Consider the following 260246-nt stretch of genomic DNA (forward strand, 5'->3'; position numbering starts at 1 on the left):
GGACGCCGACCACTGTAGACCTTAAAGAGTTTGTATCCATATCCAGGTGGAAGGTGTGCTCCCAGGCACACAGCCAGCACGAGGTAGGGCCGTGATTTGAACCTGTGTGGGGCCAGTTCTTGCCAGGACATCAGCTCCCACCCTGCAGCTAACGGGGCATTAGCAGATCTGCTCGGTACTGGGAGTGCCATGGAGCACAGTGGTGGCCTGGGTGACAACCTCATCTGAGGTTAGTGTGGGACGTGTCGAGGAAGGTACGTGGTTAACACAACCACTGGCAAGGTAGACACCCTCAGAGAAAAGGGAAATTTCCATTTTACTCCTAAAAGAAGCTTTAAAGCCAAACTCAAATCAAAGAGCAAAGTATAATAACTTCCTCTGAGCAAATTTATAATTAATCCTGGATTAATTGGCCTTAATGAAGTTGAATTAATTACTAGCTGTTCGTAAAGAACTTTGAACTACCTTCGTACAAAATGGCATTAAAGAAACAGAAAGGAACCAGCATCGCATTAACATTAAGAACAAATCCCAAATAATCGCAGTTCTGCAGGCCGTTCCCTGTCAATCATTTCCCAGGGACCAGGCCCAGCCTTGGAACCCAGGCTGGGACCCAGGAGTCTGCTGCAGAGGATGGTGTCTTTGTGGGCTGGAGGTTTGGAGGTGAGTCCACTCAAGAAACAGTTATGGAGCCTTTGATGTGCCAGGCCGAGGGCAAGCAAAGATGTGTAAGGGGTCCTCAGCCTGCTGGGACAGGGGAGAGCACCAGGGCACCAGCCTGGTCTAAAGCAAACTCGCCTCATGGGGGTAGAAGCCAGGATAGGGCAAAGGACAAAGGAGGGGGCGTGATGTGACCTGCATTTTGCTGGCAACAGGACTCCAGTTCCTACACGGTGTCCCTCACACTCTCCCTGGCTCTTGGAGTGAGCTTATGACTCAACACCTGCCTAGGCAGAGGTCTGTATTTCTCTGCTTGGTGCAGGGGCACAGCTGACCCCAGCATACAGTCTGAATCTTTTCAGACAACTCAGAGCTGCCGTCTCCTTGGCACTTGTGGAGACAGGGCTGGACTCCAGGCTACTGCTGGGGCAGCACCTGTCTTGGAGCCAGCTGTGGTGGGAGTTGGAGACGGTCTAAGACCTGGCTTAAAGCCCCAGCCCTGCCGCTGGTGAGCGCTTAGGTTAAGTCGGGCTGGGTAACAGCTACAGCCCGCAGCCCCAAGTCTCGGTGGCTTCACCAGGCAAAATGTCTCTCAGATTTCACATAGAAACACTCTCGTCTCTTGAAAAGCGGGAAGATGGGGCACTGTTGGACTAGCATTCCCGCCTGGTGTCACTTGGCCAAAGCTGAGCCGTGGCTCCCCATCTGTCGACACAGGACATGTGCTCTCCACCTCCGCAGTCTCCACCACCCCGGGCACCTTAAACCCTGCTGATTACTCTCTGGCGAGTCACCTGCCTGGCCAGGGCAGACATTTAAATTTGTGATCCGTGTTGTTGCCCGTGAGTGACACCTTTTCTGTGGGTGACATTTCAAGAGAATGAGCGTTGCAGGCCCTCCCCAGCACGCGCGCACGCACACGACCTTCTGCGTACAGTTTGGCGGCCCCCTGAGGCCAGGCTGACTGCCCGCGTCCGAGATACTCCGAGCAGCCTTCCCAGGTTTCCCGCGCTGGCTCTTCGGCAGGACGGGCTCAGCTTCGCGGCCCGCCCTCCCTGCCCCGGGCCTGGTCCTTCCACCGCTGCTGTATTTCCCCAGGGCTTCTCGGGGTCCATAGTGGTCTGGTTCCGTCTTTACTCTCGGTTATTGTTTCCCCTCACTCCGGGTGCCCCATGTCGTGCGGGGAGAGCGACCTGTCCCCGCGCGGGTGCCCAGAGGGCGCTCAGCTAGAGCCCGTGGAAACGAACGAACGAACGCGAGGACGGACGGAGGTCGGCCCCGGCCCCTGGCTCCCCGGCTCGGCGGACTGACCGCGCGGCCGGAAGCTTCGGCGCCGGAACGCGCGAGCGGGGCGCGGGCGGCGGGGGCCGGCTTAGCGGGCGGACCGCAGCGGCGGCATGGCGGGCCGGCGGGTGAACGTGAACGTGGGCGTCCTGGGCCACATCGACAGCGGCAAGACGGCGCTGGCGCGCGCGCTCAGCACCACAGCCTCCACCGCCGCCTTCGACAAGCAGCCGCAGAGCCGCGAGCGCGGCATCACGCTCGACCTGGGCTTCTCGTGCTTCTCGGTGCCGCTGCCCGCGCGCCTGCGGCCGGCGCCGCTGGGGGCCGAGCCCGAGCCCGAGCCAGGGGACGAGCCGCGGCTGCAGGTCACGCTGGTCGACTGCCCCGGGCACGCCTCCCTCATCCGGACCATTATCGGCGGTGAGCGCGGGCGGGCGGGGGGTGCGGGGCTCGGACGCGCCGGGGCGGGGGCGCCCGCCGGGAAGCCTCTCTCGCGCCGCCCCGAAAGCAGCGAAAGTGTTTTGTTTTGTTTTTTTACCACATGCGTTCGTAATACACGCACAGGTTAGGGAAACTCAGAGACCCTGAGAGTGTCCAGAAGGCGTCCACTCGCTGTCCTTTGGTCTCCTGCTGCCCGTCTCCGGAGTCAGCCGCTGTCCCCTCCTGTGCCATTTCGGAGGAACTCCGTGTGCAGGCAGCGTTCCTGTGTATACGTCGACCCCTCCTTTTCTCGTTCTTTTTTTTTTTTTTTTCCACAAAATGGTAACACCACTCGATTGAGTACTTCACTCAATACTCGGGCCTGCCCATTCGTACATATAAAGCAACATCATTCTTTTTAAAGGTCGCATGAAATTCCGTTGTACACTTGCACCACCGTTTTCTGAATGTCTTAATGATGGACATTTATGTCGTTACTCATTTTTGCTAACGATGCTTCAGTGAGTTTTATAGAACAGACGTCTTGGTGGGTGTGCTAGTGTGTCTGTGTGGAAAGACCCTAGAACTGAGATGCTGGGGCAGAGAGTCGTGGTGGGTACTGCCCAAAAGCCTTCCTGAGCTGTACCATTTAATTAATTTTAATTATACAAGTAGTACATGAATACATTCTACTTCTGAAGAGATAGAACGTTACAAACCAGGCAGAAGGCCCCTAATTACCCCTCCCATCTCGCCAGCGGAAGCCACTAGTACACCTCTGTGGATTACTTTTCCACACCCATTTCAGTATACTTGACTCCATGGACAGGTGTTTTGTTTATATAGAAAAATGGTAGACAAGTACGTGGCACAAAGGGTGTATATATAGTTCAGAGACTCCTCGTCACCGCTGACCCAGGGACCCGGTACCTCCCTGCTTTCCACTTCCTCCAGTCCCTTCCGGTGGCATTCTCTGCACCCACGAGCACGTATAGGAACACTTCTTGGTCAGATGGTTTTATCGGCCTGCTGGTGGGCAGCTGCACTGGTCGCTCGCTGGGCATAGCGAGCCCTGCTGTATGATGAGTGTTGAGTACTTTCACCTTGTCACCTCCTGTCTGGTCCATGCTGCGGGCAGTCTGAGGTCATTTCCCCATTTTCAGGAGAGGAACCGGAGGCTTGAAGAGGAGCAGGAACCTGCTCCGGTCCCCCGCCTCACATGTTCTACTCCGGCCGTGGTCCAGCCACAGATGCATGTGAAGGGGCACGCGATGCTCTCTGGTCTCCCCTCCCCTTGTAACTGATTTCTGTTTGGTCACGTCCAGGTACATTTTAGGACACGTTCTCTGAGCCAGTGTAGGTTGGAGGTTAAAAAATGGGAAGGCAGATTGTTTGTCTTTTCTTGCGACAGGTGTAGGGAGTGAAGGACATGCTTCTGGAGTCTGTGGTGAGGCCTGGCTTTCTCCCTCACTGACCTTGTGACCTCGGATGTGATTCTGGACTGTCCACACTCTGGCAGGTCTCAACTGGCTTTGCTTTTCTTGCACGCTTGCCACTTCCCGGGTCACTGTACTCTGCCCTCCCCTTCCACATGTACGTTCGTGGTGTTTCTTCATAGGACAGAAGGTTTCAGGCATCAAATTATAACGCCTGCAAGCATCTGACAATCCTTGCTTTAGACTGTAAATTGTTGAAGAAATGAAGAGGGATTTCTCTCCTGTTACGAACACTGCGGCTCTTACGTTTCTCTTGCCCCTGAGAGGGGAGACTCTCCTTGTCTTCTTACAGGTGTTGACATGTGACCTGAGCACATTGCAGTGGTGGGACCAGGGCTGCGACTCTTCTTCCTTCAGTAGATGAGATTCCCATCCTCCACTCAGGGAAGTGAGAAGAAAAAGTGGCTTTTTTCTTTTGGGGGAAAGGAGCTGCCTCTGAGTGCCTGCCCGGGTCCACGCCTGTGGCTACAAACTTGCATCTGTGCGATAACGCTGAGTGATGGGGGTGTAGGGGGGCGTGGGCCCCACTCTTCTGATGAGAAAACTGAAGCTTGGCAAGTCAAGTTCCCTGGGCAGGCGTTGGCACCTGCTCTGCAGCCCCTGACCCGGGTCTGGTGCATCCCCTTCGTTATCCTCATGTTGTGTCTTCACTTGTCCTTCCTCTGCAGACTGTGGGCCCTCCCCTCCTCCCTCTGCTGACCCCCCGCACGGTGGACAGTCTGCTCCTTTATGGATGTTCTTCAGATCAGGTCAGCCGTCAGCTGAAGACTGTCCAGGCGCTGCTCATTGCCCTCCCAGTGACCCATGATCTGGCTTCTGCCCTCCCCTGAGCCTCATCCATGGCTCCTGACCTCCAGTCACACTGGCCTCCTCCTACTTATTGGATGGGCCAGTGTTGCACCTGCTGTGCCCTCCTCATTTAAGTCTCAGCTCGAGTGTCACCCGGAGAGGCCTCCTCTGACCTACTGGCCTAAAGTGTCCCCAGTTCTCTACCGTCATACTTTCTCACATCCGTGTTTTGTTTCCTGCTAGCCCTTGGTGTGTCTGATACGCTTGATGTGCTTGTTGATGGCCTCTGTCCTCCACGAGAGCGTAGCAGGAATTGGGCCAGAGCCTGGCATCTAGGAGGCACTCGGAAGTCCCAAATGAATGAAGCCGGGGTTGGTGGGGGGGATCGAAAGTCACCAGCAGGGCCCCTCTGGGGGCTGACAGCAGAGCCAGGGGGAGAGTGCTGTGCGGTGTGCAGTGACTCATTAGGGCTCTTTGCACAGGGGTGACTTGCTTTGCTGGGGCGTGGTGGAGAAAGAAAAGCTTGCCCAGTGGCAGCACAGCCTGGGTGGGGCTCTGAGGCGTGAGCCTGCTCTCTTGTCTGTTCAGAGCCAGGGGTAGCTGCCAGCATTTAGCAGCTGGAAATGGGCCTGGTGAGTGGGGAGAGGCGTGGAAGGTGAAGGCGAGATCGTGTAGAGCGGTGAGTGGGGCTTAGATCGGGCCCTCGGTGCAGATTTCTTCGAAGGGCCTTGGAATGCTTTTAAAGTAGGTTTGTGATGTGATGAGGCCGGAGCTTTAGAAAGAGGCGAGGTGGCTGAGCCGGGACTCCAGCTGGCAGCGCACCTGTGCCGGGAGGCGGGGCTGCCGCTGCAGGTCCCAGCTCACTGGGAGTGATTCAAACCCCTTGCTAAATGCCCTATCCGAAGCAGAAGGAAATTAGAGTGACTGTCTGAGTTCCGTGATGATACCTCTAAAGTTTAGTGTATCTTAAAGCCAGCTCTCTTTAATTCCATCGTCCCCCAAGATACTTTCATGTACAAAAAGATCATTTTTTAACTTAGAGAAAATTGGGTTTTATCTCCTTGATCCCTGTGGCCATAGATAAAACTGCTAAGTGGTGCTGGGGGTTAATAGTGACGTCAATACTTAGCATGTATTTAGTGCCAGCATTGTGACTTGTTTTGTTTGTTTAACCCTCATAGCAATCCTGGGAGGTAAGAGGTGATACTCCCATGGGACAGATGAAAAGTCAGAGGCTCAGGGAGGTTAGGGAACACAGATCTGAAGGGTGAGAGCTAGTTTGAACCCACGCTGATCTGCCCACAGAGCACTGGCATTCTCAGTGTGAATGGACAAGGGTGCCCGTCCGCTCCAGGCCCTGTGATGGTGTTTCTGGGCAGTATTTTTCTCCTATCTGTCTTAGAGTATAAATCTTTCAGGGTTAGAACTTCAAAAAGATTCAGTAATGTATGTTTTAAAGACTTGGGTGGGGGTGAGGGACTTGGACCCATCCTCAATCTCACTCTGGCAGGAAGGAAGAGGCCTGAAAAATGCTGGTATCTTGGCTTGGCAATTTATAGTCCTCTGGTGGCTGCTACGATTAACAGTGCATTGTCTCCCAGTCTTTTGTCCCTGTGGTTAATGAACAGCAGCTCTTTTGCCACGACTGTCACCCTGATCGCTAGCCTCCTGTGCCCCCCGCACGCCCCTCCGTTTAAGCGGTGCTTCCTGCCAGGTTTGGGCCCTCTCTGGACCCCCCTGGCTGGAGCTGCTCGTCTACCACAGCCTCGCAAGTGTGACTCAGGGCTCCTAGCTTTGGAGATCAGTCAGCAGCCCTGGAGGTGCCTGTCTCTGCGGCCTGGGAGGGAGCATTCTTTAGGACACTTAAGCTACTTCCCCTTCTCCGTTTTTCCAACTCTCTGTGCTCGTGTGACAACATGGAGAAGCACGGTCCCTTGGGCCGTTCTATCCAAGAGTGCGCCTGCAGTCTGACCGAGATGCTCTCTTTGGACCCATGAGACAGGTTCATGTGCAAACGACCGTGTGTTTTCCACCAGGTTTTTACTCTGCTCTTCGGGCGTCTGCACTTAGTCCCCAGCAGGCAGTGTGGCCCGAGCAGAAATGACAAACCGGAGGCCTGGCCACCCCAGGAATGTGGGTGTTTTTCTGATGCAAAACCAAACAAACAAACAAAAAAGACACTCTGGTTTTCTTAGCCCCTAGTCTTCTAGTGAATCTGTCCAGAAATGCATTGTGTTATGTTATGGTATCATAGGCTTGTCCTAAAATATTGAGGCATATTTAAAGGCGGTGATGTAAGTGGAAATGCTTCTTTAGCCCTAGCTTCTTTAGCTCCTAGAATCTGTTGGGTCTTCATTTCCTTTTCCTCAGTGCGCACCTGGGCAGCACCCCCTCTCATTCCAAGCTCAGCGCCCTCAGCGTCTCCAGGAGATGCAAGTCCAGCTCCGTCTGTGGCACTTTCTCTGCCCCTGGATAGTGGGTGACTGCTTGGGTTTGGGTGACAGTGTGGGAGCAGCATAACATCAGAGACGTGGCCTTGAGTTTAAATGAATGCAGAATATTTGAGCAGGAATCAACAAGGAAGAAAAGTGGAAGCAGGTAGTCATATTTCATTCTGTTGGGGTACATTTTTCTTCTCGTGGGGCTTGCCCTTGAGAACAAAACATATCAAATGTTAAATCAAAGAATATTTTGCAGTCATGCTAAGAATAGAAAATAATGTAGACTTGCCTTGACGAGACGAATATTTTGCTGGAAGGTTATAATCAAAGTCAGAAGGAAATCATAGCCACAGCTTTTGGTAAAGCTGTAATCATTTAAAATTAATTGCTTTTAAACTTTTCACTTAGCATCGCCTTTGTGGCTCTTGGGTTTTTCTTCAGAATCACTCCATCCAGGCTGGAATAAGATTTGGGCAGGCGCCCCAGGAACCAACCGGTAAATTAAGCCCTGAGACCTATTCCCCGCTCTCTCATCCTTGCATTGGCCAGGGCCTAGACCAGGCTGGGCCCGAGTCTCCCTCTGAGCAGCAGGCCTTCGAGGCTGTGCTGCGTGGGGTGACAGAGATGACCGTCTCTGGAGCTCTGAGTCACCTGAGGTGACCAGGAGGCGTTCTACCTGTTGTTCCCGTTAGTCTGGAGGCCTCTGTGTGGCTCTAGGGCCAGGCCAGGGCCAGGCATAGAGTGGACAGTGAAGGCTGCTTTTAAACATTTGTATTGAGATATAATTCACATTCCATAAAATTTTCCCATTTCAAGTGCACACTTAAGTGTTTTCAGCCTCTTCACAGAGTTGTGTAGCCAGTGCCACAGTCTAAGCTCCATCACTGTGAAAAGAAACTCCACAGCCGTTAGCAGTCCTGCACCTCCTCCCTGACCCCAGGCCTGGCAGCCTCTAGTCTACTCAGTGTCTCTGCCCATGTGCCCATTCTGGACATTTCGCATAAATGGAATCATACAATATGTGGCCTTCTGTGTCTGGCTTCTTCCACGAAGTGTAATGCTTCCAAGGTTCATCCATGTTATAGCGTGACCTATGCTTCATTCCTTTTTAAAATTCTGTTATTTTTAATTGTGGTAAAGTACATATTTCATAAAATGTACCATCTTAACCATTTTTAAGTTTATAGTTCAGTGGCCTCCATCTCTAGAACTCCTTTTATCTTACAAAAGCTAAACTCTGTGCCCATTAAACTCCCCTTTCCCTTCCCCCATCATTCCTTTTTTATGGCCACAGAGTATCCATTATATGGATGGATCACTTTTTAAAAATCCGTTATCAGTTGAAGGACATTTGGGTTGTTTTCACTTTTTTTTTTTTTTTTTTTTTGCGGTACGTGGGCCTCTCACTGTTGTGGCCTCTCCCATTGCAGAGCACAGGCTCCGGACGCGCAGGCTCAGCGGCCATGGCTCACGGGCCTAGCTGCTCCGCGGCATGTGGGATCCTCCCGGACCGGGGCACGAACCTGTGTCCCCTGCATCGGCAGGCGGACTCTCAACCACTGCGCCACCAGGGAAGCCCTGTTTTCACTTTTTGACTATTATGAATAATCCTGCCGTGGACGTTTGTGTTCAAGTCTCTGTGTGGACGCATGTTTCCATTCTCTTGGGTTTATCCGTAGGAGTGGAATTGGTGGAATCAGAGGGTAACTCTGTGTCTGCTTTTTGAGGAACTGCCAGACTGTTTTCCACAGCAGCTGCACTGCTTTGCTTCCCACCAGCAGTGTAGGAGGGTCTGATGTCTTCACTGCCTTGCCAGCACTTGTTGCTGCCTGTCCTTTTTTTTTTTTTGCGGTACGCGGGCCTCTTACTGTTGTGGCCTCTCCCGCTGCGGAGCACAGGCTCCGGATGCGCAGGCTCAGCGGCCACGGCTCACGGGCCCAGCCGCTCCGCGGCATATGGGATCCCCCCGGACCGGGGCACGAACCCGTATCCCCTGCATCGGCAGGCGGACTCTCAACCACTGCGCCACCAGGGAGGCCCGCTGCCTGTCCTTCTGATCGCACCTGTTCTGGTGCGTGTGATGTGATATCTCCTTGTCGCTCTAACTTTCATTTCCCTGATATGTTCTTGTGCCATTTGTATATCTTCTTTGGAGAACTGTGTATTCAGATCCTATGCCCTTTTTTTAGTTGGGTTATTTGGCTTTTATTATTGAGTTGTAAGGGTTCGTTGTGTATCCTGAATACCAGTCCTTTATTAGGTATATGATTTGCAAATATTTTCTCCCATTCTGTGGATTATCTTTACTCAGTAATATTTGAATTAAACGAATAATTGAGTTGAATTAAATAAATGAACATATTTTGAGACGACTAAATGTGCCCGACACATTATTGAGGCTGTGGTGGGTGTGTAGGAAGTGCCATTGGCTTGTTTCTGGAAGGCCCTTAGGGCACCTCCTGACCTCTTCCTAGACCTCCCCACCCCTGTCCTTACTGCCAGCAGGAGGCGGCTCATCCTGTCTGTCCACCCCTGGGAGGGTCTCGTCCCACACTAGGGTCTTGTGCAGATATGTTTTGATGGCCCATATACTAAAGTCTTTTTTATTTTATTTTACTTTTTTAATTGATTTAATTAATTTATTTTTGACTGCATTGGGTCTTCGTTGCTGCGCACGGGCTTTCTCTAGTTGCGGCGAGCGGGGGCTACTCTTTGTTGTGGTGCGCGGGTTTCTCACTGCAGTGGCTTCTCTTGTTGCGGAGCACGGGCTCTAGGCGTGTGGGCTTCAGTAGCTGCAGGCTCAATAGTTGTGGCTCGCGGGCTCCAGAGCGCAGGCTCAGTAGTTGTAGCGCACGGGCTTAGTTGCAGCGCGGCATGTGGGATCTTCCCGGACGAGGGCTTGAACCCGTGTCCCTTGCATTGGCAGGCGGATTCTTAAGTACTGCGCCACCAGGGAAGTCTGCTAAAGTCTTTCTTTTAAAATTCATTGCCAGCGTTTAAAAATTGGCAGATTTCATAAAACAACCCAGAAGTTCAGTGCTTCGGGTGTGGGCAGGTGTGCAGCTGAGCTGCAGAGTCCGCGGGGCCCAGAGCTCAGGAGCTTGGGGAGCCTCCTGTCAGGGGAGGGCAGGTACGTTTTCAGCTGGGAGATCCTTCGGGTGCTTTTAAAGAGTCTGAGGAGAAGACCTGGGACACAGGTCTAGGGCCACTGGAGGCAAGAGGGGGACACCGCCAGGAGGGAGAGTGTGGCTCTGGGGGTACAGATGCAGGAATGCCCTGTGGAGGCCCGGAGGAGGGGCGTGGTGCCTGGGGAGCATCTCCTGTCCGGACGCTGTTCTAGACCCTTGATTATCTCACGGCATCCTGCCAGCCAGACCCCGAGGGGGTGTTTCCCTCTACACTCAGGGTGTCACCCACAGAAAGGAGGCTGCAGAGGTCCGGAGCCAGCTCCAGGTCACGTGTCGGCGGCCTGGCCGCACCAGCTGCTGTTGCACCTCAGCCCGCACCTGCTTTGCTGGGAGCCCAGCTCCTGGGCAGCACTTTCTGTGTAAGTCAGTTTGTCAAAAACAGAGACTTCCGCCTCCATTCTCCCCTGGATGACTGGAGTTTTGTGTTTTGTTAATTGGGTCTTTCATTTTCTTACGCTTTGTGATTAAGCTCCTGCTGCTTTGAAGTGGCTGTGGCTGCGTGGGGAAGGGGACTTAGCTCACGTGGCGATCCCCTCTTGGCAGCAGAAGAAACAAGGTTTGCTGTTGGGCGAGAAGTTGACTTTCCCTCTTGCCGTATCTCTTGTGTTGTGATGATGCCTCTCTTGTCTTGGGGTCTTCAAGAAGACTAGAATAATTTCCTTTGTCTCTAACCTACTTCCCGAGGACATTTATTTGGTGGCATGCACAGGTGCTACCTAAAGATAAACCTGACTTTTTCCTTTTAAAATCAGTGCTTGGAATTGCCAGCGCTGACCTGCTTGGCCTCTGGAGCCGGCCTTGCTTGGCCACGGGGCTCCACACTTTGCTGTGGGGTTACGCAGGTGGCTTAAAGCTCCAGGAGTGAGTGGATCGGCCTTGGTCACCTGATGCTGGGACGAGGGCTCTGCCTTCCGGTTGTACTGCGGGGTGGCACTTACTCTGCTCAGGGTCATTTCCAGGTGAATTTCAGGGCCTCATGCCCTAGGCACCCAAGACCCTCCTCTGTGTGTGTGTGTGTGTGTGTGTGTGTGTGTGTGTGTCCGTGTCCGTGTGTCCGTCCGTCCCCAGCGTTCCCTGCTCTCTGAAATGATGATCTGTTCAGAGACGGTCCTCAGAGCATCTGCTCTAGAGAAAAAAGACTTTCTGTAAGCCAGGCTCCATTTCCTGAGCACTTGCTGTTTGGAGCCCGCGGACGGGCAGAGCACGGGAGGCTGGGAGAAAGCTGCGGGTCACCACTGGCGTCGACCTGGCTGGGGAGGGCTGGCACACGCTGGCCTCGAGCGACAGTGTTTGAAAAGTCTGTGCAGAGCTTTCCCAGCACCATCCAGCAGGATCCTCTGTGCCGGTGGGAGTGTCTTCCAGCAGCGCAGCCCAGGGTGGCAGCTACGAGCCACCGCGGCTGTGGAGTCCTTGCACGGTGGCTGGTGTAACCGACGAACTGAAACTGTAATTTGATTTTAGTTAAGTCACATTTCAGTAGGCAGCTCTCGACCTGCTATCCAAGTGCCTGCTGGGCTGGCTTCTCCATCAGTGAGCCCCACAGGCCCCCAGATTCCACGCTTGCAAGACCCCATCCCCACCCCCGCTGGGCAGTAAGCGCCCACAGTGGGGCAGGCCAGTCACGCAGTGCCCAGCGTGTCCGTCTCCGCCTTCACGGGCTCCTTACAGACTCTTGCCTGTCCTTCACCTCCTCTGCCCATCAGCACAGCTGCTCCTTGGACAGGCCTCCGTCCACTCTGCACGGGTCGAGCACGACCTGCCTGCAGTGTCTCGATTCCAGCCCCCTCTTGAAACTGCCCTCCCCTCTGTGGCCGAGAACTTTCTAAACGGCTAATGTGATTATTTGACTCCCCTGTCTTAAAAGGTCTTCCTGTGCTGTTGGCATAAAGGCTAATCTCCGCACAGGCTGACAGGGCACTTCCTCATGGGTCAGCGTCTCTGTGTCGCTCAGGACTCCCAGCTTAACGAGCTGCCTGCAGGTCTCTGGACAGACAGACCGGGGTCTCTCATGGTGTCTTCTGGCTACACCACATCTCTGGGAAGCCTCACCGTTGGCCCTCCCCAGCCTCGACCAGGTGAGGGTCTGTACCATCCCGCGGGGCCCCCGGACCCCTTGTCCTCCCGTCTGTTGTCATTGCACCTACTCGACCTGATCCCTTTGAGGATGGGGTCCTGCTGTCATCCGACTCCAGGACCAAGGGCAGGGCCTCAGTGCAGGCACGCAGCACGGACGAGTAAGTGAATGAATGAATGAGTGGGTGACAGGTCGCTTCCCTCTGCCTGCGGCCAGCGTCCAGCCTCCTGTGGGGCTTCAAGCCACCGGCCGGCCACACAGGGTTCACAGCCGAGCAAGCCTGCCTGGAGGTTAGACAAGTTAATCTTTCAGTGGAAATTCAATCCTCATATTTCATTTTCAGGCCACTTTGCGTAGCAAAGTAGTTTAACTCGGAGCAGATTTCTGCTGTGCTGATGGTTAATTTCATGGCCCACAGAGGGTCAGCACACTGATGCTGGGGACACGGAGACCCCGTGCAGCTCACCGCACACGGTGAGGGCCCGCAGCCCTGTTGTTTTAGAGAAGCAGTTTTCAAACATCCTTCAGTGGGCTGATTTTGAGTTAACAGGGGTGACCTTTTCAAGAACATTTTTAAAAGCTATAACATAGATCCCTCCCAGACCGTATATTTTCCTTTCTCCACGCAGTTCAAAGGGGCTGAGTTGTCTCATAGGTTTTTGCAGGCAATCTTCAGCTTGACCCTGGTTGTTTAAATCTGCCGGAGGAAATTTGAACAAACTTGTACTTTGGTAATTCTTCTGCCTCTGTGAACCTTTAACCTTAAGGTTTCTTTCAGAGCCTGGGGCTGCATTGTCACCAGCCGTCCCTGCTGGGGCTCTCAAAGGCCATTGTTTAGCGCGTCTGTTTTCACTTTGCTACTGGAGTTCTCTGGAGGAAGGGTATTAATTCAGACCTGATCTGAGACAGGACGAGGACTTCTAAACTTGCCCCGGAGCTTGGGGACTGGGAAATGAGCATAATGCGAGCCTGTGGCCCAGCATGGTGTCCTGCAAGTAGCCTGTGAAGCTGAGGGGGAGGAGGCCCTCCAGAGGCGGGCTGGCGTGGTAGCTTCCAGCAGGTGACCCAGCTCAGCCAGGTCTTGTCGGACAACATGACCAGAAGCAGTTGCTGCCCCTGGTGGTCAAGCCTGGGGCCCGAGTGCCTCCTGGATGTAGACTTCCTGGAGCACCAGGTTCTTCGGAGCCCGGGAGGCTGGACATGAACTCGGGGTCCACACACCCTTACAGAGCCCTCGTGTGATGAGATGCTCCTGGGGAAAGAGAACAGGCTCCGCAGGCCACAGGGCACAGGCTGGACACTGGGCCTGCCAGCTTCTCCATCGAGTTCTCCATGCGTGTCCCCGAAGGAAAGCTCAGAGACCCCGAAAGTGTGTGTTGCCGCAGTCCTGGCATCAGGGGTGCTGTAGCATCTGAGATGGACTCTGCCCACCCCTCTCCTGACACCTGTCTCCTGGTGGCTCCTGGTTCGTTCTGGCACCTGCTCTTTGCAGTAGGTTGGGGGCTGTTTGCATAGGTGAGCCTGGTTCCTTGGCTGTCTTTCCCTTCTCTTCCCAGAATTCTTAGTGTCCTGAAATCTGGCTAGGTGACCTAATTCTGTAAGATCAGACATTGCAGAAGGAAAGGCATGTCGATGCATTCATTCATTCATTCATTCTGCAAACCCTGACCCACCTACTGCACACTAGGAGCAGGGTTTACGTGGGTGAGCCGGGCAGAAGTGGAGCTCAGTGTGCATTGTGGAGGAGGCGGGTGTTACAGAAGCGAGCAGCAGCTCGAAGTTGTGAGCGTGCTGGGAAGGACGAGGGAGCACGCCCGCAGAGGGAGCAGCACATGGGAGGGGTTTGAGGCAGGAGATGGTCAGGCTGTTCCACACATGAGAGGCTCAGTCTGGCTGACTGTGTCAGAGCCTGGGTCCACAAAAGGAATCTGCTGTGGGGCTGGCGTGTCTGGATGGATATATATATTTGGAGTCTGTCAATCTTGGCTTTGCTGGAGGTTAAAGCAGCCGCATGCCCTGTGGTTCTGATAGGGGGAAAGAGAACGGGAGGGAGGGCCACAGCCAGCCTCCTGTCTGGCCTCCGCAAGGCTATCCTGTCGGCTTCATGCACCTGAGCCCTGTTTCTGGTCTTGGACCCCCATTTTCTTCCCGTGCTAGAGGAAGGGGCTGACGTGGAAACAGGAGGTGGTAGGTAACCCTGGCATAACGTGAGCTGGACAGCTGTCACGACTCTGGGGCTGTGGCTGGCCGTTTAACACTGGCCCTTTGACCACCTGTGGTTCACACATTCCCGAACCACTGAGCCAAGCTCTGGGCATCACAGCCAGTATGTGAAGGAGCTGAAGTCGCTGGCACCCAGCCCACCTCCTCCTGACTCCTGGCCGCAGGCATGCGGACACTCCCCGAAACATTCTCTCGTCCCCTTTCCTTCCGGGGTGCCCACTGGGTTGAAGGTAATGCACTGGGGGCAGATTTTGCCTTTTCTTGCCCAGAAATGAGTTTGGCGTGAGATGTGGCCCATCCTGGCTTGTGCCTGGAGGGGTGGAAGAGTGGGTGCAGCATCTGGGTGGTCATAGTTGGGAACAGAACTGGAAGACTCACTCAGAGAAGACCAGGGCTTCCCCTGGAGCTTCCTGCCAAGTAGGCCTGGCCTCAGGCGGGACTGGATCTTCGCCTTTGCTCTTGTCATTTTACATCCTTTGAGGTTCTCTTGCGATGCCAGGTTGGTCTTCTGGCCATGGAGCCCTGTCCCCAGGTTGCAGGTAACCCTGCAGGTCGGGGCTCCTCAGAAAGAAGAGGAACCACGACTGAGCTTTCGGTGTTCCTCTGAGAAACAGCAACGTGGGTTCCCTCTGCCTTTTTTTTTCTCCTTCTGGAATCGAATGGAATCTTTTCCTGGCAAATATTTCCTAGATTAAAAAAAGTACTGTAAACTGTTATTGTAGATTCATTAGTCATTCTAAAAGTTTTTTTAAGTAGGCAAAAAGAAAACTTGCCATGGTAACCAATAAAGGTTTTTTAAATTAATTATTTATTTTTATTTTGGCTGCACCAGGTCTTAGTTGTGGCATGTGGATTCTTAGTTGCGGCATGCATGCGGGATCTAGTTCCCCGACCGGGGATCAAACTTGGGCCCCCTGCATTGGGAGGGCGGAGTCTTACCCGCTGGACTGCCAGGGAAGTCCTGAGGAATGAATCTTTTCTCGGAAAGATAAGAGTCAGTTATTTTTGGTCTGATTTCTTCAGCTGAATCTTTCCCTCTTCCTCTTACCTCACAGTCTGTCCCGGAAGGCAGTCTGGGGACACTGTGGCAATAAGCACCCTGGACGCAGATGTGTGTCATCCTTTCCTGACACCCCTCCGGGCCTCAGAGAGGCCGCTGTACGCCCGCCTGCCAGCCGTCCACGGGTGCTGGGTGGAAACGTCTCCGCGCCGACTCGGCCCTGTTCAGTGCACAAGAGGGCAGTGTTTGCTTGCGGTCCTGGATGGAGATGATCACTGTGGAGGGTAACAGGTCAACAGAGTTAGAATGATGACCTCGGGCTTTTCCAAGACAAAATAAACCATAAGCTGCAGCCAGGGTGGCGTCCCATATACGCCTTTAAGTGGTGACCCCTCCAGAAAATAGCTGCTCGCTATCTTTTTTTTTCGTTAAAAAGAAAAATATTGTTTCTTTCAGTGTTTGTTTTTTATTTTTTTAATCAATGGAAGTATCGTTTGCAGCCTTGTACCTACAGTGGCAGAGGTTAAAGAGTGTTGCGAAAGCAAAACAACTGCCTTCCAATTAAAAACCATACGGGAAGATTTCTGTTTGAAGCAAGGGGTCAAATGTGTATTCTCCCCTTTTCACATCATCAGATTATGTGACTTAACTTTGAAAGCGTCTGAAGATGTGGGCCCGCTGGCAGCCCTCTCCACTCAGTCTGCTCTCTCTTTGTGAGCCCATGGTGCTTACCAAAGCAGGGGGTCTCCAGGAGAAGAAGGTGGCCCCCCGCCTCCCAGAGGGACAGGGTCCCACCGAGCGGAACCGTTTCTGCGCTTGTATGAGAGGACTTGCCTGTTTCCAGCTCTTAGGTGGTGTTTTCCGGGAGCGGCTTTCAAGGCTGAAAGTCACGTATTGGTGCACGGCCCCTCCCCCACCACATCCCCCACCCCAGACTCGAGATCTCAAACCCTCTTTGTTCCCGCCCGACCTGGAAGTACCGGTTTTGGGTGCCTCCAGGATGTGAACACCCCAGGCAAGGCCCAGCACCCCGAGGAAGCAGGCGGAGCTCAGGCGTGGCCCAACTCGGCTCTGGGCAGCCCAGCACAAGGCCACTTTTCTAACTGAGCCTGTTACACCTGAACCGCAGGTGATTACCTCGCTCAGGTGGCTGTATCAGAGGAGCCGTCTGCAGAGCTTCCGGCACACGGTTGGGATGGTTGTGATGACGTTGACCCCTGTGCCCTGACCGTGAGAAGCATACGGGGTGCGGGTTGTTGACGTGAGGCCAGAGGCGCGGACACGGACGGCTGTGCGGTGATGTTCTGCTCGGCCCCTCTGAGCACGTGTGGCGGGGGTGGAGTCTGGGCGGGGCTGCCACGCGGTTGCCCGTCCTCTGCCTTCGGACGGCGGCCGACAGCCGTCCAGGGGGAAAGCTGGGATCCCAGGCTCAGCCTGTGTGAGACCACGTCTTCTTCTAATCTTTCCTAGTCGCAACGCAAATCTTCCAAGGTTAGTGCGTCTACAAGATAGACGCCGCGTGCGCGGTGGGTATGTTAGCACGTGTGACACCCTCGCGGTCGTTAATTGAACAGTGGCGTCTAATACAGAATTTGAGTTTAACACTACCAGTGCGGAGAGCCATGGGTGGCCTTCTCGTTTGCTTCCCTGTGAAGCCCCTGTCCTGGCTTTTATTAGAAGGGTCTGCGTAGGGAAGGAAGCCTGAGCTGAGGCTTTCAAAAGACGCTCATGCCATGCTTTTCCAGGAACGTAATTTCTGAAAAATGCCAGAACCCTCAATTTCCAAAGGAGCCTGGTTTGTAAGGGGAATGAAAAGTTGTTTCTGCGTGTGGATTCTGAGTTGTTTTCCATCTTCACTCCCCGAGGCAGGGTTGGCAAGCGGGGTACGGGACAGATGTTCCTTGGTAGTCATTTCCAGGCAGATTCTTGAATGCCTTGTATACTCTGGGTCACCGTCACCTCATAATGGAGCAAGATTGAGTGAGAATTCCTGCAATGAGAGACGTGAACGGCACACCGGAGAGATATGATGGTGCAGATAGGGAGCATTCTGTGAGAAAATATTTCCTGTGCTATCTGTAAAATTCAGATTGAATAACCATTCTGAAGTGCTCCCTTTTAAAAGAGTTCCTTCCACAAGCATTGCAGGCTGAGTAAATACCAATAATTTTTATTTCCCGCTCCTTATCGGTCCCCTTACTGAAATGTTCCTGCACAGCCTACCTGGTCTTTTCAAGTGAACATCAAATGATTAGTGTCAGCCTCCAATTTGAATTATGGTCCGCATTTCAAAACACAAACTGCTGCTACCTTGCTTCTGCCTTTGGAGGTAATTATCAATATTTACCAATACTGGGGAAGGGCTGGAGAGGGAGGGTATGCTGCTGAAGCGTGGCCCCAGACGCAGAGGCGTGGGGAGGTGTGTGCCCATATGTGCAGGGGGCACAGGGCCTTCCCCGGGTGCCCACCCGCCGCCTCTCAGGTGGGTGAGGGGTTGTGTGGCCCCGGGGACTCAGAGGAGGTTGGGAAAGCCATTCCCGACGCCTGTAGGGAATGCCCGCTCTGGCCTCTGCTCTCCGAGGCCCTCCCCTCTCTTTCCTGGGGACTGCCCAGCATGCCTGGTGTGGGTGCCCTGTGGGGGAAGGGCTGCTCTGAGACCACGTGGGCCTGAGGCCACCCCACGGCCTAGAAGGCAGAGCAGACACACGGGAGCAGAGTGTGCTGACCTCCCCCCTAAAGTACGTTTATGACACTTACCTCCACGTTGCATCCCAAGTATACTAGGTGGCCTTCTCTTATATCTTAGTAGACATTCAATTCAGCTTTGAATAATTCCAGTTTTTGCAGTTTTATGTTTGTATTTTGGAGCCAGTAAACCTTTTAAGTTTGCAAACACTGTAAACTTCAGTACTTTGCTTGTCGTGTCTGATTAATGGGGCCTTGGGGAAGTCTAGAGCTGGTTTCGACTTTGCCCTGCGGGACTTCCCTCGGAGTTCAGAGGCTGCAGGCAGTGGGCCCCGGCTTTGGGCTTGGAGAGACTGAAATGGGAATTTCGGCTCTTCTGGTAGCTTATTGCATGACTGCGGATGTTTTGCTTTTCTGAACCTTAGTTTCTTCACCTGTTTAAAAAAGGAGTAATACCTTTTTTATGGGGTTTGCTGTTGGGATCCGCAGTGGTAACGGTGATGTGGGTGCTGGGGGCGGCCCCCGCGGGGAGCTCCTCCTGCCGGGTGCCCGCAGACCAGCACTGAGGGTCTGCACAGGATGTCCCGCTTCTGAGGGCTCGGGAGGGGCTAACGCCCCCTTCCCTCGCGTTGCAGACAGCAGGAGCAAGCACTGAAATTATGCAAGGGCCATGTTTCAAAGAAGGGAATGAAATTCTTGAATTTTTTAAGGCAAAGAAGGGGAGGGAAAAAAATAGATTCATTGTTTTCCTTGGCTGTTCCACAGGATGCGAGACAAAGGTGGCCTCCCTCCTGTCTAATGGCATCATCGGCCTCCTTGCTTTCTCTTCCTCTTTTTCTTTTTCCCCTCCTCCACCTCCCCCCTTCCTACTTGTACTGCAACAAAACCCCCCTTTTCTCCAAGTCGGGCTCAGGTTCTGGCCTGGGATTAAGTCTCGTGCTGTGGAGATGCTGTAAGGCTGGGATTGTTTCCTCTTTTGTGGTCTCTGGGCTCCTGGTCAGCGTTTCCTGTTTTGTTCGAAGGGAGGGTCCAGGGCCTGGCCCCGTGGCTAGTTTTGGGTCTTGTGAGGAGGTGGTAAAAAGGGGCTGTGGCTCCCGGTTCTGGGGAGTATGCTGTGCTGTCCCTTTGTCGTGCAGCCAAGGCAGTGGGATGGTGACAGGCCGAGCTCGGCCTGAGCCAGAGTTGGAGGGAAATGGACGTGGATGGAAACTGTGGGCTGACTGCTGGGTCAAGCGGGCCTGGGGTCTCAGGCCTGTGGAGGCTGGCAGGCGCTGGGGGAAGTTGTCTGGGAGGGTTGATAAAACCCAGCGCCACCTCACCATTCAGTATGGACCAGCAGTTTGGGCGCTGCCAGCCCAGCACAGGGCAGGCTTAGCAAAGGCCAAACGGGAAAGACAAGGGCCCTGCTTTGGGGAAGCTCAGTGCAGAGAAGCTTGCCTGGCTCCTCTTTCAGACCTGAAGCGGCTTGGGTCGCGAGCGCCTCGGTTGGGCCCCAGTCACTGCTTCGCTCCGTGTGGTGCGTCTTCCCCGCCAGGGCCTGGGTCTGCAGGCGTCCTTCTCTCCTTGACAGCGGCGTGTGACGCCACAGCTGTGCTTCCGTCTACGGAGGAGTGGAAAGAGCCGGGCTCGCATGCTGGCCCGAGCTTGAACCCCAGCTGGGTACGGTGAGCTGCTCGGAACCTCAGTTTTCTTGTTGTCAAGCTGGGGAGAAGCACCAGCTTATGGGCTTTGTGAGAATCCATGAGATAAGCTGTGGATTGTGCTTACCTCAGTGCCTGCAGCCTACAGAGTTCTTGGTAAGCGGTGTTAACTGTTGTGATCGCGATCGCATGATTTGATTTTTTAATCTTTAAGAGACTGTTCATATAAAAATAAATCGTTCGGGACTTCCCTGGTGGCGCAGTGGTTGAGAATCCGCCTGCCAATGCAGGGGACACGAGCCCTAGTCCGGGAGGATCCCACATACCGCAGAGCAACTAAGGCCGTGAGCCGTAACTACTGAGCCCGCGTGCCACAACTACTGAAGCCCGCGTGCCCAGAGCTGTGCTCCGCAACAAAGAGAAGCTACTGCAATGAGAAGCCTGCGCACTACAACGAAGAGTAGCCCCCGCTCGCCGCAACTAGAGAGAGCCCGTGTGCAGCAACGAAGACCCAATGCAGCCCCCCCAAAAATAAATAATAAATACATTTATTTTTTAAAAATTAAATAAATAAATAAGTCGTTTGTCAGAAGTCTCGTGTTTGTTGGGGAAGGAAGGCCAGATGGTTGGCGACCGCTACCACGTGAATGTATGATTTTTGTCTCTGCTTTTAAATTGGTGGTAATGTCATTGGGGAGAAACTAAATTGACACAATTGAAGTACAAGTGCTTAATTATGTTGATTTGGCTGTAAAACTGTGAGGCAGTTGGAGTTGGAAGGAGGAAGGCCCACAGTGGGGAAAGACGGGATGGAAACCAGAGGAGAGAAGTGGACGTTTGTTAGAAAGCAGCGTGTTTTGTCTACCAGGAGAGGTCGGGCTGCAGGAGGCCTTGGCTTGTTTTGTGTTTGGAAGCGGAGAGGTGCCCAGTCACTGCTGAATGCAAGCGAGCCCAAAATATGTGATGCAGGAACAGAGCTTTTCTTGAAGTGATTTATGCATCCGTATGACAGGAAAAAAATGCACCCACAGAACAGCATAAATGCAAACATGGCACAACTTAAAAACCTTGAAGTTTAGAGTCTGAGAAGCTGAATTTGAGTCTGGTTTCAGCATCTGTTAGCTGTATGTTCTTGGGTAGATTCCCTAACTTCCCGGTGCCTGGACTTCCCGGTCTGCAAAATAGGAAAGAATCATCTTAAGGATTAGAAGAAATATATCTGATGCGTGATGAGCTTTTAATAAACTGGTGTAACTGTTGTGACCGTTACTTTCCTCCTGACAACAAGGCCCCCAGTCTCTGCCTGGACACGATGTTGCAGTTGTAAACGTGGGCTTCCCTGAAACGCTCTAGTTCCTTCTGTCGTATAAACGAACGTCCTGGACCATCGATTCAGTGTCATGGGAGGTTTATAGGTGAGTTTACATGACTAAGCTTTGGGAAGCTCTTTTTTGTTAACTCCTTATTTTAATACCAGAACAGAAGAGGGCCCTTCATAGCTTAATATTTTTGAAGCCTGAACTTGGCCTGTGTATAGACCCGGGGAAAAATTCAGAAAATGTTAGTTTTTCTAAAGACTGGATGGGGTGCCCTTTCTTTAAATTGGGGAAACAATTTTTCCCCCTGAATTTACTGTTTATTTTGGGGGCATGCATATTTCCAAATACATCAAATATAATATATAATAGTAGTGTATTTTAAAGTTTCTAAACTAACAATAAAACATTAGCCCTTTACGGGAGTTTTTTAAAGGTCTTGCTGATTTTTAGTTTTCCCCAGATGTGCATGAATGAAATTTTTGGAAGCTTTGCCTCTCTAGCCAAGCAGAAAACACCTCTGTTTAGAGAAGGTAAGGATATCCACGTCCAGCCAGTCTCATTACAGCAAACTCTAGGGACCCCCCCGCATGCTTTCATTTTGCTATAGCGCACGCAGATGGCTTAAACCAAGGGGCTTTCTTACAATATAGAGATACTCATCTTTGTCAAATGTGTCTTCGAGAAGCAGGATCCAGTTTGTTTTTATAAACAGGAAAGTTGATTTGCGAGGAGGTGAATGAAGACTCCAGACAGGAGGTGGCACGTGGCACCTTTAGGGCTTGTTTGGAGGCGTCACACCACGAACAGTGTGTAGATGTTCTCTGTGTATATGGTCGGTATCCGGGTCTCCAGAGATGCTGTTGATACAGGCACATGGCACTTGGGCAGATTTCAGGTTCAGGATGGGTCGGTGCATGTGTGGAAAACTCACGGCAAAGCAGCGTGTTGTAGTCAGTGCAAGTACAGCAAAGAACGCAGAGTCGGGGTCACCAGGGACGTAGTGAAACTTGTGCACCGGAGGCTTTGTTATTGAGGGACTAGACTTTTTAGTTGTTTTAAAGGAGAGTCTCTTGGGCAAATTTGAAGTGTGGAAACCATCTTATTTTCCTACAAGTGAAACATTTAAATACTTTTTCCCCATTATATTTTTCAGCATATGAAGTGAAACTGGAAGTGGTTTTAATAAGTAACTTATATTTGGGGGGCTGAGGAGAAGCACTAAAAATTCGGCTTCCGAAGATCATTCTTCACGGGAAATCAGCAGCATCCAGACAAACTGTCGGGTGAATATTTTCTAAGCCATAACCAAATTGTACTTCTGTTGTATTCAGACTCCAACTTAGTTTAATAGTGATATTTCTAAATGAAACTTTCTAGAGGTAGGTGCATTTGGGGGCCGACAAATTGGTAGAAGCAGTACACAGAATCCAGGGTCAAAGGGGCACATTGTTTTTTCCCATTAAGCTCGCTTACTGTGTGACGTTCCAGAGTCCATATTGAATCTTTACCACGGAACGTTTGTGATTCCAGAAGCCCAGGACCCAAGCTGAGTTAGTCTGACCTCCTGTTCCTTTCCTGTGCCGGCTGTCAGGGCCTTTTTACTTTACCACGGATCAAAAACCACTTCTCACTGATAGCTCTGCCTGTTCTGTTAAATCTCCAGATCCCTGTTGTTATTATTTAATTGTTATTTTACCGTAAAAAATATCGTTGTCGCTATTATTGAACAAGTCTGGATTTCAGTGTGAAAAGAGGCAGTCATGCGTTTTGATTCCGTGCATGTGAAGCCACGCCAGGAGTTTGAATGTATTTTAGGGCGTTTTCCCTGTGAGGCCGGGAGTAAGACCTGTTTTCACAGCCTAGAAAGGTTGCCGTGAATTCCAGCGCTTGGGAACCCCAGCTTTCATGCTGACTTGTTCTAGTCAAAGGAAAATTAGCCCTTGATACTGGTTCAATCTCTTGAATGAATGGAACCTATTTCTGATTCCGATTTGACTGAGGCGATTTCTCCGTTTCCCTCAGTGCCACTTCCCAGGGTGGACAAAACATGTTCTGTGCATGAGAAACGTGAGATGGTGGCAGCGAGGGGGAGGAAGGGGGGGAGGAAGCTGTTTGCAAAACTACTTAAAGTAAATTTGACGGGTCAAACCTGGAACACAGTTGCGGAAGAGAAAGGAAAAAGTGCCTTAGGTCAGTTCAGCTGAGTAGCTAGGCATTCACATTGGCTGGAGGGTTGAGTGCTTCTTGCTAATCAGGTACAATCGGCACAGATAATATTTGACTATCTGAGGCTCGATCTCACCGCCTCTGTATCAGGGACATTAACCAAGAGGGGCGTGTTTTAAAGGGCTGATTTGGGCGAACAGATACCATTCGGAAGAGAGGCAGGCAGTTCACCGCGTCATCCGAAGCGCTCAGACTGGACTCTCCAACTCACGCACGGCTGGCTGGCGTTAGCACTTCGTTTAACAGCGATCGGTACTTTTAAATTAAACGTGCAAAGTTATCTTGGTGAGGCATTGAAAGGGAGGTTGCTGGATGATTGAATTTGGCCCACAGTTTAGCCAGTTCAGCAGGGATTTGGGGTTCTGAAGCAATTAATATGCAAGTACATTTGAGTCAGCAAGGTAGGAGATTACTCTCTTATCAGGGCAAAAAAAAAAAAAAAAAAACATTTCTTTCCCCAAGATCCATACTTTTTAGGAGGTCGCTAAAACCCATTGTTTGAGGTTCCTGTTTGAGAGTGACCACCTCAAATTACCAGATTTTAACCACTAAAACACACAAGATGGAATAACTGCATTAAGGAAAAAAAAAGTTTGATCTTTTATCTGCATTATGCTTAACATAGAGGAAGCCCTGAGTTCTTTTCTCATGTTCTTTTTTTTTTTTTGCTCACACAGATTGGGAGAAAACTTAATTTTCTTTGTTGAAAAAAAAAATTCACTGAAGTGATCCAAGCACATGAAGTTGTTTTGTCCCGTCAGATTGAGCGCGTGAACAGACAAAACTGAAAAGGATTTCCTTTACCCCTGCAGGCAGGGACGCTTGGTACAGCTGGAAGCTTTAGTCTTTGAAAATCACATTTGCCTTAAAAATGAAAAATAAGAAAATGATGGCTCATGGAGTGGTGAAGGCCTTTATTTCTGTATTTTCTATGGAGACCCTTTCCTTCCGGAAGCTTTGATTTGAACCGCCTGCCTAATCAGGACTTGGGAGGCCTCAGTGACTTGGAAGAAGGTCATTCTTCCTTTTGCCAGGGCCTGAGCGCCCCTGAAAAGCTTACGACCCTGGCTGTATGGGGGCACTTCAGGACATGGCCCTGGAACACGTGGCCGACAGACCACGTCCTCTGGGCAGGTGACACGGGACGCAGCCTGGGCGCGAGTGGGTGTGTGGCCCGGTTCCCTGGCAAAGGGCCTCCAGGGTTTCCTATGGGGCCTTTTCCATCCAGTGCAGCCCCTTTTCTGCTGCAGATGAAGGATAAAATGCTCGGGAGAATGACTGTCATTGTTCCCATTCCCAAGTCTTTTCTGTGTGTGGAGAGCATTCTGAGTTTGTCTGTTTGTTTGCTGTCCTCCATCAAGACTCATGGCCCAGCCGACATTCTTCCGAGCAGATCACATGCACTTGGCAAACGGGTGGGCTTTCTGAGCACTTTTTTTGTGTTTTCAGCCACAGTCCTTAGTTCTCAAGGGATCCTCCTGCCAGCCTCCGTCCTAATTTCAGATTTAGGAAAAGAAAAAAAAAAAAAACACACACACAAAACAAAACAAAAAAAAGAGGCTTGATGTAAAATGGAAGTAGAACTTGGCAGTGGCCAGCGAGATTGTGATAAGGGTTGGAAGCATCTCTCCTCGGAAAGGGTCTCTCTTGCTGGAGGAGTGGGCTCGTCCAGCGGCAGCTGGGGTGGGCGGGCTCCGCCTCACCCGCGGGCTGGGTTTCCTTACCTTTGGACTGAGATGTGGCCGCTTTGTTGGTTGTTGGCTTTCCTCAGTGGGAGAAAGCCCCCGGACTAAGTCTGTGGATGGCAACTGAGGGTCACAGACCTGCAGGCTTGGGTCCCTGTTACTCTGCATTGTCTCCTCTAAACCTCCACAATTTCTGGGAGGAAAGTTTGTTTTGTGTTTTCCTTTTTTAATAAACGAAGAAAAGGTAACTCAGAGGGTACCCCAAACGATATAGCGGGAAAGTGACTGATACAGAATTTTTATGAGAAGTGTTCTGTTTTCCTTTAGATGCCACATGCCCGTGGTGGGAAGCGCACCCGGGGCTGGAAGATGCACAGTGGCAGCCTGTCGTCCTCCAGTCCCCCAGCCGGCTCCTCGTTCACGGTTGTGTCTGGGAGCTGCCCTGGGGACACCCCTGCTGTTTCACACTGTACCGCGTGGACTTGGTGGTTTCCTCTGCTGCCTTTGTGCACATCGGTTAGAGGGTGGATCCCGAGACAGCCCTGCCTGGTGACCTCCCTCCAGGCCTGTGCAGATGTCCCTGCCCACTCTCCTCTCCTGGGTTAGTGTTGTCCTTGCCCGCAGAGGCCAGCAGAGGCCTGCTGCCGGCTTCTGCTCTGGCTCCTGGCCTGTCCCAGCCCACCTCACAGGGGTGGTGTCTTGGGTCGGTGGCCTTGTCCGAGAGAAGGAGCAGCCAGAGGCCTTTCTTTCCATCTGCCCTCTGTTTGTGCTCTGTAACCTCGACCTTCTTTGCAGTCCCACCGACCCAGGCTTGAATTCTGCTTCTGCCGTTGTATTACTAGCTGAGTGACCTTAGGCTACTGCTTAACCTTTCTGAGCTTCAACTTTATCGTAAGTACAAATGGTGCTCCTAGCACCTACCGGTGAGAGTTGCCCTGAGAAAATAGGATAAATGATCCAGCGCACCTTCAGTCGTCGGTTCTGACACTGTCATAAATCCTCTGACCCGTGTTATCTAATCCTGATATCCCCCCACCCGTCCTATCCTGCTCAGTGACTTAAGTGAGGTCCCCTGCGGAGGGCCGTCATCTAATAGTGGTGGAGTAGACTTCTGATGCCACCTTGTCCCTCCAGAGCCCACAGTCTTGACCACTAGGCTGTGCTGGCCTCCTGTGGATGTGGCCAGAGTGGACTGTACACACTGAACGATGCTCCACTCAGTGAATTCTGCTTCTGGTGAAGCTGAAGCTCTTTTCTTGCACGTTCGTGCCAGAGAGGGTCGTTTCTTCCTGAGGAAAGCTCTTGGAGTTTTGCTTCTAAGGAATGTGACCTGGAACGGGATGAGCCATCTGTCTGCACCTGTCTCCACGTCTGTAACACGGGGTGGCAGCCCTTCATCTTCTCGTGGTGCCGGGCAGGCAGCAGGTCCTCCGTTAACGTGTTGGCTCCTTTTTCTTCCTACTTGGCCAATTCATAAGACTACTGGAGAGAAGTCTGAAGTTCTGCAGATGTCCACAGAGTGACTCACCACAAAGTTACCTTCGGGTCTTTGTCCGCCTCGGCAGTGATGGGCTGGAGTGCTGGGGCGCGGGGGCGGTGTTGCTGCTCCGAGGACACGCTCTCCGTGCTGCGTGTCTCTGTGACTCTGACTCCTCTAGGGACCTCACGTAGCAGAACCCTGCAGTGTCCGTCCTCTGTGACAGGCTCATTTCACGGAGCACGGCGTCCTCGGGGTTCATCCAAGTTGCAGTGTGTGTCAGAATTTCCTTCCTTTTTAAGGCTTGAATAATATTCCATTGTCTGTATATTCTTCCAGGTTTTTAAAGCATAGGTTAAGTACATAAACACACACCTGTACTTGGCAGTATATTTATTTACAACCCTCTTTGTAGTTTTGTATTTTGCTCTGACTTAAAATGTTATCTTTTCTGTATTATTACTTGATCTTTGTTAATATGATTGTTGGTGACCACATAGTGTTGGATTCTGTTTAGAATGAGCTGTTTATTTTCCTTGTCTCGTACAGAGTTGGTTGGACTGAACTCATTGCATATTTCTAACGTTAGCAGCCTTTCTTGGGGACACTGGGAAGCCTGCGGTCTCCTGTGCCTCCCTCTCTCTCTGAGATTCTCGGTTGCATTGTGAGCTCTCTGGCGTGGGTGAGCAGCAGTGGCTGTGTTTTGTACCTTACCTGGACGTGGTTAGAAATACAGGTCTACCATATCTGATCCATAATTCCAAAATTCCAAAGCCTCTAGAAATTGAAAGTGTTTTTTTGGGAGTTTGGATGTAAGCCTGATCTGAACTAACTGGGGCTCTTTATAACTGTTTATAAACTTTTATTTATAAACTTTTCAGTTTTCCCATTTAGTGTGAATACTTATAGGGAATGCCCCATTCCTGCTAGTGCATTACATAATATGTGGTATATTTTTATATGTATAGAATTCCCTTTTTAGGGCTAATATTTTAAAATTTATTCATAATTTCATAATTGAAGTAGTTCACATGTAACTTCTTTTTGCTTAATGATACAGTGTGGACATCTATCTATGACGTTAATTTATAATAGAACATTCCTTTGTACAGTAAGTATATTTTTTAAAAAACTGTTTTTATAACAGCTTTATTGAGATACAATTCATATACCATACAACTCAGCCATTTACAGTATCCATTTAAGCGGCTTTTAGTATTCACAGAATTGTGTAACCATCAGCACAATCAATTTTAGAGCATTTCATCACCCCAGAAAGAGACCCCATCCCCAAGAGCAGTCACTCCGCCTCTCCCCACTCCCTTTGCCCTAGGCAACCACTAATATACTTTCTGTGTCAATAGGTGTGCCTATCCTGGACATTCTGTATAAATGGAGTCATATATAATATGTGGCCTCTTGTGTCTGGCTTGTTTCACTGAGCGTCATGTTTTTAAGGGTTGTTGCCACAGGAGTCTTACTTCATTCCTTTTTGTGGCCAAATAATATTCCATAGTATGGATAGGTCACATTTTGTTTATTAATCAGTTGAAGGACATTTGGGTTGTTTTCACTTTTTCACTACTGTGAATAACCCTGCCGTGGACGTTTGTGTTCAGGTCTCTGTGTGGACGCAGGTTTCCATTCTCTTGGGTTTATCCGTAGGAGTGGAATTGGTGGAATCAGAGGGTAACTCTGTGTCTGCTTTTTGAGGAACTGCCAGACTGTTTTCCACAGCAGCTGCACCGCTTTGCTTCCCACCAGCAGTGTAGGAGGGTCTGATGTCTTCACTGCCTTGCCAGCACTTGTTGCTGCCTGTCCTTCTGATCGCACCTGTTCTGGTGCGTGTGATGTGATATGATATCTCCTTGCAGTTTTGATTTGCATTTCCCTGACGGCTAGTGATGTGGGGCGTCTTTTCACGTGGCCATTAATGTACCTTCTTTGGAGAAATGTCTGTTCAGCTCTTTGCTCATTTTAAAATTGGGTTATTTGTCTTTTTATTGTTGAGTTATAAGAACTTTTAGTATATTCTAGATAATCCCTTATCACATATATGATTTGCAAATATTTTCTCCCATTATATTGTCTTTTCACTTTCTTGATGGTGTTCTTTGAAACACAAAAGTTCTAAATTTTATAAAAAAAATTTTATTGGAGTATAGTTGATTTACAATGTTGTGTGAAAGTTTTTAATTTTGATGCAGTCCAATTTATTTTTCTTCTGTTGCTTATGCTGAGAAACCCTTGCCTAATCCAAGGTTATGAGGAAGTATGCCTATGTTTTCATCTAAGAGTTTGATAGTTTTAGCCCTTATATTTAGGTCTGTCATCTGTTGGAGTTAATTTTTGTATATGGTATGAGGTAGGGGTCCAGATTCATCCTTTTGCATTGCGGATATCCAGTTGTTCCAGTAACATTTGTTGGAAAGACTGTTCTTTCCACCAAAGAATTGTGTTGGCACTCTTGTCAAAAATCAATTGAGTGGGGCTTCCCTGGTGGCGCAGTGGTTGAGAGTCCGCCTGCCAATGCAGGGGACGTGGGTTCGTGCCCCGGTCCGGGAAGATCCCACATGCCACGGAGCGGCTGGGCCCGTGAGCCATGGCCGCTGAGCCTGCGCGTCCGGAGCCTGTGCTCCGCAACGGGAGAGGCCACAACAGTGAGAGGCCCACATACCGCAAAAAAAAAAATCAGTTGAGTGGAAATGTGAGAGTCTATTCCTGCAGCTCAGTTCTATTCCATTGATCTATATGTCTGTCCTTATTCTAAATTACTTTTTTTAAAGTTCTGAATTCTGAAACACATTCACCCCCAGAGTTTTAGGGACTAGATAATAATATTAGCTTGCTGTTGACCCTTGGGCAGGGTCCTGTTTTTTCAGCTCCGCAGACACCATTACACTTCCCTCTCTTGCCTGTCTCACTAGGTGATCTCCATGGCGCATTCTACAACCCGCGAGCAGGGAGGGCGTCCACACTGCTGCTAGGTCAGTGTGATAATGCCGTTACTTTCAGAATGCAGGCTTGAACATAAATGGGAGTTGCTGTAGGCACCAGCTGGAAGGTTGACAGCCCACGAATCCCCCATCTCCAAACACACTGCTCTGCAGGTGTGGGCGCCCAGGGACCGTGTCTGAGCTTTGTGACCCTGGCCACCCCCAACCCCATCCCTATTTAACTGGTCCAGGGAGAGATACCTAAACAGATGTTCTCCTCTAGGGACTTGAGACTCAGGGAAAGAGGCAGAGACCCGTGAGTCCTGGAATCGGCATTGGATGCAAATAGTAGAGAGAGAAGGCTACCAAGGTCCCCAGAGCTGCTGTGAGGTACCCAGGATACTTCTTGTAAATCCTCCTTTTTGCTTAAGGTTAGTTTCTGTTGCTTGTGAGGAAAAATTCTTCATCAGTACCTTAGTGAATGGACCTGCGTGGTGAAGGGTGGATGTCATTTTTTTTTTTTTTTTTAACAAATGTGCATTTCACACCTGCCAGGAGCAGGGCATTCTGAAGGCTGAGACCCTGAGAAGTGCCTGGCAGATAAAGGGACCCACTGTTCATTGTGTTGGAGGATAGGGGTGGACGTGTAAGCAAATGTGGCGAATACGAGATACATGTACTATAGTCAGGGACCAGGAGAAGCGCCATAGGGGTTGAGAGGCAGGAGAGTGAAGGAAGGCTCCCCAGAGGAGGTGACCTGATGTGGGGTCCTGAGGCATGAGCTGGAGTCTGCCTGGTGGCAAATGAGAGATTGGGAGTCCCAGGAGAAGGGCACTGTCTGTGCAGGGGCTCAGGAGCGCGAAGGGTTGGGTGGGTTTGGGCCCCTCAGAGAGTGTGTGATCAGGTCACAGGTGTGAGCAGCAGCTAAAGCAGGTGGGAAGCAGGTCACGGAGGGCTTTGCATCTTGGGCCAAAACTTGAAGACTTTGTTCTGGGGGCTGCAGGCCCCTTGTGGGGTCGTGAGCCGGGACGTGAAGATCTGTGGGTTACAGAGCTCACCCGCGCCCACGGGGTGGAGGGAGAGGCCGGCACGTGGGGCCCTGGGTCAGGGAGGTGGCAGGGATGGGAAGGAGGGAAAAGGGAACCCAGGTTAGGGGGCGGGCGCTGGGCGCTGGCCGCACTGGGCGACCGGCTCCCACTTAACCAGGGGGAGGGGAGGAGCGAGGGTGCTTGGAGCAGAGTGGTGTGAGGTGTGGGCGTGGGGGTGAGGCCTGCAGGCAGCCTCAGGGCCCCTCTCTTGTGGGCTAGATGAAAGGGGCTCCATTTGACTTTGCCTTATGCCAATCAGGTGCAGCTCTTGGGTTCCTGGAGAGCTGCCATGTGGCCCCCAGGCAGAAGTTTGGCAGCCTTGCTGTTGTTGACCCTTTGTACTGGATGGGGAAAGTATCTGCCTTGCAGACCAGGCCCTGGGATCAGGTATTTGGAATGCATAGCTAATGCGTTCCACCCCGACCTTTGGTATTGCTATTCCACAGAATCACATCTAATTGACTGTTTCCAAACATCCTTGTACGTTGTGACTGTAGAGCAGGGTAGGTTGCCAGCAGCCCCTCTCCACTCCGGCTGCCTTGTTGGCGGAGGTTGTTGGTACCGCCCCCTTCGCCGGGCTCCCAGCTCCTCCGTGCCCAGGCGCCTTGCCCCTCTCTAGCCTCGCCCACCTGTGTCCTGGGCCCTCCTCGGCTGGGGTTGGAGGAGGGGCTGTCGTGGGGGGAGGACGGCTTCAGCCCCCAGGATGGCCTCCCGCGCCTGTGGGTCTGTGGGGAGCTGGACGGCAGTGGAGGGGAGCAGCGCCCCCCGAGGTGGGTCACCCACGCCAGAGCACGGGAGTGGTGTCAGGTGACCTGCGCCGCCTGCTGGGCCAGCCCTCTCGCACCCTGACCACCCCAGGGCGAGGGGCCGTGGTGCTGCCTCTGGACAGTGCCCACCACGCTCTCTGCCCAGGGCAGGCAGCTCACCGAAGGCACAGGCAGAGCAGCAGCATTTCCTTTTTTTGTCGTGGTTGCCTCTCCTTGTGGCGTGTCACTGCTTTCCATTTATGGCAGCCATACAAACCTTCCTGTTACTTTTTTTTATTGGGGTAAAATATACATAACATACATACATAACATAAAATTTACCATTATGACCATTTTCAGTGTGTAATTAAATAACATTAAATATATGCACCAGTTGTGCCACCATCACCTCTACGTCCAAAACTTTCCAGCACCTCAGACTGAAACTGTCCCCGTGAAGCACTAACTCCCTAACCCCGTCGCCAGCCCCGGCAGCCACCGTCCTACCTCTGTCTCTACGGTACTTCCAGGTCCTTCCTACGGGTGGAATCGTACAGTACTTGTCCTTTTGTGTCTGGCTTATTTCACTGGGCGTAAGGTTTTCAAGGCTTCTCCATGTTGTAGCAGTTGTGAGAACTTCCTTCCCTTTTAAGGCTGAATTAGCCTTCCCTGGACGTGTGCACTGCGTTGTGTTGCTCCGTCTGAATGGCCTTCCCTGGACGTGTGCACCGTGTTGTGTTGCTCCGTCTCCCGTGAGGGACACTTGGGTTGGTCCTACCTTTGCCTGTTGTGAATGGTGCCGCTGTGAGCATGGCACACAAGTCTCTGTTTGACTCCCTGCGTTCAGTTACTTTGGGGATCTAGCTAAGAGTAGAATTGTTGGGTAAAATGAGATGAATTTTCCTTTAAGGAGCGTCTGGGGTGGGCTTCTGGCTGCTCCAGCATCATCTGTTGGCCTTGGGCTGTTATCCCACCTCTGAGCCTCAGCCCGACAGCCTGTAGAATGGGGAGGACCCGCCGTTTCCCTTCAGGTCGTGATGATTCCACCGTCGGGGGGGCCCGGCTGCTGGCGCCCCACCCCGTTCCTCTCCTCCTGCTCGGGCCCCACGGCGCTGGGCAGGCTCACTGGCGAGTGTGCGAGCAGGGTTCCGAGCCCGAGTCCTGTTGTCCGGGACCACATTCCCCCCGGCCGCCTCCTGCTCTGACACCTAGACTGGAACCCGAGACACCTGGGGATCTTCCCCAGCTTCACACATGTAAACAGTGCTCCACCATGGGCCAATGTTCTCTCTGGCTTGGTTTTTTCTTCTCCCTCCTATTGAATCTGTCTTTTGACTCCTTTTGTCATTTAACTGATAACCCTTTCCCCAATATTATTCAGCACCTGTTCTGCTGGGGGGACACCAAGGTGGAGATGCCTTTCCTGCTCCCAGTATCCCCAGTCTCCTTAGATAGAAAAGAGAGGGATGGTCGCCATGGTCAGGGGGCAGTAATCACCTGTCGCAGCCATTTTCCTTCCTTCTGGAGGCTGCCCCCGCCAAGGCACAGGGCGCTTGCTTGACTTAAGTGAGGGGCTCCGTGGCGTTATAGGAAAGAACATGGGTCTCAGAGCCTAGGTGTGAGTCTGCGCTGCGTCCAGGTGTGTGCAGGGAGCCCGCCAGGTGGTTAGTTGCTGTGCCCCCCAGGCCGCTCGCTGTCCTCCCGAGTCCCTGAGGGTGCTGCAGTTCGGGTCCCCCACCAGGTGCTGTGCCGTGGCCACAGAGCCCCCTCCAGAGAGAGCAGCCCCCGAAAGGAAGCAGAGGAGGCCGGCCCCCAGTCATCCGTGCTGGCGGGCCCCCCACACTCGGGGGGTCCTGGGGTCGTGACAGCTGCTGGTGCTGCAGCAGGGGGCCCCTCTCCCTGCCCCCGGCCTGGGTTGTTTAGTGCCTGCCTTAGAGGATGGCTCACCTGGTCGTCTGGGTGATAATAATGACTTGAAAAGGCGTTAACTTCCTCGACTTGTCCCGGCCGCACCCGTCTTTGCACGGTTACCTTGTACAACCCCACGACAGCTCTCCCTGCTGGGCTGGGATTGGAATGGAGCTTGCCCAACTGCAGAGCAGTTTCTCTGAAGGAGGAAGGTTTCTCCTCTGGATGGGCGGAGTGGTGGTGGGGCAGGCACTGTCCACCGGGCGGGAGGGCAGCCGCTGCCCCCGGGGTGGACGGCCGCTCCGAGCCCCGCAGGGCCGCCCTGCATGCCTCCCCGGCCCCTCCCACCCACGCAGCACCTGTCCTGGTTGGTGGCCTTTGCTCTCTTCCCCTGCGGGACAGAAACAGCCTCTCGGGGGTGCCTGCACTTCAGACACCTTTGGGGCAGCAGGAACCGTGGGCTGGCGGGAGCGCGACGGCCAGTTCAGCGGCAGTTACTAGAAAGTTTTGGCTTCGCCCGGCCCTTCTGGGGACTAATTGTGGGAAATCTCTCTAGAGCCTTAAATAAATTCTATTTGTGATTTCGTAATCCATCTTCTAGGAAATTATCAAAATGAGCCAGAGCTTTATGCTCAGAGACGTTCTCAGCATCCATCACTTACAGTAGCAGAACATCAGAAACCACCCAGGTGAACGAATTAAGGCGCTTTGTGCCACCCTTCTTGAAAATGATACTTATGGAGAAATTTAAAAACATGAAAAATCACATTAAATTTAATGTTAAGTGAAAAAGCAGGGCAAGGAATTCCATTTCAGTCTAGTTCAGTAATGCACGAAATCCACAGGCACAGGAAAAACACTAGAAAGAAAGACATCACCTGTCAATTTAGGGACTTCCTTGGTGCAGTGGTTAAGAATATGCCTGTCAGTGCAGGGGACACGGGTTCGATTCCTGGTCTGGGAAGATCCCTGGTCTACATGCTGCGCAGCAACTAAGCCTGTGCGCTACAACTACTGAGCCTGAGCTCTAGAGCCTGCGAGCCACAACTACTGAAGCTCGCGTGCCGCAACTACTGAAGCCCGCATGCCTAGAGCCCATGCTCCGCGACAAGAGACGCCACCCCAGTGAGAAGCCCATGCCCCCGCTTGACACAACTAGAGAAAGCCCACGTGCAGCAACGAAGACCAAACACAGCCAAGAATAAATAAATAAATTAATTAATTTTTTAAAAAAAGTCAGTTTAACAGCCTACTTTAGAGGATGCGAATACAAGGTCACTCTTCTTTTTTTTTTTTAAATTTATTTATTTATTTATTTTTGGCTGTGTTGAGTCTTCGTTTCTGTGCACGGGCTTTCTCCAGTTGCAGCGAGCGGGGGCCACTCTTCATCGCGTTGCGTGGGCCTCTTACTGTCGCGGCCTCTCCCGTTCGGGAGCACGGGCTCCAGACGCGCAGGCTCAGTAGCTGTGGCTCACGGGCCCAGCCGCTCCACGGCATGTGGGATCTTCCCGGACCAGGGCACGAACCCACGTCCCCTGCATTGGCAGGCGGACTCTCAACCACTGCGCCACCAGGGAAGCCCGAGAGGGCTAATTTTAAAGAAATAATTTAAAAGCTCTCGGGAACTTGTTATTCTTTTGTCTCATGATAGAAAACCAGGCCTGTGTCCTGTTGAGCACGGTGTTTGGTGACCGGCAGAGAAAAGAACATTCCAAAGTCCACCTTGGAGCTGTTGTCATCTGCCAGATCTGTCCTGTCTGGTGGGGTGTGGGCGGGTCCTGGCTGTGAGACCCTCTCTGAGCCTCGGTCTCCTCACCTCCACGATGGGCAGAAAAGCGCCTCTCAGGCACAGGTGTAGGTGCTGGAGGTGTGTCAGTTTCTGAAGATGGCTAAGCCTTCCCTGTGTCCCCAGAAGGTGGGTTGGGGTTTGGGCAGAGGGCAAAGCCAAGGGGTTTGCCGTGAGGACTTGCTCTGAGGTACGGGACAGCACGTCTAGACAGTGACCAGAGAGCCCTTTGAGCAGCTGGGTGGGTGGGGGTGACTCTGGCCCATGTCCCAAGCAAAAGGTACAGAAGTGCTGCAGGAGGTGTCCGATGCCAGGCCTTCAGGAGGCAGCTCTGGCCTGGCTGGACTCGGGCAACAGGCCGCCCTGGGTGAGGGTTGTCCTTGCTGCCTTTCTGGGAGGGCCTGGAGTGTGGGCAGCCCTCCCCGCTGTAGTTAGGAGGGAGGCCTCCGAAAGTATGTCTGTGCCTCTGTGCTGCCTTGTGTGCGAGTCTCCGCCTGAGGAGAAAAATAAAAAGGAAACAACTCATTTATAGTAATTGTCTTCTGACATGCATAACCCCAAATGGTTTGTAAAGACAGAGTTCTGAGCAAAATGAAATTGTTCCTTTATGATTAACAGAACGATGGACACAAACACAAGATGTTCCTTCGCTGATGTGTACTTTCTGATTCTACTGCATGTGTAGAATTTTTATGGAAAGCAGAAGTGGGTTGGTGTGCGCATGGGTGGGACGTGTGCTGTGCTACAAGAACACAGAGGCCCTTTATATAGTCTTTAAATACAAAGTCATTTTTTTCTGATTATGAAACTAATACAGACCTATTTTAGAAAATATGGATAATAGGCAAAATTATAAGGAAGAAAATAATCATCTAGCTTACATGGTTGAAATTATAAATTTTCTGTACGTTTTTCTGCAGCTTTTAAAAATTTAACATTATATCCTAGGCAGTCTTCTCCACACCATTAGTCACTTTCTCTAAACATCATGTTTTCATGCCTGCAGGCGTTCCATTGTATGAATATACAGCTTCTTTAAGCGTGGTGTTGGGGAAAGCAGACACGCTTGGCTTAGAGAAAACCTGTGTTCAGAACCTTGCAGTGATTCCCTGGCCCTGGTGACCTCTGGAGCCTGGGCTCCTTATCTGTGAGTTGGGGACAGAACCAGTCCGTGGTGGGCTTGCTGAGAGGGCTCTGTGAAAGTGGACATGGGCTGGCGGGTGCTCAGCAGGTCCACGCAGGTGGCCGCCGCTGTCACGGTGGATGGCGGCGGTGTGAACGTGGGCCTCCGCAGCGCATTAAGAAAAAGCAGCCCAGCTCTGGCCTCATTTTTTAAACACATTCTTTTTTCTCTTGCTGTGATTCCTTCTCTTGCACTTGCCCCTTTGTCCTGTGTATTTATGTAACCTGCCTTCCATCCTCTTTGCAGTAGGGCAGATAGAAACGCACACTTAACCATTTCCTCCAGCGCTGGACGTTACTTTGTTTCCGATTTCTTGCTCTTCTTGTACATGATGCTGCACAGAGTATCTTTGTGTACCAAGTCCTCCTGGGTTGGATCATTTCCCGGGGCTTGAACACCAGAAGTGGAATTACAGAGCCACAGGGCACGTGCATTTTCACGCCTCTGATCCACCCTGGCAAGTTCCTCTTAGGAGGTCGGACCAGTCTGTGCTCCTGAGCGTGGTCGCCGGCTCCCCGAGGTCACGTGAGCCGTGTCCTGCTCCAGCCCTTCCTCCCCGTGGCCCACTGGCTGCTGAGCCCCACGCCACCCTCACTAAGTGGAGCCCGGGCCTCCTCCCCCTCGGTGAATCTGACTCGTGATGGGAAGGCCGTGCTGTCGCCAGCCAGTCCTGCCTGTGTAGACGCCCCTCCACTAAACAATGAGCACATTCAGGCCCAACTCGTGTTTTCAGTTATTAAAAAGCGGAGCCGGCTGTCTCTGCCTGTGACTTTAATCTTTAAGCCTTTATTCCCTCTACCCCACCCCCTCCCCCTAACCTTTTGTTTGTGCAGTTCCGAGCTCGGGACGTGTGGGTCCAGGAGCTTCTGAATGTGCGGCGCCTCTCCCAGCAGCTGCAGATGGTGGTGGCCCTGAGCGATGCTGTTTCAGGCTGGGGGGCTGCAGACGGGAGGGAAGGCTGGTGCTCTTGCCCCCAGTGGCCCCTGGGACTTTGCACAAGCTGTTTTGGTTTAATGTAGCTCTGGAGCCAGTGCCCAGTCCCATCCTCTCCCCAGATTCAAATTCGGTAGAGACCCCTTCTGACTCGGAGTCGCTTAGTCTTAATAAAGCTTACGTCTTCCTGTGGCCTCTTAGCATTTCCTCCTGGGGAGTAGTTCTTGTGGTTGAATTATATTTGTGATATTTAGATAAAAGCAAGAGTCCCAAGAAAGGATCTTCAGTAGTAACCCGAGGCCTCCCAAAACAGCCAGAAGCACACAGCCAGACAGATGTGTCTTCAGGGTCAGGAAGGCGCTGTCCTGGCAACAGCGTGGACCGGGTGTTGATGTGGAAATGGGGGCAGGGCTGAGCCCTGGCCGCAGACATGGGCACACAGGGGAGGCGGGGCTGCGCGGGTTCTGGCCCAAGAAGGCCCCCCTCCTGCGGCTGCAGCACCGTGTCCTCCGAGCTGCCTGTCCTCCTCCCAGGGCCCGGCCAAAGGCGCTGCAAGTGGAGGGGCCTGTCTGAGTGAGGCCAAGGGGAAGGAGATGGTCTTTCCAAGTCTTCTTAACAAGTGTATGCGTTCTTACCTGCAAACACGTCTTGTTTGACTGCAGACCTTTTGTAGCATTCCAGCATATCATAATTGCTTTAGAGAGAGTCTCCCCACCCATCAGAGGTTAACAGATGGGCTGGTACATAGTCATGTGGCTTCCTCCACGTGGATTTATATTAACACCCATGTTAATTAATGGATTCATATTGTCATTTTTAAATTCCATAGTAGGGCTGTGCCACACCTGCTCTTCTGCACTTTGTTTTCTCCACTTAACAGTGCCTTGGTTTTTCCACGTACATTCAGACCATTCAGATCCAGCGTGTTAGTGGCTGCAGGATTCCCCTGTGTGCAGGACACACCCCTGTGTGCGGGATTCCCCCGTGTGGGGCACAGCGTACCTAGTCTTTGAGTGCTGGCCATCCAGGGTGTCTCCTGGCTCTGCTAGAGCATACCTTTAGGCACCTCGTGGAAGTGTTTCTATGAGTTTCTGTCTTAGTAGTAGCGATTGTTGGGGCAATTGCATTTTAATAGATATGCCAACCCCCCCCATGTACTCTTTATCTTGGTTTTATAAAAATAATATTTTAAGTGAGTTAACCATCAGGGCAGCAAGAAAATGTAGGCTGTGTCTAAACTCTCAGGACTGTATTTATTTCACGACTTTCTGTGCACACCGTCACACACCTGGGTCTGCAAGCTTGAATTTGAAAAGCCAGGCTCCAAGCTTAGTCGCCTTCCTCTATTCATCCTGCTTTTACTGCGTGCCTGCTGTGAGCCAGCTTCTGACCCCGCAGCGAGGAACACGGAAGACATTCCCTCTCCGAGCGCTAACGTGAACCTTTCTTGGCGGCCACATTTTTTGATTTTTGTTTTTTGTTTTTTGCTGTACACAGGCCTCTCATTGTTGTGGCTTCTCCCGTTGTGGAGCACAGGCTCCGGACGCGCAGGCTCAGCGGTCGTGGCTCACGGGCCCAGCCGCTCCGCGGCACGTGGGACCCTCCCAGACCGGGGCACGAACCCGTGTCCCCTGCATCAGCAGGCGGACTCTCAACCACTGCGCCACCAGGGAAGCCCGGCGGCCACGTTTTTACAGCTCTCTTGCCACACCTTGGGGCAGGAGGGAAGGAGTATGGGTTGAAACCATGGCAGCACATAATTGTGCAAAAATAAATGGGACGCAGGTTTCATACAAAACGACCACCACAAAGCTGTTGAGGAATAAACCTTTGTTCTGCGTGGTCAGGGTTTTGGTCTTTATACCACCCGGACTGTCCCATTAGGACGCCTGTGGTCACTGGGTGAACGTGGCACCTTAGGGTGGAGTGGAGGGGCTCAGGGACAAGAGAGGTTAGAGTTTCGCCTGGGACGGGACAGTTTGCTGTTGATTATTTTGTTACCTGCTGGGGTGACCCATGGTACTGGTGATCCCAGACTTGAGTTGTTCACAGTTCACCCTTGCAATTTTCATCTGGTCCACACACTGCTACTAGTGCTGTTATTGTTATTATTTTCATTTAAATCGACTCATTTCTTTTATTTAACCTTCTCCTAAGGAACATTACCCTTGAAATACGGGTTTAAAGTGCTAGTTACAATTCCCTGCAACGCATATTAAACTACATACGTCACTATTACAGTAAACACCTGATGGGGCGTGTCGTCTGGTGTGGGAAGCACCGTGTCCTGGCATAGTTGCCCTGCACCCTCTTCCCTGCCTGGGACGTGGAGTCCGTACTGGTCGGTGTGGCGGCAGGGGCGGGAGGTGAGACGTCTCCGACCCCGGGCTGTGGGTGCGCTCAGCAGGGAAAAGGAAGATTCTGGAGAGCAGGGATGCTGTGAGGAGCTGGGGTTCCGTGAGCGGGGAGGGGCCTGCAGGGTCCAGGTCCCTGGGACTGTGAGGGGCAGGGTGATGGGACAGAGACTGGAGCACCCACAGGGCCTGAGCAGACACCGGGCAGGCCCTGGGGCAGAGGATGACTCCTCTGTGCCTGGACTTAACCGGCTCACGTGCAGATGGCCACCCGGCCTGACTCGGGGTGCACGCTGACCCAGGCTGGGGAAGCGCTTCGGGGTGGGAGGAGGCCCAGGGAAGAAGTGTCAAGTTACCTCACAGAGAGTGAAGCGCTGCAGGCTCTGGGTGTTTCTGTTTGTTGTTTTGTGATGTTTCCTTTTTTACACTTGTTTTCTGAGAATTCATTATATGTAAAATGTAGCACAAATCTTACTTGTATGACTCTTGGAGTTTTGACAAGCTCATCCCTGTGTACCGCAAACGCCGACCAGGATGCAGAAACATTGCGGTCAACGCAGAGCGGCTGTGTTGCTGGTTGGAACCCCCCGCGAAGGCTGCCTGGGATGCTGATCTGCTTGCGGGGTCACCGGGCTGTGGGCTTGTGCTGGGAGCTTTTCTAGGGGATTCTCGTGTGTAGACAAGTTTGGAAATTACTGCTCTAAAAAGTTTCCGTTTCCCCTCCTCACTCCCTGGAGATAATCACGGGTGTGATTTTTTTCCCACATAGATTAGCCTCCCTGTTCTAGGACTTGATGTAAGTGGAATTGTCCCTCTCCCCCGGGACAGAACAATATTGAAATTAGGCCGGTTAATCACCCTACAGTGGCCCCTAAACGTTCAAGTGAAAGGAAGACTTGTACATCTCTCACTTTAAATCAAAAGTTAGACCTGATGAAGCTTAGCGAGGAAGGCCTGTCGAAAGCCCAGACGGGCCGAAAGCTGGGCTTCTTTTGCAAGCAGTCAGCCAGGCTGTGAAGGCAAAGGACAAGTTCTGGAGGAAATTACAGTGCTCCTCCAGTGAACACACGAGTGGTAAGAAAGCAAAACAGGCATATTGCTGATGTGCAGAAAGTTTCAGTGGTCTGGATAGAAGATCAAACCAGCCACAACATTCCCTTCAGCCAGAGCCTCATCCAAAGCAAGGCCCCAACTCTCTTCAATTCTATAAAGGCTGAGAGAGGGCAGAAGCTGCAGAGGAAATGTGTGAAGGTAGCAGACTTGGTTCATGAGGATTAAGGAAAGAAGCCGTCTCCATAGCATCAAAGCAGAAGGGGAAGCAGCCGGTGCTGATGTAGAAGCTGCAGCAAGTTACCCAGAAGATCTAGCTGAGATAATTGGTGATTTTCAGTGTGGATGAAACAGCCTTCACGGGAAGAAGATGCCATCTAGGACTTTCATAGCGAGAGAGGAGAAGTCAGTGCCCGGCTTCAGCACCTCAGAGGACAGGCTGACTCTCTTGTTAGGGGCTAATGCAGCTGGTGACTTCAAGTTGAACCCAGTACTGAGTTATCATTCCAAAAATCCTAGGACCCCTAAGAATTATGCTAAATCGACTCTGCTTATGCTCTGTTAATGGAACAACAAAGCTTGGATGACAGCACATCTGTTTACATGGTTTTACTGAATATTTTAAGCCCACTGTTGAGACCTACCGTTTAGAAAAAAAGATCCCTTTCAAAATGTTACCGCTCACTGACAGTGCACCTGGTCACCCAAGAGCTCTGATGGAGATGGACGACGGGATTAAGGTTGCTTTCATGCCTGACAACACAACATCCTCTCTGCAGCCGGTAGATCAAGAAGTAATTTGGACTTTCAAGTCTTATTATTTAAGAAATACACTTTGTTAGGTTGTATCTGCCATAGACAGTGATTCCTCTGATGGATTTGGGCAGAGTAAATTGAAAACCTTCTGGAAAGGATTCACCATTCTAGATGCCATTAAGAACATGTGCGGGACTTCCCTGGCGGTCCGGTGGTTAAGACTGCGTGCTTCCAGTGCAGGGGGCACGGGTTTGATCCCTGGTCGGGGAACTAAGATCCCACGTGCCTCACGCACATGGCGTGGCCAATAAAAATTAAGAAAAAAAAAAGAACACTTGTGATTCATGGGAAGAGGTCAAAATATCCAAATTAAGAGGAGTTTGGAAGAAGCTGATTCCAGCCCTCCTGGATGACTTTGAGGGGTTCGAGACTTCATGGAGGAAGGACTGCAGGCGTGGTGGAAACGGCAGGGGAACAAGAACTAGAAGTGGAGCCAGAAGATGGGACTGAATTGCTGCCATCTTGCGATGAAACTTGGGAACGGATGAGGGGCTGCTTCTTATGGTCGAGCAAAGAGAGTGGTTTCTTAACACGGAATCTACTCCCGTTGAAGAGGCTGTGAAGACATTTGAAACAACAGCCAAGGCCTTAGGATATGACACAACTTCGTTGATAAAGGAGCTGCAGGGTTTGAGAGGATTGACTCCAGTTCTGAAGGAAGTTCTGTGGGTAAAACGCTGCCAAACAGCATTGCTGCTCCAGGGAAATCATTCATGAAAGGAAGAGTCCATCAGTGCGGCAAACTTCATGGTGGCGTTGTTCTCAGAAATGGCCGCAGCCATCCCAGCCTCAGCGGCCTCCATCCTGATGAGTCAGCGGCCGCCAGCAGTGGAGGCGAGACCCCGCACCAGCAGAAGGGCTACAACTGGCTGAGGCTCAGGTGATGGTCAGGGTTTTTTAGCATTTTTTTTTTTTTTTAATTTTTTTTTGCGGTATGCGGGCCTCTCACTGTCATGGCCTCTCCCGTTGCGGAGCACAGGCTCCGGACGCGCAGGCCCAGTGGCCATGGCTCACGGGCCCAGCCGCTCCGCGGCATATGGGATCCTCCCAGACCGGGGCACGAACCCGTATCCCCTGCATCCGCAGGCGGACTCTCAACCACTGCGCCACCAGGGAGGCCCTAGCATATTTTTAAATTAAGGTCATACATTGTCTTTGTAGACATAATGCGATTGCACACTTAATAGACTACAGTATACTGTAAACATAACCTTTTACACACTGGGAAACCAAAGAATTCATGTGATTCACTTTATTGTGATATTTGCCTTATTGAAGTGTTCTGGAACCAAGCCTGCAGTGTCTCTGAGGTACGCCTGTAATAACGTTGACTACTCTTTAATATGTTTATTGCTATCTGTATATCTTCTTCTGTGTAGCATCTTTCAAATCTTTTGCCCATTTAAAAAAATATATATTTATTTATTTGGCCACACTGGGTCTTAGTTGCGGCACGCGGGATCTTCATTGCCGCGTGCAGGATCTTTAGTTGTGGCATGTGGGATCCAGTTCCCCGACCAGGGATTGAACCCAGGGCCCCTGCATTGGGAACATGGAGTCTTAGCCACTGGGCCACCAGGGAAGTCCCTCTTTTGCCCATTTTTAATTGGGTTTAGAATTTTTAAAAAATTATAGAAGTTCTCTGTGAATCTGTTTACCAGTTCTTTGTCAGATGTATGTTTTGTAAATATTCTGTCACAATCTGTGGCTTTGCCTGTTTGTTTTCTTGATGTCTTTTGATAAGCAGACGTTTTAGTTTTTTTGTTTTGTTTTGTTTTGTGTTGTGTTTTGGCTGTGCTGTGCAGCAAGCGGGATCTTAGTTCCCCGCCCAGGGATCAAACCCGTGCCCCCCGCAGTGGAAGCTCAGAGCGTTAACCGCTGGAGTGCCAGGGAAGCCCAGCAGACGTTTTAAATTTTGAGGACGTCTCGTTGTTCATTTTTTTTTCTAATGGTTCTCACTTTCTGTGACCTGCTCAAGAGATCCTTGCCAGTTCCAAGTCGTGAAGGCATCCTGCTCTGTTTCCTTCTAAAAGCTTTATGGCTTTAGCTCTTATACTGAGGCCTTCAATCCACCTGCGTTAGTAGTGTTTGTATCTGCCACGAGCTGGAGTCCACCTGACCTTTGTTCACTTGTTCACGGGGCCCTTCGGCGGCTCCAGTTCAGCATTTGTCCCTGTCTGTTCATTTGCTGACCTGGTCACTGGTCCGTGCACCCAGCATGTGGGCCCTCCCTCCTATGGGACAGGAGAGACCCCTGCCCCGTGGGAGCTCCCGGCCGCGGGGACAGACACAAAGCCCCCTCCTCAGGGCTGTGGGCCCAGAGAGGGGAGAGCAGAGGCGGGACCCCTGCCGATGGGTTGCGGGTGGGGTGCGTTCCTGCCATTGCGGTGAAATCTCCCTGATGAAAGGGTCGCCGGACCCCAGCACAGGGCGTGCTGGTCTCAGGCAGTCTTTGTCTGTAAGAACCTTCGCCTGTAAACATTTTATTAGACCATTAAGTGGCCTTCAGCCTCTCCCACATTCACTAATGCCGGAGAAGGCGGAGCATATGTTGCCATTTTTATGAAACTCTTGCTTTTCCAGAGGCTTATTCTTGGACCTAATTTACTCTGAGTCTCATCCCACAGATCTGGTTTAATTTGTGTGACTGGGATGACCGCCTGTAGGCAGTGCCTTCCTGGAGTTGGGAGATGAGCTGCATGACAGTCACACGCCTCTTAAAAACCATTCTGCTTGTAAACGTACCGACCTTGGGACACTCTGGGTGGGGATGCCAAGGGCACCAACCCACTCGGACCATACCTTTGCCCTCCTTTTCAAGTTAACATAGTGATTCCACGTGTCTTACGGTGCAAAGCGTGTTGGTGTTCAGAACCCTGCTGAAGACGTAGGGGTACGTGCAGAGCACAGGGCACTCTGGTGCTTGGTGTCATGTCCCGTGTTCCTCCCAGGATGTGGAGCTGGGGCGTGGGATGCATTCTGGAGCAGCTCTCTGGAAGGGGCTGCCTGGAGAGCCTAGGCAGCGTCTTCTTTTCCTTCTGGTCCCCAGGTGGTATCTGTAAACATGTGTTAGCGGTCCCCTCGGTCTCCAGGGAGGCGGAAGTTCCCCATGCAGTCAGCTTGCTTGGACTCATTTGACCAGCCACCAGCCTTGAAACATTATCCTTGCCTTTGTCAGGCATCAGAGGAAGGGGTGACCTGTGGGGGACAGGCCAGGAGCAGAGTGGGGACTGGGCGCGCAGCAGTTCCTGCCACACCCCGGTGCCTGGCCAGCGGAGAGAAGGGAGTCGGCTCTAGAGAAGGCTTTTCCCGCCTCCCCGGAAGCCCACCCGCAGGAGGCAGCTGGGGCTGGAGGGAGCGTGGGGAGCGGGCAGCCAGGAGCCTGCACCAGCAGCCTGGGCGCTGCCCACATCGCAGAGGGCCCTCCGGGGCTGCAGTTCAAGAAAATGGCATCTTTGAACATCAGCATGAGTAGAGTACGTTTATTTCTATAATTCTGTCATTTCACCTCAATGTCCCTCGAAAGTGGGTGGCAGCTTGGGGAAGGTTCTGTGGAAGCAAGTCAATGGGGTGTGTTGCCTTCGTCCTCTCACTAGAAATGAGCTCCTTGGGCAGAGGCCTCAAGAGATGACAGTGAGGCCGGGAGGTGTGGTGGGTGCAGCAGCCTTTGTGACGGTGGCCCAGGAGTGAGCAGCACTGGAGGAGCGGCTGCGTGGCGGGACCTGCCTTCAGGCCCTTTTGGAGTCCTTGCTGACTTTTCTTTTCTGGAGCATCTTCAATATTATATTATGATTTCATAAGAAGAAGTTTTGAACTAAGGAAAATCATTCAGTGACACGTCACTAATACAATACAGGTTGGTTCGAAATATGATATGGGATTTTTAAAGTTTCAGTTTCCTCAGTTACATGAAGTAAGACGCTGAGCTAAACATTTTGTCTCAGTCAGTGAGGCACAGCTCCTTCAGTGACTATTTGCAGCCACCGTGGAAGGTAATTACTCAATGGAAAGTGACCTGGTGCAGACCCAGAGGCCGTCGGTTGACACCAGAGTATTCACTAAGTGATGTAGGATTGTAGAATTCCTGAGGTCTCTTTGATTCCAGGGGGGAACCTGGAAATTGCCGTGCTCTGTGTCACCTGAGAGCTATAATTAAGGTGCTTTTGAAGAAGGAGGGTGGGTCAGAGGGAGCACCTCCGCAGTCCTGGGGGTGGGGTGCAACAGCACCGTCACACGGCGGAGGAAACCTTGGTTGAACGGGGAGTGGGGGCGTCCCGGCGGCTGGTGGAGGACTGAATCTGAAGGGGCGGCCCTGGGTCGCTGAGGTCACCGCGATGGGGAGGCTCTGCACCAGCCTCCAACTCCGAGATGCGGCCTCTGCGCCATCTCACCCCCCTGCCGTGCGGATGGTGCCTGGACCTCACGCTTGGGCTCTTAGCTGTGTTCTGGCTTTCTGCATGCTTAGTGGGCTCATGGTCTTACGTCCCATTTCCAGGTGACTGCAGGCCCTTGATGTGAGAGGGGAGGCCCACGGCCTTGGTGTCTCTGCCTGCATTTAGGACAGGACACTACACACCGAGGCAGCGGGGCCTTCCTCGGGGGCAGGAGTGTAGGGTTTGGATTCAGAGGATGTGGATCTGGATCCCGGCTGCACAGCCTAATATCTGTGTGACTTTGGGTGAAACGATGATGATTGCGACAGCGACAGCGGAAGTGAATAATTCCTCGGCCTTGTCGGTGAAGTCAGGGCAGCCATCATGCGCACTGCACAGCGTCGGTGGTTCAAGTGAGATCATGTGTGTAAGCAGTCACTTCAGGTGCTTGGGAAATGCCATGAAGGCACTTAGCTCAGGACACTTGAGTTGAGTAGAATTGTTAAAGCATGTTAGTACGTAATCTTCATTGGTAAAGGACAGAGCTTCACCCCAAGCTGCTTCTTACAACCGGCATGATCTGTGGGCTGGGTTTAGGCACAGCTGGATCCAGGGCTCCCCATCTCTTGGACCGTGTCCCTCGTGCCCGCTTGTTTCTCAGGCCGGCCGCCTCCTGCAAGGTTGCGGACCTGCCCGTGGCTCTGGGCTCAGCTTTCTCGCTGCCGAGTCAGTGCCCCCGGCAGAAGACGCAGCAGAGACTGAGTGGCTGGATCTGGGCCCAGCCTGTGCCTGGTGCTTGGCCAGGGGTTCCTGCCAAGTAAACAGAGAGACGGAGCCGGGGGACGAGGACCTCGGAGGAGAGCGGCTCCGTGAGCAGTTGGTGGACGGGGCACTGGGTCCCCGTATCGGCAGCAGATGCAGTTCCCTCGTGGGTTCCGAATCCCTCAAAGTGGGAGCTGTTCTCATGTGTCCCCCAGCCCAGCACAGCTACCAGCTTCCGTTACAAACCAAGCATTCGGCTATTTTTCTTGCTCTGGGAATGGTTGATAAAAAGTTTCTGTTTAGTTGAAGCATTGCAAAAGTTATACAGGAAAAATAAACAAATCTGAGGACCTGGCCAGTTGTGGCCTGGAGGGACATCAAAGGTTGGCCAGTCACCAGGCCCCACTTGCACTGGGGCGCGTTGTGTCCACCCTCAGGTCTGCAGACCTGGGGCTGGAAACCAGCTCCAAACGGCTGTGCTCAGGCTGGACGTGCTGAGCCCACGCTGGAGCAGCTGGTGGTCTGTACCGGCCTTCTTCCTGCCCCAGCCCGGGGCCCGGCCTGCCCGCCCCCACTTCCACCCCTCGACCAGCCCACTCAGGCCTAGCACCGGCCTCTGGCAGCTGCCTCTACGTGGGTTGTATCTCACACCCTCTCACTCCTCAGCGCTCAGCTCACTCGCCCCGTCTCCCAGTGAATCACTCACAAGGCCCCCAGGAGCCCTGTTAGCCCAGCTTACAGAAGCCACAGGTCACTGGCCGGTTTCTCGCTGGGCCACTCTCGGAATGGGGCCCAGTGTGGTCCTGGTGTAGGGCAATGGGGACCATAGCAAGGGGGGCTGAGGTTGGAATCCTTTGATAGGAGAGGCGGGTGGGGGCAGCCTTTGTCCGGCTGGCTTTGGCAGTGGTCCTGAAAACTGTTTTCAGGTCCCTGACATCGCAGAGGGAGACCTCTGCTCCTGGGATGGACTCATCGTATAAGAATAGCCCAAGCATTTTCACTCTAACACTTCAGTAGGTAATGATTTTTGTTATAAAGTATTTATAGTTATTGCGAAGTGAATTTTCTTGTCCCGATTTTGGAAAACAGCACAGGAAGAAGAAAATAAAAATCACCCATGACCCCACATCCATGGGTGTTGATGATGTTAGGGAAAGGGTGGTGTGAGCCATGAGAACCACTCAGATCTTAATCATGTCCCATTTGTTGGGCACCTTCTACGTGCCAGACTCTGTGCTTGATGCTCGGAAAGCTCCACAGCCCGTCAGGTGTCACAGGTGAGGAACTGGGGCTCGGGATGGGCTGAAGAGATTGGCTACAGCCACGCAGCAGGCCAGTGAGGAGAGAGCTGGTGTGGGAATCCAGATCCAAGTAAGGGGGCAGAGACCATGAGTCAAGACCACAGCACACAGACGTTTCTTTTAACCCAAGTCCCTTTTTAAGGGGCTCTTTGCAAATAGCATCTAAAGCACCGAAAGATGCTGTGCAAAGGGTTTTACCCTGCGTGACTCAAGGCACCGAAACGCAAGAGGGGAACGAAAGAACAAGACCAACCGCAGCAGGCCTCCCGAGTGGACCTCTTTGCCGTCTCTGGCCCCAACCCAGACGTGACTGTAAGAACCGCTCCGGAAACAGCTGGTGACAGACTCTATGCTTTCAGCCTTTCTGTTTTCGCTGTTGCCAGAAAAATAATCAGCTCTGTGTCTCAAGTGCTTGATAAAGTGGACCAGGCACCAGCTGTAGCTTAAAACAGTTTCTGGTTTAGTTGCTTTTAGCCAACAGATGGGTGGCCTCCTGGGCTGAGTGTGGCGCCCGTATCCGAGGACGGCCGCGCCCCTGTCCTCATGGCGTCTCGTTCTGTTCCTTCAGTCCTCCTTTGCCTGTGCTTCTGGAGGCTTGGGCTTGGGTTGAGAAGGGCGGTTCTGGGCTGGGCATTGGCTGCCCGGGGGCCGTGCGGGGCCCGGCCTCCGGGAGGTGGGGAGCAGGCGCGGGTGCAGCGGCAGAGCCTTCCTCTCTCCACCACAGCCGTCCTGACTCTCTAGCTGATGATTTCTTCTGTAACTTCGTGACGTACTTTTTGTTTTTCTTGGTTTGGGACCTTCTCTGTGGCCTTCCTCCTAAGGAGGACGGGACTCCCTCCCCTTCCTGTTGCTGGCCTCAGCTGCAGTCACGGGGTTCCGGGAGGCTCCGCAGCCAAGGGCGCCCCGGGCCTCTGCCGAGAAGTTCACAGACGGTGGGAGCAGGCGGCGAGAGGAGGGAGGCCGCTGGCAGGGCAGAGGGTCCGTATTCGCACGCCCTCCCCCGGCCCAGCCCACCCCCAGCCGGCCTCCCTGGCCACTGCCTTGAGTAATCACCGTCCCCGTCCCCGGGCGCCGCCGTGGACTCCCCACCTAACACTCGGCCGCTGGCCCTCAGTTACCAGTGCGAGGAAGTCCAGGCCCTGCCTTGGCGGGTGGAGTCCGCGGCACAGACGCACCCTCACCAGGGCCTCTGCCCGCTGCTCCCGCTGCAGGAAACCCGTCCCCCCCTGTCTCCCAGGGCGTCTCCCACCTCCCCTCTCAGAGTGCCGCCTGCTGCACCCGCCACTCCGGGCCCCAGTCCCGTCGTACTTCCTGACTGTCTGTCGTCTCTGCGTGAGTGTGTCAGTGGCTGGTGCCGGAACGTTCACTGTGTGAGGGCAGGGCCTTGCTTGCTTTGTGGAACTGCTGTGTCCCCTCAGACTAGTGCTGGGCCCAGGGTGGAGCTGGAACCAAGTGCACTGCCCGGTGAGTCCTGAGCGGGTGCTCGTCCCGTACATGCCTGCCGGCTGAGCCTTTGGCCGCAGCTGCCGCCATTACCGTGGCGCGTGTCCTGGGAACGCAGCTTCGCTGCCCGTAGCACTCGGGAGCCCAGAGATGACCCCTGGCGCGGACAGTAGCCGAGCCTCCCACGGCACCTACTGTGTGCCAGGCGCGGTACTGTAGTCACGTGTCCCCCCCACCCCAGGGGCCGGCAGTGTTGTCACCCCGTGTTGTGGATGCGGAAACCGAGGGCAAAGGGTGGCGTCACCGCGGCAGTAGGTCTGGAAGCGGCAGGGCTGAGATTCACAGCCGGACTCTGGCTCCGTGGCCTGGGCTGTCACCCGAAGGTGCCCGAGCTCCTGTCAGGGAGCAGCGTTCGGAGGTGAATGGGCAGACGCGTCCCCTCTCTAGAGGTGGTCCAGGCGCGGTGGTCATTGCTCCCGCTCGCGGAGCTCTCTGTGTGGTTCCTGGAGCTGTTGCAAGGGGCTGGGGCCGTTCGGGACGGGGCTGCACACAGTCAGCCCACAGGCAGGGACGCCAGTGGCCAGGTTCCCCAGAGTCGCCGTGGGGATGTGCAGCTGGGGCTGTTGCTAGCCGCAGTCTAAGGATCCTTCCAGGTGCTGGAAGCTCCCCGGCCATTCCCAGTCCCCCCTGGTCCCTGCTTCACAGACGCTGTCCTGAGGCTCTGCCTGTAGCTGGTACAGAGCTCTCGTAGCCTGTTCTTTAGTGTGAGCTGTGACACCAGGTGCAGCAAAGATCAGCTCCCAGCAGACCGGGCTTCAGGCCAGTTCTCACCATGTCCCTGTGAGTGGGGGGCTGGGGGTGAGAGGCCCCGGATTGCAGAGCTGGCAGAGCCAGGGTTCAAAGCCAGGTCTTTGTGACTCAGAGTCGCCAACACAACGCTGGTTATGGTTCTCTGTTCACTAAAATGATGTCTAGTTACCTCCAGGACATTTAGTTTCCATCATTGTTGTCAGGTGGTGAGAGGGGCCTGAAGTCGAGTGTCCCTCGCCGCGTGCCCCCTTGACCCTTCATAGTTGCCCCCTCGCTTCAGACGTGTGGGTGACGCAGTGGGCTGCGTGGCCCCTGGGAGCCTTGGGCCCCACAAACGCTGACAGGCTGGGTGAAGTGGGGAAGCACGAGGAGGTCGAGGTGCAGAAGCCAGGAAGGAGCATCCTCAAGGGCTGGACGTGGGAAGGCGTCGGAGGCACAGCAGTGAACAGGCCTGGACGCCAGCTGGTTCGCAGGGGTGTCCACACTGGAGATGTAGAGGATCCCTCATACACGGAGACAAGGAACTAGGAAAGGTCTCCTCCAAAAGGTCGAGGTTAAGTGGCTGCCCCAGGAGAAGACAGGACCCCCGAGACCAAGCACACTCGCATCCGCGTCATCTGTGTTACGGAAGCGCTGGTGACGCACGTGGTCCTGGCCCCACGGTCCGGCCACCCCCCGGGCACGCTCCACTCACACACTGGGACCTCCCACGGAAAACAGCCCCGGCTGAGGACCAGTCACGAGGCGTATGAGGAAAGTGACCACCGTGCAGAAGAAATCCCATAGGCACGCGTGCGGACATCCCCATCCTAGGAACCAGAAACCATGAAACAAATCTGGAAGGGGCTTTAAAATAAGAATGTTTGAAGTGTAAATGAAGAAATGGAACGCGTAGTGAGCTTAGGACGTTATGAAAAAGAACCAAAAAGAAATTCTAAATATTGAAAATACAGTCACTGCCATGTACTTTCAGATTAAGTAGCTTATTCCTGCTTCACGGGAATTAGTGTCTGTAATGTTGTTCTTCACGTGTTATTTTTTAAAAGCCCCTTTTCCCCTGAATGTATAATAATTTAGGCCTATTGAGAATGTGGAAAATAGAGGAGAGTATGAGGGAGAAATAAGCATCTAGTTTCTCAGGATGACTCCTGTTAGTGCTCTGACCTAACCCCTTTCCCAGGAGGGACCCCACTGGATGTAACATTGTAGGCACTGAGCCATGGGCCTGCCCTGTGTCACTGAGCGCTCCTTGACAGCGTGTTTACTGGCCCCGCGGCGCCCCCGGCTTGTCCCACTGCAGCGCCCATCCCTCCCTCCTTGAGGAACCGACGTGCCGTGGACGGTGTCTTCCGCTCTAGCAGCACTCCGGGGGCTTCTGCCGCCTTTCAGACTGTCCCTCGGAGCAGCTGTCACAACGCGACGCATTCATCAGCAGCGAGTGGGGGACGGGTGGAGGGTGGTGGTGTGTGAGCGTGTTTGAGCCTTACTGCTGTATTAATATAATAAGGAATCTGGCTTTTGTCCTGGGATCCTGGGACAGAGCTTCTGAAACCTTGGAATTCCCCCAGTGACCGGAGTGTCTTTGCTGTTCTGGTGGTCCCCTGGACCACACCTGAGTTTGTGCTAGAGGGAGACTAGAGACCAGCCATGTGACTAGTGGGCTGGGGCTTTGGGCCAGAGCCACCAGCCTGACCTCCTGACCTCCGAGGAGGGCAGCGCGGATCCGTCGAGTCCAGTCTCACGACCAGCGACTCAATCATTGGTGCCTAAGTAAGGAAACCACAATAAAAACTCTGGACCCAGGGGCTCAGTGGGGCTTCCTGGTTGGTGAAGAGATTGATGTGCCAGGAGGGTGATGAGCCCTGATTCCACGGTAGAGGCCTGTGTTTGTGCCCGCCCAGGTCGTGCCCTGTGTGTCTCTTCCTTTGGCTGGTCCTGATTTGTGCCCTTTATAATAGAGCTGTAACTGTAAGTGTAGTGCTTTCCTGAGTTCTGTACGTGTGGTTTCTTCTTTGGTTTGGCGTCTCTTCTCAAGGACCTCCTCCTGGGGCGGGGGCAGGAGTAGGGACAAGGCCCCGGAAACTGAGATCACGTGGCTACAAGAGTGCTCTGGTGGGTGCTGGGGGAGCTGGGCCCTGCCGCTTGCTCACTGTGTGTTTGGGCCTGTGAACGGACCTCCCTGACTGAGCTGCTGCCTTCAGAAGGTGGAATCACGGTGTTCCCCTTGCTGGGCTGCCGTGGGGATGCTGTGAGCAGAGGTGTGAGCGTCTGCATGCGGTGCTGGGCACACAGTGCTTGTTGTAAGTGGGAGCTTCAGGCCACTGCTCTCTGCCTGGGAGGAGAACGGGGCACGGAGTCAGTGCCTGCCCTGCCCTGCCCTGCTGAAGACCCCACGGCCCCTCTCCTCCCCCTGCCGCCGTGGAAGGTGGTCAGCGGCCGGCAGACGGCCTGATGGGGCTTTGGAAGGACAGGTGCCAAGCACTTGTCACTCCTTCCCCTGTTCTGTATGTAGGGTGCTGGGTGCAGGGGCCAGGCCTCATTTTCTTCTCAGTATCCCCATCACTCCCACCTTCAATCTGAGAGGCCCGCTGTGTGGACGCAAGAGGCCGGCAGAGCTGGTTCTGACTCGCGGCTGTGCAGGAGGTGGGACCCCACTCCGGGTTGGGCCGGGGGCCGAGGGGCCGTGGAGATGCCGTGCGCCAGCGAGCCTGCCATGAGCACAGAGGAGAGGTTCGAGGTCCTTTCAGGGTAAACATTCACTCCACCTTGAAGGAGACGGGGCCCAGGGAGCCTGACGAAGCTGGACCATCGTCAGGGAGCCGCCCGAAGGAGGGCACTGCAGCCCACTGGGCTAGAGAGGGCCTAACAGACTGTGCCGCCCACGAGGACCCAGCGTCTCCAGTGCCTTGGGTGGCTGCATGTGCCGCACTCTTGGGAAGATTGGGAACAGCTGTCCCGAGTTGTTGCCGTTGAGTCATAGCTGGTCCCTGAGCCAGCGGTTGGCACCTCTGGTCATTCTGAGGAGATCTGGCCCCGTCCCCAGGGGTCCAGGGGAACCGAGTGATCAGCGTCCTCTGAGGCGCTGGCGGCTGGGCCTCCGTGGCCTCCTGCTGTGTCCTCGGCCCTGAAAGGCCCTTCCCTCTGCTTCCCGGCCGCCTCCCTCCCTCCAGTTGCTAAATTCCCCTCTTCTGTGCTTGCTCAGCAGAAACTTCACGTCTTACTTTGATGTACTTCACTGTGTTGACCTTGTGGGTTTGTGTGCGTCTCCCCCACCAGACTGTGAGCTCCTTGAGGGCAGGGGCTCGGCCACGCTAGTCCCTGAAGGCGGCACTCGGCCCCAGGGGCAGCAACAGAGGCACGAGGGGGATGGAACCAGACGGTTACTTCGGGCCCCGGGTGGCTGCAGGTTCTGCAGGAGGCGTCGTGGCAGTGTAATGCGGGGCGAGAGGTCCCAGGTGGTGCCCCCCGCCCCCAGCCAGTGCTCAGGGCGCTCGCACGGTGGCCCTGCCCTGAACGTGCCCTGCTGCTCCCTCTGAAATGCGGCCGCCTGCTCAGTCCCCTCTGTCTCCGTCCAGAAAAATGTCTAATTGTGTCTTGAACTCATTTTCATTGCTTGCTTCAATGGCCTCACTTGGCAGCTGAGGCCATATGCTAATTCCACCCTTTTCATGAAGGAATTCTGCTGATTTTACTTACTTTTTATGGTAGATTTCCCCCCTCTTTTCTTTTTTTTTTTCTCCTGTTTCTCCAGTAAACAGTTTCCTGAGGCCACGCTCTCAGGCGCTGCGACCCTGAGCTCTCAGACCGTCTCAGTCGGAGGAGCCCGGCGGGCCTCACCCTTCCAGCCCCTTTGACCTGGGCCAGGCAGGGACGCCTGCCTTGGTTTCTCTGCCTCAGACGGGGGGGCTCGCCGTGGCCTGGGGCCCCGTCTCTAGAAGGGCCTGTGTCCGAGGCCACAGCAGCCATCGACCCTCAGAACAAGCAGAGTGTGGTTTTCCTGTCTCGGTGCCTTGTGAGTGGTGGAGCCACCTCCACGGTGGTGGTGGTTGGGAGCGGGGTTCAGAGGGGTCAGGATCTGCGACCTTGGCTGAGTTTCTTCCCCACCCTGAGTCTCAGCTTCTTCCTCTCTCAGGTGGACTCGTGAGGGCCCCTCCTCCCCCTCGCTGGGGGCTCGCTGGGGGTCCTCTCCCAGGGGAATGCAGCCCCTGGAGGCCCCTGGGCGCTCTGTGTGCAGGTCCCAGCCCCCTGGTGTTCACAGCATGCAGTCCTGTCTGTGCTCCCTTCTTCCTCCTGTCTCTGCTTCTGGACACGTACACGTGCCTCTTTGCAGTGTAGGAGGACGTCACCGCTACAGAACAGAGAAAACTCCGTGCATGGCTGGCGGAGGGCCCTGCTCAGTGCTTTAACTGCGTCCCGGTTCTCTGCCTTCCCTGTAGGGGCACTCGCTGACCACTGCTCTGTGCTGCTGCCCGGCAGGGGCTCTGTCCCGGGGGTGGCCGCAAGGCCACGGGCGAGTCGCAGAACAGGGCCGTCCTGGGCAGCGTGGGGACCACGGCACCCCAAGGAAGGGCCACCTCATCCAGACCACGGAGAGTCGGGAAGACCCCTGGGAGGTGACATCTGAGCTGCAGTTCAAAGCCTGAGGTGCCAGGAGAAGGGACGAGATGGGAGGAGCGCTTGGGTGCGTGGGCTTGCGCCCAGGTCCCAGGGGGACACAGCGGGGCTGACCGGCAGCTGCGGGGCACATGGGGAGGTGGGGGGTGCTGGGGGCCCGATCCCACTGCCCTTCTCCCTGCTCCTCGGGGGAGCTCTGAGCGCTTCCCCACGCAGGGTAGCCTGGTGCTGTGGATCCCGGTCTCTGGGCTGAGCGCCTGCCACCGCCTGGCTCTCCACCTTGGGTGTGACGCAGCCTCTCTGGGCCGCCACGTGTCCGTCTGCAGGACGCGGGATTAATGGTGGTGCCTGCTGCTGCCAAACGCTAGCTGTGAAGGCAGTGCGCAGCCCTCGTGGAAAGGGCTCGTCCCAGGACGACAGGAGGAGGGTGTCTGTCCTAGAGGACATTGCGGCCCGGTGCCACTGAGGTTTTCCTGCTTCACTCTTCCAGGAAAATCATCGTCTTAGGTCATCTCGGACTTTCTACCTAGTGGGAGTGTTTTGAGACTCGGTGTGAGAACCGGTGCTTGAAGCTGTAGTGAGAAGACCACTCACTACAGAAGAGCAGCCGTGTGTCAGCCCCTCCCGTCCTGGTAGACAGGCTGTGACAGCTACAGCCTCAGTTCAGAGCGTGGGGCCCTGGGGAGGCCGGGGAGGGGCGGCTCGCCCCTTGTGGCCTGCAGGGGCCGGGGCCGAGCTGAGGTTCGTCTGACCACAGGCCCGTGGCTTCGTGTCCCCTGCTCTAGCCCACTGGGACCTGGTGACAGCGGAGAGCCTGCCGCCCTTTCCCTCCAGGATGAACCTTCCTGTCCTAATGAGGCCCAGTGTGGGTCATGGGGGCAGGAGGGGCCGGAGCTCAACAGATGGGTCCCTAAGTGCTTTCCTGCTTCACGCGGCCAAAGAGGTGGATGTTTGTTCTTGTTCCTCCAACCTCTCTTTCTCGAGAAAACTCCCTCCAGAGACCTCACACTGGGAGCTGCAGGCCGGTTTTGGCCAATGGACATGTTTTGTTTGGGCCATACAGTTCCAACATTTTGTTTTGAATTGGTTGTCAACATTTAAAAATTGGCAAATTTCATACAATGGTCCAGATTTTTGGCTTCTCTTGAAAAACCAGATCTGACAACTCCAGGCCCACATTCCTTTCTGACTATGTGGGCTGGAGCTGAGGGCGGCTGTCCCCTCCAGCCAGGGCCCAGGAATGGCTGAGGCCTCTAGACTTGCGCCTCATCTCGCGCCAGGCGTGCCGCTCAGCTGAGGACCCACCAGGCCCTGCAGTGCAGGTGTTCACATCTGCCCGCCACCTCTGCCTCAGGACAGGCCTTTGTCCGGTGCTGGAATGGGTGAGGACGAGAACTCAGGTTCAGTCACGACCGTGGATGAGCACCTGCTGGGCCAGGTCCTGGGCTGTGAGGTTTTTGCACGTGGGATCTGGGAGCCCCACGCTGCCCTGTAGGTGACAGGGGATCCTGTTTGCAGACGGGTGCGGTTGAGGCTCAGTGACCCGCTCTCCCCGGACAGGCAGGGAGGGGGGCTGAGGTGGGAGCCAGTGTGTCCCCCCCACATCCCGTCCTTGTTCTCATGGGACCTGTGTCTGTAGGCGTTTCCCCTCACACCTCTCCACGGGGAGCGAAGGCATGTGGGCCCTAAGCCCAGGGCACGGCTCTTCCTTGGGATCACAGGCTGCTGTGTTCGAGAGAAATCCTCTTTGGTGCCACTTCAAGGAGGAGGCCTGGTGGAAGGACAAGGGGCCTCAGGTCAGGCAGAGCCTGGCTCTGCTTCTGGCTCCACTGCCTTGGTCCAGCAGCTGCGGCAGTTGTGCCTCCTGGGTGCCTCCCCTTCCCCGTCCCCTCCCCCTCTCCTCCCTCCCCTCTCCCTCCCCGCTCACTTAGTGACTGCTTACTGTGTACTGAGTACCGTTAGTCGCTGTTCTGAGCCCCAGGTTTCTCTTGCAGAGACGGGCTGTTGGCTGCACCTTGACCAGCCACATTGAGACCCTTGATTGTTGCAGCCGCTGTTCAGAGCGGTGAGGCTTTCGCGCTCATTCTCACAATGGAACTCACACTGACAGGGCCCTGGGTTTGCAGAGTTTTAGTGAAAAACACTGATTTAAAAGTAACATTTTCACCCAGGCCCCTTGTGAAAGCATGGGGAGGACCTGGGTCGGACGGGACCTCCCGCCCTGTGGGTCCCAACTGCTGTGTGAGGCCCACCACACAGCCTTGGAAAAGGTTCGTAGTGGCTTTATCTCCATTCTGTAGATGAAGAAACGGCCCAGAGTGCTTAGCTGCTACATGGAGCCGAGGCGCAAACTCGCCACCGTGGGGCCTGACCACGGCCTCTGTCCCCGAATCTGACCGGACCCTGCGTGTCAGGGACCACGTGACAAAGATTCAGGCGTTCTCTGTCCCAGGAAGTCCTGTCAGCCCTGGTTGGTCAGCAAGTCCTAATGTTTACTCGGTCCTGCTGGAGGACGCCCTGGTTCTGTTCTGAGGTCCTCGTGCCCGCAGCTGACCACAGGGTAGGCCTCCTGGGTGAGGTTGTCTGGGCCCCAGACGTCCCTGGTGGTGAAGGGGCTGCGGGCGCACGTTCCCTCACCCACCCCTCAGTGTTTGTCCAGAAGGAGCTCTTGCATCCATATTTGGTGATTTGTCTCTCTCCCCAGCCCCCTACAAGGTGTCTGCCAAAATCCTGTATAATTCGTATCATCTCCCAGGCTGTTATAGTATATGAGGACAGAGGATAATTTAGTTATTTTTGAAAAAAGATTCTTAGGAAAAGTAAAAAAGGAGGGGGGAGTTTTCATACTCACTGCATGAAATAGACAATATTTCCTGAAACAGGAGATACGAACCTCAAAGAATTTAAAATAAAACATTCATTTTATTATTTTTTTAAAGAAGGAAAACGAAAAAAAAAAAAGAAGTAGAATAGTCAGTCTTTTTATCCTAAGTACAGATGAAATTGATTAAACCTTAAAGACTGGCCTCCGCACACCCGGTTTATTAATTGAAGAATTTCCTCTTACCCAGAATGGGAAGTTCACATTAAACCGAGCTGGCCCCTGAGTGGCAGTGACACTTGAGCGCTGAACGTTCCCCACAATCCTATTTTCTCTTCGGAGGGAGAGGAAATCCTAAAATGGTTAAAGGGGGGAGGGGGAGGGGGAGAGAGCCGAAACCGTACATTTTAAGGAAGCCTTCTTTCATTTCCCTGTAAAGCATGAAATCAAATTAGAGCTCATGGGCCACAATTATTTTATTCCTACATTTCAAATTCCATTTTCTGCTCCTTTTCGCTGCTCTCGAACAGGAGTTGTACTGTTGTGCAAAGTCAGCTAAAAAGATTACCCTAGATAGACGACGACACAGTAGCTTAAGGAAGCGGGGCTGGGCTCCCTGGCTCGTGAGAGCCCGTGGCCCTGGAGCCCACGCGTACACCTCCGTCTCCTCCGTCCGGGAAGGAGTGGCGGCTGACCCGCTTCGGCCCCTCTGCCCTGAGGAAGCGTGGACACCTCTGCTCTTCCTGTGCGCCCCTCGGAGGAGGCCGCTGTGAGCGGTGTATGTACTCTGGCCGGTGCTTCCAGGGCGGCCGGGAGAGATGGTGTGAGGCCATGCCTGGCGCCCGGTAACACTCCTCCCTGGTGGGGTCGATGGTCATGCCTCTCCCAGTTCTCATCCAATCCCCCTATTTTGTCGAAGAGAGAGACTCGATTTAGGGCTAGTATGTCTTTTACCAGCTCTTGCTGATCCCTTAATATCAGAGCAGGCCTGGGGCTCAGAGTTTCAACTCTAGTTAACATCTGACAACAGTGCATTCCATTGTTTAGCTTTATTGTTTTATTTATCGTCTCTGTTAACTTCTACTTACAGCACATTGAATGCATTTACTGTCATATAAAGTTCTTTTTTATAGAAATGCATTTGAGTTCAAAAAAGGACTTGATTTAAACACACATAGCTCAGTAGTGGTAGCAGTAGTGTCCACGGGCGTGGCAGGGGTCACAGGCGTGGTCCACGGGTGGGGAATCCAGGTACCTCGGGCTCCCTCCCTGAGGTAGGACACGCCAGCTCTCCAGACCCCCAGCGGAGAGCTCCAGCCATCCAGCCCCATCTTTACCTGCCCTGCCCCTCAGGAGGTTCTCGTAAAGATCCAGCCGAAGTCCTTCATGCTTCCATTCAAGATCACATCGGCCACATGGCCCGTCCTTCCGAACGGGGCCCCAGCCGCTGCCCAGCCTCCACCCGCACAGTCCTCACCCCGCTCCGCCAGACGCCAGAATCGGGGCCGGCCGTGGCGTCTCGCACCCCTCCCTGCCTTGCGCTGACTCCCGCTCCTCCGCTCAGACCCCCCCACGCACACACACTGCGGCTCACAGACCGAGGCCTGGGTTTTTTGGTCTGTGTTCGCAGCCTCCAGCACAAGACACAGCTCGGGCACAACGTCATTGATCTCTGTTGGACTGAGTGAGCAGACCGCAGCTTCCCCACCTCCTCCACTTGGTGGACCAAGAGTCCGGTCCTGACGCTGAGATTCCGGTCTCTGCTGGTGTATAGAACTACCTGAGTGCCTTGTCTTGGCCCGCAAGCTGGAGGGGAAGGCTTGTGTTCTCTCCCCATCTGCCCACTCTCTTCTGATGCCTGCTGGGGTCCTGGGAATGGGAGATAAAACTGAACTAACAGACCCAGAAAGATGCATGCAGACGGGACCCAAACACTCAGGGGCCGTGGGGCTTCATCTGCAGCCTCAGGCCGGCGCCCACACGCTACCTCTGCAGCAGGAGCCCCGCTGCCGCGCAGCCAACATCAGGGACTTCTGAGGGGTCCAGAGGTCACGGCGACTTGACTGACCCCACTGGAAACCCGGGTCGGCACCAGGCACCACCCGCGCCTGGCAGTAACCCTTGGTCAGTCTGTCTCTTCATCAGACTTTGATCAGGCGACAGGAAGTGACATAACTGGCCCGTCTTGTCTTTTTCAGAATCCCTAGTATTTCCCCAGAATGAATCAAACAGTGTCCTTCCCGATTCCCACGAACCCAGGGTAGGAAATCATTCTGAGACTAGAGGGGCAGCGTGAGCGAGTGGGTGGGAAACACAAGTCAAAATCTTGCAGCTCACAAATGACCCTCTATATTTCTCAGCCTATCAGAGCTTTTCATCTAGTTGTACTGACTACAGAATCCTTCAAAGGTCTGCAGAATAATTATAACAGGGTTAAAGTTTCTCAGTACTTTTAAAAATTACAATTTCCAATTCTGTAGATTATATATCTTAATCATTTCAGAAATAAAAATAAAGGAAAACTTACAAAGGTCAGCATTTGACAAGTTATCTGTGAGATGCAACTTTCCTTCTGGGACTAAAGGGGGAAAAAATGTGTTCAGGGAAAAGAAGTTTTCTGCTGGAGAGACCGAATATAAAACTTTAAACATTTTAGCAAATCAGATATTTAATCCAAATTTGATTTTTAATCAGAAGCTATGGGCATCCGAAAAAAGGGGAAATAATACCAAATTTAAAATAAAAAGAAATTTAACTGGTGACATTAAGTATTCACTAAGCGGTGCAAATGCACCGTTATCGACAATGTAAAGCGCAGTGGAAGTTGATATCCTGCTTTCATCACGGCCATTTCCCAGTACACCAACTCCCCGCGCGTGGCAGCCTCCTCCGTCTGTGCGAGGGGACTCGTGGGCAGAGTCGCCAGAGGGGACACATGCAGGGCTGTGGGAAGCGCCTCGGGCACAGGGGCCTCCAGGAAGTGCGCTGCTGGGATGGTTCTTCCTGGCGGAGGAGGGACAGGAGTTACCGCCACATGGAACAAATACTGCCAGCCCCCAAATCCAGCAGACCCAGGAGGCCCCCACAGGGACCTTGGTAAGTGCCAGCCAGTGGCCTGGAGCACTGTGTCCCCCAGTGCGCAGGCGATCCTGCAAAGGGGGCTCCCCCACAAGCATCCTGCTGAATTCCCCCAGACCAGCAGTGAGCCGCCTGAGCGGGACCACCTGGGCAGGACTGGACATCTCCCCTGGTCACCCAGGTGCCACAGTGCACTAGCTGCGAAGGCTGACTTCCTCTTCTCTGGGAGAATGAGGAGCTACGCCAAACGGACCAGGAGGAGAGCAAGCTTCAGGTGCCCCAGATCCCGTAGGGGACGAGCTGACCCAGCGTCCAGCAGAACCAGCGTGCCGCCCAACTGGCAGGGAGCCCCAAAGTGGCCACCTAACCCACGCGGCAGGCACACGGGTCGGGAGCCGAGCCCGGGCTCGGGACTGCACACGACTGGCTGCAGACAGATGGACCCTGGAAGGGACGCTGCTCAGCCTGCATGAACTGCCCACACTCACAATCCCAGAGGGGTCATGTAAAAAATCGTTACAGATCGGCAGATGTGGCAACACTGGGCCTGCACCCGACATGGCCAAGGAGCACTTTCTCCCGGGGCCCTGCAGCTCCCCGTTGCCCCCTACTCTGGCATTTGTACCACCCGCCTGGTTCCTGACAGCATGTCAGCCTGTGACTTCTGCCTCATGTGCGTCAGCTCTGACCCTCACCACAACCCCACAAGGAGGAGACCCTCCCGTTCTAATAGAACTCTGAGGTCAGGTCACACGACAGTAAACAGCGGAGGCAGGGCTAGGACTCGGAGCCGTCTGCATTCAAATGTCTGCTTTTTCTATTGCCAGCTGCCTCTGGGCCAGAGTCCTGCATTCCTGAGTCTCTGGGGACCCTACGGCGTCCCGAAGAGCAGGTGGGAAAGGGCCCGAGGACGGGAAGAGGAAGGGGAGTGGACAAGGTGCAAAGGCAAACGGCCAGTGTCCTCAGGACAGCCCTGAGCCTGGGCAGAGTCCCTCACCACCACCCGAAGAGCCCAGGAGGACAACAGGGCAGTGTCGGCAGAGGAGGAACAGGAGAAACAACAAAGAGAGCCGTGTAAGACACAAGGAAAAAATTAACAGCCGAGGACAAGATAGCAGACAAAGACAGGTGCTGGAGCCCTGCCAGAAGGAAGAAACGCCAAACCCAGTAAATGCTGGAGACTTGCAACAAAACACCCACAGAACTGAGTGGGGAGGGTGCTGGCCGAGAGCGCAGGGTGCTTGGTACAGAGTCCTGGGTACCCACCCTTCCGTTCTGAGCCTCACTGTCCCGGTCTGTAAACGGGGGAAAGCACATAACTGTGACTCAGGGACAATGGGTCGCCGTCCAGAAAAAACTCAAGTTAGATCTCCATCTTGCACTTTACATCAAAATAAAGTCTAAATGGATTAACGTTTGAAACATAGACATTTAAAACTGTAAAAGTACTGGAAGAAAACACATGAAAAACTATATATAATCTTAAAAGTAAAAAAATACCTGGGTAAGATACCAAACCCAGAAACAGAGAAAAGCAGGAAGACTGACCATTTCAACATAAAAATCAAACATTTCTGCATGGAAAAAAGAAGTCATAAAAGCCAAAGATAACTGGGGAGAGAAGCCTAAAATGCGCCTTCCCCACAAAGGATATGCTCCTCAATGTTTAAAAAGTTTCTTTAGATTGGCAGCAAAGAGCAACAATCCAATGGAAGTGGGAAACAGTGTCAGCAGTGCCCATGCAGCACCGCCTCTTGGCTCCTCAGTGTTTAAAAAGTTGCTTTGAATTGGCGACAGGGACTTCCCCCTGTGGTCCAGCGGCTTAGACTCCGTACTCCCGATGCAGGGGGCCGCAGTTCGATCCCTGGTCAGGGAACTAGATCCCGCATGCATGCTGCAGCTAAAGACCTGGCGCAGCCAAATGAATAAATAGAATATGGAAAAAATAGATTAAATGAATAAATAAATAAATTGACAACAAAGAGCAATAAGCCACTTGAAAGGAGAAATGGTATTAACAGTGCCCATGCACGCACCCTCAGCACCTACTCTTGGCTTCTTTAAGTTGGCAGCAAAGAGCAACAATCCATCCAGTCAGAAGGGAAAGCAGTACCAATGGCAATCCTCTGGTCTCCATCCCACCCTTGCAGGGCAGTCGGGGAGGCCAGGTCAGAAGCAAACAGTGCACAGTGCGTGAGTTTCACAGACAGGTGGAGGGTGCTAAGTGTCCTAGGGAAACGGCAGGAAAAGAAGGCTCGGAACGTATGAGAGGCGGGTGGGCTGCAGTCCTGATCGAGCTGTCCGGGTGGGCCTCACTGAGGAGATATTTGAGCCAGGACTCAGAGAGGGTGGGCAGTTAACCCCTGGACAAGCGGGCCGGGCAGGGGGAGGGGCTGGGGCAGAGACCTTACAGGGTGGCAGGGGTCCAAGGACCAGCAGGGAGGCCAGGTGGCTGGGGGACGTCAGACAGGAAGCAAGCAGCTCACGTCAGAGTAAGATGCCCTCCTCACCAATGCCAAGAAGCAGCTTGAGACTACACTGAGACCTGGTTTTCACCTAGCGGGCTGACAGAATGACACTGGCCACGAGGAAAGGAGCTTCTGCTTAGGGAGTCCTCGCGCTGCCGGCCCCATTACACGCACGGGCTCCGGGAGCCCCCAGCAAGCCTGCCGGGCTGCCCATGTAGAGATGACAGGAATCAGGTCACAGAACTGGGAGGGGCCCGCGTTCACGCTCGAGCGACTCCCCTGCCTGGTGCTGGGAGGTCGTGGTCGTCGTTCACAGCCCGACACCCCCAACTTTATCTTGGCTCGTTTTGCTGGACCTAGGGCGTTGGGCAACTTTCTGCAGAGTCAGCTGCCTTGTTTCCCCCCTGACCTTGTCCTCTCTTCTCCCAGGGGCCCAGATCATCGATCTGATGATGCTGGTCATTGACGTGACCAAGGGGATGCAGACCCAGTCGGCCGAGTGCCTCGTGATTGGGCAGATCGCCTGCCAGAAGCTGGTCGTGGTGCTGAACAAGACCGACCTCCTGCCCGAAGGGAAGAGACAGGCGGTGATTGATAAGATGACCAAGAAGATGCAGAAGACCCTAGAGAACACCAAGTAGGTTTGCTGATGAGAGGGCGTCGGGGCGCACCTGCTTCCGCCGACCCGGATGGGGCAGGCAGGGTCCCGCCGGGCGCTTGCTCGCCTCCCGGGTGGAGGCTGCAGTGCTGTTGCAAGAGGCCAGAAGAGCCAGGAGCATAGAGAAGCCACAAGTGGGTCACAGGAAGGGCGGTCCAGCTCTGCACGGCGTTCGGATACCCAGGCTGCCGGTGTCTTGCCGGCTCGCTGCTGTGGGGTGTGTCCTGCGGGAGCGGTCTGAGCCGGGCCCCGCCCAGACAGGTCCAGGTATCAGCCACCCGCCCCCCGCACCCCTCCCCATGCTGTCGGGGAGACTCAGGCCTGCCTGCTTACCACCTGCTTAGGGGCAACTCGGTTGTCGAAAGGGAGAAGTGCGTTTGGGTGATGAGTGGACATCTGTCACAGAGGCTTATAAAGTCGGGTGGGTGGACGGACAGGTGGATGGATGGATGGAGAGGACACGGAGAAAGGCCAGATCACATGGCCTGTAGTATTTCATGCCAAGGGGTTATGATTTCATCTTGTGGGAAGTAGGGGCAGGGGTGGGGTGGGGGGAGTCCAGGGGGCAGCAGGGAGCCGACAGGGAGAGGACGGCAGGGCGGCCCGGGAGGTCCAGAGCAGGAGGCCCGCCAGCCCTGTCAAGCGCTTGCCGCCTACCGTCGGGGTCTGCGGGGGCAGGAGGGTGACGGTGCTCCCTGGCAGGGCGTGGGGGAGGGGCGTGGGGACCACGGGGCAGAAAGCCACCTGGGCACTCGGGCGGCCATGGGCATGACTTATTCCCACGTGGGTAGCGTAACGAGAAGACACTCTGTTGAGCCCACGGTGTCGGCAAACCTCCTCATTTTACCGGCTCCTGTCCTCCCCCCGGGCCAGCGCCTTTTGATCAATACTACATAGCGGTCACTGGGCGACCGCGCTGCTTCCTCTTTGCTACGCAGCCCGAGACAATATCCTGCCTTGGCCACCTCTCCTCCTCCTGCCTGTGGAGGGCACGCAAGTGGAAATGGTTTTGTTTCCCCGTCATAAAGATTGATATGCCTTCCCATTTATGATTTTTTTTTCAGATCTAACACCTGCAGCTCTCCCTCAGAATTCTCAAGTTGGTTAAATTAAAGCTTCAGCCCTGAGAATGGGCCAAATATGTCATAAAAGATTTCCTAGTGCTGCTTTTGTTAGCAAAATTCATCAATCTGATAAAATCGACACATTTAGATAAGTGTTGCATAAGAATTCAGACTTTGTTATTCCCAGCGGAAGTGGATATGAGACTGTAAAAAGGAAGATAAAAAATTATATCTTCTTTTTAGTGAGTTATTTGATCTCCCTGCCGTTTTATTTACTTGTCAGAAAGGGGAGACCAGGTCCTTTGGACTCCTGCATAAAAGCCCAGCACAATGTCAGTGTCATTTGCTATAAACGAGACCTGGGAGGGGCTTAGGATACTATTAAGGGTAAATTAATATCAACTATTTCGATTAGTTAAATTTAAGGAAAATTCTCACTTACGTGTTTAAATTACTATTCCTATTTTAATTTATTGGTTGAAGGTCAAATCACAGCCTTTCTCACACATCCAGAGGATATTGGCCACTGAAGGGCCTTTGACATCCCTTCTCTCCTCATTCAGCACGCACAGGGCTGGAAAAGCTCCAGTAAGGAAAGCTTAGTGGGCCGATGGGCCCGGGCCAGCCAAGGCAGTCACCTCTTAGGAGAGCTTAGCTGTTACCTCCGTGCAGCCGAGAACTTCTTTAAATCATTTTAAAAGTGTCGGTTTCCTTTTCTTATGGTCCCTTGTTAGGTAAAATCCTTTGTAAATGCTGGTCCAAATGTGAAGAAACTTTCTAGAAAGGAGAAATTTAGACTGCTGAGCTATGTACATATCAAAACCTAAGAAGTGTTAAAAAAACAAAACTTTTTTTTTCCTATCCAAAGAGTAATCGAAAGAACCTTTGGAAAATAGAGAAAAGGAGTTAAAAGAAAGTGGAGACCACCCAAAGGTTTCTCAGAAGAGCAGCTGCTGACATTTTGGTTTACTCCATTCCTGTCTTTTCACCGTGCATAGTATCACCCCCACCCTTTCTTCCACGTTTAAAAAATCGTAGTAAAATACACATAACATAATGTTTATTATTTTATCCATCTGTAAAGGTACAATTAAGTGGCATTAAATACCTTCACAAAGCTGTGTACCCATCACCACTGTCTGTAACCTAATCCTTTTTCATGATCCCCAACGTAAACTCTGTCCCCACTGACCAGTCACTCCTCCCCCCCCGCCTCCTCCCCCAGGCCCTGGTAACCTCTGTTCTGCTTTCTGTCTCTGTGAATTTGACTGTTCTGGGGACCTCATATAAATGGAATCATGCAGTATTTGGCCTTCTGTGTCTGGTTTGCTTCACTTAGCATAATGCTTTAGGTCCATCCGTGTTGTAGCGTGTGTCAGAATCTCACTCCTTTTTATAGCCAGATAGTATTCTATTGTGTGTATAGGCCGCATTTTGCTTATCCATTCATCTCTTGATGGACACTTGGGTTGTTTTCTTTTGGCTGTTGTGAATGATGCTTCTATGAACATTGGTGTACAAATATCTATTCCAGTCTCTGCTTCAGTTCCTTTGCGTGTGTACCTAGGAGTGGGATTCCTGGATCACATGGTGATTCTATGTTTAACTTTTTGAGGAACCTCCCTACTGTTTTCCATGGTGGCTGCACCATTTTGTATCCCCCTCCGCAGTGCGTCAGGGCTCCAATTTCTCTACATCCTCGCTGACACTTGTTGTTTTCCTTTTTTCTCATAGCCATCCTAGTGGGTATGAGGTGGTGTCTCATTGTGGTCTGGGTTTGCGTTTCCCTAGTGACTGATGTTGAGCATCTCTTCATGTGCTTATTGGCTACTGTATGTCTTCTTTGGAGAAACGGCTATCAAGTCCTTTGCCCATTTTTTAGTCACGTTGTTTTTGTTCTTGAACTGAAGGAGTTCTTTATATATTCTGGACATTAATCCCTTGTCAGATTTGCAAATGTTTTCTTCCATTCTGTACGTTTTCTTTTCACTTTCTTGACAGTACTCCTTGATGCACAAAAGTTTTAAATTTTGATAAAATCCAATCTCTTTTTTCTTTTCTTTCTTTCTTTTCTTTCTTTTTTTTTTTTTTTGCCTGTGCTTTTGGTGTCATAGTCATGAAATTGTTGCCAAATTCAATGTCATGAAGATTTTCCCCAATTTTTTTCCTAAGAATTTTATTGTGTTAGCTCTTAAGTTTAGGTCTTTGATCAATTTTTAGTTATTTTTTTTGTATGGTATATGTTAAAGGCCCACCTCCATTCATTTGAGGATATCCAGTTTTCCTAGCACCATTTGTTGAAGACTGTCCTTTTCCCTTTGGTCCTTGTCAAAAATCAGTTGACCAAATATATGTGGGTTCCACTGGTCTCTGTCTGTCCTTATGCCAGTACTGCGCTCTTTCACTTACTGTCCCTTTGAGGAAAGTTTCCATTGGGAAGCTGAGTCCTCCAACTTTCTGCTTCTTTTTCAAGATTATTTTGGCCATTTGGGCTCCTTGCAGTTCCCTCCTATTGGAATGTGAGGATCTGCTTTTCCATTCCAGCAGAAAGTGATGGTTGGAATTTTAATAGGGACTGCATTGAATCTGTAGATGGTTTTAGATAGAATGAACACCGTAACAGGAGTAAGTCTTCCAATTCATTGACACAGATGTCTTTCTATTTATTTAGATTTCTTAAAAATTTCTTTTATACAGGTTTTGTAGTTTTTGGTGTACAAGCCTTACATGTCCTTGGTTAGATTTATTCCTAAGTGTTTAATTCTTTTAGATGCTATTATAAAGTGGAATTGCTTTCTTAATTTCCATTTCAGATTTTTTTTACTGGTGTATAGAAACACAAGTGACCTTGTACCCTGCAACTTTGCTGAATGCAATTCTCCCTCTTTAAACATATAATTGTAATCATGAAGTATTTACATTTTTGAGTTCTGCTTTTATTACTTAACATTATATAGAGCAATTCTTCATGTAACCATCACCCTGTTCCTGACCCTTTGAAATGGCTTAAGTTTTCCTTCTTGTAAATAAATAGTCCTGGGTGAACATCTTTGACCATCATTAAACTTTGTCTGTATTTTCGGGTTTTCCTCTTGAGAGAGCCCCAGGTATGGGGTCATAGGTCAAAGGGAAGGAGCCCTTCAGAACCTTTTGTGCATCTCTGTGTTCTTTTCCATTTCACACAGGTGCCAGCGGTGAGCTCTAGTATCTAATTTAAAAATGTATTTGGGGACTTCCCTGGTGGTCCAGTGGTTAGGACTTCGCCTTCCAATGCAGGGGGTGCGGTTGGGGAGCTAAGATCCCACATGCCTCGCGGCCAGAAAACCAGAAGATAAAACAGAAGCAGGGCCTCCCTGGTGGCGCAGTGGTTGAGAGTCCGCCTGCCGATGCAGGGGATACGGGTTCGTGCCCCGGTCTGGGAGGATCCCATATGCCGCGGAGCGGCTGGGCCCGTGAGCCATGGCCACTGAGCCTGCGCATCCGGAGCCTGTGCTCCGCAACGGGAGAGGACACAACAGTGAGAGGCCCGCGTACCGCAAAAAGAAAAAAAAAAAAAAAAAAAAACACAGAAGCAGTATTGTAACAAATTCAATAAAGACTTTAAAAAATATTTTAAAAAATACATATTCGAAACATTTAGGATAGAATGTTGTTTTACTCTTGTTATAATATGTGATTCTTTAATTACTGGTAAGACTGAACATTCTTCCTTAAGTGTATTAAATAGTTGTGTTTTTGTGTGTTTAATTTGTGCCCATGTGTTTTGTCTATTTGCCTCGTGATTTTAATGCTTTTCTTTTTGATATTCAGGAGTGTTTAATATTAATAAGGATGTTGTTAATAATTAACCCTTTGTCTATCATATTTCCTACAAATAAGTCTTTTGCATTTGTTGTTTGTCTTTCTGTTTTAGTTTTTTTTTTTAACATACAGAAGTTTCTAGTTTTTATGTAGTCAAGCTCTTTGTTTTTCTTTGTTTTTCTTTATCTCTGAAAGCATTTAAAATTACTCTTGCATAAGCATTTATCAATGTTAACAGAAATAAAAATAGAAGATAAAAATGTACCCACAATCTTTCCAATGCAGCGAATTAAAGTGTTTTTCCCCTCGGAACCCTGTCAGTCTTTCCCACCTGTACACAGTTTGAGGTAGTCGTTATTACAGCATTGACACTGTTCTGTGTTCCAGGCTTTTTTGTTTATCTTTCCACTAAACGTTATTGTCTGACAGCATCCTTGGTGCATCTTTCTCCCAGACTCCCTCTGTGTTTCCTCCTGCTTTTAAACCCTTTCTTTTCCCTTGTTTATGTTTTAGCCACGGCCATATGCTTAGTGCCCACCTTCTCCCCGAGATCAGGTGGGATGCCAAATCCACGTGACCTGGCTCCTGCCAGCGGGCTCCTACAAGGTGTGCCTTCCGTACCTGCTCTACGGCTGACTCACTTTACCTCTCAGCGTTGGTATTTCTTCCTCTGTAAAGTGGGAGCTCGTAACTCCAGCCTCACAGTGTTTATTATGAGGGAGCATTTGATGTGGGGCCTGGCACATCGTAGGGGCTTCGTAACAACAGCTGTAGCGTGTGGAGCACCTGTTGTGTGCGCGGCCCTGTACTAGGGCTTTCCTGAGTGCAATCAGTCCAATGCTCACCATTACCCCAGGCTTCTGTATCTGGCTCGACTGGTGAGAAAAATAAGGCATAATAAGTATCGCTGTTTTTTTTTAGTATCACTATTTTGAATTCTGCTATTCCAAACCTAAAACATAGACTCTCTTTGTTTACATCTTTTACACGAGTTACACACACACACACACACACAGATTCATATGCATTTTTTTTTTTTTTTTTAACCGATGTGAGTTGTTTTTGTATGTTGATGAAGGTCAGCCTGCATGTACAGTCAGCAGGTCTGGGCCCGGCTCGTGCCATGAGGTACCACAGCTGCGCAGGGAGCGGGGTGGGGTGGGCGGGGAGGGGCGCTGGGAACAGGAGGCGCCCTCGGCTGTGCTCTGGGTCAGCTCCCACCTGGGCTGTGGGCCTGTGCTCAGCGCTCTTCCTGACATCTCTGGCTGGAGCCCCCTGTGCTCCTAGAGCCCAGACAGCAGCCTAGGTCTGGAACCCAGGCAGGAGGGGCCTCTTGTCCCCGGGGGGTTGCCAGCAGCCAGGATGCCCCATTGTGTGGTGTGCTCAGGAAACCAACAAGGCCAGCTTCTCTGGAGCCTGGGAAAGGGCCAGACACCCAGCCCGAAACGCATTTATGTTTTGTTACAATACGTTGCCCAAAAGGGTTTGGATAAACAATAATTAAATTTCCGAAAGCTTTATGGTTAATCGCTGGAATTCTCAGCACACGCTTTTCCCCTTCTGCGGCCCTGGGCCTGGGGCTCGGAGCGCAGGCAGAGACGTGCGCGTGGGACGGGCCCTGGCTCAGGGCGGGTCCTGGCTCACTGACTCCGAGGCCTGAGCCCCCGCTTCGGTCTAAGGGTGGGCTCTTCCAGGGAACTGCCAGAGAGGAAAAATAAAGACATTTCTCTGGGAAAGGGGCTTTGATGGAGCTCAGACACATTCTGCCGCTTTCAGTGGCTGTCAAGCTGCTGTTTCCACTCTGAATACAGACTCCAGTTATTAAGGCTACTGCAGAGTTGGGGAGGAGTGGGTAGGAATAAGGCAAGTAAAAATGCCACAAAGTTCCCTCATTCTTACTGAGATTCAGCTGTTCTCCTTGACTAAACATTCCATAGATTGCTGCGAGCCTTTGGTTAATTTGCAGAGTTCTGAAAAGGTTGTTTCTGGTCATTTTTCCCAGTGTTCTTATTGCCTTATGGAGAAGACCCTTTTCGAATGTCCTCACTCCACATTTTGCTGATTTTTCAGTTTGTTGAGTCTTTGACCTGTACCTCATGAATTTATCCCAAATCAAGGCCAAGAAAAGAAAAGAAAAAAAAAAAAAGAAAAAGTCATATCCACCAACATATTTCTCACAATAGTGAAAAATTTGGGATGTTCTAAATGAGACACATTGGGGGAAAGCATGTGAATTCTGAGCTGCACTGTTATGCAGCTGTTAAAAATGCAAGAAGAGGTGGCCGGGGGGCGGGGAGGCAGGAGTTTAACACGGTGGTTGTGGGCCCTGGTTCTGGAATCGGGTGGGGTGGAGGTTGGCTCTGAGACTGATGGCTGTGACTTGGAGCAAATTAATCCACCTCTCTAAGCCTCACTTTGTCATCTGTAAAATGGTGCCAATTCCATGGTGGTTTTGTGGGGTTTCAATGAAAGCGTCCAGGTCGTATTGTTGGCTTAGTCAAGTGAGTCTTATTATTATCATTGCTGTTGTTATTTTTCAATAGAAAATTCTTTCTGATATAATGGTAAATAAACTAGAGGGATATGAAATTGTATGAATATTGTAACCAAAATATGAAAAAAATAATTCCTTGGCAATGCACGGAGAAACCAAGGTTGGAAGAAAGCACACCACAGTGATGGGATTGTGGGTTGTATATTTTCTCTTTTCTGTTTTTTGATTTTTTGTTTTCCAGTGGAAAAGGTAAATGTATACTCATAGTAAGAGTCTTTTCTTAAAGAGGCAGGCTCTCCAGGAGGCCGGGAGGCTGTGGAGGGGGCCTCCGGGCAGGTCTGGCAGGGACTTCTCAGTACCTGTGCTTCCCGAGTCTCTGCAGGAGGCCGGGCTGTGCCCCGTGGTCCTCTCCAAGGGCGTCTTTATTCAGGGGCCTGGGGCCTGGGGCCTGGGCTTCACCGCTCCTCCTCAGGGAGGGTTTGGAGTAGCGGCTAAACCTAGGAGCCCCCTTCTGACTTCTTTCGTTCAACACGAGGCGTTCCCTTCGGGCCTCCGTGCCCTGCTCTGCCAGGTGGGAGCACAGCGACGCCGCCCCCTCGGCGCCTTCGACGGGGTGAGAGCAGAGACCTCCCGTCGTGCTCATCGGTGACCGTGGTGGGACTTGTCTTTCTGTTCCAGGTTCCGAGGTGCACCCATCCTACCCGTGGCGGCCAGGCCTGGGGGACCGGACGCCCCCGAAACAGAAGCTCCACAGGGCATCCCAGAGCTCATTGAGGTACCGCCAGCTTGATCCGCGTCGGGGGCTCCGGCTCACTCCAGGGGGGGCCCAGCGAGGGGACTCTCCACACTGACCCCTCGGTGCCACCTCCCTCGCCTTCCTCACGGAGTTCAGTCAGGGCAGAGCTGCAGGCCTCCAGTCGGCAGCCCCTGCTCTGCAGAGCTGTCCACATCCTCGTGAGCCTCCTCTCTCCTTTCCCCGCCAAACTCATCCATGAGGCAGCTCCCGCCAGGCTGGGGCTCTGGGGCTGCGTCACCCACTCCAGCACCTAGGGTTGTGCCAGCCCCTCCAGTGGGTCCCTCCCAGGCGGGTCCAGCGTGGCTTCCATCCTCGTCCCTTCCGCCAGGCTTGGGGATCACGGACAGAGGGGGAGCCCAGCCATCGGGAGGGCCCGGGGCACCCAGCGGGCAGGGTGAGAGTGGAGTCCCTCTGCTGAGCCCCCGGGCCGCTCAGAGGCTGCGGGGGTGAGGTGTCTTGACCCTGGCCCTGGACGGCGCATTAGAGCACTGGCCTCGCCACATCTCTGTGACCTTCCGCGCTTGACCTGCTCTCTCTGGTCTCGGTACCCTCACTTATAAAGTCAGGGAGATGGTGCCACCGCTTGGCGTGTGGAGTTCGTGTTCCCACGTGTAACATGCTGGAATGGTGCCGCATCAGAGCTTACTTGGATGGTGAGACTGGTCATCACGTACCAGGCACCACCCTGAGCTCTTTTTGTACGTGATTATTAACATCCACGATAACATGATTGTTAACAAGACTTGAGAGGTTTAAGGTATTTATCCGCATTTTGCTAAGAAAGAGCCTGATACTCAGAGATGCTAAGTGACTTGCCCACTGTCTCACAGTCAGCGTGAGGTGGAGCTGGGATTCAGATCCAGGCTGACTGTGTTGGGGCCCACCTGCCCTGGGTCCGCAGAGCCGGGGTCAGGTGTGACCACATGCACGGCTGCTGTTGCTGTGATTACACGGTGCTGACCTTGCTGACTTAGCAAAACAAACATTTTCTGGGTGAAGCTTTTGTTACTTTTTCATCAGCTCCAGAGAGCACTGGTCTAGGAACCTGGGACAGTTGTTTTTGTTAAAGCAAAATCCACAAACATGCTGGCTATTGAAATTGTTCATATATTCCTTTGAGAAGCCTCTGTGCAAATCTCAGGCCAAGCCTGTTTTGCGACTCTAGTCTTTTTCCACAAGAGTAGTTATCACGAGACTGAGAGTTTGGGACATTCACTACCAAATACTTTTTTGACAGTCTCTTCCCTAACGAAATCAGAAAGAAGCAAGAGGACTAACGTGGTCTTGATTTCCATTTGTTTCTTGGTGATCAGCTCCGGCAGCACCGCAGAGCACGAGGGCGGGGGGCTGGCTGAGGTGGAAGCACGCGGGAGAGTGTGCAGAACAGGAAAAGCAGACCCACCGCGGAGGGCCAGTCCCGCTGTCCCCGCCGGGGCTTGGGGAAGGGGCCTTCACCCCTGCCCTGCCAGACAGAGGCTGATGCCCTGGGCATGTCCTTCAGGTTCCCTTCAGGCACCCCGATGCAGCTGCTGGAGCTGCTTGGGGTGCTCATGGCCTGGCGGGGGAGTGGACAAGCAGACGATCCCAGCTGCATGTTACCTGGCGACACAGCCAGCGCAAGAGCTTTCTAGAGGCAGCATCGCCAGGGGGAGGGGGAGGCCACACTGGTTGGCGAGCTGCCAGGGCTGGCCGGTGGCCGATGCCCAGTGTGAGCGGGCGTGTGAGGCTGGGGAGCGACGTGGCCACGGGTGCCCTCGGTGGGCTGCCTCCGCGGCTGTGTGCGGGCCTGGAGCCCAGCCCGTCGGGACGCCGCTGCGGGAGTCCCAGCGGGAGAGGGTAAAGGAGCGTCCTCCGCGGGCCCTTTCCCTCTGCACCGAGAGAGGGAGTGGGGCCTCGGCAGAGGCTCGGAGTGCAGTTGGAGGTGGTCCGTTCTGAGCTCCGGGGCCAGCTTGCCGAGCCCTGGTCACACCCCCTGCTCTCCTCTGCGCCGCCCCGTCCAGCTCCTCTCCCAACAGGGTGTGGCACCGGCATCTCTTTTCTAGCTCCTGACGTCCCAGATTTCCATCCCAAGGAGAGACCCCTCGGGCCCGTTCCTCATGTCTGTGGACCACTGCTTCTCCATCAAAGGCCAAGGCACCGTGATGACAGGGACCATCCTCTCAGGCTCCGTCAGCCTTGGTGACAGCGTGGAGATCCCCACCCTCAAGGTCAGTGTTGCCTTGCCCTTCCTTTGGGCCCCTCCCTCTGTCCCTGTGCCCCTCCAGCTGCGGGGCCTGCTCCCTCTTCTCTCCCATCCTGCCCCCATGCTCGCCCCGATTCTCGGAACAGCCCCAGGTCGTTGGGAGACTCTCAAGCAGGCATTCTTTATGGAGAAGTGGAGCCTCCAGAGGGTGTGTGGGCTCCAGTGCATGTGGCCCGTGAGTGAGGGCACTGGGTGGAACCCCTCCCCCTTTCTACAAACCCCCAGGTCAGGGTGGCAAGTACGTGTGGACTCATTTCTGGGTCCCCTTTGCTTCACCACAGGGATTGCAAATTAAACACAATTAGAACCTTGTGTTGCTCAGAGCCGTACAGTCTGGACACCACCCAGATGAGTGTCACATTCCTAGTGACACTGGCAGCTGCCACGTCATCTGTGGAAGACCTGTGAGAAGGCTGGCAGCTGGGGTCTCCCCGTCACCCCCGACTCCTGGTAACTGCTGGCCTGGCTCTGATTTAAAAGGTGTCCAGTGGCCTTGATACTTCCCTCTGGTGGGCTTTGCTTAAGGTTTTTGTTTACTGGAAAAGAAGAACTTAGAGCTCCCTAAGCGCCCTTCTCCGTGGGGAATCCAGGGTGGGGAACAAGGGCTGGTTAGAACTCGCAAAGCTCCCAGGAATTCTGGCGTCCAGGGAAGGTCTCTGGTCCTCAGAGGAGGCTACAGTGCAGGGGAGTGGAGGCTTGCTCTCGGCCTGTGTCCGAGGCCAGGGACGGTGCCGGCCACTGGAGGTGCTCACAGCCCCGGACTGGAGTCCGGGGGCCTGTGGTTGTCTGGCTCACTGGGTGTATTAGTCACCGACCTCCAGAGAAACAGAACCGACGGGGGGGGTGGGGGGGGTGGGGGGGGTGGGGTGTGTGTGTGTGTGTGTGTGTGTGTGTGTGTGTACACACACAAAGAGAGAGATTTTACGGAACTGGCTGGTATGATTGTGAGGCCAGCGGGCTGGAGACCCAGGGCAGAGTCGCAGTTCAAATCTGAAGGCTGAAGGCTGTTGGCTGCAGAATTTCCTCTTCTTCCCGGGAGGACAGTCTTGTCCTGTTCAGGCCTTGTCCACCATCATCATGGAGTGTCGTCTGCTGTACTCCAAGTCTACTCATCTAAATGTTAATCTCATCCAGAAAACACCTTCACAGAAATCAGAATAATGCTTAAGCAAATATCTGGGCCGTGTGGCCCAGCCAAGTGGACACATGAAATTCACCATCCCCCTGGGGGGAGGTCCATGTCTTCAGGGTCTGCCCTGAGCGAGGGGAAGGCCGGAGCACTGCTGACGCTGTGCCTGGCGTTGGCCGTTTCCGGGCCAGGGCAGCCTGAGGCAGGAGAGGGGCATCTCAGGAGTGAGAGCAATGACCGGTGCTTCCGCAGGTGAAGGAAACGTCAGCTTGAGATCTCTCCCCTCCACCCATTCCTCCTGCAGAGCCGGGGGTCGTAGGGAAGAGTCTCGTGACCAGGGTGGGCCAACCTGAGGGCTCCCTGGGGCGGCAGCAGGAGTTGGAGGGCCAGGGTCCCCTGACACTGTGAGGCATGATCCCCTCCTCCCCTGGCTGCCGTGGAGCCTCCTGTGAAGGCCGTCAGTCCTGGATAGAAAGACTACTCAGATCAAATCCATGTTGCACCGAGTACTGAAAGTGCAAATCTTAAAAAACAAAGCACAAAATTATGAAAACAAACTAGACTTACATTTAACAAAACTAAGCTCATACGAGTGACTGTGTTTTAATTCCCAGCTGGGGCAGGAAATGAATACAACGCTAAATCCCCTTCTGTTCCCTGTGCCCCCTGCGGCAGACCCCTCGGGGCCCCCTGGCCCCGTTCCCCCTCTGCCCTGGGCCAGCAGCTGGGAGGGGGTGAGGGGCAGAAGAGGGCTCTGTGAGAAGCAGACGCAGACTTGGGCGCCTGAGGCTCTGGAGGGAAGGAGACGCGTCTGATGACCGGCCCAGTCAGTGGCCGCAGCGCTGGGGCCCAGGGCGTGGAGGAGGCGAAGGCAGGGCCAGTGGCCACCTTAAGCTCTCAGGGGTGCGAGTGGGGGCTTCTGAGATCTTTGGCTACTGTTTTCATCCTTATAAAGATGAACTTGCCTCTCAGAGTCCCAGGTACTGAGCTGTGGTACTTGGGCACGTGGAGGTTGCTTGGCAAAAACAAAGTTCATTCTCTTGCTTTTGGGCGCCTGTTTTCCCCCAGCCTACTTTCCAGCCCTCTTGGTATCTATTGCTGTGCAAGCCTCTAATTTACTAGTCGGGGGAAGCAGAACTTGTAGCAATGAACTTGGATTTGGGCTGAAGGGTTTTCTAAGAAAAGTGTGGAAGGTGCAGCCTGGTTTCTCCTTTGCTGCTTACAGTAAAATGTGAGAGGGAAGGCGTGAATTGAGGAAGGAGCTGTGATTAGCAAGGGGAACCAGCCCCTGAGGGCGTGGGAAATTCTTGGCTTGTGCAGATCCCAAAGGATGCTGAAAGCAGGAGATTCACTTCTGAGAGCGTGTGCCCTGGAGAAAGGCCACGGGCGAGGCTGGACAGCCTTTGCTGAAGAGTTTGGGTGTGTGTCTCACGGGTGCAATCAAATATCTAGCAGACGCCAGGACAGAGCCGTGCTTCTCCAGGAAGGATCTGTGGAGAACCCTCTTGGTGAATGGCATAGATCCCCTCTTCACATACATGAGAGACCCACAGGTTTTTGAGGCTGTTATATCATCAGAAACACTGCCAACCAGGATGTAAAGGGACAGAGACCCGACAAAATTTAAAAAAAAAAACAAAAAAAAGCAATTGGACTTCTGGGATTGTACATGCAGGAAGTAGCAGGTAGAAGGACTCAGCCACAGCATGTGTTAGTTATCCTTCAAGATAAAGGAGGAATGACTCCAAGGGCAGAGCTCTGGACATAACGGCAGAGGCCAGAGAGATGAGCCCAGAGGCCAGGGCCAGTGGAGCTTCCATGGGCCCGGAGGGCAAAGGATCAAGCCACAGAGGGTCATTCTCAGGCCTGGACACCTAATGGAATTTGTTTTGCTGGGTTTCAAACTTGCTTGGGACCAGTGACCTCTGAGTTCCTTCCATTTTCTCCCTATCCCTGTATTTTAAAAACAGATAACTTGTTTTCCAGTATTACAGGTCCACAGATAGAGAGGCGTCTTGCCCCAGGATAGATCATTCCAGATGACTCATGCCTAGTTAGGTGACTTAGCTGATGATACTTTTGAGCTGATGATATTTAGATGAGATTTTGGACCTAATTAGAGTTAATGCTGTAATGGGGCGAGAATCTGGGATATTGGGATGGGGTGAAAGTATTATGCACGTGAGATGGATGTGACGTTTTGGGGACCAGAGGGTGGACTGTAGTGGGTTGAATTGTGCCCCACAAAAGATGTGTCCACCCAGAACCTCAGAATATGTATGACCTTATTTGGAATGAGAGTCTTTGCAGATGTAATTAAGATAAGGATCTCTAGAAGAGACCATCCTGAGCAGGGTGGGCTCTTTATCCAGTGACAAGTCCAGTGACACAGGGACTCTTGGGGAGGAGGGCATATGAAGCTAGAGGCTGGGACTAGGGTTCTGCAGCCTGGAGCTAAGCAATGCCCATGGTTGCCCGCATGGCCTGAAGCTAGGAGAGGGGATGGAAGGGGTTCTTTTAGAGGCTCTAGAGGGGGCCAACCCAGCTGACACATCGGCTTTGGACTTGTGGCCTCCAGAACTGCTAGAGGTTACACTTCTGTTGTTTGAAGCTGTAAAGTTTGTGGTGACGTGTTGTGGTGGCCCCAGGAAACGAATAGAGATTTTGGAAGAAAGGACTGAAATCAGGAAGAGCTTCCAGTTACCTGTAATCTTGGGCAGGTCCCTTAACGCCTCTGAGCTCTGACTTTCTTGTGAGGAATCGCAGCCCCGGCTCACCCTCTGGGGTTGTTGTGCGGGTGACGTTGGCCTTCAGCGCTTTGCGGGTGGGTCCATCGCTTGCTGACGGCCAGCTCTGCTCTTCCTTTCTTCCCCATGACCCCATCTGACCGGGGAGAAGACCTAGACAGTGGAGCCCGCATTTGAAGCCATTTGACCAACACCAAAGACCGGCTCTGGGCATCATGCCCACTGCCCCGGGAGCCCCCACAGAGTCAGCCCGGGCTCTCCACTCACCGTCACGTGCCCAGGGCCTGTCGGACACTGGGGCACTGCAGGGCAGGCTACAAACTGGACAGCTCTCCCCCCAGGCCAGTGACATCCCAGGCAGGTTTCACTAATCTACTTGGGCGCATCTGACCGCTTGAACTCCCCCAGGGGTGCAGTGCGGCCCCTCCCTAAATAGTTGTGTCCCCTCCCGGCCAGGCTGCCCGCCGGAGCCTGTCAGACCCTGGCCCTGTCTCTGCCGCCACGTCCGTCCAGCTGGGGCCCATTAGCTGAGGGGGGGAATGTTGGGGCCCAGGGAGTGAAGGAGAAAAACCAAACCCCACTTAGACCCAGACTGCTTTAAACCCAGACATCCTGCGACTCGCCAGCCTTCTCCTCAGGCTCTTTGGCTCTTTGCATCCTCAGCAGGGGGAACCCGTCGGTAAGATCTGATCTTGGGATGCTAGGCTAGTGATGTTTCCGGCAGTGATTGGCTATCAGGGGTGTAATGTCAGGAACTGTCGGAGACGCACATGGTGCAGAAGGAGAGTCAGGGACCCGGGACCAGCCACAGGCAGGCTCCCCTCTCCTGCGCTTCACCGGCCATCACGGCTCAGACCCCGAGAGCCCCCTCTGTCCCCGCCTCTGGCAGAGGGCGGTGTGCGGCACTGCCCACTAGGGGTGATGGCCGTAGAGTGCCCAGCACCCGGGAGGACACTTTGTCATTCAGTATTGCTGTCACACGGAACTCCTGCTGTGGGTTCCACAAGCAGTAAATGGTGGGGTCCTTGCCCGGTTGTGAGGAAGCAGGTCTTTGCAGGGCTACTAAATGGGTTACTGCAGTGGAACCCGCGTCGCTTCTTGATAGTGAGGGGGCATCATCAGGGGGGTGTGGATACCTATTTAGTTGATAAAAGTTTTAGAGAAAGTTCAGAATTTGATAGCACATTCCTCCAAATCGAGTCCACATTCAGGTTTACTTACCTCTTTCCAAAAAACCCCCAGAAAGGAAAAAGAAAATGCGAAACAGTATTTGGCGTCGTTCCTCTTACCTTTGCCTCCGCTCTTGGAAGCTGTTTTACAGGGGTGAGGTGAGACGGGGACTCGGCTAGGAGTCTGTTTTCCTGCCCCAACGAGCCCGCGGCCCAGCGCCTCCTGCCCCACCTCCAGCGGCCTCTGCCTCTCGCCCTGGAGCCTCACCTGCAGCCTTCGTGGGCCGGCTCCCCACCCGGAAGGGGTCTCTCCTTGCAGCTCCCGCGGCCCCCCACCGGGTGCCTGGCCGCTCGCCCCCATGTGTGTCTCTGCCATGCGTCGCACTGCAGAATCTCCTTGAGGACAGAGGCTGCGCCCGTCCGGCTCTGTGCTCTCAGCACCCGACCCGGAGCTTGGCCCAGACGAGGCCCCAGAAATTATTTAGTGAACAAAACAATAGGAAAAAGCCAATAAGCAAATAAGCAGTTTGTTTCTGAGTAGGATTTTGATTCAAAGTATGCAGTTGATGACCTTAGCGGGCTGTGTTTGTAGGAGCTGCTCCCCATGGGCCCAGAAGCAGGAGTGGAGCGGGCGGCGGCCACTCCTCTTCAAGGCTTGTGTCTCGGTGCCTCAGCAGCCAGGAGGCCCAGTGCTGGCTCATTTTTCGGAGAATGACTGTAAGTCAGGTGCCCAGGGCCGCAGCGCTGGCTTCTCGAGCCACCTTCCTCTCAAGACGGAGCCCCTCGGCGTCAGTGCTTTGTGTCTGGAGTGTAGTTGGCCCATCTTCATCCTTAGCCATTTCCTGTTACAGAAGATTCATCAGGAAGGAAGCAGCGCCAGGCTGGCCAGGCCACCTCTCCCAGCCCTGCCAGCGCCTCTGACTGGCACCGCGGGGAGAGGAGGGCCACCTGCGGCCTGTGGTGAGCGGCTGTGGTCCCTACTGCCCTGCCGTTGTCGCGGGCGCTGCTGTGACCTTGGTTTTATTTTTCTCGTTAAAGGAAAGTTGAGTGTTTCCTGAGTACACAGAGAGCAAGTGTACCACTTAAACTGAATATTTATCATTCTTTCTTTTAAGAATAAAACAGTAATAAAAATACCATAAACATTGCTTTAATTATTCACAGGCTTCAACTTGTAATAATCATGGGGAAAGGGCAAGTGAGACGTCTTTTTAAAGTAAAGGCACTTGCCTGCTTTCGTTTGAAGTTTTGTTAAAATGCTTTATTATAACATGTTCTTGTTTAAAAATAAATGCCGGCCACTAGAAATTCTTTTTTTTTTCGGTCTTTTCAAAAGTACTTAAATGAGATGATTCTGGGCAAGGGAAGTCCAGAGTCTGAGCCAGCCTTATGGGACTGAGCTGGCTTCCGTCCGACCGCCAGCCGCGTCCTTGGCTTGCTGTTGGTGACCAGTGTTTGTGAGGACACACACAGGGGTGTGTGGATTAGGACAGGTCCCGCTGGGTACTTGCATCTGCCTGCCCGCAGGCCCCTTTCCTCGCCCTGCACAGCATGCTCAGGTGGAATTGCAGCCCGGGGCAGGGCCTCTTCGCGACAGGGCCGCGTCCTCTGAGAGCAGGTGGCAGGTCCCTGGTGTGAAGGAGAGGAGTGGGGCTGGGAGTGGAGGGGGTGCTCTGGCAGCGGGAACCGTGCAGCGGCCCGGCGGGGAGGCAGCCTAGTGACTTGACGGCCTGCGAGAAGGTCACTGTGGCTGGTGCTCAGAGAACAGTCACCGAGGAAGAGGGGCTGTGGGGCTAGAGGCGGGAGCGGAGCACTGGGGTCCAGAGGTCTCCGTCCAACAGCTACTGAGACATGCAGGTGGTTTTGAAGGGTGGAGAAGGGAGCGTGGTTGTGTGTGTGCATATGCGTTTCCTGGTGTGCTGGAGAGGCCAACCATATGGAGAATGGATGCAAGGGGGCCAGAGTGCCTTTCTGGGGACCATTAGGAGGCTGTTGTGTAGTCCAGGCAGATGGAGGGGACGTGGATCAAGCTGGCGGCAGTGCAGTGGGGCTTACGGCTGTTTAGGAGGTGGCATGGACAAGGCTGGTGAGGCAGTGGGTTTGGGCCAGGTGCTGGGGGGAGCCACGTCCGAGACAGCCCCCAGGTCTCTGGCTTGAGTAGCAGGTGGGGTGGTGGAGCCGTTGCTGCGGGGGAGCCGGGAGAGGTCTGGGGCTGAGGGCGGAGGCAGAGGGGAGCGTGGGTTGGGTTTTAGCAAGATGGAGGTATTTGGGGGCATCCAGTTGCAGGGGAGGTGTATGGGGCTGAAGCTCAGACGCCAGGGAAGACATGAATTTGTGCGCTGTTGGCTAATCCAGCCGCTGCCTCGGGGCCTCTGGCGGGGAAAGATGAGAAAAGTTAAAAAGCGAGCTTCAGCTGTTTCTCCTAAGGCTTTATTTCTGGTGCTTAAAGGCTGCCAACCCTCCTCCTGTTCTTGGCTTGGGAGCCTTCCCAGTTGTGCACGGTGAGGGTCTGAGTGGCCCTGGTGTTGGCATTTCAGGATACAGGGAGGATCTTTCTGGGGGTGTTTGCGCTCTTTCGGATGACAGACGCCCCGGGCCAGCCTCGGGAGGAGCTGCCCTGGCCTGCCGGAGCCCGTGCCCGACTGCGCAGCGTGCGTCCGCGGGGAGGGCAGCCGTTCCCCAGGCTCCACGACGCTGCCGCGCCAGAAACGAACGGGGTGACTGGGCGGAAGGTCAGGAGTTTAAGAGCTTGTTTCATTCAAGACGGGGGTAAGAGACAGGAGGGGAGTGCGCGGGGTTATATGTGGATCCTGGTATTTTCTTTGAGCTGTGGGGAGAGTGGTCGGGGCAGGAGGGGAGGCAGCCCGCCAGAGGGAACGCTGCCAACAGAGCTCCTAATGCGATCCAGACGCAGCCCATCTCCCGCCCCTAATGCAGTCCTGGCGGCAGGAAGGCCCGGCAGCAGGCCGTTAACCCTTCGGGTGCTGGCCGCCCGCAGGCCTCGGCCCTCAGCGCGCTGATGTCGGCCCCTGACTCGGTCCCAGGTGCGTCCTGAGACGGTCAGCAGCTGCATGTGACAGGAGCTCGCCCTCCGCAGCCGTGGGGACCGGGGTCTCCGGTCACTCGGCTGCCGACCTGCACCCTTCAGGGGGCCTTCCCCGGACACTGACCGGGGCGGAGAGCGTGGGCGACATTTTCTCAGGAAAGAGGTGGCTGCAGGGTCCCAGGGGAGGGGTGGCTTGCCCGGGGTTATGTGGCTGGTGGGAGGTGAGCTGGGGTGGGACCCCGGGACCCTCTGCCTGATCAGTGTCTCTGGTTGCCTTGGGGGCTGTGGAGCCTGCGCCTTCCTTGCTTCCTGGGGGGACCGGCCCCATGTCTGTTTTCCCTGCCCTCTCCGAGCCCAGCAGCCAAGGAGCGCGCGGGTTTTCCGCGCTGTGAGTGGACTGACAGGCTCATTGCAGCCCCGACAGGGTGACGTAAATGTGGGTGGGGAGAGCACGCTGGAACCGCCAGGCCCACGAGCCTGCTCCGGGCCCTCGGTGAGTGTCTGTGGATAAAGGGGACGCACAAGCCCGTCTCCGCACGTGTACAGCTTGGTCCCACCCGTTCAGGAAAGCCGTGCATGTGTGCATATGTTTGTGTATAAATGCGTCAAAAGAGATCTGAAAGGAGACACAGCGAACTGTGAATAGTAGTTCCATCTTGGGGGAGGGAGGGAAGGCGGAATTCAGGGCTGAGAGAGAGCTTTCATGTTTCAGTCCATGTAATTGGTGTTCAGATCTTTTACAACGAGCTTGGATTCATCTGTTTCTTGTGTGGCTTTTAGGGAAGAAAACACAGAAAGAATTAGAGGAAGAGCAGCTTCTGTTCTGCCCTTCCCCCTCCTCTCTCACCTCCCTGTGGCCTCACCTGCCTCGCCTGGGACAGCCACTCTCCCCAGCGGCGTGCTGTGCTGGGGGCCACCTCCTCTCAGGAAGCCTGAGGGGCCTCCGTTCCCGGCCCTGCAGTGTGGCCTGCAGTCACCTGGCCCCCTGCGTGGATTCCCGGCCTGCCCTCTGGCTGCGGTGCCCGGGCCACTGCCCGCTCGCCCTCCCAAGCTGTTCTCCCTCACCCCTCCCAGGCTCCCAGCCTTTCCTCTCCCATCTCCCTCGTGTCTCTCCCCCCAGAGCTTCACAAAAGCCCTTGTTTGCGGACATTGCCTCCTGCCCTGTGGGGTGGCCTGGTGATACTCTTGTCCCTTTAGCAGGAGCAGCCGTCTTTCCCGTTTTAACCCCGGGAAGGCCGGGCGCGGCTCTGCTTGCCCTCGCGCCCTGCTGAGCGCATGCCTCTGCTTATCGAGAGCCTGCCCCCCCCTCAGAGCCACCATGGTTCTCGCCCCCCCCTTCTCCACGACGCCCCGGGGACACGAGGAGAAACCAGGGCCCAGAGGAGCTGAGTCGTCCCCCAGGCTCCCGTGTTTCGGGTGTAGACCCGCGTGCCTCTCCCGTGGCCTGTCCCGGGTCCACCGTCCCTGATTCGAGCCTCCACGTTATGTGCCCACTTTTCTAGGCTGCTGTGGGGTGCTCGGGAGTGACCCTGCCCCTGCCAGCGTGCTGGCCTCAGGCTCTGCAGACCTCCGGTGTCCTCCTCAGTTTTAGCTTAACCTGGGCCTTGAGAGAGGAGGGGTTTGGGCGATGCGGCCTGGGCCCCGGGGCGACTGCAGCCCGGCTCTGGTAAGAGCCACGTCCCCGGAAAGGCGCCTGGCAGACACACGTGAGCTGTGATGGGGGGGAGACCGTGCCAGACTGGCCCCTGTGGAGGTTTAGAACCTTGTGAACTTGGCCACCTCCCTGAGTGGGGACCCTGAGGCCCTCCCACAGCTCCCCACGCTGCCCGCTGACCCTCGCTGTCCCCCGCCCGGCAGGGCCCACTGGAAGGGACTGTGCGGAGGCGAGCGAGGGGCTCTACCCTCTCCTGCTGGCCTCCTGCTCCCCACTCGTGCCCTGCTCCTGTGACCTGGATGAGATGTAGCGACCAGCGGCCGGAAGTGTGTGGCCTGTCCGCTTCGGGCCAGGGGAGCCTCAGCTCCAGCCCCCTTCCTGGCTGCGGCCTCGGGTCACGGGGAGCCTGCGAGGGGCTTTTTGATGTGCACCGTGGATGCTTGGCTTGGCCAAGTTTGTTTGCTTAAGCATTGCTGTTGCCAGATCCTTCGGACCTTCTCTTTCTTTTAAAAACATGCTGCTTGCCAAAGGTTATTTTGGATCTGTTTTTGTTTATCAGGTAGAGTTGTTCCAGCACGATTGAAAGCAGACCCACATGTTGACACGCGCCTGAGCTGCTCTCGGCCCGCGCACATGCACACACACGCACATGCGCACGCACAGGCTCTGTGCACAGCCGTCCAGGGCCCTAGAACATACACGGCTTACGAGTGGGGTCTGGGGGTGGCAGCCTGAAGATCTTCATCGTCCAGGTGATAGCGATGGCGGGATTTCAGGTGGGGAGAAGCTGGGGGCTGTGACCTCTTGGGAGTCTCAACCAGGTGGGTGATGGAGCTTTGGGACCGGCGGGCCCGAGTGACCTGCCTGCTCCTGTCCAAGGCGCGCCCCACCCCCAGGCCTGCGGGGAGCATCGTGCGGGCTGTGGCTGTATCCTTGGGAAGCACGCAGGGCTGCCTGCAGTCAGCAGGGGCGAGGGAACGGGTGTGGGGCTCCAGTTTAGGTGACTGGCTTTCTCCTGCGGGCGCCTTTGGGTGCTCCCTGCCAGAGGGCCTGCAGTGAATTTCTTCTGAAGATGCATCTCTCTCCATTGGGACCTGTTGTGTGTATGCAGGGCTGCTCAGACAGGCCTTTCTGGAGCTCCCTCTCAATCCTTGCCGCCCGGTCCCATCGTACGCAGAGGGACGTGGTTAGGGTTACTGTCTTTCCTGCTCCAGGCCGGCAGCTGGACCAGTACTGCGAGGGTGCACTGTGCCCAGAGCGGGTGTGTGTGTTAGCTTGCTGGAGTTTGATGACCTGTGACAGGGACCCACTCAGGTGAGCACACCTGACAAGGGACTGCGTCTGCTTCATAACAGCCTGCTTCTGCTCTGAGCACGGCTGAGTCAGGGCCTGCAGGCTGTCAGGACCAAGTCTCTCGACTTCATTCTGCTCCATGTGGCTTGGCCTCAGGCAGACTCTGTCCTCCTGGGAGCCTCCTTCCCGGCCGCGGTGCACAAGGTCCCCAGACCCAGGGGCTGCCGTCAGTGGCTGGGCCAGCGGGGCACGTTGGGCCCGGGGCACACGTGCGGGCTCCCTTTGGCTGCGCTGGGTATCCCAGGCGTGACCTCTGTGAGTTGCTGCCACCACTCCTGGCCTGCAGGAACCCTGCTTCCACTTCCAGCCTTAAACCAACGAAGGTCCACACTGAGGGTTTGGAGAAAGCTTCGTTCCTCCCCACATGGGAGCGAGGAGACTCATTTTATTATAATAACATTTTCTTCAGATTAAAAAAATAATAATAAGTGCTTGTCATTAAAAATGCGACACTACTGAAAAGGATGCAAAAGCGACCTCCAGTCCCACCCACTGGAGAGAAGCCCTGTGACCCTTTGTCTGCCCCCCAGAGAGCTTGAGTGAGCACAGACACGCGGGGGCAGCGCGACGCAGTGAGGCTGTGTGTCGTGTGCAGCCGGGTACCCTCCATCCCCACCGCCCCGCAAGCTGGACGTCATTCCTTTTCAGTAAAGGGAGATCGTATAGTCACGAAGCTGACTGCAAAGTTCAAAAGTAATCATGCCTGAGTTTGGGAATCTTTCTAACATGTATTTTACACTCCCCTCTTTCGTCAAACTGCACAATTCTTCCTAGAATACTGCTTATCATTTCATCTTTTCGTGATGACTCAGCTCATTTTGATGAACCAGTGGACGTTATAGGGTTGGCTCTGTTGAAGTGTGTGGTCTGTTTGCTCCTCTGAACGGCTCCCTGCACACAGCCCTGGGGGTGCTGGTAGCCTGTTGGGGGAGCGGGGGGAATGCTGTGGTGTGCAGGCCACGGGCTCCTTCCCTAGTTATGGGGCCTCGCAGAGGCCAGGTGTGAGCAGAGGGTCCAAGTGGGCTTCTGGGCACTCCTAGGGTTGCCTGATGAGGGCAGAACCCTCCCACCATTTGTCTTTACCCCGAGAGCAAGGGGAGCGCTGAGGGGTGTAAACAGGGGAGGAGGGAGGGGGAGGGCGGGAGTAGGCACCCCAGCTGGGTAGACGTAGACGTCTGACCGAGGGGTCCGGAGTGGGTATGGGGAGCTGGCTGGGTCCCGGCGAGGGATGGCAGTGGTTTGGTCCAGGGTGGCGCTGGCAGAGAGGACAGGCCGTGCCCAGCAAGTGATGCAGTGGGTGCAGGGGTGGGGGGGCGGGGGCGCTGGGATTTCCGGCCTGTGTGACGAGATGGGTGGTCGCGCTGAGGGTGCAGGGAGACTGGGTGTGCCGCACGTGGTGCGGGGGCCCTTGGAGCCGACACAGGGCTCTGATGTCTAGGGCAGGACTCAGGAGTCGTCCTGTCCTCGATGCCTGGTCCCCGGAGGTGTGGGTGGTGTGACACCAGCTGGGGAGCTTAAAGAGGACGCCTCACTTTCTGAAGACCTGGGGAGGGTGGGGAGGGTGCCTCCTCGCCGTGGACCCCGGCTCCTCTGGCCCCGCCCCTTCTCCTGCCCCTTTCACGGCTGTCCCCAAGTCTCCGTCCTGCTTCAGTGCACTACCTGTGCCTCCAAGTACTTCCTAGTAGCTTAGCCAACACACCTTTAAAATAGGAACTTGATAACCTGTGAACTCAGGAGTTGCTCTGCCAGTTACCTTTTTTCTATCTGGAATGTGATATAAATGTCTCTCCCACATAGATTTGTATTCACTAATAATGTGTAATATTGTTTTATTTAAAGCTACGTGTAAATGATAACATCCTGTGTGTTCCTACTCCAGGCTTGCTCTTTTCATGTTCATTCAGCATTTTGTGTTGAGGTTTATCTTCGCTGGTAGGTATGGTTTTAGCTCCAGGTTTTAACTGCCGTGTGCTGTTCTGTTAGGACTCAGCACAGTTCATTCATCTGTGCTTTTCTTCTTGGAATTCCCGTAGCATGTTTGCACCCTTCCCTGCAGCTCTTGCACACACAGTGGTGTCTGCCTGGGGTCTGCTCCCGCCTCCACCTCCCCACTGAAAGCCGCTTGGTCAAGGTGGGGGTGGGAGAGGGAGTGAGGCTGCACCTCCTGGGCGAGGAGTGTCTGTGGAAATTATTTGGAATTCTTATTTACGGGAGCGTTGTCTCTCCTTGCTGTTTATTTAATCAGGGTACATTTTACATGCTGGGTTATAACCCGCTGCCTCGTCATCCTGCTCCTCCGCTCGTCCCTGCCTTGGCCCTGGGAGCCCTTTCAGGCTCTCCTGTGTCCCCTGGACGTGGCCCCCTCCTTTCGCCTTCTGCGCACTTGCTTTGCTTCTGGGGCCCCATGCTGCTCCAGGCCCATCTGGTGTCATCCCTGCCCCAGCCCTGGAATCTGCCATTTCTCCAGGGAGCCTTGTCCCTTCCTTGGAGAGTGAGTGGTCCCGAAGCCAGGGTCTGGAGCTGGGGTGTCCCTGCTTCTGGGCCTCTCAGCAGACAGAGCTGGGAGGTATGAGTGAGCGCACGTATCTGTAATCACAGACACACACGTATCCATCCGTCTGTGTCTCCGCCGGGCCTCGCGTGCATCCAGACCGATGTGTGACTTCAGTGGAGCCTCCCGCCGGGCTTGTCCGCAGCTCCACTCCCACAGTGACCAGCCCGGCTCCTGCCATCCACCGTCCTCCCTCCGTCCACCTCCTTATTTGTTCAGCTACTTGTACTGGATTGTGAACTCACACCCCGGGAGCTGTTTTTGACTGTGGGCGCCCACGGTTCCTGAGCCCTTATCTGTGGCAGCAGGGAGGTTGCTGTCCACGCAGATGTTTGGCGTGAACTCAGAGAGATCACTGGGCAGGTAGGACGGTGACGCGCCCCCTCCATCCTGTAGTTAACTTTATTTTTTAATAGTTAAAAAAATAGGTGATAACATTTTCATGATGGGAAAAATCCAAACTACACAAAGATGTAGAGTGTTCCCACCCTTGTACCGTTTCCAGTTTCTTTCCAGGAGTCTGTGTGCTTTCAAGCATATCCATGTACACGCCCTCCGCCTGATTTTTTTTTTTTTTTTTTGCGGTACGCAGGCTTCTCACTGTTGTGGCCTCTCCCGTTGCGGAGCACAGGCTCCAGACACGCAGGCTCAGCGGCCATGGCTCACAGGCCCAGCCGCTCCGCAGCATGTGGGATCTTCCCGGACCGGGCACGAACCCATGTCCTCTGCATCGCCAGGCGGACTCTCAAACACTGTGCCACCAGGGAAGCCCCTGATTTTTTCTTTATATTAATGATACCTTAGTGTACACATTGTTTTGTACCTTGTTTTTTTTCCCGCACAAAAAGTCTGTCTTGGAAGACAGACAGTGAGAACACACAGCTCTGCCTTTTTTTCTCTGACTGCCTGGTAGTGCTGGTATGGAGGCGCCTGGACCCTGCTTTTTGGGCCTGTGCTTGCCCTCCTCCCGGGCTTCCTGCCATGTGGCTCTGGAGCTGTGCGATGGAGTAACAGGATGCTCCCCTCTTCACGTGCTTGTTAGCCAATCAATAGTCGTCTTCCGAAATGACTGCTCAGTCCCTGGACACATTTCCACGTCCGGTTGTTTATCTCATTGTGGATTTGTAGTTCTTATATATTGGGACACACGTCCTTTGTCAGACAGCACGTGTTGAGTTGATTTCTCCCAGGCTGTAGTTCACCTTTTCATCTTCTTGATCTTTTGAAGGTTTTTAATTTTGAGAACTTCAGTTCATCGATCTTTAAGTGTATGGCTTGTCCTTTTTTTGTCTCTGAGAAATCTCTGCCTGTGCCCACCCCATGGTTAGGAAGATAGTCTATGTTTTTCTTCTGGAAGCTTTATAGTCTTAGCTTTATGTTTAGGTTTGTGTTCCATCCCAGATTAGTTTCTTTGTATGGTGTGAAGAAGGAATTGAAATTTATTATTTTTTTCGTATGTGTCTTTCAGTACCATTTATTGAAAAGACTTGCCTTTCCCATTGAATTGCCTTGGCATCTTTGTAGAAAAAAAAATCAAGTGATGAATATGTGTGGGTCTGTGTCTGGACTCTGTACTATTGATTGGTCTACTTTTATTCTAATCTTATTCTGTCTTGATTACTGTAGCTTTACAGTGAATTTGGAAATCAGGTAGTGTGAGTCTTTCTTTTTGTTCTTTTTAGATACTGTTTTGACCTTTCTAGGTTCTTTGCATCCATGTAAATTTTCAAATCAAATTAATTTCTTTTTTAAAAAATGTGCATTGGAATTTTGATTATCATTTCTATGGAACCTATAGAACACTTTGGGGACAATTGACATTTTATAAATATTGAATATTCCAATCCATGAACATGGTATATCTTTCCATTGATTTAGGTCTTTATTTTCTCTCAGCAATGTTTTGTAATGTTAAAGGCAAAGTTATGCATGTATTTTATTAAATCTTTCACCAGGTATTTTATTTGATGCTATTAAAATGATGTTTTTAAATTTCCTAATTGTTTGCTGCTAGTATATAGAAACAAACTTGGTTTATGTATGTTAATCGTGTATCCTGCAACCTTGCTAAAGTCACTCGCTAGATCTATTACTTGTTTTGTGGAATTCTTAGGGCTTTCTTTGTAAGCAGTCATGTCATCTGGGAATGCAGATGACCCTTTTCTACCCTTTCTGCCTTATTTTTTTCTTGCCTTAATTCCCTCACTTGGAACTCCAGTGCAGGGTTCGCCAGAGGGGAGGAGAGTGGATGGTTTTGTCTTGTGCCTGCCATCAGGACAAAGTGTGTGCTGCTCCACCAATAAATACTGTGTTAGCCATGGGCTTTTCCCTGTGAATTGAGTGAGGAGGTACCTTTCTATTCCTAGTTTTGCTGAACGTTTTTTTTATATCATAAATGAGTGTTGAATTTTGTAAAATGCTTTTTCTGCTTCTATTGAAATGATCATACGGTTTTTCTCCTTTATTCTGTTAATGTGATGAGTTATATTTACTGATTTTTGAATGTTAGGCCCACCTTCCTTGCTAGATTTAATCCTGTTTGGTCACGAATATTATGTTTATATATTGCTGGATTTGATTTGCTAACATTTTGTTTAGCATTTTTATGTCTATGTTCATGAGATACTGCTCCATAATTGTCCTTTCTTATAATATCTGTATCGTATTTTAGTATCAGCATAATTCTGGCCTCATAAAGAGAGGTGAGAAGTTCCTACTCATTTTATTCTCTGGAAGATCTTGTGTAAAGTTGCCATTATTTCTTCCTTTAAAAGTTTGGACTGGGCTTCCCTGGTGGCACAGTGGTTGAGAGTCTGCCTGCCGATGCAGGAGACACGGGTTCGTGCCCCAGTCCGGGAAGATCCCATATGCCGCGGAGCGGCTGGGCCGTGAGCCATGGCCACTGAGCCTGTTCATCCGGAGCCTGTGCTCAGCAACGGGAGAGGCCACATCAGTGAGAGGCCCGCATACCGCACAAAAAAAAAAAAAAAAAAAAAAAGTTTGGACTAATTCACCAGTGAAGCTATGAGGGCTTATAGTTTTCTTTCTGAGAAGGCTTTTAGTTATGACTTTAACTACCTCAATATATAAATGACTATTTAGAGTTTTATTTCTTCTTACATTAATTTTGTTATGTTTTTATAAGGAATTAGCCTATTTTTGTCTGTTGACATAAAATTAATCATAATTAGCTTTTTTTTGGAATCTGTAGTGATGTCTCTGTTTTATTTCTGATATTGGTAATTTGTGGGGGTGTTTTCTCTCTCTTGATCAGTTTTGCTAGGTGTTTATCATTTGTATTCATCTTTTAAAATAACCAACTTCTGGCTTTGTTGATTTTCCCTCTTGTTCATTTGCTTCTATTCCATTGGTTTCTCCTCTTAATTATTTCCTTTTTTCTCCTTTCTTTGGGTTTACTATGCTGTTCTCCATCTAGCTTCTTGAGATGAAGGCTTAGACCCTTAATTATCAATTTATTTCTTTACTAAATATATAATTTAGAACTATAAATTTTCCTATAAGTACTATTTTAGTTTCATCCCAATGATATGTCATTTTTTTTTTATCATTTGGCTAAAATTATTTAAAATTTCTTATGGTAGTTCCTTAGTTGGTCCACAAGTTATTTATAAATGCGGTGCTTAATTTCCAAACATTTGGGGATTTTCTAGTTAATTTTTGTTGTTGATTTATACTTTCATCCCACTGTGGTCAGAGAACAAAATTTTTATGGTTTCAGTTCTCTGAAGTTTGTTGATAATTCCTTTATGGCCTATCCAAGGACTCTGGGAATGTGGCCAGGCAGGTGCCGGCAGTTCTGGTGGCCTCGGAGAGGGTCGCTGTCGGTGCACAGGGCCCAGCTCACAGTGGATGGGGTTCCTGGGAAGCATCCCCTCCTTCTTTCCCTAGCTCAGTGTCTGTCTGCTCCTCGCAGACGTCCACGTTTGCTGCTGCCTTTTTCATTTCCCTTATAGGATCACAGGGCCTCAGAGTCAGAAAGTGCTGCCTTAGAATGCCACCCCTGTCGCCTTCTGGCTTGCTGACCTGGGCAAGCAGCTTTACCTTTCTGAGCCTCAGTTAACTTTTCTAAAACGGTAATGGGAATGCCCTGTGGGGTTGTCGGGAGGATTAAAAGAGAAACGCATCTAATGCCCTTCATAGTCCTCGGCTTTGTAAATGGCAGTAGCGATTGTCAGAGAATTTAGGAAGGCTTCCATACACAGGTAGGCGCTTCTCCCATTGGGTCTATTGTCAGAAACGCTTGTTCTAATGCTGGTGAGAAGGCTGCTCCATGCCCATGGCTGTGCCCTCGGCCCAGAGATCCAGAGGACATGGCCGAGCAGAACCAGGCCTCTCTGGGCAGGCCGTGCCAGTGCTCGTGGGGGTGCACGGACGGAGGGCCTTCCGCGGCCGGGCTGGGGGCCTCAGCCAGGTGCCCGCTGAGCAGTCCTCCTTGCCGTGGAGCCCCTGCTCTCCTGCCGCCCCTGCAGCTTGCCCGGGAGAGAGGTTGCTGACCCACCAGGACCTGGCATTAGAAGGGCAGGAAGACCCATGTCTTCCTGAAAGTTTGTTCTCAGCAGGGGAGCTTAGAGGGGAAAAGTGAATCAGCTCAGTCACATCTGAGCATTAAAAACAAGTCCAGTGTTGGCCCTCGAAATGGCAGGTCAGTCCTCTTCTACGCACAGAGGGTGAGTGAGGCGTTAGCGGCTGCGCTGAGTGGCAGAACCCGGACCTGAGTCTGATGCCAGCTCTGCTGTGGAGCTCAGGTCTGTCGGGGGGAGTGTGCTCGGGAGGAGAGGGACCCCGAGGACAGGCTGGGTGGCCCCCAGGAAGGCATGGAGGGCTCTGCGAGGAGGGGGACGTGACGACTGTTCCTAAGACACAAGCAGACAAGCGGGTGTTACTAAGTGGAGAGGTGAGGGAAGGGCGTTCCCATCAGAGGGAACAGCATCTGCGAAGCCTGGGAAGAATGAACAGCAATGGCTGTTCTGGGACACTTGACCTTTCTGTGTGAATCATAATTGTTACAGAACAAAAACAGAAACAGGCAGTCCTCCATTGTGTGTTGCTGCCGTTTTGACCGAGAATCAGCCTCCTGCGTGTACCTCCAGGCCTGTGCTGTGCCAGCAGGAGGGCTGTACCCGTGCGCCCGGGAGGACAGCTGTGACCGCCTCAGGCACGGGCCGGCCTGGGTCATTTTGTAGCTACAGTGTGTGTACTGTTGGCCCAGCGCTGGAACATACCCGGTCATGGGGTGTTTCACTTGGGCATCCAGATGCGAGTGAAGCAAAAGGGGGCCGATTCAAAGAGCTGCAGCTGGTCCCGGCGCCCCAAGATGTGTTCTGCCCAGCACTGGCCGCAGTGGGGCAGCCCCTTGGTGCTGCCTGACATAGGGCGCTGTCCACTCCAGGAGCCGCGCTGGCAGCAGAGGAAGCAAGTTCAAGTCTGTCACCTGTTTGTAGTTTTCATAATTTTTGATTTGGCATTTTGATCAGTCTGGTTTTGGTCAAGGAAATGCATCCGTATCTCATAACAGGAAACCCCTTTTGTGATCTTTACTTCAAGGCATTTTTCTCTCTCTCTACTTCCCCCATCTTTTTTTTCCTTTTTGGCAAAAATACAGACCTAATATGATGTGCATCTTATTAAAAGTTCAGCATAATTTATTGCCATTGGTTTGTTTACAAAGTAAACAATTCCAAACTGCATAACGTGGCCTTCCTACAGTCACTGCTCTTTTGTAATTTTTTTGACTCTTCCTCGGGGCTGGGGTTGGGGTGGGAGATGGAGAAGGACCCACACTTGGGGGGAAGTCACGTGGCTCCAGGCTGCTTCCCATCAGGGTCACAGCGTTAACTAGCGGGGTCCCGGGCAGCTGGCCCGCGTCACCCGGGGAGCCACACGATGTGGCAGAGCCACCTGGGGTGCACCCTGCCCTCCGCATCGATGCAGGGGTCCGGGGGAGGGGGGTGGACCCCCAGGAAGTTCCACCTTCCTCAGCGCAGCTGTCTTCCTGCCCACAGAGCCCCGTGGGAAGTGTGGGAACGGGGAGCGGGAGAAAGCAAGCCCAAAGGAGCGTGTCCGGCGTGGCGCTTGGTCCCCAGCCGCAGTACGTGTCTCTCAGGAGGAAGGACAGACAGCAGGAGGTGGGGTTGGCCCTGGTCCCTAGGACTGGCCTCGCCTGGCTGCCTCTGGGGGGCAGGGTCCTGGCACAGCGTGAGCGGCTGATTCTCCTCTCAGGGCCAACTCACACCTCGTCACTCTTTGCTGAGGCTGCAGTGGGCACGCTGGGATGTGCTGAGTCTGGAGACCCCCAGAGCCCACCCTGGAAAGTGTAGGCCACGCAGGATCTTGGAACATGAGCAGTAGGATCAGGCCTCCTGGGCCTCGGTGGGGAGAAGGTGGGGAAGAGGCAAGGAGGAGGACCGCCCTGCGCAGCCAGCACGCCACGCACCCCCATGACCTCCACCTCGTCTCCTCTCCCCAGCCCCAAAGTCCAGCGTGCAGGCCTGTCCTCCGCGGCTCCCGCAGCCTCATTTGCCTCCACGTGTACACGGGACCCCTAGGCCGAGAGCGCGGCCGGGAGCAGCTCGAGGGGCTGCCTTCTCCTTTCCCCACTTCTCCTGTGCTCCCCGGCCTCTGACCTGCTGCAGCCTTGTGCAGAGGCCCTGAGCGGCCCGAGCGACTCTGCAGGTGCGCGTTGCCTGAAGGGCCCCTGGTGGGGGGGACTTGTAGCCTCTCCAGCACCCCCGCCACCGAGCTGCACCTCGTGCTGTGCGTCACCAGGTGAGGGCGTCTCCCAGAGCCCCTGCGGTTCGGCAGAGCGCCCGCAGTCTCTGTGGTGCCTGCGGTGATGGTGACTCACTGGTGACTCCTGGGCGACCAGAGTGCACGGCAGGGACGAGCAGCCACAGCGGGCCTGACGTGGGCAGCGGGGTGTGGGCACTGGTTGCAGAGATGTGGGGGACAGCTCGCAAGGCTCGCTGAGCTTGAGGTCGGGAGTCTCCGTACAGGAATCGACGCTTTGCCGTCCCTTGGTTGCTGTCGGTTTGATGGTAACTTCCTGGAGGCTTGGCGTCTGCAGTGCCTCTGCCTCTGTTTTTGGATTGAGCTCCTTGCTCAGGTTTCCTTCGAGGGAGGAGAGGTCAGAGAGCCTTCCAAAGTCGCGGTGAAGAGGGGCTGCCTTGGGCAGCAGAGAGCTCACGCTGGCGAGCTTAGCAGAGCGGCTGTGGCCCCAGGTGATCTGGAGTTTGTGTTTCCTTGTCAGAGGGCTTCATGGGGCCGCCCTGGATTCTGGCACAGGCTGTGAGCCTTGGTCCCTGGGACTCTCCCATGCTGTTGAAAGACTTGAAAACACCAACATACAGACATACAGCATGTGCAGTTATGAACTAGGTCCTTCCGGCCTGCTCTCTGGAGCTGGTCACACCACTCTCCCAGGCGCTGGGTTCAAAGCAGTGGTTGTCTCATTTCGCTGGAACCCCCGGTCCGTGAGCTCCCAGCCGCCCTGCTGATTTCTCTGAGAGCTCACTGGACGCGGGTGGGAGGCCCTGGCGCAGGAGAGGGAGCGCGGTGTGCGGGGCGTGGGAATCCTCCCCTTTGGAGCGGTGTTTAGGGGGCCTCCTGGGAGTCACCCGTCACCCCAGGACAGAGGGTGTGTGCTCCCTGTGTGTCACCACTGCTGTCCGGCATGTTGCAGGTGCTCGGGCTGTGTTTGTTGAGTGCTCTGAGGAGACGTGGACACTGGGCACAGGCCTGGGGTCAAGGCCAGGTCCCGCTGGTGGCTCCCTGTGCGGCCGGGGCTGGTCCCTCTGCTCTACTGTCCTCCTCTCTGAGGGGGACTCATGCGGCTGCGTCACAGATGGCTGTCCTCCCGTCCTCTCCGTAGAGTCCTTGCGAGGCTTCAGTCAGAAAAGACAGGGGCCTTGGGGCCCCTTGCGCACCCTGTGTTCTGCGAGTCTGTGGCCTGGACCCCGGCTCCCCACGGCTGGGCTGTCCTCCCCAGGTGATGCTGCCTGGCAGAGCAGACCCCGGCTTGTTATTGTCCCCGAGTCTGGGGGTTCTGGAGCTGCTCAAGAGACCCCTGGGTGGGACCGTGGCCACTCCGCAGCCGCCTTCCTCCCTGTCCGGGAATTTCCCCACCCTTGTCTTCTTTTCATTTCCTGTTCTTGACCCAACCCTGTATGCCGGAATATGGCATTTTCTCTCATTCCTGGCTCTTGAGAGGCTGGAATAATGATAAAAAGCTACTGAAATGAATTAGATTATTATGTCATTAATGACAAGTATATTAGTTTCCTCTTGCTGGGTTGCTGCAGGGGTGTCCGAGGAGGCTAGACCACGCCGGGCGTGTGTCCCGTCCCGGGGCCGCGCTGTGAACAGGACTGTGCCCGGTCAGAGCAGACGAGGAGGCCTGGGCGGTTGTGTGCCCGGGGTCCGTGCCCTGGCAGGTCCTCGGGCATCCCCTCTGCCCGGGGGCGAGGGCTTAGCGTCTGCAGGAGGGGGAGGGGTGCTGGGACCTGACAGATGAGGCTACAGAGGTCGTCGGAACGTGCAGGGGGTGGGGTTGGATTCCAGACCCTGAGCTCCTCTGCCGCCCCCCCATCACCCACGGGTCCAGGGTCCTCTTCGGGCCCCCGCCCCTCCCTCCCCGACCTCGTTTTTCTCCTGCAGGCTGAGGGGACAGGAACTGGGTGGGTTGGGAGTGGGGTGGTGGAGGACCGGTGCCCAGAGCGACGTACAGATACACGGGCGTTTCACGGGTAGGAGGGCCGAGGCTCGGCCAGGCCCCGCGGGCAGGTGGGCCTGTGCGGAGCGGCCACTGACCCCAGGGCCTGGGTGGCTGCTGCTAAGTCCTACGTGAAGAAGATGAATTTTCACATCGAAGTGGAAAAACTGCCCGATTTTTATCAGGGCAAGTTGGCTAGAGTGTTAGTTAAGCTCATTTTGTGTCAGAATTAAATCATGTCCCTCCATTTCCTGCAGGCTTGGTTATAATGATAACTTTCTTGGAGCAGCGTTTATCATCCTGGTCCAGGTCGGGGGGGTGCAGTGGGGGCAGCAGGGAGGTGTACCCAGAGCCGTACGACCCCCGGCCCTTCTGTGGCAGGAGCGTGCCCTTTTAATAATATTGGGCTTTTGTTATCACTTACAACATTAGTGTTCATTTAGCTGTAACCATGGGCCTGGTTGTAAAGCAGAACAAAACCAGTGGTCGTATTCACGAAGCAGGGAAAGGAACACCGTGGGTAGTTAACCCCCCTCTGTCGACACTGATAACTGGAGAGGGTGACCATACAATTCAGTGTTCTCATTTCCAGCCATGAAATTAAAAAAAATTAAAATCCTAAAATAATTATTTGAAAAAAAAGCCTTGGCTTATAAGAAGAAAAAAGGTTTTTGCACATAAAAATAGAGAAAATGGTCCAGTGTCTCATTTCTGAGATAATCCTCGACTTTTCTAGGTAAGCAACATACCTGGTTAAAAACCTCAAACAGCACGAAAATTACAAGTGAAGAGTGACGGGGTCTGTCCATCCCACCCCACCCTAGACTCACCCCAGCCAGCGTTAATGATTTTTCTAAATTTTTCTCAGAAAAAATTTTAGGCAATGCCAGCATATACATAGCTCTGTGTACGTACATAAAATTATTATTTTTTAAAAAAAATTTTTTTTTTTTTTTTTTTTTTTTTTTTTGCGGTATGCGGGCCTCTCACTGTTGTGGCCTCTCCCGCTGCGGAGCACAGGCTCCGGTCGCGCAGGCTATGGCTCACGGGCCCAGCCGCTCCGCGGCATGTGGGATCTTCCCAGACCGGGACACGAACCCGTATCCCCTGCATCGGCAGGCGGACTCTCAACCACTGCGCCACCAGGGAAGCCCACATAAAATTATTTTAATAATTATACTCAGAAAAGTACTTGCTTTTTTTTTATTATTATAATCTTTGGGATATCTGTCAGCATGGGTGTTCACATCTGTCTAACTTTTAACTGTTTGCTATGTGTGAGATTGCCCAAATCCCCAGACCTCTGCCCAAATCAAGTATTATCCGCCATTTTAATCCTTACCTGACCTGGCAAGGTAGTATTTCCTTAATTTATGAATGAGGTTATCTATACATATGTTTATTGGCCATTTGTATTTCATTGTCAATAAATTACCTGTTAATAGTCTTTGCCCATTTTTGTACTGGGCTGTCTTTCTCACATTAATTAGTGTAAACTCTGTAAAATGAGGAAATTAGCTGTGTCGGTTGTGTTGTAAATAACTGATCCCTCCTCCCTTTTGTGAGTCTGACTTTTTCTACACGTTTACGTGGTCTAAGGTATCAGTCTTTCAGGACTCCTGTGCATTCTGTCCTTTTTAGAATGGCCTCCAAGATGGTAAGTTCACTCATGCCTTCTTCTGAAGTTTTTTATATTCTTTCATTCGTTTGCGTTTAATCTTTGACTTTGTTTTGATACTGATACTGGAGAAAGGTGGTACCAGCACCATTTACAGTGTCACCTTGGTAACCAGTTGTTTAAATCCATCTCTGAGCTCTGTTATATTGTTGCTGTGGTGGTTTCATTGATTTGTCCACTTCTTCCTCCTGTCAAACTGTTTCTCTTCTCTCTTTCTGGTTAGTCCAGCTTCATAATAATGGACTTCATCTGGTGAGGCTGGTTCCTGCCTCTCCCCGCTCCCATGTCTCCTTTTGTTTTTTCTCAGTATCTTTGTAGCTATTATTGTGTGTTTATTTTTCAGATGAACTTTAATATCATTTTTTCAATTGCCAAAAAGTAATTTTGATATTGTAATTGGAATTGAGTTGAATATAGATTAATTCAAAGAGAGTTTGCATCTTTATAATCTCTAGTCTTCCTATCTGAGAGCACTCTATGTCTTTCCATTTACTTAGAGTTTTTGAGTTTTCTTCAAATAGATCCTGCACATTTCTTCAGTTTTTACCTAGGCATTTCATCTTTTTGGTTGCTCTTATCAATGGGATCTTTTCTTTCATTGTAATTTTTAATTTGTCTTTGTATAGAAGAGCTGTTGATTCTTTTTAATATTAATGCATAACGCACCACTTTGCTGAAACAGATTTCAATATTGTTTCTCTTGTTTTTTCCCATAGATTCTCTTGAGTTTTCTAGGTGTATAGTTACATCCTTTGCAAGTAGGGACAATTCCATTCTTCCTTTTCAACATTTAGACCTCCACTTCCCTCCTCTTGTCTTGTTACTTTGCCCAGTGGTTCCAGAAAAGTGCTAAATGGCAGGCGTCCTTTTGTTTATAATTTTGATGAGAATGTGGCTAATGTTTTAACCTAAGGAGACCTAGCTTTTGGTTTCATGTATCTTTTTTCTCATGATAAGGAAACATTCATTTATTCTGATTTTTTTAAAGTCAATTATTACTGTCGAATTTTGTCAAAACCCTCTTTGGCATCTTTAGGAGTGATTTATAGTTTCTGTCTTTTGACCTGTTAATATGCTTTTTTATATCAGTAGTTTTTCTAGTGTTACAGTCCTGGGTGTACCCTCCTTAGTTGTAGCATATTATTCTTTTAATATTCCACTGAGCGATATTTGCAAATGTCTTAGTTACCACGTTTACATTAATATTCATAATCAAAATGTCTGGTAGCCTATTTTTGTCATGTCAGGTTTGGGTATCAGAATGCTAGCTTCACAGAAAGAATTTGGAAGCTTTCCTTCTTTATTCTTTTCAAACAGTTTAAATAGTTGTATGTTCCTTAGAAGACTGAAGAAGGAATTTATCTCTGAAACCATCTGAACTTGGTACTTTTTTGGGGTTAGCACTTCGATAACTTTAATATTTTTCTTTTGTATTAGTCTTTTTGATTTCCATCTCTTCTAGGGACAATTTAGGTAAAATACTTTCCTAGAAAATTGTCTATTTAAGTTATATTTTCAAATTTATTTGCATTGAGTTTGAAAGTAAACCTCTTTTAATTTGTTTACATATGGTCATTTCCTATTTTTTATCTCTAATATTTTGTGTTTGTGCTTTACAGTATTTTGTGTGTTATTGTTATGATTTTTATTATGATTTTTAAGAATGATCTGATGTATTCCTTATATGGGACACTTGGTAATACATATATTGTTTTTTTGTTTGTTTTGTTTTGTTTTTTGTTTTCCTATTTTATTTTATTTTTTAACATCTTTATTGGAGTATAATTGCTTTATAATGTTGTGTTAATTTCTGCTGTATAACACAGTGAATCAGCTATATGTATACATATATCCCTATATCCCCTCCCTCTTGACCCTCCCTCCCACCCTCCCTATCCCACCCCTCTAGGTGGTCACAAAGCACCAAGCTGATCTCCCTGTGCTTTACCATTTTTTAAGAAATTGCTTTTGCATTTATCTCTCAATTCTACGATTTTCTTTTCTAAATGAATAATTTGTGCTTTTGTCTTTGTACCTCTCTCCTTGGGTTCATTTTTTTTTTTTTTCTTTTTTTAGCTTCCTAACTTAGAAGCCAAAGGTATTGGTCTTACATAGTTCTTTAGGTGTGTGAGGTTGTGAATGTCCTCTGAGCTCTGTTCCACTGTATATTTTATTGTTACTTTCTAGATATTTTGCCACTTTGAGTCTTCCTTTGACTCAAGAGTTGTTTAGTGAGAAAATCTTTCTTGTTTCCAAGTTGGGTTTTTTCCTGTTAGTTTTGTTGTGCGTTTAGAGTTTTTATTGCCCTGTGGGGGGAGAATGTGGCCTGTGTCATGTTGACTGGAGTTTATTGCATTTTTCTGCATGGCCTAATATATGATTTTGTACGTGTTCCAGGGACTCTTAAAAAGAAGACTTATCTGTTATCAAGTTTGAGATAAATACACACACACACCCCCTTGCATGTCGTATATGTGTAGATCTTAGTGTGAGCTAATTGCTTATTCTTGTTCAGCTCCTCTAATATTCTTACGTGTTCTTCCTGTGTGATCTGTTAGACGCTCACTGGGGTGAATTGGTTGTTTTTGGTGTTTTCCTTCCCTTCCCTTATGCTTTCTATATTATGTGCTCCGCTTTGGTATGTGACCGTTCATGACTCATGTTCTTGTTGTAGATTAAGACCTTCATGAATCACTGATGGCCCTTTGACTCATTTCACCTTTTTCCGCCTAGAATTCAGGCTTCATAGATTTAAAGTTGACAATCCAGTTTTCTTTTTGTTTGGGCTTTATCTTTTATCTTTATTATCTTTATCTTTTTTTACTTTTAACCTTTCTGAGTCATTCTGTTTTAGATGTGATTCTTATTTACAATACAATACACAGTGGCCTTTTGAAAATCAAAATGAATGTTTAAAAGTCCCACAGAGCTTTCTGGACTTCAGTTGCCCCATCTGTAAAATGGGTAGTTTTCTTCAACTGCAAAAGGTTTGAGTAAGACAAGGGTTGTGCTATTCACTGCACACATTGTCTCACTAACCTGCATAATGCTATCCTTTCAAAGTATTTCTTTTTCTAACCTTTGATAGACGAGCCAGGTGGGACCCAGGGAGGTGGATTTTCCAGGGCTGCCTGATTGGATCAGCGTGTGAGCTGTGATTCACCCCCAATCCAGGACTTTCTAATCCCAAAACCCACATTCTTTCTACTCAGCCCTTAGAGCTGCCCCAGCACCATGCATGAAACCCCAGGTCACCCTGTGTGAAGTGATTTCTGGCTTTTCAGACAAGTTTCAGCAAGTAGGGTAACCTAGTAACTAGGCTCATTTTTGTACTTAATTGGAACCAGACCGCAGTGGGCTCAAGGGTCAAGCAAACAGTCTTCTCACCAGCACCCTCCTACCCTGCCCTGTCCTCTGAGAGCGAGGGCAGCTTTGCTGCGGGCATGGGGGCCTGGCCACACGCAGGGCCACTCCTGCCCTGCCCGGCCCTCCCCGAGCCTGTGCAGCCTCACAGCCGCCCTCCGGACACTGTTTCCAGCCTCAGCTCCTTGTGACATTCAGAGACAGCAGATGGAGCCAGAGACTTGGGGAAAAGTGACACCCAGTTCAGAGTCCACGTTTCCCGGGGCCAAGGCCTCGGTGCTGGGTGTGGGGGGAGGGGCTTGGCTCCTTGCGGGGGGACATGGAGTTGAGGGGCCCTCCTTGGACCCTGTCCTGGTGGTGGATTATGTCTCAGGTTACCTGTGAGGAAGAGGGACTCCGGGGACCGGCTAGAAGGAGAAGCTCCCGGGAGTTAAGGCCTGAACCGCCCACAAGCCCAGTTTGGTGCCTGAAAGGCCTTACGAAGCATCCCAAGGGGTTGTCCTCGCTCCCTGTCCGTTCCTTCAGGGCCTGACTCCAGTCGGCTGGACGACCGGACAGGAACTGACTGAGCTGCGTTATCTGCACGGGGACAGTCAGGGCACGCTGGGCCCTGGAGCTCGCGCCGAGCCAGAGCAGCCCAGCCTCGCCACTCGCAGCTGCGGGAACGCGGCCATTGCTGGGTCTCGGGGCCTCCTCTGTCTGCAGAGTTGGGCCCTGACCCTGTTCTGTTTGGGGGCCCGTGAGGACGGTTGTGGGTGTGCCCGCTGCGTGCTGGGGGGAGCATCTCTCCTCAGTCCCTAAGCCGTGGGGCCCAAACCCCGTGTGGTCCCAGTGGTGCCCTGGGCCCACCTCGGCCTCTCTTGGCAGTTGAGCAGCAGGTAAGGGTGAGCGCGCCAAGGAGTTGGAACTTGCAACGGTTTGCAGACGTGTTTTGCGTGTGCAGATAAGCGCGACTGGAAAAGCGGAGCTCCGAGCAGTGACCCAGGCCTCTGCCGTTCAGACCCGGAGCTTTGGGAGAAGGGGCTGGAAGCCAGGCTCCGGCGTGGCTCTGCCTTCGAGGCACGCGATGGCCCAGGGTCCTGCCCGCTCAGGCCGCAGGAGCCAGGCTGTCCGTCCGTCCCAGAAGGCACCCAGGCTGTGACCTCAGCCCTTCCGGGGCCAGGTTCACTCTGGCTTAGTGTGTGCCCCAGACTGGACTGGGTCCCGGGGGTGGGAGAGGCATGAATTGGGAGAAGACACATTTTTATTGAGCTCCTGCTGTGTGCCGTGTGCTGAACTAGGCTTTCCACACGCTCACCCGCAAAAGAATCTTCCTGCTTTGCAAACGAGTAACGGAAGCCAGTGCCGTTGCATGTCACAGCGCTGGTGTCAGAGCCTGTAGAGCGGCTCCTCCAGCCCACGCTTTGCCCCTCGTGGCAGCGGCTGTGTTCTTTCGAGCTGGAGAGGGAGATGTTGAGGGCCTGCCGTGCGCCCAGTCGCCCCCTAGACGCGTGAACATGTTCCCTCGCTCGACCGTGGACCGTGGTCGTGGGAGGACCTGGGGCAGATGACCGCGTGCTGTTGGGTGGTCCTGACAGAGCTGTAACTGTCGTCACGATGGGGAGGGCGAGGGCCTTCGCGGGAAGATGAATGCGTTTGGTGCTGAGTTTTTCCCAAGGGTGGGGTCCATCCAGGTGCAGGTGATCAGGAGTGGCAGGTGCAGAAAAGGCGAGATCCAGCCCAGAGACACGGCTTTGCACGGCGCAGGGTGGGCAGGCGAGTCCTTGTAGGGAAGAAACCAGGGTGCGGGTCCTAAGGCTGCGTCGGTCAGAGGAGGGGTGGGGCGGCGTGACGGAGACACCTTGGGGCGGGCAGGAAGTCAAGGGCCAACACCCTCCTGGCGGAGCGGGGTTAGCACACGGGGGACAGGGAGGGGGGCTGCCGTTGGCTGAGAGCTTGCTGGGTCCCCTGCAGGCGACACACGTGCCCACTGAGCTGACCCTCGCTGAGGCACCTTCCCCAGTTTTTCAGACGGGGAACAGGTGCAAAGAAGAACCTCAGGACCAGGATCACACAACTAGTAAGTGGCAGACCAGGATTCAGATCTGGATTTTTAGCTGCCAAAGGCCATCGCTTCTGTCCACGGATCCTTGTGATTTTGGATGTGAAGATGGAGATCAAATATTTGAGGATCTATGGCTGAGGCCGAGGATCAAGGTCAGAGCCGCCTGAGGGCACCCTTCCCGCCAGCCCAGCGCGCCCCGGAGGGGGCAGAAACACGTCCCAGAGGTGCCGGCGTGTGCGCTGGGCCGCTCCCCTGTCCTGGCTCTGCTGGCCAGCTGGGCTTGGCCTGCTGGGAGGCTGGATGCCACATTCTGGGATCTTATTCAAATGCCACCTTTTCCTGCTTGAACATCCATTGACCCATTTAAAATAGACACATTTAGGGAAGGAAACTGAAAAGCAGCACAAAGGAGCAGTTGTTTTCCAACCACATACACCTTGTGCAGCTTAATGAAGTCGTAACGGGACCAAAGGCAGAGCTCGGTATCTGAGCTTTGCAGGAGGAGAAGCAGCCGTCACCATTATCATCTGGATGCCCTTTGGCCACAGTGTTCTCAGACCATCTGAGGCAAAGTCGAGAACAGCCCTGTGGCGTGGTGTCCGATGAGCCTCTCGGCAAGGTTAGGGAACAAGGACCCACCGGAGCTGTGTGTGTGATTAAAGCCGGGGAGAAAGTCGCAGGATTTCCCGTGTTTTCTCTTCTTTCCCCTGGCAAGTAAGGGGCCGGGTAGAACCGGTTCCTGCCGCCCCCTGGCTCTGAAGCCCCAGGCTGAGCTGGAGGCCGTGGACAGGGATGCTGCTGCATCTAGCACGACCCCTAGGGCCCTGGCCTCCACCCTGCCCTGTGCTTTGCTCCCTGGGGGCTCAGATGGGGAGCCGGGGCCCCGAGGGCAGTGGGCCCACAGGAGTAGGAGTGCAGCGTCTTCCCGCTGAGCACACCCTTCCCTCCTGGTGTCTTTCACGGAGGTTGCGTTACTCCACTCGTTCTGCTTCTTTTCCTGAAGATGTGCCATGGGTGGTGCCCCCTCTGCCTCGCCCCGTCCGGGCAGCAGTGCCCCTGGCCTGCACTGCCCGCGGTGCTGCAGGGGCCGGGGGAGGTCTCGTGAAAGCAACCCTCTTTGTGGACAAGAGCCCACTCGGTAAAGCTTTAAAATTTTTAAAGGCGTCTGGTAAGGAAACCAACTACACAACAATGTGAACTAACTGGAAACACACATGAACAAAGATCACTTATAACGCAGAAGATATCCCTCTAAGAAAATTTTAAAAATTAAAAATTGGATTCAGATCAAAATCGCATAAGAGGATGGTGCTGTGTTTTAGAAAAGGATTAACTAACTATACAATTCCTTTTAATTGCATGGTTGCTTCATTCACTGAAAATGTAGTTTTTTACAGAAATTTGGTCTGTGCGGTTCTCAAAAGCGGGCAGCACTTGGCACATGGGGAGTACGGTGGGCTCTCCCTCTGCGGTGCCCAGGGTTCCCTCTCTGGGAACCCCCAGCCTCGTTGCAGCCCCTCTCCTGCAGGGCGGGAGTCTGGAGGGTGGTCAGCGAGGAGTGAGCTTGGGAAAAGGCTGGGAACCGGGGCTTCTTCGGGGAGGGGGGCAGTGTAGCTCAGAGCCGTGTTCCCATGACCTCAGGACACATGGCCTCAGGTCCAGCAGCCCCCTCCCCCAGCTTGGGCAGCTCTCCTCCTGTGTGACCTTGGTGGGCCTCTCTCCCCTTAGACAGGGTTCTGAGAAGGTGCTGGTCGCAGCCCTCGGGCGCAGCTGCTCTTCTGTGTCGGGTGCTCTTTCCAGCCCCAGCCGCTGGAGACACTCTTTGAAATCCTTCAAAATCCAGCTGGTGCATCCGTCCTGGGGGCCGGAACCCGGCGAGGTCCAAATTAGAGCCGGTTCTCCTGCTTGGCTCTGCTTCTTGCCCAGAGGCCCCTGGCCGCTCCGTCTTGGAGTCCCAGCCCCAAGCACGGTGCCCGGGTCGCCTCCGCACTCGTGCGTGGCCGTCGGCCCCCAAGGGGAGCACGGCAGGTGCAGAGAGCTTCCACCTCGGATGGTCGGTCCTGGCGGTCAGGAGGCCTGTGTCGGGAAGATTCTGAGACGGAACTTTCAAAAGCGGGAAGGAAGCCCGCTCCCCAGCAGGTATGGGGCTAAGCATTTTCTGCCCATCTTTTCCTTCTGATTTAACCCCAGGCAGCCCTGTAGAGCGGCGCCGTTCTAACGCTTTTCCCTCTGGGAGGACAGGACCGAAGTGCGGAGGAGTGGGTCTTCCCGTGGAGCCGCAGCGGGCTCGGACGGGCAGGGCCCTGGCGACGCGCCTTCTCGGGCCGGGCTCTGTTCTCTGGGGTTTGGCCCTGTCCACCTGCCAGCCTCGGACACGCGCAAAGGCGGGGGAGGGGGTCCTGCCGCCCGTGTGTCCCCAGGCTGCCCGGGACAGGGAAGGCTTTGTTTGGCTGAGCACCCACCAGGAGAATGCTGGTGTTAGGAGAGGGTCGGCCCGCGCCCTCCAAGGAAGGACGGGGCGTCCTTGCTTGTTGAAAACTGGAATGTCGGCTAATGAGGAGCAGTTGAGAGACAGCTGGGCCACCATCCCTGGGGCAGAGCTCACTGCGGTCCCCACTTCTCCTCGAGGTGCAGCCGTGGCTGGGCGGGAGGCTGCGGCTCCCAGCCTTCTGGTCGCAGGACGCAGGAAGAGCTCTGGGCCAAGGGGGTTTGGGGGGGGTTCTCTTCCCTTTCCTTCTCTTCCCTCCTAACCATTTAGCTGTAAAGAACACTCAGAGGCAGTTTTCCTGCTCACCATGTTTGCTAGGGAATTCTAACCCCCTGTGCAAAGAGGGAGTTCCCCGGGAAGGTGGCCTGGTTTGGGGTGAGCATTAGTTTCGACTGGGGTGGCTCTTGCCTGAAATCGGGCTCGGTCAAGTCACGTGGCCTCGTGGGTCTCGTCCCCTCGTCTGTGCGTCACTTCCCCGTCACGGCGTTGCTACAGGATGACCGAACTGATCAGGGACCTGGTGCGTCGTAGATTCTGGGTAAAATACTACCGCCTCCCAGCTGTGGGACTTGGGGCGGGTACTTACATCAGTGGGACTCGTGTTCCTCAGCTGGAAAGTGCGGTGATGGTGGCAGCCGCCCCGCGCTGTGGGGATGCGTGGGTGCCTGTGGGGCGCCCTGCACAGAGCGGGCGGTGGTCCCTGCTCCCTGCTTGTCGGTGCATCCCTGCTATTACCTGCGCCCTGTGCCGGGGCCTGCCCGTCGGGACAGCACTTAGGCTTGCTGCCATCCTGGGGGTGGACGCTCATCCTGAATACGCTCAAGAAACGGGCCCGTGCTCGGGGTCGCGGGGCCGGCAGGTCATAGGAAGCAGAGCCGGGCCACGGGCCAAGCTCAGGCTGCTACAGCCTCCGCTCCGTGCGTCCAGAGGGCAGGACGTGCTCCCGAGGGCAGAGGGGCCGCGGGCCTCACTTGACAGAGGTCCTCCTTGGCCCGAGGTCCCTGCGGTGCTGCTGGCGGGAGGGCGCGGCTCCATCTCTGGAAGCCGTGCACTCACCTGGGGCTGCAGTGCCGCCCTAGCCAGCCGGTGCCTCCGGCCCGAGGCCCAGCCCCCTCCTGCGCCGCCCGGGCCTCGGGATTGGAGGCCCTGACTTGGACACACGTCTCTGGAATCTTTTCTTCTTCTCTGTGGATGACATCTTTTTTTCTGATTATAAAAGCAGTGTATACCCAGTGGGAAAAATACAGAAAAGTATAAAGGGAAAAATTGACCATGATTCTGTCAATCACTTTTATATGAATTCCCTTTAATTCACTTAATTATATGCTATATATTTGTATATAGTGGAGATCACTCTATTTAATTTTTACTTAATATCACGTCACTCTTTCTGATGCATTTAGCATCGCTGTTTCACAAGTATGTCTCATATCTTTGAAAGTGCTTGGTTAGTTGCTCTTTTGTTGTTGCATAACGTTATTTTTACGTTAAATGTTTTCTTTCTAAAATTTTTCTAAAGTAATTTCAATTATGCGAGTGATGCATGAAGTACACCTTTACTGCAGCGCCTCACGCATTGCCAGGAAGAGTACAGCCCTTTCTGATCACCCTCAAGTCTAGTCTCTGTCACAAGGGTATTGCCGCTTGTTTGTGGATCTGTTCTTTGAAGAATGATATTTACTTATTGCTTTATTCAATTATAATAGAAATGCATACCTGTGAAAAATTAATACTGTCACCTAAAGCTGAAAGTTAAAGCTCCCTAAAATTCTGCTCCAGAAAGAACCAGCGTTAAGAGCATGTGCACATCCTTTTTGATGTACACACACACACACACACAGGCACGCATGTACACACGCACGTGCTCAGGAATAAAAGCACGGTGGGTTCCCTGACGGACCTGTTTGCCGTGTCAGTGTTTCCTCTTGACGTGCAGTGGCTCTGGTCCACAGGAGGGAGGTGCCACACGACCTGCCGTCCCCCGGGCCTGACTCTTGGACTGTCCCACGTTTCTGGCCGTGGGGAGGTCGCTGCACAGCCTCTCCCTGAGCGCCTTTTTAGGGCTGTTTCCAGCTTTCCGGATGGCTGTTGACATGGCTGGTTGTCCTGTGTGCGGTGTCACGTGGTCCCGGAGGTCAGGGGGTGAGGGACGTGGGGGATGAGGAGCGAGCCCTGGGCCTGCGCGGAGCCTGGGTGCAGAGGAACGGGGCGGGGAGCGGGGCTGGGCCCGGTGCCGCCAGCCTCCGTGAACCGGCCGGCCCTCCCTCGGCGCTCGGTGCCATCATTTTCCCTGCATGACATTCAACAGCGGGGAGTTGGGTCGTTTGTTTCATCTCTTCTTAAGAAAAAGTTAAATTTATAATCCCAGCCCCGACCTTCCTTGTAACTCATGTGCTCATCCTGTTAACTGGTTTAATATATGGCACCACTATTTCATTAAACAACATACAGGAATAATTAGTTCAGCAACGATGCCTAAGAACAAAAGCCCTTGATTTAGTTTAACTTTATAAGTTGCTCTCTTTTGATGTGTAGGGACACATCTGGGGTCTTAAAGAAAGCAGAAAGAAAAATAGAAGACGTCTCGTCAGGCTGGGGCTTAAGGTTTTCCGAGCGCAGCAAGTAACCCTTTGGTCCCAGGCCGCACCGGCACCGCTCAAGCCCTGCACACATGGCCTGGGGTCCGCGTGCTCCCAGCCTGGTGGCCTGTGCTCTCCCTCCACCCAGGCTTCCCCACGTCTAGACCCTCCTTTCGTTCTTTCATTCACTCCACAGACCCCGCAGCCTGCTGTGTGCGGCCGCGTCTCAGGCGCTCTGGGCGCAGTGGGTGAGCAAGGCTACGGCTGGGTCCGTCTTGCCCTGGGTCTTTTCTCCCATCAGCCATTCCTCCACCCAGGCTGCCCCGGGGGCCTTGCTGACGGCGCGGTCGGCACACCTCGCCCCCGTGGCAGCATCTCACGGCCCCTCCTGCCGGCAGGGGGAGGCTCCAGCCCTGGCCCGACCTCCGGGCCCTGCACCGCCAGCTCTGGCCTCGGCTGAGTCCCTGGTGCTCACAGGCTCCTCCCCGCCCTGCGTGCATCCTCCTGGGCCTCCGGGCCTTTGCCCGTCTCCTGCCTGAGCACCTCCTCGAGGCCCCGCACAAACGTCACCTCCCGTCTGGGTTCCCGCCCCAGCCGAGTCCCTGCCAAGTGGGAGCCGTGGCTGCTTCCTCAAGCCCGCACCCTCCTCGCCTCCCTGCGGCAGCCCTTGCCACCTGGTGCACAGGAAGGGGCGGACTGTCCAGCGGCTGGAAGCTCTGGGGGTGGGAGTGGAGGTTGCGTCCGACGCATCCTGGTCTCCTCAGACCCGGCAGAGTGTAGGGCACGTAGGAGGGTCTGGCCTGGTGCGCCGTCCTGGCCCAGCCCCATCTGTGTGAGTCCGAGAGCCTCAGGCTCCTCGGCAGTACGGGACCGTGCGAGCCAAGGGCTGCTGGGAGGCCTCGTCTGATGCCAGTTATAATGGGTGCTCCAGCAGTGGTAGTGCTGTCCTTACAAAGGGGTTTTGGACCAAATTCACCCAGATTTTGTTCCAGCTGGTTTTTTGAAGCCTCGAGGGCAGATTAAGTGACTCTCTATCTCTGGCTTTTGGTTTCTAGGGAACCGGGTTTGTGACAGGCAGACAGGTGCCCCACATTTGCAGGCCGCCAGCAGGGTCCCTGAGCCACCTGTCACAGCACCCTTCATCCCCGCCGTCCACTCCGTCTCCTGCTCCCCTTGCCCTGTCACCCAGGACAGCGGAAGGGTGCTCGCTTCTACCAGCAAGACCTGGCTAGAGTGTCAGGATCTCCCCTGGCCTCCCCGCAGGCAGTTAGTAAGCCCAGCTGGACGGTTGCCAGGCTGCACCAGGATTGCCCCAAGCGGGAGTTGCTCCCACTCTGCAGGTCTGTGTCGCCCCTTGGCTGGCATCACTGCCCCGTCAAGCCATCCTGGTCCTTGCCTGTGGAGCTGCAGACCCATCCCATGTCCCACCCTGCAGGCACCTTGCCTCCCCGGCTCCTGATTCTCACATGGGCCTGGGAGGGAGGCATTATTTATCCCCACTTTCCAGGTGAAGACGCTGAGGCCCAGAGAGGTGAAACGACACGCCGCAGCTCCAAGTCCTGGCCGCGGTGTGAGCCTAGGTCTCTCAGCTCCCGAAGCTCTTGCTCTTTTGGCTGCTTGGAAGCTCCTCAGCCATCCAAAAGAGAGGCCTCTGGGCATGGGCACACCTCTCCCACCTGGAAACATGCTTCCGTCTTCAGTGCCGTTCGTCCTGCCGCCCCGTGTGCTTCCCAGGGTCCTGACCGCCCCGCGACCCCTCGCCCCATTTTCTCTTGCTCCTGACCCTCCAGGCAGAAGTACTAGGCCAGCGGGAAGGAGCAGCTCCCCCGCCTGGCTCCCTCACCGGGGACAGCAGGCTTCAGGGGGCTCTCCTGTAATCTCTCTATCCACACAGCCCTCATTTTAATTTGCAAAATTGAACCCAGATCGAGAGCAGTAAAGCCAGAGGACGGTAAATATTCATGCCTCAGTGAGCGAGGGTGGCTCCATTACCGTCGCGAGATTGGGAGAATTACCTTGAGGATTATGTATATTCATGGGCCGATTTTTATTTGCGATATAACATGACTCACGTTGGCCTGTGTGTTACCCGTTCTACCCCAAACAGACTTTGCGCGAAGCTTATGCCCTTAAGCTTCTGAAAGTCATCTCAAGTGGATTTCCCTCTGCTTCTGCTTCCTAGGAGACCGGTAGGAATAATAATCACTCCAGCACCCAAGCAGGGCCTGCGCGTGCATTCTTCTCTTTCCGCTTTACAAGACGTGGTGTTATTCTTGTGTCCAGGATACAGATGAGGAGACTGGACCTGCAGGCCACACCCTGTTCTGCTCGCAGGGCGGTCTTCCCCCCGGGCTGCAGGACCAGGTCTTGCCTGTGCCGTGTGCCCAAGCTGAGAAGGTGCTCAGAGGCGACCGCCAAGGGAGGCCTGTGGACGGCAGCATTCTCTGCGGGGTGTTAAGCTCTGCTGCCGCGGCGGCTCAGGCAGCACCCACGGTGCCTGGCGGCCCGGATCGGGCACAGATGGATCTGACCGAGGCGTGTCTGGCTGCTGCAGCCACGGGGCTGCTCTTTCTGTTCCAGGCGGCTCAGCTCACAGGAGCCAGGCCTCAGAGCTCAGCAGGGTCAGCAAGCTGCTGCCCGCAGGCTGTTTTTATACATAAAGCTTTATGTCCGCAGCTGCTTTCATGCTACGAGAGCAAAGTTGAATAGTTGTGACAGGGGCTGTAGGGCCTGCAGAGCCTGAAGTAGTTGCTGTCTGGCCTTTTATAGAAAAGTTTGCAACCCCTGGTCCATCACCTTTGGGGAAGCTGGGCTTTCAAGCCTTTTCTCATGCCGGGCACTGGCTGGGTGCCCACACGTCTCATAATTTCATTGTCGCGGTAACCTCGATGGAGCCAGGATGCACATCTCCTTTCTGTTGATGATGAAATAGTAACAGTAACCGTGTTGATCACTAATCTTTATTGAACAGTTTCTAGCTTTTTGATGCCATACAAACTTCCCCACAGATTACCCAGCGTAATCCTCGCAACTGCCTGGTGAGGTAGGGGCGTTTTCCATTTGAGGAAAGAGAGGGAGGTTAAGCCCCTTGCCCAAGGTCGCAGGATAACTCGAGGGATTTGAACCAGGAAGTCTGACTCCAGGACCTGCCTTGGAACCGCTGCGCCACACAGAGAGGCACGCCTCCTTGCCCTCAGTCACACATTCGTTCAGCGGTTTTTGCCACCAAGGATGTACCAGGTCCCCTCCCCTGGGGGCAGTATACAAAGAATCAGAGCTGTGTGTTCTCAGAGAGGCCTGACCCAGAGCTCCCTGGCAGGGTCTGCATCCGGCCCCACCACTGCTGAGCTGGGTGACCTTGGGCCCCAGTGAGGTCCCCTGGACAGCGCGGGTCACAGTAGGACGGACCCTCAGGGGCTTTGCAAGAATTGAGCTGGCTGATGCACGTGAGCCTATTGGAACACTCCCGGGGTGTACAGTAGGTGCTCCCTGCATGTCAGCGCTGGGGGGCGGGGCGGGGAGGTGACGATGGTGACGGTGGCGGAGTAGGCACAAGAGGCCCTGGGAGCCTGGGCAGTCTTGGAAGGCGGCCCAGGGCAGTGGAGCCTCAGCTGAGGCTGAGGAGTCAGCGGGCAGAGCAGTGGAGGTCCTGAGGACACGGAGAGGAGGCCGCTCGTCAGTTGCACGTGGCAGGTCCCCAGTCGCCTGAATGGCTTTGCTTGGTGGATGGCCCAGTGGTTAGCATGTTAGAGTGTCTGCAGACCACAGGCTCTTGAGACAGAGTGCAGTGACCAAGCTATGGGGCAGAGACTGGAGTGGACCTCAGCGGTCGGTTTGGAGCCGGGGCAGGCGGTGCTGGGCCGCGGGGTCGGAGGGGAGCTCGGGTCTGGAGCCGGCAGAGTGGGGCTTGGACCCCGCTTCCGCCCTGCCTCCGCCTCCGCCTGTGCTGCTCCTCTTGTCCGTTGCTTGTCCACAGCTGTCCTTACAGCTGTCGCCTTGACGGGAAGCTCCATCGGACTCTCCACCCATGCTGGGGCCGCTTATTTCCTTGACTTTTTCGCATTCAAAGTTCTTGCTTACGTGTCTAAAGTAATTTTCATTAATCTCAACTACAACTCCTGAACTTTTCAGGTAGTATTAATATTGACACCTCAACCTACTTTATGGGCCAGAGCTTATAAATTCGTCACAGCTTTTGGGGAAGAGCTCCTCTCAGCCCCACACAGCAGGTAGATATGTTGGTTGCCTACACGCAGGAATAATTCACATTTGAGAAATCTCTCCAGATTTCCAGGAAGACATTTGTCAACCCCGAGCTTTGCCTGTACCTTTGGAAAGATCTCTTGGGTGTGGAAGGCAAATCTGCTGGCCGAAGCCGAGCCTCCTTGGAGCCCCTCTGGTCACCTGGCTCCTTGGAGCTCTCCCCTGCAGGGTGGCTTCTCAGGGGCCAAGCTCAGCAGAGCCGAAGGGCCTTGTCTGTGCCGCAGCCGAGCCCGTCTGATTTGCTGGCTCTGGCTGGGGTTATTCGTGGCTCGGGATTTTAGAGCTTGGCCTGGGTGTGGGAAGCAGGTATGAGGGCCCTTGACCTTTGTTACCTACCTGCAGCGCTGGAACCAGCACACCTGCTGGATGCAGTTTTCTGCGGCAGGGGTTCAGGGTGAATGCCACCACGTGCCAGGGGCTGGCAGCCCAGGGCCAGCAGGTCAGTTTCCTGCAGTGTCAGTTTTCAAAAGGGCAGTTAATTCCAAACCTTATTTTTATTTTAAAACAAACATGGATCTGTTATGGTGTAGAACACGAAAATTTCCATGAATCTTAAAACTTGGGACGTGGAAGAAATTCTGTGCTCCCGGCAGGCGGCATCCTGCACCTGCTCTCCTCCGCCATCAGGAAAGGCGGGAGCACTTCCTGATGTCTTTTGGGACAGCTGGGCTCCGGGGCCAGTGGAAAACGCAGGTTTCCTGTAGGTCTTCGGGCTCCTTCCTGCACTGTGACACCGGGAGCTTTCCCTGAAGGAAAGCCCAGGGAAAGGGGAGAGGGACCCAGAGGAGAAGTTGCTCTTTCATTTCTGATACTCTCCTGCTCTCATTTGCATGGCATTGTCCTTAAACCCAGTTCGGATGTCCCTCCTGGCCCCCTGAGCCCTCTCTCACGGCATAACGGCTGTCCTAAGTGGCACTTATATCTGCCCCACATGCTCCCAGGGTCAAGTGTAAGGCCTGCCTCAGAGCAGGTGCTACAAGAATGTGTTGAGTTAAACCCAGTTGAGGGAATGTGGGTGATGACTTTGAAAACGGGACTTGAGGAATGCCCACGTGCAAGGTGAACAGGAAGGCACGAGGCCTGGCGCGCTTGCGGGAGCAGAGGGTGGAGGGTGCCGGGCCCAAGCAAGCGCTGGGAGAGCCCCGTACTGACGCGGGAGGAGGCTGGGCCGGGCGCCAGAGGGGTGACGCCGGACCCCTGGAGCCCCATGGGCTGAAGACCGGCGGCGTCTTGCCCGGGCTCTGTACGAGGCGGGTGGCCCAGCAGAAACATGGGGAAGGGACGCTCTTGGGGGATCTGAGCGAGAAGTGAGGTCCAGTGGACGGGAAGACGCTCTGGGATTTGCCACTGACGGGCTGCGAGCCCCTGAAGGACGAGGATGGAGCCAGGGGCTGAGCTTGGGCCGCCGCACCCCCCGAGGACCTGCGCTCCCCGGACCTCTGCAGATGTGGACACAGGCCGCTTACATTGCCACGACATCTGGGCCAGGGGTATGAGCCGCTTTACTGGTGACAACACTGAGGCTCGGAAGCACTATACAGAACTCACCCCAAGCTCAGAACGCGAGCAGAGGCGGTGCCCACTCAGGAGCGGGGCCCGGGGGGCGCGGCGGGGACGGGCTGAGGAGCCCAGCCCTTGGGACCGTGGGCCCCTTCTGTCCACCTGGGATCCAGGCCACCCGGTTGGTTCTCCGAGGCCCAGGTGTGGTCGTGTTTGCTGCTCTGGCCACAGCTTCTCCGGACTCCGCCCCGGGGCAGAGCTGGCCCCCTTGGCGCACCTCCCAAGGATTCCTTACCCCCCAAAAAGCCCAGGAATGTCATTAAAAACAATTAAAGCCCCAGTCGTATGGAAAACAGAAGAATCAGGCATTGGTGTAATTCAATTTAAAGTTTTATGGGATGACAAATGCGTGGAGGGTGGCTGGGAGGAGGAACGTAAAGCTTCCTGGCAGGCCCCTTGTCACTTTTACGGTTTTTCATTGTTGCAGGACTGGGTGGTTAATAACCAGGGTTAGTTTGTGAGGTCGCAGTGGAGGGGTGGGGCCTTCGCTGGGCCGAGTGGTAGAAACTGAATCCCTTCCTCCCCGGGTGCCCACCATGTGGCAGGTATCGAGAGGGGGGCCGGCGGTGAGCAGAATGACCCAGCCTGCCCACGGGCCGCTGTCTGCCCGGCGCGGGAGCCCCCCAGAAGGGAGCCAGACGTGCAGGCACATGGTGGGAATGACGATGAGGCCGTGAGGAGCACTGTCGGGGCTCCGGGACCCTGGACTGGGGCCTGGACTGGTGTGGGGCGGGACTGGGGAGGTGGGCAAGGTGCACGCTGGGCCCAGGGGTGACTGACCACTGGGAACTCAGCCTGGCCGGGCGCTTGGGGCAGGGCGGGCCTCCCGGAGAAGGTAGACACGCAGCCAGGCAGAGCCCTACTCCGTCTCTGACCCTGGAGCTCGGTCTGTGGGTTCCCCAGGCTCCTTTTCTTAGGGGGTGTTTCTCACTTCTACACAGGGACCCCCAGAGAGGAAGGTCTCCCCGGCTCTCCTCCTCCCCAGGGAGTAGTTGGCTTTAGTTAGGCCCCAGTGGGATGTTTGCATGGAACAGAGCCCACCTCTGTGTGGCCAGCACTGTCCCCCAAGGCAAGGCCGGGCGGGAGGAGAGTGGCCCGTGCTGCTAGGGCCCAGTTCCTGGCGCTGGCGCCCAGGGGGCAGTGGGCCCAGGAGCAGAGCCAGGACAGAGAGGGGCCTGGCCTAACCTCCTACGGTGTGTCACCCCCCCGGGAGCACGCCCTGGAGGCCGCTGGGCCTGGCAGGGTCGCAGTGCGGAGGAGCTTTCGCCACTTTGCCTTGGGGTGAAGTGGCGGCAGCAGGGACCCCGAGGAGCTGCCGTCCTAGTGATCTGACCGCTGGGCAGCAGTTAAAGAGCCTGCAGTGCTGGTGCCGGTGCCGGTGCCGTCTGAGAGGAGGCCTCTCCCAGCACTGCTGGAAGGGTGTGAGCTGGCAGTTGGGAAGACCTAGTGAAGCTGAAGCTGTGCTCCCCACGCCACAGTTTTCTGTCCCGATACCTGCTCGGGGATGCTCTGTGTGCGTGTGTGGGCTGACGCTACAGGAATGGCCACTGCAGCATCGTTCACAGCGGCCCACATGTCCATCAGTAAGGGCGCAGATAAATAAAAGGTGGCGTTTTCATGTACAGGAGTACTATGCAGCAGTCAGAAAGAATAACCTGGATAGATTGTACGAATAGATAGATCAGTGTCTACGTAAATATACAGATGAATATACAGAGATGGATCTATATACAGATACATCTCCCAATATGAATAGATGTCAAAACCACAATACAGAGGAAGAAGACAAGTATTTGAATTTTTTTTTTTTTTTTTTTTTTTTTGAGGTACGCGGGCCTCTCACTGTTGTGGCCTCTCCCGTTGCGGAGCACAGGCTCCGGATGCGCAGGCTCAGCGGCCGTGGCTCATGGGCCCAGCTGCTCCGCGGCATGTGGGATCTTCCCAGACCGGGGCACGAACCTGTGTCCCCTGCATCGGCAGGCAGACTCTCAACCACTGTGCCACCAGGGAAGCCCTGAATTAAACACTAATAGGGCACCGTTGTAGAAAATAACAATCGGTACTATCCAGGATGCACACATGGCTGTAAATGTATACAGTGGGACACATGAGGAGTTCATGAAGGTGATTACTCCAGGGGAGGTGAGGCGAGGGACAGGACTGGGGCCTTCAACTGGACATCAAGACAAAGTACAAGTGACAGACTCACAGAGGTCAATTCCAGTGGTGGGAACACAGGTAGTTACTACATCACTTGACTCCCTGTACCTTTCTGAATGGTTGTCATTTCTGTACAAAAATAAGCGGGTGGGAACTGAGTCCCCAGGGCCCGTCTGCTCCCCACTCCTGCAGCCTCCACAGCTCACGCCGCTTTCTCCCCGAGCAGCATCCCGAGTTTGGCTTTTCTGTGCAAGATGCAATTAACGCATTAGGCGGGGGAAGTCTTATCTGTGCCCGGCCCAGCTCAAAGAAGAGGGAGAAATAAGAGCAGCCAAATTGAAGTCTTATTAAACCAAATTGGTTAGGTCTGATGGAGCCAAACCTAGACGGATCTTTAAAAGCTTATTTCATTTTTCCCTCCGGTCTGAACCTCTTTGAATTGAAGTAACTGATCCTGGTGTAAGCTTATTAGTGTCAACCTTGTGTGTTTCTTTTCCTCTCCAATTTACATTTTATTAAGTAATGATGAAGTTGCAAGGCCTCGACCCTCGCCTTTGGCACAGCCAGGAGCTTCCAGGCTCATTAATGGAACGAAAACGGATAATGGGGTCCAATCTCATTACAGCCAGGACCATTATTACAGAAATCTCTGCACATCAGAAAGACTGCTAAACCCCTTCTTTCCAGCGTCTGTTGATGCTGGAGGGTGTCAGGGGGCCCCAGACCTGCTGTTCCTTTGCAGGAGGCTGCAGTGGTGTTGGCCCATACGTTTCTTCCCCTACAGAAGGAACGCTGCCAGGGAGCTCGCTCGTGGGGTGAAGTGTACTGTGCACTCCACGGTGGGGTCGATGCGTGTGATGTGGTGTAAGAATAGGGGCTTTCAGGGTGGGCACATCCAGATGTGGTGGGCACGTGCCTTACCCTCTGGGCCTCAGTTCCCTGGTCTGTAGATTGCGGTCACTGTTACCACCTGGACAGTTGTTGGGCGAACAGTAAGGACCATCTCATCACTTGGTGAGCCTTCAGCAGATGTGTCTCTCCTCTGCCTTCTGTGCTGGCCGATGGTGAAATTGTGAGGTCTCCGTCCTGTGGCTGGGTGCCCGCTCTTCCACACATGCTGCTCTGGAGAGCAGAGACGAATGCCTGGTGAACCCCACCTCAGGTCACTTGTAGGCCGGTGTTCATTGGCCTCGGAAAGAGCCCCGGTCATCGTGAGCCCAGCATCCTGCCGAGTGCTCCACGTGCTGGAAACCACAGTGCGGATGCTCAGAAGACGCGCGTCAGGCCTGGGGGCAGTTTGGGCATTTGTTTGCTCTCCCACCTAGTCAGTCACAGACCTCCACGGAGGGCCTGTCCTGTGCTGGGGCCCTGCCACCCAGAGACAGGTGCCAAGGGTGGCCGGAGGGGGCAGAGCAGCTGAGAAGTCAGGTCTGAAACTGACCACTGCGCCTGGCCAGGGCAGGAGAGAGGGGCTGGGCACCCTGCCTCTGCCCTCCCGGCTCTAGAGGACGCCCCGACTCCCCGGCTTCTTCCCGGGAATGGCCTTTCTGGGTTTGCGCCCGGGGGAGTGGGGGGCATCCACCCCGCGGCCCTGGCTCTGCATGGTGGTGCGCTTTCTGCTCAGCTGCTCGGGTGGTCGGGAGACAGGCTGGGATGTCAGGCCTGCCCCGCGGTCCCAGCACTTATTGTCCCAAGTCTCAGCCTGTTTACTTTGTGACCTTGGAGACATCGAAAACCTCTTTCTTCATCCATAAAATTGAATGTAAAAATATTGACCTACCTCGTTGGGTTTTTATGAAGAATAACTGACCCAGATGATGGTAAAACTTCTTTGTTAATCAGAAAGGGCTAAACTGCTTAGCAAGCATGAACTTGAGTTTGAAAAATGGTTTGCTTGCTTGATGTATTCCTTCTTCCCTCCTCCTTGGGCCCATCCTCCCTCCCCAGAAGTGCCTGGTGCCGGGGAGACGGGAAGAGGCCCTGCAGGCAGCCAGCCCTCCTGGGAGCTGAGCTCAGGGGGGCCGGCCTGCTGATCCCAAGCGGAAGGCCTTCCTGTCCCGCTCGACGGCATCCCTCCCCCCGCAGCCGCCTTCTCTGTTGTCACTGTTGGCGACCTCAGCCCTGCTTCTCCCCTGCTTGGAAGGCGCCTCACCCTGGGGTGGTCTGGAACCTCTAACTGCCCATCCAGCCTCGGGGCCAGTCTTGCCCCCCCGCGCAGGTGTGAGCAAAGGCTCCACGGGCCTTTGAGGATGTGTAGGTCCCGGGCCAGGACTGGAACTCCCTGGGGCAGGGACGGTGCTGCACCTGTTTACACCACACGTGTGTGGTGAGATCTGTCTGTCAGGCGCTGTGCAGGGCACGAGAGATGTGAATGGGAAAAACAAAAACAAAGCCCCTGCCTCGTGGAGGCCGCATCCCATACGGGAGAGAGAGTCAGTGAGCAGATACGTAATATGTCGGGGGTGGAGAGCACTGAATAAAAGGAAACAAGCAGAAGAAGACAGAGGAATGGGGGCCGTGGTCCTGTCTCTTACTGGGTTGCAGGGTGGGGGGCGGGTCAAGGATGGATAAACATTTGAGCAGAGACAGGAAGGAAATGAGGGAATGAGAAATGTGGCTCTCTGGGGGAAGAGCATCCTGGTCAGAGGCCCTGGCAAGTGCAAAGGCCGTGGGGTAGGAGCCTGGCGTGTCTGGGGAGCAGGAAGGGTCGTGTGACTGAGGTGACGTGGGTGGGGGCGGAGCAGTCGTAGCAAATAAAACCAGGGCAACAGCAGGGGCCGACTGTGAGGCCCAGTCAGAGTGCAGACGTGAGCTTTTACGGAGCCAGCTGGAAGGCAGGGAGGGCACAGGGCACGACGACCCTCACGGTCAGGGGGGCCGGCTGTGGGGGGTGGGGGCGGGGGGCGCAGCGGAGGGGCCCGGGTGCTGGGCCTGTGTGGGAGGTAAAGCCTCCTGGGTCTTCTGATGACGGGCCCGGCGACGAGGGTCACGCAGGATCAGGGAGCACGGAAGTGGCGCTTCCGAGGAGGACGGGGCTGTAGGGCAGTCCAGGAGGAGCTTAGCGTGGGTCTCCTCCGCGCAGCCTGCCCTCCCCTCGTGTGTCTCCCGACGCCTCCTGCCCTCTGAGCTCTCGGCTGCCCTCAGGCTGGGTGCTGGACGTGCCTGTTACCCCCACCTCCGCCGCCCATCCTGCTGCTGCTGCAGAAAGAACCCGAGTGTCCTCCTTGCTGGCTTCCCGCCTTCCTTTCCTGCCCCCTGCCCCCGCACCACGCAGCCAAGTGACCTTGCGAAGTGACCAATGGAGCGCGTCCTCCCTTTGCTCAGCCCCGGGCCACCACCGCCGGGACGACTGTTGTCCTTCTCATGGTGCAGGCGCTGGCCCCACTCCCCTGGCCGCCTCTTTTCCTGCCCGCCTTGGGGCCTCGGGCCCGCTCCGCTCTTCCTGTGCCTGGAGCCCCTGCGGGTGGTCCCTTCTCCTCCATCTGGTCTGAGCTTCAGTGCCACCTCCTCAGGGAAGCCCTCCCTCACCACCCAGGAGTCATTAGGTCCCCAGTTAGTCCCCCTCACAGCACCTCCCCGTGGTCTTAGGATTCTGCCTCTATTAGCTGATGGTTTAACTAACGTCCCTCGACCTGCAAGCGGTCAGTTCCATAAGATCAAAACTGTGTCCGCCGCCCCTGGGCCGTTCCAGGGCCTGGGCCGGAGCTTGAGGGAAAGTGGGTGACACGTGGTGAGTGGGCGTGTGGATGGCACCTCGGCCCCTCCACGTGGGTCTTAGTGAGGATTTGGTGTGGGAGTCGAGCAGGAGCGTCTCTCAAAGTTGCCAAGAAAATGACAGGAAAACCTGTTCTTCCCGCCCTTAAGCTGGTGAAACTATCCCCACCTCCTTAGTGTCCTCAGTGGGATCTCGTGTCCCTGATGTGGGCCCGGGGGAGCTTGGCGGCCGATGGCGTGCTGCCCCGCTGCCCGTCCCCGCCCTGATCTGTTTCACAATTTCCTGTCTGGGCCCAAAAATCTTGATTTGCGCAGTTATTTGTCTTGCTGCTCTTCACGGCGCCCTCTTAGGGCATCTTTATTATTTCAGTCCTAAAAACATGAGCTCCATGGGGAAGAGAACATGCTTTGAATAGCGCCTGCTTGACCCTGGGCCTGGGGGGCCGGGGGGACCATCAGGTGGCACGAGGCCCTGGCCACCCTCAGGGGAGGCTCGTGAACACGCGGGCCCCACTGAGGCCCCTGTGGGTCTGGACTCCGAGCTCGTGCTCTGCCAGCTGTGCTCTCGCCATGAGGGGCGCGTCTCTTCTCCCTCCTCAGGGGCTGCCATGGGCCGGCTCTGTCAGCAGCCCTCCGTGCCGGGCGCCGGGGGTGCAGCACAGGTGGAGCCTGGCCCTGTCCTCAGGGTCTAGGAGGGGAGACAGACACATCTGATGGACAGAAATGGAGAAGAAGTAGACAGTGCCGAATGGTGGAGAAGACGTGTGTCCACTGAGTGGACACATCCGCTGGGTGGACGTGCCCTGGTGCTCAATTTACCTGGCGGAGGCAAGCGCTCACTGTCCTGTGACCCAGGAACTCTCGTCCAGGCCTGGGTCCTGCAGCCCTGTCCCCACCCCTGCACCCGTATGACTCCTGCGTAGGAGGGGACCCGTCACACGACACCCAGCAAAAAACTGGAGACGACCCAGGGGCTCGTGGATGGGAGACTGGACGGGGGCCTGTGTGCACCGTGAGATGCACGGCATCACGACAGCTAAGCTGCAGGTGCAGGCAGCACGGGCACCAACTCCAAGTTCAGAATCTCACAAAACAAAGCAAGTTATCGATTAGACACATGTACTACATATGTGGTAAACCTCTACACAATGATAGACATGTATCAATAAAAAGAAAAGGCATGTTACATGCCAAATTCAAGAGAGCAGTTCCCTCCGGCTGGGGGGCAGGCAGGAGATCTGGCTGGGAGAGGAGCACGTGGGGAGACAGACGTTGATGGTGATGTTTTGGTTTGTATTGTAATTTAAGTCAGTAAATGCACGGAGGCAGGGACTGCCAGAGCTGCCGGCCAGCTTCAGAGCCAGCCGAGGAGAACAACCAGCTCTGTCCAGAGTGGGCAGTGAGGAGGCGCCTTGGGAGCTGGGGTTTAGGGATGGATGGGAATTTGCCAGGTGGAGGTAGTCCCAGGGGGAGGAGCCTCAGGGGCAAAGCTCAGAGGCGTGTCTGCCGGGAAAATGTCGAGCCTCCGCAGCCGGGGCTTAAGCGGTGCGAAGAGCTGTCGAGTGGGCCACGGGGTGGGAGGTTCCAGGGAAGGCCGCTCGCACTCGCAGGGGAGCCAGGCCAGCAGGAGTCTTGGTGGGGCAGCAGAGGGGGTGCCCTGGGTGGGGGCACCGATCCCCGGGGAATTTCAGTTGATCAAAGGGCCTTCCTCATCACGACAGTTCCACCCACAAGGTTTGAAAGTCACGCTGTAGGAGATGGGAACCCTTGTAGAGGCTGGTGCCGAGGAATGACTTCATCAGACGTGTTAGGGGGCTGGCCTGGAGGGGCCCCGGGGTTGAGGACCAGGGGACGGCTCCCGGCTCGGGGGGAGGAGGCCTCACTGGGTCCTGCCTCGCTGGGCAGACGCTTAGTGTAAGATAATATTCTCCGGTTACTCTGAGGTGCATTCCTGAAAACCTTAGTTTCCCGTTGCCCTTACAGACCATTTCAGAGATGTTTTATGTTTCTCTTTGATTGATCTTGGCTGTGGCTTTTGACACTGTGCTTCTCACTTTCTCTGCCCCCTGACCTCCTGGTTAGGTCGTTAATGGTCTTTAAACAAACATTTAAGTATCAGGCTCTCCAGGAAAGGACTGGGCTCCTGCGGCTCATGTCAGCACAGCACCCCCTTTATGGGGTTCCGCACACCCGACTTCGCAGACGGGGTGCTCGCGACCTGAAGGTCAGAGTTGTCTTTGGTGTGATGATTTTTGATGGCGGGTTTTCTGAAATCGATTTCACGTTTCTCTGCTGCGCTAACCAGAGGTCCCGGCACAGATTTGATCTTATCACTGCGACGTGGATCTTGGTGTAGACGTTTGTCCATTTTGTGAACGTTTGTTGGGGCCTTTTCTGTGTCTGTTCCTGATTTAGCAACCGTGGGTGCAGAAATGTGCTGGTGTGTTGGTCGGTGTGATGGCTTGGAAACAGATCGGGCGCTCCTTTGGCATCGCCCCTGTGACGTCCGGCCTGCTCCCCCACTGCAGGGCCTCCCCCCACCCCCGCCTCTGCACCTGCGGGGCCCCCCATTTAGAGTGGACTTTCTCTGGCCTCCGCACAGCTGGTTCTTACAGTGGGGTCTCGACTCAGACATGGGCTCCGCAGAGATCTATCTCCCTGACCTCTGACGGCAAACAGCCCGACTCTCCCCTCCCCCCGGGCCGCCTCCAGCGTCACCAGGGGTTGTTTCCTCTGGAGCGTCTCATAAACAGTATACAGATTATGGTGGTATTAGTTACACGTATCTGTCCACACAAATGTTATGTATCAGTTTTATTTACATTAATGTAAATTTTGTTGGTATTAATCTATTTGTAATGTTGTTGCTGTTTCTGGACGCCAAGCCCTTTGGAAACGCAGCTGGCTCTGCCCCGCTCGCGGCACACAGCAGCCCCAGGGGACCGTGTGTCTGGTCAGTGAAGAGCCACTCTGCCCTGGAGAAGCCCGCCGGCTGGCAGCGGGCAGGTCCAGAGCAGGCGGTGTGGGTCAGGAGGGGCCGGGGCGGCACTGAGGAGAGACGGCGAGTCCTGCCCACGGGGGTCTGGGCAGGCTTTGCAGAGCAGGGGTGTTTGTCCTGCACTTTCCAGGCAGCCGGGCATGGCTTGGCCAGCGTGGGGCTGGCAGGGAAGCAAACCTAAACAGAGGGCTGGGGAAGGAAGCGTGGGATGGGGCCTGGGGGGGGGAGCAGGAGAGGGGACCCCGGTAGTGCTGGATGAGCTGCAGTCAGCGCTGCCTGCGTCCCGGCCTGGGTGCCCTGTGAGCCTGGCGCCGCGTTTGCAGGGTGGAGCCTGCTCCGTGCAGGGGGCATCTGACTGGGTGCCGGTGAGTGTTGATGGCGCCGGGGTGGGGGCTTCTCCAGCTGGAGCCCCCCAGCCTTGAGGCTCGGCCTCAGAGCTCCCTCTCTTGCTCCCGACCAGGTGGTGAGGAAGGTGAAGTCCATGCAGATGTTCCACACACCCGTCACCTCTGCTGTGCAGGGGGACCGGCTGGGCATCTGTGTCACCCAGTTCGACCCCAAGCTGCTGGAGCGTGGCCTGGTCTGCGCCCCCGAGTCCCTGCACACGGTCCATGCAGCCCTCATCTCCGTGGAGAAGATCCAGTATTTCCGGGGATCCCTGCAGACCAAGGCCAAGTTCCACATCACCGTGGGCCACGAGACGGTCATGGGCCGGGTGATGTTCTTCAGCCCCGCCCCCGACAGCTTCAACCATGAGCCCGTGCTGGACTCCTTCGACTTCTCCCAGGAGTACCTCTTCCAGGAGCAGTACCTGTGCCCGGGCTCGGTGCCGGCCGAGACGGACGGTGGTGAGGCCGACAGGAGGGTGGGCCAGGCCTCCGAAGGCCGCTGCCCCCGGCAGCAGTGGGCCCTCGTGGAATTCGAGAAGCCCGTCACCTGCCCCCGGCTGTGCCTGGTGATTGGCTCCAGGCTGGACACGGACATCCACGCCAACACATGCCGGCTGGCCTTCCATGGCATCCTGCTCCACGGTCTGGAAGAGAAGAACTATGCCGAGAGCGCCCTGCCCAGGCTGCGAGTGTACAAGCTGAAGCACAAGCACGGCATCGTGGAGCGGGTAAGCAGCCTTCCCCCTCCCCCCACTCACCGCCCTGCCTGGTCTGACAGCCAGGAAGGCCCTGGAGACCTGGCTGCAGCGCCTGTGGTCTCCAGACAGGGAGCCAGGCGGGAGTGGCCTGTGTCCTCTCTGCCAGTTAAAGCCAGGCTGACACGCAGGCGGGGCCCCTGAACCTGCCTGGCCCGCCTGGTCAGTGCAGGTGGTTCCTTGGGCACCCCCTGACCCCCATCATCTGTGCCTGCGGCCCTGCATGGGAGCCCATGCCTACCGGGCCACAGGTGAATGGGTGGACAAACACGCAGGCCTCACTGTCCCTGTGGCGTATGCTCGTGGGGGTCAGGGATGGCAGTGGGTGGTCCTGGGGCTCAACCGGGTTCCGCTGACTCAGGGCAGCAGTGCTGAGACCCCAGTGTTGGGGAGCTCAGGTCCGTGTGGGGTCTGCCCTGAGGCCCTCAACAGGCCCTGTGGTTCTGATCCTCATGCAGCAGACGAGGGTCACCCCTCCCGGTCCAGCCCTGAGTCAGCATGGGCGCCGGGTGACAGGCGGAGGCGTCCAGGGCCTGACGGTGGGTGTGCCGGGGTTTCCATCTCTCACGCCCTCTGGTCTCGCCCCCTCCCCTGGGCCCCCGGGTGTTCCCCTCCCACCCCTGGCTGCTCAGGCCCTGCGCCCCTTCCTCTCCAGCCCCGTGGGGAGATGAGAAGACGCCCTTCCTTACCCACTCGCAGGTCCAGATGCAGGATCCTCAGCCCCGTGGGCTTGGGCATAGCCCTGCGGCCCAGCCAGCGGAGCCAGGGCTCCTGTGTTGCCTCATGCACACCCTGGAGCTGGTGCACACGGCTGCCCTCCGCTAAGTTGCTCACTCTGTGGGCCCCTGTTTCCTCATTTGTAAAAATCATATGGACGTGGGACTTCCCTGGTGGCGCAGTGGTTAAGAATCCGCCTGCCAGTGCAGGGGACACGGGTCCGAGCCCTGGTCTGGGAAGATCCCACACGCCACAGAGCAACTAAGCCCACGAGCCACAACTACTGAACCCACGTGCCACAACTGCTGAGCCCACGAGCCACAACTACTGAAACCCACGCGCCTAGAGCCTGTGCTCCGCAACAAGAGAAGCCACGACAATGAGAAGCCCGTGCACTGCAACGAAGAGTAGCCCCCGCTCGCCGCAACTAGAGAAAGCCTGCATTCAGCAACGAAGACCCAACACAGACAAAAATCATTGAATCAATCACTTGGATGGAGGTGGGCAAATGAGGGCTCATGCCTGGGATAGTAAATGCCCTGCACCGCCCCACGCCTCCGACTGTTGCCACAGCCCGGGCCCAGCAGCCCCACCCGCCCCCCAGCCCCGGCAGCTTGCGTAGCTCCACCCACATCACTAGGAAACAGAGCTGTTGCACCAGCTCCCACTCACTTACCTCTCCAGGCCACCAGGATGAAGACAGCACTGCACCCTCGCGTGCATGGCGGGCCCAAGGCGTGGCGGGCACAGGCAGGCCGGCGGGCTGGGCGGGGGCTGTCAGGGGACCCGGGCGGGGGCGAGCAGAGGACCGGGCACGGCAGGTCTCCCGCCGAGGCCACAGGGAACCAGCGTGCACGGGCTCCAGGCCTGCTGGACGGGCCCCTGTAGGCCAGGTGTCGGGTGAGTCTCTTCCCCTCAGTTTCCTTGCTGGAAAAATGGGGGCCGTGCTCCCCACCTCTCAGGGCAGTAGAAGGAGGGGAGGCCTCTGTGTGTGAAGTGCAAGCGCAGAGCGCTGGGCTCGGTGCTGTTCACTTGGACTTCCCTCATGGCGCGGCGGCCCGGGCTACCAGATGGCTGCACCTTTCTCTCCCCCGTGGTGGGGTCAGGCTGGGTGTGCCGGCCACCCTGGGCCTGGCATCCACTGGCGCCGGACAGGGAAGGCCTGAGGGCATGGCCAGAGGAGCCTGTGGCCTCTGCCCAACCAAGGGTAAACACGGAGACGCCACCAGGAGCGCTGGCCGGCTTTGAAGTCTGAAGCGGCACTGCCTGCCAGCTCCCAGCTCTCCCCGCTCCACTGCTGATGGCTTGTTAGACATGCCTGGGGCACCGGGTGCGGGCCGGCCTGTGACTGCCTCTGGTCAGCGCGGGTTCCTCGCTGTCCGGCAGGCTAGGCCCCCCAACTCCTGGAGGAAGCATTGCTGTGGTCCAGCCAGCCACTCGGCCAGCTCTGCTGCCCCTTGCCCCCGACTCCACTCCCAGGCTGCTCAAGGGACAGAGGTTCTTCCTGCAGCAGAGGCCGAGTGAGCCCTCCCCTGGGGAAATGCGATGGCTGCCCAAGTGTGCTGGCCCAAACCCAGGCCTCTCTCCTGCCGTCCAAACGGCGTCTGACAGCCAAGACTCTCCCCCAGCTGCCGAAATGCTTATTGGCCCCCCTTTGAAAACTGCCTTTTTTGTTGCTGTATAGATTCAGGGTCAAGGCAGCTGGACGCGGTGGACAGAGCTGGCTCTGGATCTGACGTACTGAGCAGGTGCTGCTGCCTTGGGCCGGCCGTGGACCAGTCCCACCCCTCCCCCACCCCCAGAGCCCGTCGCTGCTTTAACGGAGCTGGTGGGGAGTTGACGCGACCACGCGTGCGAGGGCCTGGTGTGAAGTGTGAGCCTGGCGTGCAGTGAGCACCCAGCAAAGAGTTAGTCTCCCTTTTTCTCCAGGAGAACGCAGCTGCCTCTGGGGACAGTGCCTTTGTGCCTCCTCGTCAGCACCGGCAGGGACTTTGCCTGCGTTGGTGCCTGGTGACAGGAACAGAAAGAGGGATGGAGGCTCCATGCGTCAGGGTCGTGGGCCGCCGGGCTCGTCACTGCCAGGCCGGGTGCCCGCTCGGTGCTGGGCAGGCCCAGTTTTGAGGAAGACGACCTGGTCGGCCTGGGAGCGGGCGTGGCACGGTCCCCCTTGGGTGACGCCCAGAGCCTGGCTGCCCGAGGCCTCCCGACCTGGGCCTCTGGAACTCGCTTGACCAAATGAAACAACTTGAAGGCTAATGCCCGTTCCTGGGTTTGCACCAGGAGATTACAAGGGGTTGATCGTTGCCCCCCAGTGTACTTGGGCATCAGACATGCTTCGCCCTGTGCTGGGGGAGGAAGAGATGCAGTCTTGGCAATGGATGAGGCTGGGCATCGTCGTCCAGGGACCTGGGAGCTGTCGTTCCCGGTGACTCTGAGGGCCCATTCGCGGCAGAGGTCTCCCCCGGCTCCCGTCCTTCGCGGGTTGGATAACTCGCTCTCGACGTTCTTGGGGGGCTAGAGGAGCCCCCGCCGCGGGTACTGCTTCTGTCGTTCTCCCAGCTTCATATTCTGCTCATCGAGGTTCTGGCCTCTGGGCAGTTGTCCTGCTGCCAGGTCTCAGGTGTTCTTGGCAGCACCAGCGCCCTTCATGCTAGCCACAACCCTTTCCAGAGGAAGGAACTGAGGTTCAGAGAAGCCCCGTGCCCCAGACTGCAGAGCTGGAGGAGATGCATCAGGGCCCCAGCCTTGCCAGCCCTCTCTGCTCAGGGCTCCGCTTCACAGCCAGCTGCCCCTGTCTCCTTGCTGCCACTTCTCCAATTTGAATTAGAATAGTCGCTTCAGAACTTGGGCAATTCCCAAGCCTCATCACGGCAGCCGGCCCTGAGAGAGACACACACGTGTAATGACATAATTACATGCGCCGCCAGCCAAGTCCCCACTCAGAGGCCGGGGACAGAGGGGCTTCGCCTGGTGTGGAGGTGAGGGCCCAGGCTCTGTGAGCGGCAGTGACTGCACTTGGGGAATTCGGCCTCCAGCCACCAAAGGCCAAGAGACGAAGCGGACAGCTCACGCAGACGGTGCGCGTTCCCCTCGGAGCTATGGCTGTAACTGTGGTGGCTCAGCGTCGCTCCCGGGGAGCTGCCGCCTGCAGGTTCCACGTGCGTTGCCTTTGGCTCCTCGTCACAGGGGTGGGTTCAGAAGGAAAGCCTCCGTCTAGTCTCAGAAGGTCTTCCCTTGTGGATGTGCTGGTGCGTCTGATCTCTGAGGTCTCTGCCTTGGCTGGAAGAGTCATCTGGAGACGAACTCAACCCTCAGGGCCACGCACGTTCCGGAGACGGAGGGGCTGAGCTTCACCATTCGCAGCCCAGGACAGATGCCGCCTCTGGTCTTCCTGCAGCACTGCAGAGGCCTCCCCTCTGACCACCGTCATGAAATGAGGGCTCCTGCAGCGGCCGTTCGCTGAGCCCCTCTCACGGCCACACCTCCTGTAACTGCTGGGGGGGGCGGTGTTCCGGGGGTTCAGAAAATGTGCACCTGCCACTCCCGCCAGTCCTGAACGCTCCTGCGGGGACGTTGCAAAGGCCTGGCTGGCTGGGGTTTGAGTTTTCACTGTGCTCCTGGCTCTGGCATTCGCGACCCGCTCAGATCTCATCCCTGAGCTCAGCTCTGACCTCTGCAAAGTGGCCGTGGAAATCCCTTGCAGACAAGGGCTCTGCGAGGGCTCAGTGGGACCCACTGGTGCCTCAGTCCTCACAGGCTGGGGTCTCCGAGGGGCTGGGGGTCGGGGGTCTCCAAGGGCTCTCCTCCCAGCGACAGGCGGTCTCAGCAGCCAGGCTGACCTTGGGACCAGCCTGTGGCTGTGGGGAACGTGGAATGGCTGGTCCAGAACCATTGGGTCGGTTCAGCCGAAGTCCTGGCACCTGCTGGACCAGGCTGGGCTCCTGGCGAGGCTGGGACAGAGTTCCACATGCAGGCCGTCCTGGCGGGGGGTACAGATGGGGGTCCTGTGAAAGCGATGGGGCCACCCTTCACCATTTGGGGCTGGTGACGTCTGCTCACCTCGACTCCCCTGTGCTGAGGTCGAAGGAGCTGCCTCCATTCCGTTCACCCTGCAGCCTTGCGGGATGCCCTGCAGCGGCAGCGGGGACACCCACAGACCGTGCGGTGCGGAGGGCCGAGCCGGGTCCGGCCCCCAAGGGGAGCCCTGTGAGTCTGGAGGACAAGGAGGAGGTTTCATGTGGGGACGAGACTGTGAATTACAAAGGGCTGTGCAAGTGGGAATGATGATTCTTATCATTGCCTGTATCTGATTCATCCATCACTGGGGAGAGGAGGAATGCACGTACCTTTCATCTAGCGCTATGAATCAAACAGAATAGGATATGTTTTTCCAAAAGGTTTTTAGGGTAAACGGGACAGTTTCTGCTTTTCAAAACAATCCATCCATTTGGCCCTTGGCCAAATCGTGGCATCTTGGGCAGAAGCAAGATGTTTCTGAGCCTGACCCCCGGGGGGCCCCAGGAGCAGGTCCCACCACTGGCAGCACGTCCGGCCTCCACGCGGCCTCCCGAGCTGGTACCTGGTCGGACTCCATGCAGCTATCCTAGGCCGACGCACAGGGCCGGGAGGGCAGGAGGAAGCCTCCCCAGTCTCTCCCGTGGCCCCCAGTGGGACCCGGCATACTGAGGCCTGGTAGAGCTGGTCTTTACACATGCGTGTGCACACACGCCCCCTTCCCTTCTCTGTGCACAGAGGCCTGGCACCTTCCTGGCACAGGCCCTGGAAAGGAGCCAGGCAGGTCCAGGGAGGCCTGCATCTGAGCCGCCGGAGGCCAGGGCTGGCGGGACTCACACATCGCCCGCCCCAAGCTCAAGCCCTTGGGAGAAGGTTCCAGAGGAACACAGCTTGTGGCGAAGCCAGGGTTGCCCCAGGCCAACTTCCTCACACTCACGTGTGCCTCTGCTCAGCCTGGGCCTCCACACGGACAGCCGCGAGGCAGGGGAAACGGGGCTCTAGCAGGGACAGCCGTGGGGGCACTGCGGAGGTGGGGCCGCGGTCTGTGGGGTGGACGTGGGCCAGGCCAGGGAGGGGCCCTAGGCTGTGACACACGTGCGTGTGGCAAGCGGGACGGCAGAAGCCGGGTTCTCAGAGCCTCCTCGGTGCGGGGGATGCTGGAGAGAGGGTGGGGCAGGCTCGGGAGTGGGCGCCATCCCCTCAGCCTGCAGTGCCGTGAAGGCTTTCCTGAGGAGCGCTGCCCGCTTGGGGACAGGTGGGGGGCAGCCATGCAGAGGCGGGCAGCTGCGGACTCTCGTCACCTCTGCCCATGGGCTCTGTGGCCGTGGACGGGCAGTGCCTCCTCCTCCCATCTGTCAGGTGGGAAAGTGCCACGTGGACGAGCTGAGCGTCTCCAGCCAACCAAGTGCCCACAGCTGGCCTGGTGCAGCCCAGGCTCAGCAGGTGTCCGTGGCGGGGGGCAGTGGCGAGAGGGCCTGGGCATCACCCGTGGCATGGGCGGACCACCTGGGCAGTGTGGCAGCCCAACCTTTCCCAGGCACTAATGCTCTCTCCGGGGCTGGGTGTGGGCACAGGTGATGGACGACTACAGTGTGATCGGCCGCTCCCTGTTCAAAAAGGAGACCAACATCCAGCTCTTCGTGGGGCTCAAGGTGCACCTGTCCACCGGGGAGCTGGGGGTCATTGCCAGCGCCTTCGGCCAGAGCGGCAAGTTCAAGGTCCACATCCCTGGTGAGTGTCGTCATTTTTTTCTGCTCACGGGAGCCGTGCAGGGAAGGTGGAGACGGCACCCAAACACTGGCCCTCGGCTCAGGGCCTAGGCCCCGCCCACGCCAGCGTCACGGGCTCAGCCCACATGGCATCGTGGCTTCTGGTCCCGCCACCTGTGGCTGGAAAGCCAGTGTGTGTCCTGGAGGAGCCTGGTGTGGACCCAGCATCTGGTCCGACCACCCACTGCACCATCCCGTGGCCTATGCATGGACGGGACGGTGCTGCTCTAACAGGCGGCTCCGAGGGGCACGGTTGGTGAGGGAGACCACCAGGGCTGGCACGTGGCCCCCGAGCCAGAGGGTTTCCCAGGACGTGCGTTGCCACCTCCTTTCCTGCCGCCCGCTCGGTTTGAGCTGGGACTTGTCTACGCCGGGGTCGAAGTGCGCGTCCGCTGCTGGGACGGAGCGCCCAGGTGTCCTCAGCTCCACCCCGTCCCTCCTCGCAGCCCAGCTTCCTGAGGTCCCGCTGGCCAGGTGCGGTGGCCGTGCTCGGGGAGGGGCAGAGCGAACCCGTGCAGGAGGTGTGGACCGTGAGCCGAGCCCGAGGAGAGGGCCATGGGCCGCTGGGGGATCCCGGGAAGAGGGGCAGCTGAGTAGGGCCTGGCCACAGGGAGGGGGGAGCCCCGCAGAGAGGGAGACGCGGAGGCCCTGGGGACGGAGGGGGGGCCTGCAGGGCCCCGGGGCAGGCGAGGACAGGCCTGAGGGGTGCTTCCGGTAGCGGATCCGTGGGGTGCACACGCGTGCCTTCACACCCGCACGTGGCTGTGCTGCTTGGAGCTGCGGGACTAGGGGATGGGAAGCCGCGGGCGGGCTGCATCTGGTGGGCATGGGGCCTCGGAGCACGGCTCCTCCGGCGGACTCTCCGTGTGGGGCGGTGCCCGCCGGCTGGGAAGCAGGGTCCTCGCCTGAGAGCCTGGCCCAGCTGCTGCCTCGTGAGTCCCCCTCTGCCCCTCGCGAGGGAGGGCGGTGGTCAGCAGAGGCCCACTTCCTGAGGCCTCTACCGAGGCGGGAGCCCCGTCACGGATGAGGGACCCCGGGCAGGCAGGGGTACCCGTGGGAGTCCAGCCACAACACTGGGCTTCAGGCTCCCATCCTGTCCTCCCCGCTGTCCCTTGGCCGCTCCTGTTCGTCACTTCAGCCAGACTGGACCCCAGGGAGCACGTGCAGGCCCGTGTCCAGACCTCAGTCCCCAGGGCCCCAGCCTGCACACGTGGGGCCCTCTGGGCACTGGGGGGTGAGAGCCAAGCTGCCTGGGGGGAGAGGCCCACCCTGGGCGCCCGCCCACCAGGCCTCGGGGCCCTGCTGGTCCACACAGAGGAATGGAGGGCGGCGTCCGTGTCCTCCCCGGGGTGGACGGCATCATGCCGACCTTGCCCTGCTCCCCCTCCTCTAGCCCGAGGCAGACTCAGAGCTGGGTGTCCCAGAGCAGGAACGTGGGCGGAGGGGTGTTTGGGGCCCTGGGTACTGGGGTGGGGCAGGGGGCCGTGGTGACGCTGCTTTGGGCAACTCGAGTTCACATTCCTGCCGTAGGTCAGTGTTGCCTTTTACGAGGTCTGCTTCCTGTTTGTGGCTCTTAAGCTTTTTATTAAATATAACTGGTCAGATTCCTTCATCCCACCTACTCCCACTCCCGCCCTCCCCACCCTCCACCGACCCTGCTTGTCTTTTCCTGCCATCCCTCACCTAAAGAATTACTTTTAACCTTTTTGAAGTGCTAATTGGGAAAGAATCTTCAGTAACCCGGACGCCCAGCGCCAGGTGGCGCAGCAGCAGGACTTGTGGCCCAAGTTGGGGACGAGCCGGGTCGGGAGCCCGGGGTTTTGGGGCCGCGCACTTGTCGGCCCCCGGAGCAGGGGGCGTCTGGGGGCCCGCAGACCGTGGACGGGGCGGCGTTCAGTGTGGCGTACGGGACTCCCGCTGGCTCTGCAGGACAGCCGTCCAGAACGGCAACTGAGGAGTCTTCTGGGTGTCCTCCCCTGCCCCGCCCGCAGGCCCAGGTGCACTGGAGCCTCTCACCTCGGAGGCAAGGCCCACAGGGCCAAGCCGGGGTGTCAGAGGCCGGTGGCAGGCGATAGGGAGTGGGGGCAGCGTGGTAAACAGGGACCACTGCTCGGGCCTTGCTGCTCCCACGCGATGGGACGCAGGCCCAGGAATCAGACTTCATCTGGTTCAATTTCTGTGGAAAATTTCCAGATTGAAAACTAAAACTGTCTGAACTCAACAAAAACTGCCTTTGGGCTAGGTTTGGCCATAGTGACTTGTGACTCCTACTTGAATTTCGGGAAGGACACTTGGGCCTCGGGTTCAGGAGTCCAAACTGAGCCGCAATAAGGGAGCAGTGTCTTATGGAGCCGTCACTGCTGGCTCTGAGACAAGGGTCCTGAGCCTCGAAGTCAGACGAGCTAGAGGGACGGCCCCATCCTGACACCCAGGGAGCCTTCCCAGAAAGTCCTGGGCGGCCTCAAGGTTGGAAGGCCCCACGTTCACACAACTGCTCCCTTCAAAAGGGTTGTCTCCGTTTGTAAGGCCCGGGGGCCGGAAGCCCTAAGAGACGAGTTGGGGACCCGCCGGGCAGCACTGCTGGTGACGAGGGTGGTGGGAGGATGTTGCTGGACAGGGACGGCTCCTCCGGACAGACCTGCCTCTCTCCTGGCACCGCACCGCTGGCATCGGGTGGCCCTCTGCCGGTGCCTCTGAGCGACCCAGAGTGCCTGCGCTGTGCGGCCAGCGCCCCGAAGGGTGTGAGCAAGCTGAGCGGGGGCAGGGGGTGGCATGGAGATGCGGCAGGGGCCGCTCGAGGAGCGGGGCCTGGGGGTCCACCAGAGGCAGGTCTTGAGTAAGAGGCTGACTTCATTTGATTCGCGATTTTTAAACGACCCCCTGGAGAATGGTTTAAGGAAGGCTGGAGGGGAAGCGGGATGGCAGAAGTCTGCTGCAGTGCACAAGTGACTGTGAGGTCTGTGTCGTGTGCGTCGGAAGCCCAGGAAGGCTTCCCGGGGGAGGGGACGGTCAATCAGAATCCTGCCCCATCCGTGGATCTCCTCAGGCCAAGCACGAGGAGGAGGCCGCGCTCCAGGCCTGAGTGTGTGGGCGTGTTTGGGAAGCACAGCAAGAGCAGTGGGAAGGGCCACAAGCAGGGGCTGCGGAGGGCATGAGGGCCGGGCCTGGGTCACCGAGTTGGGAGCCAGCGTGGTCCTGAGGTTCCCCGCGGGGCGTAGCACAGCCTCAGCTCTCCATGCCCCCACCGGGTGTCACCACCCCGTTCTCACACTGTCCCTAAGGACACGCGCAGCTCTGCACAGCAGACGGGCAGCTCTCTGGTCTGGGATGCTCGGGGTCCTGCTGGCCCTGCACCAGCCCTAGCCTGGGTCCCAACACCCACAAGAAGAGCCCCGTCCTGTCTCCACAGGCCCAGCTCAGAGACACCATGAGACCGCAGCGCCCCCGGGCTGGCGCCGGCCAGGCATCCAGGGCTCGGGACCAGGTGTTCGTTTGCGTCCCCGTCGCATGTCTTAGGGAGGGAGACAGCCTTGGGAACAAGACCCGTAGACGAGCTTAGCAGCGTGGCTGGAGCCCTGCCCACCACCGGCCTGGCCTTGTGCCCGCTTCGTCCAGCGTCCGGCGAAGCAGTGCTGTGGGCAGACGCCCTTGCCCTGCACCTTGCAGCATCGGGAGCACGAGGGCCGGCCCTCGCGGGAGGTGGCCGCAGCCCAGGCGAGCTCTGGAGGAGATGGGAGTTGGAGCTGGGCCTCTATGACTCCCCGCAAGATTCGCACCTGGTCCCGTCTCCAGCTCGGCTGCAGCAGGTCGGGGTGGACAGCCGTGCAAACAAGATCAGGGGAAGCTGTCTGTGGTTTGTTTATTTATTTATTTATATTTGGCTGTGTTGGGTCTTCGTTGCTGTGCCCGGGCTTTTCTCTAGTTGCAGTGAGCGGGGGCTACTCTTCGTTGCGGTGCGCAGGCTTCTCATCGCAGTGGCTTCTCTTGTTGGGAGCACGGGCTCTAGAGTGCAGGCTCAGTAGTTGTGGCGCACGGGCTTGGTTGCTCCGCGGCATGTGGGATCTTCCCGGACCAGGGCTCGAACCCGTGTCCTCTGCGTTGGTAGGCGGATTCTTAACCACTGTGCCACCAGAGAAGTCCCTGTGGTTTATTTTTAAGAAAGAGGAGTTTAAGCAACAGCCACTGTCCAGGTGGTGGACAGTGGTCCCTGGATGTGGTCGCTCAGCTGAGGACCCTGCGGGCCAGGCCGCCTCCCCACAGGCCTCCCATGTTCCGACCCCACTCAGGCGGGCAGCTCACTACATTCAGAGCCTCCATTTCCCTCTGGTGAAATGGGGGTAGTCATCCAGTTGCAAGGGGCTGTGAGGATCAGGCCAGTGCACAAAGCCACCCTGATGGCCTGCCATGTGTGTGCACTGAGTCCTGGGAGCACAGGCCCCACCGGGCACAGGCTGCGGGCCGAGGCCACCAGGTCCTGTGGTCAGCCACCACTCAGCTCCACATAGCACAGCCACGATAGAATCAGGTCTTCCTGTTTTTCAAGAGAGTCTGAGAATCTGGGTCTTTGCGTGACATCTCCCTGTTCTCAAACATGGGCCCCGTACCTGGCCTCCGTCGGTCCAGGCCCTTGACACGCCGCCTCTTCCTCCTGCTGCAGCCCTCGCCCCGCTTCCCTGAAGGGTACGCAGAGGTTCAGAGGATCTGGATGCCTGGCCCAGCAGACCCTGGAGTCCCCAGATGGAAGTGGGCGCTTCTCACAGGCGCTGCTCCACTGAGAGGCTTCTGGAAACCCAGGGAAAAGGGAAAGTGTAAACTCACCTTGGTGCCAAAGGGAGGGGCGGCAAAGAGTCCTGGTTGTGGGTATTGTCGTGTTCCCATAATAGGCCTTGGGACAGCGGGCCTTTCGGCTGCATGTTCCCTCTGAGGTTTAAAATGAAACTGGTTTTCTTTTCCTGTAAAATGTGTTCTCCACACACACATCCCCAGCCACCCAGTCGCGCCTGCAGACTCTGCTTGGAGCGGATTCTTGGGCAACCTCAAGAACCTGTGCTTGGGACCCTACCCCCTGGGGGCAGCCCCCCCCAGGACCACTCCGGCTTTTACTGAAAATACTGGCGGGCTGGGGTTTGTGCGGGCTTGGCATCCCTGCCCGTCCTGGGAGGTCGGAAGCAGTATGCCTTCAAAGAGCAAGAGCTCTGGAGTCCACCAGACCCGAGCTGAAATCCTGGCTGAGCCTCGGTTTCCTCGACTGTAAGGTGGGTGTTTGTGAGGGTTTTTCTTCCCAACTTTTTGAATAACTTCAAGCGTATGGAAAAGTTGAAAGAAGAGTTTATTGAACACTCATGTTCCTCGGGTTGCACACCTGTCGGCACTCTGTCACGTTTGCTCTCCATGTGCTGACCCGCCCGGACGCTGGCTGTGGAGGTGCAGCTGCCCCCACACTTCATCTCGCGCCCCTGAGGACTGGGCATCTCCCATGCAGCCATGGTCCACCCTGGCTTGAGACCAAGGTACGGCCCATTGTCTGGTTTCCCCAGCGCTTCCAGGAGTGCCCTGCAGAGCCCTTCCCTGGAGGAGGACTTGGGTTGAGGAGCACGCCCTGCACCTGGTGGTGGTGTCCCCTGGAAGAGCCCCAGTTTCCCCACGTGGGTGACAAGGGTGTGAGCAGGTGAAGGCAGCCACGGCTGACGTTCAAAGTCATGTTTGAAAAGAATCAGAACACGAAGTTGTACATGCCACGTCCTCTCGACCACGTAAAAAGAAGCTTTGCAGAGAAAAGAAGGAAGAAACCAGGTGAAAACATTAACGACGGGACTGTGGGAGACTTTTTCCCTTTTTATTTTTCTTTTGACACGCAGATTTCATTGAATGAGCCTGGTGCGTCCACAGCTCTGGGCCAAAGGCATGGAGACTCCCCCGCCCTACTCAGATCCTGGGTGCCAGGCCCCGGCTGGGTCCTAAACCCAAGCTCAGACCCAAGGCCCGCCCTCAGCCACCCTCAGCTGCTCGGTCCCCCGGTGGGCCAGCTGTATCACGGGGGCAGACCCCCCCCCCCAGGCCACCACCATCTGACAGCCCACGAGAGGGAGCCAAGGCTTGGAGGCCTTCTCCGGCCCTGAAAGGATGGGTCACCCTGAGCCCCAAGGCCAGGGCCCGTGTTGGGCCCATGCCCCGCGTCCGAGGGCCGGCACCGTCCAAGGAAGGCAGGTGGGCTGCACCCCAGCCGGCAGGCGGGTCAGAGGGGAGCGAGGGAGCTCTGTGAGAGGCCAGGGAGGGGCTGGCCGGGCTCGCTGCAGGCGGGGGGCACTGAGGGGGTTTGGGCAGAGGAGGCCAGGATCTGAGGCATGTGCAGACAGTGGTCAGGGAGGCTGCAAACCCCCCGTGGAGCCCCGGAGAGTTCACAGCGGGCTCCAGAGAGCAGGCGGGGTGAGAGCCTCGGGCTGCCCTCTGTCCCCGGCCCCGGGCCGGCTGCCACCCAGCTGCGGGCTGGCTCACTCCGACGGCTGCCTTCTGCCCGGACAGCCCGGCCCACTTCAGCCCCATGAGGGCCCGAAGCCGGCTTTGTCGGGGCAGCGACCCTGAGGTGAGGGGACCCTTCCCAGGTGGTCACTGGCCTCCCGCTAGGTCCTGTCACCAGCTGGCCACGGAGACTCCGGAAAGCAGCTCAGTTGGGAGAAAAGCGGGTTGGAGAGAGTTGAGGGGTGAAAGTCGAGGTTTCAGAAAATCCCTATAAAATGAAAACAGACCATCCGTCTGTCTCACAGGCGTCTCACCCGACAGTGGCCTTTGTGGCTTTCACCGCCCCCCCACCCCCGTCCGTGGGTAAGCAGCTCTGAAACCCAGTGCAGAGCCAGCTCGGGCTGCCAGCCGCCCACCGCTGCCTGTCCTGGAAGCCAGCCTGATGGAGGGGGACCTTCACCAAGCACAGGGAGCACTTGGGGTGTCTTTTCTCCCCCAAAAGAATAGCCAACCTCCTCCCCTTTGGCCATTGAAGCATTTCAAAGCAATTGTAAAAATTATATGAACCCCATCGAAGAACTGTTACAACAATGTTTATACCCAGTATTTGAAACAAAGACAATGATATTATAAATAATTGTAGATGATGAAGATAGGCAAGAAAAGATAACATCATTAAAAGAATTTTACAAGACGGACCGTTCACGAAGACGGATGGAGTAACACAATACGTTAAAAATATCTGCAATTAACATAAACATGGCACAGTGTACAGAAACCATCTGCCGACCAGCCTCACCCTGGGCATGGTCCCTTGTCATCCACATGGGCCGTGCCAGGGCCTCCCCGTGGCCCCGGTGAGGGCAGGGCCCCCAGGAAGAGGCCATTGGCATGTGCCTAGCGGGCCTGGGGCCTAGTTCCAGCACGAGGAACCGGGGGCTGAGGAGTATCCTCTTTCCCTGCCCTGACCCCGGCTGAGGTCCGCCCGTCCGCGTCCCCGTGGCGCCCACTGCTTCTCCATCACGGCTCTCAGACACTGTGCTGTTTCCCAGGGGGTCCCAGCGATGAGTCTCTGAGAGGCTCTGGCATGTCGCGGGCAGCGTGTGTGGTGGCAGCACCTAGGGCCACACGGCAGCTCTCACCCTCCTCCCCGGTGGACAGACCACTGCCCACAGCACGGTGGGTCCCCTGTACCTCTTTCTCTTTTTTTAAATCAGTATTTGATTTTGCTTTTAACCTGGGAAAACTTTGGCCGCACAGAACAGAACAGATACCCCTGAAACCAGCAAGATCAAACAGATGTGAATGTCCCCTCACATGCTCAAACCTCTCTCTCTCTCTGTCTCTCTCTCAAGAACTAGAGTCCTGCAGACGACCCGAGAGCCCCACCGCTCTCCCACAGGTGACACCCCCTCCCCGTGCGTCCCTGTACTCTCCCTGCCTGAGGCTGTGTCCCTCACAGAGGTGGCGTTGCTGCGGTTTCAGTGGCTCCGTTTTTGGTCTCGCACTGACGCAGGGGTGCTAGATCCCTTGCTGCTTCCGTTTCAGAGCCTGCGCCCCCGGCGGGGTCCTAATTGACTCAGCTGACTGCTGTGTGTTGTCCCGCAGCCCGTGCAACTGTCACCTGTGTGAGCACGGGTGGGTTGTTTCCACGTCTCCCTGCTTCACAGCGTTTCCCCGGGTGGGCACCCGGAGGCCTGCTTGTCTCGTCCTGGAATGGAGTGAGGCCCTGTCCGCCTCCCCTCCGCCCTCATCCCTCCAGCCCGCGCCTCCCCCATGGCCCGTCTCTTGACACTCAAAGGATGAGCCGCTGGACTTTCAGAGCAGCTTGTCCTCGGCCTGGTTTCTTGGAGGCCCAGGGTCAGCCCTAAGTATCAGGCCTCTGCAGGAATCCTCCCCTGCAGAGCAGAGCCGGGCGTGAAGCAAAACCCCAGCGTTTAATCAGAAACTGGGCCCCTGGTTTGCTCGGTCCGATCTCTGCTGGCAGCCACTTCCCATCTGTAACTTGGAGTCACATCCCCAGGAGGTCATGTCACAGGCCTTGAGGCTATCCCGTTCCCTCAGGAAGGGGAGTGTGCGAGGATGGATGCGTAGGCATCTGGAGGCATCTGCGTGTGCCTTGTTGCGACGCCCCGCCCCTGCCCAGGTTCCCCGTCTCTTCTGCGGTCGGAAAAGCAAGTGCCGATGGCTGGAAAGTGGCTCCTGGGCTGGGCCTTGCCCCAGGTGGTGGGTGACTTCTCTGAGGCAGGATGGGAGGCCCAGGGCCAGTGGGGACCTCGGAGGAGCCACCTGAGTCCGCCTCGTTCACATGCCACTCCCCGCCCTGTGCTGCGCCCTTGGCTCAGCTCGGACTGGGGACGCAGGGGCAGGAGAAATCGCTGCTCCCTGCCCTTCCAGGCTCCATCCCTCCAGATAGGCCGGGAGCTGGGGAGGACGCAGGCAGGTGATAGGGAAAGCGCAGCTTCCTCGGTCTGGAGGAGCCCAGAGCACTTGTGAGGAAGCAGCATCATGTGAGACCGGCCCGTGATTCACAGTCACTGGGGTGGCCGGGGGTGGGGGCAGGTGCGTGCAAACGCCCTGTGGCTCAGCCACAGGCAGGGCGCGCGGTGGGAGATGCAGCGGGAGAGGTCAGCATGACCTTTGTCCCCGACCTCAGGACAGGGGAAGCCACTAGAGCCAGGCTGAGCTTATGACTCTGCAGCCATTGCCTGGCTCACCTTAGGCAAGGCCCTTGCATGTCAGTTTTTTCCTCTACACTGGGGGTCCCGACACCCACTTCCCGGATTATGAAGAATAACAAACCTGGAAGTCTTTGGCCTTCCGGTAGCCCCTGGGGCTGCCAGAGGAGAGACATTGGAAGCTGCCTTCAAAACTGCTGGACCTTGAGGTGACCCTCCTGGGAAAACGGGGTACAACTTCCCCGCCACACAGAGTCCACAGGAGGACCTGGGGCCTTGCCTGCCAAAGGCAGACGCTGCAGCCGCCAGCGGGGCCCACGGCACAGGAGGAGGGCACATGCCAAAGCTGAGGTGTGCAGGCTGGTCCCCGGTCGGGGTCCTCTCCCCGCAGCCCCAGGCCCACCTGAGAGCCCCAGGCCAGCGGGAGCTGCGTGGGCCATAATCTGTGCAGGTGTGTCTGAGCGTGTGTCCACGAGTGTGTGCCCATGCCCGCGAGTGTGAGTCTGTGCCCGTGAGTGTGCTTGTGTGTGTGTTGTTTTTTCACAGAAGGGGGTGAGTGAGAGGCCGGCTTCCTGACAGGGCAGTTGTAAAACATTCATAAAACTTTTATTGGACTTGCCACCCTTCCAGATAAATATTTTTCGATTTTATGGGCTTGTTTTAGGGCCCTGAGCTTAATCATGGCTTTGTAGCCGCCTTTAAAAAAATTAAATATTGTTTTGGCAAAGGGAGCCCCCTCCCCCCACCCCACCAAAGGCAGCCGCTCCCTGAGCTCATAAATTCCTGCCGCTCTCAACTCCTGCCCTCTCTCCCTCCGTACCCTCACAGCCACACGAGGATGAACCTAGAAAACGAGGGAAGAGGGAGAGAGACAAAATAACTGCTGTTTTTTTCCCACTGCCGCCCCAGCCTGGCGCTGGAGGGGCGCCGGTCCAGCCCACAGCGTCCACGGGAGGAGGCCGGCTCGGGGTCCGACGGGGCCCCTGCTGCCTCCTGAGGGCCACTGCCTGTCGTGGAGACGGGACTGGGTTTGCATAGCCCCCGGCTCCTCCCCAGCTCCCTCCTGCCCCACGTGGGTCCCGAGCAAGGCCCCCTCTCATGCCCCCCGCCCCAGGACTCAGCACGTCACCCGTCGCCGTGCTGCACCTCCTGCACTCACCCCTCCCTGTCCTTCACGTGCCGGTTGTGTGTGCCCTGGCAGAGGTAACCCGTACACGGCTGTGTCCCCACACCTAGGGCAGGGCCTGGTGCTGTCATGCGCGCCCGGTGGACACCCCAGCGGTGGTGATCGTGGTGTGATAATAAGTGGTTCGTGCTGTGTAGACTTGCTTTGTGCTGGACACCGTCCTAAGCGTTCTGTGTCATGTTAACTCACATGCGCGTTACGACAACCTTGTAGAGAGTGCATTCTACTGTTGCCCCGTTTTTTAGATGAGGAGACAGGCGCTGAGAGGCAGAATGCTCACGCGAATCCACACAGCTTGTCCGGGCACAGCCGGGCTCTTGGCTATTCCTCCTGATTCCTGGGGGGACCAAGAGGGAGAGCCTGTGCCCTTCTGGGCATTGCAGCCTGGACTGAGCCCTGTCTGGTGGGCACAGCCAGCACTTGAACCCGGCCCTGGGCCTGGGGGGCTGGGGACAGGGGCTGAAGCTTAGATGCCTACCCTGCTGGGTCACCAACTCAGGTGCCTCCAGGGACGGGCAGGTGACAGAAATGAGTGGAGCCAATGGGCCCGGCACAGGCCACGGAGGAGCTGCCACGGCCGCCCCCCAACTGCTGCGGGGTGGGAATGTGAGGGTAGGTCCTCTGGCTTTTCAGGACAGGCTAGTAACACAGAATCGCGTGTCCGGCGTCCTGAACCTGAAGGTTGGGTGAGTCACTCATGTATTTCAGAAATGCCGTGGCGGCTGGTTCCCACTCCCAGGCTGGCATTTATCCTTTTTGTCTCTGATGAGAGTGTGAGTGCCAGGAAGGAGGCTCCAGACACCTCTGCCCGTGGGCGCAGAGACGCATCCGCCAGGCCTATCTAGGAAGGAAGCCTTCTCAGAGGAGGCGGCACTGAACTCGGCCTTGAAGGGGGCGGGGGAGACGGCCTGGGGAAGGCTGTCCAGGGCGGAAGGAGCGTTGGCCCTGCTCCTGCGGCCCAAAGCAGGGGCCTGGGGGGACACGGGGTGTGGCGTGCGGGCCGCCTGGCCGCCTGAAGAGGCCAGGGTTCCCCCGAGGGACGGCGGATGGAGTCCGATGGAGCCTCCAGAAGACCTCCTGGGCTGCCTTGTGAGGGCCAGGGGCAGAAGTGACTGGGGGGCCTGGCTGCAGGAGGAAGGGCTGACCCAGGATGGAGAGGCAAAGAGAGGTACGATGACCAGGCCAGCCCAGACACGGGGGCACGTGCGTGTGCGCAGAGCAGCGCGTGGCGCTCACCCCCTGGTACGGGCAGCGTGGGCCCCTGGCGTTTAAGACCCCTCGAGCTTTACTGGAAAAAGCAGAGAGGAGGAAGCCTTGTTTCCAGGGCTGGGAGGGCAGGGCACGTCCACGGAGCCCCTCCGCTCCAGGCTCCCTGAGGAGACCGCTCGCCGCCTTTTCCAGGGAGGGGCTGCTCCCTGCTCGTGCGGCCCACTTCCCAGCACGGACACTGGGATCTGGGGACCGTCCCCAGGTGCCCAGTGGAGCTGCCTCTCCTGAGCTGGCGACCCGCCCCTGGCTGGCGGTGGTGCAGGGCCAGCCATCCTTGGGTACACGTGCTGTGATCCGCATGTGTCATACTGGCGCAGAGACACCCACGGACACCAGCTCAGGTCCACTGGCGCTGTCCTCCCCACCCTGGGCCCAGGCCCCTGAGGGCAGAGAGACGCCTGGTTGGAGCTGCTCTGAGCTAAGGCTGGGCCCTCCTCAGACTCGGGGACAGGCTCCCACATGAAACATACCCCCTGCCCCCCAGCCGCAACGAGAGAGCTGAGCCACAGACAGACTAAATGCCGCCCAGGGCAGAGCCTAGGATGGCGTTTTGGAAGGAGGGGGACACGTGCCAGTGGGTGAGGGTCCACGCCAGCCCATCAGCAGTTGCGGCGGACAGTGCCGAGCCAGGCGGGTGCTCCGTCCACATCGTGCCTTCAGGGAGCCCCGGGACAGGGACAGTGCACAGTGCGGGGGGGAAGGAGCAGAATGCGGTGAGAATCGGGCGGTGATGCCACCTGCAGCACCTGCCCTGTGCCTGGCCCTGCACTGCGGGCTGGGGACCCGTGTGGCCACGTGGGCGTGAGGGCTGCTATGGAGGGCTCCCCCGCTGGTACCTGGTGGACACACGGCAGACAGCTGTCGATCGGATGACGTAGGGATGCAGTAGCGTCGAGCCAGCCTCGGCGGCACGCTGGTGTTCGTGGGTCAGCGGGGAGTCAGCCCTCACACCTGCCTCCCCTGAGCCCGCCAGGGGCTGGCAAGCCCGGCTCTGCCTGTGAGGGACTGCGCCTGCGCACACGGTCCCGTGTGCCCGTGCAGGGTGGGCAGCCGCACTCGCCCCGGCTGCAGCCTGCAGGTCAGGGAGCAGTAAACTGCCAGAGCCTGCGGCTGTCAAAGCAAGAGTGTGGATGGGGACCAGAGGCTCGCCCCCCGCCCTTGCCTGTCACCGGAGAGGACCGCCAGCACTGGCGCCGCCGCTCCCATTGCACTGGAAACGGGGCGGATATGTAATCAGGCTGCCGCACACGGGCCCTGGGAGGCGACTGCTCCCCGGACCTTTGTGCCCCTCCGTGATTCTGGGTGAGGGCTTTTTTCCCAAGTCATAAAAAGGACATTTTTAATATGTGGAATTTTTTTTAAAGAAAAGCAATATGAGGAAGACTTTTATTGTCAATAAGCTCTACATTTTAAACCAGTTATCTTGGTTTCTGCCCTCGGTATTTTAATTGAAGATTAACTGCTGTTAAAGAGGGTACGCATTTAGCGAGTGTTTGCAGTGTTAAAATTCAGCTTCCTCACTGTGGGGACAGTGTCCTTGGGGCCACCAGGACCCGTGCCCTCCCTCGCCAGCCTCCAGGGGCTGTCCATGGAGGAGGCCCCGGCAGGAGGGGCGAGTCCTTGCAGTCTGTGGAGGCAGGTCGGGCGTCCAGGAGCAGCGTGGGCTCCTGAAGGCAGGGCCCTCACGTACCTTAGCCCGGAATCCCTCATCCCGAGCCAGGAGGACGCCTCTGCTGAGAGCCGGCCGGTAAGGCCACCACGTGCACACCGGGCTGTGGGCTCGGAGCTGCATCCCCGCCCGGCCAGCTCTCACCACGGCCTGCTCACTGAGCTGATGCAGCGGCCACCAGGAGCTGAATAGGACCTCCGGAAGGATGGCCCCTGCCCTGCGGGGGCGCTCCTGTTCCAGAGACGTGTGTGTGTGTGTGTGTGCATGTGTGCGCGCATGCATCCCCGGCAGGGTCAGCGCGCCGTCAGGACCAGCAGCGAGGTGACCCTCTGTGGTGCCGTCATTGAGGAGAGGCGGCCCCGTCCTCCCACCACCTGGAGGAGGGCTGGGGCTCCAGGTAATACTGAGGGCTTAAGTCACTTCTCTGCCGCTGGCCGCGTGGCCTTGGGTGAGTCCTTCACAGCCCTGGGCCTCAGCTTCCGCCTCTGGATGGTGGCACAGACAGTGTGCCTTCCTCGTGTGAGGCGAGGCACGCAAAGCGCTTCTCTCCTCCTTCCTGGGCCGGGCGCTGGGATCCAGGGTCTGCCCTCGGAGAGCCGTGGTCGGTTAGGGGTGAGGTCATGGGCCAGGGCCAGGCCCAGGCCCGGGTGGAGGGCACTGGAGCTCAGCCCACTGCGTCTTGGCTGTGACCTCACGCTCACTGCTGACGACCTCGTGCTGGCTTCCTTGTGTGCAGAGTCCCCCCGGACATGGTGTGAGGTCGAGGGCCCTGAGGCACGGGGAGCAGTGCCTGCACGGGGTTGGGGCCCCGTGGATGTTAGCCGGGGTCGCTGTCGCGGTCCTCGTGACCGTGGAGAGCTGGCTGTGCCCATCCTCGGGCCATCTGCGCCAGGCGTGCCTCACGGAAGATGGTCTCTGCCCTCAGGCCCACCTGCCCCCCGCCCGCCGTGGAGTGCACCTTCAGCATCTGTGGGCAGTGTGCGAGGTCCAGCAGTCCCGCTGAGACCCAGAGCACGGAGGCACTGAGGCCTCGTCCCTGGAAGTACCTGGAGTCAGTCCCCATGGGGCCGGCCCACGCTGCCCGGGCAGGGCGCCCCCGGTCGTGCCCTTGCCTTGCGCCCTCTCCTCCCCACCCCTGCGCCCCGCCCAGCCCTTCAGCTGTGTACCCAGCGAGAAGCAGCAGGGTGCTGGGCCTGAGGCAGGCGGCAGGGGGCATGGCTTTGTAAGGCCATGGTCCTGACTAGCTATGTGACCTGGACAGTCACCTCCCGTGCCTGGAAAGGACATCTGGAGGCTTGCAGGAGACGCTGAACGCTCCTGGATAGGCGGCGTGTGGAGGAGAGTGCTAGCTAAGCGGTCGCGGTGACGGTGGTGGCAGGGGCGACCTGGCCGGGCCCAGGCCCCATGCTCCAGGCCGCCATCCCCGTCTGGAGACTTGGTCAGACTTCAGCCCGAGGGCCAGCGGAAAGGCTCCCCCGAGCCCTTCCACTCAGGCAGGGCAGCGCTGGCCTCGGGTCGCGGTCAGCAGGGTCCCACCCTGCCCGGCCAGCCCTCAGTCCTGGGGCTCTTAGCCCATCCCCTCTGGGCAGTCGCCACCCCCGGGGCCGTCTCCTCGCACCTGTCCAGCGTCCAGGTCCCCACGTGCCGAAGGGGCCAGCGCGTTCTGCCTCCCCCACTGCCTGGCTCGGCTGTCAGCTGTGGGGGGGTGACGGGAGCCAGGCGGACAGGTGGGCGGCTCTGATTCCCGGGGCGTGGGGCAGATGAGACAGGGCAGGTGTGCCAGGTGGCCAGGGTCCCCCTTCCCGGAAATGCTGGCATGGCTGCAGGCTGCACCCCGTCTCCTGGGGACACAAGTTCTGGACGTGGGACAGTGTAGAGGGCCTCAGTGGTCCTGGAGGAGGGAGGCCTGGAAGGCTTCAGAGGAGCCAGAGCCAGACGCTAAGCTCTGCTGAGACGCAAGCAGGGGTGGGGTTTGCCAGGTGGACAGGCATCATGGACACCTCAGGCTGAGGGGGCACCGGTGCAGAGCCAGGGCGGGGTTTGGGGGGGGCGACCTGTGCAGGGGCGAGTGGGTGAGTGAGGAAGCACGGGGTGTGCCGGAGGCACTTGGCGAGGGCCTGGTTAGAGGAATTTGGACACCTGCCTGAGGAACGGCTGGAGGTTTCTGAGCCGAGCGGGATGATCAGGTCTTTGTTCTGGAAGGATCTCTGGCAGCCAACCCAAGGGCAGATCAGAAGAGAGAGCTGGCAAGAGGGCCTGGAGGCTCCTGCCAGGAGGCCAGTCCAGGGCCTGCTCCTGCGGGGCCTGTGGGGTGCCGAGGCAAGGGTCCTGGGGGATGCCGCACCCTGGGAACAGCCCTGGGTGAGAGGTGGTGAGCTCTGGCTGCCCCGAGCACCCGCCCCAGTGCCCCCACCCCCAGCCACCTGAGGGGGTATGGCCCCAGCCCAAGTGGGTGTCACGCTTGCCCTGGGCCGAGGGGCAGCGGGAGCCAACGCTGGATGGTGTGGGGCTCGTCACAACCCCCAGCAGCCCCGCACCAGCTGTACCCCTTCCAAGTGACAATGGACGCTCCTGTGCCCAGCCATCACCCTGTAGGTGAGCCTCTGTCTGATTCTCAAGACCAAGTCATTTCCTATTTCAGAATCGTTTTGTTTCTTGCCTTAAAACAAAATCCTTCTTCCACACGACGCCCTGCTTTTCCTCCCCACACGCCCCGTCTCCAAAGCCTTGGCTGCCTTATTACTTCAGTTTACATGGTGTGGGGAAGATTTCTGCAAAGGGCCCTTTTTTGTTTTTGAAGAATTCATCATTGCTGCTAAGAAGCTTAATATAAATTAAAGGAGGAATTAGGCAACATTAAGACATCAAAATGGGGGTGTGGGCGCCCACCGCCTCGTCTCCGCCCATCAAAGGGGCCGCATGGAGCCCGTGGAGTGTGCGCCGAAGGCCTCAGACGGGGCCAGCTCCAAGGAAGGGCCTGTCTGTCGCCCGCCTCTCCTAATTCCCTTTGTTGCGGGGACAGCGGAGCACACGTCTGATAAAAACTTAATCACCTTATCTTTTTAAAGCAAATTGCATCTTTGTTTACATATGGGATCCATAGCAGGAAGAGAAAGGGGGAAAACCAGGCAGGTGTCCCCCCACCCAGCCCGCCACGCTCCAGGCTTCCGAGGATGAGCATGAAAAACCAGGCCTGCAAAGCCATGGCAGGGGTTCCAAAGCTTCCGTCACCCCAAAAGACCCCAAAGTTCAGGGGTTCAGCAGGAAGGGAGCCGACTGGTGCCCCGGCTGCCTGAGCGGCCAGTCCTTCTCTGCCCGAGCGGCCAGTCCTTGTGCCCGCTCCGGTCGCCGGCCCGGCTCTCCCTAACCCACTAGGCCTGCCCCGCACTGCACTCGCCTCTGGGCGTTTCGCTGAAAACCAGGCTGCCTGTCCTCCTTGGGCCTCTCCGCCCTGCCAGCTCCATCAGAGCCAAGCTCAGCCCAGGCCCAGTTTGAAGGACCTCAGCCACACTGCCCCCAGGGCGGGCATCCAGTCCAGATTCGGCTCTGGCTGAATTCAAGGCCCTTCATGACCATCCAGCCCCCAGCCCAGCTACTGGCTGTGCCCCTCTGTGCTCCTCAGCCACCCGTCATCCCCAGGATGCTGACCCCCCAGAGGGCCCCCCTGTGCCCCGGCTCCCTCCCCGCCCTGCATTTCTGCTCTCTCCAAAGCTGCTTGCTGCGGGAGGGGGTGTGCTGGAATGGCTGGAGCTGGCACAGCTCTGAGGAGCCACCAAGGGGGCCAGTGACCCCAAGCTGCCTGCAGGGCTCAGTTCCCCATGGAGGGTGCAAGCCGCCCACCAGCGTGGAGACCGCTCTTCCAGTCGGGCCCCCAACATGAAAGCGACGCCAGCAGTTGGAGGCAATTTGCCGGCTTTGATGGCCGTGTCAGGGCGGCACCCAAGGCCAGGGCTTGGGAAACAGCGCGCTGCCTGCATTCTTCCCTGATTACCCGAGCCCGAGCCAGGGCCCAGCAGCCTCCAGCCCATTGTGCCTTTGTGTGGAGCTGGTGCTCGGTGAGAAAGGCCAGCCCGGCCCTGGGAGAGTGTCCCCAAGGGAAGCCACGGGTAGCAGCGTCACCCCCAGGGTCACGCCAGCCCTCCCCACCACATCCCGGGGTCTGGGCTGGTCGGGGGGTGGAGCAGGGCCGCTGGGCTCCAAGACTCCTGAGGGTTAGGGAGAAAAAGCAGGGACGCCTGTGAGCCCCGTGGGATCACGGGGACAGCGTGAACTTGAAACCTGCAGCAACTCTACCCTCATGCCCACCCCACCAGGCTCCAGGTCATGTGGGGCAGGGGGCCTGCTCTCTAGGCCCAGCTTCTCCCTGGGCCGCTGGCGTGCAGACGAGTTTTCCTGGTCCTGGAGGCACAGCTCTGCTGGTGGGTTTCCCTTCCTTGCCCTGCACACCCACGCGAGACCCCACTCATTCTCTGTGTCTTCGTCCAGCAAATCCTCCCTGTACCCGCAGGCCAGGCCCTGTTCCCCGGGCCCTAACTCCCACACAGGCCGCTGGGGAGCAGACACAAAGCAAAACTCCTGCTAAATGGGGCTCCAGGAGTGATCCCGCCAGCCAGGGCAGGGGCGGGGAAGCCTTCCCGTGGGGCAGTGGCTGAGTAGGAGTTGGCCAGACAGAGAGGGCCGGGGAGGGTGTTTCAGGTAAACGGAGCAGGTTCAGAGGCTCTGCTTTATGTCTGCTGGCTGGAGCAGGGAGCCCGCGATGTGGCAGAGCCTACAGGGAGGCACCCGCTGGGTGACACTCGGGACCTTGGATGCCAAGTAAGAGGAGAGACTCTGTCCCGTGGGTGGAACCAAGCCGGGACAGCCGCGCGTGCCTCAGCGCGGCCCCTCTGCCCCTGGGGGTGGGACTAGGGAGGAGACCAGCACAGTGGTCCCCCAGGGCAGCGCCACGGAGGCCTCCTGTGCGGGGCCGGGCGGCAGGGATGCAGAGCAGGGATGCTTGATGCAACAGCGGCGGCAGAATCCGTGGCCTCCCTGGGGGCGAGCAAGGGCCTGAGACCCTCCCTGTCTGGGCTCCCACGGGCCCAGCACACGGGGCGCCTCGGGGACACAGTTACCCCCGAGCCCCGGCCCCGCAGCCCCACCAGCACGTGGCCACACGTGCTCTCTGTCCTCGAGCACCGTGCCCACCCCACCCAGGACTCGGCGCTCCGGCTCTCTGCCTGCAGACCCTCACCCGGCATCTCCCTGTGGCCGGCCCCTGATCTGCAGCCCCAGGTCCCCCGGGTCCCGCCCCGGTTCTTCCTGGAGAAGCTAGCCCTCGGCGTTATTTCCCTGGTGGCCCTGGTGGCCCTGGTTGCTGTCTGCCTACCTTGCTGCCTTGTTTACTGCCTGCCCCTTCTCGGGCCAGACTCCCGCGGGCAGGCCCGCCATCGTCTCCCGGGCCTGGAGTTCTGTGAAGGTTTTCAGGCAATGACCACCCGACACCGTGACCTGCCCTCACTTCACACCACTTGCCCCTTGGCTGAGGGGAGAGGCCACCACAAAGCAAGGTGGTTCCCAGCGGCACTGCCCCGCATCCCCACAGCCTGGCTGCCCCAGCACACGGTCTCGGCTGGTCGGCGTTCAGGCCACCCCATGACGGAGCAGAGGGAAACAAGGCTGGCCATCTCAGAAAAGCAATTAAATGGCCTCGTCTTCGCCAGCGCCAGATAGATTTTCCAGCTCTGCCTGCTCTGGGCAGCGCGAGGTATGCGCTCAGTGTAACGAGAGCCATCGCGGGCGAGATGGACCGCCGATTGGGCCACGCCTGTCTCCCCAGCCCGGCGCAGACGCCGGGGAGCCCCGCGCCTCTTCAGCCATCAGACCTCCTGGCACCAGAGGGAGACGGGCTGCCCGTGCCATTTGTCAGGGTCTGGTGCCAGCCGCCTTCTTGCAGAAGGAAGGCCGGGGAGTCAGAGACATACCTGCAGGACTGGCACTTGCCTGAGGGCTGCCCCGGGACCTTTCCCACGCCCCACACCCAACCCCAGCGGCGGTCGTGGGGCCTTCGATCTGACACCAGGCTGCCCAGCAGGAGGGAGGCTCCCCTTGGCTCCAGCATCCTGGAGCCCCATCAGCCGAGAGCCCCGCCTCCCCAGGGAAAGCAGGCTTTGAGGTGGGGCGGTGGAGAGGGAGACCGAGTCCCTCGTGCAGCGAGCAGGGCCGTCCCTGCTGACTCTACGGTTGTCCCTTGAACCAGCCGCCTGGTCACCTTTCTAAACGCCCAGGAGCTGCAGGGCCAATACCCAGTGCTCTCCCAGGCTCGCTTCCTCTGCAGAGCCATTGTCCAGAGCCTGCTCCGGGTGGACGCCCCAAGTGGGGGGCTGGGTGGCGGCAGCCCATGTTGGCCACCAGCTGTGGACCAGAGTTCAAATCCAGGCTCTTCCCAACGGGGTGTGGGGCCTCACATGAGGCACTGCCCTCCTCAGGGCTCCATTCTCCGCAAGTGCGTGGAGGGCCCGGGGGACGGGACGGCCAGGGTCCTCCCTGCACTGAAGTGCGACGTGAGCTTCCGCTGGCTCCTCTTCTTGGGAGGAAGCCAGCGCCCAGGCAGGACTGGGCCAGGGAGGACACCCCTCACGTGACGGCAGAGGCATAGTGGGTGTGCCGGGTGTGCAGGGGCGGGGGATCCACCACCTCGTGCCCATCCCGACTTCCCACCGGCTCCAGACACCCAGCCGTTAGGTCTGCTGGCCAGTGGAGCCTCTGTGTGTGGATTAGAAGCGAGTGCCCTCTCTGGGGACACAGCGGCCTGCCAGGACCCTCGTTTGGCGAGCGGGTGTGGGCTGGTGCCCCTCACTAGGGTGTGGAGTCTGCACACCTTCCTGCGCCATCCAGGCTCACCCTCACCTCGGCCCTGCCAGCTTGCTCCCAGCAGGGCTGTGGGACCCACAGAGGGGGAGCGGCTTGTTCTGGGGTGTCCGCTGGTGCAGAGCTGGTCTGGGGCCTGGCCAGAGCCTCGGCCCATAATGCTCGGGGTAGCCAAGTCGTCTCACCCTGGCCGGCGGCCCACGGAGAGACTGCCTCGTGTTGCCCCCAAGCAGACGCCTCGTAAAGACAAGCCCCAGAGAAAGGGGCACAGCAGCCTGGTGTTGGAGGAGGGGAAGGGTGTCCCAGGCAGAAGGAACAGCATAGGCAGAGGGGAGCCCGGGAACGGTCGTGGGTTCCTCCTCAAGGCTGCCGGGAAAGCACGGAAGCAGTGGACGATGGGGCGGGTGGGCGTTAGGGTGTCAGCAGGAAGCAGATTTCCGCTCAGTCGTTGGGCTGGAGGGGGTGGACAGAGGGTCTGTACCGAGGCGTGGGTGCTTAAAGGGGCCAGTGCACCGTGGGGCCGCTCCACCCCCGCCTGGGGTTCGGGGACAGTGTCTGCCAGCGCCCGGGGAGGAGGACCCCAGCAGGAGCTCTGGCCAAAGAGAGTGGGACCGTCACCCCACTTCTCCCTCCCTCTGCCCTCCCATCCACTGAGGTCCTTTGGCAGAACTGTGAGGCCGTCTGCAGACGTCACCGCCCGGGCACACAGCAGGGCAGGGAGGGCATCTCCAGGGGCAGCTGGAGAGTGCCGAGCCCGGGGGGCCTCAAATGCCAAGTCTCAGGGTAGAGACTTAGCATGAATGCGCCGGGAACAGTGGGGCCGCTTAGAGCACCAAGTGCGGGGCAGCCCACAGGGGCCTGAGTGCTGAGTGGGTGGGCGGGCAGGGGACCGGGAGAGCCAGGTGGGAGCCATGCTGAGCTCCAAGCCAGCCGGGCTGGTGGCATGGACCAGTGCGGTGAGGGAGCCGGAATGCTGGTTGGGGAGGCAGGGTGGCGAGCCCAAGGTGGCACCGGGGTCCTGGCTCCGCCACAGAGGGTGTAGGGGTGTTGCTGAGTCGTGGGGCAGGATGGAGCTGGGCCAGCATGCATGCCGTCTGGGGTGGCGGGTGGCGGAGTGACAGGCTTTCCCTCTGTGCCTCACGCAGGTGGCCTCAGCCCCGAGTCCAAGAAGATCTTGACACCCGCCCTCAAGAAGCGGGGCCGCGCCGGCCGAGGGGAGGAGGCCGAGCAGCCAGAGCCCGTCCAGCATGTGGCTCTCAGTTTGTCTTTCAAGCGCTACGTCTTCGACACCCACAAGCGCATGGTCCAGTCTCCCTGAGTGCCCGCCGGCCGCCCCAGGGCACCTTGCCCAGGCCCGGGAGCCACAGTGCCACATGTGCCTCCAACTCCAGGCTCTCCCCGGAGCCCCCGCACCCCCACCTCCAGGGGACGGCACCGTGCAGGAATGGGCTTCGGCTCCACAGCTGGTGGCCAGTGTCTCCCAGGCTGCCCTGCTGGCGGCCAGCGCTTGCCAGCTGCAAATAAATGTCCCGTGGTGCCGCCCATTCTGCTGGTCTCTCTGTGATTTCATGGGGGTCCCCCCACCCTCCCAGATCTGTTCCCAAGGGCAATGTCGGGAATTGCCAGGGCTCCTGCTGAGAGCAGGGCTAGGGGAGGGACCCATTGGGCTGAGGGGGTCCACAAAGTGTCAGGCCGTTAGGTCAGGTTCGGTGGCCCCTGGGACTTGAGAGAGTCCGGGAGTCCTTGGGCAGCCGAGTCCAGGAAGGGCGCCCGGGGTGTCTGTCTGGGAGCAGCGGGTGCCAGGCCAGTGCCTTGGGGCAGAAGGCAGGCTGGGGGCTGTGGCCCTGCGTCCGAACACCAGGAGTCCCCGGCCCTGGGCCGAGCCCCTGCGGCCGGGCCTCTCCAGAGCCCAGCGAGCCCCGCCCTGGCTCCTCTGCCGCTGTACCTCAGGCCACCCCACCCTGCAGCCTGACCCGGCCGTACTCAGAGAAGGGTGAAGTGGCAGAGCTGACGGCCTGAGGGGGCATCAGAGCTTTTAAAGACATTTGCAGGATGAACACATGTTCCAGAGTCCCTTTATTTGGCCCCCAGGTGGGCGCAGAGGCCTCCCTTTTATCCTGGTAATCGGTGTATTATGCTTTAATTTGCAAAAATGGCATTAAAAATATTAACAGGGTTGGGTCATAATCAGATGACTTGGGCCTGGTAAGACCCGGAGCCAAGGGCCCCGGGCAGAGAACGACGCTGTGGACCCGCCGGGCCTGTGCATGGTGGCCATGCTGGGGAGCGGGCAGCCCTAATCCAGCGCCAGCATGGGTGCCGGCAACAGTGGTGGCAGCCAACCTGTGGCAGCCAACCCACGGCTGCCCTCACAAGGTCCCAGACGTCAAGCCAGGCAGCCATCAGGGCGACAGCTGAGGGCTGGGTGGGCAGGGAGAGTCCAGGCCCGGCCCCCATCCCCCCGGAGCTGGGAATAGGGCGGGGGCAGCTGGCGCTGCTGCAGCACAGTCAGGAAGCTCCCCTGGGAACCATCCCCGACACCCCACCATGGGCCAGGCTCCGGGCCCACTCTCGTTTAGCTGCACCCCTGCCCTGCACCCCGTCTCACCGGGGAGGCGGTGCCACCTGGCTGAGGCCACCGTAGCTCACAGGGTGGGCTCCCAACAAGGACTTCAGGCAGAGTCCCCGCCCCCAGCCCAGTCCAGTCCAAGGGGAGCAGGAAGGGCCTTCATGAGCACCTGCTGGTACCAGGCCCCGGGCTGGCCACTCCCATGGGTACTCGGCCCTTCGGAGGGGACCCTGGCAGGGCTGGGGGCTCCCAGGACTCACCCCTCAGATGAGGAAACCTTCCTTCGTCATCCTCAGTGTGTGGCAAGCTAGGCGGGCACCACTGGGACCTCCAGCTGGGCCAAGTCCTCCCCGACTGAGGGCTGTGAGGGTGACCTCTCCCTCCAGGCCCCCTCGGGGGGGCCCTGCCCTGCCCTGCACAGCCTGTGACCGTGAGCACATCACTGTCTGGCTCCACGTGAGGGGTCACGTGACCCAGCGGGGCGAGGGGTTCTGGGGGCAGATCCCTGGGAGAGAGGGGCCCCGAGCCACTGCTGGGCGTCACATCCTGGCCGCCCACTGACCAGCTCTGTGCCCTCGGGCAAGTCCCCGCCTCTGCCCGGGTCCCTGGGTACAGCAGGAGAGTCAGAGGAGCAGCTGGCCTCCGTGTCCCTGCAGCCGTGGGAGGGGGACCAGTAGATGTTGTCTCCCCACCGGGAGACTGGGGGCCTGAGCACCTCTCAGCGGTGGTGTGGGCAGCCCAGACCCAGCAGTGTCCCCAGTCGGCCACTTCTCCAGGACCTCTGAGGGTGCCCACATCTCGCCTGAGGACAGCACTCCTCGGAGCCCGGGGAAGCAGGAGGGCTCAGGCCGAGGGAACTAAGGCCCAGGGAGGAGGGGGCCGCCGAGCCGCGGGACAGGGAGGGGTTGCCAGGGTGCAATGAGCCTGCCCGCGTGGCCAGCGGCCCAGGAGGGGACGCTATCAGGTCTGGCATCGGTCGAAACCCGAGCACCCCAGCTGCGTCGGCGGGGCGCAGCCTTTGAAGGGGGCGCGCGGCAGGCAGGCAGGGTGGGGGCCGGCGCCTGGTGCTCCCCAGAGCAGTGCCCCCTTCCCTTGGCTCCAGGCACCCCCAGACCTTCCACGTTTCGTGGAAGAGAAGGCTACGGCATGCGGAGCCCACTGCGGCATCATCACGCACGTAAAGTCGCAGAATATGCTCACCCACCTGCACGGGTGGCCGGTGGGGCAGCCCCGGGGCCCAGCCATTGCCTCAGGTGGAGCTGGGATTTGAACCCCAGTTCTGGACACCTCCAGGGCCCCCCTCGCCCCAGTGCCTCGGCTGCGCCCTGGGGCCCTGCTGTGCGCTGAGGGCCGGGGTGGGGGCCGCCCCGCCCGCCTGGCCCCCCAGAATGAAGTCGTGGGCAGGCGCCCTGCCACGGACTGGGGCAGGAGGGGCGGCTGTGATCGGCAGGCCCGGCTGGCGGGGCTAATGCGCCAGCAACGAGATAAGGCTTATCTGGAAACGTCTCTGGAATTGAGACTCTGATGGAAACAGGCTTCTGGGTTAATATACTTCTGACAGATAAAGTGGGAAGCCCTGGGGGCCCGGGGCAGGAGAAGGGGCAGCTCCTGTTCTCCCAGGCCTCCTACCCTGGCCGGCGTGTGTGCACATGTGTCTGTGTCTGGGTGTGCACACGGATCTTGGTCTCTGGGGGTGTGTGTCTCATTTACAGAGGCTTTGTCAGGCTGGGTGTCTGGTGAAGAGGTGGGTGTCAGGTCCAGTGTGCACAGGGTGGACACACACGTTTTTCCAGGGCCCGTTTGTCCCTTGAGCCTCTTCCCCAGGACCTGGTGGGGTGGGAGTGGGGCTCATCACCCCCATTCCGCAGACCCAGAGCTTCCTTGAGGTGGCCCAGGACTCTCTCAGTCCCGGCTCACCCTCAGGTGATCCAGGCCTCAGGCCTCCTCAGCCTCCTCACGGGGCATAGAATTTCCAGGTTTCTTTTGGGGGTGCTAAGGCCAGTCCTGGCCATGGCCTCCCAGCTCCAAGTTCAGCCATGTCTGTCCCCAGTGGCCATGACTAAGGTGAGGAAGCCTCTCACTAAGGGGCCACCTGGGCAAGGTGTTGAAGAGAGAGTAGGAGTTTGGGGCGGGGGCGGGGATGCTTCGGCAGAGGGAGGGCTCTGGTGGGAGTACGGAGTCGGGGGGGGGCCTGCGAGAGGAGGGACGAGGTCACGGCTCCTCAGTCTCCCGCCAGCCCTGGCTGGGCCTCCACGTGGCCCCCGCACGGGCAGGTCTGATAAACAAGAGTAACCAGTGCCCGGCTGACAACAGAGTCGAGCCATTCATTAGGCAGCTCGGCCAGTGCCAGGGCTTGACTGCTGGGAGGCAGCCAGGCAGCAAGGACGCTGGGGATGGGGCGCTGTGCTCCCTGGGGGCAGTCACCCCCGACCCTGGGCTCGCGGGGTCTGCTGCGGGAGCACCGTTCCCTCTGCTGAGGGCCAGGGCGGGGAGGCAGTGGGGGCAGCTGTGGAGCGAGGCTGGGCCGAGAAGAGGCCTTGGAGGGCCTTGAAGGGCGGAGGCAGGGAGAGTGTGTCCGATCGGCGTTCGAGACCCGCCCCCCGGCCCCGACGTCCGACCAGCACTGGACACTCCTGGCCGAATCCCAGGGCCTCCCGGGGGGCGGGGACCTCGTGGGCTGGAGGAGGACTCCGGGGTTGGCCGGGGATGGGCCACCGGGAGCCAAGCAGAGGAGGCCGAGCAGGCTGAGGCCCTGAGGCCCTGGGGGGAAGAGGAGGACGTTTGGGAGGTTTGGGGCTTCGGCGCAGGGGGTCGAACTTGGTGGCAGGGGCAGAGCTCGGACGAAGCCCAGCGCTGGTCACTCGGCTTTTACCCAGCACGTGCCGTGTGCTGGACGCGGCGGGGCGGGGGCAGCCCTGGATCCCCCACCCAGGCCAGCAGGTCAGAGGTCGCGTACCCACGAGGTACTGCTCAACCCCCCACTGTTATCACCGGGTCCGGTGGGGAGACGGTGCAGCAGGGAGAAACGGACACTTCCTGCGGCCGCAGCTGGGCTCCAGATAAAGGCCCGCTGGGAGCCCCGGCCAACCTGGGGAGGGCCAGCCACCCACCTCGCCCCTCCAGGGACACCCCCCGACTCAGCCTCCAGGCTTCCCGCACAGTCACCGCCGGGCCGGGCGGGCGTGCCGCTGCTGGGCGCCCCCCGTGCTGCTCGGGCCGGGGCCTCCGCTCCCCTCCCCAGGGTGGGCCCACTGGCCCCGCCCAGCCAGGCAGGCGACCGGCGCGGCGCCTGTGGCCGGGCCCTGCTGTCACAGCTGCGTTCACGGGGCCGCCGGGGCCCTGGGAGGGGCCGCGTAGCCGGGGGAGGCGGGGGGCCGCGGCCCCGCCCACTCGGCCTTGGGGTCTCTGCGTCCATCTCTCGCTCTTCCTGCACAGATGACCTTGGCTCCAGGCCCAGTTCACTCCTCCTCCCACCTGCCACACCCTGAGGCATGGACCGTGCTTGTGCCGCCAGCCGAGGGGGGCAGGTCAGAGGGGCAGCTGGGCGGCGCGGGGTCTGTGGGCCTCATCACCCACAAGGGGCACCCGTGGCGTCCGGTTGGCTCCCCCTCCCACCCTCCTCCCTGCACGGTCCTCCCTGGCGCCTGCCACCCCCCCAGGTATGATCACACCCTGTCAACACCCCCTGCAGTCTCTGGGGGCCTGTCCTTGCACCGCCTGAGGGCCCGGAAAGGTGAGGGTGGAGCCGGCAGGATGCAGGAACCGGGCCTTCCCTGCAGCTCCAGGCAGCCCTTGGAAGCCCAGATTTCCCAAGGCTTCCAAAGCTGGGCCACAGAGCCAGGTCCTGACCCGTCCTGGGCCCTCCCAGTTCCTGCCCCTCTCAGCCAGTTCCTTACCCTGTCCCTAGACTGTCAACACCACCACCACCCCGAACCTGACCAGCACCCCACATACAACCTTATCACGAGGGGCCTGCTCAGATACCCGTGGGGAGGGCCTGCTGGGGGCACAGGCCGGCGGGGAGGAGTGTGGGGCCGGTGGCCGGCAAGGAGCAGCCGTAGCCAAGGCCGGGGGAGGGGGGCGCGACGTGGCCTCCTGCCTTGGCAGTGGGAGACACACGAGGCGGCGAGAGGGAGGGGACCCGGGACAGCTGGCGAGCCTCCCCGCGGTCACACGTCGGCGGCGAGGTGGGAGCCCTGCAGCGGGCATGGGTGTGGGACACCTTGACGAACTCGCTGGGCCTCCTGAGCCCAACCCCACAGTCCCTGGGAGACGCGGGACCCGGGGCTCGGGGCGGTGTGGGCTGGAGACGGGAGTGCATGAGACCAAGCTGGAGAAAAGGAAAATCAGGGTGTGCTCCGCGGGCCCCGGGCAGGAGAGGACGTGTGAGCCGGGGACAATGGACGTGGCTTGAGAGGCTCAGCCCAGGGCACGGTCCAGCGGAAGTGGGCCAGGCACCTCTGGGTGGCAGGCAGGTGTGGGCAGGCTGTTGTGTAACAGGTGTGGGCTGAGATGGAGCAATGTGCTCCCGAATCAGACGTGGCGCCGGACAACAGGGGACGCTGGCCTCCAATCGGCAGCATCTCTCCGCTTCTCAGTATTCAGGGGTCGAGGGAAACGCACCCGCCCGCCACCCAGGCCCTCACCGGTCGCCTGCCTGACTCGGTGGGGCTCAGTGGGCCCACCCTGGGGAGGGTGTGGGAGTGCAGGTCAGGGGAGCAGAGGGAAACTGAGGCAGGAGGGCGGGGTTGGTTCTCTGCCCCAGTCCCCCAGCACGGGGAACCCTGTGGGGCAGGTCCCGGCACAGAGGTGGCCCGGGGAACAGGGGGTCTGGATGCGTGTGGACACGCAGGCAGGCCACGGCCGCCCCTACCCTGTGGACAGCCGGGTGGGCTGCTGATAAGGAGCAGTTGTCAGTCATGGGGCGCCACTGATAAGACAGACAAGCATCTCCCGGTGGCCGGAAGGTGGTGGGAGGAGACCCAGTCCCGGGGGTGCCCCCATCGTGGGTGGAAACACTGAGGCTGTAGGTTCCGGGCAGGGCGCCTCCCACCTGCCCGGGCCGGAAGCCTCTCCAGGGCCTCTGGGCAGCTGCTATACTCAGCGAAGCCATGGGACCCAGGCCTGGCCAGGGACGGCCAGCCTGAGGTCACCTGCAGGCCTGAGCGTAGGATGGCAGGTGACTCCCGAGAAGACCGTGGTGGGCATGGAGGAGCCAGTAACTCAGCCCCAGCCTTGAAGCTGCAGCTCGGAGGCCAGAGAGGTTGCAGACGGAGGTCCCATGGGGCTCGTCAGAGCTGGGGTGCCTGCCTGAGCCCTGTGCTGTGGGGAGTGGCCAGAGCCAGAGCCAGGGACAGCGAGAGACAGGCAGAGACATACGGCGGGAGAGAAAGAGCAAGACAGACGCCCAGAGAGACGGAGAAAGAAGTGGGGGGGGGGACCCTGAGAGCTGAGTGCACCCAGGGGAGGGCCCCAGAGACGGGGAGGAGAGAGAGGGTCCCTGGGGTCGGCCCCACTCTGATTGGCCAGGACTGACTGCAATTAAAGCCCATAATTGATTCCCTGGTCTGACGAGGATCATTTCCATGCAGAGAATTAAGGTTTTCTTCCAAGATGGAAATAAAGATTAATTTGCAATTTCCTTCCTCACTGCACACAGGAGAGCAGCCCCTGCTGGGAAGAGGGCTCAACCTGGCAGGTGGGCTGGGGGGGATGGTGGCGCGAGATGGGGCAGCCTCCAGGCCTGGGCGCACGGCCCCCCTGGGAGAGGGCAGCCTCTGGAGGCTCCAGGACCCCTGTGTGCCCAGCCTGTCCCCCTCGGGCTCCTGGCTCTGTGTTGGTACCCCTTTCAGAGCGCTCCCGCCGTCCTGCTCCGTACCCCGTACCCTTGGAGGGTGAGGCTTACGACTCACGGCACCCTCATGTCGTCTGAGGCCCGGACCGCCACGGTAGATGAGGCAGGAGCGTCCCTGAGGGGAGAGGTGGGAAGGCCCGACTCCCTTTTCCCTGTGGGTCCTTCTTCAGCCCCAGCCTCCCCGCCAGGCACAGCTAATGGAGCCCCGCCTGGACCTCACCCAGGGCTTCCCTGGAGGGAAACACGCTGGAGCCCAGGGGGTGTCCCCTCCTCTTTGGCCCAGTCCCCACGGCCCCGCGACCCTGCACCCGTCACTGGGGGCACCCCAAGCACAGGCGCACATGCAGAAAGTGACAGCCCTGGGGCCTGTCCAGGCCCAGCCACCGAGGGCCGCCCCTCGGAGAGGCCTACCGAGTCCAAGGAGGCCAGAGGGGGCCACCCACGCCCGTGTCCCCGGGAGCCAGCGTCGCCTCCTCAGACTTGTCCCCGGCAGGGCACACCGTGTGGCCACATCACCTCCTCCACCCTCTCCAGGCCCACACCCTGCTGAGGCCCAGGCACAGGGAGGGTGATCAGGCTGCTCTTCTGGCCAGTACAACCTCTGAGCAAGCACAGCTGGGGCTACTTGGTGCCCCAGGGGGACAGCGGTCTGAGCACAGGACGGGGGGTGCCGGCTGTCTCACCGGTGGGTGGTCTTCCGAAATCCTGTCTACACTCCCTGAGTGCTCCGGGGCCGTGTTCTGCATGACCTCTGGGCAGGGCCTCCAGGATCCCCAAGAATTTGAACTTGGGCTCTCGGCTGGGTATAGCCTGGGACCCACCTCACGGCACTCCCGCCTCTGCTCCCTGCCCGCCCTGCCTGGTCCACTGTGGGCCGCACAGCCCAGGGTTCTGAACGGCCTGGAGCTGGCCGCCATGCCTCATGCCAGCCTTGCCTGACAGGCACCTCTGGATGACCTATGACCTCGCCCAGCACACGGGCGGTGGGGAGTTGGGGGGAGTAGGTTTATGAGCAGAGGGGCTGGTGCGTTCCTCCACGGCCTGGCGGCCTTGGCCTAGGGCACCATCGCCACGGGACTGAGCGGCCGGCTGCCCCCCCGAGTCCCCACCGCTCCTCCCCGGCCCACCTAAGACACCACGTGCTCCAGAACAGGGACTTCGTCTGGCCTGTGTGCCTGGTCCACCTGGGGCTGGGCGGGCTCGCCCCCCGCCCCCCCCCACCCCGGTGCCGCATCCTCCAAGTCCAGCCTCTGCTTACGTACCTCCAGGCACGGGGAGGCCCCTCCACACTGTCCCGGCCGAATGACAGCTGAAACAAGCAGCAACTCGGGGGCGGCCACCAAGACAGCTCAGCACAGTGCAGGCCCTCTCTGGGGGACGCTCTGGTGGGTCCCGGGTCTGCCCTCTGCCCCTGCAGCCCCTCTGCCCCCAGGGCTCTCCTCCAAGGCGGCATCCCCTGACCAGCACCTCCGAGAAGCTGGGCCCAGAACCTCGGTCCCCTGCCCTGGCCCTGGGCCTTGGAACGCCCCGGCTGCTGGTGGCTGCTGCATCTTTCTCATTAGTTCATTGATTCCTTTGACCAAGATTGGACCAAAGTTTCCTGCACACTTGCCAGGGACTTGGGCGGTTTGGAACAGCCTGTCCCCTGATGAGGGGTGCCTAGAAGGGCGGGGACAGTTGCCGCCGTGGCCACCATGTCTGGGAATCATAGGCTGGCCTCTATCCTGGGAGAGTCAGCATCCAGATCCTTCCTACAGGTTCCACGGAACACCAGCACCTAGTGGTCATGTAACCAAGTGTCTGGTTCCCAGACCTCACCTCGCTCAGCAGCCCTGGGACCCAATGAGGCCTGGAGCAAGTGTCTCACCCTCTCTGTGCCACAGCAAAATGAAATGGCTATTAGGACCTGCCTTGCTGGATAGTGGTATGAGTGAAAGGGACACACAGCAGGTGCTCACTAAACGCTCTGTGGCAGCCACCTGGGAGAACAGTTGGGGTGTTTCCTAAAAAGTGAAACAGAGTCATTGCCCCAAAGTGGAAACAACGCTAATGTTTATCAACTGATGAACAGATAAAAAGTGCTGGGCGCACCCACACACTACCTGGAATATTATTCCGTGGAATATTTAAATGAAATATTATTCAGTGATAATATAATAATAATAAAAAGGGATGCAGTACCAATGCTTGCTACATGGATGAACCTTGAAAACATTGTTCTGAGTAGAAAAAGCCAGATTCAAAGGATGCCGTATTGTATGGTTCCACGTGTATGAACTACCCAGAAGAGGCAAATCCCTAGAGACAGAAGGGAGACTGGCGGTTTCCTAGGGCTGGGAGATGAGAGGAAGAGGGTGGCGGTCAGGAGGTGGAGGGGTTCTTTCTGGGGTGATGAAAATGATCTAAAATTGATCATGGTGATGGATGTACAGCTCTGTGAATATGCTACAGCCATTGAATTATACACTTTAAATGAGGGAACTGTGTGGTGTGTGTTATATCACAATAAAGCTGTTAAAAAAAAACTAAGCAATGAAGTTACCATATGACCCAGTAATTCCACTCCTAAGTCTGTACCCAAGAGAACTGAAAACATACGTCCACACAAAAGCTTGCACACGAACGTTCAGAGCAGCCTGAGTTGGGACAGTCAAAAAGTGGAGAGGACCCGAGTGCCCATCAGCTGATGAACGGATAAATGAAATGCGGTCCTAACATGCAATGGACTATGATCAGCCAGCAAAAGGAATGAAATACGGATACGGACTCAACATGGATGAACCTCAGAAACATTATGTTCAGTGAAAGAAGCCAGATAGCAAAGTCATAGATTGTAAAATTCCATTTACAAGCGTGTCCAGGATAGGTAAGTCCATAATTGTAGAGAGTACCTCTGTGGTTGCCAGGGGCTGGGGGACCTAGTGGGATGGCACTGACTGCTAGTGGCTATGGCTCCCTTTTTGGGGACAAAATGTTCTAAACTTAGATTGTGGTAATGGTTGCACCTCTTTGTAAATATGCTAAAACCACTGAATTGTACACTTTAAGCGGGGAGCTTTATGGCATGTAAATTGTATCTCAATAAAATTGTTTAACAAATGAATGATGCTCCAAGACTGTACTCACCACCTCACAGCCAGTCCTGGGTGGCAGCCCCGCACCGTTTGGTTCTGGCCAGAGCCTTGCCTGGTGGGGAGACAGCGCCCACTCCCCGGGGGCTGAGGGGCAGAGTGAGCTTGGAACTGTGGCAGGGCGTGAGCGACCCCCAGAAACACCCGCGCAGCCTGGCCCCTGGTCCCGGCCGCCCTCCGTGCCCACCCGCGGTGGCTCTCAGCTCCCAGGGCTGCAGGAGAGGCTGGTGGGATTCTGCAGTGGGAATCCTGCTGTTCTTGTCTTAAATCATTTTAGTATTTGTCGTGTTTATTAAGGAAATAGTTCAAACATGTGAAAAATGCACAGAGCACAACACAATGAACTCCCACCAACACCAGCGAGGGAAACAAGGAGTGGGGGAAGCTGCTGGAACTCTCCAGGCTCTGCAGCTGAGCCTCTGCAGACCCCCTGCCTGCGTCTTCATGGAGCGGCCCTGTTCAGGAGGCGGGGGGCCGGCCCCCCTTTGCTTTCCCGGGTTGGGGGATCAAAGCTCTCCATTGGGACCAGAAAGCAGTAGGGACTGAGTCGACCTGAGACTCTGAAAGTCTACAGCTCTGTTTTTAAAAATCATGGTTTGCTGCATAAAGAAAAAATTACCCTTTCAGATGTACAGTTTTGTTAGTTTTGAAAAACACATGCAGTCACAATACAGAAAAGTTGCCCCCCTCCAGATGTTTCATGCGCCCGTGGCACCCCTCCCGGCAGTCACCGGTCTGTTTTTTGTCCCTATTGTTGTGTGTCATCTAGAATGTCACGTGTCACATGGCCACATTTACACCTCTGGGCCCACCCGCGTCCAGTGTCTGGACAGTGGTTCCCTGTGCTGCTGGTAGATTCTTCTGCATGAATGTCCACCAGCTGCGGGACAGTTGGGGGGGTTCCAGCGCGGGGCAGTTGTGAATAGTGCCGCTCCAAACACTCAGTGATGAATTTTTGTGTGGACCTAAGCTTGATTTCTCTTGGGTTAGCACCTGGTTGTGGAACGTCGGGCTGTGTGGTGAGCGGCGTCTAACTCCCCTGGTGACCACCTGGTGACCATCCCCTCCTGACACGGCTTTCTTGCTCTTTCCGTCAGGCACCTGTGTAGGGCCAGGTGCTGTGCCAGCTCAGGGATGGCCGTGGCCAAGACCGGCAGGCCAGTCCAGTGGGGGAGGCAGACAAGAAACAGGAAGACTTCAGGCACACGCAGGCTCGCGCTGGGTGGTGACACAGGCTCTGCGGGTGACAAGAAGGAGGGGATGGTCAGCAAGGTCCTCCCTCACGAGGGGAGCCGTCCGATCCTAGATATGGGGGGCTGAGCAGGTACAGAGGCCCTGAGGCAGGCGTGTCCTGTCGTGCTGTGACCGTGATGGATGTACTGGGCACGTCCTGTGCTCGGAATGTGCTGAAAACCTCAGAGATGTCCTCCTACTTAATTCTCACAGAGCCCTGAACGGAGGGATTCCCGTCCTGTCCCCCCGGTCCCCCCTCCCGCTTAAAGCTGTGCAACCCTGAGGATCACAGCCAAGAGGGCCAGAGCCAGGACAGGAGCCCAGTGGGACCCACAGAAGCGTCTTAACACTTGGGTTTCAACCTCAGCTGGGGCCCCTCCTGCGGTCCTGCTGCGTGACCCGGGGCGGATGACCGGTCCTCTCTGAGCCTCTGCCCTCCCATCTGCCCCGCAGCCCGCAGTGGGAAATGGTACCATGGAGCCTGGCGGTGGGCAGGGGGCTGTGGCCATCTGCGGGGCGGGGACAGATCTGGCCGGGCGGGGCGAGCCGTGGGCGCTGCACTGCCGCCAGGCGCCGACAGAGGGCAGGAGCGGCCCACGCGTCCCAGGCCAGGGAGCGCAGGCGAACGAGGGCGCAGGGGGGGACACCCACGTCCTCGGGGCTCAGAGCTGTGAGGACCACCTGAAACGTCCACCTGAAATGCGGCCGGCCTGGCCGGAGGTTCCTGCAGGTCCAATACACACCAACCTCCAAGGCTTAGGGTGAAAAACGAATGCAAACTACCACGGCCATCAGTTTTTACATGGATCACATGTTGAAACGACAATCTTTTGGACATACCAGGTTAAATAAAATATAAAAGTTAATTTCACTTTTTTTAAACATGGGTACGTAAACTTAAAACTCCGCGCACACTGGCATTGTTGGCTCTCGTGCTGTTTGTGCAGGACAGTGCTTGTGCCACGTGACCCTCATTAATCCTCCCCGTGAGGCCTGGACGGTAACGGTCCCCATTTACAGATGGAGAAACTGAGGCAGCGGGAGGTGACACGGCGTGCTCGGGGCCAGCTGTGGGCGCACACCCCGTGCCCAGGTGCACACATGCATGTCACGTGCATGAGTACACGCGTAACAGACGGATGAACCAGCAGAAACGCACGCTGCCAACACCCCAGCCACGTGTGCAGCCGGTCTCGCGACAGCCTCGCCAACACACACGTCCACACCCCGCACACACCTACAGGAGTGCGGCCCGTGTCCCCTGAAGGCCCAAGTGCCATCTGGACAACTTTCGGGGATCCTGCTGTTGGCCAGCAGGCCCAGGATGGCCAGTGGTCTCCCTGCTCACCCAGGGCCCGGACAGGGGGGCCTCGCTGCCATTCCGTCTGTGTCTGCAAAGGCCACCCCTGCGGTGAGCGAGTGGCCTGCCACCCGGCGCTTCGGGCCCTTCCTTCTGGCCGCAGAGCATTTGCATAAAGCTCCCCAAGCCCACGGATCGCATTACATGGAGGCCTGATGATAATCTTTGTTGAAATAATATTTAACACATGCTGCACTTTTAATTAACTATCTGAATAATCTCAAATTAATACCAGAGCTTTAAAAAATAAGTTTTCGTTTTCGCATTTGGTAACATAATAGCGGCCCGGCTGGCCCGTTTCCCCTTCCTTTGATTTAATTAAAAGCCCTTTTGTGTGCCTCTTGTCACTTCAGAAACGGACAAAAGCACCCGGGTGGGCAGCCCGGGCTCCCGACGCAGGGTCCAGGGCTGGGGTCGCGGCCGCGCAAGAGCTCTGGGGTTCGGGCAGCCCCGCAGCACCACCCGGGAGGCCGCGGTGTGGCTGAGCGTCACCCATTCGCACAGGGACACGGTGACGGACACGCACACGGAGGCGGGTGGTGACCTCCCACTCGTCCACGCGTGTCCCAAGGCCTCTGCCTGCGCCAGCCCTGCAGGTGCATGCTCGCTCACAGCCGCACGCCGGGCAGTCAGGCGGTGAAAACTCAGGCCAGTCTGGGCTGGGGGTTAGCAGTTGGCGTCCTGAGTCCGGATCCGAGAAGACCACGGCTGCCAGTCCCAGTCCCATCCCCAGCCGACAGCTGAGTGTGTGGGAGGGTCTCTCCCTGCTTTACTGTCTCCGTCTCTGTGCCTCTGTCCCAGGCTCAATGCTTCTGGAAACAGGGCCAGGCAGGCAGCCTCCTGGGGCTGTTGCTCCTCTGCTGTCCCTCTGTCCATTGTGCCCAGGGCCAGCCGTCCCCCCAGGTCTCTTCCGGGGTCCTGAGGAGCAGCAGGGGGACAGCATTTCCTGGGGTCTCTGGCTTGCTCCCCGCTGACGGGCCTGAGACAGGATGAGGGAGGCCTTGCACAGATGAGCAGCCCTGGAGAGGCCAGTGCGGATACACAGGCCGCTGCGGAGCCTCAGTTTTCTGTGCGGGTCCAGGCGGGTGGGGATCTTTCTGTTCGGTGGGCCTGTGGCCCTCAGGAACTGTGCAGAGACAGGGTGCACAGCAGACACCCACCGCCAGCCCAGCCTGGATTCTCGGGAGGGGGCCGCGGAGATTCTTTTTGTTCTGGGGCTGAAGGTCAGACGTGGCTCCCACGTGGAGAGTGGTGGCTGGGCGCGGAGCCTGTGTGTCCCTCTAAGCCCGTCTGAAAGCTGGGGGCCCAGGACAGCTTCCGAGGCTGCTGCTGTGGGTGCAATGGCCACATCTCCACACATGCAGCCTACACATCCCATCAGCAAGCAACGGAGGTTTGGATGTGAGTTGAATGAGCATTTGGCGTCCTGCCTCCCCACGGCCGTGACCATGAGAGGGTCCCTGCCCTCACCAGTCCCCCAGTCCGGTGGGAGGGCAGTCACATGGGTGCAGAACGCGGTGCTGAAGTGGGAGCTGCGAGGCTGGGCAGCAGCCTTGAGGTAGACGACGAGGTGGGTGGGGACCAGTGCTCGGGCTCTGGGCCCTGCCCTGCCGGGGGCCTCATCGGTGGCATGGTCAGAGGAGAGGCTCCCGGGGCTGCAGTGACCGACGCCAGGGTCCAGCCGCCCTCTCCGGGCACTGGCCCTGGGACCTGGAGCATGACCGGCAGGGCCGGGCCTGGGAACTGACTGCCCTGGGGTACAGCGCCCCTCCCCCACACCAGCCAGTCCCTTCTGGCTCAGGCTGACCTGCCCGCCCTCCTGCCTCGAGGGCTACCTGGAGGGGCGGGCGAGCCAGCTCCCACCCACTTCACCTTGGCCGGTGAGGACTGGCCAGGCCACTCCAGGCACCTGGACCCCACTGTCACACATGTGTCCACTCACACGTTCACACACGTGGTTCCGAGTCACCCAAGACCACACACAAGTGAGCACACAGATGGCCAGCTGGCCCACAGGGAGGAGTGATCGTCATGGGCTGGGCTCCAGGCGTCCATCCACACACGGGGTGGGGGCATGTAGTCCTGAGCACCTACTGTGTGCTGGCAGCCGTGTGTGAGCCCAGGAACTGGCACAAGTCTCAAGTCGGGCAGGGGTCCCGGTTCACAGAGCGGGTAACGGGCTCAGAGAGGCGAGTGAAGTTGCTCAAGGTCAGACAGGGAGAAGCGGCTAGAGCCAGGCCTGATCTCGAGCTTACACACCAGTCAGCCCACCACTGGCCCTTCTACTCCTGAAGGCTCCCCGGCGACACAGCCTGACCAGGAGCGAGGCTGGCGGGCGGGCGGGAGCCGAGCTGCATCTGGAACCCCAGGAGGCGACCCTGGTGCTGACCCAGAAGACTCAGGGTGCCGCGTCTGTGGCGAGAGCCTGGGGAGCTGAGGGCAAAGTGAGAGAGGGTTCCCCAAGCCCCTCAAGGTGGTCACAGAACCAGAAACCACTGAGGTCTGTCCCGCTGGCAAGGGGCCCGCGACCTCGTGCCACCCAACCTGTGAGCTCCTGCCGAGAGCGTCCGGGCACAGGTGTGAGCACAAGGCGCCCGGGAAGGAACCAGAAGCAGCGGCGCTAAAGGAGAACCCCTCATTCCTTCATTCATTCGGCCAATCAACAGGTGCCCGCAGGGTCAGGTGCTGTCCTTCCTGGACAGGCGTGGCGAGGCTGACCTGGGCCCTGCCCTCCTGGGACTGCCATTCTGTTGGGGAAGAGGGACAGCATGCACCAGAGATGGGTGAGGTGATTTCAGATAATGAGAATTAGCCAGCGTAATCAGGGAGGGCTTCTCGGAGGACGGGACCTTTGGGCTAAGACTTGCCTGAGTGACAAGGAAGAGGCAGCCAGGCAGAGAATCGTGGGGCAGGATTCCAGGCAGAGTGACCCGGAACGGCAGAGGCCCAGAGGAGCGAAAGCTCGCAGGACAGGGGCCTGGGCGGGAAGCAGCCTGATGGAGCCTCGGCAAGTGGGGTCGCCCACACCCTGTCTGAGGGGCGACTGCTGCCCAACCCCAGCCCATGGTCGCCTGTGGGACTGAGCACCCAGTGTGGCCAGAGGTTCCGATTCTCCAAGAAAAGCTGGCGGTCTGGGTTTCTACACAAAACCTCGTGATTTTTTAAATGGCCACAACCGATTCAACTTTTTCTGAAACTGTTCAAGCCACAGAAAATCTCTCTGGGGGCCAAAACTAGCGTGTGGGCCTCTAGTTTGAGACCTCGCGAGGAACTGTGTCCTGCCTCCCAGGCTTCCTAGTCGGGAGACCCTGGGCAGGCTGCTTGCTCTTGCTGTGCTTCAGTGCTTTCACCTGTGAAGCGGAGGCGACCTGGCCTACCTTGCAGGGCTGCAGTGCAGGGGTAAGTGCTTTAAGTTATTCATTCATTCAGCAAATGTTTGCTGAACACCTCTGTGTAACAGAGTCAGTGCTAGGTTTGGGGGTCGTAACAGCAGGCAAGAGACAGCCTCTGTCCTGGTGCCTCTTGCTGTCCACAGGGGACAGAAAATGAGCAAGTAAGTGAGGGAGTGCCGCACAGGAATGCCACGTGGCCAGAAGGACCGAGAGGGAGCCAGGAAGGCTTGACGTTGTAGACGGGGTGGCCAAGGAGGGCCTCACTGAAGAGGGGCGATCGGCGTAAAGGCCTGAAGGATCTGAGGGAGTGAGGCACACAGATATCCGGTGACATGATCGAAGCAGGCCCAAGAGCCAGTGCAAAGGCCCTGAAGGCCTGGCTGCTCGAGGAATGCGCAGGAGACAGGTATGGCTGAAGTGGAGAGATTCGGGCCAGGGAGGTGGGGCGGCGGGGCTGGAAGGAGATGAGGTGGGCCTCAGGCTGTGAGGGCTTCAGCTTTTCCCCTGAGTAAGGTGAGAGCCAAGGGAGGGTGTGGAGACGTGAGGTCTGCCTTTGGTTTCCACAGGATCCTTCTGGCGGCCACTGGGGCAGAGGCGGGGAGCACAGGATGGAGGCTACTGCAACCGTCCAGGCAAGAGGGCATGGGGGCTGGACCAGGGGCAGCAGCGGGGCTGGAAGCAGTTGGCTCTATTCTGGATAGACCTCAAAGGTCCACCAGCACAGAGATGTCAGAAAGATGCCTAGGTCTGGGCTAGGCACCTGGAAGATGGGAGGATGGGGAGGTGGAGAAAGCTGGGTCAGGGCACAGTGGGCCTGGGGGGCTGCGCAGGGAAAGCAGCTGAGGAGGAGGCTGGGAGCGGAGGCCCATGGGGGACATGACGCGGGCGCCCCGTTGGGGATGCATGAGTGGGGTGGGTAAGTGGAGATGGCCGTGAGGACAGCGGCGGCCCGTGGTGCTCGGCAAGCTAAGACGGACGGATGCTGACATCATTTGTCAACTCGGGGTCCAGGGGAGGGGCCTGGACGCAGCTCCGGAACGCAGGCCGGGGAGGCAACGCCGGGGGGGGGAGCCTGGGCGGCTGGGGGCCGCAGCCCTCCCCTCCCCCTCGCCACCTGCGGGGTCGGTCAGACCCGGCCTTTGTCCCGCGCCGCAGCCCCGCCGCCCCGCGCGGCGCCCCCCGAGCAAACACAGCTGAGCGCCGGGCTCGCGTGCCGCCCCCGCCCCCAGCTCCGGACGGGCGGCGGGCGCGGGGCGGCGGCTTAGCGGGGCAGCTGCGGCCGCGGGCGGGCTCCGCTCGGCCGCTCCCACCGGCGCCGCGCTTTGTCATGCAGATGCCCGCTGGCGGCGCGCGCCCGCTCCCCAGCTGACCCGGGGCGCCCGCTCCCCAAGCGGGCCCGGGCCGGCCGCAGACCCGCTTTGTCCTCCGGCCGGAACCGGATCTCCCTGGTGCTGGGCGGCCCGCGCCAGTGGCTGGGCGTCTCTGGGCCTGTCTCCTGGCATTCCAGGCGGAGGACCTGCGGGTTTCCCCTGCGGGGTGCGGGCACATTTGGGGAACAGCCCCCATCCCTCCCGCACGGACGGGACCCAGTCGAGCAGGACCAGCGGAGCAGGCCTCTGTGGCCACCCCCGACCCCTGCCGGCACCGCGGGTGGGGGGAACCCAATCCCTGGCCCCGCCGGCCTCAGCCTTCCCATCTGCGCTTTGAGGGCGGTGCCCCAAGCCAGGGAAGGTGACTGGGATGAGCTTCTGGGCTCAAAGGCTGCGGGGAGGCTAATGGCACAGGGTGTAAACATCCCACCTTGGTGGGTGCTCTTGATAAAGGCACAGATGCTCCAGATGCCAGGACCCCCACCACCACCTCCCAGAGCTGCCCCTCCTAGGGCAGGCAGGCAGGTGGGGCCTTGCCTGGGGATACGCCCACTTTCCCCAGAGCAAAAGATTCACCAAGAGAGGTGATCAAATGGAAAGTTATTTACTGCCTGGTGTCAGGAGTCAGGCCTGAGGCCAGGCCTGGAAGGAGAAACATTCCTGGGCTGGAATCAGGCCTGGAGGAGCTGGTGTCTGTCCCGCAGGGTCACCACGTCCTCCCTGGGACCTTCTCTCCCCATTTGGCGGGTGGGGTGGGGAGCCCAAGGCAGGGAGCAGCGGAAACGTGGCCCCCAGCCCTTGTCTTTGCCTGCAAAGAACAGAGGCCTGGAATTCAGGCCAGAAGGTGCAGAAATGACCAACATGCGTGGACCTGATGCTTGGGGTCCAAGAGAAGCAGCCAGAGTAACAAGTCCTCTTCCCGCCTCCCAGGTAAAGCAACTGGCCAGCAGCAGGGCGCTGTGGGCAGGGCTCCTCTCCTGGGGGAGTGCCCCCCGCGGGCACCCCTGCTGGCACCCAGTTTGTCAATCCAAATCGCGCTTGCAATTCCGTGGGAGCTTTGGTCCAGTGATTTTACTTCTAGGCCTTTATCTTTAAAGGGCGTTCCCGCTATGTGTGACCTTGGGCTGCGCAACCTTGGGCGACTGACCTCAGTTTTCCTCATCTGGAAGTGGGAACATCACGACACCTACCCCTCCAGGGCCGTCTGAGGAGTGCGTAAAGCCAGGCACGTTGGGGACACAAGTGACAGAGACTCCCATGAAGGAGAAGCAGTGTCCTGATGTGATGGGTCAGGGCAATTTTTACAAATGGAGATGAGACGGTCTTCCTGGGTGCCTCCTGGTTCTCCCCAGCGACCCCCCTCCCGTGCCCAAGTTTTGACTGGCAGACCCAGGAGGTTGGTGGGAGAGGGGTGTCAGTGTCACTCCCAACCTTGCCTGTTACAGGAGACGGTGGGGGAGGGGAGGGGAGACCAGCAGCCCAGCACCTCCACCCCAGGCCCTGGCCCTCTGGCTCAGGCAAGCAGGAGAGACCAGTGGAAGGTGGAGGGTTTATCTCACACACCCCTCCAGGGAGGGGCCTTTATGCCCAGATCCAGTTTCTGGCAGGACTGGTTGGTCCAGGTGGCCCGATAGATGGCCAAGATAAGGTCCGTGCAGGTTGGCTGGGCTGAGCGGAAGACCCACGCTGGGCTAAGACAGGGGGGTGGCCCAGGCCTGGCCTGACTCAAGGGTGGCAGGGGGTCTGGGCCTGTCTTGTCCCAGCTGCTGGCACCTTTTGGGGGCCACACGGGTGCCCTCTCTGGACCCCCTCCCCTGCCTGCAGTGAGAAGTGGCACAGAAAGAGGTGATCCTGGGCAGGGGTGGTACAGGCCCAAGGTTGCCCAGGCTGGACGTACTGCAGGTAAGGTTTGTACGGGCACATGACGAGGTTCCAGAGCCAAGAGCCAGGCAGACTGAGGTTGCCCGGGCGTGAGCTTGTTCAGGACCCCACGTTTCAGGTGGGCCCAGGCTTGGTTCTGTGTCAGACCTTCTGGAAGCCCCAGGGCTGACTCCTGCTATCTGTAAAGTCGCCACGCCCCAAAGAGTCCCTTCATTAGACCCTTCCACCTGAGAGGTTTTAGTGTCATCTCTCTCCTGCCGGGACCCTGACCAATAAACCTCTGGGGTCCCACAGCCCTAGGGAGCAGTTGTGGTCACCACACTTTCTAGGGAGGAGACCCGTGGGGACGGCCATGGAAGGAGCCCTTAGTCCCCACAGACAGGACTTCCCTCATCTCAGCACAGACCTTGGGAAAGGCAGCCCTCGGATCTGCCTGAAAAATGGGGTTTGCGTGCAGGAAGTATTTCAGGGAAGTGGTCCCAGGGAACAGGGGCAGGGTGGGGGGCATGAAGCCGGGCAAGGGGAAAAGGCAGCCAGAGGAGGTGCTGTGGATCCACGGTCAGTGAGGTACAGACTCCACCGAGGCCATCTGAGAAACCTCGAGGGACGTGCTGAGAACCGTCCACCCCAGGGCCAAAAGGGGACATAGCCATAGGCTCCCATCCCACCCCATGGACAAGGTGAGGCTTATCCACCAGCCTTCAAACTTTAGGGTTCATGTACACAAGTGCCCAGCAGGTCCTGCGGGCGTCCTCACGCTGGGTCAGAGCAGCTCTGGGCAAGAGCGAGCTGGGCCATCAGCCGGCATCTGCACAGATGGACCGGTCACCACAGAGCTGTGGCCGGCCTGAGCTCGGCCTGGAGGACTTGAGGTGGGCCGCAGAGGTGTCCAGTACAGTTAAAAATAGCGTGTATTCAGGGAAAATTTGAGGCTCACTAAGGCCACAGATCAGGAGATGGCTGCCGTTGGAAAGGTCGTTTCTAAGCACAGTCCCGGAGGAGGGGACGCCACGCCGAGCCACGTGGGGAAGCACGAGGAGGTCAGGAGGCGGGGGGAGCCTGGAAGCGGGCACAGGAGCCTTTGCTGCGGTTTCTGCAGGAGGGACGGGCGAGGCGGGGCGAGCAGGCTGACTACCGGCTGGTTTGAGTCACTTCACGGGCTCTGGGACAGACAGGCTGCCGCAGGGTGCCTGGTACCTGACCCTGGGTGACTCGGGCAGGTAGACAGTGGCCCAAGGGGGAGAACCTGATAGAGGAGGTGCCTTCTGGATTGGTTGCTTTGCATTTGAAAGTCACGCTCTTGGACCAGTGGGTTACACTCTGCGGGAATCGGGCAGTCCTGGGAGGGGCAGTCCCTGCAGGGTCAGAGCATCAAACCCAAGACACAGTTCCTGCAGTCCACCCCTCACCCACCTCAGCTCCGCTCGTGGCCTCTGTGGCCCAGGGTGGCCCAGGGTCCGGCTCAGGGTGGGAGCCGGCCCGGAGCCCGTACAGGCCTTAACTAGCCCCTCCTGCTGCACCTGGTTTCGAAGCTGAAGCTGCCTCCACCACCCTTTCTGGATTTCCCTCACCTGCGGCCAGCACTTCTGCGGCTCTGGGTTCGCCTGGTGGGGCGACCGGGGTGTCTCCAGGGATCTGAGACCTTCGTTGCCTTACCCCTGTCGAGCCGTGGTTGCTGCAACTGCCCTGTTGTCACTGTCACCAGTTCAGATGGACAGGAGCAGCCCGAGAGAATGTCAAGTCCCGGAGACCCTCGTCCCTGGCCCTCTCCTCACAGAGGTCCGAGCTGACCCTCCCCAGTGTGGTGTGACTGCAGGTTCACGGGAGAGCTGCTGCATCCCCAGCCCAGCCTGGAACCGGGACCTCGGATCTGGCCGAGCCTCCGGTGCTGGGGCAGGGGGCAGGAGTTCTGCAAGGGGGTGACGTCGAGACGGACGGGCCTCCTTCCTCCGCCCGCGGGCTGTGCTCCGGTTATGGGGCCAGCACCGCATCCACGGGACTGGACCCCAGCCCTCAGGATGCCCCAGGACGGCTCCAGGGCGAGGCTGTTCCTTTTTAGATCAGCTGCTTCTGAGTGACGTGAACTAGAGTGCGGCCAGTGGGCCTGTGGCTCTGTTCCCGTTGTCACCTTCTTGTGGTCAGATGGTCCCTGGTCCGAGGCAGCATTGTGCAGGACACGAGGGTCCAGCTGCCGTGCTGGACCCTCGTCATCCTCTCGCCACACGGCTGTCACGTGGTCTTTGCACAGTCTCCACAGAGGTCACCCTCCTGCTTCACACCCTTCTGTGTCACCACTGCTCTTGAGATCAAGCTGACAGCACCCATGCCAGACCCCACGCGCCTTGAGCTCTGGCCCACGCCACACTGACCCCTCCCAGCACCCCCCCCGCTCACATGCCCCTCCTGCTGCAGGCGCATTGCACACGCAAGCCCCTCAGCCTGATGCACCCCCCCCACCCCTTGCCTGCCTGCCGTGGGCCAGCCTTCTCGCACCTTCCCATCTGGGGCAATCCGCCTAGATGCTCTCCCCGCGTCTGGTCTGGTCTGGCCCCTGTGGCGCCCCTCTGAGCTGCAGTCTTCGTTTCCGTGGTGACTGGTTAAAGCCTCTCTCCCCCTAGACTGTATTCCCGTTGCAGGTGGGAATGATCTCTGCTCGTCACGGTGTTGACAAAACCCACCGTTCTGCCTGTCGCCCGGCAGGCATGCAAATCCTTCCTGCGTAAAGTAAACGAAGAGTGGCGAGTCTCCGGTGATGGCAGTGGCCGCAGGGTGACAGTGGACGTGGCGGTGGTGGCAGTTGAGGGTGATCCTGTTGGCGATGATGGACCACCCTCCTCCGCGCGTGCTGGGCCGGTGGACACCTGGGCGGTTCCACTCGAGGGTGGAGCACCGTCAGGGCTGATCCGTTCCAACAACAGCAACCGGAAGAGTCCACCCCTCGATTCGGAGCTGCCGGGGTTCCTGGCCTGCCCACAGGTGTTGGGCTTTCTTTCTCCTTTGATCCAGCTGTACCCGTCCAGTGGTGCCCCTCCCGGGTTTAGCTCGCGTTAGCTGGGATGGACTTCTGTCCCTCGTGATCCGAGAACCCTAACTGGTACAGAACGGGGGGGGGGGGGGCTGACACGGAGCCCGTGCCGCCCCACCCTCCTGGCCAGTGCCGCCTCCTCTCTGGCTCCGGAATGTCCTTGGAACGTTCTCCATCTCTGCTGACACCTGGCTGATCTCATCCATTCTCAGGCCTTTAAATGCCATTGCATGTGCTGATTGATCTTGATTTCTCACCGCTGGTCCTGACCTTTCTCCTGAACCCGAGCTCACGGCTGACTGTCCTGCGCGTCACACTCAACAGGCCCCAGTTGAGTTCTTGATTTCCTCTCGCTCCGTCGTCCCATCTCAGAGAGTGGACAGAGATCTCGGAGATGACCCAGGCCTGTCCACAGCTCCTTCCCACTCCCTTCAGCAGAGGCCGCTGCCTCAGGGCCTGGGCACTTGCTAAGTTCCCTTCAGGGAACACTCGCCCCAGACCTTCCTCACCTCCTCCCGGGAGAGGGGGCTTGTGAAGGCTGAGCCCAGGGCAGGGCAGAGGGCGCCGGAGGGGAAGAATCCTCAGGACACGGAGTCTGAGAGGGAGGAGTTCTGGGTGATTCCCTGCACCCTGGGTGGGCAACCGGGTGGCCAGAGGGACCACCCCTGAGAAGGGGCCCGGGATGGGGGTCAGACCTGGGGAGGAAGATGCCAAGTCCACGTCCAGCACGAGGAGTGAGCAGCATCCGTGGGCCGTCCAGGAGGCAGCCCAGCGGATTCCCGAGCTGCAGCCCAGGGCAGAAGTAAGATGGAGAGGCAGTGCCGGGCTGTAGTCCTCGGTCTGGGCAGCACCCACCCTCCTGAACCAGCCAGGCCTGCTGGGAGGAGATCCAGCAGCAAAATTCATGGCTGAACTAACGCGAACAGAGACGGTGCCACTGACCAGGCTCACAGAGAAACGCAGACGCACTCAGGGTGGATGTTTCCGCAAGCCAGCCTCTCCCAGCCGGCCACTGGCAGGCAATTGATAAGCCTAATTAATAATTAACTTTTAAATTAAATATCAATTTAAAACAAGCATGGGAACCAGTCTCTTGCAATTAACACCCTTGCTCTGCTTTCCTAAAGGGACTCAGTCGAAGGCCCAGGCTCTGGGACCTCTTGGGTGGGGAGGGCAACCCGGGACCCAGCAGAGTGGGGAAGGGGCCCCTGCCTGGCCTGCTCCACCCCGTCTTGGAGGCGCAGGGATAGCTTTCTCCACCCAGCAGCGGTCACCGCCCGTGCCCTGCCCTCAAGGAGCTGGTGTCTCGAATGCCGGGCAGAAGATGCTCAGGAACCTGCGAGTGGCGAGAAGCTGATTCCCGGGGTCCCAAAGGAAGGAGACACGGGGCCACAGGAAGACGGCTCCGCTTGGCCTCGACGGTGAAGAGCTGGAAGGACACACTGCGCGGCCAGAGATGTGGTGGTGGCGATGCCCGTGCAGGTATGTCGCGGGTTTGGGATGGCACAGGGTGGACCAAGCGTCTACAGAAGGAGATGGCTTGTGCAGACCCTTGCTGCCATCCCAGAACCCCGGGACCCCAGGGGTTTCCTGACCAGCTGCTTGGGTGACCGCAGGAATAACCACGGTGCCTGGGGACCCAAGTGGCTGGCAGTGCCAGGTTCCTGCTTTGGGGGCTGTGAGAGCGCAGTGTGGTTGGCAGGCAGGGCGGCCCCGGCCCAGCGCTGCCCGGCTCCCATGCCTCCCAGGCCGCACGGAGCTCCCCGGGTCCTCGCAAGATGCCTGGGGGCCGCCGGAGGCATCCAGCACCCAGTGGGTGGGCAGATCTGAAGTCCTGAGGCAGAGGCGGACAGCGTGGGGAGGGCAGTGGGGCCCATGCAGGTGGCTGAGGGCCGGGGCTCCCTCCCCCATCAGGCAGGGACGGGTTCCCAGGGAAGGGGCAGCACCTGGGATGGTGCAGAGACCAAGGGTGGGATGTGCTGGGCCTCGGCCATGATGGGGCACCGGGGGGCCTTGGATCTAAGGCAGGCCGGCCCTCAGCCAGGACGGCTGGGGCATCGGGGCAGGCAGCAGAGCCCAGGCGTCTTGTCCCTGCGCCTTCCAAGGCCTGGAACCCAGGGGAGGTGGGTCAGTATTTGTTGACTAAGCTACAGTGGGAGCTCTTTGCAAGTTCCCGTGCTGCAAAAGGGAAGGGCTGCTGGGAGGCGCGGGTGCTGTGCGATGGGCAAAGCGCGCAGTAAGTGCTCAGCTCCCGCTCCAGCCTCAAGAGGAGGCCAGTGTTGACTTGGCAAGTTTCGATGCTGTGATTGTCCTAAAGGCCAGACCAGTGGCGCTGGCAGCTGCTTGGTGGAAACAGCTGGTTCCCTACTCTGTGCTGAGCTTGGGACCCTGCCTGGCCAGGGAGGGACCCTGGGGTCTGCGGCCCTTTTGTGGCAAAGGGGGCGGCCTGGGGAGGTCTGAACATGCCCCGGGCCCTGCCTTGGGGGAGCGCTGCAGTGGAGGCCACAGCGGGGCTCTGGAAGGGGCAGTGGGGGCAAGGCGCCTCCGTCGCCCGTTGTCGCCCGCACCAGCCTTGCCCCGCCCCGTGTTCAGCATCAGTTCCGCAGCTGCCCCCTGGCACCTCCCCATCTCTCCTCACCTCGGCACCCTCAAACTGTCTGCCTCGTGGCTCTGTGCCTCTTCCACTCTTGGGTCTCTGGGTCTCTCCTTGCCCCCCATCTTCCTGCCCATCCCCGCCCCGCCCACCGCAGTCCCCTCCAGCCCACTCCAGTGCCCTTATCTGGGTCCAGCCCCTGCACTATTGCTGGGAGCCCATCCCCATGACAACGGGGCAGATGGCGGCTGCGATTAGCCGCTCTCCCTCCCGCCACAGCTCAATCCGTCTTTGAAATTAAATCAGCTGCGATAACATCGACTGGCCAGGGTGGGGGGGCAGGCAGGAGGCTGCCTGGGCCCCACCCACCCCACCCCAGGCCCGGGCGCAGGGGGAGAGGAGTAGGGCAGACGGGCTTCCAGTGTGGCTGCGTGACCTTGTCCAAGTCTGTAAGCCTCCGAGCCTCAGTTTCCCCATCTGTAAAATGGGGACAAATAGCCATCCCTGTTCTGGGGGTCGGTGCGAGTCTCTGGGGAGAGTGTGCAGGAGAAGCCCTGGAGAGGGCTCAGTAGGGCTGAGAACATTGCCTGCCCCCATCCATGGAGAAGCCAGAACCCTGGTGGAAACCCCTGGCCAGGCCTCGGGGTCGCAGGCAGCCACTCAGACCACGCAAGGTTGGAGGCTACAGACCTCTGTGAGCCACGGCACACCCCTCCCCAGGGCTTTGCTGCCCGCGTTCATAAAAGGCTCCAGTGTCACTGAATCCTCCTGCCCGAGGGACGTGCTGGGATGCCATCGTGTCCACCCGGCGATGGAGAGACCACAGGATTTGGGTCCCTTCAGACAGTCAGGGGCCCTGGAGGGATGTGGGGACCCAGGAGTGGGGAGGGGAAGAGGTACTAAGGGGCCTGCCTGAGGATGCGGTGGCAGCAGTGGGTGGGCCTGGGCGGAGAGGGGTGTTTCAGGAACCGGCCAGTCTGTGCAAAAGTCCCACTTGGGGAAGGAGGAGTGGGGGAGGGGCGCCACAGCACAGTGAGGCGAGGGTGGGGAGATGGGCAGAGACCCAAGGGAGGCAGGGAGAGAGGGGACTGAGGGAGGAAGATCTGGGACGAGGGTTCCAGGCAGCGGCCCGGCCAGTGCAAAGGTCCTGAGGCAGAGGCGTGCCCAGTGTGTATGCAGGACAGGGAGGAGGCCCATGGGGCTGGGGCAGGGTGAGTGTCAGGGAAGCCGGGGAGGTTTGGGGGCCTCATGGGCCACTGGGAGGAGTTGGCTTTCCCTTTGAGTGTCTCACAAAACTCTCAGGTTTTCACAAGATCCTTGTGGCTGCTGGGGTGAGAACAGGGTGAAGGAGGGGAAGCAGGGAGGCTGGTGCACTGTCCAGGTGAGCGACGACCGGCCGAGGAGCCGGTGGCAGCCGTGGAGGTGGGGACCTACATTCGGAAGGTGGGGCCTCGCCCCTCATGAGCAGGGTCCGTTCTGGGGCTGGGCCGGTGGCACAGGGGCCTCAATGCAGCCCCATCCTTAGGGCCCTCCTGCTCGGGAAGTGGGCCTGAGCTGGACCCGAGCAGCCAGTCCCAAGCCAGGGCGTTCATTCTGGATTGTCGGGGCTCTGGGCGGCGCCCTGGCTTCCTCACTGCCACAGCCCCAGCGCCCGCACACAGCCAGGCCCAGAAGGGGCTCCGTGAAGTTCTTTGGCCAGAATGTCCTGCCCCAGGGCAGCTTGCTGAGGCCTCCCCAAGGTGCTGACCCGGGGCGGGGCCTCCAAGGATGAATTTAACAGGCCAAAAGGAGATGGGAAGGGTAGCCCGGGCAGGGGGAACAGCATGCCTAAGAAACGGCCGCTAAGAGTCTGGTGCAGGCCGTGCCAGTGGGGTGGGCGAAGTGTGGGGCTGGAAGGATGGCAGGGGCCTCGGATGCCAGCTAGGAAGCAGGACTTCATCTGGGGTGTGTGCCCCTAGCTGCACCTCAACTGTCTGGGCTTCAGTTTCTTCATCTGTCAAATGAGGCTAAGGGTTGAGACAAGGATGCAGAGAGGGACATGTCGCCCGCTTAGCCGGGCCCGGCAGCTGCCACGCTTGGTCGACACGGGGGACCGGAGCAGGGGAATGCCACGATTGTCCTGTGCCTCGGGGGGAAGACACCGCCTTCAGGTGGGAAGCTTGGAGAAGGGGCAGGGGCCGAAGGTGGGCCCGGTCCTGGGGTCCTTGGGGTGTCCATGAACACCCGTGCCTTGCAAGCACCCAGGTCTCTGTTGCACACCAGCCCCGGGTCCGTGCGACCGCCCAGGCTGCTGGACCATAATTGGATTTGCCCAGCAGCTGTCGGGGCTAAGCAGGCCCACTTGACGCAGCCGTGCTTGGCCAGTAATTGGTGAAATTAGCAGGTCGGCTGGGGCAGAGGTCAGGTGGTTAATGCTGTAGTGGGGGCTTTGATGAAGTTAGTCCCACCGCAGGACTGGGAGCTGGGGCTCCACCTTCTGTATGCCACGGGGCTCTTCCGCCCCCCTCGTAACACGGTTAGGGGACCTCCAGCTGCTGGCCTGTCCCAGGGGCTCCGGGAGGCCGGACCCAGGGGGCCTGAACCTGGAGGTGCGGCAGGTCGTCTGCTGTGTCCTCCTGGCCAGGGCACCTGCAGCACCCACGTGGCCTTGCAAACCCCTAGAGATCTTAGGGAGATGCCCCTTGGCTTCCTGTGGAGGCTTCCGTTGGAGAACAGCACCCAGGCCCACCTCTAGGCTTTCGGCCCCCACCATGGCTTCTCCTCATCCAGCTCTGCATCTGGAAATGGGGATGACCGCCTCCCCGGGTCTGTCTGTGACCAGGCCACACCCTCCCCGCGAGGTTCACAGCCTCCCAGTGTCTCCTCCCGTTGTGAGCTCCCAGGCTTTGTCCTCTGAGCATGCCCCCAGGTTCTTGCTATTCCCTGGAACGGTGTGCTTCCACCTTCTTTCATGTCACATCATTTATTAGACACCTACTACATGCCAGGCACTGGGCTCGGAGCTGAGATGCATAGGTAAACAAAGTCAGAGCATGTGCCAGCCCAGGTGGCATTCCCAGCACCTTTCCTGGCCAGGCCCACACTCCTTTCTTCCTGGGAACCAGGGACTCCGTGACTAATCAGGCTGGAACCCCGAAACCTGGAATCACCTCCTTTTCTGGCTCCACTCCAGCCCCCAAGGAACAGGGACTTGCCGGCATGCCGATGCTTCACACACACATACACACACCACACTCAAGAGCATTCTTTCCTCCAACAAATCTGTGCCCTGCCCCTCACTGCCAGGCACTGCTCTAGACTCTGGGGACACAGCAAAGAACGAGGTAGGCACAGGCCCTGCTCCCGGGACCTGCAGTTAGGGCTGAGGAGGCACACGGCTCTCAGGTGGTCACACAGACAAGGCTAAGGCGGAAGGGCAGGGAGACGCGGGGAGGGGCCGTGAGAAAGCAGAGCTGGTGGTTCTGGGAAGGGAGACGTGAGGCCTTCACCAGGGAGCACGGCTGTGCAAAGGCCCAGAGGCCACAAGGCATTTGGTGCCGGGGAGGACCGGAGGGTTGGCCGGTGTGGCCGGGCTCAGGGGGTGAGGGTCTGGGAGGGCGGGCAGTGGCCAGGCCCCCTGTGCCTGGTGGTGAGGACGAAGCCTGAGGTCTATGCTCAGAGCCGCGGGAGCCCCTGAAGGGCTAAAGCCAGGCGTGGCGGTAGGCGGAGCACCCTCGCTGGCTGGTGGGCGTGGAGCCGCGGGCTGGGCGGGCCAGGCACCGGTCAGGACTCTGACTACCCGAGGACGCAGGCGCAGGCGCAGGCGCAGGGAGCTCCTAACCCCCGAGCCTGAGCGGCGTCCTCGTGAAATCATCCTGCGCCAGGCGCTGGGCACGTCCCCGGGCCTCGCGGGTGCGCCCAGGCTGCCCGACCCCCACCAAGCGGGCAGCTGTCTCTGTGAACTCACTCGGCACGTTTATTAAGCATCGCACAGGCAGTGGGCACGGGCAGTGGGCGGTGCCTACTTGCTGTCCACCCGTTTGAGCTGCTCCTTGCCGTTGACGGTCAGCGACTTGAGCCGCCCTCCCTCCCTCACCTCCACGCGCTCCTGCCCGTTCTCCACGATGCGCTTGGTGGTGATCTTGCGTCCGTTGACCACCTCGGTGGACGACATCACCGACTTGACGCCCAAGCTGCCCGAGCCAGAGCCGGCGAAGGATGCAGACGAGAAGGTGGCACGGCCGGCGCTGCCGCCGCTGCGGCCCAGGATGTTGAAGGCCGAGAACGCCTCCACGAGGGCCGGGAACTCGCCGAAGCCGGCCGAGCGGGCGCTGCGCAGCCTGTGGCCCCGGCCCGCGTGCGCGCTGCCGAACGGGGTGTCCCAGAAGTTGAAGGAGAAGGGGTCCAGGCCTCCGAAGAACTCGCGGAAGATGTCCTTGGGGTTGCGGAAGGTGTAGCCGCTGTCGAAGGGGCTGCTGTAGGGGGTGCCAGCCCGCCAGCTGTCGCAGCCTGCGCGGTCGTACACCAAGCGCTTCTTGGAGTCGGACAGGACCTCGTAGGCCTCGGACACCTGCTTGAACTTCTTCTCGGCCTCCTCCTTGTTGTCAGGGTTCTTGTCCGGGTGCCAGCACAAGGCCAGCTTGCGGTAGGCCTTCTTGATGTCCTCCGGGGAGGCGCTAGCCTGCACCCCCAGCACTTCGTAGTAGTCAGGCATGCCGAGGGCGGGGCGGTGAGGAGACGCGGGCCTGGCTGGAGTCTGCTGGCTCCAGAGCGGGGTACCCTTTCCTAGTACCAGCACCTCCGTCTAGCGAAGGACACTGCCACTGGGGCCCGGCCACCAGGCCCCACAGAAGCAGAGCTGGCTGGCCCTTTGTGACATCAGCCCTGGGCGGGGCATTTCCCAGCCCAGGAGGCCGATCCTTGGCGGCCCAGACGCGGAGCTCCGGCCGCTGGGGCTACCGGCTGAGCCCCGGGGCAGCGGCAGGACCAGCCACAGGAGCTGGGCGAGGTGGGCCACGGGCCAGGGGTCAGGGGTCAGGGAGGGGAGTGAGGGCTCCTGGGGTGTGTCCACTTAGCCCAACGGCTGGGTGCTTGGCGTGGAGTGAGGTGCCCGAGGTGGGGGACGGGGCGGGGGTGGGGTCGGGGCCTCAGTTCATTCTGCTTGTGCCCTGTGATCCCGTCAGATCCTCTGAGAGGAGCCCCACGGAGGCAGGGGTGTTCCTCAGTGTCTAGGACTGTGCTTGGCAATCAGTACACGTTTGTTGAATGAATGAGGCTCAGACTCAAGGTCACAGAGCAAGTCAGTGGGAGAGAGGGAGATGCAAACCCAGGGCTGTCTGAGGCCAAGGTGGGCAGCACATTGGAAGAGGCATTGCACTCAAGCCTGGTGAGAAAAATAGGCGGCGTTGGTAATGAGTATAGTGGTGGCCCCCAGAAGACAGGTCCCTGCGCAAATCATAGCACCTGTGAATGTGCTCTTATTAGGGTAAATGGTCTCTGCTGATACAATTGAAGTAGGATGTCGAGGTGAGATTGCCCTGGATTAGCTGGGTGGGTCCTAGATCCAAAGACAAGCAGTCCTTAGGGGAGAGACACGCACTGGGAGCGTGAAGAGGGAGGCAGACACTGGAGGGAAGCAGCGCCGGGAACGCAGAAGCCGCCCCCCACCCGACACCGGGGGAGTAGGGCCTCCCCCGGGGCCTCCGGAGGGAGTGCGGCCCTGATGGCACCTTGACTGGGGGCTCCCGGCCTCCAGAACTGTGCAGGGATGGATTTCTGTTGTTTCAAGTGGCCCAGTTTGTGGCAGTTTGCCGTGGCAGCCCTAGAAAACTAGTAATGTGTGCGAGGTAACCAGCTGTACCCAGGTGTTCCTGTGTCTTTAATTCTTGTTGTTGTTGGAGTATATTTAGAAACAGCAGTTAACAAGCATGATTAACACCTGTTGCTCCTTTCGCCTCATCCCCCCTAGGTGAGATGGAAAACACGCTGCCCGGTGAGGCACTTAGCTGTTTGGCCCACCGAGTCTTAACTGAGATAGCTTTCCTCTCCCTGCTCCCCGTCCTCCCTCCCTTCCTCTTCCTCCTTTTTCTAATCTTCATCCGTTTCTGTTATTCTCCCTCTTTTTCTTTTCTGTCAGTACTCGTGGCTGCTGGGCTCCAGGCACTGAGCAGGGGACAGCGTGTTCTAACCAACCCCAAATGCTGGGAGGTACGAAAGCAGACTCTGGAGACGCTTTGCCCTAGATGACACATGGTGTCACCCACACACCCCTGGCCAAAAGCACGAATTGCCCTCTGTCCCCAATCCATCCACCCACGCGAGCTGATGTACCTCACACATCGCTTGGTAGAGGAAAGGAAGCAGAATAACTCCACTGGGCGTGGCTGCAGGTGGAAACGGTTCTGTGTGATTGTAACTATAGAACCTGTGCCCCCCAGGCTGCTCCCCTGGTGCCGAGGAAAGACGACCACACACACAATTCTCTGCGGCAGTGGAGCTCGGGTTGGCTGTGGCGGCCGGGGGGAGAGTGACAAGGTGTGGGGTACGCGGTGACTGATGAGGCGTCGGTACGGCAGCAGGAGTGATGGGGGCAGCGGGGGGTGGGTGGAGCCATGGTGACGGCAGGATGGTACCTGGGATGGTGCTGGTGGAGGTGGTGGCAACCCTGGTGGTGAGGGCGTTGGTGCGGACAGTAGCCACGCTTGCGGCGGAGACGGCCACTCGTGGAGGTGGGTTATGACCACAAAGGAGGCGACGTAACTGAGGGACCGGAGAGTGTAGAGGTGCTGTTGACAGAGATGGCGGAGGTGACGGGAGGGGATGGAAATGGCTGCTAGGGGCGCTCTTGTTGTGCTTGGCAGTGGTGGTGGTGGTCAGGAGGCTTGGGACCGACACTTAGTTCTTGCCCACTTTACTTGTTAGCACCGCTGGGGCGGCTCCAGGGCTCCGAGGCGCATCTTCCCCTCCGGGATCCCAGGCTTGGGGAGCAGCTCTTGTGGCGGAGAGGCTGCGTGTAAGAGCTGGTAGCCGCGTGGGCTGCCTCTTAGAGCTTCTCTTGGGATGTAACGAATGTCGCTCTGCCTTACATCGCGTGGTCAAGGCCAGTGTCAGTGGAATGGGAATGGCACTCCTTCCAGAAGGTTCTGCGCGTCCCGGACAACACCCAGAGAGGCACAGTCCTCTTGGAAGAGAGAATGGGCAGCTACAGTTCGCTGCGGGTGACTACGGCGTGGTGGCAGCGGTGGCCCTGGTGGAAGCAGGGGTGGCGTTGCTCCTGGTGGGAGTGGTGATGGTGGGGACGGTTGGGGTGCTGCTGTCGGTGGGAATGACACGGGGCAGGAGTGACGCCGTGCCGGAGCAAGAGTGCTGAGGGCGGTGGTGCCAGCACCGCAGACGTGGCGTTCTCCATTGTCACCGCCGCCCTCTGCTGTGGTCTCCTCCACACCCTGGAGAATCCCTTCCCCGTGAGGCTCCGGCTTAGAGTCTGCAGAGACATGAGATTTGGAAAGTGGAAAAGAAAGAAGCAGTTGCACGCAGATGACAACCCCGAGGTTTGCAGCACCTTCTAGGTGACCCTCTGAGAACCCCTGCTTCAGGGCTGCAGGCTGAGATATTCAGATGGAGCTCCCCAGAATATCATGGGATTCTAGCAGCTTCCAGGCAAGCTCTTGAGATCCACTACTTTGGACCCGTAGACTGAGACCATCAGTGACGACTTGCTTCCCTGATCTTTACACCCCCAGGTCACCCAATGGTTGTGGAAATTTGTGTTAAATGTCCTTATACCTGTTGCACAGTCGGTAACTGTGTACACGTGGTCGTGGTGACAGTGGCTCAGCTGAAGCTGTCGGTAATGGTGGAGGTGGGCATGGTGACGGTGGTGACGACGCAGGCGGTGGTGATGGAGGGGATGGTCGTGGTGATAGACAAGATGATGGCGGCAGTGATGAAGGTGGTTGCAGTGGAAATGGGGGTGATGCAGGTGGTGGTGATGATAATGGTTTGGTCATGATGTAGTAATGGTGGTCGTGGTAACTGGGACATTTGTTGAGGTTAAGATGGCGGCGGTGAGGGTGGGGATGGAGAGGATGAGTGTGCTGGTGGTCATGGTAATACAGACACTGGCCGTGGTGGAGACAGCGGTGTGACGGTGATGACGGTGATAGAATAAAGCAGTTAGTGGTGATGGTGACGGTGGTGGGAGGGAAGGAGGTGGTGATGGAGGTGATGTCAGAGGTGGGATGGTGGCAGTGCAGATGGGAGTGGTGGTGACGGTGATGATGCTGGTAAAGGCGCTGGTAACTATGGGCAGAATGGTGGCCACGGTAATGGTGATACTGGTTGAGGTGACGGAGGTGATGTCGGAGTTGGGCTGTAGTAGTGGTGGTGGTGGAAGTGGTGGTGTGACGATAGTGGTGTGATGGTGATGCTGGTTCAGGTGGGGACCGTCGTGGTGCTGCTGGCAGCGGTGATGGTGGGGATGAGGGTAACCATGGGGGGATGAGGGTGGAGGCAGGGATGCTGGATGCTGTGGTGCTGGTAATGATGGGGGGGTGTGATATTGGTGACAAGCCTGGGGCCTCATAACAACGTAATCAGGGCAGTGCGTGGGTGGTTACAACAAGCTAAGACACGGGATCCAGGGTGTTGAGGTGCCCAAGCACCCTACAGAGGCTTCCCCCCGACCCATGCTGCCTCTCCCCACCCTGCCTGAGGCTCATGCTGGCCTCCACTGGCCTCCCGCAGAACTTGCTCGGGCCGCCCCACCGATGCTTCCGCAGCCCCTGAGCAGGTTCCCTGCCCTGCCCCCAGGTCCTGTGCTCAGCCTGAGGCCTCTCGGGTGGGCAGCAGGAGGCAGCTGGGATGGAGGGGCCCCCAGAGCACAGAGAGCAGGCCACCCAGTAGGACTCACGGGGAAAGGCAGACCCCAGCTCCTCACTGCCACGGGGCCCCGAGGGGAACGGAAGTGCCCCGTAAAGGATGCTGTGGAATTTGGGGGCTGCATGCCAAGGTGACTTCCCCTTCTGCAAGGGGTTTGGACTAGTGTCCTCTGAGGCCCTACAGCGAAAGTGTTGACAGAGACCGGTGGGAGTGGCAGGGCCTCTGGGGTCCCTCCTCAGGGCCCGCCCAGAGGAACAGGGCGGAGCCGACACGACCTCCGCTCAGACCCTCCGCTCTTGACTCGCTGGCTGTCCATCACTTTCACTCTCTGAGCCTCTCTGCCCTCATTTGCCGTGGCGTGGGGGTGGGGGCTCCTCCCCTCTGGGCAGCCAGCCTAGCCTCCCTGGCCCACCCTGAAGCCATGGCCTGGGAAGAGAAAGAGGACCCTGGGTGAGCGGGGATGGTAGGCAGAGCCTGAGCTGATGCTCAAGGAGGCCCAGAGAGGGCAGGGCACAGCCAAGGTCACACAGTGGTCCCCGGAACCCTCCCCGGGGTGAGCTGATGGCGGCCGATTAGGCAGCCACTTGGTATTCTGAGCAGCCAGAGGCCCCTCTCTGTCTCTGTAATTAATGGAGTGGCTTTTTAAAAGGATTCTAATCACCCCTGATCCTATCTGCTTATCACTAGCGTTCCTAATTAGATGATCCTGGCAGTCACTTGGCTAATTCCCCCCAGCCCTGCTCGGCGCTGCCCAGCCTGGGGCAGCCCACCCCACCCCCCAAACAACCCCAGCCCAGCCAGATGGGCAGTTCAGCCCTTCTCTCCCCTCGGGGCCCCTGGTTCTCTAACTGCATTACCTTCAGGATGGATGGGTGACAGCGATGGATGGGCCACTGGATGGACAGTGACCGGTGAGTGAAGGGACTGAGTGATAGACAGCTACAAGGGTGGGTGGATGGACAGACGGACAGACCGGGAGGTCAGGCAGCACGGCCATGTACTAGCTCTGTGTTCTTGGGAAAGTCACTTAACCTCTGTGCCTCGGTCTCCTCATCTCATCTGTAAAATGGGGGTAATCATAGTATTTTCCTCAAAGGGTTGCTGTGAGGACGGCTTAGAACAGAGGAAGAGCTTGCTAGTGTAAATTAACTACAGCAGTGTGGATAACGGGGGTCGGGGGATGGATGGAAGGACAGACTGACAGATGAGTGAAGGGAGGACTGGTGGACAGATGGTCCGAGGAAGAATGGGCAAAGGGTAGAGGAACATATAAGCTAGTGGGCTGATGGCAACTGGGCAGGTGGAGACAGGCGAGGGGAGTTAGGGGCAGTCCGTCTTCTCCAAACGCAACAGGACGATCTCAGCTCAGGTCCCAACACAGACATGGCTCAGACCTGCCTTTCCTCCCCAGGAGCTGCAGGAAAACTTCCAGCCCAACACCCCCAGCCAGTGGACAGGTGCCCACTGGGTCCCCTGCATCCTTACCCTCAATCCCCACCCAGGTAACACCCGCTGCGGAGGGGCCACATGGTCTCTGGAGGCTCATGTTTAGCCTTCAATGGCCGTTTACTGCCTGAGAGAAGCCATCATGTGTGGCACCACCCTCCCCACCGCCAAGGTCCAACGTGTGCCAGCCTGCAGGGCAGCAGCTCTCACCTCCCCGCCGACAGTGCCATAGACCCCAGCCCAGCACTGCCGGGAACAGCCCTGGGAAGGGCTCTGATCCCAATTCCAACAGCTGGTCCTAAGCATCCAGGAGAATTCAACCCCCAGGGGCTCCCCCAACACCCACAGGCCTCTGCAGCTTCTGAGTTGCGGGGCTTCCTAGGTCTTCCTAGAGAAAGTATAGAACAGAGAAGCCTGAAGCATCTTTCAGAGTTAAGGCCGACATACATACACACACATTCATACCATCATCCACCCACCCACCCATCCCACATGTTTCTTGTATTCCTGTCACGCCTGTGCTGTGGTCCAGGCACTCTGCTAGGCGCCACAGGTGTACGTGCCAGTGAACACACTAGATGGAGCCTTGCCCTTATGGAGCTGACTCCAGTGGGAAGATACAAGGCACTGATGACAAGTGAAGGTTTCATCTAACGTCAGGGGGTGAGAGGTGCCATGAGGAAAAAGCAGACAGAGGGCTGCCCTTTCAGGTGGGGTGGTCAACAAGGCAGCGCCCTCCGCACATGTGCTCAGACCCGGGCCCCACACGTCAGTGCACACCTGTATGCACAAACATGTGTATGCACATGCACACAAGCACACACAAGCCCCCCACGAGGCCTGCAGCCCTGCCGTGGCTGCACATCGGGGCACAGTGTCCCCAGAGGTGCTGAATTCATCTGAGTCACCTCCCTTTCACCCACCCCACACAGGGACCCCCCGCCCCAGGCTGTGGGAGAGAGGATGAGACACACAGGAAGCTTTGGAGGGAGAGGCGACGCCTGTCTGGGGCATTTGGGAAGGCTGCGGGGGGGCGGGGGACACCTGGGCAGGGCCGGAAGGGGTTTGTTCTGACAGGGTCTGGGGGTGCTGCGAGGGGCGGGGCATTGGCCTCTACTCTCAGCCTCACTCACATGAAGGGCCCTGGATTTAGACAGTGGATGTCTTTCCAGATGATGCAAAGCACTCAGTCATGGAAAACATAATATTTCCAGGTGGGAAGGTGTTCACTGTGCAATTGTAAACGCGTCTGCGTTCTCAGTCTGCACTGTCCTGGCTGCACTAGGAATTCATCTTTTTCTAAACCGCTGGTGCCAACAGGGACGGTGCTCCCTCCCCAGGGGACATGTGCAATGACTGGAGGCACTTTTTTAAAAAATAAATTTATTTTATTATTTAATGTTATTTATTTTTATTATTTATTTATGTATTTATTTGGCTGTGTTGGGTCTTCGTTGCTGCGCCTGGGCTTTTCTCTGGTTGTGGCGAGCGGGGGCTACTCTTTGTCACGCTGCGTGGGCTTCTCATTGCGGTGGCTTCTCTTGTTGTGGAGCACGGGCTCTAGGCGTGCAGGCTCAGTAGTTGTGGCACGTAGGCTCAGTAGTTGTGGTGCACAGGCTTAGTTGCTCTGCAGCATGTGGGATCTTCCCAGACCAGGACTCGAACCCATGTCCCCTGCATCGGCAGGCGGGTTCTTAACCACTGCGCCACCAGGGAAGCCCTGGAGGCATTTTTAATTGTCATGACTTGGAGGGGGTGCTTGTGGCATCTTGTGGGGCGAGGCCAGGGACACTGCCAAACTCCTGCAGTCACACGACAGACCAGGTGTCACCAGAGCAAGGCCAAGAACCCTGGGCTACACCCGAGAATCATCATTTGATGTGCAGTTATACCACATTTATACTTTTTGTGTGCCAAAGGCATTCACTTCTTTCATGTGAACATTTAAAACATAAGGGTGACCTGTTTGGCTGTTTATTTCCTAATAAATTAATAAAGTCAGAACCTTGAAACATCGAGGGGTTGCCTGGGCCTGAGGGGATGAGGGCTGCAGAGGCTCAGATGCCAGGCCCAAGAACTTGGATGTGTCCTGGGCTGGGGAGCCCTTGGAAAGGTTTGAAGTTGGGGGAGGGAGAGGCATGTGATCAGTTGCATGTTCCAGAAAGATCTCTCCACAACGAGACTGTTTCATACCCAACAAACTGGTAAAAATGTAAAAGGCTGACATGACCAAGTGGTGGTGAGGATGCGAAATTCCCAGAACCTGCTGGTGGGAATGTTAATTGGGACAAGAAGTTTGGAAATTCTTGGCCTTGTCCTGTCCGTGTGAGGGTGCTGAGTTCCTTGACTTGGTAGTTCCAGTTCTAGGCTTACCCCCACTCCCGGGAGAAGCGGGGCCTGGTGTCATTCCGGGACTGCAGGACGTTGTATAAACTCTGTCACGTTGGCCCCTCTCGCAGAGTCTTTTCTCTGGCTGGCTTTGAAGGAGGAAGCTGCTGAGAATCTTACAGCTGCAAGAAAATCGATTCTGCCGAAAGCAGAGGGAGCCTGACAGCCGATCAGTGTTTCCCTGGTCCAGCCTCTGATGAGAACCCAGCCCTGGTCTACATCTCGCTTGCAGCCGTGTGGGACCATAAGCTACACCGTGCCTGGGCTCCTGACCCACAGACCGTGAGACAGAAACATGTATGCTTCTAAGCTTCTGAGTTTGTTGGGATTTCTTTTTTCTTTTATTTATATATATATATATATTTTTTTTAATTTATGTATCCATTTTTGGCTGCGTTGGGTCTTCGCTGCTACGCAGGTTTTCTCTAGTTGCAGCGAGCGGTGGCTACTCTTTGTTGCGCGCATGGGTTTCTCATTGCGGTGGTTTCTCTTGCTGCGGAGCACGGGCTCTAGGTGCTTGTGCTTCAGTAGTTATGGCACGTGGGCTCAGTAGTTGTGGCATGCGGGCTCAGTAGTTGTGGCGCACAGGCTTGGTTGCTCTGCGGCATGTGGGATCTTCCCGGACCAGGGCTCGAACCCATGTCCCCTGCATTGGCAGGCGGATTCTTAACCACTGTGCCACCAGAGAAGTCCCTGTGGGGATTTCTTACACAGAATAGAAAATCAGTACGGGGTCAGGGAGGGGGGGTGTTGTATTGTTAGCTATATTTTTGGCTATCTGAAATATTTCATAATTGAAATTAAAGAGTTACGAAAGATCCCCATGGCTGAAGAGACAGATTGCAGAGCACGAGCTGGAGGCCGGGGGGGTCACAGAGGAGGCCAGCATGCTGCTCTGTGGGTGAGGGTGGAGCTGGGCAGTGTAAGGGGGCTCAGGGAATGTGTAGAAACGTCCCCTGCATCCCTTAATTCTGAGAAAGGGGAGGGGCCGTCCCAGCGTCCCCTCCACGCCTGGGAAACCCGGATCACAGCCCTCCCCCCAGGTCAGCACAGCCCAATCCGGGGGGAGGAGCCGGGAGAAGGAATAAGGACGGCATTTTCCCAGGGTCCCCTAGGGAGCCCTGCAGTGTGGGCTGGGGGGACAGATGGAGTGGTAGGAGGAGGCCTCTGGGCTGGGTCCACCACGTCCGTCTCCTGGGAGAAGACCCCCGCCCCTGCTCCAGCCTGCATGCCAGGGGGAGCCATCCCAGGGAGTGGGAGCCCCAGTCCTGCCTGTACTCAGTGTCCGCCGCTGTACAGGAGGCTGACCTGAGGGCACCCTGCCCACTTGGGGGCAGGATGGGAGGAAATGCTGAAAGCACCTGCTGCACCGCCAGGGCCGTCCCTTCGGCCTTCCCATCCCTGGCAGCCTTAGGTGCTGTGGGGAAGGAAGAAAAAGGAGGTCCCCAAACACCCTGGGCTTCTAGGCGTGGACACGGGCCTCAGGGCTCAGCCTGAAGCCCACGGACTCAAATGGCACTAGAAGGCGACCTCCTTGTCGGGTGGGCTCTCCAGACCTGAGGAACCTTTGTCTTCCACATGTTATCCTTGTAACAACCCTGCAAAGTGTGGTCTTATTTTCCTGGTGAGGAGTCAGGATTCAGAGAGGCTAAGCCACTTGCTCAAGGCTGCACAGCAAGAGAGAGGCAGCTCTGTCTGCCCCACAGCCAGGCCTTGCCCTTCGGTGACATTGGTTAGGAACTGGGGAGCCCTGAGGGGCTGAGGGGAGGGAGACTTCAGATAAGGCTTCCTCTCGGATCTTTGGCTGGGGTTTTGAAGGGTGAAGAGAAGTTCTCCCGGCAGATGTGAAGGGGAGAACATCCCAGGGAGAGAGACCAACAAGGAACAAGGCAGAGAAAAGAAAAAAGGTTTTGTGATGATTATTTCCTACATTACAAAAGTGGCACATAACACCTTAAAATATTAGCCCAAGTTTATAAAGTGAAAAGTACCCTCTCACCACCCCGCTCTCTCATACTTCCCGGAAGTAACTGCTGTTATTCATTAGGCATATGTCTTCCCGGGGTTTTTCTATATGTACACAAACTTTTTTTTCTGTGTGTGTGTGGTACGCAGGCCTCTCACTGTTGTGGCCTCTCCCATTGCGGAGCACAGGCTCCGGACGTGCAGGCTCAGCGGCCATGGCTCACAGGCCCAGCCGCTCCGCGGCATGTGGGATCTTCCTGGACCGGGGCGCGAACCTGTGTCCCCTGCATCGGCAGGCAGACCCTCAACCACCAGGGAAGCCCCATACACAAACATTTTTAAAACAAAAAAGTCATGCATTATATATTGTTCTGCAATTTGCTTTTTTCCCCTCAAAGAACCCTGCAGTTTAGCTTTTATTTCTAGTGTTTCTGTGAAGTGCACCTGAGGAGAGCTTGGAATTTCGATCAGCATTCCCACATACGGCACATGCCAGTGGCTGTTTCTACTATTGGCAGGCCTTTTCCATTTTTCTTTTTTTTTCTTTTTTTTTTTTAAATTTATCTATTTATTTATTCATTTATTTTTGGCTGTGTTGGGTCTTCATTGCTGCACGCAGGCTTTCTCTAGTTGTGGTGAGTGGGGGCTACTCTTCGTTGCTGTGTGCAGGCTTCTCATTGCCATGGCTTCTCTTGCTGCGGAGCACGGGCTTCAGTAGCTGTGGCACTTGGGCTCAGTAGTTGTAGCTTGCGGACTCTGGAGCACAGGCTCAGTAGTTGTGGCACACGGGCCCAGCCGCTCTGCAGCATGTGGGATCTTCCCAGACCAGGGTTCGAACCTATGTCCCCTGCACTGGCAAGCAGACTCTTTAACCACTGCGCCACCAGGGAAGCCCCGGCCTTTTCCATTGTTCTGAGAGGAGAGGTAAAAAGTGGTACCTCCTTGCAAAATGTGCATGTACTTGATTCTTCCTGAGGTTGAGGTCCTGTCCAAATGTTTATCAGGTGTTTATGTACATGTCTATTAGGAAGGACCCGTCTGTGTATCCTTGGCCTGGTTTTCTCTTTTTCTTGTGTGCGTGTGTGTGTGCGGGGGGTGTCTTTTTATTATGTACTGCATTTTTGTATTTTGAGTTTTGCGTGTTTGCATAATTGCAAAATTATCTCCCATTTTGCAATGATTATTTTTAAATATTACTTTTTATCATGAAAGCTATTAAACCTCGTTACAGAAAACTTGGAAAATGGGGAGCAAAAGGAGAAATCATCTATCACAGAGCTGTCACCATTTGTTAGCATTTGGTGACAGTTCTTTTCCCAGATGCTGCAATGACTGTTGTCATCGTGTTAGACACTTGTAGCCCGTGACTCGGCTCTCAGAGCGTAACCTTGGGGAGGCATTTTAAAGGCTTCCTAGTGGATGTCCTATAGTTCCCTCACCTCTCTCCTTTTTTTATTGTGGTAAAATACACATAACTTAAAATTTACTATTTTAACCATTTTAAAGTGCCCAGTTCACTGGCATTAAGAACATTCACGCTGTTGTGCAGCCATCACCACCATCATCTCCAGAACTTTCTCATCTTCCCAACCTGAAACTCTGTCCCCATCCCCCCTCTCCCTGTCTCTATGAATCTGAGTGCTCTTGGGACCTCAAATAAGTGGGATCACACAGTGTTTGTCTTTTTGTCACTGACTCGTTTCACTGAGCATAATGTCCCCACGGTTCATCCATGTTGTCACATGTGTCAGAATTTCCTTTCTTTTTAAGGCTGAATAATATTCCATCGTATGGATGGATCACATCTTCTTTATCTGTTCATCTGTTGATGGACACTTGGGTCGCTTCCACCTTTTGGCTACTGTGAACAATGCTGCTGTGAACAGAGGTGCAAATACCTGCTCAAGTCCCTGCTTTAGGTCTTCTGTGAGTGTACTCTCATCATGCCCTTTTTCTGAGTATTTAGGTTGTATCCAATCTCTCCGTTTTGTAAATAATGACGTCCTGAACATCTCTGTGTCAGAGCTTCTTGCTAAAGGTATTTGGAAGATTACTCAGCATTCAGGTCTTGGAATTGGAATCGTGATCTCAGAGCTCATTTCAAACACACGATCCCAGGCATTATCCCACCACTCCCTCCCTGCTCCAGAAGCTTTGGCATCTTGTGTGTTCAGCAATTTTTCCTTTTTTCTCTTTGGTTCCTAGAAAGGACAGACTTAACCTTGAGGTTTGCAGGGTTCCTTTGCCATTTTATCTGTTGGGGAACCAACCTGGGTGATCCAGCTGGTAGGTTGCAGTGGATAGTTTCGAAACCAACTCCTTAAGAAATCTGGAATGTGGAATAGAATACATGTGACATCAGGACTCAAACCCAGTGTCCCTGAGACCCAGACAGGCCTGGGCAAGAGGGGCCAGGTAGAGATAGAGACAGGGTTTCCTGAGGGGAGAGATGCAGAAATGGCCCTGCAGACACACAGTCCCTTCCGGGCCTTCTTCTGCCTATTTTTAAGTGAATTTCCTCTTTTTTTTTTTTTGGCCACACTGTGCGGCTTACAGGATCTCAGTACCCCAATGAGGGATTGAACCTGGGCCATGGCAGTGAAAGCCTGGAATCCTAACCACTGGACCGCCAGGGAAGTCCCTGAATCTCCTAATTTAAAATCATTTGTAATTCATTCATATTTTTATCAAACATCAGGCTGCCTGTCCTAGATCAGAGCAGGTCTTCGCCCAGGGAGGTGCTGTTCCGCTGGGTGTTCCAACGCCACTGGATTGAATAACCCTCCACACTGCATTGATCAGGATACCTCTTTTATCATCAATTATCTTATAAATAATAGGGGCTCTTCTGGGCTTACCCGAGCCTGAGCCATTGATCTGCTTATTCTGACAGCACAACCACAAGGTTTGAACAGTTGTGATCATAGAACGAACACACACACACACACACACACACACACGCACGCACGCACACACACACACACACACACACACACACACACACACCCGCCCCCCCCCCACTTTCCCTAATTTTCTGACGTGTTCTGCTGGTCTTGTTACTTTTTCCAGATAAAGTTTGGAATCGTTTCGTCATTTTGCCTAAAAGCAAAACAAGCCCAGTGGCCTTCTGATGTGCCGGCCGTGCTGTGGTTCGTCGTCTTCCCTTCATCCCAGGTGAGGTGGATGCAGGCATTCCTCCCAAACCTGGTTCCCCTGGGGTGGGGTCCGTTCTGTGGCCCTGGGGACTGGAAGGCTTTTTCCCTTCCCTGTTCCCAGCAATGGGTCAGCAGGAGGCAGGAGGGCCTTTGCGGGGGACAGAGCTGCTCCATAAGAATTACAGCGGGGGGTTGGGTTCTTCCTCCTGAACGCGGGAAGCAGCAGCCCGGGAAGGAGGCAGGGAGGAAGGGCCCTGGGCCGCCAGCCCCACTGGGTGCAAACAGATGGAGCAAAGGCCAACCCAGCCCGGGCACCCTGGCGCCGCCCACAGAGCCAGAAGGGCACCATCGCCCCGAGAGGCCTGCCTGCCTCCCGCCCGCCCTACCTGGGGGCTCTGAGGCCACAGAATCGAAACTGTCTCCAACCCAATGACTCTGGGCTGGGGGACTCATCGCTCCTGGGGTGGGCACAGAAGCTGCAGGAGCCCCGAGCCTGGTTCTCCTGCTCAGCAGTGACTTGCTGGGCCTTGAACCTGGGCCTCCAGGGCCAGTGTGCGTCCCCCACTCCCGGAGGCCGCCCGTCCTCCTCAGCAGCATCCCCACCCCCACCGCCTTCCCCAGCTCTTTGTCAGAAACAGCCCCTGCCCCGCTGCCCCAGCAAGGATCTTTGTATGTTTCATCCCCAACCGAATGCCAAGAACAAATGGGGTCAGTAAACATTCGTGGGATAAATGAGTGGATCTCATTCAACAGATGTGTGGGAAGCACCTACCGCCAACCCATGAATGACTCTGGGGACGGGAGAGGGACGAGACGATCGCTGCCCTGCTCTTCCGGACCTGAGCGCCTTCCGCGATGCCTGGCCTGGGCTCCTCCAGTTACACTGGTCCGCAGGAGGGAAGAAGTAAGACGGGGAGTGATAGAGAAATGAGGGGAGGCCGCTGTCAGTGTGGTCGTTCTGGGCTCTGGATTCTGGCTGGAGGTCCTGAGCCACGTTCTAGACTCTGGGGTCCACATCCTCAGTACTCAGTTCTGGGTTCTGAGCTCCAAGCTCTAGGCTGTGGTTTTGGGGGTCCATATCCAAGGCCCAGGTTCTGGGTTGTCTGTTCTGAGATCTGGATTCCGAGGTCCAGGTTCAGGGCCCCCGGCTCAGAGTCCTTGCCCTGAGTTCTGGATTTGGGGGTGAGGCTCAGTGCTCTGTGTTTGGGCTCTGGCTCCTGAGTTCTGGGGGGCAGACTGTCTGGGTCTCTAAGCTCTGGACTCCAGGTTTTGGCCCGGGCTCTGGACTCGGGCCCAGTGGGTAGGCCTGTTTGCCAGAGGCCACGCTGGGTCGCCGCGGTGCTCACGGCCTAGGATGTAAGCTGCCCAAGCGCAGAGACTCTTGCTTGTCGCGTGTGCCGTGTGGTCCCCACCCCCAGAGCAGTGCCTGGCATCTCAGTGTTCATCGGGCACGTGTGTGTGTGCACTTGGATGCACGATCTGATAGATGCTCTCACCTGCAGTGACGAGCCGGGGCACAGGCGAGCAGGACCACCCCTGCCCTCGCTGTGGCCACGGCTGCCATGAGCTGGGGTAGGGCTGGAAGGGGAGTTGCTGAGGAGGCCTGAGAGGGCCCGGGGCCCCTGCACTCTGAGATGGGCCGGCAGTGCCCACCCAGCTACACACCTGAGCTGGTTCCTGCTTGCTCTGTTTCCCTTCTCCACAGAAAGGACACGGGCAGGGTAGCGGTGGCACAGCAGGGGCAGAGGCGTCCTGAGGCGGAGTCCCAGGGATGCTCCCCCATCTCTGGCCTTCACAGGACCATCGCCTCCCCAGCCCCGAGCGACCCCCTGCCGGCACACAGTCTGGGGATGAGGAGGATGAAAGGGGAGCCTCCTGGACAGGGGACTTGAGGGCTGCGAGGAGCAAGAGGTTGACCATCAAATACCATCAGGGACCCGGGGAGCAGAAACGATGATGATTAGGGTCAGGGATGGTGGCACCCGTCTTGGGGAGATGGTGTCATTCAAACGTGGCGCAGAGATCTTGGTGATCAGGGTGATCTTTGGTTGGCGATATCATTAATCATACACCAGGAACATGGCGGGGTGAGGTTGTGATGGGAGCATCGGTGTCATGTGTTCGATAACCGAGGGTAGAGGAGATATTAGTGGTCAGAGTCAATGATGAGCCACCGAGAGATCCTGGTGGTGTGTGATCTTCTGGGGATCAAAGGCATTGGTGGTTAGAGAATCAAGTGATCAGAGACACAGGTGACTGGTGATACCGATGACCAGGAAGGTTGGCGATCGGGGCATAAGGGACATTGGTCATCAGGGACTTGGAAGGTGAGAAGACCCAGCACCCACCGGAGTAGGACACGAGGATGAGCCCTGAGCAGTCAGGCTTATTAGTAACCAGTGTCATGGTGACCGTGTTGGTAGTCAGACAACTTGACGGTAGGAGGATTCCACGATCGGGGCGTTGGCCATCACGTACATTGTTGGTCAGATATGTCAGTGATTGGAGAAAAGTGGCCAAGGACATTGCTGAGAAGACATCAGTGATGAGAAATTGTGTGCTTGGCGATGCTGATCTCATATGAGTGATCAGATCTGTCATTGATCAGAAAAATATTGATCAGTGACACTGGTGATCATACTTGTTGGTGACCTAGGACATTAGTGATAGGGTGCAGTGGCGATCGGGAACATGGGTGATGAGAGGTACCGACCATCACAGACATGGTGGTTACCAGATGTTGGCAACCAGACACACTGGATAGAAATACTGGTGAAGAGGTATGGAACATTGGTGGTAAGAGATATTCACGATCAGACGTATTATTGGTGAGCAAGGTCAGTCTCGGGAGACATTGGTGGTCACGTCTTGGGGATGTGTCAGTGATCACACACATCACTGATCAGAGGGCACTGATGAAATATTGGTGATCACGTGTTGGTGACCAGTTGTTAGTAATCAGATGTCTGTGGTCACAGGCTCCAGTGATCAGACATGTCATTGATCAGGAATATCAGTCATGATGACTGTCTCCAATAACCAACATCACTGATTAAAGAGGACAGCAATCAATGACATCAGTGATCAGAGACACTGGTGACCAGGTTTGTCAATGAACGTGGAAGGAAGAGGATGGCATTGGGAGGGGCATCAGTCCTTGCTGGGTTCTGTGTGAGCCCTTAGGAAAAGGGTCAGAACGTGGGCTGAAGGCTGCAGAACCCAGAGCCTTCCTGAGTCTCCCCGGTATCCACCCAGCCAGGACTCCTGCTAGGTGGTAATGAGAGAATTCAGACGGGAGCCATTCAGGGGAGGAGGGTCAGGATCTCAGACTCCGGCCAGACAGGGCCCCTCCCCTATTCCAGGGGCCCTTCCATCCAAATCACCGGCTGTAGGACTGATTCGGTCTTAATGATCTCGGCAGCCGGGACTCAGGAGCCCCAGGAGCCCACAAGACAGGCCAGAGGCATTCACAAAAAGTATTTTATTACTCTTAACAGTTTTCACTTTGAAGGAATAGGAAGATAGCATACAATTTTTACAGACAATATATAAATGTTGTACATAATTAACAATAACTTAGTTCACTAATCCAAAATAAAACAAGCCAAATAAAACATAAGACCAGAAAATACTGCCGATTCTTTTTCTTATGCGGATACTAGTACAAAATAAGTTACTTCTGGCTGTGGTGCCCCCCATATTGCACTTGGACTATATCAGCACAACCCTCTTCCTGGGCCGGGTCCTTGCTGGCCACCGCACCCCGCCACTGCCGCATACAGAATCTAAGCTCGGACACAGTTATGTACAGCTGTACCTTGGGAAGGATCCAGACAGCCACAGCAAGGCAGAGCAGAACCCTGGCATCTCCCAGGACCCAGCAGGGTCGTGGCCTCTCCCTCGGTCCTGGCTCTGACCCACCCCCAGCTCCTGCCTTCGCCACCTGCCAGGTCAGCCCCTGGAAGCCAAGAGCAGGCAAGGCCCCACCCCTGGCCCCCCATTCTAGGGCCGTGGGATCTGAGAACTTTTCCAAAAATAACTGCGAAGCTACAGCCTTGGTTTGTAGGTTTTATTCCTTTCCATAGCAAGGGCTTTCATGGCAACGTACAATTGACTGGACCCAAAAAGAGTTTAAAAATAAAACAACTAACTCATCGGCGAGTTAAGCTTATGTAGTTTTTTTTTTTTTTTAACATTTTCTTCTTTTGTCTCAGAGTTGGAGAGGAGGGCGTTTAGGGGTTAGCAGAAGGAGGATGTATGTACAGGGGTCTGCCGGGCAGAGGAGGTGGCTGTAGCTCAGAGCCGTCTAGGGCGCACGGGTCACCCCAGCCTCAGCCTCAGAGCCAGGGGAGCCATCGGAGAGACGCTTCCCCTCTCAAGAAAACGTTTCCTTCCTGTGACCCAGCCCCGGCCTGGGAATCTGCGTGGGACCGCCCGTGATTGTCTCTGCCCTCTGCGCCCGGCCGCGGCCCCTCTGGATTGGCTCAGCCCAGCCTGGGTTCAGCGCTTTCAGAGAGGCAGCCAGTGGAGAGGGTGCAGGCCGAGGTCCCCAAAGACCTGCCCCCGGAGCCGGGCACGGGGAACGGTCAAGTGGCACCTGGCGCCGAGGAAGCCCCACGAACATGGGGCAGCTCAGACCGCCCAAGTCTCCCAGTCCTCGTGAGAAACAAGAGCAAAATAAATTACTTTTGCCTACTCCCTTTTCCTTCCACGACGCGGTTTCCTTCGTGTGTCCCTTGCCCCCAGTCTTCATAAAGTTGTCCTTTCTGCTCGCCAGACAAAGTTATCCGTGGTGGAGGCCCCACCTGGGAGGCCGAGGCAGCCTTCCAGCCCAGGAAGCATCTTCACAGTGACGGCCGACAGGCCCACAGGTGAGGCAGCGTGGGGCTCCAGTGGGCTGGCAGGGCAGCATCAGTCTCCGGGGAAGGACGGGCAGCTGAGGGTCTGGTCCCCGCCCCCCGTCCCGGGAGCGCCTTCCTTGGCATCTGTCTGTCGGTCCGTGGGGGCGGTCCCTAGCCCATGGCGGTCACCATGCTGGATGGGTGCGGGTGGCCGAAGGACAGGCTGGAGGAGGGGTGGATGGGCGTTGGGGTGGGCAAGATGTGTCCCGCGTGGCTGAAGGGCGGGAGGTGGCCCACGGGCGCCATGTGTCCGGCCAGGGCCGCCGCGCTGAACGGGGCGGCCTTCTCCTGCATGCACTTGGACAGCTCCTCGAAGCACTCAGCCCCCTTCTTGTTCTTCTTGGACTTGTTCGACATCTTCCGGTTCCGAGTCTGGATGCCTTCCTTCTTCATGGTCAGTGGCCTGTTCACCTGGGGGCGACCACGGAGCTTTCAGGGGGTGGAGCTCCCTTCCCAGAGCAGGAACCCCACCCCCAGCTCGCACGGGGGGGCCCCCACTTCCAAAGGCCCACTGCCCACCACCGTCTTCTCGCCAGCACCGCTGCCATCTTGAGAAAGACGCCTTTCACTGCGTGGGGCTGCCCGGCAGCCTGCAGGGCGTTCGGCCTGGCCTACGAAATGCCAGCGCCGCCCCCCATCGAGCCACACCACCAAACCCCACCCCAAAGCCGAGATACCGCTTTCCTCGACCCACCGGCCCCTGCCCCTCCCATCCTCCCAGCCAGCTTGCCCCCCTTGTGGGAAGCCCTTCTGGCGCTCAGGGCAGCTTCCCAAGCCAAGCCACGCTGGAGATTGCCGCCGAGGCCTCTCCTGGCAGCACAAAGCGCAGCGGTCCCCGGGGAGGCGGGGCGGGCCAGGCAGGCGGACTCACATTGTGCAGCTTGTAGTAGAGGCCACAGGCGTTGCACACAGGGTCCCCGTTGGCGTTGCGGCGCCATAAGGTGGTGGTTGTTGTCTGACAATTTGCACAACAGGTGCCCGCTCTCCTGGCGGCTGACTGGAAGGGGAGGGGACGGGAGACGTGGCGTCAGCAGGCTGGGCTCCCACGCCCCCCCCACCTCCTCCCAGACCCTCGCGCCACCCCGGCCCCTGCCAGCTTAGCCCAGGAGCACCAAATCTCACAGGGGAATCAAGGCATCTCAGAGCCATGGAATTCTAGAATCTGAGACCTAAACCATCACAGAACTTTAGAATAAAGGACTCTCTGAAGCCTGATCTCAGAATCAAAGGGGTTGCAAGAGCTGGAAGGAAAAAGTAGCCACCTCCCCCGATCACCAAACAATCTGACACTACAGATGGGGAAACTGAGGCTCTGAGAAGGGGTCTTTTGGTTTAGAAGGCTGGCTGGGCCCCCTGGAGCACCTGGGTCTGGAGCTGCACTCCCGCAAAACCCACAATCCTGGGCGTGTCTGAACCCGAGGCCAGAGGAGGGGGCCCTGCAGCTGCCCAGGGCAGGGGTATGAAATGCTCAGGGAGCACAGCTGCAGTGTCCAGTGCGGTAGCCACTGGCCCTGAGCCCATTTCAATGAAACCAAACTACAGTTTAATTCGGTTCCTTCAGCTGCACCAGCCACATTTCAAAGGATCATTAGTCCCAACACGAGCTAGAGGCAACCATAGTGGACGGGGCAGACCTACAAAGCGTCCAGCTTCACAGCTTTTATTGGACAATACCAGTCCATCTGTCCAGCACCCCATACCCCGATCCCCAGAGTTCTAACTGCCCCCTAGCCCCTCAGGAAATGCAGGGCAGAGGTGACCTGGAAACGTCTGGTTTCTGGAGAAGGGAGCTAAAGGCTCCCAAGAGAAGAGGCAAGAGAGTCTTTACCCCAGAAAGCAGAAAGCCCTCTCCAAACCCACAAAAGCACTTCCCAGGGAGCCGCGGGCAGCAGGGGTGGGGGTGGGGGGTGGGAGGCGGGGAGTGGCCCCAGGCCCCAGCCTGGTCCGGAGGGCCCGGCCTGCAGCCACGGGGGTGGGGAGGGGTGAGGGTGAGTAAGCAGCCTGAAGCTGGAATTCTGACTCAGGGACCAAGCCCGCATCCTCCACCCGGGCCCTCACCCCGCCCTCGCTCCAGGGAAAAAAAAAGGGGGCCCCCGAAGCAGCAAGCGATTTAAGCCTCATAAATCACTTCGCCCTGAAAAAATATATTTATTATTCTTAGCATTTTACGCATTATTTGCAGAGTGGAGGGTATTAGAAGTTTCAAAACAGCCCAGCGAGAGGCAGGACTGAGCCGAGGAGAGACTGAAAACTGGCGGAGTCCGGAAACAGATACGCGAAGTTTCCTTATCTTTGGGCTGCAGATGTCCGGATAGGAAACTCCGGCAGGAGATCCGAGAGGGCATTTTTTTAAAATCACTCAAATGAAAATACACAGTATAGGTGACTCCATGGAAAAATAATAAAGGGCAGGTTTTTTTTGGTGGTTGGTGTGTGTGTTTTATTTAAATAAGCCTGAGGAGACTGTGTGGGGAAGCCAGGAGAGCAGCCTGGGCTACAAGGAAAATTACTTCACGGCCCTATTTTTAAAAGGAGTTTAACAGAGGCCAGGGGACCGGACTTGGGCCCCTGGATGCTCAACTTTGGGGGATCCCTGAAGGTACCAGGTGGGCCGCAGAGGGGAAATCTGGCCTGAAAAAAATCTAGCCTAAAAGCAGGGCAACCCCAACTGACACCCAAGGGATTTTAATGATAAGAATTCAAGCGGCGACGGAGCACCTGGCTTTGAAGGTTGGTTTGTTTGTTTGTAATTAACTGTCAGCTCCCGCCCAGGTCGACGCCCCCTGGGTGCTGCCCAGCAGCCCCCCAGCCCAGGCTGCCCGCTCTTACCAGTCTCCGCTTGGGCTTGATGAGCGGCCGGTTCTGCCCGTTCATCTTGTGGTAGAGGCCGCAGGCGTTGCACAGGTAGTGCCCGGTGCCGTCCCGCCGCCAGAGAGGGGTAGCCGTAGCCCCGCAGTTGACACACTCCCGGCCTTCTGAAAGGGGACAGGGGGAGACACCAGCCAGTTCAACCGACAAAGTCACCGGAGGGGGCTGGCGGGCCAGCCAGGCTGCTTCAGGGTGTGACTTTTAGTTCCAGCCTGGAGGGAAGAGGAACCCCAGAGGTGGGATCCGGAGAGTAGTTTAAGGCAGGGGAATGGGGCGGGATGGAGGAGTGCGGCCAGGGCCCCAGGGATCCTCAGCAAGCCCGGGAGAGGGTATTTACAGCAAACTTTGCCGAGGGCAGCAAGGTGAGGGCATGAGTCGCTGGCTCAAGCTGGCTGGGCGGGGAGGACTCGGCCCCCTTCCGAGTCCCTCTCCTCTTCTGTCCCCGTCCTTTCTCCCCAGAGGCGTCCCCGCTCCCCGTCCTGTGTCCTCAGCCCTGTCTTTCTGTTCTCCGTCCCGTCCCCCCCCCCACCGTCCACGGTCACTTCCTTCTCAATCCCCCACCTCCCTGCTTTCCGCCGCCGAGGCCCTGGACCAGGGTGGAAGTTGCTGTTCTTTAAAATGAAATAAATGATAAGCCCTTTCGTTTTTTGAGGCTGAGTAGGCTAAGTGACCTTGGTCTGCTGCTGGTGGTGGTGGTATTTTGTTTTGTTGTTGTTAAAGGGCCATCTGGAATTCAGATAGAATGTAAAACAAATTTGGGAGAAAGAACTAATTAAAGGCAAGCGAGCTGGTCTGAGCAAAACAGGGCCCCGAGGTGGGACCGGAGTGGGCACTGGTGGTGGCAGGGTGGAGCCACACAGCTGCCTTAGCATGGTGTTACGCCGGACACTGCTCCCCCATTTAGTTTAAACTAAGCTGTCAGTCCATACAGGCAAGAAAAGGCGGTTTCTGGACTCAGCAGCAAAAGTTTTAAAAAATCCTGCTCTTCCCCGTCTCAAAGGGACTGGAAGGAGGTGTGGACAGCAGGAGCCCCACGCCAGCCACAGCGGCGTCCACTCTGCAGCCGCATTCCTGGACAACCCAGCCCGGTCCCAGCCAGTTCCCGCAGCAGAGGGGCAGAGGCTCCTTCCCCTCACTCCAGCCCTCAGGGAGGGAGAGTGAAGGACCTGCCAGGGGGCAGGGAGCGGGACCAGGTCCTGGGAATTTTGCCTGGGGGCTGGGGGGGGGACTCTCCCAAGAAGATTGGGAGCCATCGAAATCCCAAGACCGGACTGATGAAGTCGGAGATCCAGATTCCTTAAGGGTCTGGAGCCTCTGGGAAGGGCTGAGTGCACCCATAGCAGGCACACACGCTCACAAACACATGTACCCACACGTATACACCGCCTCACTGCTCTCACCTGCACATTGCATTCTCTCACATGCTAAGTCATGAGGCTGCTCGAATTTTCACTTAAGACTCAGGGAGGGGAAGGGGGGATTCCCGTTCTGTGTTCTGGTCGGGCAGTGGCCAGCCTTGGAGGGGAGGGTGAGGAGTGGGGAAGGACAATAAACTTTGGGGCCACCAGGAACACTTAAGGGCAAAAGTTCTAGGGTCCCTTGTCCCCCGTCTGGGGTCTCAAAGATCTGCTGGGGGCCATTAGAGAGGGACGTCACCCATCCCGGATATAGGACACCGACACTGCCCCATCTCCCTATCACAGCCCCCTCCCCCGCAAAGCACAAACCGTCCCCACTTCCACTAGGTCCCTGGCCCTGCCTTTACCTGAGCATGAGCGCGCCTTGCTCCGCTGCTTAGGGGTGAAGCTGGAGGCCGGGCCACCCAGGAAGCCTCCAGGGTGGAAGAGCCCGCTGCTGTAGTCGTGGGCGGTGGCCGGCACATAGGAGGGGTAGGTCGGGATTGGGTGGTGTGTGGCAGGCTGGGTGCCCATGGCAGCCAGGCCTGGGCGCAGGGGACTGCCACTTTCCATCTTCATGCTCTCCGTCAGTGACACCTGGTATTTGACGCCGTCCTTGTCCTCCCCCCGGGCCGCACCGCCCCCTGCGGAGGAGGAGGCTGGGGAGGCAGCCCCAGTGGTGCTGGGATCAGGAGACACTTCTTTGGGTGGCGTGGGTGGGAAGCCGAAGAGGTGGGAGCCCGAGTGGGCTGCAGTGGGGGGGAGGGAGGCCACAGAGCTGCCAGTGCCTCCCCCGCTCCCACCCCCTGCCCCTGGGTACACAGAGAGGGGGCCTCCGGGGCCTCCGGCAGCCGCGGGGTGCAGCGGCGTCTTGGAGAAGGGGCTCACGGTCCAGGGGTTGTGGTGATGTGCTGCAGCCGCGGAGAGGGCTGCTTTGCCCCCGTCCAGCCAGGGCAGCCCCGGGCTGTGCAACAAGTGTGGGCGGCACATCTGGCCTCCGGTCAGCCGGGCTGCGGGGGGAGGGAGAGGGGTCAGGGTGCGCGAGGCTGCGCCGAACCAGGACACGGACACACAGGGCCACAACTCCCCACAACCAAGTGGCCCCTCCCCAAAGAAAACCAGAAAGGTAACACCCCAACCAGCAATCGTCAGGAATGTCCGTCCGGAGGGGAAGGACAAGTGGCACACAAGGACCTCCGGACAAGCCTGGAGGAAACCCTCACAGGCCAGCTGGAGACGGGCAGAAGCCCTACGGGGCCCAGACCCTCCCCAAGAGGCCGCTGCCCGCTCCTTTCCCGGCCCGATTTCTCAGCTGCTCCGATTCCTGCGGATCCCATATCCGGGAAGCAGGCAGCCGGGCCTCGTCCCCTCCCGCGCCGGGCGCTCGGCGTCGGGGCTCCCAGTCACCCGCGGGCCCCGGCTCACCATGCGCGGGGCTGTAGGAGACGCGCGCCCGCGCGTGGGCCGGGTTGGCGTAGTACGGGTTGCCCTGCGAGTCGAGGTGGTTGAAGAAGACGTCCACCTCGTCGGGAGGCAGCAGCTGCGCGGGCTCCATGTAGCTGTGCGCCAGTCCCGGGTGGTGCGGGTCTGGGTGCTGAGCGTTCAGCACGGCGGGGTGCGCCATCCAGCGCGGCTGTTCCGGAGCCGCCTCCATGGCCGGCGGCGGAGGCCCTGGACCTGGGCGGAGGCGGTGGCGGCGTCCCTGCACGACGGAAGGGGGCGTGAGGGGCGCCCCCACGGCCCGACACCCCCAAAGCCCCGCCACACGGCGTCCCGCACGCCGCTGCGCCCCAGCCGAGTTCAGCCGCAGACGGGTCCCGGCTGGGAGGAAAGCCCAAAGCTCAAAACGAAAGGAGGGTGGGGGAGCCGGCTCAGCCACTCACGCTCCCACGGTGACCCGGGTCCCGGAGCCACGCACTTGTGCGCACGGGGCCACACACGGGGCCAAGCACCGACACCAGCGGCCCCAACAAACGCGCAGAGTCGCACTTCAGCCAGACGCTCACCGCCCCCCCCACCCTCGAACCAGCCCCGTACACAAACACATAAACACCGACTGCAAGTTGAAGACAGGTGCCCGAGCACCCACGGGGGCACACGACAAACACAGAACTACACTTGGCGCTGACACGGACTGACCTCGCCTCCCCAAACACACACGCTGCCCCACGAGCCCAGAGCCAGCCCACCCCCACCCCCCGCGCGCACTCCCCGGCGACACGAGCAGGACCTCTCACCGAGGCACACCAAAGCAGTCACCCGCAGCCTGGCCCGCGGGGTGACCTCTCAGAGCCCGGCGCGCCCCAGGCCCCCGGCCCGCTCTCGAAGCCCAAACTTACACACGCAGCGCCGCGGGAGGGGGCGCGGCCTCGGAGCGGGCAGCACGGACGGGAGCCCGGGGGGCGGCGGGCTCAGGGACGGCGCGTCGGGCGGATGGCGGGGCTCACGGGGTGGGAGCGGGGGTCAGCGCGCGCCTCGGCCTCCGGCCCGCCCGGCTCCGGCCCCTCGGCATCCTCCGGCCGCCCTGGCGCCAGCTCGCGACTCCTGCACAGACATGAAGCGGGGGCCGCGCACGCCTAAGAAGCCCGCGCCAGCCAATCAGCGCCGCGCGCCGCCCAGCCTCCGCCCCCCATTGGCTGCGCCCGCAACTCCCGGTCCCCTGGACTCCCGGACGGACCCGCGGGCCTGCCCCCCTGCGCCTGCCCGCCTCCTCCCCGCGCCCTCCCGGCGGCCCCTGCTGCCGATGTTCCCCCCAGGACCCGCACCCCGCGGGCCGACTGTGCGCCCCCTCTTGCGGACACTCTTGGTTACCCTAACCTCCGGGCCCTCTTCCCAGTAACTAACCTCCAACTGGGCCCCCTCCCCGGGAGCCTGGGCCGCGCACCCTCTGGGTGTTTGGGTGTCCTCTCCCCGGGACCCCAGCCCTTCCACTCTCTCGGATCCCACCTCCTTTAACCACTGAACGTGGCCATGGGAGTCCAACTACCTACCGACACCGTTCCCTCCCCCAACTGGGGCTCTGGCTAAGCGGGGCGTAGGGGTGGGGTGGGAGGACTGCTGCGGGACAGCAGGATCGGTGAGGAGCAGGAACTACAGGGTCCCCGTGGGCACCTGGGCCTCGGACAAGAGGCCGCTTAGGACGGCCTGACCTGGTGGAGGTGGCCTGGCTGGCGGCTCCGGAGACGGGGAGGGGGCGTCCCCTTCCCGGGCGTGGCCTTCGCAGACCAACGGGCCGAACTGCCTGGGGCGAGGCCGTGCAGACCCGGACTGGCGCCGGCGCCGGCTCGAAGGAGACGCCTCCGGGCAGGAGGAGGCATTTTTTTCCTCGGGAAGGGGGGGAGGTCCCTAAGGCGGCCCCTGGGGAGAGGGAGATGGTGGTCTGAGAACTCCGTCCCCTAAGTCACCTGGAACTGCTCTCCACAAGCCTCCAGTCCAGAGATCCGGCTCTGTGGGTGAAGTGGGCCGCGTGCACAAATCTTTTTGCTTTCTCCCATTGTATAGACGGAGGAGACCGAGGCTGGAAGGGAGCCTACGGCCCAGGAGGGGGGTCGGGAACAAAAAAATAATGGGGGGGGATGAAGAGACAGGTGCGGGGGTAATGGGGAGTAATCGACATCCTCAACCCCCTCCCCTCGCTGTTCCATGGCTCTCGGGGGTAGAAGCCCAGAGGGATGCTAGGTGGGTCCGCAGCAGCGGGGAGGGCCGGGGCCCTGGCCACCCCCGGGAGGGTGGGGGGAGGGGCGGCGGGATTGACAGTCGGTAATTGGGTAACTGGAGGCGGCTTCTCCGGCCGGGCAGCCCCGCCACCGCGACGCCGGGCCCCTGACGTCACCCGATTCGCCAGGAAATGAACTTTTTAATAATCTGAGGAGGGAGGAAAGCCCTCGGTCCCCTCGGCTCGGGGGGCACCAGGCCAGGCCCGGCTCCGCCGGCGCGCCCCCGTCACCCTCTCCCAGGCCAGCTCTGGGCAGCGCCAAGGGGTCGCGAGTGCGGGCTGGGGGCCTCCTCCTGCCTCTGCGTCCGGCTGTCCGTTCGTCTGTCCGAGGCCCTGGCGCAGGTAAAGGCGCGGGGACAGGGGTGTAGAGCCCCATCCCGCTGGGAACCCGCGCGTCTCCGGCCCTTGGGGCCCGTCTGCCCTGGCCGCCCGCGCGCCTCCCGCTCCGCTCCACTCCAAGGCGCGCGGGGCCCGGGCTTCTCGAAACTCCGGTCTGCGGGAGAGGAGGCCGGCGCCCGCCGAGTAAGGCGCGCCGGGGCCGGGAGCGGGAGCTCGAGGCCGCGGGCGCCGGGCCTCGGCAGCCGGACCGGGCAGGTGAGCGGCCTCCGTGCCTCCCTGTCCGCGCGCCCCGAAACGCGTGCGGTCTGGCCCAGACCCGCTGTCTTTCCGTACGTCTGTTTCTCCTCCCCGCCTTTAGCTTACGATTCATCAACGCGTAAAACGCGATCGCCGCGAAGCCTCCAGCCTGTTTCGTCGCCTCGGAGCCCAGCAGGAGCTTCTCAAAGACAACACGGCCTCGGGGACAATCCCCCGCGTCCGGCAAGGCTGCCCCACAGAAGCTCAAACCCCAGGACCGAGCGCGGGAGGCCCCCGACCCTCAGGCCGGCCGCGAGGCGGTGAACGCCGGAGCCGAGCGGAAGCTTACCGCGGCGCCGCGATCGGAGCCTCGGCTCGCAGGGAGGTGGTCGTTCCCAGCCCTCAGGAAAGCAGGTAATCGCCTTTTTCCCCCCAAAGGCGCGGTTCAAATTATCTCCGGTTCTGGGTGGGTCTGCAGTTTCATCACCGCGAGCTCGGCTTCAAGCTCCTCCGGGGCAGCCTGAAGCCCCTCCGGGGCAGCGTCCTGCCCACTGCCGGGATGGAGGTGACCCGCCCGGGTGGGCCCCTGCCCGAACTGCAGCCCTGCTCTGCCCGCCGGCCTGGCGCAGCACGGAGCGCGGGCGGGGATTTAATTACCCCGATCGGCGGCTCAGAAAATCGCCGCGAAGAGGAGCTTAGCAGGGCAGTTAAGCAATGCTTGAGCAGGGGCCTCGGGAGATCTGCACCAGCCTCCCTTCCCGCAATCCGGGCCTAGAGAAAAAAAAGGGAAAGGGGAACTCTGCCAGGGTATCTCGAGGCCGTGGGGTTGCCTCCCTGCAAAAGGCAGGCAGGCAGCCGGCTTGGCTGAGGCCTCCACATTGGTTCGAGCTCCTGCGTTGGACGCGGGACTGCTGCGTTCTCCAGCAGAAATTAACCCGTCTGGGAGAGAAAAGCGGGGCACCAGGCCCCAGGGCCCCTAGCTGGCCCATAATGGGGGGGGGGCGCCGGTGAGTGTGTCTGCCAGACAGACCGATGGACATAACCAGGCGCCTTGCCCACCGGGCAGCGAGACCATCTCATCACTTCGGATGGAACAAACCTCCAGGGACGGTCAGGTCAGCTCCCAGGATGGAGTGGGGTGGGCATCTTCGGGGCTTCGGAGGGCGGATTTATTTCAGTTTACGGCTTCGGACTTTGGGGTCTCCAGAACACGTTTAGAGGGACACGTTCCTTTTTTCCTTCCTTTTTTTTTTTTTTTGTTCACTCCCAAGTATTGTTGCAAATGCGGGCCGCTGCCCTGTGGTCACACTAAAGCTGTCACTCTCCTTACATGGGAACAAGATTTTATAAAGGACCGGGGAAGGGCGGCGGCAAAACTGAATCTTCTAACGACCTTTTCCAAATGACTGGAGATTCCCTAGCAGAACGCGGCTCGGAGCCGCCCGGGGTGCTTTCTCGGGAGCTGGGGGTGCAGAGATCCGAAGCCCGCTTCTAGAGACCCTCAAGGCCTCGGCCCGGCACTCAGCTGCCCAGGTCTTCCCCATCCTGTGCGACCCTCCGCTCCCTGCCCTTTGTTTAAATTTGGCTCACCTGAGGCGGCCCCTCTGGGACCATAAGTTTGCCCTCTCTGTAACCTAATTCTCACCTTTTCCTATGGGCATCTAATTGGCCAGCAGTGGAGGAGGTGTTTAAAGAAATCCGTTTGCTTAGGGGCTGCCTTCCTGAGGGATATTTAATTTGCAACACAGCGGCCTCACTGGCAATGTGCCTTGAGGGGTACTGAGGAGGAAGTGGGGGCCGCTCTAGCCAGAGGGGTTCAGAAGTCCCCTCTAAGGCAAGGCCTCAGATCTTCTCGGGCCTCAGTCATCCTCCAGAGGGGCTCCCCAGTGAGGCGACCAGGGATCCAACAGCCCCTCCTGCTCTTTCATGTTCACTTCCAGCCCCCAAAATCTGAAGTCTCCCTCTCCTCCCGCCTCCATGCTAATTCTCCCACCCCAACGGTTTTCCGGGCCTTTTTGAATTGTAAAGACCAGGGTCCAACCCGTGTCCGCACCCTGGGTGGAGGCTCCTCGGAGACCCCGTATATCCTTACGAGGTTCTAACCACCACCTCCAAGCCCGACAGCAAGGGGCCCTGCTGAGACCTGCAGACAATCGAGCCGCGTTTCTCCCTCCTGCGTGAACTGCCACGGTGTGCTCGGAGGCCGGGCAGCCCCGCAGCCCGGCAGCGGGACAACTGGTGAATCCGTTTCGTTAGACGCAATTTGTTTGCAATTTGTCAACCCGGCTGGGAAACGCTCCCCAGACGCTGGGCAGCCGCACCGGCCCTACCTGCTTCTCGAATCCTGCTGCTCGTGAACGAGTCCCAGCGCGAGGTGCCTGCGTAGACCCAGAGCTCCCTGCCAGATGTTCCCGACCCCGGGAGACGTGGCTTTTTCCAAAACAACGAATTTCCTTCCGTGTTTTCCGGGAAAGGAGCGGCCGCCACATCCGGGGGCCCTGAACGCCAGAGCTTTCCCCTCGCTGCCGAGGCAACCTGGAGTTCAAGCCTGGCCTCCGCCGAAGGATTCTAAATGCCCTGGGTCCAGACAGACCAGACCGCCGCCGTCTACGCCTCCCGCCTCCCGGAGGCAGATCCCGAGACCGCGGCGGCCCCATTCTTATTGAAATCCCACTAAAAGGATTCCGACTCCGGCTCGGGGTAGGGGGGAGACTTCCAGACCCCGTGCTCTCCCCCACCCGCACCCCAGCCACACAGGATAAAGGGCCGCGGGGCGCGGCGCCCGGGGGCGCACGCAGGAGCGCGCCGGGTTAAGCCGCGCAAAGCCGGCGCACGGGACCAGCCGGCAGGTGCAGCCGGCGAACGGCGGCCCGGCTCGGGCGCATCGCCGCCGCGGCCCGGAGGTGGGGGGCGGCCCAGACAAAGGGCCCAGCACTGGGGCTGGGCGGGGCGGGGCTTTGCGTCTCTCGGAATAACCGGGCCTCGAGGCCTACGGCTCCGTCCGAGAAATGGGAAGGCGGCAGGCCCCAGGCGGGCCTGCTGTCCACAACTCTCCAAACGCTCCCTCAGGTTTAGGCCCCTATGACCTGGGGTTCCAGGCGCTGGTATAGCCAGGGTGAGCCCGGAGGCCACACGTCAGGGGCCACTGGGCCAGGCGGACCGCGCGATTAGGGTGCCAGCTGGGCCGAGCCTGGGGGCTGGAAGGGCCCTGGCCAGGCGGAGAAGGGGCGACTTACCGAGCGAGATGCGGCGGGCGGCGCCCCCGGGCGGACGGGGCCGGGGCGGAGCGGGGCGCACAGCGCGGTGCGTAGCGAGCGGGGCCCACAGGATCCCACAGGATCCCGCGCGGGCTGACGGCGTTACCAGGGGGGCCCGGGCGGCGCGGCGAACGGCCGCATGGTGCGCGTCGGGCCGCTTTTGTTCGCCGGGTGGATGACGGGGGCCGGCTGGGATGGGGGCGACGGCAGCCGGGAGATAGACTTGAGCGGCGTACCCTGGCGGCGAGGGCCCCGCCGCCTCCCTCTCGCTCCCGCTGCCTCTCCCTCCCTCGGCCGCAGCGCCTCTGCTTTTATTTCGACAGCACTTTGAGGGGGGCGGGAGCGCCGCAGGGGGGCAGGAGGGTGCCCGGGGTTCTGCGCCCCGTCTCCCTGGTCCAGCCGCCGGGCGGCGGGCCGAGGGGCGGTAGGCACTCAGGGCGCACACACCCCACTCGCCACTACTCCAGACCACTCCCGCCCTCGCAGGGGCGCACACACAGGCGCACCCCTGCTCCCCGGGATGCGCGCTCAGAAAGGCCGGCCGTCTCTCTTCCGAGACTCTCTCCCCGGGGACCTCCAGAGCCGTGGGCACAGGCGCTCACACACGCACGCACACAGACGCCTGCGCCTCCTCCTCTAACTCGCCTTCAGGAGCGCTCACACGGCCACACACATATCCGTGCACACGCGTTAGCACACACAGCTGTGGCCGCGTGGACATCCTCAGGCAGGAGGTCTGGGCCACACGGACATGAACACATGCACACACTCAAATGTAGCTTCACACACACACACACAACTGCCTCACTTCCAGGCTGACTTGGCTAAGTGTAGACAAAACCTCTCTCCCTGCCCCACCTGTACCCCACCCTAACTCCCCAACTCCAGAGCACACCAGAGCATTTTAGAAATGGAGTTTGAGGCGTCTCCCTGGCCCATCCCAAAGCAACCCTCGAGTGGGAGGCGGCAGGGAGTAGAGGGTTTGTCCTTGGGAGGCTGAGGGAGGGGTTGGGGCCCAGAAGTCTTCACCCCAAGAAACTCCTGGCTTTGGGAGCTAGGAAGTCTAGTTCTTGAACCTCCCAAGTTCCTACCAGGAGATTCAACACGGCAGCTGAAGTCCCATCCCAGCTGCCCAGGGAGAGTGAAAGTGCTGTGGGGACCTTTGGCCCAAAGAGAAAGTGTTTTGCCTTGGAAAGACTGGGAAGTCCCTGCCCAGGTGCGCCCAGAGAGGAGGTGTGTCCAGCCTGCCTTCTCTGCGGGCATCTGCTGTGTGCGGGTTTTTCTTTGAAGCTGGCGGTGACTGTACTGCCTGTGCATGTGCTCTGGGCTGCGTGCCGGTGTGTGTGTACATTTGTGAGCACATGGGAAGGGAAGTCTGCAAAACTGAGTCTATTAGTATGTCCATTTCTTCTTGTGGGTCCCAGACAGTTTGTGTATCTATACTGTGGGTCCCGGAGAGTTTGTGGATTGTGTGTGGGCGTTTCAGAATGTGACCCCGAAAGTGCACTTGGGAGGGAGTATCTGTGGAACTGGATGTGTGTCCCTTTGGCTGTGTATCTGAGATCACTGTGTCCATGGACCTTGTGATGGGAAGTGGGTATTTCCAAGTGTTTGTCTATAAATTGGTGTCAGTCCCTGTATGGGTCAGTAGCAGTGTGTCTCTGGGTATCCTGTGTCTATGAATTGGGGTCCATGTCTGTCTTTAACAGCATAGGCATGGGTGTGTATCATTTTATGTTAGAACTGATGGTGGGAGGGTGGAGAGTGTATTCAAATGTGTCTGCATATCTGTGTGTAGCTCCATGTGGGATTGATGTGTGTTGGGTGGGGTGTTTGTATCTGTGTATGTGGGGTGTGGGCATCTGTGTATATGAATATATCTTTGAACAATGTATGTTTCTCTACCCGGTGTTACTCTGTGTCTGTGGTCTGTGGAGGAGTGTGTCCCTGGGTGACACTGTATGTGTGTCTTCCCAGATTGCCTGCCATCCACACTTTCCCTAACCAGCAGGGCAGGCAGCCAGAGGAGCTCCGGGGTGCCATTTGTGAGGGCACTTTCTGTCTGTCTGTGGGAGGGGGAGATGAGCTGATAAGGCTTATCTGCCTACACCAGCGCCATGCTGAATAACTGCTCTAATGAGGTGGCCCCTCTGGGACCACCCGCTCCCAAAACCCCAGCCTCTTTGGGGGGAGGGGGGAGGGGGAGCCAGTCCTGGGGCACAGGAGCACAGCCCCATGAACCCAGCAGGGGCTGTGTCTACAGGGCCTTTCCTAGTTCTGCTCTGTTTCCTTGGAGGGGGGTTCCAGGTCTCCCACTCCCCACCCCAGCTGCCATCTCCCTGCTGGGCTGGGCCAGCGAGAGCTGGCTGGAGCCTCCCAGCCTCTGGTCAGCGGTCAGGAACACAGCTTGAGAGGGCAGGAGACGTGGGGCCCTCTGGGGTGGATGGAGAGACATGGACAGTCTGTGATAGAAAGGCTCAGAGAGATAGGTAAGGGGGACGAAACGGGGAGACACCAGGACAGATTTTTAAAAGTAACAGTGGTAGAGGGACTGGTAGGGGGTGGAGGGGTGGGCTGGGGGCACTCAGGGACAGAGAGAAACAACTAAAAAGTGGCAGAAAGGGTCAGATGGGAAGAAAAGCAGTGAAAGTGTTAACCAGAGAGAGACACGGACAGAGAGACAAGAGAGATAACAGAGAGCACACAGCGAGGAGAGAGCTCGGAAGGACAAAAACAGAGCCGAGAAGAGAGAAGAGAACCCAGGGAGGCTCGGAGACCTTGATGGGTGGAGGGAGGGAGGAGAAAGGGCCCCAGAGAGAAGGAGGGGAAAGTGGGGACACGAAAGATGGGCTGGGCGGGGTGGACAGACTGAGACGGAGGGACAGCCAGGGGCCCCGCGCCGCCGAGAGCCCACCGGCGGGCCGGGAGGGCGTGAGCGCAGAGCCCGCGGGCCGGGCGGGGCACCAAGGCGGGGGCGGCAGCAGCGGGCAGGGGGGTCCGCGCAGGGCTGCGCCACTGTCGGGGTAATTTTTCATCTCGGCCGGCTAATCTTTGTTCCCGGCGAAGATAATGAATAGCCAATCGTTATCTGCCCGGCTCCCGGAGGCTGCCCGAGAATGGGGTTGTACAGGGCTGGGAATTGTTTCCAAAGTGCGGCGGAATAAATGGTGTTCCTTATCTCTGCCTTCCAGATTATCGGAGCCCTTTCAGAGCTCGCACAACAAATGCGCCCGCCATCGAATGCATCATTTACCACCGCAGATCCGCGCGCGTTGATGGGCAGGCAGATAGCCGTCTGCGGGGGGCACTCGGGCGCCTGGTGCCGTGCCGCCTGCTTGCCTGCCAGCGGCACCCAAGTGTGAGCCCCCGGCTGTGCCCGGCGTGTTTGGATGGGCAGGCGGGTATGCCAGTGAGTGGGCACTGAACAATCAAGGGCGTTAGTGTGCACGCGGGCGCTTTGAACAAGTGGAGCGCTCACGCTGTTTGGGGATGGCCCAGGTGAGGCTGCTTGAGGAAGGGGTGTTGCACGTGACCGTGTGGGCATTCATGTCCCTCAGGGTGAGTAGACACGTGTGTGAAAGAGCAGCTGTGCAAGCGCGTGGGCACAGGTGTGTGGGGGGGGCGGCACTGTGAGTGCCTTCATGAGTCTGCCCTCCGCAGGGCCGTCTACGGGTGCACACAGGAGGTGGTGTCGCCTGCCACCAGGGCGGGGGTGTATGTGTACCTTCAGGCACGGGTGTGTTACAGGGGCTTGGGGCCACGCACCCTCTTACGCATGTGCATCCTCACATGCCTGTGACTACCAGGAGTGTGCACCCAGCGTGTGGCTTGGGGTGTGCACAGATCTGCGTGAGGGTGGTTGTGTCCTTGTGTATCTGTCGTGTGTGCTCCGGGCCGCTGCTAGCGGGGCAAGGGGGCAGGGGCCGGTCCCTGTGCCGGCTTGTGGCTGGGGGCGGGACACACGAACTGGCCGCCGCCAGAGGGACAGAATGGTGCGTGCGGGTGTGACAGACGCCACAGTGGAAGGAGTGGTTTGTGCCGTGTAACATGAGTGCTTGTGACCCAAACGGGGTGTGTGGGTGTGTGAGGGAGAGGGGTCTTCCGGAGAGCTTGGCAACACCCAGGGGTCCCAACCCGCCTCAGTGGGACGCCCTGCCAGGGGCCCCAGAGCCTCGTCGCTCTGCACCTGGGGTAAGAGAGACCGGAGCCCAGCCGCCAGAGGTCCCCGCGCCGTGAGTGACACGCGCCGCCGACAAAGGCTGTATTTTTCCGGGCTCGCGCCCCGCCCGTGTGCGCGCTCCCGAGAGCGCGTGCGATGATCCCCATGGCGACACAGATAGCGCCGCAGCCATTTTCCCTATCTCCCCGCAGTCTATTATAAGGCGGGATTAGCTCTTCTCCAGGCAGGTCAAACCCAAAGTCACACAACCTGCGGGGCAGGCCCCGCCCCCGCCCCCCGCCGCCCCTCCCCCGCGCGGGTTGGTCTCGGCCCCGGCGACCCCAGAGCGGCGGCCGGTGCGCAGGCGCAGAGCGCCACCTGGCGGCCGCGGGTCTCCGACCGGGGTCTGGGGAGACTGCCGCTGGGGTGCGAGTTGGAGAGGTGGGCCGGGGTCCCTTCCTCCACGAGCTGGGCTCTGCAGAGCGGGGGCTTTGTTCTGCCACTGTTGTGCCCCCCGGGCCAGGCTGACCCTCAGTAGATGCCCCATAACCGTTTGTTGAAAGGATGGATGGACCAGCAGGAAATTACAGACGTGCCAACTGTCAACGTCACACAGCTTAGTTGGCAGCAAGAAATCATGTATTAGAAGTACCCTCCGAACTTAGAGTAAGAGCCAAACTCCTTTGGAACATACAAAGCAGGGCTTGCTGACCCCTCAGACCCGGTCCCTTTCTCTTGCCTCCTTCCTGTTCTTTGGGGCCAGAACTTTCCCAGCCCAGGACCTCTACCCAGATGTCACCCCCCCACCCTCCAGAGCAGAGTTGCCCTCCTCTGCCTCAGTTTTCTGTCTATTCTATATATTTCTTTTTTTCTTTTTTTTTTTTTTTTTGCTGTACGCGGGCCTCTCACTGCTGTGGCCTCTCCCGTTGCGGAGCACAGGCTCCGGACACACAGGCTCCGCGGCCATGGCTCGCGGGCCCAGCCGCTCCGCGGCATGTGGGATCTTCCGGGATAGGGGCACGAACCCGTGTCCCCTGCATCGGCAGGCGGACTCTCAACCACTGCGCCACCAGGGAAGCCCCTATATATTTCTTTTATAGTGAGTACTTAGCACGATGTAAAAACGTCTTGTCTTTGCTTGCTCCCTGGGGGGAGGGGGTCTGTCTGGTTCCTCACAACAGCCCAGCGGCTGGAATCCTTTGGGGACAAGGGAATGAGGGCAGATGGGCCGGAGCCGGCACCTTCTCTTCACCGTTATACCATCCCAGCCCCCACGCCCTGGCCCCGGGGTGCCTGGCTCCACTGACCTGCCGCAGCCGGAAAGTCTGGGGTCGGGGGCTTGAGGAGAGAGCACCGCGGAGACCTCCAGCATGTGCGCCCACTGTGCCTGGGAGGCCAGGGACAGTCAGCTCCGTCCTCAGGGTGCCCGGCCTCTCTCCCCAGGCCTAAGCCCCCGAGACTTCACTCATAATACAAGGTAATTATACCAGCGTTGTCAAGAGGCGACAATGATTAATTGCTGCGTGTGGGATCGGACAGCGCGGGGTCTAGAGCCAAGAGACGGCCACAGCCCGATGGGCTTCCAGGTGGAGCTCGGCCTGCCCACCTCCCTCTGCAGGGGCTAATCGGGCACCAGGCCAGGCCCACCCCGCCACAGGGCTCTGACAATGAGCTCCCTGCTCCTCCGGAATGCCCCCATTCCCTCCTGGAAGTAAGTAGCTCAGGATCTAGGGCCAGGACTGCCCCAGCACACACTACCCCTCCTGGCTGGGTGGCCGAAGGCAAGTCGCTTTCCTACTCTGAGCCTCAGGTCGCCCCCGGGGCTGTCAGGAGAATTACTCATGAGCATGTATTTAAAAAGAGTTTTGTAGCCCAGCCTTTGGAAACTGGCAGCCCAAGTCTCAGGGGCTCATGCAACAACTAATTGGTAGCAATATTTTGAAGTGGGAGATTTCAAATAAAGAGACTCATTTCCAGCTTCTCTTGAAAAACTGGCTACCCTGGGCCCACATTCTGCACAGTGACGCCAATGATGGAGTCGGTATTGCCTGCCCTGGTGGCCCCAGGGTCCCCATCCACCCAATTCAGGCCCCTGGGTCAGGGACGTGTCCCTCATAGAAATACTGGGTGCTGTGGCTGTGTTGCTTTCGGCCTTCCTTCTCTGCACGCTTTGGGGGTATTTCCAATATCTTTCTCCCTCCAGGTACCGTAAACCACTTAGTAATTGGTTTGTTAATAAGTCCAATCAGCACTTTAAAATGATGTGCTAAGCCACGCTGTTTTGGACCCTGGGTATACAGTGTTGAAAAAAATGGCTATGGTACCCATCCATGGATTGCCTCAGGGAGCAAGCCGACTTGACATCAATCAATACATTGTCACAAATTGTGATAGGAACTGTAAGGGGGAAAGACCACAGATTTACAAATATTGAACCCAGGCTTTTTTGCAGAGACCTACTCTGGGCCAGGTCCTCTGCTGAGAGGTCAGGGACGTGGACTGAGACCAGGTATGGTCACTCTGTGCAGGCAGCTCACAGGGTGGTGGAGATGCAGGCACATCAAGAGATTCTGCTCATTCTAGTCTACAGGAATTGGAATCCCAGGTGCCTGCTTGAGGAAAGGCACTTAACCCAGTCTGGGAACATAATATATAAAGAGTGTCTGCAAATCAATGAGAAAAAAGTACAATTAAAAAATGGGCAGGGACTTCCCTGGTGGTCCAGTGGTTAAGACTCCATGCTCCCAATGCAGGGGACCCAGGTTCAATCCCTGGTCAGGGAACTAGATCCCTCATGCTGCAAATAAGAACCCTCCATAACCAAAGGTCTGGCACGCCACAACTAAGACCCAGCACAGCCAACTAAATAAATATATTTTTTAAAGGGGCAAAGGTATGAACAGAAAATTCATAGAAAAGGAAATAGAAAGGGCTCTTAATGAAAACATGCTTAATCTCAGTCAGAGAAATGAAAATTTTAAATACATTGACAGGGACTTCCCTGGTGGTGCAGTGGTTAAGAATCTGCCTACCAATGCAGGGGACACGGGTTCAAGCCCTGGTCCAGGAAGATCCCACATGCCGCAGAGCAACTGAGCCCATGTGCCACAACTACTGAGCCTGCGCTCTAGAGCCCATAAGCCACGACTACTGAGCCCACTTGCTGCAACTACTGAAGCTCGCATGCCTAGAGCCCACGACACGCAACAAGAGAGGCCACCGCAATGAGAAGCCCGCACACCGCAACAAAGAGTAGCCCCCTCTCTCCGCAACTAGAGAAAGCCCGTGTGCAGCAACAAACACCCAACACAGCCAATAAATAAATAAATAAATAAATAAATTTATTTATTTATTTTAAAAAGATACGTTGACAGATTTGGGATGAGAGAAATGTTCTAAAATTAGATTGTGGTGATGGCTGTAACTCCATAAACTTACTAAAACTCATTGAAATGTATGCTTAAGTTAACTTTATGGTGTGTAGATTATACCACAATAAAGATGCTTAAAAATAAATAAATTAAAAACCACTTTGAGATACCATTTTATACCTATCAGTATTAGCAAGTATCAAAACTTCTGGTTACATATTATGTTCCTGAGGGGTGGGGGAGACAAGCTGGCGGGGTGTCAACTGATGCACTCAGGGTGGCGTGGGAAATGTGACACTATCAAATTTACAAATGCACTTACACTTTGAGCCAGGAATTCCATTTATAGGCCTTTATCTGATAGATAGGCTCTTACACTTGAAATTTGTAAGGAAATTCATTGCAGCCTTGTACATTATGGCACAATTGGAAACAAAAGATGCTCACGTGGAACAGACTCTTAAAAATATACAGCCAAACAGTGGAGTGTTATGCTCCTGAAGAGAGGGAGAAAGAAGGAAGGAAGGAGAAAGAGAGAAAGAAAGAAAAAGGAAGGAAGAAAGAAAAAGAAAGGAAGGAAGAAAGGAAGAAACGGAGAGAGAAGGAGGGATGGAGGGAAGGAGAGAAGGGGAGAAAGGGGGAAGGAAAGAAAGAAAAAAGAAAGAAAGAAAGAAAAGGAGGGAATGAGAGAAGGGGAGAAAGGGAGAAGGAAAGGAAGGAAGGAAGGCAGGCAAGAAAAGAAAAGAAAAAGGCAGCTCTTTCTGTAATGGATATCAAATGATCCCAAGAGAGAATTAGTGGAACGGTGCAGAAGCCTAAGTATGCTGTGATTAAAAATGGGGATAAGGAGAGAAGATACATACAGACTTGTGTACATATTTATAGACTTTCTCTGGATGGAAAACAGAAGAAACTGTTAACAATGGTTGTACCTACAAAAGGATCTAGGTTTGTGGGGCTGGGCATAGAGAGAGGAGAAAGACTACTGTGTAAGCTTTGATCACTGTTGAAATTACACAGATGATAGTTAGATGGAGATTGAGATAGGGATAGATATACACACATATATACATATATATATATATTCTATATAAAAAATAAAGATTAAAAAACAAACAAAAAATTTTTGATTGAAAAATAAAGATGGAGAACCTGCTGTATAAAAAAATAAATAAAATAAAATTCAAAAACCAAAAAATAAAGATGGAGAGGAACAGAAGTTTGCCAAGAAGGTAAGTGGAGGAGAAAATTCCATCACTGGCTGGAACACAGGGAAACAAGAATTCTCTGGCCCTCTTGGCTGGAATGTAAATTGGTACAAGGATTTTGCAGAGTACTTTGGTTGTATCTAGTAAAGTTGAAGATATAAATGCACATGACCCAGGAATTCCTCTTCTAGGCATTTGAGAAACCCTCCCACATGAGCAGAAGAGATGTGGACAACAATAATCATGAGGCACTATATATTAGTTTAAAAAAAAATTATAAAGAAACTCTGGATGCGAGCTAATGGATTAACCAAGAGTGGGACCTACTTTGGATGGAACGCTGTGCAGTGGTGACGTGTGAATGGATATGAAGCACAATGCTTCAGTCAGAGGAAGAACTGGCAGAATTTTAAACACAAAACAGAACTGTATATTCTTTATGGAAATGAAGCACATGAAGTAGAAGTATAGACACACAAATGGGATTAAATCTTCTGGAAGATTTCAAAATAAGATCTGGGAACTTCCCTGGTGGCGCAGTGGTTAAGAATCCACCTGCCAATGCAGGGGACACAGGTTCAAGCCCTGGTCTGGGAAGATCCTACATGCCGCGGAGCGACTAAGCCTGTGCGCCACAACTACTGAGCCCGTGTGCCACGACTACTGAAGCCCACACACCTAGAGCCCATGCTCCGCAACAAGAGAAGCCACCGCAATGAAAAGCCCGCACACTGCAACAAAGAGTAGTCCCCTGCTCACCGCAACTAGAGAAAGCCCATGCACAGCAACAAAGACCCAATGCAGCCAAAAATAAAATAAATAAATTTATTAAAGAAAAAAAAAAGATCTGGAAGAGAGCAAGCCAGGCCATGTTCTCGGATGGGAAAACTTAATACCATAAAAATGTCAATTCTCCCAAATGTTCTGCACAAATTTAACATAATTCAAATTAGAATACCAACAGGGTGAATTTTTAAAAACTGGATAAAATGACCTCAAAGATTATGTGGCAGAATAAATGCCTAAGAATAACCACGGAAAATTGGAAAAAGAGTAACATGGGGTTTTTGCCTTACCGGAAATAAGAACATACTATAAAGCCACTATAATCAAATCAATGTGGCATTGGCAGAGGAACAGACAATGGAAAAGAACAGAGAATCCAAAAATAGATTCCAGTGTACATGAGAACATAATATACGACAAAGGTAGTATTTCAGTTCGGTGGGAAGAGGGTAGATTGTGAAATAAATGGTGCTGGCACAAGTGAACCTCCATCTGGCAGAAAATGAAACTGGACCCCGCTTAGATATATCCAAACGAATTCCAGATGGATTAAAAATGTAAATGTAAAAAATAAATGACTAGCAATCTTGCAAAAAAATCTCAGAGGCAACACGTGAGACAGAGGAAGTGCAAAGGCCAGAGGGTGGACGAGCTCAGACACTCCTGGAAAAGGCACTGTCCCACGTGGCTGCAAGGGAGAGAGGCCCAGGTGTGCCCAGAGCCTCCCCAAAGCACGGTCACATCCACTGCCATCTTCAGGGCTTTCTGCCACACCTCTTCACCTCCTGTGCTGTTCGGTGATCATTTTCTTTAAATCAATTCATGTCTTTATAAATTAAATTGTTACTAAAAGATAATTTTATATCACTGACAAAATGATGGGTTCAATGGGCTAGTTATATATTTTCTGAATCACATGGAAACAAATGTATTGACTATTAAGATGGAAAAACCGGCCTGGAGTTACCTTGGTGGGTGTGTTACATTTGCATTTTGGAAGTCATTCTGCCACCTTGTGAGCCAAGGTCACGGGGACGTCCCCCCTCCCCCCCCCACACCCGCCTTCAGTCTGTTATTCCAAAATCTGGCCATTTCCCAGCGTCAGCACAGCTACTGCCCTGGTCCAAGCTGCCAACGTCTTACCTGGATTACTGCACTAGCTTTCTTGATGGAAGCCTACAAATTCCCTACTGTCCGCTCAGACCACTGCAGCAGAGGGACCCTGTGAAAATGTGAGCCTGGTCCTCCTCGCTCCGAGGAGCCCACACCATCTGGACCCTCGTTGCCCCTTGGATCTCATCCTGTTTGCTTGCTCACATCCAGCCCATCTGGCTTCTTGGCTGCTTCTCAAACATACCTGGCACACATCCACCCCAGGACATTTGCACTTGCTGTTGTTTTTGCCCAGATGTCCACATGGCTTCTTCACATACTCCCTGAGAGACTCCCTAGACCACTTCCTGGTGGGGGCCAAGCCAGCTGTGGGTGACAGCCAGGGTGCAGATGGGTCCTTACAGGCTTTCCAGAGAGAGAGAGACAGAGATTGCAAGACAGAGAGAGAGGGAGAGCGAGAAACAGCCGTGGAAACGGGGCTGGTTTCTGCCTCCACTGCCCTCTGTCCACTCTCACTATGGGCACGGCGGCCTGCAGTACCACGTAACAAGGCAAGGCTGGGGGAGAACATGGCTGCTACTTCTTAGTAATCGGGCCTTCCAACCCCTGGCAAGGGGAGAGGAGGTGACCATGCAGTGCACACGACCCACAGCACATCTCAAGGCTTGCTAGCAAGAACCCTGGGAAACGTGAGACAGAATCACCGTATTCTATACACCAGCAGTCCCCAACCTTTTTGGCACCAGGGACCAGTTTCACGGAAGACAATTTTTCCATGGACCGGGCCGGGGGTGGGGGCTGGTTCCGGGGGTAACGGGAGCGATGGGGAGGGCAGATGAAGCTTTGCTCACTTGCCCACCACTCACCTCCCGCTGTGCGGCCGGTTCCTAACAGGCTGTGGACCAGTATTGGTTCGTGGCCGGGGGTTGGGGGCCCCTGCTTTACGCCATTGGAGCAACGCAACTCCTAAGTATGCACCCAAGACGCAGGAAAACATGTCCACACGCAAACGTGTACACTCATGTTCATGATGGCCCCAAAGTGGAGACAACCCAAATGCCAACCCATCAGCTGATGAATGGATAAACAAACTGTGGTCTGGCGATACGACGGAATATTACTTGGCCATAAAAAGGAATGAAGGCCTGATACATGCTAAAACATGGAAAAGCAGATTAGCGGTAAGTGGCTTTTAGTCTGTTCACAGAGTTGTGCAACCGTTACCACAATCTAAGTTTAGAAGATTTGCATCACCCCAGAAATGCTGTATCCAGCAGCACTCTCCTTTCTCCGTCCTCCCAGCCCCTGGCAACCACTAATCTGCCTTCTGTCTCTGCTATGGGCGTTTCATGTATGTGGAACCACACACTCTGTCTTCTGTGACTGGTTTCTTTCACTTAGCAGGTTGTTGTCAAGGTCCATCCAAGTGGTAGCACGTTTGGAACTTCTCCGTGAGTTTCTGGGGTGGCCAATTCAATTGCCCCAGTTCTGTTCCCTGCGAGGCTGCTCTCTGCCCGCCCCGCCATGGCCACGTCTGCAGTGGGCATTGGAGTTCTTCAGCTCTTGAGTAAGTAGCCAGTTCCTGACGGTGCCGATTCCAGACATTAAAGATTGTTTAGGCTTAGAGATAATGTCACGTAGTCTTGCTTTGTTTGTTTGTTTTTGTGAGTTTGTTTTTACCAGGCTCAGAGTTTTTTCTGGCAGTGCAACCCCAGCAAATATTTATTTGGTTTTCCCCTCTCTTTATTTCTTTATAAACACATTGTGAAATATTTCAGGTACACAAAAGTACCTGAATAATATAAAAAATACCTGTGTAACCAACACCTAGCTGAAGTGTTAAAACATCACCAATACGGTTGAAACACAAGAATTCACTACATACTTGAAGAAAAGGAACAACTTTTTTTTGTAACTTTGAGGTAGCGAGGGGTTTTCTAAGCATCATGCAGAAAGCAGAAAATATAAAGGATTGATTCACTGGACTACAAAAAAAGTTTCAACTTCTGTATAGTTAAAGGTGCTATAAACAAACTTAAAAGATAAACAATAGACTGGGAGAGAGTATTTGCAATGCATATAAGGAAGTAACAGTCAATATCTGTAATATGCAAAGTGTTCCTAAAAATCAAGAAGGAAAAGGCAAATAACTCAATAGAAAAACACTCCATTCACTCAAGAAGAAATATCATGGTCAATAAACATATGAAAAGAAAGCATGTCCTCATTTGCAATCAAGTAAATGAAAATTAAAAACAACGATGAGATACCATTGTTCATTTAACAGACTGGCCACTCAGACAAAAAATTACACAAGCAACAAGAGTGATAATATCCATTCACTGCGAGCCCATGGGAAGGTAAGCACTCTCCTCCGCTATTGGTGGGATATAAATTGATACAGCCTTACTGCAAGAGCAATTAGCTGGAAGCCATCTAAATATAAAGTGTACATACCCACAACCACATGCTTAGTAATAGATCATGCAGAAATACTCGCACGTGAGAAAATAAATGTACCAACATCATTTGTAAAGCAAAAATACTGCAAACAGCTTGATGCCCATAAATATGGACTGGTTAAGTAGATTTTGATACAGCCATTACTTGGCTTGTTATGTAGCTTTTTAAATGGATGAGTTAGCTATACATGTGCTGATGGGTAACGCTGTCCACAATTTATTTCAAGTGGAGGAAAACCAAGTTATAGAATAATACATATATTATAATCCCATTAGTATTTTAAAAAATCCTATATGATAATCATGTATGCATTCCTTAAGGTTCTCTGTGAGCAGCGTTGTTTGAATTGTAATAACAAATATATTTCTTTTGTAATCCAAAAACAAGAAAGAACTTTTAAAATCCTAATAAAGAATGTGTACTAAGTATCTGACTTAAAAATAATAAAGACGAGGTCTATTTTATTATTTTTCTTTCATAGATTGTGCCTTTTGTGTTCTATTTAAGAAATCTTTGCCTAACTCAGTGTCACAAAGGTTTTTTAAAATGTTTTTTCCTAGACTTTTTTTTTCTTTTAATTAATTAATTAATTTATTTATTTATGGCTGTGTTGGGTCTTTGTTGCTGCACACGGGCTTTCTGCAGTTGCGGCGAGCGGGGGCTACTCTTTCTTGCAGTGTGCCGGCTTCTCATTGCAGTGGCTTCTCTTGTTGCGGAGCATGGGCTCTAGGCACACGGGCACAGTAGTTGTGGCTTGCGGGCTCAGTAGTTGTGGCACACGGGCTCAGTTGTTCCGTGGCATGTGGGATCTTCCCGGACCAGGGCTCGAACCCATGTTCCCTGCATTGGCAGGCACATTCTTAACCACTGCGCCACCAGGGAAGTCCAACCTAGACTTTTATAAGTTTTAGCTCTTAGGTTTAGATCTCTGTTCCCTTTTGGATTGTTTTTGAGTATGGTGCAAGGTAAGAGTTGGAACTCTTTTTTTTCCATAAAGATATTTAATTGTTCAACCACCATATGTTTAAAAAGCAGTATTTTCCCCCATTGAATTACTTTGGTACGTTTGTAAAAAAAAAAGAAAAAACCTATCAACTGGGGGGGGGATAAATTGGGAGATTGGGACTGACATATATATACTACTATATATAAAAGATAACTAATAAGGACCTACTGTATAGCACAGGAAACTCTACTCAGTACTCTGTAATGGCCTATATGGGAAAAGAATCTAAAAAAGAGTGGATATATGTATAACTGATTCACTTTGCTGTACACCTGAAACTAACACAACACTGTAAATCAACCACAATCTAATAAAAAAATTTTTTTTCATCAATTGACCGTACACGTGTGGGTCTATTTTTGGACTCTTCTTTTTCATCGATATATAGGTTTATCCTTACACCAATATCACACTGTCTTCATTGCTATAGCTTTATAGAAAGTCTCGAAATCAGACTGTGTAAATCTTCTGACTCTGCTCTTTCTTTTTATCAAGATTATTTTGGCTCTTCTAGGTCCTTTGCCTTTCCATATAAATTTTAAAATTTGGTTGTCAATTTCTCTTTTAATAAAGTCTATAAGCTTTTGATTTGGATCGTATTGAATATATAGATCAATTTAAGGATAATTGACACCTTAACACTATTGGGTCTTCTGATTTATGAATATGGTATATATCTCCACTTAGTTAGATCACCTCTAATTTCCATTTATAAGGTTTTGTAGTTTTATTTTAGATTTTTTAAAATCGAGGTAACATTGCTTTATAAAGGTTTTGAAGTTTTGAGTGGATAGGCCTTACACATATTTTGTTAAATTTATCCCTACGTATTTTGTCTTTGATGATGCTGTAAATTGAGTTAATTTTAAAATTCCATTTTTAATTGTTCATTGCTAGTATATAGAAATACAGTGCATTTTTGTATATTGATTTTTATCCTGAAAACTTGCTATATTCACTTTTTAGTTCTAGCAGCTTTTTTTAAAAAAATTCCCTAGGGTTTTCTGGGTATACAATCATGTTGCCTGCAAATAAAGACAGTTTTCATTTCTATCTTTGTGCCATTTGTCTCTTTTTCTTGCCTCATTACACTGGCTAGGATCTTCAGTGTAAATGTTGACCAGAAGTTGTGAGAGCAGACATCTGTGCCTTGTTCCTAATCTTAGCATTGAATCTTTCACCACTGAGTATGTTAGCCACAGGTTCTTCACAGACATACTTCATCAGACTGAGGCGGTTCTCTTCCATTCTTAGTTTGCTAAGAATTTTAGTTGTGAACTTGTGTTAAATTTTGTCAAATGCTTTATTTGACAAATGATCATATGGTTTTCCCTTCCTATTTTACTAATGTGGAGGATTATATTAATTGATTTTGGACTTGAAATCAACTTTGCATTCCTGGGATAAGCCCCTTGTGGTAATGATGTATTATCCTTTTTGTATATTGCTATATTCAATTTGTTAAAATTCTGTTAAAGACTTTTGCATCTATGCTCATAAGGGATTTCGGTCCATAGTCCTCTTTTCTTATGATGTTTTTGTCTGTTTTATGGCATCATAAAATTAGTTGAGAAATGTTTCTTCTACTATTTCCTGAAACAGTTTGTGTAGCATTTATATTATCTTTTTAAAGTGTTTTCTTTGTGGGAAGGTTTTTTTGGTTTGTTTTGGGTTTTTTTTTTGTTTTTTGCGGTACACGGGCCTCTCACCGTTGTGGCCTCTCCCACCGCGGAGCACAGGCTCCGGACACGCAGGCTCAGCGGCCATGGCTCACGGGCCCAACCGCTCCGCGGCATGTGGGATCCTCCCAGACCAGGGCATGAACCCGTGTCCCCTGCATCGGCAGGCGGACTCTCAACCACTGCGCCACCAGGGAAGCCCATGTGGGAAGGTTTTTAATGACAAATTTAATTTATTTAATTTATATAGATTTATTCTAAATTTCTATTTCTTCTTGGATCAATTTTGGTAATTTGTGTCTTTCAAGGAAATTGTCTGTTTTATCAAGGCTGTCAAATTTATTGGCACAAACTTGTTCATAATATTTCCTTATAATCCTTAAAATATCTGTAAGATCTGTAGTGGTATCTCCTCTTTCACTCTTCTATCTTTTTTTTTTTTTTTTTTTAGTTTTTGGCCGCACCATGTGGCATGCGGGATTTTAGTTCGCTGAGCAGGGATCAAACCCATGCCCCTTGCATTGGAAGCACCGAGTTGTAACAACCGGACTGCCAGGGAAGTCCCTCTTTCATTCTTGATACTGGTAATTTGTATCTCTTCTCTTTTTTCTTGATCAAGTTCATCATAGGCCTATCAATTTTACTGATCATTTCAAAGAACCAGATTTTGCTTTCACTGATTTTATCTATTGTTTTTTTTAATTTCCCATTTCATTGATTTCTTCTCTTTTTTATTTCCTTTTATCAACATTTTGGGTTTAATTTGTTTTTCTTTCTCTAATCTCTTAAGGTTGGAACTTAGATCAAGCCCCAGACTGAGAAAAATGTATATATCTGGTAAGGGTTTGCAACCAAAATTTATTTTTTAGGACAACTCCTACAACTCAATAATAAGACAACCTACCTGATTTTTTAAAGTGAACAATCTGAACAGCCACTTCATAAAATGGCCAATAAGAATATGACAAGATGCTCAACATCACTTGTCATCAAGGAAATGCAAATTAAAGGCAGTATATACCCACTAAAATGACTAAATTTAAGAAGACTGACAATACCAAATGTGGAAGATGATACAGAGCATCTAGAATTCTCATACCTTGCTGATGGGGATGCAAAATGGTATGTCACTTTGGGAAACAGAGATGGCTAAAACCAAGTCAATCAGGCCAAGCAACATGAATCCCAGGACTTCTGTTTAAGCATCTGGAAATAAGATTCACTTTCCCACTGAACTTTTCAACTTGGAGGTGTTCGTCCAGAACCGTTGCCGCTAACTTGCCACCTAAGACAAAAGCCTGCCTGAGAGCAGAGTCTCAGAGAGAAAACCAACAGGGTTTTGATGACATAATTTAAGCCCCTGCATCAAGCCATACCTAAAGACCATGCTTAGATTTTTCAGTTACTTGGAGCAGTATCTCCTCCTCCTCCTCCTTTTTTCTTAGGAAGGTTTGGGATCCCCAACTGCTCTGATGAATCACAGAAGGGCACTTGGTAAGTGGGTCAGCCCCGTACACGTGTATGAAGTCATTCCTGCTGGATAGGGCTGCAGAAGGCGAGTCCTGGTTTTGCTCTGCCTGGAGCCGGTGCAGTCAGCGGTAACCTTTGCTGTGGGAATTAAAAGGCAATCAGGGGACTTCCCTGGCGGTCCAGACTCTGTGCTCCCAAGGCAGGGGGCCCGGGTTCGATCCCTGGTCGGGGAACTAGATCTCGCGTGCATGCCGCAACTAAGAAGTCTGCAGGCTGCCACAAAGATCCCACGTGCCACAACTAAGACCCGGTGCAGTCAAAATAAAAAAAATAAAAATAAGTAAATAAAATATATATATTTTAAAGGCAATCGGGTGATTTTCCTGTTCCAAAATATTCTAGGGATCTCCAACGTAGAGTAATTAGCAAGTGTTATACCCAAGCAAAACTGGTGTTCACTGTTTCCTCTACACTGGAAAGTCTCAGCTAGGCACTGATGCATCTTTAAGTCTCCTCTTTAATGGGCAACTGCATTCTCTTTCCAAGTAGAGGGTGCCTTTCTTTGTTTAAGGCCATCAAAGGCTGCCCCAGCAAGGGTGGCCAGGAGAACAGAATCGGCTGGAGTGGACTAGCAGCAAGGATACAGCAGACATTCCAACTAGTTTGGTCTAAGCTCTCGGGATCAGCAGGACTCCTGTGTGGCTCAGCGTACTCCCCTAGGTTGGGTCCCCAAGAGGTTTGTTGGGGAGCCCTGAGAACCAGCATCTCGTGAGGGAAGCAGAGCGAAGCTCAAAGGCTCAGCCAACTTGCCGGGGGGAGCTGGAGCCGGGGTGGTCCTCAGGGCTGTCCAAGTGGAAGTTGGGGGGGCTGGGCCTTTAGACCCCTGCACTAGCCAGCCATCGGATGCAGGCTGCTCCCAAGAAGGGGTCTGGCCTTGGGAGAGATGGCTCTCTTTAGCTGCAAGTGACGGACTCAGCTGGGAGCCATTGGCAGCCAGCAGTGTCCACTGTGCTTCCTGACTCTGCCGAGAACCTTTTCAGGAAGTGGGAGTGTCCATGTCCTCTCTCTGCACTCGGCTCCGTTTTCCCAGAGATTGCAGGTTTTTGCTTTGGGAGCATCATGAAGCCATCGGGGTCACCTGCCAACCCCTGGAGCATCAGCGCACCCAGAGCTGTGGGCAGAGGCCAGCCTCAAGGCCCTGGTCTGCCCTCGCAGCTGTCCTTGGCCAGCGGCGCACAGCCTGGTGGACTTCCTGTCTCTTGCTCCGTCAGCCGGTGGACGCCCCTCTCCCCACTCTTAGAACGACCCTTCCTCAGACTTCGCTCCGCTGTGCCGCACCTCATGCAACGTGGGGCCTCTCCCAGCAACGCCTGCAGGATGCTGCCCTCAGGGTGACGTGCGTGGGTCTCCCTCCAGTATGACTTTGGGGCCTATCTTCCCTTGAACGCCACGAAGAGCTCTTGGTAGGTGACAGTGGCTCCTCAGAAGTCCACACCTGCTGGGACTGCTCCGTGGACTTGACGGCTCCCTGTTCTGGCCGGAGGACAGGGGGGCCCTGGGAGCGCCCCTGAGGACGGAGACGAGCAGGGCCTGCGGCTGACGGGTCCCGGGCAGCGCTGTCAGTGTGCTTCACTCTCAGACTTCCTCCGGCCTCTGCGGGGGGCCTGGCAGTGCCAGCCGACACGTGTGGCACAGCGGGCTGGGTTGCAAAATATATCCGGCATGGCAGTTGGTGAAAGAGTTATGCAATCGCCACCAACTTACGGAAACCACCGCGAGGCGCTCCTGTGAGGACAGGAGCCTGGCTGTGCCATGCCAGCCTCAGGCTCGGGGTCCGTGTTGGCCGTCCAGAAGGGCCCAGACTGGGGGGTATCAGGAACTGTGACGGATCTTCCCTGAAGTCCTCCTGGGTACACGTGACCACAGGACCCCATGACGCTGGCATCTCCTCCCCTGAGGGACCCTGGGGCTCCTCTCTCCTTCACACTCCACAAGCTCCAGAAGACAGACCCCTCAGACCCCCAGACCCCCAGACAGGAGGTCCCACCTTAGAGAGGGACGGGGCCGACCTGGGGAGGGGGGCTGGAGGGCACAGCTGGAATGGGGAGGAGGCTTGGGACGCCTCCTGTAAGGATCAGAAGTGGCTCAGCCTGAAGAAGGTCCAGGCACCCACCCTCTAAGTCTCTTCAGGCCCGTCCCAAGGTGGCGGAAGCCTGTGGCATTCGGGGGACAGGTGGAGAAGTCCCAGGGAGGCAGATCCCAGCCCTACGTCAATGGACGTCCTGTTCAGGGCTCTCTCGGGTGGGATGGGGTGACTAAGGAAAGCGTCCACCACACACGTCTCCCTGCTGGACGTCACAGAGGTCATCCAAGCAGTGTCTGCCAGGGCCACTCGCCCGCACAGGCCATCCCTGAGAAGCCAGGTGAGCAGTAGACCCCGCAGGCTTCCCTGAGTTTCCACATCCCCCTCCACCAGCGGGGAGTGGACCCAGGATGGGCTTTGAAATCAAGCGCGCCTGGACCAGCTCTGCTACTTACCCTCTGTGTGACCCCGGGAAGCCATTTACCTTCTCTGAGCCTTCGGCCTCTCCTCTGAGGATTACATGAGCTGAAGAACGTGGGGACCCCAGGCACACAGTTAGTTCTCAAGAAAAGGAAAGTTTGTTTAATTTTTTTATTTATTTCAATCTCACCAGCTGACCACATTAAACCCTTAGACTGAAACCTCACACTTAAGGCTCACCACCTCCAAAAGTGGCTTAAATTGACACCAGGTGGGAAAGCATACTTGGAGACTTTCAGGTGCCTTTTCCTTTTTCTTAGGGAAGGCTAGCTACGACTGAAGCTCTGTAAGTTAAGAGCTCTATAAGTCTGTGCGAAACTTCAATGTATGCACTCCCATCAAAGAGGGGATTATTAAGTAGCTGTTATTATACTTTGCATATTATTCTGCACCTTGCTTTTTTCACTCAAAAACTTTCAAAAGCAAAAAGTGTGAGTCCTCCTACTATGTGCTCCTTCAGGATTGTTTTGGCTACTCTTGGTCCCTTGCAGTTCCATGTGAAGTTTAGAATCAGTTTTTCGATTTTTACAAAGAAGCCATCTGCGATCCTGATGCGGACTGTGTTGAATCTGTAGATCAGTTTAGAGGGTATTGTCACCTAAACAACATTAAGTTTTCCAATCCATGAATACGGAATGTCTTTCCATTTATCTAGACTTTATTTAGTTTCTTTCGACAATGTTTTGTAGTTTTCAGAGTATACATTTTGCACTTGTTTTGTTAAATGTATGGCTGAGTCTCTTATTCTTTTTGCTGCTATTGGTGACTGAATTGTTTTCTCAATTTCATCTTCAGATTGTTCTTTCCAAGTGTAGAGAAATACAATTGATTTTTGTATATTAACCTTGTATCCTGCAACCTTGCTCAATGTGTTTATCAGCTCTAATAGTCTTTGAGTGGTTTCCGAAGGATTTTCTATATACAATATCATTTCACCTGTGCATAGAAATAATTTTACTTCTTCCTTTCCAATACGGATGCAATTTTATTTCATTCAATTGTCTAATCGCCCTGGATAGAACCTCTGGAACAATGCTGAATAGAAGTGGCAGGAGTGAACATTCTTTTGTTCCTGTAGTTAAAGGGAAAGTTTCCAGTGTTTCACCATTAACTATAAGGTCAGTGATGTGTTTTTTTTGGTAGATGCCCTTTACCGGCTGGAGGAAGTTCCCTTCTATTCCAAGTTTTTTTTGTGCTTTTATCTCGAAAGGGTGTTGCATTGTATCAAATGCTTTCTGCATCTATTGAGATGATCACGTGTATCTTGTCTTCATTCCATTGACTGATTTTCAGATGTTAAACTAAATTTGCACTCTTGGGATGAATCCCGCTTGGTCATGGTGTATAATTCTTTTACATATGTTGCTGGATTCAGTTTGCTAGCTTTTTTTTTTTTTTTAGGACTTTTGCATCCATATTCGCGAGAGATATAGGTCTATAGTTTTCCTTTCATGTGATGTCTCTGTCTGCTCTTGGGATCGGGGTGAAGATGGCCTCATAGAATGAGTTGGGAAGTGTTCCCTTCTCTTCTATTTTTTGGAAGCATTTGTGAGGAATAGGTATTAATTATTCTTTAAATGTTTGGTGGAATTCACCAATGAAGCCATCTGGCCCTGGGCTGTCTTTTTTTGTGGGCAGTTTTTAAAAAATTATTATTATTGTAATTTAATCTCTTCACTTACTATATAGGCCTATTCAAATTGTGTATTCATTCTTGAGTCAGTTATGGTATTTTGCGTCTTTCTAGGAATTTGTTCGTTTCATCTGAGTTATCTAATTTATTAGCATGCAGTTGCTTATGGGATGCCTTTACAATCCTTTTTATTTCTGTAAGGTCAGTAGTAATGTCTCTTTCATTTCTGATTCTAGTCATTTGAATTTCCTGTCATTTTGTCTCGGTCCATCGAGCTGAAAGTCTACTAATTTTCTTGATATTTTTCAAAGCACCAGCTTTTGATTGTCTCTGTTGTTTTTCTAATTATACATTTTCTGTGTGTATCCTGTCCTTTAGTTCCTCTATTCCTTCTTTACTGCTTTCATCTGCATTAAGTGAAGGTGGCGTTTAAATTTCTTTAATGATACTTTCACTGTATCTTTTTGAGGTATTTCCAACAGCTTCAGATTTATACTAACTTAATTCCGGTGAGATATAGGAACATTAGTCCTACATCATACTCCCTTTTCCTCCTTAACCCAACATCATGTTACTACAGTTATTACTTTATATAATTTCGTATCTGCCTCCCCCCCCACCGTCTATCCCCCTCCATGGAGGCCCAGGTCGTTCCACAGAGGGACACAGGCTCAGGTGTGGGTCTGATATGGACCATCACCAAACTTGGATTACGCACCTATCAGTAAAAGCTTTTGAGCAAGCAGCTCGACATCCATATACTTATTTACACCTTATGTACTTGGCAACACTATCTGCACTTCATGTATCAATAAGGCTTCACTAATTCCTTTTTTTAGATGAAGGCTTAAATAGAAATTCTCTGATTCTCTTCCCTTGTCTTTTACGTCTGCTTTGGAGACCTCGGGCGAGGGTATGGGTGGGATGGGATGCAGGTGGGGTTGGGGCCACGGCCTGGACTCTCCTTCCCGCTGCCCGCAAGTTGCTTTCCAATATTGTGAGTAAAAGGAGGGGCCCTGCCAGGGGAGGTTGGCTGATTCACCCCATGGAAATATTGGCGCCCTGGGCTGGGGGGCAGGGTGGGCCCAGTTTCCAGGAAGGGCTTGAGCAGGAAGCCAGGCAGGAAGGGGCCGGGAGTTTCTGGAAGGGCAGCCCTGGGCCTCACCACACAGTGCAGCTGGCTTCTTTCAGAGATGGGGAATCCTTGGCACTTCCTGGCACATGCCAGGCATGAGGGAGGGAGGGAAGGAGGTTCTGGGCCCGAGGACAGGACGGGGGTGGGGGGCCGCTCCTCAGCAGGCCTCCAGGAGGTGTGGCCGTGGACAGAGATGAGAAGGTGGGAGGGCTCACGGGGCAGTGACTGGGGGCACCTGGCCCTCGCTCTGAGCCTTCCCCCCGACCCCCGCCCCAAGTTATCCTGTCCTAGGAGCTGCACTTCCAGCCAGGAGGGACCTGACATAGGAAGGGATGGAGAGGGGGCCACGGGGGCTTTGCTTGGTCAGGAGCAGGGGTCAGGTTGGAAAGATCCTTGGGCAGAGAATCCACTGACGGGTGGGCAGGAGCTGCTCCCCGAGGCCCCCTTCTCCATCCTGTGCCCCATGACACCTAGGCCTGGCGGTGCCTCCTGCCTATGTTAGTTAGATAAAATATAGGACAGAAATCCAGAGTGAGGGAGGTGCGAACACTATAGAGGTCGTTTCTCTCTCAGGACCAGCCTGGGCAGAAGCCTTCCGGGGCTGACAGGGTGGCACCATGTGTCAGAGACCTGGTTCTCTCTGCCTGCGGCTCCCCAGCCCCGCGAGGTCGCCGCCCATCCCCCGTTCAGAAGGGGGACAGGAGACAGCCCGGAAGCTGCCCGCGGCCACGCCCACCTGAAGGGATAAAGGCTGTAACATCCCTCAGAGGGTGGTCCCGTGCTTCGCTGCAGCTCTTACCACCCAGAAATAGCAGAGCAGCTGTGGGGCGGCTGGCAGCGTCCGCCACACACCACCAACGCGCGAGCCCACACACAAGCCAACTTCTCCCTTCAAACAAGACCCCCGCCGAACACTGAGGGGAAGCCAGCTCAGGGGTCGTCATGACAGGAAGGCAAACGGTCCAGCTCGCCTGCAGCCCCAGTGTGGCCTGTGGCCTCTTGTCCCCCGGCCCGGGTCCCCGCACCCCCGCCTGAGCACGAGGTCCAGACTTTGGCTTCCGCCATCCGTCTCCTCTGGGCACCTGAGGTTCAGCCCCGAGTCCACTCACCCACTGGGTGAAAACCTCCGAGCCCCAGCCTGCGGTCGGGGTCCTGCCCCTCGGGACCCTGGGCTCCAGGCTGGTCCTCCGCGCACACAGCAACCGGTTCAGGGTAGAGAGGCCAGTCCAGCCGGTCCACTCGGGCGGCTCCAGGACTCAGGCAGGCAGCACAGGCCAAGGACGCGAACCTGGGAGAACGCGGGCCCGGGGTGGGGGATGACAGGGCGGGCCACTCGTCACACTGCGGAAAACTGCACCGAGAGGACCCGACAGAGGAGGAAAGGGGCCCACGAGGCGCACAAGGCCTGGCTCCTCTGCTGTCTGAGCCCCAGGGAGCAAGGGCTGCCCTGGCGGGAATGTTCACCGAGGCTGGTTGTCTGCTGCCTGCGATCCAAGCGGGCGGCTGTCCAGATAGGGCACCGAGGACGCCCGGGCCTGATGGGTGAGAGGACGGTGCGAGGGCAAAGCCGTGGTGGGCGGGCTGCCGGCTTGAGTCCCGCCCTCGCCACGCCACCTCCAGACCGAGATCCACCTGCCAGAGCCACCGGGGCCGTGCGGGGGTGAGGGAGGCCATGGCTCTTGGAACTGACAACCGAGCTGAGAACTGAAGGATGAGGACACAGCCACGGGAGGGTGTGACGGAAGGACAGTCCAGGGTGCGCACGGAGGCGGGACGGCCGGGACGGAGCAAGCGGGAGGCGACGGGTCCCAGAGGAGGGCTGCAGGGGGCGTGGAAACGCTCACAACAAGAACCTGTGATTAACCAGACAGCCTCCACCTGCCACGTTCGCTAACAAGACCATTAATTTGACAAATGAGCGAATACTGTGTTAAAATTCAGACCTTTGGTTCCACGAGGGCAGGAACCAAACACACCTGGCACCAGGGGCCAGACAAATAGCCGGGGAGGAGACCAGACTCAAAGACAGGAACCACCGGTTACCAAATGCCAGACCAAGGGACCAAAAGGGGGCCTCTCGGACAATAGGGAGGGGAGGGCACGGAGTGGGGTGAGGGAGAAAACTTCCAGAGGGCTCCAGGTCAGGTTCTAGAGGAAGCAGGACTTTTCTGTGGCAAGTGACAGCGACCCAACCTGAACTGGCTTAATTAAAATGGGCACCACTGACGTAAGTACCTGGAAAACCCAGAGGTGGGTTCGGTCCAGGCGAAGAGGGTTCCAGACTCCATCGCTGTTGCCCCGCTCGGCTTCTTCCCACCTGTCAGCTTTGCTCACCTCCTCCGATGGCTTTGCTCTCCTCCCGGTGGAGATGGCTACAGCAGCTCCAGCCCTTACTTCAGGAAACGGGAATGTCTCTGGTCGACTCTGGGTCATGCCCATCTCTGAGCCCCTTGCTGTGGGTGTGGGGAGCAGGAAAGGCCCCTGTGGCTGGGGCGGGGGCTGAGGTCAGAGGGGAAGGCCGGGGAGGGAAGGCTCTCCCCTTGAACAACACGGGAGCCTCGGAGGGTTTGGAGCAAAAAGGAGACGTTGGTTTGAACAGGATCCTGCCACCTGAGCCTGCTTGCCGGGTGGAGAAGAGGTTGTGGTTGGGACAAAGGGGGGCGAGGAGGGAGGTGGGGGGCCCAGGCAGGGCTGAGACTGGGTGGCGGCAGGGGTCCGGCGAGGGGCTGCATCTGGGGAAGGTGAGCCGACAGGATTTATAGACAGACTGGATGAGGGGGCGGGAAAGAGATAATCAGAAAGAGATAATCACATGCAGCTGAGAAAAGCAGGGCACGAGCTCGTAAGAAACTTGCCGTGGGCTGAGTCACCACGGCGGGCTGTGTGGAGTCGCAGCACCTGCCTGGCGTGGCGGCACCCACAGAAGGGGCTTCCTGGTTCTAATTTGCAGGTGGTGGCGTGCCTGTCTGCAAGAGGCCAGGTCCCGCTGCCTGGCCCACCGAGGACGGCCCGCTGGCCCACAGGCTACTGCGAACTGCCCCCTCACCCATGGCCAGGAGTCCAGGGCGGGGCTGGGCCCACAGCCGGGGGTGAGCGGGGGGGTGTTTCTCTCTGGAGAGAAACATGAGGGACAGAAAGCAGAGGCTAGTGTGTTTTTCAGGAAGGAAATCTTCGCTGCTCTAACAGTCTGGGAGTCTCGGCTCGGCCCAGCAGTCCGGCCCAGCCAGGAAGCACCCCTCCCCCGCCTTCGGGTCAGAGGCAAACAGTTTTGAGGCCAGGAAGGGAAGAGGTGAGGTGAGCATCAAAGCAGCTGTGGAATCCGGGGGCCGGTCGGCCGAGGAAGGGGGTCCTTGCCATCTTACATGCTGATGGTGACTTCCAAGCCCCCAAACTGGGAACAGGCCCGGTGGGGTGGGAGTGGGGCGGGGGCCGGAATTCCTGCAGGACGCTTTGTTCTCAGACGGCAGCCGTGCTAGGGCCGTGAGGCCTGTGCCGTGTCCGGGTGGCCGGCCAGAGCAAGGCCCAGGAAGCCCTCAGCCGGCCACGGGCTGGGCACTGCCCCACGATGCCCACCCACCCACCATCAGGCACCCTCCACCCCTCCGGCGCCACCGCCCCTCCTGGGACCCGCTCCCGGGACCCCCTCCCTGGAGCTGCCTGGAAACTGGGCCCCGTCCAGCTGGACAGGCTGTGTAATTCCAGCTGGTGGGATCCGCTGAGGCCACCCCTGTTTCCTGCAGCCATGCCCACTGCCTAAAACGGAGACCACGTGTCCTGCTTCCCCTGTCCTCGCTAGGTCCCCCACCCCGGCCATAACCAGCACCTCCTTCCTGCCCCCGCCCCCGCCCTGCCATGGCAACCTCCTGGGCGCTGTGCTGGAGACCTGCCCTGGGTGGCTCACAGTGGAAACTCCAGCGCACTGTGCAACATCAGGAAAGCAACTTAACCTCTCTGTGCTCCAGCTTCCTCTGCTTTATGGGAGGCCCCAGGCTCCACGAGGGGACAAACATGCACCCTCAGGGAACTGCTTCACAATTATGCAATCAGAAAAGTCTGGAGGAAAATCCAGATTTCAGCACCGAGTTCTGAGGTTACTTGGATTTATCAGGACGTTCTTTTTTTTTTTTTTTTTTTTTTTCGGTACACGGGCCTCTCACTGTTGTGGCCTCTCCCGTTGCGGAGCACAGGCTCCAGACGCACAGGGTCAGCAGCCATGGCTCACGGGCCCAGCCGCTCTGCGGCATGTGGGATCTTCCCGGACCGGGGCACGAACCCGTGTCCCCTGCATCGGCAGGCGGACTCTCAATCACTGCGCCACCAGGGAAGCCCTATCAGGACGTTCTTAAACAAACACACACGGCACTTTGCTCTGGGCACTACTCTCCATACTTTGCCTGTACGGAGGCACCAGCAGTGGCCACGCCTCACCGGTTCACAGAGGAGGAGACCGAAGCGTGGACAGGTGGACAGGCTGCCCAGAGGTGGAAGGCTACAGAACTGGGATTCCACCCTGGCATCTGGCTCCAGGGTCTGGCTCATAAACACTGCTCCGCACGCTGGGTCCTGAGGACCACAAACACCCTAAGCTGACCTGCCCCTGCCCGCGTCAAGGGCTAAGGTCCCCACTTCAAGAAGAAGTCGTTCTCCAGAATTGTGTAAGGGGGAGGCGTGTGTGCGTGTGTGTATGCTTGTGAGTGTGTGTTTGAGGATATGTAGGTGTGTGTGTATCGTCTGAGTGTATGGGAATGTGCACATGAGTGTGCATTGAGTGTGAGTTGTAACCGTGCATAAATGTGAAAGTGAGTGTGTGTGAGTGTACTGTGAGTGCATTGTGTGTTCGTGTGTGTGTGTTTGAGGGGACATGTGGGCGGGTGTGAGTGTGTATAGGAGGTTGGGGGTGTGTGTGCGTGTATGGCCGCCTAGAGACTCCTGAGAAGAGCTGGCAAAGAAAGGCGGGGGGCGGGAGTGAGACTTTGGGATGCGCCTGAAAAAATTAAAGAGCGATTAGTCAAAACTGAATTGTTTTTCTAAACTCCTAATGCAAACAACATGTGAGGCAGTGCCCAGATGGTACCCGGGAGCCCCTGACGGGGTCCTCAGGAAACAGGTGCTCTTGGAATGTTTCCTGCCGCCGGCTTGTGGCAGGCGAGCGAGGTGGCCATGATCTTCATTACCGTCAGGCGGGCCCAGCTGCAGCCCCGTCCAGCTGGGTGGAAGCCGCAGGCAGCGGTCACGACAGCGCAGGCCTCAGCTGGGCCGGACCCCACAGCCTGCGTGCCCGGCCTCACCAGCCGGCACAAGCGCGTCCCTGGCCAGGGCTGGGGAACAGGGCTCCGTTGACCCCGTGGGATTGCTGGCAAGGGGTTTATGAGCATCTTGACTCGGGAAAGCCATTGTCAATTATCCTCCCAGGCATTGCACCGATGAACAACGGTCCTGCCAGCTGTGAACGCTCAGACCGGTCTCCCTACACCTTCCACAGACGTGGAGCCTTCTCTGCCTTCTTCATCCTTGTTCATCTGACAGAGGAAAACGGCATCTCCCAAGGGGCAGGTTTCCAGCAGAAGAGGGGCACAGTCATGCCTGTTTTAGGAAGACCATGATGGGGGCTAAGCTGATGACAGGCTGGGGTACAGCCTGGATTGTGTTCAGGCACAAAAAATATCTCAGCAACTTAAACAAATAGGGATTGATTTTCCTCACATAATGAGAAATCCAAAATGTTCAATGGCTGAAGCATGCTTGGACTGAAATCTCTGTGATTCTCTTTCCTCAGGGTCACAAGATGACTGCTGTAGCTCCAGCCAATAGATCCATGTTCAAGACAAGGAGAAGGAGGAAAGAGGAAGGGCTGGACCAGCTGAGTTCATCTCTTTTTATCAGGAAAGAAAGACTTTCCTCAAACCCACCCCCTGCAGATAGCTGCTAATATATCATGGGCCAAAACTACCACCTCTGGTTACAGTGGAGTCTGTGGAGGTCTTTTGCTTTGTCGCCTCCAAAGTGGAAGGCTCCAAGGGAGCAGAAGGTTGGGGATGGGTACTGGGCAGCCTGGGCCCCGCCCACCTGGCTCCATGGTGGTGAGCCTCTAGCCACCCACAAACTGTGTGCCCCGTCCTGGAACCAGAGAGAACTCAGCCCACAACGACACCAGGGGATTTCTTCCAGCTCAAGGCAAGAAAATTGCCTCCAAACTTCTGGTGAGAGTCACAGGGCAACTCCTTGTCTGTCCCACTGTGGAGCCAGTCGGTGGCGTATCAGGCCCCCTGACAGTCCATCTGCCTTGGTCTCTGGGGTATCAGGCCCCTAGACAGTCCATCTGCCTTGGTCTCTGACACCCAAAGAAGTCCAGCCCTGTGTCTAAGAGACCCTCCAGCTCCCACCAGCCTTCTCCCAGTGTGGCCTCCTGCCTTTGAGTGCCCATCCTGGCCAACAGGCCGCTGCTCTGACCGGCCACCCTGCCCAGCCATCCCACCGGCTTCCTGGGCTGGCCATTCTGCCGTCCACGCCCTGCCCCTCTCACACCCCTAAGAATATTCCCAGACACGTCCTGCGCACAAATGTCCTCCCAGATCCTGTTTTCTGGGAAGACCAAGCACAACAAGAAGATGTCCACTAATGTATTCATGTAATTAAAAAGCCAAGTACCCAGAAAATGGACGGGGGGTTGCCGGAGCTGGGGGAGGGGGAGGGGGACTTGGTGTTTAACGGGGACAGAGCTTCAGTTTGGGAAGATGAGTTCTGTAGATGATGGTGGGGCTGGTTGCACAACAGCGTGAATGTTCTTAATGCTCTGAAGTGGGCACTTAAAAATGGCTAAGATGGGAAATTTTACGTTACACGTATTTTACCACAATAAAAAAAGGTCAAGTAGCCCAAACATAAAATAAATATCCACACTGGTACCAGTAAATGATTGAGTGCATTACGAAGAGCAGAGAATCTCAAATAAGGTCTCAAGCTGTCCCACACCAAAGGAGGGAGCGCACGGGCTGTGACATCCTTCCCAAGCGCTGGGCGTGGAAAGGGGGAAGAGTAACTCACACGGAGACACCTGACAACACGGCCTTGCCCTGTGGTCAAGGTCAACACCGACGGTGATACGACACGGTGACAGCAGGCACCCTTGATGTGACGTGGTGAGGAGGCCCCTGACCTCTGTCGTCTTCCTCCCAAAAACTCATTATCTTCCAGGGAAATCACGAAGCCGGCCCAGAGAGCTCCCATGTACCCCTCACCCCGTCCCCCGTTAGTAATATCTTACGTTACTACAGCACCTGTGTTACAATTCGCCACCCAACACTGATGTTATTTTTATCATTAACTTATTATATTATTATTAATTATTAATTCAAATCCATACTTCTTCAGAGTTCCCTGGTTTTTCCCTAATGTCCTTTACCTGGTGCCTGCATCCCGGGGCTCCCAAACCGCGGTCACTGCCACAGCACCTTCACACTGTTGCTGCATCCGTCCAGCACCTACCTGTACTATCATCACTTACTACTTATCCTTTCCACTGGCTTGCTTTTAAAAATGAAAGGTTTTTTTTTTTTTTTTTTTTTTTGCGGTACGCGGGCCTCTCACTGCTGTGGCCTCTCCCGTTGCGGAGCACAGGCTCCGGACACACAGGCTCCGCGGCCATGGCTCGCGGGCCCAGCCGCTCCGCGGCATGTGGGATCTTCCGGGATAGGGGCACGAACCCGTGTCCCCTGCATCGGCAGGCGGACTCTCAACCACTGCGCCACCAGGGAAGCCCAAAATGAAAGTATTTTAAAAGAAAGCCTTTATGTCACTATCACTTTTTAAATCTTACACTAAGACACACTTAAACAAACATCCACGTCCTAAGCCCTCTCCCTCACCCCGAGGTACCTGTCTCACACCATCAACGTTAAATCATGTGACTTGAAGCTCAGTCCTCCTCCGGGTATCGTAACAGCTCCGTGTGCAGCCGCCTCTCTCCTACCTTCCGACCTGCTCCTCCCTCGGGACTCCCATCCTGGCTGACAGCAACTCCATCTTCCCCATTGCTCAGGGGAGTCACCCACATCCACCTGGGCCCCACAAATCTCACCTGCCCCAAAGTGCGGAGTCTGCAGTGGGATATACGAGTCTGGCGTCAGGGGAGAGATCAGGGCTGGAGATGATTCAACTGGAAGTCACCAGCGTGTACAGGTGTTTAAAGACCTGGGACTGAGTGAGTTCCCAAGAGAGTGAGTAAGACGGAGGAGAGGCCTAAGGACTGAGTCCTGGGGCTGAAGTTGAGCTTTCCAAGACGAGGAGGAGCCGGGCTCGGGGCCTGACTCAGCGCAGCCAGCAAAGGCCAGGAGAGGCAGGAGAGAGTGCGCTTCCAGAGCTGGTGAGCCTGCCTGCTGAACGGAGGTAACAGACAGATAGGTGATAGACAGACAATAGACAGATGATAGACAGATGATAGATAAATGATAGATAGGTGATAGATAGATGATAGATAACAGATAGATGAGAGATGATAGATAGATGATAGATAGGTGATAGATAGATGATAGATAACATAGATGAGAGATGATTGATAGATGATAGGTAGATGATAGATGATAGATAATAGATGATAGATAGATGATAGATGATAGATAGTGGATAGATAGATGATAGATAGTAGATAGATAGATGATAGATAGATACATGATAAATAGATGAGAGATACATACATAGATAATAGATGGATAGATGATAGATGGATAGATGATAGATAGTAGATAGACAGATGATAGATAATAGATGGATAAATGATAGATAGATAATAGATAATGGATAGATGATACAGAGAGAGAGACATAGATAGATGGATGGATGATAGATAGATCCACAGACAGCTGTACTGACTTGTAGTGTTTTCCCATTTCTACGGTGAAGCACTCCCACCACGGTTCATTTCAAGCTACCACTCTGGTGTCACTGAGCAGGTTGTTGGCACACGGTCAACACTGGCAAGCTGATATGAGCTGGCTCCTGCTCAGCACTGCCTGGAAACCAAGTGAAGAGAGAGTCACAAGAAAGAATCAGAAGAACGGAAGAGTGATCCTCATATTAAATGCTGTTGACAAATGTCAAATGAGATGAGGACTTCTGCAGCGATGTATAGAACATTCTGTCATACAAAAATGTTAAACTTCATTCAGGCAAGATGCAAAAATAGCATGACCTCATACCCCACTTGTAAAGTCAAATTCTCCCAGTGTGACTTAAAAACCAGAGAAGGGAAGAGAAATAACCGCTTAGCTCATTTATTTTCAACCTTTCCCCTTTTTTCTAAGATATGTATTAAGGCTATAATTTTCCCTCTAGGCATGGCTTTAACTGCATTCCACACATTTTTATGTTTGGTATTTTATATATCATTCTCTCAAAGTATATTTTTTATTGCCATAGTGTTTTTTCTTTGGCTCTTATGGTTTAGGGTTTGGTTTTTTGTTTCTGTTTTGCTTAATTTTTTAAGCAAAAATCACTTAATATTCTTAAATTCAGAGACAGGAAGAGGAAGTATTCAAAGAAACAATGGTTTGACCCCAGGCTGTTTCATTTTTACCTGGGTCCACTTTTTTCTTCAGTTTCTTTCTTTTTGATGGAATTACTCCTCATATCTTGTGCTTAGTTAACACCTGGAAATTTTAGTCAGATTTAAAGTGACACACTTGGGACTTCCCTGGTGGCGCAGTGGTTAAGAATCCGCCTGCCAGTGCAGGGGACACGGGTTCAATCCCTGGTCTGGGAAGATCCCACATGCCACGAAGCAACTAAGCCCATGTGCCACAACTACTGAACCTGCGCTCTAGAGCCTGTGAGCTGAAGCCCATGAGCCACAACTGCTGAGCCCGTGAGCCACAACTACTGAAGCCCGCACGCCTAGAGCCCGTGCTCCACAACCAGAGAAGCCCGTGCACCGTAACGAAGAGTAGCCCCCAGTCTCCGCAACTAGAGAAAGCCTATGCACAGCAACGAAAACCCAGTGCAGCCAAAAATAGATAAATAAATAAATTTATTAAAATAATAAAAAACAAAGAGACACACTCAAATACTTCTCCATAATCTTTAGATTGTTTTAGGACGTACTGTTTTATTACTGCAAAAACTTTGAACTTTTCTACCGTAAGCATTAATAACATTTCAATTAAATGACTGTCTACGTAATGGGTAACATTTCATTTTTCTTAAAAAAAAAGGATTTTTTTAGTTTTCTTTTAAATCATTATTTCTAACTTAATTTTATTGTGCTCAAAGAACACATCCTGTAATATTCCAATTCTCTGAAACTTTTTGAGACTTGCTTCCCAGTATGAGTACATTTTTGGTAAACTTCCAACATGTGCTTGAAAAGAGTGTTTTCTAAAGTAGTTGTGTGTCCAATGTACTACACAGGTCCAACAGGTCAAGTTCCCTGATCCTGTTCTTTGAATCTTTTATATCCTTACTGAGTTTTTTCTGCTTGTTCAACACGTTACTGAGAGAGGTAAGAGGTGTATTAATGCCTCCCACTATAGCTCTGGATTTAGCCATTTCTCCTTGTCTGTTTTCTGTTGTCTGTTGTTCCTCCTAGTTTCTGTTCGTGTGGCCTCTTCTCTGTCTGGCCTGGTTACTTCCGTCATGTGCTTGATATTAACATTTTAAACATTGTTGGTAGAAATTATATGCGGCCTCGAATGCTGTTATCTTCCTTCAGAGAGGTCTTTAAAGGTATTAAGTACCTCCAGAAAGGTTTTTCTAGTGCCTGAGCCCCTACACTCTAAATCAAGTCTTGGGGTTTGAGATTACGTGAGACTGAGTAGCAGCTCCTGCAGGGCTGGTGGAGGTCTGACTGCAGCTCACCCTCGGTCCCGGAGGTGCTGCTTCAAGGCTCTGAACCAGCTTCCCTAGCTCTTCCCTCCCTCACCCCCGCAACTGCCAAAAGCACCGCTCAGCTCCCGCACCCTCTGCCGAAATCAGCAAACAGCCTCGAGGAGAAGGTGTTCCCAAATGTGGAGCTCACATTTTTGGAATGTTTACTTTATACTAGGTTCTTGGCCCAGTAATTCCTCACGATGCCATTAGCTCTCCAGTGCCTTCAAGCAGGCATTTTGCTTTGTTTTGTTGTATTTTCTTTTGCCTGGTTTTTCTAATGGTCTTCAGTGGAAAGGTTGGTACCAATCACTCAGTCATCTTTACAAAAAAAGCAAAAATCTTGTCTCATTTTTCAAAGCAAAGAGTCATGGCTTCCTATCCCCCAGAAGAAGGAGTACCTTATTTTCATCCCAAAGAGTCCTCTTCCATGATGAGTATCTCCACTGGTGAATATTGGAGGGAAGAGGTTTGCTAGTAGGACTCTTAAAGGCAGACAGCATTAAGAGCACAATTGGCAACTACCAGCCAAAATGCTAAATGCAGAATTCTGTTTCCACACACAAATTATTAAGCTAATTTCTTCAATTCCTGCAAACCTCAGCTACCATTAAACCCCGGAGTAATTAGGCAAGATGGAAATAGCACAGCCACTTGGTGACAGCATGTCCTACCTATAGGAAATATACCTAAATGGGAACCAAGGGTCCAAAATCAAATCACAGGTTAGGACAACAGCAGTACAGGAGGTTTGACAGCCAAGCCCCTGCCTCAAGGGATGATGTAGAAGACACATCCTGGAGAAGAGAGACTCAGCACAGCCCCGGGCCAGCACCTCCTCTCCCCAGCACCCAGCTCAGCCCCGCACCGTCCTCACCCCTTAGCTCTCACCAAAGGGAGGGGTGTATTTGCACTTGAAGCTCTAGGATCTCAGGAGAAATCTTGGTGGATATTTTAGCCACTTCCTTACCTTCAGCCTCTTTCAGGATCTCTCTTCATGACGGCACCGTCCTAACCCACTTTCCCACTGATAAAAATACCACTTCTAGTTCTTGTCCTAACAACCAGAGAAACTTGGTGTTGGAACTGCTACTGGGAAATCTCTGGTGACCCTTCATGTTAAGACAGGAGGAAGGGGACACTCAAGCCTGACCGACCTGCCCAAGGTCGCAGCCACCGAGGCAGGGCCGGGGGAGCTGCTGCCTGGCCTCCCGTCGCTGTCCACGCGGCCTCAGTCACAACACTTCCTACCAGCCCAAGGCTCGGGGGCCGGGCCGGTGGGCGCCGGGGTTGGGGAACTGACTTCCCAGGGCTACTTCAGTAGGGTCTGCTGAGACAGAAGACGGTGTGCTAAGAGCAAAGGAGAGGGTCAGACCCCCCCACCCCGGAACCGGTGAGGGCCTTACGCTCCTGCCAGCCCTCAGCCTGGCCTCCCGTGCCACCCGCCAGCGCCACAGAGGGGACGCAGCTGGACTTCAGGCACCCGGCAGCCAAGCAACCTGCGAGTCTACGGACTGATTCCCTTGTGAGCAAACAACAGCCTGGTTCCGCATCTAACTCGCTGTGCGACTCTGGGTGGGTGGCTCCACCTCTCCGAACCTTCCTTCCCCCTCTGTGCCGCGGCCATGGTAACAACACCCATCCACCACGGGTTACTGTGTGTCAGTCACCTGAAGCCGTGCCTGGCTCACGGTGAGTGCTCACTGCGTGGTAGCTTCGCTGGCAGAAAAGGGAAGTCGAGGGAGGTGTAACGCCGCGTGGGAAGGATTTGGTCAGACCCGGAATCAGCACGGGTCAAGGGCCTACCCCAGGCCAGGTATTTCTTTCAGTGGCTGCTGTGCGTTCCCTCCTTCAACAGCCTCTGCTTGAACCCCCTCAGTGACGGGGAGCTCACTGTCGGGCGTTCCATTTTTGAAGCCTTGATGGATTAGGAAGCGTCTTCGTCAGGAGAAATGTACCACCTACAGCTCCCTGATCCCGGCTCTGCCATCCTGAGCCACACAGCCTTTGCCTCCATGTGAAACAACAAGAACAGTAATAATAATAATATAAGGGCGACAATTTTTTGAGTCGGTCTGGTGCGCTAATCACCGTGCTCCAGGCCTTTGAATGTATTATCTCACTTTAGTGCTGAAAACCAGCTATTGCGCCCAACCCCCCACCCCAACAAAGACAGGAAGTTCCCAATTTATGAACTAATTGTGTTCCTAAAATTCTTTCCTACGGCTGTTGTTTGGATGGCAGAACGGCTTTCCCACATAAACAAGCTCTAAATGGCTGTGGGCGCCCAAGGAGGCCCCCGAAGCCTGGCTAACCCACCCTGCCCGATGGACCACCAGGCATCTGCGGCGACAGAACAGACCCTGCCGGTTACAGTCGCAGCCATTAAACAATGCAGGGAAAGCAGACGTCGGGGGGGAAAAGACGTTTGTTCGTCTTCAACGCGGCTGCTTGGCGAAGCGCCGGCCTGGAAGCACGGCCGACTTTCCACACCGGGAACCACCCCAGAGCCACCAGTGAGAGACCCGGACAGCCATGCTGGGAACTGGACCCAAAGGCTGGCCCCTGGTGGTGGGCATGGTGTGGGGTCCCGGAAGAGTTGGCCGGCCGGGCTTTGCCACCTCCTGCACGTGTGGCCCTGAGCAAACTTCCTGCCATCTCGAGGGCCCTGCCTGGAAAGTGGGGTCACCACACACCTTCCTGGGGGCAGTTCTCACTCGCTCTCCAAGCCCCTCTGACGCCTGGCCTGCGGGGGTGTCTGGCGGCCGGGCGGTTGGGAGAACCCAGGTTTGCAGTCAGCAGGTCTGAGTAACTCCAGCAGGTCACCCAGCCTCCCTGGGCCTCAGTTTCCCATCCCTGCGCTGGGCACAGACATGCTTGTGTGTGTAGGGCTAATCCTGAGGATTGGCAATAATGTCTGTAAGGTGCCGGCACGGGGCCGAGCACACACGCGCTCGGTAACTGGTACTTGGGGTGGGGAGTCGGGAGCTGGGAGAGGCCGCCCCGGCTGGCATGAAACGGATGGAGTCTGAGAGGGTTTTCCCCTGGCAGCTCCTTCCCAGATGGCTCCACCAGAAGTGCACAGGTGCTTCCTGGAGGGGGCACACCTTTCACCAGGGACTGGACATGGCTTGTCCCTTTAGCTCTGAAAAATGGGACGGAGGTTGTCAAGGGGAAATCCCTTCTTACCAGAGGTGAGGCTAGAGCTGGGGAAACCGCCCGCCACCTGGCTCTGCCTGAAGCTCACCCCTGATGCAGCCTCTCCCAGGAAGACAAGGGTGCTCACCAGCAGGGGTTCAGAGCCTGCTGTGTGTTTTGAGCAAATCACTCACCCTCTCTGAGTCTGAGATCCTCATCTCTTACTACGGGGAGGAAGGTGACAACCATTCATTCATTCAGGAGATTTTTACTGAGCATGTACCAGGGTGCGGCATAGGCGGCAGTGGTCGGAGGGGGTGAGACCACAGTGAACACGGTAGAGGCAGCCTCGTCCTCACGGTGGACCGTCCACTGGAAGAGCCAGGCTTTAGTCAAACCATCTGCAAATACCTAATTGCAAAACCAAATATCTAGCTTAGAAAGTTGTGGTTAGGCAAAGGTTCTTCCAACAACTTTTTAGCAGCAGAACCCTTTGTTCAAATAAGGTCTTACACAGAAAGTGGGCATGGAAAATAGATCAGAGGAAAGCAGCTCGGAGGGCTCCGGGGGCGGGTATGTCCAGGACCCCAGGCCTTCTAGGAGCACAGCTGGCAACTGTGCTGGGGGGGGAGGGGAGGAAATGTCCACAGGTGGCCGAGCGGTCCTGGACCGGGTGGCACTCGGGGATCAGCGTTGTCATCCCTCTCTCTCTAGGGGAGAAGAGGGCGGCACTTCAGATGGTAGTGGGGGCAGGGGTGCTGGGTGCCAGGGCAGACTCAGCCCCGCAGCCCTGTGTCTCTCACCTGGCCAAGGGTGCCCTGGAGGCTGTGAGTCGGGGTCACCGGAGGGGCGGGGACGCATTGATGCAGGGGGACTCACGCTGGAAACCAGCTCCCTGCAGTGGCCGATTATCTGATGGAACGCTTCCTTCATCAGCGCTAATATCCATGTAGTGAAACAATGAAAGGGTTTCCTATCAGTTCCAAATAGGACGTGAAAAACTCTCAGTGCTAAGAGTAGAGGATGCTCGAATAGGGCAATGGGAAACGCCTGAGTCACCAGAGGGCTCTTTGATTCCAACGGCCAATCGGTGAAAGGAAAGAGAGAGAGAGAGTGGTTGATCAGTGGTCACGGGGAGGACAGGAAGGACGGTCTTTCACGTGGGACCCCCGAGGGACGACAGCGGAAGGAGCCCAGCTGTGAGACCGCCACCTGGAGAGCGGAACGGAGCCCCCAGCTTCACTGGCCCCCACCTGCGCTCCACAGCAGCTACGGGGTCCTCGTTTAAGGAGGAACTTCCAGGACATACTCGTCTCAGAGCACCGCTCACCCTGGAGCTGGACGGCCGCAGGGCTGACCGGGGCCAAGGAGGCCAGTCCGCCCACTGCCTCGTCCTGGGGCTCGGGGCAGTCCCCGGGGCCTGACCCGCAGCTCAGATTTTCTGCAGGAAAAACGGGAGAGCTCCTTAGGCCCGATTCCTGCCCAAACCTTTCGGAACCGACCTCCCAGCTCCCCCTGGCTGGACGCGGGCCGTCTTCTCCCCCGTCTCTAAGATGGCACTGGGCCATTTTTCCAGAAAAGACGAAGTGTGTACCTGCCCAGCAGGGCAGAATGGCGGTTAGCTTCGTGGCTGCTGCGGGCACTCAGACCTGTGCTCCCAAAGTTAACTGTCTATTAAAGTCAAACTATAGGCCTGGCTAACAGCCTGGAAAGTGACAGGGGTGCCTGGCGTGGCTCGAGCCTACACTTCAAGGAGCTGGCCCCCTCCGGGGCTTGCGTGGCCCAAGGAAACGATGCAGGCCAGAGTCTTGCTTACGAAATGATTCTCTCTGGGGTCAGAAATTACTGTAATGAATGACTTTCCCTTCCTTGCTGGTGATGTTAGACTGTACCCACCTTTTAGCTTCCCAGTGAGGTGAGAATGTTTGAACCTGCCTGTGGCCATATCACCTGGGGGCCTGCCTACACCTAGGTGCCGGGGAGGAGCGAGCTCTGCTCTGCATCGACACCAGCTCGTAGGAGAAACATCGGGGTGATCTGCTGGCAGGGGTCCAGGTCCTGTGCACAGTAGGGGCTTTCTGAGCGCACATCAGAGGAACCTGAGCCAAAGGGAGCTTACTCAACACGTGTCATCCAGGGTCCCCTTCCCCGGGAAATGGCATGTCGGGTGGAGGGAAGGCTCCTTGGGCTCTGTTCCAGATCAAGCTGGAGGCTCCTGAGAGAAAGGGGCCCAGCTCAGCTTCGGGCTTAGAACAATGCTGAGCGCTCAACATGGTGCAGGTGTGTGTGTGCTGGAAACTCATTCCCGAAGTCTCTGAGGTCAGGGGCCAGGGCCCAGCGGGCTGGCTGCCTTTATTATCCACTGTCCTGGCCGGGACAGGAAGCACCCTCCGTTCCCGATTGCTCGGGTGGATAAGTTACAGTGGGGGCTCAGGCTCAGCATGCCAGCGCCTGCTTTCTCACCGAGAGGCCCACTTCCGGACTCGGGGGCCTTCAGGACGGGTCCCCCTCTGCACAGATACAGCCTCCCCAGACCCCCCCACCGGCTGCCCTCTCTGCCACGCTGACCTGTGGGCCACCAGACCTGCTGGGCTGTGGCTGAGGCTGCTGTTGAGCCCCCCGTCCACGGGGGACAGTTCAGCCGCCTGGGGTACATGCCACACCGGCCCAGGAATGAACAAGGACCGCCAAACCTCACAGACCACATCCTCCCTTCTGCTGAGGACCCAGTCCCGTGCCTGGATCGGCTAGGTGACGCACACACGCTCCTCCCCTTTTCACTTGATGGAGATTGTGTGTCCCATTTTACAGACGAAGAAACTGAGGCTCAGAGAGGCCACTACCCAGGTCGTAAACGGAAGTGCTGGGGTTCGAGCGCAAGTCTGTCCAGGGCCCTGGGTTCTCCTGCAAACTCAGATGCCTCCAGGGTCCATGCAAAGCACCCCATGGGGAGGTGCTGGCCGCGGGCAGGCACAGGGCAGTGGGTGAGGAGAGCCTGCTGCGACCCTGAAGCAAGGTAGGCCTGTGTGGCCAGACTTCAATGTGGAATCTCCACGTTCCCATGTTAGTAACTGGCACTAAACACTGGGTAGGTCAGAGTAAGCCTGTGCGCCGTACCAGTGAGAGCAGCGTGTACCTACTGTATGCACCGTGGTCCCTCGGCCTCTCCATGCCCCCCTGCAGCTGGTTCCCTATCAGACACACAAGGAAACTGAGGCCAAAGAGGCAAACCAGCTGACCGCGGGCACCCGGCCAGTCCCGGTTTGCTCGCTGCATTCCTGCCTGATCATATGGACATCACGTCCATCTAGAAACAGGGGAAAGTTTAGGGGTCCGGCAGAGGATGGGGACGCCGACCTGTTTCCGTAGGTCATTTTCCTGTTCCTGGGACTGGCCCTGAGGCCGGGACCCAGAGCCCACACTAACCACCGGCTGGCACCACCAGGACTGGCCCAGCAGAAGCTCAGCTCCCTGACTCCAGTGGCCCGAGATGGCGCCAGGCTCCTGTTCTCTGCCCAGAGCCCCTGCCCCTGGCCCGGCCTCCCCCAGCCCGAGGCAGGGTGGGTGCAGCACCGCGGGCCCGGCCCCAGGCCCGTCCGCTCCCCTGAGTGACGGGCTGCCCTTTGTGGAGGGGGAGATCAGGCGCGGGTGAGGGGGCCGCACAGCCCTCCTGGATGACAGGGGCCGTCAGCCCTACACGCCACGCAGCCCGGAGCGAGGGAGTCTTGACAGGCCTGGAGGGGATCCAGGAGGGAGTGCGAGGGGGGTGCACCCCTCAGCACAAAGGCCAGGCCTGTCTTCACACCTGCGGGAGGATGGAGCCGGCTGGGGGCGCGGGAGGGGGGCCGGGGCGCATGAATAATTCGCTCTGAAAGAAGCATGTCACGGGGAGATAGCTCAGCCAGACACTTCAAATAAAGGCAAGCAGCCACGGTGACAGGGGACATTCTTTCCCACCGATGCGCTGCTGGGACCTAAGTGCTGGGATGTCGTGAAAGAAAGGCGTCTTGAACCCTCCATAGTTATTTTTATTAAAAAAAAAAAAATGAGCGCCAGAGAGAAAGAATTAAAAATACCACCACGATGCAGGGATGAGCCTGCAGCCCTGAGAAAGGCCAGATAACAAGCGCGGCGCCTCCGTTCTGCCTTTGCTGGGACTCTCGCGGTTAGGGTTAGGCCCGCCCTCCCCGGCGCCCTCCCCACCCCCGGCCCAGACTTGCAGACCAGCCCCGGTGACCCCTCCCCTCCTGCTTCACAAGGACCACCCGGGTCAACCACCCCACCTCCTTGCTCCCCCCTCCCCGGACACCGTCATGTGGGGCTCAGGTGTGACCCCGTCCGCCCAGCCGAGCCCTCACAGCAAGGGTCCTGTTGCATTCTGCTCCATGTCCCCCATCAAAGCGCAGGGTCCTGCCCACAGTGGCCACCACTAAATGTCAACCGATGGGGACAATGACAGTGGTTTCTTTTTTCTTGGGAGAATGCGGAAATGAGGCTACAAATAACAATACTGGAGTGAAAAACCGACCCTCTCAGGGTCCATTCATAGAGGAACTAGAGCCCAACTGGGGACCCCTCTGGGGACCCTCAAGACTGAGGCAGACCTGTGTGTGTCCACGTGGATGGAAGGCGTGTGGGGGGCTTCTCCCCGCACCATGGCCTGGGGCTACCTCTGCCGAGTCAGGATTTAGTGGGAGAAGGGGGCTGAGGGACTTGCACTTTTTATCATAGGCACTTGGGTATATTTTGATTTTTTACATTGAGTGTGTATTACTTTTGTAACTAAAAGTATATATTCTCAATCCCTGTGGTTTAGCAAGAGCTAAACCCTTTCCCAAGCTGGGTTCCAAGGCATTCTTTGCTGGCGGAAGAAAGAGGGGTCTGAAGATGGTGGCTTTGCATCCACCGTCCTCCAGCCGTGATGCCTGGCGGGGAGGCCGGGAGGCCAAGACCCTCGTCCTCAGGAGGCTCCAAGAAGCCATCCTTCTTCCTTGGTTTCCTCCCTCCAACTCTAGCCCTGCGGGATCCCAGGTACGGGAAAGGACCTGGGAGGAGGCCTGCAGGATGTCCAGTGCCCAGCGTCCAGCGCGAGCCCCTGACAAGAGCTCTTGTGGGAACCCAGCGGGCAGGGCCGTGAGGTTAGGGGTCCTTTTTATCGAAGTCTTGCTTTCACAAAGGACCTCGAGCTTAGACTTCTTTTACATTAACTCCAGATTAGGTTCCACCTACAGAAGCCTTTTTGCTGGGGCGTTCATCTTTGTTATTTAAACAATTCATCACACTCTGTTCTGTCTTGTCTTCATTGTTAGTATTCTAGCAGGTCCCTCACTCCTGGAGGGAGCGGCCTTGGGACACAGCTCCCAGGGTTCCCAGAGGACACTTGCTGCTTGTACACAGGGGACCGTCGGGACTTAATGCTGTGCCCCTGAGGCCAGGCCCGGAGCCACCAGACAACCCCCCAGAGAGCCGGGAGAGATCCGAGCCCAAGTGTAGTGATACCGAATTCTCCTTTTGGGGGGAGGCTCATCCCCAAGCCACTGTCCCTTCCAAGGCCACCAGGCCGGCCCTGGATGTAGAAGGTGGGGCCCAGGGCGCCAGCAGCTGCACCGGGGCTGGGCCGTCCCTTCCCTGAGCGGTGGCTGCCCCCAAGAGGACAAACACGGGCGGCCAGGCATTTCCGGGGCAGGGGAAGCTGGCCGACAGGAGACAGGGGAGAAGGGCCCGAGGGCCAGACACACTGGGCTGTGAAAGGGACTGAGCAGGGGCCCTTCACCTCACTATGGCTGTTATGGGAAAAATTAAAACATGCCACCCCGTGATTATGCTCACACAAGGTAAGGAGAAGATGTACAGAAATACGTGTATATATATATATATATATATATATATTTTTTAATTTTAAATTTATTTTTGGCTGGGTTGGGTCTTCGTTGCAGTGCGCAGGCTTCTCATTGCGGTGACTTCTCTTGCTGCGGAGCACGGGCTCTAGGCACACGGGCTTCAGTAGTTGTGACTCACGGGCTCTAGAGCGCAGGCTCAGTAGTTGTGGCGCATGAGCTTCGTTGCTCTGTGGCACGTGGGATCTTCCCGGACCCGGGCTCGAACCCGCGTCCCCTGCATTGGCAGGCGGATTCTTAACCACTGCACCACCAGGGAAGTCCCGAAGTACGTGTATATTAACCTGGAGTCGCTCTAAGGAGTGAGTGCAACTGTGGAACACGAATCAGTGGAAACGCTGAGTGAGGAACAGCATCTTCTTTCAGCCCTGTCACTGGGTTTCTGCAATTGTGTTCAACCTCGTTTTTGTTTTTGTTTGTTTTTAATTTTTAAATGGCTTTAATTTTTGAGCAGTTTTAGAGGCATAGCAAAATTGAGTGGGAAGTACAGAATTGTAACATGGCACATTTGTTACAATTGATGAACCCACGTTAACACATCATAAGCAGCCAGGGTCCATAGCGTACATGCAGGCTCATTCTTGGTGACGTACATCCTATGGGTTTTGATAAATGTATAAGGACACATGTTCACCATGACAGTATCATACAGAATAGTTTCATTGCCCTAAATTCCTCTGGGCTCCACCTGTTCATATTTCCCTCCCTGCAACCGCGGGCGGCTACTGACCTTTTCACTGTCTCTACAGTTTTGCATTTTCCAGAATGAAATATAGTTGAAATCACACAGTGTGCAGTCTTTTCTGATTGGCTTCTTTCACTAAAGAAGTGTAGGTTCACTGATTGTATCAAACACTCCACTCTCTTTTAGTGAAATGGACCACAGTTTATATATTCATTCACCTGCCGAAGGACATCTTGGTGGCTTCTATAATTATAAATAAAGCTGCTATAAACATACACATGCAGGGTTTTTGTGGACATAAATTTTCACCTCCTTTGGGTAAATACCAGGGAGCATGATTGCTGGATAGTATGGCAAGGGTATGTTTAGTTTTGTGAGAATCTGCCAAACCGTCTTCCAGAGCGGCTGCACCCATCCTGCATCCCCACCAGCAATGAAGGAGAGTTCCTATTGCTCCACATCCTTGCCAGCATTTGGTGATGTCAGTGCTCTGGATTTTGACCACTCTGACAGGTGTGCAGTGGTGCCTCACTGTTGTTTTAATTTGCCTTTCCCTGATGACATATCAGGTGCAGCATCTTTCCATGTGCTTATTTGCCATCTGTAGGTCTTGTCTGGTGAGGTGCCTGTTCAAGCCTCTTGCCCGTTTTTAAGTTGGCTTGTTTGCCTTCTTACTGAGAAGAAGAGGGCTCTTATTGAGCCCTCTGTGTATTTTGGACAACAGCCCTTTACCAGACGTAAGCCTTTTGCAAAGCTTTCCTCAGTCCGTGGCTTGTCTTCTCACCCTCTTGGTATTTGACCTCTTTCAGGGAAAATGTTGAAAGTTTGAGTTTGAGACCCACCCACATGCAGTATCAGTGGGATCCCCGCCCTCCTCATGCCCCGTGGTCCCTGAGGGGAGGGGAGGGGCCTGTGAGGAAAGATTAGTCCTCACAGGGAGGCACAGAGATTCCTCCCGTGTGGGGGACTGGACGCGGGGGAGAGTTGGGCCTGGAGGAAAAAGCTAAGTGTGAGGAAAGGGAAGTAAGAGGGTGGGGGGGATGAGGGGACACTTGGGATGGGCAGGGAGGCCGGGTGGGAAGCAGAGTCCCGGAGGCTGGAGTCCTGGAGACAGACCCACAGCGACTTTCCTCTGCCAGGCCGGGAGGACCCTGGAGCCAGGGTCCTATGCTGTCACTAGGGGGCCCTAGTGAGCTGCTCAGAAACCTTGTCAAGGTGCCCTTGTCAGCTGAGACGGAGTGGAGAGGCCATCCCTGGTACTTTCAAAGGTCAGAGCCTAAAAGGGCCCGTAACCAAATGCAAGGGTCAGATTTTGCTATGTTCACCCATGCCACGCATCCTGGGCATAAACCAGAATCCAAATTCAAACCATTCCTGAGGCCCGAGTTGGTGGGTAGCATTCCAGGGAGAACCTTCACGTAAATATTCCCTGACTTGACAAAACAGGCCGCTTTAAGGATGTCCACGAAACCGGTGGCATTTGATTTCCCTTCTCAAAACCCATATGACCAAAAATAATCAAAGAGGTAAACGTAACGCCAGGCTGGAGCCCAGCTGGTCTCTGCAGGCCTGAGCTGTTGCCAATTTCACACAAATTCATCAGCTGTCAAAGCAGAACTGTGGCTCTATCTCCACCTCCCCAGGAAGAACAGAAGTCGTCACCAGGCCCTGATCATAAGATCTCAAATCGGAAATCTTAGCCAAATTTCCTCAGCTCCCAGGTACCGGGAAATAAGCCCAATAAGGAACCTAAATTCTGACAGTCCTGGTTCAGGACGACTTTTTTGAATCATTAGCCCCTGGAGGTCCTCACAGGACCTCAGGTTTGGTCCTGATCACCGGGTGGGAGGATGTAAGAAGGAGAAGCTGGAAAAAGTGAAGAGCAAAAAGGAAGTAAGATAAACACTGAAGAGCATCTGAGTCACCAACCTGCAGATGTCACGGGCAGGAAGCACACTGATACCCACCCCCCCGCCCCCGGACAACTGGGCAGAGACCCCTGGGCCTCCGGGCACCTGACCTCTGTGGGGACCTGTGCCCCCAGCAGCACCCGGAGCCCCGCCCCCAGTGCTCTCTCGGTGCCTGTCCTGTGCCCAGCATCCCATCACTGAAGCCTCTGATCTCCTCGGGGACGCACACAGAGACACAGGAGTCCGCCCACACGGACACAGATAAGAGACGGCTCAAACAAGTGACGGTGCCTACATCACAACGGAACGTGACACAGCTGTAAAAGAGAGGGAAGAAACTCATTATTGGTAGGTCTCCAAGAGACATCGTTCAGGGAAAAAAAATCAAGGTGCAGAACCCTGGTGTAAGAAGCGGGGAGACAGAACTAGTATTCAGCCGTAAAAAAGAAGGAAATTCTGCCATTTGCAACAACATGGATGGACCTCGAGGGCGTTATGATAAGTGAGATAAGCCAGAGAAAGACAAAGCCTGTATGATCTCACTTATATGTAAAATGTTAAAAACAAACAAACAAACAAACAGAAAACCTGAACTCATAGCAACAGAGATTGGTGGTTGCCAGAGGTGAGGGATGGGAGGGTGGGCAAAATGGGTGAAGGGGGTCAAAAAGGACAAACTCCCAGTTATAAAATAAATAAGTCCTAGGAATGTAATGTGGAACATGGTGACTATAGTTAATAATACTGGGCTGCATATTTGAAAGCTGCTAAGAGAGTAGAACTTAAAGAAAGATCCCAAGAAAAAAAAATCTGTAACTATGTGTGGGGATAGGTGTTAACTAGACTTACTGCGGTGATCATTTCGTAAGATATACATATACTGAATCATTATGTTGCACACCTGAAATGAATATAATGTTGCATGTCAATTACATCTCAATTTAAAAAGAGGATCTAGGGGACTTCCCTGGTGGCGCGGTGGTTAAGAATCCACCTGCCAATGCAGGGGACACGGGTTCGAGCCCTGCTCCAGGAAGATCCCACATGCTACAGAGCAACTAAGCCCCTGCATCACAACTGCTGAGCCTGCGCTCTAGAGCCCGTGAGCCACAACTACCGAAGCCCACGTGCCTAGAGCCCGTGCTCCGCAACAAGAGAAGCCCGTACACCGCAAGGAAGAGTAGTGCCTGCTCGCTGCAACTAGAGAAAGCCCGTGCACAGCAATGAAGACCCAATGCAGCCAAAAATAAATAAATAAACAAATTTATAAAAAATAAATAAATAAAATAAAATAAAAAGAGGACCTATAGACACATACGCTTGTTCCTAGGAGAGCTGTCTCTAGAACTCACCAGGGGCCAGTGATGCTGGCTGTCTCTGTAACTGGGACTGTAACTGGGGGACAGTGGGGGGAGGGGGCTTTCCACTGTGTGTTCTTTTGTACCTTTTGGATCTTAGGTCACATGAATGTGTTACCCTTTAAAACATATTTGGATTTTAAAAGGAAGGGAATGGAAAAGAGCTCCGTGGAGAGACATTGAGAGTGATACAGATTAATGATTAAATGAAAGCTGTTAACAGGGTGTCCAGGGTGCATCAACCTGTGTTTAAAAGAAAGAAACAAACAAAAAAAAAGAATATTCACAGATTTTCCTTCCTTTCGGAAAATCAAATTGATGGAGCAGGATCCTGTAGTCTTTGAGGGCGTCCCTCCTGCCGGTTCCTAGAGCCCCTTCCCTTTAAGGAGGAAACACCCAGAAAGACAAAACTGTTCACCTAAGAACATCACCAGCACGTCCCTTTACAGGAGAGGCCTCACTGGGGCCACAGTTCCTAACCCTAAAGAACACTTCCTGGCCCACACACCCTCCATGTGTACACGTGCTCACCAATGCCACAGTCCCCACCACTCCCTGTTGCACCCTGACACTGAAGCTGAGACACTGTTTTCATCTCTCAAAGCCTTTACACAGTTGCTCTTCCTATGGTGGAGACAGAGTTCGTGGTACCACATCTCCATCAAAAATTGGAAAATAGAAAGTACCATGGGTGTTACTTTACGGACATGAAGAATATGCACATGGAGTCAACCTGCACACACCGTCCTGTTCCTGCTCACCACGTGCATCACCAGCTCGGCCAGAGCTGCCTCATCAGGTTGTCAAGATTGTGCACTGCTCATGCCAGGGGCCCGTCCAGTACAGTCTGCCCGGAGGGCAGCTCCTGGAGCCCACTACCTGCACGGCCGACACGGCAGAGGTCCAGGTCCCAGCCCCTATCCCCGGTCGTGTGCTTAGGACTGTCTCTCTGTGTGCTCTACACTCGCCCTCCGTGGTGCGCATCTGTCTCACGAGAAATCCCAAGGCAAGGCTGAGTCTGGCCGTGTCGGTCTCTACTGGGCCCTCGCGCTTCCTGAACCGGCCTCCGATAACGCAGTGCAGATGACCATAGCGATAATGAGGCCTGCGACCTCGGCACTTCCCATCAGCCTCTGAAAAGTGATCTAAGATACAGCTTCTGATCCGTGACACCCCACATGCAGCCTCCACAAACGGGAACTCCCTTGTTTAAGGCTGGGCTTCGCATGAGAGCTGCCGGGAACCACCTGGAAAACTTTTTTTAACTCATCCCCCTTGCCTTGTTCACCTATTTCTGGAAATCTAGCCTCAGAAAGGCATAAAAAGAAAGAAAAAGAGGAGAGAGGGAGGGAGGGAAAGTTACATTCATGAAAACGGTCGTTGGGCAAAAACACGCCCAATGGTCACGGCGGGCATGTAGTTGTGCGGGCAAAGATTTTGTTTATTCATTTTGCTCCTATTTGAAAACCTTCTGCAATGTTATATAAGTTTGATAATTCAGACTAAATAGATGCAACCTTAGAACCTGATGTGTCTTAAGGACTCCAGGCTACCCACGGTCCCCGAGGGCAGGACCCCGGAGCTGGATGGCCCAGGCCCCTGGCAGCTCCTCCACTCCCGGGCCGAGCGTCTCCAGAAGGTCCCTGACATCTCTTTGGCTCGGTTTCCTTATTTTCAAATGGGCACAATACCAGTACCTACCTTGTAAGGGTGCCCCAGTGCGTTAATAAAGGTGAAGGCACCGGCGCTAAATAAGTCCTTCTCAGCTGC

The 260246-nt window shown here is 56.1% G+C and overlaps 3 protein-coding genes and 1 long non-coding RNA gene across 12 annotated transcripts; 2 read left to right on the forward strand and 2 right to left on the reverse strand.

Annotated features, from left to right (window-relative positions):
• The first annotated feature begins 402 nt into the window (after positions 1–402).
• On the forward strand, positions 403–171453 carry EEFSEC (eukaryotic elongation factor, selenocysteine-tRNA specific). Of its 7 annotated transcripts, none has more exons than XM_081246900.1 (7): positions 407–2364; positions 63507–63714; positions 71773–71869; positions 73933–74097; positions 123817–124473; positions 130806–130962; positions 159339–162589. In XM_081246900.1, exons 1-7 carry the CDS (start codon positions 2058–2060, stop codon positions 159575–159577), a joined length of 1830 nt encoding a protein of 609 aa, XP_081103026.1. In that variant the 5' UTR covers positions 407–2057; the 3' UTR covers positions 159578–162589. The 7 variants fall into 7 exon arrangements, with proteins under 7 accessions (XP_081103031.1, XP_081103026.1, XP_081103028.1 ...); XM_081246902.1 differs by lacking the exon at positions 159339–162589 and adding an exon at positions 171117–171453 and having other exon boundaries at positions 411–2364; XM_081246903.1 differs by lacking the exon at positions 159339–162589 and adding an exon at positions 168793–168860 and having other exon boundaries at positions 411–2364.
• Positions 171454–181518: 10065 nt separating this feature from the next.
• Positions 181519–182211, reverse strand: DNAJB8 (DnaJ heat shock protein family (Hsp40) member B8; the record flags this gene model as incomplete). The annotated part of the gene is made up of 1 exon (XM_081246204.1): positions 181519–182211. One exon carries the CDS (start codon positions 182209–182211, stop codon positions 181519–181521), a length of 693 nt encoding a protein of 230 aa, XP_081102330.1.
• A 13025-nt stretch (positions 182212–195236) lies between these two features.
• LOC308623178 lies at positions 195237–199876 on the forward strand. The gene is made up of 3 exons (XR_014016774.1): positions 195237–195350; positions 196085–196235; positions 199737–199876. It is a non-coding gene; the product is annotated as an uncharacterized lncRNA (long non-coding RNA).
• On the reverse strand, positions 198798–214095 carry GATA2 (GATA binding protein 2). Of its 3 annotated transcripts, none has more exons than XM_081245209.1 (6): positions 212025–214095; positions 205923–206199; positions 204866–205507; positions 203062–203207; positions 201104–201229; positions 198798–200643 (listed from the first exon to the last, which is right to left on the reverse strand). In XM_081245209.1, the coding sequence occupies exons 2-6, from the start codon at positions 206149–206151 to the stop codon at positions 200344–200346; spliced, it is 1443 nt and encodes a 480-aa protein (XP_081101335.1). In that variant the 5' UTR covers positions 206152–206199; positions 212025–214095; the 3' UTR covers positions 198798–200343. The 3 variants fall into 3 exon arrangements, with proteins under 3 accessions (XP_081101335.1, XP_081101336.1, XP_081101334.1); XM_081245210.1 differs by lacking the exon at positions 212025–214095 and adding an exon at positions 207902–207941; XM_081245208.1 differs by lacking the exon at positions 212025–214095 and adding an exon at positions 206837–207057.
• Between the last annotated feature and the right edge of the window lie 46151 nt (positions 214096–260246).

The sequence above is a fragment of the Mesoplodon bidens genome (assembly GCF_964165515.1).
Source record: "Mesoplodon bidens genome assembly, chromosome: 10".
Classification (NCBI taxonomy): domain Eukaryota; kingdom Metazoa; phylum Chordata; class Mammalia; order Artiodactyla; family Ziphiidae; genus Mesoplodon; species Mesoplodon bidens.

Bases quoted from the DNA above. Each gene is read 5' to 3' on its own strand.
- EEFSEC (XM_081246900.1), top strand. From the start codon at position 2,058: ATGGCGGGCCGGCGGGTGAACGTGAACGTGGGCGTCCTGGGCCACATC. The intron at 63,715-71,772 runs GTAGGTTTGCTG...TTTCTGTTCCAG, and splicing joins AAGACCCTAGAGAACACCAA to GTTCCGAGGTGCACCCATCC. The intron at 74,098-123,816 runs GTCAGTGTTGCC...GCTCCCGACCAG, and splicing joins TGGAGATCCCCACCCTCAAG to GTGGTGAGGAAGGTGAAGTC.
- GATA2 (XM_081245209.1), bottom strand. From the start codon at position 206,151: ATGGAGGCGGCTCCGGAACAGCCGCGCTGGATGGCGCACCCCGCCGTG. The intron at 205,508-205,922 runs GTGAGCCGGGGC...CTCCCCCCGCAG, and splicing joins CTCCTACAGCCCCGCGCATG to CCCGGCTGACCGGAGGCCAG. The intron at 203,208-204,865 runs GTAAAGGCAGGG...GTCCCCTTTCAG, and splicing joins CAAGGCGCGCTCATGCTCAG to AAGGCCGGGAGTGTGTCAAC.